This window comes from Crassostrea angulata, chromosome 5 (genome assembly GCF_025612915.1).
Source record: "Crassostrea angulata isolate pt1a10 chromosome 5, ASM2561291v2, whole genome shotgun sequence".
Classification (NCBI taxonomy): Eukaryota; Metazoa; Mollusca; class Bivalvia; order Ostreida; family Ostreidae; genus Magallana; species Magallana angulata.
In genome coordinates this window covers 50,924,679-51,188,677 of record NC_069115.1, presented here as the reverse complement: position 1 = coordinate 51,188,677, position 263,999 = coordinate 50,924,679, and the positions used below count along the sequence as shown (strand labels likewise).

The following is a 263,999-nucleotide window of genomic DNA, read 5'->3' as shown; positions in this document are numbered from 1 at the left end:
CATACAGACAGAGGAGGTATAGAATAGGGTACTTTTTATATCCTATAACCAGGCACTATAACCAGGATGTGCGCATGCGTGAACCAACTTTCCATCGGGATCGGTAAACGATAGGGAGGAAATTCGAAAGCTGTTTGGAGGAACTTCGAACTGATATATGTGCAATTTAAAAATGCGATTTTTATATGTAAATATGATCAGAAGTGATAAAAATGTTATGTACATTAGATTTTACACCAAAAAGTTAAATAAATAATTAAGAGAACAATCAAATTCAATGTTACAGGAAAACAACAGGCACTTAGCATCGGAGGGGGGGGGGGGGGGTTGGAATGGGGGCAGGGATAGGGGGACGGGACTGCCCCCCCCTCCAGCACACGTTTTCTCGCAGCAAATATTTTTCTTGAATTTACTTATAAAAAAGTAAATTAACATACAGTTGCACCCCCCCCCCAATGTTTTTGGGACCATGTAAAATTTGAAATGAAAGAGAGGAAATAAACTGTGAAATTGAAGTTAAATGTACACTTAGCCCCCTACCCCCACGGATTAGGATTTTCAATTATTTAAAAAGTATTTTTGAGTTGGGGTTTTTTTCAAGGCAAGATTGGATGAGTCTGCCCTCAACCCACTTTGCTACGATGCTAGGTGCCTGAACAAAATATCATGGTTTCATTACATACATGTATGCTAGTATAAAGACTTTATGTAAACCAATATTATCTCGTGCATTGTTCCTTTCACCAGGTTCTACAAACACCTTAGTCCAAAATAAATAAAAAAAGTCCAAGACTAGGAGGGGAAAAAAGGAGAAATCTATTTTCCTTTTTTTTTTTACTCAGGACCTATTTTGTTGGGGGGGGGGATTTGGGGTGAACAGGTCACTGAACCCTTGTAGATCTACCCATGACCTATCACCAGGGTCTGTATACACATAACCAGGGTCAGTATACCCATCACCATGGTCTCCAGGGTCAGAGTACGTATCACCAGAGTCTGTGTGCCCATCACCAGAGTCTGTACACCCATAACCAGGGTCAGTATACCCATCACCAGGGTCTTCATACCTATCACCAGGGTCAGAGTACGTATCACCAGAGTTTGTGTGCCCATCACCATTGTCTGTTTACCCATAACCAGGGCTAGTATACCCATCACCAGGGTCTCCATATCTATCACCAGGGTCTTAGTACGTCTCACCAGAATCTGTGTACCCATCACCAGAGTCTGTACACCAATAACTAGGGTCAGTATACCCATCACCAGGGTCTCCATACCTATCACCAGGGTCAGAGTACGTATCACCAGAGTCTGTGTGCCCATCACCAGAGTCTGTACACCCATAACCAGGGTCAGTATACCCATCACCAGGGTCTCCATACCTATCACCAGGGTCAGAGTACGTATCACCAAAGTTTGTGTGCCCTTCACCAGAGTCTGTACACCCATAACCAGGGCCAGTATTCCCATCACCAGGGTTTTCATACCTATCACCAGGGTCAGAGTACGTATCACCAGAGTCTATGTGCCCATCACCAGGGTCTGTATACCCATAACAGGGCCAGTATACCCATCACCAGGGTCTCCATACCTATCACCAGGGTCAGAGTACGTATCACCAGAGTCTGTGTGCCTATCACCAGGGTCTGTACACCCATGACCAGGGTCAGTATACCCATCACCAGGGTCTCCAGGGTCAGAGTACGTATCACCAGAGTCTGTGTGTCTGTCACCAGAGTCTGTACACTCATGACCAGGGTTAGAATACCCATCATCAGGGTCTCCATAGCTATCACCAGGGTCAGAGTACGTATCACCAGAGTCTGTGTGCCCATCACAAGTGTCAGTATACACATAACCAACCATAAAAAATCCAAGACAAGGAGGGGGAGAGGGTGAAATCTATATTTTTTTTCTTTTACTCAGGAGCTATTTTGTTTGGGGGGGGGGGGGTATAAGGGGTGAACATGTCACTGACCCCTAATAGATCTATCCATGACCTATCACCAGGGTCTGTATACACATTACCAGGGTCAGTTACACATCACCAGGGTCTCCAGGGTCAGAGTACGTATCACCAGAGTCTGTGTGTCAGTCACCAGAGTCTGTACACCCATAACCAGGGTCAGTATACCCATCACCAGGGTCTCCATACGTATCACCAGGGTCAGAGTACGTATCACCAGAGTCTGTGTGCCCATCACCAGAGTCTGTACACCCATAACCAGTGTCAGTATACCCATCACCAGGGTCATCATACCAATCACCAGGGTCAGAGTACGTATCACCAGAGTCTGTGTGCCCATCACCAGAGTCTGTACACCCATAACCAGGGCCAGTATGCCCATCACCAGGGTCTAAATACTTATCACCAGGAATAGTTTACGAATCAATAGGGTCTGTGTGCCCATCATTAGGGTCAGTATATCTATCACAACAGTCAGTGCACTTATCATCAGGGTTTGTACATCCATTACTTTGATCAGTAGACTTTCACCAGGATAACTGTACCTATTACCTATCACCAGAGTTAGTTTACCTAACGGCCGTGTCAGTGTATGCATCCGTTGGTCTGAGGGCCCATCTCCAAGGTCAGTATACCTATCACAAGAGTCAGTACATTTATCACCAGTATATCTATCACATTTTCTATCACCAGGGTCAGTATACCTATCGACAGAGTCAGTGTACGTATCACAGGGGTCTGTAGCCAATCACAGGGGTCAGTATGTATCCATCACCAGAGTCGGTATACACAAAAGTGTAGATATTATAAGGTCAGCATACGTAACACCAGAATCTCAAAATCTATAACCAGGGTAAGTATAACCATCACCTGAGTCAGTATACCTATCACAAGGATCATGAGTGTACGTATCACCAAGGTATGTGTAATCTTCACCAGGATCAGTATACCTATCACCAGGGTCACTCTACTTATCAACAGGGTCAGTATTACCTGACTCAGGTAATGGATATACAAACCCTTATGATAAGTGCACTGACTGTTGTGTTAGGTATACTGACCCTGGTGATGGGCACACAGACCCTATTGATGCGTACACTATCCTGGTGAAAAGTATTAAGACCCTGGTGAAGGGTAAACTGACCTTTGTTATGAATATACAGACCATGATGATGGGCACACAGACCCTAGTACTACGAACACCGACCCTACTAAAAGGTATAATGACCCAGGTGATATGTTTACAATTCTGGTGATACATACTCTGACTCTGGTGATAGGCATTATGACCCTGGTGATAGGTATTGAGACCCTGGTGATGGGTATCCTGACTTTGGCTACGGATGTACAGACCCTGGTCATGAGCACACAGACTCTGGTGATACGTACTCTGACCCTGGTGATAGGTATGGAGACCCTGGTTATGGGTATGCTGACCCTGGTTATGGGTGTACATACCCTGGTGATGGGAATACTGACCCTGGTTATGGGTGTACATACCCTGGTGATGGGTATACTGACCCTGGTTATGGGTGTACAGACCCGGGTGTTTGGTATACTGACCCTGGTGATGGGTGTACAGACCCCGTTGTTGGGCACACAAACTCTAGTGACGGATATAATGACCCTGGTGATAGGTATGGAGACCCTGGTGATGGGTATACTGGCCCTGGTTATGGGTGTACAGACCCTGGTGATAGGCACAGAGACTCTGGTGATACGTACACTGACCCTGGTGATAGCTATGGAGACCCTGATGATGGGTATTCTAACCCTGGTCATGAGTGTACAGACTCTGGTGACAGACACACAGACTCTGGTGATACGTACTCTGACCCTGGAGACCCTGGTGATCGGTATACTGACACTGGTCATGGGTGTACAGACCCTGGTGATAGGCACACAGACTCTGGTGACACGTACTCTGACCCTGGTGATAGGTATGGAGACCCTGGTGATGGGTATACTGACCCTGGTTATGGGTGTACAGACCCGGGTGATTGGTATACTGACCCTGGTGATGGGTGTACAGACCCCGTTGTTGGGCACACAAACTCTAGTGATGGATATAATGACCCTGGTGATAGGTATGGAGACCCTGGTGATGGGTAAACTGACCTTTGTTATGAATATACAGACCATGATGATGGGCACACAGATCCTAGTACTACGAACACTGACCCTACTAAAAGGTATAATGACCCAGGTGATATGTTTACAGTTCTGGTGATACGTACTCTGACTCTGGTGATAGGCATTATGACTCTGGTGATAGGCATTATGACCCTGGTGATAGGTATTGAGACCCTGGTGATGGGTATACTGACTTTGGCTACGGATGTACAGACCCTGGTCATGAGCACACAGACTCTGGTGATACGTACTCTGACCCTGGTGATAGGTAGTGAGACCCTGGTGATGGGTATGCTGACCCTGGTTATGGGTGTACATACCCTGGTGATACGCACTCTGATCCTGGTGATAGATATGAAGACCCTGGTGATGGGTATACTGACCCTGGTTATGGGTGTACAGACTCTGGTGATACGCACTCTGATCCTGGTGATAGATATGAAGACCCTGGTGATGGGTATACTGACCCTGGTTATGGGTGTACAGACCCGGGTGATTGATATACTGACCCTGGTTATGGGTGTACAGACCCTGGTGATGGGTATACTGACCCTGGTGATGGGTGTACAGACCCCGTTGTTGGGCACACAAACTCTAGTGATGGATATAATGACCCTGGTGATAGGTATGGAGACCCTGGTGATGGGTATACTGGCCCTGGTTATGGGTGTATAGACCCTGGTGATAGGCACACAGACTCTGGTGATACGTACTCTGACCCTGGTGATAGGTATGGAGACCCTGGTGGTGGGTATACTGACCCTGGTTATTGGCGTACAGACTCTGGTGATGGGCACACAGACTCTGGTGATATGCACTCTGACCCTGGTGATAGGTATGGAGACCCTCGTGATGGGTATACTAACCCTGGTTATGGGTGTACAGACCCTGGTGATGGGCACACAGACTCTGGTGATACGCACGCTGACCCTGGTGATAGGTATGGAGACCCTGGTGATGGGTATTCTGACCCTTGTTATGGGTGTACAGACCCTGGTGATGGGCACACAAACTCTGGTGATACGTACTCTGACCCTGGTGATAGGTATGGAGACCCTGATGATGGGTATACCGGCCCTGGTTATGGCTGCACAGACTCTGGTGATGGGCACACAGATTCTGGTGATACGTACTCTGACCCTGGTGATAGCTATGGAGACCCTGATGATGGGTATACTAACCCTGGTCATGAGTGTACAGACTCTGGTGATGGACACACAGACTCTGGTGATACGTACATTGACCCTGGAGACCCTGGTGATGGGTATACTGACCCTGGCCATGGGCGTAATGACCCTGGTGATGGGCACACAGACTCTGGTGATACGTACACTGACCCTGGTGATAGCTATGGAGACCCTGATGATGGGTATACTAACCCTGGTCATGAGTGTACAGACTCTGGTGACTGAAACACAGACTCTGGTGATACGTACATTGACCCTGGAGACCCTGGTGATGGGTATACTGACCCTGGTCATGGGTGTACAGACCCTGGTGATGGGCACGCTGATTCTGGTGATACGTACTCTGACCCTGGTGATAGGTATGGAGACCCTGGTGATGGGTATACTGGCCCTGATTACGGGTGTACAGACTCTGGTGATACGTACTCTGACCCTGGTGATAGGTATGGAGACCCTGGTGATGGGCACACTGGCCCTGATTATGAGTATACAGACCCTGGTTATGGGCACACAAACTCTTGTGATACGTACTCTGACCCTGGTGATAGGTATGGAGACCCTGGTGATGGGTATACTGGCCCTGATTACGGGTGTACAGACTCTGGTGATGGGCACACAGACTCTGGTGATACGTACTCTGACCCTGGTGATAGGTATGGAGACCCTGGTGATGGGTATACTGACCCTGGTTATTGGTGTACAGACTCTGGTGATGGGCACACAAACTCTGGTGATACGTACTCTGACCCTGGTGATAGATATGGAGACCCTGGTGATGGGTATACTGGCCCTGGTTATGGGTATACAGACCCTGGTGATGGGCACACAAACTCTGGTGATACGTACTCTGACCCTGGTGATAGGTATGGAGACCCTGGTGATGGGTATACTGACCCTGGTTATGGGTGTACAGACTCTGGTGATGGGCACACAGACTCTGGTGATACGTACTCTGACCCTGGTGATAGGTATGGAGACACTGGTGATGGGTATACTGACCCTGGTTATTGGTGTACAGACTCTGGTGATGGGTACACAGATTCTGGTGAGACGTACTAAGACCCTGGTGATAGGTATGGAGACCCTGGTGATGGGTATACTGGCCCTGGTTATAGGTGTACAGACTCTGGTGATGGGCACACAGATTCTAGTGATACGTACTCTGACCCTGGTGATAGGTATGATGACCCTGGTGATGGGTATACTGGCCCTGGTTATGGGTAAACAGACAATGGTGATGGGCACACAAACTCTGGTGATACGTACACTGACCCTGGTGATAGCTATGGAGACCCTGATGATGGGTATACTAACCCTGGTCATGAGTGTACAGACTCTGGTGACTGAAACACAGACTCTGGTGATACGTACTCTGACCCTGGAGACCATGGTGATGGGTATACTGACCCTGGTTATGTGTATACAGACCCTGGTGATGGGCACGCTGATTCTGGTGATACGTACTCTGACCCTGGTGATAGGTATGGAGACCCTGGTGATGGGTATACTGGCCCTGATTACGGGTGTACAGACTCTGGTGATACGTACTCTGACCCTGGTGATAGGTATGGAGACCCTGGTGATGGGCACACTGGCCCTGATTATGAGTATACAGACCCTGGTTATGGGCACACAAACTCTTGTGATACGTACTCTGACCCTGGTGATAGGTATGGAGACCCTGGTGATGGGTATACTGGCCCTGATTACGGGTGTACAGACTCTGGTGATGGGCACACAGACTCTGGTGATACGCACTCTGACCCTGGTGATAGGTATGGAGACCCTGGTGATGGGTATACTGGCCCTGGTTATGGGTATACAGACCCTGGTGATGGGCACACAAACTCTGGTGATACGTACTCTGACCCTGGTGATAGGTATGGAGACCCTGGTGATGGGTATACTGACCCTGGTTATGGGTGTACAGACTCTGGTGATGGGCACACAGACTCTGGTGATACGTACTCTGACCCTGGTGATAGGTATGGAGACACTGGTGATGGGTATACTGACCCTGGTTATTGGTGTACAGACTCTGGTGATGGGTACACAGATTCTGGTGAGACGTACTAAGACCCTGGTGATAGGTATGGAGACCCTGGTGATGGGTATACTGGCCCTGGTTATAGGTGTACAGACTCTGGTGATGGGCACACAGATTCTAGTGATACGTACTCAGACCCTGGTGATAGGTATGATGACCCTGGTGATGGGTATACTGGCCCTGGTTATGGGTAAACAGACAATGGTGATGGGCACACAAACTCTGGTGATACGTACTCTGACCCTGGTGATAGGTATGAAGACCCTGGTGATGGGTATACTGACCCTGGTTATGGGTGTACAGACTCTGGTGATGGGCACACAGACTCTGGTGATACGTACTCTGACCCTGGAGACCATGGTGATGGGTATACTGACCCTGGTTATGTGTATACAGACCCTGGTGATAGGTCATGGGTAGATCTACAAGGGTTCAGTGACCTGTTCACCCCCAAATCCCCCCCCCCCCCCAACAAAATAGGTCCTGAGTAAAAAAAAAAGGAAAATAGATTTCTCCTTTTTTCCCCTCCTAGTCTTGGATTTTTTTATTTATTTTGGACTAAGGTGTTTGTAGAACCTGGTGAAAGGAACAATGCACGAGATAATATTGGTTTACATAAAGTCTTTATACTAGCATACATGTATGTAATGAAACCATGATATTTTGTTCAGGCACCTAGCATCGTAGCAAAGTGGGTTGAGGGCAGACTCATCCAATCTTGCCTTGAAAAAAAACCCAACTCAAAAATACTTTTTAAATAATTGAAAATCCTAATCCGTGGGGGTAGGGGGCTAAGTGTACCTTTAACTTCAATTTCACAGTTTATTTCCTCTCTTTCATTTCAAATTTTACATGGTCCCAAAAACATTGGGGGGGGGGGGGGTGCAACTGTATGTTAATTTACTTTTTTATAAGTAAATTCAAGAAAAATATTTGCTGCGAGAAAACGTGTGCTGGAGGGGGGCAGTCCCGTCCCCCTGTTCCTGCCCCCATTCCAACCCCCCCCCCCCCCCCCTCCGATGCTAGGTGCCTGTTGTTTTCCTGTAACATTGATTTTGATTGTTCTCTCAATTATTTATTTAAATTTTTGGTGTAAAATCTAATGAACATAACATTTTTATCACTTCTGATCATATTTTTCATATAAAAATCGCATTTTTAAATTGCACATATATCAGTTCGAAGATCCTCCAAATAGCTTTCGAATTTCCTCCCAATCGTTTACCAATCCCGATGGAAAGTTGGTTCACGCATGCGCACATCCTGGTTATAGTGCCTGGTTATAGGATATAAAAAGTACCCTATTCTATACCTCGACAGAGAGAGGGAGAAGTGTGCATGATGCGATTCTTCACAAACAGGCTTCCAGATTTTGTCCCGGAAAAGCCTGTATCTATAGATAAATCCAAATGGCATGACAAAGCTGTAACGTTCGTAAAAACAATCCTGGAGGGGGTGCCTCCTGATCCTGGGACGTGCGGGGGGCTCTATAAAGGGAGTGCGGGTGTAGGCTACATGCTTTACTACCTAGCCACGCACGAAGCTTTTCATAGTGAGAGACAAGAATATTTAAAACATGCATTTATGTATGTCAAAGCGAACACTGACTATATTGAAAAGGGGAAAATGAGAAGCAATCCCCTTTCATCTTTCCTCTCTGGACAGGCAGGAGTGATCTTTTTATGTAGCTTATTGTGCAAAACTGTAGGGGATGAAAAGAGTTTTAAACAATATTGTGATCAGTATGCAGAATTTGCTGAGGAATGTAAAAAGATGGACTTCTGTGAAGGGAGGGGATCTGATGAGCTTTTTAAAGGAAGGGCAGGATACATGTGTGGGGTGTTGTCACTGCTGCAGAAAACAGGCCATAAGGTGTTCAGCTGATTGAATGTTAATTTTATCCTAGCACATTGGCTTCTGATAGTTTAACACTAAATGCTATCCCTAATGGTTGTCTCTTTAAACAACAATTTTGAAACTATATCCCTTTTAACCTCAGAATTAGCATCGCAAATCACTGATACAAAATCAAACAAAAATTGACTATCGGAAACACATGACTGTTGAATCATTTAAACTTGTTGATGCTAATTTTTATGGATTGCCAATTTTTAGAATTTTGTTGGAATGTAATTATAGTGTGGAATGTAAAATAATGGGCATGGAGAACCCACAAAAGCCCATTAAAATTGAACTACCAAGAATATTACATGTACCTGTACTTGTAATGATTCCACATATTCACTTGAAAATTGACTTTTTTGTCTGCCTATTTCACCAGGTTTTAAGAGATGATGTTTTGACCGCTTTGTGGAAAACCATGGTTGCATCTGGAAGAAAAGGAGCAGAAGAGCAAACATCCAGACCCAAGTCTCCTCTCATGTACACATATCACGGCAAAGAATATTTGGGTATTTAAGTTACTCACACAATGATGGACATTTGATAAACTCTAGTGACAATGAAAGAGAAACTCGTTTACTGTATCTTTGAACCATAGCAAAAGTACTGTACACTGTGTTATTTTTGCCCATATTTACTTGCAAGCAGGTTTGCCTTGTCTTAAATTCACCCAGACAAAGTTGTGTTAAAAGAGAGATAATTTGAGCAATTGCAATTCAACCAGTATTAAATTCGCATATTGACAATTAGGGCAAAGGGCAAAAAAAAAAAACGGGGATGAATATTTCCCTGTATACAGCATTTTGATCGTATGAAGAAAACGGATGATTTCTTGGAACTTTTATTTGACAGCCTCACTGTTATAAATGTATATATATTTAAGAATTGCTCATTATACATGTAACTATCTAGTAACAAAAATAGGAAAAACTAATAGTAGTATATATATATAACAATTTTATGTTCATGAATTATCAATAGGTGCTGCCCATGGTTTGTCGTCCATTCTACAGATGCTGTTGAGTTTCCCTGATATCCTAAGGTCTGATCCAGCTGCTGAACAGGACATCAGGAAATCTGTGGATTTCATGCTGAGTCTGGAGTACAATGGAAACTACCCATCATCAATGGGTCATGCAGATCCTCAACATCGCCGCCCCGAGGAAAAGGAGTTGGTTCAGTGGTGCCATGGAGCCCCAGGTAACCGTAATCCCGGCAAGCCAATAGAACAACCACTTGCCTACATCAAATCTGTACATAAAGTTTGCAAGCATGGTAGTTTCTGTGAACAGTAAGATATATTTGGTAAACAGGTTTTTACACGATTAACACATTAATACCACATTATAAAACTTGCAACTTTATATATCTGTTTGTTTGCTTTATAGTTATTTTTGTCTTATATTTATTTTCCATTGATCAAAGTATTCTTAAAGAATAAAATCTTGACTATAAAACTGTCCTTTGCATATTAAATCAGGTGGGTGAGGTTTTTTTTTAATTCAGGTGTGGTTTACCTGTTTGGGAGAGCCTACAAGGTATGGGGGGACCAGAAATACCTGGATGCATGTCTGCGATGTGGAGAGACAACCTGGACTAAAGGTCTGCTGAAGAAAGGCCCTGGAATCTGTCACGGAGTGGCTGGTAGTGGCTACGTTTTTCTCCTGCTATACAGACTGACTGGAGACTGCAAACATCTTCACCGTGCACAACAGTTTGCAGAATTTCTGTTTACTGAAAAATTTGAGCGGGAAGCACAAGTCCCAGACTCCCCGTTCAGTCTGTATGAAGGCTTCGCTGGCACAGTGTGCTTCTTGGTTGACCTGATACAACCTGACAAAGCTGAATATCCCTTTTTCAATGTGATTTTTTGAAGGAATCCCCTCTTGGTATATCTAGTTTTCTCATTTTTGGGAAAAGATATTGAAATTAACAGTCCTCCATCTCTTACCGGTAACTTTCAAGTGCAAAAACTATAACAGTTCAAGAAAGCCAGAAAGACATGAATTATATATAGGCTTGTGACATGCCTTGCAAATATTTATTTACATTGTGCCAGTGTTAGTCATACATGTGTATTTATTGAATTTCATTTCATTAGACTAAGTGGAATCTCAGCCTGAACTCATTATTGTGCTATAGTTTTAAGTGTGTATATACACTGACTAAATCTTTTTTCTTAAAATAATATGAAATATGAGATAAAGAGCATTAAATATGCAGTTTGGAAACACAATATTTTGTTTGTTTCTTGTGCTTGATTTATCTTAACCTTGGATTGATATAAGGAATAAGGAATCATTCTTTTAGTATTATGAGGTTATAATTTTGGTCGAGGCGTGATCAAATCCAATAAAGCCCTTTATGATAGATTTGATCACGCCCCGACCGAAATTATCACCTCATAATATTCAAAGAATGATTCCTTATTACTTATATAATTTTAAGCCATCGTACGATTAAATATTAAAATATAAATAAGCAAACCCTGCTGGCGCCTCAATTTGGCGTCATTTGTATTATGGGTTATATAGTACAAAATCAATACGTAGTGTTATCACAGGCAAAGACACTGGAAAATGTAAATATATATTTTTATTATCAAAAAATTGACAAAAATGAATAAATCAATTGCATGTATATTCTTATAACAAAAGGATGATGTAACCAAATCATTGTAAAGAATTGTATAGCAAAATGAGAAAATGCCTCATGCATTGACAAAAACAATGCGGAGAATAACTATAGTAGGACTGTTGTTGTGTCTTCAAAATCAATAGGATATCACCTCTGTCTTCAGAGAGACCTATGTAACAAATTTAATGTTTGTCAAAATAAGGGTTCTCATAATATTGCGGGTTTACATTTTTCGATGCCCTACATGTATGTTCAGAAAACTGTGACCTCAAAATCAGTAGGGGTCATCAACTTGCTTTGATGAAGTATCGATTGTACCTGTACCAATTTTGACCATTGTTAAGCACTTGAACTTGTTGTCATAGTGATCGGAGAAAAAATATTTAATATACAAAAACGTTTCACCAGGTGTAGAATCTGTCTTTCTATGTCAAACTATAAAAAGATGGTTAAACGGGGGTACCTGTAAAGTGCAAAATGAATTTGAAACGAACAAAAATGGATCAAAACCTACAGAAACAAAACGTACACTCTGTCCCAAGATATCCTGGATTTACGTTTGGCTTAATTGCTTGATATTTATAAATACCTCAAGGTTCAAACGATGTTCATTCAAAAGTATGAAAAATTTCCAAGATTTCTCTGTCGAAACGCACCTGTTAGCATCATGATCAGGTTTCAATACAATGCTAAAAAATGTGATGTCTACGGAGATTTTGTATTGCAGCAAGCCCGGATGATAACGTTGAAAAATTGCGCGATGTATTCCGAATGAAAAAAAGATGTAATCATTTCCCATTATAAATCTCCGTAAGGAATCTGTTTTCGTTCCTGTGAATTTTTCCTAGTGGAAGATGATAATGTGTCAATGAAATTATCTTGGAAAATATCCCTTTCAACTATTTCAATTGCACTTTTTTCACAGGTATGTGTATTTTTTTTTTTTATTAAAAACCGTCCAAATGTGCTGCATACATATCTTGGGACAGACTATTTTTTACAATAAAATTGAGTAAAATGAAATCAAAGTTAATTGAAATATATATGTAACCTTTTTTAATTAGGCAGTCTGTGAGTTAGCAACTAGTACTGTTTGACTTAAAAAGCGAAATCATGCGACAACTCAGTTTATCTCAAACGGCTGAGGACCAGTTGCAATTTACTAGTCCTCCGCTTTTATTTTACTGTTTATAAAAGTGTGTGGTCTGATATATCATTGGCGGATCCAGAGGGGGGGTTCCGGGGGTCGGAACCCCCCCTTTCTCTGGGACATATGAAATTTTTTGAAAACGTTTAATGCCTATTTATAGGCAATTTTTCCCATTTATAATAGAAATTCTGTAATTATCTCAAATAAATGCTTTTAAAATTGCTTATTTAAAGAATTTCGTATTGTTTTGTTTCAATGAATCGGAAATTCTGTTACAAAAATACCGTGTAAGGGGTTAACATTAATGAAATGCACAACTTTTAAAAACTTTTCTAAATATGATCGCATCTGTACTAGTGCCGGATGATGTTAGCGCACTCATTACAGGGGTCACATCAAGTTCCCTGGGACGACAATTGCTTTTACCATTGAATTACACACGTACCATCTTTTCAGAAGATAAATTATCCCCATTTTTTGTCATATCCTATCATTTAGACCTTTATTGAAGAAGGCAATCTATAGAAATCAAAATTGATAAATAGTTCAGAATTTAAAAACATCAACGACATAAAAAAAATACCCAAAATATCCATTTCTATAATAGTTTGTCGCAATTAGTCTGAGTTATTTTTTTATCAAAAACAATTGTATACGCACTGAAAACGTTCAAAAAGTCCTTGTTTATTGACAAATGATGAATTTTGCACATATTGATTTTCAACAAATAGAACCCCCCCTTTTCCAAATTGCTGGATCCGCCTCTGTATATGGTTTTGGTTTTAAACAATAGCAAAACAAGAATCAATTAAGGTTCTAAAGTCTGATTTTGTGTTTACAAGAATATGATTACAAATGGACTGTAGTAAAAAATAACCAAAAGTGATACTATAAAATAGAAACTTGAGGTTTATTTATATTTAATAGTCTAAATATTTTTTGTTTTGCATAGAAATTAGCAATGACTTTCGAAGTGTATCCACACCTACAAAAGCTGATTTTGTGTTACAAGTATGATTACAAATGGATTGCATAGGCGTTGGAACCGGGGGGCTAGGGGGGGACTTAGCCCCCCCCCCCCCACTTTTTCTGCAAAGTTATACCTAACTATTAGAAACATAGCATGATAGAGGGTTCAGCCACCCACTTTTTCTCGCAGGAAAGATTATTGTTCCTAAATTTACCTTGAAAGATTGCGAAGTTGGATTCAGAAGCATACTAGCCCCCCCCCCCCCCCCCCCCCCGGATTAGGAATTTCATGATTTTGGAGAAAGAAAAATTTGGGCAAGTAAGTTTTTTTTTTCTTATAGAAGTATAGGAATGAAGTATAGGAATACCCCCCCCCCCCCTAGGATTTCCATGATTTTGGGAATTACTTTTTTCTCAATATTTCTGAGGATTAGTCTAGCCCCCCCCCCCCCCCACTTTCAATTTGCTTCCGACGCCAGTGGATTGGCCAGAAGTGATACTAGGAACTTGAGTTCTATATTTAGTTTGAGCCTAAATATTTTTTGTTTTGCATAGAAATTGACAATTAACTTTCGAAGTGTATCCACAACTACAAATGCGCACGTCTAGAAATGAACAAGAAACATACCCTGTTACTTCTAAAATACTAGTAAACACTTTAATATATACATGTAATATATTTTAAAATTGAATGGTCACATATTCATGCATCATCGGAACCCACAGGTTTTCTATCCGTTACACTGCTTTCACCGTTGAAAGCAGTGTAACGGATAGAAAACCTGTGGGTTCCGATGATGTATGTCAAAGAGTCCCATTTCATTTTGCTCGATTTTATTTCATTTCGTTTCTGTAGCATTTTGATTTTTGTTTCAGTACGTAAATTTCATTTTGGTATATTTTGTTTCGTTTCTATTTCGTTTCGCATTTTACATGCAGGTACCCCTAAACGGGACACCATTGTCTCCGATTTATATGCAATATGCAATATGAACAAATGTGGTACGTATATGTACCTTTGACAAAATTTCACTAATAATACAACACCAAAATACCACACGATCTCAGTTATGGTTACTTAATATCTATTATAATCAATCTATTTTATCTTGACCATCACATCGTCATCATTCAGCGCTTTTGACATAGAAAAATCTAACAATGCAAAGCAAATAGCATTTTACGGCTACAGAAGTCGATAGCTCCAACAGACTGTTCAATAGAATCCAAATAAGCAAAAAAAAAATTAACGAATGAAATTTTTGCGCCTCAGTCGCAAGTTGCGATTGTTTGCGCAAGAGTGCATTCAATTTTAATGAACCGCGATCCCGTTGAAAACTAGATTTATGATTTTTTTCAAGATTTTTACAATATTTGATAATAATCTGACTGATGTATATACACCTTTGTTAATCTTAAATATATTTAAAACAATAAATCTTTTATCATAAAGTATTTTTTTTTAAATTTATTTTATAAATGTCTGATCGGGATCGAGAAGCGTTTCGTCTGAAATTGAAAGCAGAGGACAGAAATACCTCTGTTCACAAACACACCGAGACAGATAATAGTCGTGATACGTTGGTGTGCAAAATGCGATTTTTCACAAACAGATTTCCAGACTTTGTCCCGGAGAAGCCTGTATCCATAGATAAATCCAAATGGCATGACAATGCCGTGGCAGTCGTAAAAACAATTCTGGAAAGGATGCCGCCTGATCCAAGCACTTGCTCAGGTGGGCTGTATGTTGGGAACATAGGGGTAGGCTACATGCTTTACTACCTAGCCACGCACGAAGCTTTTCAGAATGAAAGACAAGAATATTTAGAACATGCTTTTATGTACGTCAAAGTTAACACTGATTATATTGGAAGAGGGAGAATGAGAAGCGATCCCCTTCCATCTTTTCTTTTAGGGCAAGCAGGAGTGATGTCCCTCTGTAGCTTATTGTACAAAACTGCAGGGGATGAAAAGGTTTTTAAACAGTATTGTGCCCAGTATGCACAATTTGCTGAGGAGTGTAAAAAGATGGACTTTTGTGGCAAAAATGGATCTGATGAGCTTTTCGTTGGAAGAGCGGGATATTTGTGTGGGGTGTTGGCACTACAACAAAAGACTGGCCATAAGGTGAATCAAGCTAAGAAAGGAATGATTTTTAGCTAAGTAATTTTCTTTGAGTATATTAAACCTTAGCTTTGTTCCTCAATATCTTCACTAGGTCATTGGAGACGATGTTTTGACAGCTCTGTGGAGAACCATGGTTGCATCTGGAAGAAAGGGAGCAGAAAAGCAAAGATCGAGTCCTAAGTTTCCTCTCATGTACTCGTATCACGGCACAGAATATTTGGGTAACTTATATGAACTAGTGTAGAATCTTAAAATTTGCATTGCAATTACTTTTACATTGAAGGACATCAATAGTAGTGAATTTACTAAACTAAACTTTTCTATGAATAACAATATATATTGAAAATGGTAGACGGACGTCTCGGCCCAACGACACCTCGGCCCAGGGCGGTTGACACCTCGGCCCAGACGGGTCGGCCCAAAACTATTGACTCCTCGGCCCATGAACAAGACACCTCGGTCCACAGAAATTTTCAGTTACAAATATGTACAAGACACCTCGGCCCAAAGAAACTTTCGTTAGCATTTTAAATTATAAACGGGCAGGTAATTACTGTATCTATTCATTTATGTCGTTAATATTATGCTGCTTCATTAATTTTCATTTCCTATGAACATCTCATAATTAACTGCTCCTAATTAAACCCCAATTGACACCCGTGACACGCGTTTGAGACTCCAAAGTAGTGTGCCGTATCCTCTTGTTTGTTTATCTATTGGCACTTAATTGTGACAGTCGTCATTTTCATAATTTTACTTTCTTGTTTGCTTAACAATTAGCTCTAAATGGTCTCGTTTTTTCTAATAATTCAACTTCTTTTACAAGTATTTGATATGTAATATTTTAATACTTTTAACATATTTTATTGTGAGTGTGTGTGTGTATATATCATATACATATACATATAGTTATATGACACAAGTTCTTGCATCTTACGAGGTCTTTACTATTAGAATGGAACATTTTTAAAAAAAACTTACAACTGTTAAATAATTTTTTTTATTACAAATTAAATATATCATATAATCTATATTCAATAAAATAAAAATAAAACATGAAAATCATTGAAATTTTTTTAATTCGGCTTGAGCCGAGATGTCTTTTGCTTGAGCCGGGGTGTCTCAAAATTTGGGCCAACCCGTCTTGGCCGAAAAGTCCTGGGGCCGAGGTGTCGTTGGGCTGAGGTGTCATTGGGCCGAGGTGTCTGACATTCATAGTAAAATATCAATAAAGTAATAACATAACACCAGGGTTGACCCAAAATACATGTATATTAATTTTTAATCTATAAAGTTTCCCTTATACTGTATGCAGGGAAATATTTGTTGTTTTTATTTCCATCCCTTTTCCCCTCGTTGACACAGGAGGGATTTACAACTTTGAATTCTAATGTCTCAAATTATCTCCCTTTAAACACAATTGTGTCTGGGAAAATTCAAAACCGGGCAAAATTGTTTGTAAGTGTAGAAGGATGAAAATTAACATGTGGTGAATATAACACACAGTATTTCCCTTATTCATGCCTGCAGTTGCCCCATTTTTAATGGTCATGGCCACAAATTTATTAAAAAAAAAAAGTTGGGAAAGCCCGTTATGATGATGGTATATCTATCTAAAGATAAAAATGGAAGTAACTATATTACGTGCATAAATAATTTTATCTTCATGAATAACCAATAGGTGCTGCCCATGGTTTGTCGTCCATTCTACAGATGTTGTTGAGTTTCCCCGATATCCTTAGATCTGACCCAGCTGCTGAACAGGACATCAGAAAATCTGTGGATTTAATGCTGAGTCTGGAGTACAATGGAAACTACCCACCAGCCATGGACGAAGCAGACCCACATCATCGTCGCCCCGAGGAAAAGGAGTTGGTACACTGGTGCCATGGAGCCCCAGGTAATCCCCACAACTCAACAAGCACTTGTTTGGGTCCTGCCCTACAGATGTTTTATTATGATTAGTCTGTCCCTTCATTGAATATCAAATGTCTGGAGCATATTTTTCTTTTCCCTCTGGCCAATTTGGGCTCAAACTTCACTCATAAACAGGTAGAGGATGTGCAGTGATGTTGAACAGTTTTCTGGACCAAAGACAAGGTTAAAAAAAACTCTGCTGTGTAAAATCCTTATCTGTAGTGTTTTTCTCTACTCCTAAATAAAGCTAACAATTCAGTTATTGCCAATTTTATTTTGTGATTATTGTGTGATTATATTACTTTAGGTGTGGTTTACCTGTTTGGGAGAGCCTACAAGGTATGGGGGGACCAGAAATACCTGGATGCATGCCTGCGATGTGGAGAGACAACCTGGACTAAAGGTCTGCTGAAGAAAGGCCCTGGAATCTGTCACGGAGTGGCTGGTAGTGGCTACGTATTTCTCCTGCTATACAGACTGACTGGAGACTTCAAACATCTTCACCGTGCACAACAATTTGCCGAATTTTTGTTTATGGAAGAATTTCAGCGTGGGGCTCGGACTCCAGACACCCCGTTCAGTCTGTATGAAGGCTTCGCTGGTACAGTGTGCTTCTTGGCAGACTTAATACAACCTGACAAAGCTGAATATCCCTTCTTTAATGTGATTTTTTGAAGAAATCCAGCATTTTTTGTTTTAACTGAAGTTTAATACTAGAATTACCTTTCTCCTTCTGTAAACTTTCATGTACAAAATCCCAAAAAATTTTGGGGTATAAAACTGCCATAATTTTATATGCTTGATTTTTTTAAAAATGTTTTGTAGCCTCCCTTGCTAATATTTGATTATACATGCTACATGTACATCTTTAATGTATGGCATATTTATATTACATTTTTATGGAATCTCCCTTTTGTCCAAAGATCATTGATGAAATCCCAACCCACAGTACAGTTATTTAAATAAAAAAGTACATGTTATTGAACCATTGAGCAGCTATGTGTTTAGTGGCCACCGCAATGCAGCATGGCGAGAAAAAAAAGCCATTAGATTAATGTATTGTCAAATGAATTACGTTTGATTTGCATCTTAATTTTTTCAAAAAGGCCCATGCATGCAAGGCAGTGGTGCCACAGAAGCACTAAACATATATCCATACATGTATAATAAAACAGGAAAAATTTAGAAATGTTTCTGTCTTGTGGTCAACCAATATTCATGGTTCTCAGTGGACAAGCAACAATGTTCTCAGATAATGAGTACCGGCATCTTTCTATGCATGCTATGATAAGTGTGACCTTTGACCCTGGGAACTCTACTCCTTACAAGGTGCCGGTATCAGTGTACTGTAGATTCCTTATATTACACAAGTATTTAATTCTGAGTTTGAATTGTTTTGCATCAAATATACAAAATTGGGAATGCAAAATTGTTATCATATAGTTACATTTTGTTTACAACTCCTTGAAAAATAAAAGTGTGATTTTAAAATCCAACAGATGTGCTTCTCACGATTTTATGTGGATATTAATTCCTCCATTAAATTAGGATCTATAGTATATTATGTAGTTGAAACCAGATATTGAAAGACGACAGTATCTTTTGATGTTTTAAGTAGCATGACCCTTGACTTAGGACCTCAAAATCTTAAAGTATTATATTATAATCTTATGGTGTGTATAAAATAGGCTCAGTACTGCCACGCTCCTACTAGCACTAGCTAGTGGGTTAATCCTTTAGCTCAGTCGGTAGAGTGTTGGTTTTAAAACTGAAGTGTCCCGAGTTCGAGTCTGGTGTAGCCCACTCCTCTTCTTCTATTACATTGGCGCCAAACAATATAACCCATGTGGAGTGGTTTAGAGTCTCGTGTAAGATTTTTTAAAAAGGGATAAAAATCTCCTAGGGATAGAAAACCCTTTTAACTAAGTCGGTACAGCATAGGTCCCGAGTTCGAGCCTGGTACAGTGTGGCTCATTCCTCCTCGTTATTATACATTGTTTTTTGAAAGCCTGTATTCGAAAGTTTGATTCAAAATCTCTATTCTAAAATATTTCGGGGTCAATATTTTCCCATATTTGACCTTGTTAAATAGAAATCAATGGAGGTCATCATCTTATGGGGTAAAATGTACCAAGTTGAGATCTGTTCAGCAAAGGGTTTTAAAAATGTAATAATCAGACAGTTTACAAATAGAAGTAGACAGCAGATCAAGTACATGTATAGGTTCAACAACTTTACAGAGATAAGTCAAGAGTGGCCTCCTGGTATCTAGCTGATACACAGTGAACCAGTGATTACTGACCTTCCTGTACCCAGGTAAATGTAGGCCATCAATTGACAGCCAGATAAATAGTTGGAGCTGCTTTATGGCAAAATTCAACTCCTTCCTCATTCACAATCTAAATGTTAATTTACTGATGCTCTTGATTGAAATTAATATAACGGTACACAATCCAACAAATTCAGGCACGTGTAAAACATACCTTTCTCGCTCTATTTTTCTACTTTATTTTCAACAACCTTTATGTTTAAACCAAATATAAAGAAAATAAAATAAAACTTTGTTGATATTTGCTAGCATTTTATTTCTGGCAGCAAGTTCAGGGCATTGTTTATCCACTGTCTGTGACCTTACAGAGAGCTGGACATTATGTGGTACCTTCCACAGCACTTAACCTTGACCTCTTCCAAATGAGGTGACCTTCCACACCGGAGGTCATGAACACCAAAACTAACGATACAAAGCAAAAACAACCACAGGGTTACAGTCACAATAACTAAACATCTAGAGCTCAAGTCTCCTCATGGCTGCAATACACTTTAATAAAAAAACAAACCCCAAACTGAAAAACAATATTGTTTCTCATAATTCCTTATTTCATGTGAGTACTTTATTCTGCTGTTTTGTATCAAATCCTAAGAATATAAAATAGTGAGCCCCAGTATTTTGTTATAATTTCATATAATTAAAAACTGTCTGAAAAAAAGCAAGATTTTACAATCTACAAGAGTTGCTTTTAGCGACTATGCATTTTTATTAATGCCTTGTGTTTAATTAGAATTCTACAGTATATATATCATCTAGAAGCTGAAATTTTTCACCCAGCATGTAATAGGTAATTTTTATTGGTACTCTCAGTGTTTAAATAGTGGTTGGTTTTTAATTTTTCATTGTACAGTGCAGCCATGGGGAGACATGAAGAAATATCTAGTCCTTGAGTTTGACTTTCTTTTTCAACACAAGTGACCAAGCATCTTTTCTTGAAGGAAAACTGAACTGAAAATTACTCTGTGGAAAAAAGATCTTAGCATTCCAAACAAACTTTCTGCATAAAATGATTTTAAAAAATACTCTGTCATGGGAACTGGCTTAATAATTTAACAAGTGTTAGTGATATGTACTAAAGCAGTCATCAATGTCATATTTTGTTTTCATCCATAAGTTATAATTCTTTAAATTTCAAAACCAATACATTTGCATGTACATATGTAACATTTCTATGGATATAGATATGAAATTTGTACATTGAAAATTTTTGTTTTGTTGAACATCAATATCCATGTAGAACTAATACCAAAATGTAAGTTAAATTATACAAAGAAAACCTGAAAACAGAGAGCACTGCTCAGTATTGTACGACTTTATACTTAAAACAACATCATCAACATTTTACAGTCCATTCCTTAACAATGCCAAATTTACATTACTTTTAGCATATTAAAGGGTAGTCTCAGATTAATCACACATTATCCAAATTTCCGTACATTTTTTTTTTTATTATAGAATGCAACGTCATTTAAATGCATTTTTTTGCTCTTTGACTTGAAGAAAGCAACATCATTTAAATGCAAAAAATCTGCGCAACTGAAATTAAAAAAAAAATAAATAGTACTACTCTAACTGAGACACTGATTTAAATAAAAGTTGAACACTTGGGATATCTGTCCACAAAAAAAATCTCCTCAGCAGTTTACAATCTTAAAGAAACATACTTTGGGAAAAATTGTTTTGTATTTCAACTCCCTAAAAATATCAAAATATGAATCAACATGACACTGTCTTTCTAGAGAACTTTTAGATATTTACCATTTCCAAAAAGATAAAACATCCATTACAAATCACATACCATTCCCCTTAGGAACAGCGTACAACAATAGCAATACACTTAACAGATTTTGTCATAAATTTTACATTTTATATTTATTTTATTCATTGCTAAAAATTATTTTGTCTTTTTATGGAAATATTAAACTGGTTCATTCAAAGCCCCATTGATTCATAATTTAATTTTTTTTTACTTGGAGAATAAAAACAAAATATTACAATATTTGGTGAGTGAAGAATTATAAAATGGACGAGCCAATCGTATTCCAAAAGAAGTCGGAAACGGCGAGACGCCTGGTCTACATCGTAGTTTTGGGGGTGTAGTTTGAGGCATTAGGGTTAAGATTGGACTTGATAATCATATCCTCTTTCATGTTGTATGGGGATGAGTAAAGAGGAGTAGGTGAGAGGTCATTGACCCCGTTGACCCCAGGAGAACTAGAGGTTGGCATCATGGTCAATGCCAAAGCCTCAGTCATCCGAGATCTTAGGTCTGTGCACTCTTTGTCTCTCTCCTGAAGTAAATCTGTGATGAAAATACAAGAATTGTTTTAATGTAACACTGTATCATCATCTTGTCATTTGTACATTTTATTTCTGCATTTAACTTCAAAAACTGTGACAAAAGTAATTTTGGTACAGTAACCAGTTTAAACAAGATAACAAAACATCCCTACACTGGTGTTCATGATTTACTTTAAATACCATGATATTGGTCAAAATTATTGAGCCAAAAATATCAACTGCAGTTGAATTGTGAAGAAAACTGCAGTTAAAAACAAAGTTCTTCTTTCGTATAATAGTTGGAGGAGAAAGTCCTTGAAAGCACTTACCTTTCATTAAATCAATCTGACGCTTGGCTTCCCCTAACGCTTTGAACAGGTCTAATTTGATGCGAGTCTCGGCACTCAGACTGTTCTCCAGGTGAGTGTTTTTGTCCTGCATTGCTGAGAGAGCTGACATGAGTACTTCTGCTTCACTCTGCTGATCTTTGTACTGTCTAAGACTCTACAATAATCCATACATCACTACATCAACCAGAAGTCTCATAACATTGTGATCCAAATATTTGAGGGGGGTAGGGGCTATAAGTGGGGCACTCTATTATGACATTTACAGCTAGCATATTCTGGTTTCTATATCATACAATCAAAAATGACTTCAACACAAACACTTTTTCACATGAGTCACAAAGTACAATCAAAGAATTTTTGCATCTTAGGATAACAGGATAAATACTCCATGCAATCTTTCAAAAGGTATGCTGTTTTCGCATTAAAATTCAACACTGTGCATAAGATCCAATAATTTACCGATATGCATGATGTGTAAGATAACAGATAAGAATTGTATTAATTCAATTACATGCATTTTTTTGATACAATTACTAGATGATATCATTTGAAATCTTATTTGAAGAAATTCAAAACATAGGTATACAGTACTACACGTAGATAACATATCAATATGCATAAATTAAAACAAAATGATCTTATTACCTGATTTTCATATTCTAGTTGTCTGTACTGTTCCTCTCTAAGCATAAGGTCCCTTTTGAGCTGTTTGATATCATTTTCTATATTTCTTTGTCTTTGTTTACAAACATCTGTACATTCATTCCTGAAAAAATGTACACATACTAAATGTAGATAAAAAATATTATGCCGAATATTTTTTAACTTGACTGGTTCTTGTTTAATAAAAATTCTTAAAATTTTGTTTATATTTTTATCCAAATTTTGTCCACAAACACCTAAGTGTTCTTTATCTGAATTTACATGAGTAATACCCCTTTTATTTATAGAAGTGTCACAGTTTCCATGTTTTTATTTTTTGGTGAAATACAATTTTCGTGACATTACATATTTGAAACTATGCCACAATAATGCCTTATTTTTATAAAATTACATTCTAAATGATTAAAACAAACTTTGTAAATATCCTTAACATTCTGTCATTGTAACTTTGACTAAGGGAACAGAATATAAATAATACCGCATATAGCCTTTACTAAATCTAAACAAGAAAATGACAACAATGAGTATTGTATCAGTACTGTAAATCCCTTATTTTTTGTGAGTACTTAATTCCCCAATTCAACTGTTTTCCATGAAATCCCAAGAACATAAAATCGCAAATGCCTAATTTTCATCATAGTTTCATGTATTTTATATATGTCAAAAAATAAAAGCGAGATTTTAAAATTTTGAAGATGTGCTTCTTTAGATTTTACCCGAATATTAAGGTAATTCCTCGTGTTTAATTAGGAATCTACAGTAAGTCAGGTCCTGCTTACCTCTGAGCTGATGTTGCAGTCGCTAACGCTACTGCCCGCGCTGCCGCCGCCTCCTCCGCTTTCTTCGCTTTCCGCTCGGAATTGAGTTGTACTTCTACCCCATTACGTATTTTTTTCTCCTCATTCAGTTTCTTTTCTAAGCCAATAATATTTTGTTTGTCTTGCTGCCTACTTGTAACGAGGTTATGTAATCTGAAGAAAACAATGCATGAGGCCTTAAAAGAAATATCATTACCTCCTGCTAAATATTTTCTTAATTTTTTTTTCTTTCACATTTCTCTATAGGTACTCTAATCCACCATTAATTAAAGTTGATTCCTTTTTATAACCAATGCCATCTCCTAATAAAGAGAAGCCTGTCAAAACTCTCACTTTTTGGGAAGGGAACTTTTTTAAAGATAAACAAGATAGGTATTACAATGTTAAAATCTATTGAATAAACAGTTTCTCATTACTTCAATCACTGCATACCTGTTAACCTTTCAAAGCTGATATGTGGGAGAATCTCCCCCTTCCCAACTTAGCTAAGGGGGAGATTTTGTGTAAACGACGTTTTTCCACGTGAAATGCAAATATATATATATATTAGAAATACTGTTATATACCTTATTTTACCATTGTAATTAATGCATTTGCAATCATTTTAAATTTTATTATATCTATGACTACCAGTATGCAATTACAACTTGTGTTGCTGTACATGTTCAGAAAACTATTATTTTGTTTGCATGGTACAGACAGATTTAGTCACGATTCACTGCACGTGGCTTGGGTGCTTTACCTGTGCACCTGTTAAGTGACACCACTGGCTGTGTATTGTTTTCTTTGGTGTTACAGAGTAAAATCAAGATGTTTTAAGCTTTCACTTATTTTTTTTTATAAGGCCTACGCATAACTAAATGCGTAACTGATTTAAGTCAAAACCGGAAGTATTCGTAAAAAGTAAACTAGACTAAAACTTCTCATACTATGATCAAGGTAGACAGTACTTGGATGGATTTTGATATATTTAAGCTACACAGCAGCTTTTTGAGCTCAAAATAAGAGAAAAACCCACACTGGTTGTTGAAATTTGCACGTAAAGATTCAGAATTTGGGGGGGGGGGGGGGGGGGGGGGGGGGGTAATGGGGAAGACAAATACGATTGCGGAAGAAATTTGTCTCCCGTGCAGGAGTTAGGTTGGATGCGGGAAATCTTAGATTTTTAGGCCGTTTTGCGGGAGTCTCCCGCGCAATGCAGGAGGGTTAACAGGTATGCACAGTCTGACAGGACAGTATATGAAGTTCGTCCTGTTTTACATGTTATAACTCGCACGTCGTTGATATCAAACACTTACTTGTTTTGTAAATTCTCATTATCTTGTTGAAGCTGATATATCTCTGAGCGCATGGATTTGTCTCCAGAAATATATGAGTTCATTTGAGATCGGAGTTCCTGCTCTGTGTTGCGACTAGACTGAAGGTCTGCTTTTAATTTTTTAATATCACTCTCTAACCTGTAAAAGACGAATGATAGAAAATGAAATGCAGTCATTAAGAAGTACCACTTTACAAAATGACAACTTGATAACACAAAATGTAAAGGCCTCAGAACACAAGCCTGCTTAAGTTATAGATTAAGTTTAGTCTCTAGTCTGGTACTCTGTTGTTATACCAGGGCTATAAGGAGAGAAAGGTGTTAACACTTAAACAATGTGATTTCATTTAATGGTCAGTAACACAAGCTGTTCCATTTTAAGGTAGTATGGGACACTTCCATTTTGTGACGTACTATTTCTCAAAATAAACAATAAATTCAAGTGTAATTTTATTAATAGTTTCTTTCCCAAAGTTGTCACCTAACAGCGTAGCTCAGTGGGTTATAGGGTTCACTGTAAATCTGTAAGTCATGACTTTGAATCCCACTGGGGATTTTTAAATTTTTTTCTTTCCCAAATATATTTTTTCATGTAATTTTTGGTCAAATAATGTAAAATTTTAAAGTTCTAAACCAGTGAAAGTATTCTAATGACAACAGGTATAATGTACTTCATTTTACATTAATATCAACAGAAGTCCTTTACCACCTTAAACAAGTATCGAAAACCCTGTCCCTAATCCAGCTGCAATTAATTTCACTTTTCAATTTTTATAAAATATTTTAATGAAAGAGATGGCAAAATTGATATTGTATTTAATTGCTAGTTCAAGCTATAACCAATCAGGCAGATGAGAATATAAGCATTACCTTTTTTCATTGTATTCACACACACTTACCTAGATATAACTTCGTCCCTGTTGTTACTAAAGCTGGCTGTTGTGTTGATATCCTTATTAGCATTATTGTTTTTGCCCTTTTTATTGTCTTTAGAACTGTTGAATTTACTTGAGGAATTTGTTGTTTTATTCACACTGTTTGCTTTAAAAGATTTGACATGTTGGTCATTGAGAATATTATCTGCCGTTTCTTCATGAAACTGATTGACATCTGTCTTGGGTTTGGGCGGTATCTGTTCTATAAATTCTAACTCCTCGTCTTCATTAATGTCTTTAGGCGGTGATTTCTGGTCACCTTTACTGTTTGTTGTATTCACTTTCCCTCCAACATCCCCATTTGAGATTTCTTCCTCCTCTGACTTTGAAGGTAAAGCTAAAAGATCAAAAACATGCTTGAAATATTCTTAGAATAAGTTCACTTTGTTTACTAAAAATTTCACTCTTCATATCATTGAAAGAGCTTACAAATGCAACTGCACAGCGTATTTTAAATCACACATCAGATTGATACAAAGCCCTGTGTTTATGCCCCATCATTTCAATACACAGTGCATATGTAACATTAAATTGATCTTTCAAGTCCTTACAAGTTTAAAAGTTACCAGTTTGAAGTAATCTTACATAAACAACAAAATATCCAGATAAGTACCTTTTTGTTTTTCAATATACTGATTTTGTAATTCTGTTGGCAGTGCTTGCTGTATTAAATTGACATAAAACTCATTTTCTTTTTGCACCTCTTTCTGCTTCCGCTGAAAAAAATAGAAACCACAATATGAAGTTTTATTATCCAAATTCAATCATACTGTAAATATATGAAATAAAGATAGACACACATATACAATGGTCAGTATATGCATTGCTGGTAAGTTTAATGGGTGTACAGTCAGATTATCTGTGTAAAATTGTACTTTGTGCAATTGCTGAATTTAAAATCGATACATGTATTATCTATCTTAGACAAATTTTTGGTGGTCTTACATTAAATAAATTTGCTTATTTCATTTCGTTTAATAACCTTTTTACGAAATAATATAAAAGTAATCTTTGGGTTTTAATTAAGCTTTCTGATCAAGTTTGAAATACATGTATTACTTACCAGTCTCATTTTATATGATATATAGCCTTTGAAACCAAAACCTAATGTGACAACTGGATAACCAATGCTACAAAATTAAACAATATGCAATTACAATTAAAATGTCATATTATACTCTAAATTCACACAGGAAAGTAACAAACTTTGGTCAAAGCAATGACTAGTATCCCCTCTTTAATAATAGGCTAGAAAAATGCAAACTCTTTGAGACTGATCCATCACAAGTTTTTTTTTCTCACTTAAATCATAAGTTTGCCATTGTAATTTATTAAAATTGAGTCATGAAGCAATCCAATGACAACTGAAGAAATTAGATCAGAGGGCCATTCTTCCTTCATAAAACATTAATCCAACATTCCTTAAATTTAAACAGACAAGATATTGAAATTTATTGCTACTTATTTCACTTTTTTGATACACTGAAAATCCAATCTATCTTTATTTAAAGTGCTGATATTTTTCTTACCAATGAGCTGCAAATGGTCTACATAAATCTAGATTAAATGGTATATTTTTTAGTTCTCTGAGTCTAACTGAGGCTTCAATATAAACAAATAAAAGCCATAAGGACACTGTCGGAAGACATATTCCTCTGTCTGAAAATAGAAAATAAGAGGTTTTTAAGAACGTAATTAATGAGTAACTGAGAAAATAACAATAGAGCTATATTTCTTTTATTTTGCAACATTAGAGACACACATAAAATAGATTGGAAACTGTTCGAATCTGGCTTTATCTCTAGGGCCTTACTGTTTGGGGTTCTCATACTATTTACATTACCAGTATTTTCTTAAAAATCATTGAAGATAAAAAAGGTCAAAGAAACCCTTCTAAATCCTATAACTGAAGAGTAGAAAGTGTATTGATGTACTTTTCTTTTATTTTGTACAATAACCAAAGATAAGTTTCCCAAATCAACCAACTTTGTGAGATTTAGCCGACTTCCTATTACCTATACATCAACCTCTTTAATTTCCCCATTTTACTGTTGTAAATAGACGTAGGTTGTAGAAATTTACCAATCCTACAACTATATATCATAATATCAATTTAATCCGAACCCTCCGTATATGAGAATCAATATGAATACACTAAGATTAACATGCGAAACCAATAAAAAGTACTTTTGATAACAATCCAGAAATTGGTATATGTTTACCTATAGTAAAATAAATGTCAATGGTGTATAGTTACCAATCTCTCTACTCACAGTTAATCTCTGTGATTTTTGTGTATCATAACATTCAATTCTATCTCACGAAACCCCAGTATATAGAATCAATAGTTCTAGATATATCTTTCACACTTTATACTGATGACAATGAAAGCTTCAATAATAATGATCTCACGTTTCTCACAGTTCTGTGATCACAGTCAGTTTTAATTACAAAAATAATAGGAGAACAGCATCACTCTCACAATATTTAGTTACCTGTATGCCAAACATATTGCACCCATACATATGTACTGGCAGCAAAGAAAAGCCATTGTACAGGGATAAAAAGGTAGCACACGACATCTGATGTGACAGCAATGCAGACAAAGAAAACTGAGAAAGCCTGTAGAGGAATAGATACATTGGTGTTAAAAGATATCTATGATATAATAGCATGGCATGGATCATAGATAATACCTAATATACCAATGTTGAATATACTTGTCACATAGAATTGCAATTCATTTTCGTTTTGCACTTGATCTTTATACAATTTCCTGTTCCTTATTTCTTGAACAAGGAAATAAAAACAAGGAAGTTTTATAAAATATGTTTCAATTTTATTTAATAAAGGTCAAAATACTTGGAACTTTGTGCCAAAGTCTGTGTTTCACATTTCATAGTAAAAATCTAATCAATATTTTCAAAGTAATCATGGTGATAAAAAACTACAGACCACAGAAAGGTCTGATTTTTAAAAAAATAAATCAATGTAATTATATAATATATAATTATATAATACATGTATTTATTAGAGATAAAAGACAAATGCTTTCCATCCACTCACCAGGCCTTGATATTTGAAGGAATCATACACACTTCGAACCAGCAACCAGAATGGCCACAAGTACTCAAACCGGAACTCCAAGATGAAGTCTGCCATGAGAACTAGGGCCCAAACCATCAGAAACTTCAGATACAAAAACGTGCTGCAAAAAATACACACCAAGTTTAACATTCAGCAATTTAAGAAATAAAAATACATGTTTTCTAGTACAAGTTTGATCTTCCAAATCTGTCAGTGGCTGAAACAAATCTATGACTTCTGTTTATAAAATTTTTAATTACATTCTGTTAAAATGCCTCCTCTATGGATATTATCATAATGATACTTCTAATATTTCAACTTTTAAGGAAATGGAGTTTAAATATTGAAGATAAACATACTAGACAGAGCATTTCCAAGTGGGGTCTCCTTAAGAAACGAATGGTTTTGAATTTCAAAAGTGTTGCAGTATATATGTCCATAATGTTAGCTCATCACATACTTAGGATTTTATTTTTTCATATCAAAAACATCAAGGCCAAAAATAAAATTTTAGAGGAAAAATTCATGATACATTTTGTAGGTCTTCTCCAATGCTTAAGAAGTATGCAAATCTGATGAATTTTATGTACCCTGTACAAAGGTTTACATTTAATCTTGCTCACATGCTATTGTACAACATTACACCCTCCACAACAAGCCGGACAAGAGGATGAAATATCTCTCTGCTTTATTTTTGCCAAACAAGATACAGTACATATAGTTGAACTTCAAACCTAAGAATTGGAAACTAAGTAGGTCATAGGAAATGTAAATTAGACTTCTTTTACTTGATGCATGGGAAATTTTTCACACTGTTCAGAATTCTATTTCAAATTCAAACCATTGTTAATTGTCTTTCTCTATGCTAGGGTATATAGGGAATTACCTAAAATCATATTAAGGCATATCCTGCTTTTAATACATGTAATTTAATAGCGACAACATTAGTCATGGCAATAATTCAATTTGTAGTTAATTAGTAAGTTAATTAGTTCATTGTAAAAAACAATTCATTTACAAGAAATGTTATCTGATCATTCTACCAACTTTAAAATGCAAATATTAGTTAATACTAATGAACATGTGCCTATGTTGATATAAAATATGCTTGATAAACTTTGAAAATGGATAACTATTTCATTATGATGAGATTTTAGTCCAAAACAACTTCATGGCATCTTAAAGAAGACCATCTATTTTGAACTATTCTGGAAACACCAAGAAACCGACTTTGTTAGTAAGGTTTAAAAATAGAATTTTGTCAGGTTCATAGAGCAATGCCAATGTTAAACATGAGGAAGGAACACATATATAACAGTTTATAGACTTCCTGTATATTAATTTAAATAATTAATGAAGAGTTGTAGCGAGATAATTAACAAAATTTAAATATATCATTTCAAAGTTATCACTGGTTATCGTTCAATCAGACAAAAGCATTGACACAATTTTTTGCAGGGAATGTGAGTTAATTCACGTGGCAGAAACAAAGATTAAAAAGCAAAATATATATTCGTTGATTTTTGTCTGCTTCATGATTAATTCGATTACTTCCACGATCAAATAGTAAACCGCTGAATACTGCGAACAGACATTTGTGTTCGCAGACATCTAAAAATAGCCTCCGGTTCATTTCTTCATTATCATAGACCATCAACAAACGTCATCGCTTACAATCTACGTTGTAAAATTGATCACCAAGAGGTTTTTCTCTAGCTGCGCTTGCAAACAAATGAAGGAATGGACTACTTAACAAAAATAAAATTCATTCTTTGAGTATGATAATAAGTATTGCTGCCATATTGAAAATGGAGAAATTATACCTTCCGTAGAAACCTTCCGTTATTTTGCTCCGCTTAGGAAGGCGTCGTATTTTACTACAATCGGCATTTCTCCTCTTCATATTTTCAGACAATCAGTGGAATAGCTGTAACCACTTGTGGTCATGTAAATTCCACGTAATATACTGTAAACAAACAGAAATATTGTGTATTGTCTTCTGCTCTTGTCAACCTATTTACCGCATGCGCCTGAGCTATTAAAGTTCCGAACATCTATCGGGTGAACTCGGATACTTCCGTAATTAGAACAGGTGCGCTCAGTTATGATACCTCGATCCCGATCAAAAATAACAACTTTCAATATTTTAATTCTTGCAATCAAGGGCCTTCAGTAAGTATATCATATACATTTTAAAAATAATCTAATTGTAATTTTGAATAACAATAACATCTTCAGTGAAAATAATTGATTCAATCTAAGAATAGAATTCCATTTTTTCTGAGCTAGGATCAATCATAATAACCGATATTGTATATTTTAGCGGAATGTCTGCATGTTAATTTTTTTTTAAATCTTAAAATACTGCTTCATTTAAAGTTAAATAGTTTTAATCTGTTATGATTCATTTGAAGCTGATTAATTAAAAACCTTTAACAGTTGTTTAATATAACAATAGTACAAGAGTTTTGCTGTACATGCATGGGAATCCAAATGCAACAGTCGAGCTGTCAGCTTCAGTTAATTGCTAACTCTCAGTTGCTTACTGCTAAATAGTTGTTATTTACTTTTTATTGTTAACTGTGTTCTGTCTGTGTGAAAAAAGGAGCGACATTGTACACTTGTCAACCAAAGATTTCCAAAATCTGATTTTCGGGTCTTTGCATTTTCGAATTTGTACAATATGCTTAAAGGTACAATTTTTTTTTATATACATGTACAAGGAGAGTAAAAAAATATAAAGATAATACAATAGCGTGTGAAATGTTTCCCTCGGACATGACACTTTTTTTCTGTTATTGTTGCTGAAGGAATCTCATTCAGACATTCTGTTTACTTTAATAATTTATGATAAATTAATCAAAAGAGTTCTCTACTTAACTTATTCATTATTCTTTGTTGTTTATATATGGCTTTGCTAACGTAAATGAATTTTTTCAGTCTTGTTTAATTAATCAACACTTATAGAGAAATTGTTATGGCGCTCGTATACCACCGACTCCTGAACATTTTTTCTCTCGACAGGTTGCATTGGGAAATTATAGAAAAAAATTATGATATCTTGTAAACATGTGTGTAAAAATTGCAACATTGTAAACTGCATATGCATGCATGAGTTCCCTGCATCATGCATGGTCTAACCGTACAACCAATTTTCTTCGGAGGGCTAGCTGTAGTTCTACAACTAGTTGTGAACATACCAAGTTTATAAGTTTATTTGAGAGAGAGAGAGAGAGAGAGAGAGAGAGAGAGAGAGAGAGAGAGAGAGAGAGAGAGAGAGAGCACTTTTTAAATATCTCAATATCGGGGATATACATATATCATGATTCATGATAGAGACAATGATGGCAATTCTGGGGGCGTTTTCTTGTTTAAAAAAAAATAAAGTTATCCTGCACCCTTTGACGGTTTAAAAATTTCTCTTGAAAACATTGAATATTATTGAAATTATTTTGAGTTTCACTTAAGTAATGCAATTTATGCATGATCAAACTTCATACAGTTATACGTTTATTTACCGTATCTGGGGTCGGGGTCGGCTGGACTGTATAAGATCGGTGAAAAGTCTGATGATTTTTGTAATATTGGAAGCGATTGTCTATTATTGAAACAACATATAGGAGACAACTTCTTCGTGATGAATTTAGGATTTCTTGATATTAACCGATTTGTCATTTTTCAGTGCTCTAGGTGAATTTTCCATTACGTATACTAATACATAGAATAAATAAATTTATCATCACAATTAAAGTGTTTCGATAAACACTTCTTAATTTCACAACAGTTTTCCCTATATCTACAAAAATTTAATTATCTGACGAAATAAGACATGGAACTTTGTCTTTGTTAATTAAATTCATTTAGCGGGATGCGTTTGAGGGATACCCCCTTCCTTAATTTCTTACTTTCCCCTTCCCTAAATCATATTGTTTAATGTAAAAAGTACAGTGTACACTCATATGGATTTTACTATTGATAAAATAACATCATATTTTTGTGGAAATTTTAATCTTTAGCCTTCACATCTTATCCAAAATACATTCCGAAAGCGTGCATAGTTTTTGTGATGTGACCATTGCGACTCGGTCCATTTTGTAAAATACTGAAATTGTGTGGCAACGTGAATTTAAAAAAATCAGGTTTACACATTATTAAAACACCGTACATTGATTTAAAAACAAAGTGATGATGTTTTGACTGGATATTTCTATTGATCCGGGTTTAACATGTCTAACAGAGTTGGTTTTAAAATTAGTGTTTAAAGCAAGTTTCCTAATTGACACACATGATTTTGTCCCAAGGAGAAGACTCTTAAAATCAGGCCATTATTTTTTACTGTGATGCGAGTAAATATACATATGTAAGTATGATGAAGATGTAACTGTTTTCGATATCTGTAAATAGTAATTAGCCGAGAGATCCTTGTTGCCATTGTAGAGCCTGTCTCTAAGTCTAAATTTAGCATAGTGATAATAGAAGTAATTGATTGTAATTCTAGAAAGATGTGTTTTATATATGCACGTCTACTCTATTTTTTGTTTTTGTTTTCCCTCCACAGAGTTGAATAAGCCATGCAAGGTATCAATCTCAGCCGCACAGCATGTTCTCAGCTGTTACAGATCGCCAGGCAGAAGGTTGTCCTGCGACAAATGGGGGCAAGTATTCAGAAGAATATTTTGTTTTAAATTGCGCCCTGAACTTTTCCTCCATGATCTAAAGCTCAAGTATCATTTGAACTGATGCAGCAATATATAATGTAAGAATAATTTATGTCAGAACAGACTAACAGGCATGGGAAAAAAATATTTTATCACAAATATAAAGAAAATCCTCATTCTTATTCAAAGTTCTTGTAAACTTGTAATAAAATCCTTCAGTTTTTCAATTTGCAGAAATTTGCAATGGTGGAAAGGGTGCGCAGTATAAATCTGCACCGAGAAGATAGGGAACCCCGCTTACGAAGCAGACACTATATTTATAGAAATATAGAAAACCCCAACCCTCCTCCCACAGAGATAGAAGTCCTGCTCATTGATAATGTAGATGGTAAGGACCTCAGTTTGTAAAAAGAAATTGATAAAAAAAAATTTATGACATTTTTTTATGCATGTATACTATTTTAAACATAATTTATTGGAGAATATGTTTAGAAAATGTTAACATAAATCTTGTTCTGTTGTGTTGTTACTCTATTTGAAGTATTCATAAATAAGTTTTGGACTTACTGGTACATGTTTTAACAAATTAATGATGTCAGTAAAACATGTATTAAACATCATCTCTCTCTCTCTCTCTCTCTCTCTCTCTCTCTCTCTCTCTCTCTCTAACTCAGTATTTTTAAAATATGATCATTAATATGTTATTTGTTCTTTAAACCCTACATGTATTAAACATAAATTGAAGTTGAACTATTGTGTAATGAAAAACAATGAAAATTTATGAAAAATTTTGAATGGCTAATTGAAAGGTCAAACCTAGCTAGCTTATTACTTAAACATGAAAGATTGGTGAATATGTATAAGCCTAATTCTCTGATAATTTCCATGAGGTACCATGAATGTTTGTACAAGCATTGAATTTTGTTTCATATTGATTAAAGTTGTATTGAACTTGCTACCAACGAAATTACGTCCCAACGAAGCAGGAAAATTTTGGCTAACCCCCATGAATTAAAATGATTCCACAGTAATGGTTCTAAACAATATAAGAATACCACCTATTTTCCAAAAGCTAGATATATGACATTAGCAGACAATTTCTGGAATCAAGAGCTATCAAACATTGCTGTAAATTAGACATAATTAATTTCAACATATTTACATGTAGATTCAAATACATGTTATGTACACGACTTTCTTTTTGGAAGGACTTGGAATTATGGGAGATATTGTGAAAGTTCCCAAGAAGTTGTGGAGAAATTTTCTCTGTCAAGCTCGCTTAGCCACATATCCTACTCCAGAAAACATTGTAGAATTAAGTAAAGAAATTAAGGTATGTATCAATGTATCCTTTCTAATCAAAATATTATTTAAAAATTGTGTTTACATTCTATTTCAGAAATACAAAATATGTTAAGAATAAATGAATTTTTTTTGGTGAATTTCTTTGACAAATTGCAACTTTCTTTTAGAAATAATCATTGTTTTTGTTTATCACTTGAATTGACTCTTGTATTTAGGAATGAAATGGAGCATTTAGGAATAGAATACTGTGATTGGCCAATGTGTGTGTACTAAGGATGGAAAAAATTGACCCAATTATTTTTTAGAAAACTACTATATGATGAATTATTTTTTGGTCCTTGAGATAATGAATCAAATTAAGCAAAAATATTATCCCTCTTATGCTCTGAAATTTCAGTTAAATATCTTAAAGTCCTTTATACATGTACTTGCTGGCAGGTAAACCATTTTCAGAGTCAGTAAATATGTAAATGCAAAGGTGAATGTTCAACTTTTGTTTTTCAAAATTATGAGAAGGTTATTCCCCTTAATCAATCAGTTCAACTGCAGCTGAATTGTTTTACATTTTTTAAATAGAATACAGTAGTTTAAACTTCTTTATGTTTCTAATGCTCTGTGTCAACTTGCAAAATATGTTAATCTGACATATTATTTATTATTTTCTTTAGACAATGGGAGATAATATGGCAATTCTGAAGAAGTTAGGAAAGTATAGTCGTATGGTAGGTGACTGCAAGTTCATTGGATAATGTTACATTCTTGATTAATGATACATATACCAGTAATGTTACATGTACATACTTTAGAATGTTATACAATTTTTGTTGTTATTAAATATACACCTGGTTTTCTTTTATAAGTTACATGCTGACAAAAATAGAAAAAAACTTGTTTATTTTTATACATGTATTTGTAAACTTCATTTTCTTCCTTTTGTGTTCAGTATTAAACAAGTTGCATGAATTGTTAATCTAAATTAGTATTCATACTTATATAATGAAACAAAGAATTTTGATGTACAGTATCATATGTTTTGTTTCCATTTCAGACTCTCCAGAAAATACGAGGACTCCACCTTCCTGTGGAGTTGTTGCCGAGCCCTGATGGCTGGACTCTCACCAAGGCCCACCTCAAAGTCGCTCTTCGCAAAGTGGTCAGTTACAGGAGAATTCACATTCATTTCTTAAAATGGAAATTGGATATAAAAAAATTCTACAACAGACAAAATTTTATTTAATGAAAAGGAGATATTGTGTTGTAATAATTATTTCTTTAATGCTAAACAACATCACAATTCCATAAAAAAATTATTTATGTGTCTATTATATACATGATAAATCTAAACCAAACAATTGTTTGCAATCTGACAGGGAATTTTTGCATCAGAAGACTCCATCACATTGCCTGAGGACCCACACATCAAGACGCCCGGAGAGTTTGTTTTCACTCTGACTGTAAGTGCCTGCTAAGCAACAGAGATGAATTATTCTAGGGTGTTGGGGCTAATTTATGTTTGTATTTCTTTCTCTGGAAAAAGAGGAATTCTATAGTAAATTACTGATATAAGACCTATGACAGGAATATGGTCCATATATGGAAGAAAACAAAACATGATTTATCTTTCCCTCGAAAGTCCAACATTGGAAAATATCATTTTTTTTATCTGAGAGACCAATGATAAACATAATACAGGTACTGCTTGTATCTATAGGATGAATGAGTGGAAGAAAGATGTTTCAATCATATTTCTTGTAAATCTTGAAATGTTGTTTTATTGGAAAGGAGGCTTATTTATAAGAAAAATTTTACCTTTTTTAACCAACACCTTTTCTGAGTGACTGACAATGGCGTTTATATAATCTGATTCAGCTGTAGTAACAATTAAAAATATCAATAGTCTTGTTAGGTTATGCATAGTTATCCAGACAAAATATAGAGTTATTTCATATAAAGGAACTAAATACCTATCAAGTACTTGGCAACCAGTAAAATGTAAGAGTTCTCCCCCTGTTCAAAGAAAAAAAAAGATCTATAGACTTAAATTTTCATACTAGATACATGTACTAGTAGAAAACAATCATTTCAATGTGTTTGTGTGAACTTGCTGTCATTTTCCTCCTCTCCATATTATGACAACTAGATAATGAGGCAAACCATGTTAATTGTAGATGAACGAGGCGGTTCCCCTGAAGATCCGTGCTACCCTGGTGGAGACTCCGCTGGTCTTCACTGAGGAGACGGTCGTGGACAAGATACAGGTGTGGGGGAACCCCCCAGTCACCCCCGATGAGGAGTTGGATCCAGCCATCCGGAAGTTCATCACAACCCCACCCATAGATCTAGACGCTTCCATGAAGACACCATCTAGGAGAAAGGAAAAGAACTATATCAAATACTAAGAGACAGTTCAGTTCACAGGATAGGCAGGAGATGGCAGTTGTTGTAAAAGAAAGCACATTCTTCTACACTGTTTGGGTTTTTAAACGAATATTCACAAATCTTTCCATCTTAATCAAGTGTTCAGCTTTGATATTCCAAGAGAGTTGTATACTTTATGTAAAATGAATTTCCAAGATATCTGAGACAGGTAATTTATATTAGCAATTAAATGGGATAAAGTAGAATTGATTCTTTATACTTCTGGTGAAATTAATATTAAAATCTTTATTCCAAAAGGCTTTGTCAAGGTCCAAGTATGAAGTCCAAACTTTTGGTGATGACATTGCCTATAAAATGAAATGTTATTTTTCTACACTTTACACAGATTTCATTTTTTGGCAGATATTCAGTATATTCTTTAAATTACACATGTTATGATCAATTAATTTTTAAAAGAAGGATATTGAGCCCAATAGCACTGAGATTTTTTCATCAAAACCAACAAAAGAGCTTAGAAAAAATATTTCCAAAAAGCTTTAGCAAAGAAGTGCACTACAATTTACATTCAGTTTTTCATTGAATTTATACTTGAAGATACATGGGTTAAGTATAACTGTCACTGAGGTACACAAACGTGACATTTATCATTATCCCACACTGCTCAATACACAAAAGTAACTCGGGTTATACAGGTGCATGTTTACTAAGTGGCAAGGCAACTTTATATTCCTTGTATCTCCAAAGATCTGCTGTGGTCTGGCTGTCAAAGTAGTCTGTAAATAGAGACAAGTAAATTAAAGTAGAAAAACAAGGATTTGATTTTTTTTTTAAATCCCATCCTATTAACAATGGGGAATACCCTAGACTAAATTTCACACGCAATTTCATGAAATCAAATTTGTCTGAGGATCTTGAGAAGGAATTAACATGATATGCCTGTATTTTCATCAGGCACGAAGCTTTATTTTCCAAGGTGGGAGAAAAGATCGACAGACCTTTGCCCATTGACTTAAGGAGGCTGAGTGGTCATCAAATTATCCATCAAATCGCCCTTAACTTTAAAATGTGATAATTTTGGCCGTAAAGTAAAATTTAGTATAAATGGCCGCGACCATCCAACCCTTTTGATAGTCGCTACTTATGACAGTCGTGAATCATGAGTATCATGACCAAAATTTCAGCTTCAATATGCACTTGTATACCTCCTTGAAGCCCTATCTTACAACAAGGAAGTCATTGACTGGTAATTGCTCCCTCTCTCTTTTTAACACCAAGTACATTGTAATATCCATTTCATATTTTAAAAAAGGTTATAGTTGAATAAAAGCATATGTATAAAGGCTGAACCTTTGGTATGGATTTGTTTCACAATTGTGGGGTTCATTAGAGTTCATATTGATTAACGGGTACTTGTTTCGATCTTAAATCCATACAATAATTAAGATTGAAAAAAGAACGACGGTTTCCTTTCATAAGTAGACTTATTTTGTTTTGAATCAACAGAACTTAAAGAATTGAACTTAAAGAAATGAAAGCATGGCTCACCCACTTCCCAAATATTCAGTAAAAAGAAGGTGCTCAATGCCTGTTGATGATTACTAACACGTGTGCTGTTGACGTAGAAATTAAATAAAATTCATTGTGTATCGTTTGCAAAGAAGTAAAACAAAATTCAATGGAACGCTATAATACCGTTATATTCAATGTACAATTTGTGGTATATAGATGGTTCATAATTGCGCACATTTAAAACGCAGGATTAAATATTACGTCTGCTAGTTTGTGCTGCACATGGGCAGCTACAAATAAAATCACCTGTATTCAAAGACCACTCTAATATGAGCAAAAGAGTAGAAGGTTTTACAGAGCAATGACATACTATTTCACTGATTGAAATAATCTCAAACCGAATCAATGAGAAAGGGAGAAATAATTTTTCAACTGTTAGATAGTAGTAGAGCATGCAAAGAAGAGAGCCATTTTGAATTATTTATAAGATATCAAAAATGTGTGTGATGACAAGTTTTTTTTACTTGTAATATGTACCAACTTATCTGAGATTAAGAGCTTTTTTGATCTATCATCCTCTCTTTTGGAATTAAGATAATTTAAAAATCTTTTTCTTTGGAAGCAAATAACCATTAAAATACAAACTACATAAAAATAAGCTTCTTGATATATTTTGCATATAGATTTATATCTAATCAAATCAGGGGTCATAAAGAGACTCTCTGTTCATCAAAGAAATATATTTAAGCAACTTTAAATTAAGACTACAAATCCCACTTCAAACTTATCTTATCATTAAATTTACAAATATTACTATAAAAGTGGTTATTTACGCGTTGGGGAATTTTACACTAGTTACGCGGTTAGCTTAAATCGCGTTAAATTCGCCTGCGCGTATGATAATAAAAAAATGATTACCTTAATCATGCTTCCGCGTATTTGTTTGACCATAAAAACACGTACTTTACCACCATCGTAAATACCCACTTTCACAGTAGAAAAACGCGTATGAAAAGAAAGAAGAAGACAATCTGAAACGCTTAAGAGATGATTTCGAAGAAGTGTTTAGTATGAAAGACTACATTTTGAATATGAGAACAGACCCACCAAGTGTAAAAGAGGTACAAAAGGCTATAGCAAAACTAAAAAAAATGGAAATGCAATATGCGTTGATAAGATGCATAGAGAAATTCTCAAGGTCAAGGATTATTGGCCACCTGCCATCTTAATAAGTATTGCATGGAAGAGACGCCAACTTCCTGGAAAACAGTCCAGATAGTTTAACTACTAGTATCACAAAAGGAGACGTCAAAATGTACAGAAATAACATTTCAGAAGAAACATTTCACTGCAGATAGGACAGACATGTTTAAATAATTAAAGGAGGGAAGATCATTTTCAATTTTATACAAATATATCAAAGCAAAGCAATTAATGGAACTGTTAAGTTTACATATCAATGATTTGGAATCCAACATAAACTCATCTCTGTCATTAAGATTCCGTACAGTCTACGAAACAAACCTGAAAGAGAGGTTTACATTCTGCATTGACTGGACCTTGCAAAACACCATTAAATCAAGCATACTGGAATGAATTGGACAATGTCATAAATACTGGAAGATCTACATTTGTAGATAATAAAGCACTGCAACCACACCGACACGTAACAGAAAAAAACAACCCAGACCAGCTTGCTAAAACAACAAAGAAGGTTACCCTAAACTCAATAACACCAAAACGGTGATCATGAAGATTAAAAGATTAAAACAAACGGTTAAGAACTGCCTGGATGGAACATATAGACTTTGTTTACTTGAGATGTAAGGTCAACACAAAATGTGACCCACTGGTAGATGTACTAGTTCAGTTTTATAAAGCCGAGGAAGCGGTTGCTGCACTGCTCAACAAAGATCAGCACAGGCACCAATGGCAGTAATCCAAATAAGATATAGACCTATTTTTACTAGCATAATCTTGATATTTATCATGCCCAAGGAACTGGTCAAGTTGAACTAATTCTCTGTTTTTAGACTTTAATCAATCTGATTAAAATTTTATCATCGATGCCCCCGATAAGAGAGATGTAGCCAAACGCTCGTGTCGCTTATCTGGAACATCTATAATCAGATTGAAAAAATATTGACAACAAAGTTTAATCATCATGCATTTTAATGGGTGTCAATAATTTAAGATAATTGCAATGTGTTTGTCTGAGATTATGACAGTTTACGAGGAAGTACATATAACTTGTATTGTAGATAAACGAGACTGCCTCTGAAAATTTCTGCTCGATGCTTTCATTAAGACTATTTAGTTCATAAGAAAAGCAGACAAGAGCAGCTGTAAATGAAAACTTACTTTCGTATAAAGTTTATTTTTAACTTAATTTTTATTAATATTTTCATCTTTATCTGACAAGAGTTCAGCTTTTACAAAGATGTTAAAACTTTATACGAAAACTTTATAAAATTATAAGTATTATAAGTTCAAACTTTTGCTTATGGTATTGCTGGTGAAATGAACTGTTATTTCTACACTTGTTTGGCAAATTCACAGTAACTATAACAAAACCAATGTTTACACTATAAAATCAGTTAATTTATCAAAGAAGAAAGTTAGATCTTTGAGCATTATTATTTCCACCTCCCAAAAATAGAAATATATATATATATATATATATATATATATATATATATATATATATATATATATATATATATATATATATATATATATATATATATAAGCAAGTATCACTGACATCTTTCTCATTGAGGTAAAACAACAAAAAATAACCGAAAAGAGGCACTATTATACCACATTGCTCAATACACAATATAAATGGATGCTTTTAGGTGCATAATGTGATTGTTTACCAAGTGGTAACGCAATCGCGTAATTCTTTATCTTCAAAGGAGTGCTCGTAAGGCTGGATTGAGTAGTTTGTATTCATAGACAAATATATATTAAAGTGGAAATAAAAGGGTTTTAAAAAGAACATGACTTAATCAGTTGAAATTTCAAAGGCAAGCTTAAGGTACCGATCAATAGAAGGAGTTTACATGCCAAAATCTGCACATAGGCCTGACTTCGTGTAATTTTGATGAATCATTGTTCAGAATGTCCAAGTACCAACTGTTTATAGCTGTGCAACATGCTTATTACCATTGTTTAGTGGGTTCTACGTGCTTGCAAATAGAAACAAGGAGGGCGACAGGCTATAAAGATTGTAGATTTCAGTAAAGATTAGACTTTGAGGTTTTGTATACGCAAGACAACAAGCAATATGAGGTTGAAAATAAAAATATGCCAATGAGTTTGAGATATAGTTTTTAGGCATACAGGTCCTGGGGGTATATATACAAATAACCTCAATTGCGTATGTGTGCGTTATAAAAGCAATAAGATTATGCATTCATCACGCAGTTGATGTAAAATGATGATAAACCAGGGAAATTGTATGTCTTAAAACGATGTCAAAACCTCATTGGCATATTTTTTAAGGTGGATGTCCAGCCATCAGAACCGAAATGTAAGCATTCCTTAAACTTGCTTGTTTTAGCCAAATCTGACCAATCTGTTGTCAAAAGATAGAAAAGTAAATTAATATGAAGTTTTACGTGTTGTATTGTATGGAAACTATGCATAAAGGAACAGAAAAATGCCTTTTTAATCACTTAGAACTGCGCCTGAGAAAAAGGTACAACATAAATGTCAATTATTCAACCTTTTTCTCTACAAATTTTTACAGAGTGGACACCAATGTCCCTTTCTCATACTTTTAAAGATTTTTAAATCTTGAATTTAAATCTGCAGCTGTGCAGTTCTAAGTAATTAACAATGGCATTTTTCTGTACTTGTATATGCAATTTACGTACAAACCTCCTATTGACTGTTATTGTATCTTTTGATAGCAGTATCGGTCAGTTTTTGGCATTAACAATTTAAGATATTGTTTATGTTTTGAATACAAAATGGCCGGGCATCCCCCTAATATGGATGAGATAGAATTTTTAATACGCAGTAAATGAAAAAAAAATTAGGATTAACAGAAATGTAGGATAAGTTTTAACATGCACATCAACGAAGCTATTTATTGAAGGAGCCATGGAATTCACAATTTTGGAAGAGGCATTTTTCCTCCAACTTACCATGAACTTAGTTCATCTGCTTAAAATCAAAGAGCAGCGGAGAAGATTTTTGAAGATTTCTGGCATGTTCACTACATAAACATTAGAGCTCCGTCCTAACACCAAACACTGACCCAGGGGCCATGAAATTCCCACTTTTTGAAGAGGCATTCTTCCTAATCATAACTATGTATTTACTTCATGGGCTAAATATCCAGAAGTAGCGGAGAAGATTTTTAAAGAATTAATGCATTTTTATTATATAATCATTAGAGTCTCACCCTAGCATCAGAACCCCTGACCGTTGAATTTCACACTTTTGGTCGAGAGCTCAGTGCTTTTTACAAGCAGTTTGACTGCTTCTTGACTAGAGGTAAAGAAGAGGATTTTTAAAGATTGCATTAATTTTTAATTCAGAAAAGCTTAAAATGTTCAAATGTTTACGTACGACGAACGTCGACGGACAAAAAAGAAGATAGTAATAGGTCACCTGAGTGAATCAGGTGGCCTAAAACTGACCAAAACTTCATAAGAAATTCTTTGGCTTTTATAATTTAACAGTTTCATACACATGCATACATGTATATCTTTAAATAGAGCTTCCAAAGGAAGTTGACATAAGCTCAAAAATGGCCACGACCATACAGCCCTCAAATTATCCGAGTCCTTGTCGTACATTCAGAGCTAAATCCCTCCCTTCCCATCACTGGTTTTTATTGACACATTTACTCTCATTTGCTCACCCTTCATATCTATGATGGATAGTGGCGGGAAAACTGTTATTGCTTCTATGAATTAGTGGTCGTTATCTGCTTTATTATTAAAACATCTATATAATTAACTTGAAAAAGTAGATTTAAGGATAGAAAAAGCTTCCTTACCTAACATTATTTCATATTGACACATGTAAGTAGACAACTTTGTCGTCAAGAGGGCATACCAGGCATTGAAAGAATAACAGTTGAATGAAACATGATTGAACGAGCTTGGAGATATCTTAAAAAATGTGATCTAACCTGACGGGGCGATGGGATATATATATAGTACAGATATTGACTGGGTATAAGGGCAAATTGTTCCATTGGACCTGTAGACAGAAACTTTATATTACCAAGCTCAGTAAATTAAACATCATTGATATATTAATCTATGAAATCATATTTGTATGTTACTTTCCCATAAATACGAGTATTACGAAAGTCACTGAAGAAATCTTAACAAAAAGGGATAAACGAAAATACAGATAATGATTTATACACTAGTAACCGATTAAAATCACCTCTAGTAAAATAAATTAAAACGTAATAGAATTTTCATGGTCTATATACCTACATATATTTAGTTAGTGTATGGATGGCTCTGATTTACACAAACAATTTCATGTATCATTCTTATTTTTACAGATTGAAACATTTTGATAAAAATTTTGCAAACGTATCTTTTCTTGCGTTTTTGAATTATAATTGAACATTTATTTAAATGCAATGGGCTGTTTTCCACAATGCTGTTGGGATCTGTTGAAATTGTATTTACGTTCCATTAAAATACACAACAAAATATCAATGAATACATTTATGTACGTATTTATAAAGAACTAAGTCGGTACATCGTGAACTCATTCATTCAATCTGTTCTAGAGGAGCAACAAAGATTTACAACCAAGAAACAAAAAAGCAAGCACGATAAGGATCTTATCAGGGATCTTAATACGAAATCACACGGCTTCCAAAATTCTAAACAATACGTCGTAAAGATAACTTACGGAAACTTACGTAAATCCTTATCCATTTAAATTATCTAAGTTCTGTATAGCAGGTTTATTTTAGATAAGAAGTCTATCGAGGAGCATGTATACGGTCAAAAATGGATGTGCAAGAGCAATTTTCACGAGCAAGATTTGCTACTGTAGTTGTCGGAACTAAAATGTTGCAATTGATATTTGAAAAACTTAAAGATGATTTTTGTGTCCACGCAAAAATTAAAGAGATATTAAAAGTGAAAGATTTCCACCCACTTTCAATGAACTTCATGGACTTGTACGATTTGTGTACGAAGGATTTGGTGAAAAAATTGCATCCATCAACAAATTGGAACGCATCAGTTAATCCACAAGATGTTTTATTGGGTGACGATATCAAGAGAATAAAAAAGTTATTGCATATTTTCAGTGAAACAGAATCTGAGTTGCTGGAGTACAGAAAAACACATGATGATATTTGTAAAGCTCTTAATGATATCATAAAAAGATTTTTCAACTCGGAAAGAGAAGATTTCTCAAGGATTTTTCAAGACATAATGCATCGTTTAATTATTGATGAGATCAACGCAGATTTACAAACCATTTTCTGCAAAGGTAATAAACGAGAGTAATTTTCTGTTGTAAAGGTCGTTTTTATATAAAGGACTTATTCTGAATACTTTATTATTTTAGGTATTTCAGCTCATATTCTACAGAAGTATACAACTGCACCAGCAAAACCTGAGGCTTGCCGGAATCGTGAACAAAACGAAAAGTCATTATATTCTAGACATCATGTTAATGTTACTGAAAAAGAGTGCCCTTCAAAAAACAACCGGATGAAAAATACTACTAGTAAAGTATCCACAGACGCCTTTCCTGAATGGTAAAACTATTAGTTTTAATCCCTGTGTATTCAATATAATGTTTTTATCTGACATGCATCAGGTAACGTTTTCTTTTTGGCGCAGACTAACATTTATATGTGCATGAAATGTTCAGGACAGGTATTAGGTGAGCTTAAGCAGTTCATTGTTCAAATGATATTATCTACTGGTATATATATATATATATATATATATATATATATATATATATATATATATATATATATATATATATATATATATATATATATATATATAATCCTTTTCAATATTATTCTATAGTCCTTTATTACAGGGATATGTTTTGTATCTTTACAAAGAACTTCAAAGCATGGGGACATAAAATAAGTGCAATTGAAATCTGACATACGTGTTAACTGACAATGAATTACATCTCAAAGAAGAATTTTATTTTGAGCTACAGGGAAAAAGTTAACTTCGCCTTCAAAAGCTTATGCAAAATAAAGACATAATATATGTTCAGTGCAACCGCGCTTACGGTACCTCACTACACCTACACTGAAACTTTTTAAGACACTACGTCACAAGATGGCGATTTAAATGTGTTTAAATGATTTAAAACTGTTTACACCGTTCCATTGGGTTGTATATCGTCCTAGCTCAGTGGTTAAAGTATTGGGCTTCTGAGCCGCAGATCATGAGTTCGAATCCGCCTGGAGCTTGCTTTTGTTCATGTTAACTGAATTAAACTTTTGAAATCCAAAATTACACATTTTTTGCCTATAATACTTAAATACTTCTTATCCATTATGATATCTATCATAATAAGTAATTTTCTGCTGATTTGAGACACTATTTCACGGTGTAGTGAGCCACCTTAACCCCTCCGTTTTAAATCCGATGAATTGAATACTATATCATCTTAATTAATTGCAGTCTCATGATGTTACGGTATAAGCAATTGTTTTTTAAGGTCTTCCGTTTCAACGGAAGACCTTATTGTTATTGCTTTGTTTCTTTTCCTCTATTATTATTTTTTTTCTGTCAGGTTTTCTCAAAAGTGCTTTGGCCGATTTTCATGAAACTTTCAAAAATTACTCAAGACAACATTTGTAAGAAAATTATCGATCATTTATTGATCGTTACTTCCGGTCCCGAGATATTAACGATTTTATTTTTTTGTTTGTGGCCTAATTTTCTAAAAAATTCTGAAAGATTAAACTTTCAAATTTTCAGGGATGGCAAAGAGTCTCCAGCCGTAGTGTCTCTCACATATCCAAACGTCCGCCGACACTTCCGTTCGTCACCGGAAGGAAATGAAAAACCTTAATTTTTCATTTTTTTTTCTCGAATTTTTTTTAATGCTTTTACTCGACAAAGACGCTCTCAAAACTTTCGAATATGAATTTTGTTTTAAAATCGATCCACGCATTCTTGAGATTTTGGGCTCCAAAGTCCTCAGTCGTTAGAGTGGTGGACTTGTGCTCAGGCGACCCGGGTTCAGTCTTTAATAACGTTACGATTGATGATTTTATATTTGAAATGATAGAGTTTTCTTATTTGCAATTTAATTTGATAAAAAAATCACAATGATAGCGACTTTTAAAAGTATGATTTAAGTATAATTATATGTCTATTGAAATTTTTATAGAGGGTTAAATGAAATTTGATGACGTGTTTAGAAATGATAGAAAAGAACAACTATCCCTGTAGTCTACTTTACGGTGCACTCAAACGGAAGACCTTTCGTTGCTCCCAACGAGCGTCTAGGTTGTTTTTCTATATTTGAAATCATTTTTAACGTTTTGCAGAATGATATATCTCGACAAAATTACTGTCTTAAACACACAATTTAAACCTGTTTCTAATGATAATATAATCTCCTTTCCTATTACAGTGACTCCCACTGGCAAAAGGAGATGACAGGTTTGTGAGTAGAGAAAGATATTTTGAAATTCATTAACTAAATTGATTAAACTTTTGTCGCGTATGCACAGTTAGTTACAACATTAGTAACAATATTAGTTTAAAGGTTTTTCGAATCTAAATACATGTACTTTAGTTTTGGTAATATAATTAGTATTTAATTAAAGGGACTTGGACACGATATGAGCTCAAAATTTTCAAAATTTATTTTTTCAATTTTTATGTCTAGAATTGTTAATTTAGATGTTTTCAATGCTTTGACAAAATTTGAAAGTCAAATTTCGAGTAACAAGCGAATTACAGCGGTTAGAACTCTTTGTTTTGTAAACAAATCTCGAGTCCTGTTAATGTTTAACATATTTGTTGTAATGTTACAAGTTTCAATCTAATGTTGCTGTTTGTTGTGATGAAATTATTTATGAACCCATTGAATCAGTCCATCTTGTTTCCACGAGTTATTTTGATAAATAAATGGCAATTTCTTTACATTACAGTATTTGTAAACAGATATAATACTCGTGCTTTGTTTACATAACAACGACTTCTTTCCTCTGTATCTCGTTTGTAACATGATTTCTACAATCCAAACTTTGGTGAATCATTCAAAATACTTAAGTAAACTATTTTATACATAGAAATCAAAAATAAAATTTTCATCTGAAATCGTGTCCAGGTCCCTTTAAAACAGAAAAAAATAAATCAACGGGTAACCAAGTACTGTATAATCAAAACAAACTTACCTTTTTGTTTAAATTAGGAATAGTTTTATTAATTACAGCGATGAAAGAAAATATGCCACCGAGAATAGCTACTGAAATCAAGGTACACAATTTCCAAATAGTGTAAATCCCTATAGAACATTTAATTACAAGGAAAAGGGGTGAACACATCAATGTCTGATACAAACCATTTTTTTTTTGGATTCTAGGAAAGAAGTAAGCCGAGTTCTTCGTCTGAGAACATTTCTACAAAAAGTTTCATCAAGAAACAGATCTTCTTTGATTTTGTTCCACCGCCTCTCAATTATTTCGAGTATACTATGAACGAACTTTACAACATTGAAAAGTCCCTGAACCGAGTTATCAAACCAGATTGTTTGAAACCATCAGTATCAAAATATATGTCCTTTTCATTTGTTTATGGGAATCATATGAATGTAACAAAAGCATCACTGGCCTTATTTGATGCAGAGCCAGGTGAGATAATGTATCTTATTTACCTTTGTATTAATGCAATAAACACTTTGATAGCCCAGTTGTACCTTTGAAATTGATAATTTCTTTCAATAATTATCTCATCCTCGAACATCTTTTTTTTTATCCTCCTTCAATGTATTAAAAGACTTTTAAACAGTTTGTTGTGTTGCCACCTTTGTGAGGTTTATTAATTTGTTTATAATTCTTAAACGTATTATAAACAATGGTATATATTTATATTTGCCAGTATGTTACCTTATATGAACCTAAAGGATATCGGAAACGTTCAATTCTGTATAAACTTTTTCATGGCGTCACCATGATCATAGCACGCGCTTATTACTTGAATTATTGTAAACATAGAATGTAGATAATTTTAACAATTCTGAACAATTTGCCTTTTTCAAATATAAATATAAGAAATAAACAACAATAAAAAGTTCACTGGGATATGGATTTTGTTGGTATGTGATCAAATCTTCTGAGAAGCCCTTCGGACTTCGTAGGATTTGTTCACGTGACCAACCAAGTTCATATCCCGGTGAAGTTTTTAACTTAATGCTTATTTCTTAGATAATTTTAGCAGACACAAAATATAAAGATGAGAAATAAACGAATTTTGTAAATGCAGATATCTAAATTTCTAATTATTACAACCTGGACTTAACCGAAAATCCATGAAAAAGGTCTAAAAGCTTACAACAGTAATACGATTTCTTATTTATATGTATTACGCACATGTCTATTTCACAAGAGCAATGCCTGACAATCTGCAATGCTATATTACGAGTACTTTTCTCTTGCAGAGGAAAAAGAAGAAGACGGCAATGAAAGTGGAATCAATGTTGTTTATCTGGACAAAGACATGACATTTGAAATGGTAAGTATTGGTGAATAATCATTTTAATATCGCCATTCGTTCATGTTTACGCCATTATATTTGGTTTGATGTTCAGACAAATTAAATGATTTAAAAGTTTTTAAAAAGGGGCATCACATACACTTTGGTTTAATGATTGAACTTGATGAGACTTTATTAGCTCACGCAATAACCATACTTTGATTCAAAATTGTGAATCTTCTATATATTTATAGCTTGAAGAAATAACAAGCAACCAAAGTCTACCGGTGTTGACAAGTGTTCATGTGTGTTTAGTTGTGCATTCAGAACACTTGCTACGAGACCGTAACAAACTAAGAAAAATAATTAAGCCATTAGTTGGAAGAAGACTTAAAGTACTAGATGCAAACTGTGATATGGAAAAACTTTACGAAAGATTTACTAACTTATCAATGCGTGTCATTAAAATTGTAGAAGGTTTATGTCCAGAGGCAAAGGAGTTGGATTACATTCTACCAGATGTAAAAGAACGGTTTGTGAAACTTCGACAACTGAACAACCCTCCGAAAGTCAAAAAAATAAAAAAACCGACTCTGAAAATGAGAAGGGCATTATCAAGGTTTGGCGTTTGCGATCATTGTAAATATTCTTGAATATACTATCCTGCAAAAATATCTCGGCTTTACTGTTACAGTAAACACCAGAAAATGTTTATAATAGAATTAAGTTACAGAAGTTACGCTTGATAAAATATTGAGACTTCAATGAGCCAAAATATCAAGTGTTTTGGTAAATCAAGTTCACCTTATTCAAAAAATACGGAGTTATCTACAATCTAATGTTACTTGCAATTATTCTCCCGATAATAACTAAAGTAATCAGGAAATGTCAGCAGTGTTGTAGGATACATTTTTTTTCTTTCTAGATTATCTTGTTTTATATATGTATCTGGTATAGGATACATTCGTGTATAAATAAAAGCTTTTGGATAATCCGTGCATAGTATTTTCATTGTAGATCATTTGATCGCATCGAGTTTGTTATTATAAATAGTTATTTCATATGACACTTTTTAAAACAATTGATGAGATGCATAGCGATGAATGGATTGAGAAAAAAATATTGATCTCATGTTTTTTCGCAAATCCTAAAACTAAGGCGAAAAATGTGAACAGTTTTGTTTGAATTACCTAAATATTCCTGACTTTTATTAGTGGAAATGTATACTTTTTATGCAGATTGAGAGAGAAGGGGTTGCTTGGATATACGATGGAAAACAATACTCTTATCCTTTGCGTTGAAAGCTCATCAAATCCACTTTCAAAAGACAGAATTCCAAAAATCATAAAAGATGAATTCGAATCTATAAACATTAATGTAATGGAAAAGTTATTTACTGTCCACTACGGTATAACACCCGGTAAAAAGTTGCATCCCGAGATACACAATGCCGGCAAATATGGAACCTTGGGAATGTTTGGTTCTTTGCGATCCAAAAAAGGAGGAAACTCAAGAAGATGTTGTATTTCTAGTGCACATGTAGTATCAGGTGGACAAACCACATATATTTTTAATGCAACAGTGAAACTCGGAAGCTGTATTTGGCCTCCACCTGTTCAAAACCATCACATTAATGTACAAGACATTTCAGTTATTCCTATAGAAGCAAATGATATCCAGATTTCTACACTGAAAGGTGAGGTTATTGTATTTGATGAGGCCGACCGTCAAACATTGGATAGAAGAAAAGTGTTTAAATATGGAGCAACCACAGATAAAACAGAAGGGTTTATTTGCAAAACTGATTTTGTTTTAGAGTTAGGTAATCCACCGATAAATGTGTTTTTAATAGAACCAAAAAACAAAAGTGACGAGGAATCAAGGTTTTCAAAACCCGGGGACAGTGGTGCCGTTGTCTTTACAAAATTTGGCCAACGTGTTCATGTTTTTTCTATGATATTTGGTGGTGATGTCAACATCGAAGGAGTGGCAAAAAATAACTCTATTGCTGTTGAGCTTAAGTATGCAATTAATCAATTTGAAAAGGCCAGTGATAAAATTCTTGAACTGGATGCTTTGTAAATTAAGAATGCAATAGAGATCTGGTACTTTTTTTTTTTACTTTGGATTTAAACAAATAAAATTAGAATTTATCGCTACATTTTTGTAACGCTTCCTTTTGATTTTTTTCTTGTGATAAAAACTAATTTCAAAAACAAATAGTTGTAATGTTAAAATTAAAGAAAATGTCCAAACAATGATAATGTTTGCATCTGCATTAATATTTCAAGATGTATCATGTCTAATATACATGCTATGCTGTTGTATATATTTAGAATGTGTATGACACAGCTTGTGTTGCACGAGCCAAATATTGTTTAAAAAGTAAAATACTAGTAGGCGTGGACCTTTTTGGGCAGATGACAGTTCTTTAGATTGTGCTAAATGAATGCAAGAAACATAATCAAACATCAATGGATTGTATGTTTTAAAAATATAGACAAGGGCAGAAGGGTCTGATGAAAACAAAAGAAACAATGCCCATGCAGATGATATGTTTCCCTGAGAAAGAAGGCTTATGGGGAGTTTAGTGTCGACAATTTAACCAACAGGTTTCTATTTTATTTAGGATATAAACATTTCTTTTGAATGTTTTTTTTAAATACATGGTGTTGATTCAATTGACGTATGATTCCTCATTTCTATGAAGCGACGTGTGGGTATAGTCCACTAATGCATTTTCCATAGGCGGTAATGTTAACGTTAGGTTAATGTTAACGCTCCGGCCCTAATTTTCAGCAACGAGGGATCTCTTGAATAAAAACTCATCAATTGCTCTTTCCTGTTAAAATTTCGTGGTATGAAGTCAGATTCGTTTTCCGGCAAAATGCGTCTGTATTGAAATACTCTGAAAATGAAAGTAAAAGTAGGGAATTTCACAAATTTGGAAAGGGTGTACATCAAACAATTTCAATTCTTTTCTTCCAATGATAATTCAATTTTGACACTTGCTTTTAAAATGGCAAATTCTCTTTTCTGACATGTGTCAAGCATTTTGATTTAAAATATCCCAATAAATGTATATACACTCTGCAAGTATAGAAACTCCTTTGTTTAAAGGCACTACTTTGTTGTCCTACCGATTCTAAAAATAGTTCGAGGGATATACCCATGTGTTACGACTATAAAATCATCCTGTGAGAAAAGGGACTAGTGATAATAAAAATAAGAATATACATGGGGAAAATGGATTTTTATTTAAATACAGTCCATTAAGCTGATTTTATCATACATATTGTTCTTCGGATGAGCGATGTGGCCCGTGGGCCCCTTGTTTTGTTTTGTTTTTAGGGGGCGGAGTCCGCCATCATATTTGTGTTTGTCGATCGAGCCAAGGTATATTTTTTCTACCATCGACAATCAATTTTTTATGACTGATGACATAATGTTCAAGAATAGCGAACACAGATGCTTGCGTGTTTTGGTCAATGGTTAGCCCTGGATTAACCCTCTGTCGATTGTTGCCCGACTCGCTAACATATTCGCTCTACGTCTAGAGAAAATATATGTCTGTAGACAAAACAAAGAGCGTTTTATAAAAATCCATTCAACAGCTGAGAGTCAAAACAAAATTTTTAAAATTCTGCACTTGATATCTCAAAAACGTATACTAGTATGTACAAATTGACAATGTCATTAAACGTTTTTAGCTCACCTGAGTAGAAAGCTCAAGTGAGCTTTACTGATCACATTTTGTCTGTCGTAGTTGAAACTTGTGTGGAAGCAACCTCAAGTCGTATAGACTTAAAGTTGTGAAAACCTAGACCCCCCAGGGGGGGGGGGGCACAATGGGGGGGTCGAAATTTTACAAGGAAATATATAGAGTAAATCTTTAAAAATCTTCTTTTCAGAAACTAATCAGCCAGGAAAACTGAAACTTGTGTGGAAGCATCTTCAAGTAATGTAGATTCAATGTTGTGAAAATCAGTTTTCCTCCTGTTTCATCCTCTATGATCTTTAAGATTTTCGCTAAAATGAAAGGTTTTATATTTCTTTTTGAAAGATTTCAGACAAGAAGGTGGTCGTCATTACAATATTATAATTTTTCTACACCAGAATGAAACTTAATTGAATGCATATATGAGAGAAGTAAAGATGTGAGATTTTAAAAGATCTAATGCGTCGGACGGGATTTTTCTGTCTCTGGCTTATGACCTTTAATACAAAGATGTAGTTGCCACGTTCCGATCCATTGTTTTATATATTATTTAGTTTTTAGTTTAGTGGTAGTTTTGTAGATATTTTTCTTTCATATGTAGTTTTTATTTTGTTGTCCTGTAGAAGGGACGGGTTGTCCCGAAAATTTGACAATATTTTACTTTATTGTTTATCGTTGGTTATTTTTAGTGCTTTAAGATAGATAGATAGATAGATAGATATATATATATATATATATATTTATATATATATATATATATATATATATATATATATATATATATATATATATATATATATATATATATATATATTAATTCTGGTTGTAACGCGCTTTCTAATTGGCTAAAAAATTATTTCATACCGTATAAAGAATGTTGCCTACGTTATAGTAAGACTAACGTCAAAAACGTATCAATACGCCTGATGTTACGTTTGAATTTTGTACAGTTTTACGTCATTTTAAAGGTCAAATGACCGTTTATATCTACGATGAAAAGTAAAAAAATAATTATAAGCAATGAATTCAATATTTATTAGTTTTATACGATATAAAATGGTTTGAAGCAGTTTACGCTTTTTTATAAACCGGCCTCTTCAGTAGATTTAAACTAAGTAAACAAGAACATTATGACATCAATCTCGTGACGTTAGGTAGGCAACGTTATACAAATAGTTGAAGTCCAGTGGACTTTAATCATTAAGGATGAATTTAATTTCTACCTATGTTATACAATAAGACATAACTTGGGGCAGTTTACGCTTTATAAACCGCGAAGCGGTTTATAAAAAAGCGTAAACTGTTCCAAGTTATGTTTTACTCGTACAACATAGGTAGAAATTAAATTTATTCCTTATAATTTAATTTTCTACTATTTGAATTAGATCATAAGGCCCATTAATTAGTTAAAATATGTTAATTTGTACAAAATTTAAACGTAACGTCAAGCGGATTAATACGTTTTGCACGCGCGTCTTATTGTGACGTACGCAAGTTATGCTATACGATATATATGAATTTGTTTAGCCAATCAAATAAGGCGTTACAATCAGAATTAAATTATTTATAATTGTGTTGACTCTTTTTATGCACTGTATAATGTTTTGACGTCACTATGTTTTGACGTCACAATCACGTCTTCAACAAGTTTGTATAAGTTAAAGTTATATAAATTTGAAATATATATATATATTCCAAAAAGAGTGAAAGGTGATATCACACAGTATAAATAATCAAAAAAAGAAAAAGAAAATGAACAGTTCCAAAGTCTCTATTCGCGTCAGCGGGTTATGTAAATTTTTCCTGCAATGATCGCTACCTTCATAACCCGCATGAATCATAAAAGAAAGCATTTTATTGTTTATATTTACATCTTTCTTTAACTAACTGATAAATTGATTATGAAAAGTTAGTAAAATTCACAAAATTACTGTTAATGTACACAAGTACGTTAGCTAAAAGAAACAGCAAAATTGTCTCCTCTGAGACTTGAGTCTGGCATCATCAAGATTATTTCGTGCAGTCCGTGATTTTACTTAGGTCGCTGTAGCTTCAGACCAATCGATAAACAGGGCGTTACAATTTCTGTCCTGTCACTATCAGCCGATGTAGATTTCGACCAATTTTTTAAATTTAGAATCAGGAACAGTCATGCATCGGTATAATGAAATTTTAAAGCTGCTTGGTCCGATTTTATATAAAATTTTACGCACGCTTTTAAACGATGGCTATGCTTAGTATATGTATAATAATAGACATTGCAGTAGTTTTACCCGTCCAATACATATGGGATAAAAGTGTGAAAATACGTACAAAATTTGCTAACAAAACAAACGACATTAAAAGGTACCGCGTTATTTCGCCTCATGTTAAATTTCACCCCTGACGACGAGACGGATATGGTTGTATTACGACTTTGACATCGCTTTAAATAAAGGTCGAAATGATCAGACAAATTACAAATAAACATGTGTACGTTTTGTTCGTTAATATTTCCAAAGTCTGCTATCTTTACCATCGATGCATAGCATGCGGGTTGAATAACCCCAATCATTCGGGGGACGAAACCAAGCGGTTTCCTTTTGTAAACATTCCCGTGATGCATTTTGGTTTGTTTTTTCGTTTGCCCAAAGAGAAATAATTTTTATTTACTTTGAATATTTCTAACTTTGAAAGGAGACTGATTCTGCTGGTGTAAATAGGAGAAAGCCCATAACTTTCTAAGATAAATGATTTGTATGGAAAAAATTTTGATAATGTAATTACAAAAAAATCGGACCAAGCAGCTTTAATGTATAGAATGGAATTGAAAATGTGAATTTTGTATTCAACTCCTAGACTATCGGGTATGAGTGCATGATAAATTCAAAAGGTGGCTTAATAATCATTCAAAGCCTATTAAGATATATCTGGCTGTAATTATGTCTGGTCATACCTAGTAGCTGGGATTTTGAATACAAATGGGTAAGATGCCTCTGACTGTTTTCTATTGTATTTCAGAGACTTCAATGCGAGGAAACAAACCACTGATTTGTATATATCATAAATTTTTTTTTAAGAATCCCAAGTCTTGTTTAAGGATATTTTTAATATTTAATTTTAACGTATTTCAAGCTATTATGTAAGACTACCCTTTAGAACAGAGGATTATTGTCAACGATTAATGAGGCGATTCTCGTAGATTTTCATTCAATCACATATGCAAAATTTACCAAAAAATCTATTTTTTTCGGAGTTTTCTTTAAGACTGAGAACAATAGTATACAACATACTAACATACCATCTAGATTCAATGAATACAGTAAAACATGTTTTTATGAATAAATGGCCCTACCAAAATAAAGAACTGAGTATTTGGGTTTTGGGGGGACATAAATCTAAATCTTTACATGAATATAGATTATATGACAATTCAAGGAACCTGACACTCTCAATGACGATATATATTCTATGATGTCTGTCATGTGATCAATAAAAGTCACATGACCACGCCCTGTCTACCCTTAATAAAAAGAAGATTTTTTTAAAACATGAAATCATTAATAACAATCAGCTATGGAAGAAATTATATTTAAAAAAACAGGTACTGGAATCAAACACAAGGTACTGACTATATGATTTATGGATTTGAGTATTACTTTCAAACTGAATGAAATATAAATTACACATCTTATATTTGTATGTTAAATCACTTCTTCAATTCTTTAGGATGGACATAAAGGTGGTTCTTTATTGGGGAGGAAAGTTCCAAGCTTCACACATAGTCAGATTTACTTTGACTTTGTGCCACCGGCTCTGAACTATTTCGAGTATACAATGAAAGAACTCGCAAGCATTGAACAGTCCCTTAACCGTATTGGTGGAAAACAATATTCGGAACTCCCTGTATCTGATTATTTGTCCTTTAAATTTGTTTATCCAGATTATATGGACATAACAAATGCATCACTGGCCCTGTTTGATGCGGAACCAGGTGAGATATGATATATCCAGTTACATGTATAAAAATACCTTTACTCTGTCCGAGATGATTTTTAATCGCCCACTATATCTTGTCAGGCTTAAGCAAATGTCTAGATTTAAAAGATAAGGACTTTACTGAGAATCTGTATTGCAGGAAAATACTTGTTGATAACGTTGTAAAATTGCGCGAAGCATTCCGAGTGACTTCCGAAAATTTAAAGATGTCTACATTTCCCATTATAAATCTTAGTAAGAAAGATATTTTAGTTCCTTTGAGCGTCTCTGAGTAAAACAGCTCCAGTGTCATTGAAGCACTCTTTTATTCCCCTTTCAACGATTACAATTCTAATCGAATGACAGATATTTTCAGTAAAACGTTTTAAAATTGACGTAAAAGAGAGGCTGACCCTTAGAGTTCTCAAATGATTAACTTTCATTGAAACAAACTGTAACAAGTTGTAATTCTTATGGTTTACAGAAGAACAAGATGATGAAGACAATAAAAGTAGAATAGTTGTTGTTTATTTGGATAAAGAAATGACATTTGAAATGGTAAGTATTTGAGTAAACATTTTGCTCGAATTCGTTTATTCAATGTATTTTATTGTAAAGCTTAGGTTTTACAGTAACAATTTTAACAACGAGAATCTTTGACACAACTCTAATAAAGTACGTCTAAGTATCATGGCTTCTTAAGATGTTACGCTCTAAAATAAATACTGAAGATTTCTTTTTTCAATTGATTAAAGCTATACACGCTATAATTTGCGTCAATTTTGAATAACGGGGAAAATGAGTGTGTTTGATTACTAATAAAAGTTACCTTTATTCTGTTAATTATAATGCTCAATTCGATCACGTAACAAATATATCAAATATTAAACAATAAAAAATATTTATTTTCCTGCCAGGAAAGTAATGCCTCCTCGTGAATATTAATCTATCACGTGATATCGTCAGCTAAATTTAGTCTATCATACCAAAACTGGTGAAGGGTCAACATCTTCATAATTGTGATAGTTTCACAAAGGGAAAGGATATTTCAGTAAAGCATAAATTTGTCCGATATACGAGTACAAACAAAAGAAAAAAAAATACAAGCCTGTGAGTAGATATGAATACTTCCTTCAAAAAATGACGTAGACATGTGTTTTTCCCCTATGTGCTATTTATAGATCCTATAAGTGTTAATGCAGATGTAAGGGTATCGTGAATGACAAACGTCTTTTACTCATTATACATGTATGTATTTCAAATTAACAACTGTTAAGCATATTAAAAATCAAGTTGGATATTCAATTAGGCAAACAATAACGACCACCTAGTTCTCCGCGGACATGCGCAATGAGGTCGGTTTCGCTCTTCCTTCATCAATATTCATGAAAAGGTATATTTTCCTGGCAGGAAAATAAACAATCAAAAATCTATATCTTTGTAACGAGATGGAATTCACCATTGTAATTTACAGATTAAGGATAACTTTTATAGGTAGACAAACACATGCGTTTTCACTGTCATTCAAAATTGACGTAAATTATAGCGTGTATAGCTTTAAATCAATCAACTTGACTAGACATTACAATATTAAATAATAGTAGTTTAAAAATGTAAACTTAATATATTTGTTTCATCGTAGCTGAAGGAGATAACGAGTACTACAACATTGCCAGTGACACTCGGAGAAGACGTGTATCTTTGTGTCGCTGTCCATTCAGATCACTTTCTGCAAGACTGTAACACGCTTGAAAGTATAATGGCGACATTTCTTGGAAGGAGACCCATAGTTTTAGATGCAGATACTGAAATGAAACAACTTTACGCTAGATTTAAGAGATTATCAAGACAGGTTCTTAACAAAATAGAGAATCTGTATCAAAATGTAGTAATGGAGTACGGTGAAGAGAAAACAAATGTGCAGGTCGTAGCAAAACGACTTTCTAAACTGCGGCAATTGAACAACCCCAAAAAGATCAAAGGAATTAAGGATGCATCTTTTGAAACAAAAGATGAGTTATCAAGGTATGACTTATTTGTAATAGACTATATTGGAAAACTCGAAAACCTTTTTGCAATTTTTGTCATGATATTTCTAATTAAACATAAATGATATTTTTCAGTTTAAGAGAGAAAGGGCTAATAGGATATACTATGGAGAATGAGACTCTTGTTTTATGCTTTAACATAAGGCCGTTTAACCAAATTTCCGAAGATAGCATGATTCTAAACAACATCAAACGGGAATTTCCTAAGACAAAAGTTATTTACGTACGCAAATTGTATTCTCTCCACAACGGAATTACGTCTGGTGAAAAGTTGCATCCGCTTAGAAATAAACCAGACCGTTATGGAACTGTGGGAATGATAGGTTCTTTTCGCCCCAAAACTGGTGAAAAATCAACAATGTGTTGTATTTCAAGTCCACATGTCATCTCTGCTGACGAGACAGCTTTTTTCAAAGATGCAGAAGTACTACTTGGAACTTGTATTTGGCCTCAAGCTGTTCCAAACCACGAAGTAAATGTGCAAGATATTTCTGTCATTTCTTTAGAAAAACGTATTCATATTTGTAGAAGACAATCGGGAGAAGTTAAACTATTTAAAGATTCGGACCGTCATCGATTAGATAAAAGAAAAGTGTTCAAATTCGGAGCCACCACGGATGAAACGATGGGATTTGTATGCAAAACAGATTTTGTTTTAGAGTTAGGTGAAACACCAATCAATGTGTTTTTAATAGAACCATATGAAAAAAGCAACGAAGAATCAACATTTTCTAAACCCGGTGACAGTGGTGCCGTTGTCCTGACAAAATTTGGTCAACGTGTTGAAGCTTTTTCCATGATCTTTGCTGGCGATGTTAACATCCCAGAGGTTGCTAAAAATAACACCATTGCTATAGAGTTGAAGCACGCCGTAGACAAATTCGAACACTCTCATGGTACAATTCTTAAACTGAATACTCTGTAAGCATCAAAAGCAATGTTATTGTATAGACCAGGGTTGAATCTCAAGACTGAAGCACTTTTGATTCTTTTCGTGAGAGCAGAAATTAGAGTTAATGTAACCACCAGTAATTAGACTAAATAATGTTAATAGTGAACTATTTTTGATACATACACGTCAAATAATGTATATTTTAATTGAAGCAACAAATATATTTTATATTTTCAACATTTTTACATTGTGATAGTGAACTATTGTCGATACATGCACGTATATTTAATGTGAATTTAGAATAATCTGTACACAGTATTAATAAATTGAACTTTGCTGTGTGAAAACGTCTACTTCAAAGTCAAAGTTATCTTAAGATACTTACGTACAATCAATTAATCTTTTTAATGCTCATTGCTTATTGCAAAACAAACATTAAGAGTCAATATGCCTTAACGGTCACCTAATTACCATAGCCCATACACAAACTTGTCGAAGAGTCGCATATACTAGTATGCATTAAATTAATTTTCATTTTGAAGTAAAAAAATTATAATATTGTAATGAAGACCACATCCATGTTTAAAATCTTTCAAAAAGGACTATGAAACCTACAATTTTAGCAAAAAACTAAAAGATCATAATAGAGTGCATGGCCTGATATTGAAAAGGTAAGAGACTAATAGAAAATAATTTCCCCCTGTTTGTTAATTTTCAAGATATGATTTATGTGTATGTTTCATGTATACAATAAAGCAAGGTGACTAGAATACATGCTTTATTCAAAGCAACATCCCATCCTCCCATCCCCAGTGGCAGACAGAAACTCTTTAAACAAGAAAAAAACCGTTTTAACGCTCTCACGTGTTACTCACTTCTTTAGCTTTTGAATATTCAATTCTTTTTGCCATTAATCATCTGGCTTTATACCAAAACCATTTTAGATAGACTGCTTATTCGTGATTTTGGGAAGTAAGTTATATCTTTACTATTAACAATTCTCTTTGTTTATTTAAAAAATTAAAAACGTGTGGTTGTTTTTTTCATATAACTTTTTAATTAAATTATATTCAATGATTAATTACTATATATGAGCAAGCAAAGGAAGATAACTCTATATAAAGAACTCCATTTACTGTTACAAACCTTAAACCTTATCCCTTTCCATATTCTTTTACAACAGTGGCGTCGGAAGCAAAATGAAAGTGGGGGGGGGGGGCTAGACTTATCCTCAGAAATCTTGACAAAAGCCAATTTCCAAAATCATGAAAATCCTAATACGTGGGGGGGGGGGGGGGGGGATGGGGAGTATACCTATAGTTCCAAAAATGTTTTCCAAATCACCAAATTCCTAATCCGTGGAGGGGGGGGGGGGAGGGGAGGGGGGGGGGCGGTATACCTATAACTCAAACTTCTCAATATTTCAATATGTTTTCAAGGCCAATTTCAGATCAATTACGTTTACTGCGAGAAAAAGTGTGGGGGGGGGGGGGGCTGAAGCCCCTATTATGCTATGTGCCTAATGGTTAGGTCTAACTTTGCAAAAAAAGTGGGGGTCTAAGCCCCCCCCCCCCGGTTCCGACGCCTATGCACAATATCTTAATAACTTTGACGTACAGCTTCATTCTTACTCTTTTCTAATTATGTGAATTAACTCATTCTTTTTATTGATTATTTCGGAGCATAATAAAATAATAAGAAAAATATATACCCCCTCCCAGCCATAGTCCTTGCCTTTCATGAAGGTGTCATGAAATATTGTTAAAGGTGACAGCTGTTTTTGTATATGCGGCCAGTTTTTATTCTGTGTCAGTAGACATTTATTAACGTTTCATATACATTAACACTAAATGACCATTTTGACTACACCCTGCAGTAAGAACCCCTACTCTACCCCACCCCTACACGGTATGAGTGTTTTGGCCCTAGACTCAAATCCCTACATTGGGAAACATGAAATTTAAAATTTTGACGTGTCACCAGAAGTAAAGAAGATGATTTTTTAAAACATTAAATGCATTAAAAATATATGACTGTTTTGACCCCGCCCTAAAGTCAGAACCCCTACCTCGGGGGACATGAAATTAATAATTTTGACGTGTCAGCAGAAGTAAAGAAGATGATTTTTAAAAATATTAAATGCATTAACACTATATGACTGTTTTGGCCCCGTCCTAAAGTCCCTGTCTCGGGGGACATGGAATTTATAATTTGGTTGAAGGCTTCCTTGGCTATAAAATTATTATATGTTCAGTTTTCCTTACAGGTGTTAGAGTTCAGAAGGTAATTTTTAAACTTTATTGCCTGACGTCATATATTTATTAACACTCTACATACATGTTGGCCCACCCTATAGTCAAAACCCATACTCTAGGGGACATGAAAACAGTTTTAGTAGAGGAATTCCTGGTTAACATAGGTATGAAGTTAGTTATGTTTTCTTATAGATGTGTGAGAGTAGAGAAGAAGATTTTTAGACATTGTATGCATTAACACCATATTGCTGCATTGCCCCCCCCCCTTTACGGCCTAAACTTCTGACTCAGGGGCCAAGAATTTCACTATTTATGTAGAAGACTTTGTGGACATTATGATGATGCGTATCGTGTTGGAGAAGAAGATTTTCTAAGATTTAATCAACTCTTCGTCATTCGTTAAGTGTGGTTCTATGATAAACTTCATTTGTTGTGACATCGAATTTTAACACTACTTCATCCTTAATTTTAATTTATTCTATTAATTAAATTGAATTTAAAACCTTTGGAAAGAAGATTCGTAAACTAAATATTTATGAATGTTATTTAAATGGAAATCTTATTTGTTAAAGCAATATGAGCTGTATTATTTAGAACTTTATTTTGCTGCAAAAACCTGCTTGTATGATAAGTCTGCCTGTAACTTAAACTTTTATGATAAATGAGATGTCATACATTTTTTTCAGGAGAGAGATTTCAGTTATAAGGAATATATAGCAGATCAATTTTTTACAGGAAGACAATAATTCAATTTTGCTCCAATTAAGGCTTCTTTATGGCTTTTCCCACAAAAACAGAGCTAACAGAAAATTTAAAACCATGATATTTTTGTCAGTTTTAGTAGAAAATAACATTTTAGTAAAAATAAAAATTCAACATGAAAATTGCAGCTCATATTGCTTTAAAGAGATTTACTCGTAAACTACTTTTAAAAAGTTTATAATTTCATTAGAAATATTTTCGAATACATTTATACTTTAAAATAGAATTAATTAAATGGCATCTGTTTGGTACTAGTTAACTTTCTAAAATACTGGGGCAGGAGCGGGTTATCGCACTTCCTTTAGCCATGATATAAAAATGCATGAATAATTTCCCCCTACATAACACCTATATGCTCTGGATCTAAATACACATTGAATCAACTTACTTTTTAGGGTTATTTTGTATAAAGTGTACGTGGCGATGAAAATTGGATCACAATGAACCATTCTCCTCCTTACGCTCGCCAGTGTCCCTTTGGGGTTTAAATCAGACCGCCGTGATACGAGTATAGTATCTACCTCAAACACGTACACACACACTGTTTCAATAAGTATGGAAGGTTAGTATAAAATTCTTCTTTTAAAAAAAATGATCAATACACTCAAATTCCTATTTCGAGGGACATCAAATGAATACATTATGAATAAAAATGGCAGTTTCCGGACCAAAAGAATTGGATAAATACCGACCATTTTTACAGGTGAGATGGTCGAAGGGAGGGTTCAATGAACGACTCGCGCTTTTATAAAAAACATAACTGTTTAACGTTTATTACGTATACAAAACTTCACATAAATACAAAAGTCTTTTAAATCTGTGTCTTGATTTTTTCGGTTACATTTCAATCGGTCGGGCGTCTCTTTATTTTTGAGAAGCTACATGTATTTGCATTCTGGAAAAAAATAATGTATTGCTGAACATTTCGTAATATTCTTATATTCATATTTCAGATAAATAACGAATATAAAGTGTACAGGACTTTGCTTATTAAAGATTTACCTTCAGATCATAAATTAATATAAACCCGGATTTAAGTTTACATACTTTCTTTTACAAACGAAGTAGTGATGTTGGTCGCATGATTCTGTCCGCCACATGTGGTCTTCTCCAGAGACAACAACAACAACACAGTTTCTATTGGTTGACGAGTGGTAGTTTCTGGAATCCCATCTGTTGAAATTAAAGTTAGTTCCGTCGTCCCAGTGAATGTCCTTTATACCAAGCCAAAAAGGATCTGTCAATGCAGATAAAAAACAATAATAAAATTAATATCTTATTAATTCTGTCTGAATATAAAGTTATCACTGAACCCTTATAGGCAGAGTATTATAAATATGTAATTGTTGACCTTTTGAAACCATCATTCAAAAATTGTGTTTAGGTCCGATGAAAATGGTGTTTTTGCAATTCAGAAGAATTATTCAGAAAAAAAAACTACTCGTTCAAAGGGAACCTACTTCCCTGCATTAACCTAGTAAGGAACATTTCTTCATCCTTCGAATGAATGCTTGTTAATGTCATGTTGTGATTCCTGCAGTACGTCTGAAAGAGAGCTTAGTATACAAATTATCGTTTGATTTTTATAATAGCAAGGGATACATACATTGTAGAGTACATCGCTCACCTTAATTACAGTTCTCAAAAATACGTGGTTCCCCCAATACATATTATTATGTAAGACTACTGACTCAAGCGATAGTTTTAACCCCACGCAGGATAAGATACCATCTTAACAAAGCAAAAATGGTTTTTTTAAATAAGTATTGTCTCGTATATTTGAGATTCCACAAAATGGTTTTTGTAATATCAATTTACCGGATTTTTTGTTACTTTATTTTCATAAAAAGAATTCTTTATTTCCCTAACATTATATTGTTTACCTTATTAAAGATGAAAGAAATTTACCAGTTTCTCGTAAGGAAATACAAACTATAGAATGGAATTTATTGAGAACATTAATTGAGATATTCCCTTTATTCTATTCAATTCTTGCAAAACTATTCGGCCACTATTCGCGTTGTCAAAGAATCACTGCTTTAAAACTGAATCTATAATATATTAGGACTTTGCTTGCATACTACTCTCACGATGAGAGGAAATGTACATGTAGTTTTTGAAAAAGAGACTTTCGTGGTAATGGTGCTATGGTGTGATCAAACAAGATGCTTGCTGTTGGAGTGGTTCTTTCGAATTTTTGAAGACATCCATACTTATTTCAGCGTTTTAAATATATAAATATCTCCCTATTCAAGAAAACATGATTCATCATTATATAAACAATCAACAGACGGACAGACAACGGACACTCTTTTGTCAGAGAGGCGTACTATAACTACAATTCTCTGAACGAAAATTAATCTATGAAGAGGAATTTTGATCCTGAATAGTTTGCGTCAAAAAGTGACAGGAATTTTTTTCTCTTATATTCACTAATAATAAAAAGATAAGTTGCAAAATAAGCATTCAACATCTTTAATGAATTTTTAAGTTATAACTAGTAGTTTTATCTTACGTCAGCTGTGTGTCGATTGACTTTGCTCCACTGATGGCCGTACTGTATGGAACCAACGTAACAATAGCCGTCCAACGAGTGACCATGAGGGCACCTTTCTGTGGAGATTCAACAGATCTAGAATCATATGACATTATAGATATCTGTATAATAACAACAACGTCAAAGTAATAACATATTTTGATCACAGACTCTAAATGTTTGTAATAGGCAATATTAAGAGAACAACTGTCTGCAGAGAGTCTTATGATCTTATGGGTATCTGTATAACAACAAAACAACAAGACAAAGTAATCATATATCTTGATCACAGAATCTACATTTTTGTAATAGGCAGTATCAAAAAAGCAACTTTCTGCAGGGAGTTAACAGTCATATGATTGTCTAGGTGTCTGTATAATAACAACAACAAAACAAGAACGTCAAAGTCGCTTGGACATCGATAATGTAATCAAAAACCCAAATGTGTTTAAGGCAATATCGAGAGGGCATCTGTGAACAAGGATGTGAGACAAGTTTAAGGAACTTCGTTGTGTATCATAATGCCATACTGGATGTTCGCTTCAATTTATTTTGCTAAATAAAGTAATCTTTAAAGTCAAACATATTTCATCTTAATGTCTTAATATCCATTAACACAAAATTTATTCTATTTTTAAGGCGTAAACGAATTTTGGTTATTTATAATTAAATTGTTCCTGATTGAAATTTTTGAATTGTCAGCATGTTTATAACATTTTTTTTTCATTGACCACAACTTCATCTTGCATTCTATTTTATTTTCTGCTATTTCGATAAAATATCTCCATGGAAATTGCTGGTATGAATGAAGAGGCGATCTTTTGTAAAAAGAACGAATATTTGATCAACAACTTGAATTTCAAATATCTGCATATGTTGCCAAATCCCGATTTAGAAGCAAAAAAAAATTATTATGAATTTGTTATGTGATACAACTTTTGAGGGGGGGGGGGGGGTGTAGCCATCTTGTACATTAGAGGATGAAAATGTAACTTTACTTAAACTGGCTTGTTTCTGTCCGAAACTGGCCAAAAATGTTGCCAAAAGATATATAAGCAATAAATATGAAGTTCTATATGCCATTTTGTTTGAAAAATATGCATAAAAGAACAGGACAATGCCTTTTTAATCACTCAGAACAGCTGTCGAACTGCTCAGCTACAGACTTATTTTGAAGGTTTAAGAAAACTTATTAATCCTGCCAATTCTAAAATTGTTCATAGGTGTCCTCTCTACAACCATTTGTTGAAAAAAGGTTTGAATTTTGCTAATCTAAGTTGTGCCTTTGTCTTTAAATAAGGTAAAATATTCTTAGATTGGGCCTTAAAAAATCACAATATATATTTATCTGTGTTTATAGAGGTACATTGCAAATATATTTTATTGAACTTTGATGTATACTTTTTTAATTTAAGAAAATCGCTTCTTGGACCCCTATGCAACTTCTAAAAAGAATTTACTTTAATTGATACTAACAGAACTAAAGAAAATCCCCATAAAACAAATATGGGACAGGTATAGAGATGTATATCAAATTTAAACAACGTTCATTTAAGCGGTAACTTTGCCTCAAAATAGGGAACCCTTTTTTATCAGTCGTCATTGGATCTATTTTTAGAACAAGAAAAATCCATTCTCTCTACTTAGAACTTCTGTGTCTATAGAGACACATTGACGTTATATTTTCATAGAAAAAAAATAAATGTATATTCAAAACACTCCGTTTTAAATTTGATATACACATGTACATAACAAAAATATATTCCAGAATTCTAAAATAGCCATTTAGTTAACTCTATTTTTTCTCACATTTTATATGACGTCAATAACTTTTATTATTTGCAATTTAAAATGAAATTTGATTATGAATATGTTGGTGCACCTGCAATGCTTGACAAATGAAGAGACGAAGTGGGCACGTGGTGTTGATGTCTTGTTGTGTGGTCTGTTGATGGGGTGGTAATCACATGGGTAGGACGGGTAGTGACCGTTGTCGGTGAGGGTGTGGTTGGTCTAGCGGTCAGGGACCTCGGGTATCCACGGTTACAAAGATCCTCCCGACAACACTGTTCCGTTAGACTTCTCCTGACGTCAGAGGATCGCCGAGCAATGTCTGAACAATCCTTGGGGATTAAAGTGATCACATTTTACTAAATAAATACCTATATATCTCGATCTTGGAATGGCTAGAGTTCACTAGATTGTTATCAGCTCACTTAAGCCAAAGGCTCAAATGAGCTTTTCTGATCAAAATTTGTCCGATGTCATTATCGTTGTCGTTGTTGTCGTCGTTGTCTTAAACCTTTCGCATTTCAACCATGCCAATTTCAACCAAACTTGATACAAAGCATCACTGGGCCAGGGAGTTTCAAGTTCATTTAAAAGATGGGTCATTCCTAATTTAAAGGGGATATAATTAAAAACATAATGAAAATTTACAAAAAATAATCTCCACCAATACTATTTAACCAATGGAGTTGAAACTTACAAGGAATCTTCTTCAGCAAGTAAAGATTCGAGTTTCCTCAAATCTATATCCCTGGGGTATGCAGGGGCTACAATGGGGTCAAATTACATAGGAACGTATAAGGTTATTTTTTTAAAAACCTTTTCAAAACCAATTTGCCAGAAAAGTTGAAAACTGTTTCGAAGCATCCCTAGGTACAGTGTTGATTAAATTTTGTTCAAATTATGATTCCCGTGAGTAGTTTGGGCCCACAATGTGTGTGTGTGTGGGGGGGGGGGTAAATTTGTAAGTAGGAAAATACAGGGAGATCTTTAAAAATCCTCTCATAAAACAGTTTGCCAGATGAAATCTAAATAGAAGCATTCTCAGGTAATGTAGCATCAAGTTTGTTTAAATTATTATCCATGGATGTAAGGTGGGACCACAATGCTACAATTTTTACACAGGAATATATTGAGGAAATTATAAAAATCTTTATTCTTAATTAAGGACTCAAAGTTAGATTTAAAAAAAAGATAGTGCAAAATTGTAAAGATATTTTCATACTTGATTTATTATCAGTATTTGCATTATAGTTGTGTCAGTTTGGTATCGTTGCTCAGGTAAGCAATGGGGTCCCTGGGCCTTGTCTTGATTATATGCTTTATCAACATTACTTTTCTCAACATTTTATATTAGGTATTACATCAATTAAATAAAAAATATACGTATAGCATATAGAGGATTGTGTTTGCAGTAAATATTTATAATGCATATCATAAGGTGTGTTTATGACTTGGAAAAAAATAAAGTTTGCTGAATGCTTTTTTTTTTATAATAATTTGAAAATAATTTTTTTCTAGAAGAATATGTTCGCAAATATGGGGAAAAAAAGAAACATCGTTGATTATGCATGCATTTACCAGCAACTATCACGTTCCATGAGACGAACTTTCTTTGCATGCATAAAGAATATGCAACATAGTAATTATGAAACTGTGTTTGGAATCTTTGATTTTCGGTCTCTTTACCTGTTCGTTTTCACATCCTAGTCTGTAAGTAAGATTAAAGGCACTGTCAATAGTTTCCGTAACGACGCAGATCTGCAAAGAAATCCAACGAGCAATCAGAGGACTTAATGAGGACTTCAAAGAAACAGAAGAAACACTTATTACACGAAGCATGACCAATCAAATTGTTATTACCGTTGGAACCTAGCGCCAATTTAAAGATTTAGAATCAAAGATTATAAAGAAGGTATTAATTTGTAGCCAATCTATAAATAACTTAAGTATAGACTGATATGTAATCTTTATTGATTGAGATACAATATTCTGTCTTGGAATATTCTCATTAGAATATTTAGGTTTAATTCGATACATCTGACGGTGCGCTTCTTAAGGGATATGCATATTACCAATCCCAAAAAATCAATGTTTTATTATACAAGAAAAATATACGAAATGAGAAAACCATCAATGATTGCAAAAAGGCGGGCTTTTCCTAAAGATGCAATGACTTCAGATACGAAATAAAAACTATGTATACATCCTCCATAAAAGCATTTACAGGTTGAAGTAAGGCAAACTTTATCTGAACATGCAATGTCTTTTGTTTGAATAATTACGTAGGAAATTCAATATCTCCCTTCCAATCATGTCTGAGTACGTCGTGACTGATAAACATCGAACTCACCTTGTGGTCGCCACATATCTCAGTAGTCTGGCATTTCAGGGGATCGCCAATCAGATTGCAGCTGTAGCACCGAAGACCATCAGCTGAATGACATCATCACATTCGGAGAATTACATGTAATGGTATCATATGAAGACGCTTATAACATTAATAGTGATAATATTGAGCCATTATGCGGTTCCTAGAGTACATATGGTGAATTACATGCATGTAAACATATAAGATTACTTCCTATGACCCCGATTTACGTTGTTGTATCTTATATTATACATATAGGTTTATCAGGTATATTATTTTACTTGATCTAGCTAATTACTGATAGCAAGATTATAAGATTACTTGTATCAACTTACTTTATAAGATTACTTCCTATGACCCCGATTTACGTTGTTTGTTTTCTCAAAAATAATATACACGTTAAAAGTGAAAATGTCAGATTACAGAGACGAGTTGGAGAAAACAATATTCATTTTTACACCTGTATGATAATACGCAATTCTTATCACAGATAGCTAATGGAGCAACAGGGGTTGTCTCGAATTACCGTTAATACAGATTACTAGTATTACAGGGATGTTATCTCAATTCAGTACAATCACACTTTTGATACAAACAAAAGTAAATGAGCATATAGTGTTTCTGTGTAAGTGAAACAATATAAAAACATGTTATTTTTTACATAGGAGAAACGTGATCTATCGGAAATACTGGACACGATATAATTCTGGGCATCAAGAGCAATCACAAGGACAATTGCTTGCGGTCGTTTGGAGTGGTTATTTGTAACTCTCACCTTTTGCCAGCAGAATCACCAGTAAGCACGCTGCAATAAAATCATGGATATTTTCATACTGTTTTATTTCCAAAATAGTTACGTAACAGCGTAGCGCAATGGGTTAGTGCGTTAACGACGATGCAACAAGTCTTGAGTTTGAATCCCGCTAGGGCATTTATATCGTTTACCCTTATAAAAATATATATCATTAAATCAAATATCGTAAAATTTGAAAATTCCAAACAAGTGAAAGTATTTTGATCAAATATGTAAGGTACTTTTATATCCATTTATATCGACATGTGCCCATACCACCTTTAAAGTGTTTACTGATATTCAATTGTCTACAGTTATCTCCGAAAACAAGGGTTGTACATTGAATGAAAGATACACAACTGTCATGTTAAAAATTTTGAATTTACCGGGTGACAGTAAATACAAAATTTACAACACTACAACTACCCGGTAAATTAAAAATTTACAAAATGACACAATGAACAAAAAGATAAATATCTTAAACAAAAAAAGGAAAACTAATGCCATGTGCTATAAAAAGACTTATTAATCATTAACGGCCTGTATAAATAAACAAAATGAACGTAATTTGCGCGAACATGTTTCCAGGTACGATTCTGTCAATAAATAGATCTACTGACCTGAGGCTATTCGATGTTGCATGCCTAGGTAATCCTGACGTCGATTTATTGTTGATCACAAACAGATAAGATGAATGGAATCATGAACCCAGCCAAATAAAGGACCGGGAGATAAAATTCTACCATTTCTCATTCTACAAAAGAAAATGTTTATTATAATAAACCTTTTCGATCTAAAAGTCCAGTTTGTTTGTTCTTACTGATCTGATCTGACAGTCGTTTTTGCAAATAGAGGTTCATAATGTAAAAAAAACCAAAAAAAAACCAAACATGTTTATTTATCTAGAATTACATTTACTGGCAAATCGTATAATCCACAAAATGTTTGAAAAAAGTGTTTTCTTCTCCATTGGTTGCTTCTTGGGTTTTTTTTTTTGCATTATATTCCCTTTTTGTTTTGCAACAGTTACCCAAGGCCATTTTACCATCTTTGTGTTCTTTTGTATTAATTTTTCCAATCTTCGCCTCGCAACATATTTCCGAAATCATTATACTGTAATTGAATGTATAATTGAGAGAGACCCTGAATAACCGCATTAAATTCACTTGTATTGATTTTATTCTTCAATTTAAGCGAATAATGTTAGTTTAATTTCATTTAGCACTTTCTGAATAACTGTGTATCGATTCAGCATGGTTAAATCTTAAAGTTATGCATCAATTATTTTTTTTCTTTCAGTTTTATGCCATATTTAAGATAGAACAAAAATTTTGTTGCAAATAATCAATATTCAGCCTTTCCTGCTCTTTATTTCGCATTTATAAAAAAAAAAAAGGAGGTACATGGTGTAGAACCCACTCATTCAAATTTGTGATGTACTGTTTTCAGAAGTAAACAATGAATAACCCTTTTTATAGTTTGTATAAGCCGTTTAAAGGGGCATGGTCACGATTTTGGTCAAATTTTATCTTTCTTTTTTTTTATTATTTACAGTGCTTTAGGAATGCATTTCTAATGATCAAATGAAATTTGGGTGCCAGTCGATGAGTTTTAAGCAAGATACAGGGCTCACAATTCTTCGTCATGTAAACAAGGCTCGTGTCCTGCTTTTGTTTACATATGTTCAATATACCATTAAATATCTTTTTCAAGCTAATTTGTCTATCTTCTTATTCATTTTAAGCATAAATAAACAATTACTAACGATTAACACATTCATTTGAGGTATAAAACTGGAATTTTCACTTCAACATTCAAAATGTAAACAAAAGCTTTCTTTACATAGTGAAGAATTGTAAGCTCTGTAATTCGCTTATAACTCAACAAATGACAATCAAATGTTGGTTGCCTATTAAAAATGCCTTACTGAAGCATTGTAAACATTAAAATCCAAAAAATAATTTTTGACCAAAATCGTGACCATGCCCCTTTAACGCCACTTCTTGATTTTCAAAACGAGTGAAAATTTAGAAAAACTTTGTTAATTGTGAAAACGTTAATTAATGATTATACGAGCCCCAGGGCCGTTCTGAAATCATTGAGACATTTCCTCTCAGTCCCTTGGGAAAACAGATAAACCATTGAAATTTCACCACAGAGTAAACCAGGATAATGTTTATTAACGTAAAAATTTTCCAGTCAGTGACCTCATCCGATCATTCCTGGTTCGCTGACAAACTTGATTACGTTCAGTGACTAGGAGCAACGTCTTTTTTACGCACTTCCTTTCTTCTTTGTTTTAATCGCCTTACAAACGAATGGAAAACATACATTATTCGTCATAAAGCATATTTTGCTTTCATTTCGAGACACCAACATTTACAGATAATCTCTTTTTTTTTTGTTTTTTTGTGGAAAAAATTAAGTTTTTTCTACCCAAAAGTCAACTTTCTGTGAAAGGTCTGTTACAGTCATTGAGTACATATTTTGGAACTGTTGATATCAGTTTTTGTGTAAAAAGTACAAGATATGTAATCACTTTTTTAAAATTTTAGTTAAACAATAATTTAAAAAGATAATATGAAGGTCTTGACCCCTTTACATTGTATGATTTTTTAAACAATTCCTTGTCCTGAAAAGGTCTTCTTCAGAGATTCCCAAAAGTTTGATGTACATGTATATTCGCTGCACCGCCTTGACGTCAAAATTCAACAAACCGTCGTGGTCAGATTTCTATTGCTTGGTAAATATATGTGTGCTATATCTGTATTTCAACTCGAACACAAGTGAAACCTGCACATAAGTTAGTCACGATGAATAGTGAAATGAACATATATAATTTGATTTTCTGTAATATTAATTGTTTGTCTACTGACACTTAGTAAGTAGTTGTTCAAGTTTTTTTTAAACTCCGAGTTTATGTCTGCACCGGGTACCCCGGCCACCGGCTTGTTTTTGTACCGTTGTAAATAAATACTTCAATATTTTTTTAAATATTTCTTTGTTTAATTATCTATTTGGGTTTCTTCAATGTTTATGTTAATTTTCACCAAAATTTTTCACTTAAAAATATTTGTGTTGTCTCAATAATTTCCGAACAACTCTTGTATTTTACATATGATGTACTCTCTTTACCATGCAAAGGTGAAAATATTCCATCTTAGTACCCTTAAGGCTGTTTTTTGTGTACTTGATTCTTCTCAAAAATTCACATTAAGTAAGTGTATCTCAACATTCTTTGTGGGGGGAAGCAGGCAAGACTCGTCCAATTAACAGTATGCACTTCTCTTGTCCAACAAAGGCTTTAATGACACAGGCTTCAGCCGAAGCCCTTCATTACGAACAAGAACGACTTTTTCTCTCTGACATGGACCATTTGTCAGCTGTTCTCCGCAAGGGCATGATAACAGGATCTGACTTAAGCGGTTATGTAAATGTCGTAAGCTTGTCTGTCCGGAGGGAGCAGCTTCCAATATTCCGGGAAAAGACCGTCCAGATTAATGATCCATTCCTCGGAAAAAGAAACAGAGATCTTGCTCGATAAATCTCGAATCGTCTTAACCTGTTATGTATATAAGATAAACGGAATATAATTACTTAGTGTGGGAGTAGATTTACTTTGTGAATCACCATGTCTTTTAGGACCATCCTTTTCAAGCTCTTCTTTTAATACTAAGTTGATTCGCACAATTTTCACGCTTAAACAGTTTAGACTCGCACGTAACATGTATTGTTTGGTTATATTAGTATATATACATGTAAACAGTAGGATCCACTTATCGTTGTGGAAATTTTGCTTGTTTAATTTAATTCATACCTGTAACGTTCAGTCTTTTATCATACCTGGATAAAAAAACCCTAAACGTTGCAGGATTTCATATCTATAACTGAAAAACACATTCCTTTCTTATACAGAATAAAGGAGCAACAGAGATAGAAAATTCATCTTTGTTCAAACACTAAATATATACGTTTGAGAGATTTAAAAACAGTTCAATAAAAGACACATTTCTCATTCATTCAAAAAGAAGCAGCAACGTTTAGAATTCTTTGCATGTTTTTATGATTCTTCAGTCACAACAATTTTGCTCAAGAGCAAAGTTCTCTGAGACAGACTATTGCTTGAACAAACTACGCATTTCCCGAAAATTGAAGGTCGCTTGTCCACTTAACAAACAAACTCTTCAGTGTGTTCGATCGCAAATCGTGACCCTTCATCGGTGAAGGGAGCAGATTTTGAACACGTTCAATTAAATTGCATATTTATTGCCTGTCTTGAATAAAGACCAAGTTTTATGCATTGTCTGCGGATTTCCTCTGAGCTGGAAGCAACTTCATGGACTTACGGAGAACACTCCTGACATTTAGGAATATGGCTGTCATTGCTTTAATCTTAATCATTGTAAATGGTTTGCCATTTCATCATGCACCTTTGTCGAACAAATATTGGGATTGAATTAACAAGGTTCAGAGAATTTCATCTGTAGAAGACTTTGATATTCCAATAATTCATTCATATCAGCTTCATGTCTTCTGCTATTTGTTAAAAATAATTGAATGCGAAATTAAATGGTTCGAACAATTTATGTGCTTTTTTCGTTCTAGAAATATAGTAAATGACAAACAAGCAGTTTGTATAAAAAAGAAAAAAAACCCCTAGTATTTGGTCGAGAAACATCCGGAAAAGCACTTGAAATCAGTTGTTTACTATATACAATCCACTACTACCCTAAAAGGTCAAACGACCCCTTAACCCTTATGTAAAGACCGATGTATAATGATTGTATAATGATTTTTTTTTTACGAATGATCCAAATCACCAATATGAAATACTAGTAAAGGTTAAAGTATGGTGATACAATATCCTTATTTGGTGTCCTTACATGTAATTTCCTCACATTTGTACACATTAAAAACGAATTAGAAATCGGGGATCGGCACTGTGTCTGCTGTATAGCTTTATCAGTGGAAGAAGATTTCAGGAAAACAAATCCTGTGTATATCCTGTGTATATAACATTTTTTAGTATATTCACTGGCTGTGTCTCATTGATTTCGTTTTTATGATATGAAAACTTTTTTGAATGAGGAGCAGGCTCTTTCATAAATAGTAAGGGATAACATGATATATGTATGATATACGATGATATACCGTATCATAGGCTGCATGAAAGTGATATGTATCTGGCCGGTGTTTACTGGAGGAACTGAGAGAACCTAACAATATACAATTATTGTTTGACTTGGTTAATCCATGGTTGAATTAACTTTTATCGCTCACTGAGGAAATCAAATGGTTGCTTTTTGAACTTACTTATTTTGTAAATAAAAAAATAATCTTTAATCCGAATCAAGTCTATTATCCGTATCACGTTTCATGTATCACAGAAGAGCGAGGGTTGATCTTTGCATAATCAACAGTGTTCTAGCGGACGATAATGGACTATGTACACGTTGAATTAAATATCCCTTACTAATGGCTGTCGGAGAACTTTTTTCTCACCAAAATCGCGCTGGAAATCAATACTAAACTGATCAAGTTAGTCTGTAGGAAGACAGAGTAATTTCATTCATTCCTGCAAAAGCAATTAGAATACATTATTACCATGATAACAGTTGTATATTCTATTTCCTAAAATGTCAAACTCTCATAATTCGCGAATGCTTCTTAGTGATTTGGTAAATACATGTAAAACTCAGACTTTTGTAGCTTGATAAACACATGCATTTTGTTCCTAAATAAAAGATACATGCTGTATCAGAGTATCATATTGAATGCCTACGTTTGCACATTTAACAAAGGAATTATAGTGCAGAAAGATGTTTAACTCCCAAAGCTCTGTAGAAAGGCCCATTAACCTGGACTATCTATTATTCAATTCACGTTATTTACGCGGAAATAACGGATTTTTTCTTCGTTTCTTGCTCATTATATTGCAATTCCGGCATATTTCCAAGAACTGATATTATGATAGAATAGCTGAATGGAGAGAAGAAGAAAAAAATCAATGTAACCCATTTTTTGTGCCGAGTAGACCCCGTAATGACCAATTATAAACCGAAAGATAAACAAATCGCGAAAAATCAACTGTTTTGTTTTCTGCGACAAAGCAAATGCCGAAGAGTCAAAAATAATTTCTTATGATGCCAGTGAAAGAGACTAGTTGTCAATCGAAACCCAAGACGTCATATTCCAACGCGCATGCGCCAGTAAGTAGGAGTTCCAAAATCGATATTGGATTTTTTTCCTCTGCTACCTTTGTTTCCATCAAGTCAATCCTAGAACTAACATCGAACTCGGCAGAGGAGACACAGAATTAAAGTCCGGCTGAAGGTATGTATCAAATTTAACGGTTTATTTTCATCAGATGTTTAGGTTTCGAATCTTAATCGTCTCTTGCATTGCTCATAGAGTTACTCAATTCAAATTGGAGCTCAAATTTTATCTTTTTCGATTAATTATTCCTTCAGTATGGTGGATCGTTATCTGTACATATGATGTATCGAATCATGGCCTTACATAAATAATTAAAACACAATTAGGAATGCTTACGTTTTATGTCAATATTATTCCCTGGTGAAAAATAGAGTAAGACAAATGATATGGTTTTTAGTTTAGCGAAATGATTGCTTAGATTTCTCCTTTACGATACCCAGAATTTTACGAACAACTCAACATCTCGTTACGAATTGGGAACAAAATGAATTATAGAACAGATTGTAGTGGTTAGCTAATTCCCAACGGTCACATTAAATGAGCAGTTCGGCAACTGTTTTAAAAGTGTGGTTTATGAAATAAATATCATTTTCACCACCAAAAAAGGGCCATGAATAAACCGCCAAGTTTTACAAATAATTTAGTGGATTTTGGTTAAATGATTCGTTGCATCTTTTAAAATAACGAACTCATCGAAACGAGTTTTAATGCATCGTTTCAGTAACTTACATTGAAAACAAACTCATCAAACTTTGTTTCTTATATTATACGAATAAACTAAAGGTTATTTTCATTTTTTCTTTACGTTTGAAGTGTAATTTTTAAAAATATATCGTATAAGATATCTTTCATCCGATTTTTTAATTTGTCATAAATCACAAATATCTGAACAAATATTAACAAATATTAATTTCAATTTCAACATATCATATAAATAAATCAATACGGTAACTTAGATACATTACAAAACGGCACGAAAATTCCAATAAATTGCCTTTCCTTCTAAACCGGCGACCAGGATAAGATATGTAGGCATACCTTTAGACGGCGTAACAGTTCATAGATATTCCCCCGGTGACTCTTGGTCATTGTATAGATGACTATCGTTGCCTATCATTGATTTTCATTGCTCTTCTGTTTTGTTCATAATGATATCAGATACTGAGCTTTTAATTGAAAAAAAAAACCCTGAAAAAACAAATCGTCATAATCTTGATAGGAGCAAAAAACGTTGGTTATTTATGCAGCTGAAATGCCAATGGTAGGTAGGATGGATAAAAAAAAATAGGATACTAAGATACCCATTATAATTCGAACTGTGCTATATTACCAACATTTATCAAGTTAATTTTATGACTTGATGTAGCTTGATGAAAATACACAAGAATTTCTTTCTTTGAGAACTTTCTTCAAATACATCAAAGCCAAGAAAAGAGAATTTTCAGTTTTTAGTTCCATCAAAACAAAAATCTTTCACTCTGTTTTATTTCTTTGTGTTCGTTAAAGATATCGGTGTCTTTAGCCAGAAATCCTGCGTTGATATGCTTCAGCGTTCCATTTTATTATGAGAGCAACTACAGTGTTTTGTTCTTAAACCAATAAACAGTTTGCTATATCTTATTCACCCGTGGACTTGGAATTCACACTCAGAGTTCATTTTGTATAGAAAAGACAGATCTACATTTATTAGCTCACGCAACGGTAGATATACAATAATTTAGCACATTGCTCGTGATGATGAAGTTTAAAATTTCAGCCATATTGATTTTTGGGTGTTGACTTCGGTTTGTGACATGATTATGTATAGGGCAATGGCATAGCGGTCAGAATTTCCTCATGCCCTTTATTTCTCCTCGATTCTGGCATGAAAATAATTGGTTTTTTTTTTAAAATTGTACAAGTCTCGTTTTTTTTCTTCTGACTTAATACGACTGAGAAAAATTATATAATTAAGGACTCCAAATTTTGTGGCTGAAATACAACGATAATCAGTGGTTGGTACTCCTCACTTTAATTTTTCCATGGTAATCTAAATATCAATGTTTTAGATACCAAAATTCAATTACATGTGCATGAAACAAAAAGGTTACTTCTTGAGAATCTTTTTTTTAAATTTTCTCTAAAAGATTTCGAGTAATATAAACATATTTACAGCAAAAATAAATTTTCCATTTTTTATCAGCGTGATCAAAAAGAGGTTCGATTATCAGGCTTATCCCTAGTTACAACATTTAGTAATCAGGAGACTTTTGTAATTTTAAAAATCGTGACCAGATTAGTCGAGACTGACTGTAATACCTGCAGGATTTTACTCTGGTTTGCCTGGAAGACTTAGTTCCTCAAATTCCCGAGGATAATAAAAACTGTATAGCGTTATTTGCCACTCTATGTCAGGACATGAGGGAATAAACTATGCTGCAAAAGGGATAGCTGGGACATTTAAGTACTTAAAATGTCAATTTTCTAATTTGTCAAGGAGGATTTTAAAGACACGTGGGTTATTAGAGCATTAGCTAAAATGACATAATTTTAGCGACATCCTGTTTATTCTTATGTATCTATAGCAACCGGTGTCTCTGCAGAATAAAACTCATAAGAACACAGTCTGACATAATTACGAAAAAAGGCCAGTCACCTGTTTCTTCTTTATATACATATATTGGTCTTGCAGTATTCATCTTTTCTCAATCGATCTTCCATCACTTGATGCATTGAGAAAACGCCTGTGTATTCAGTGAAAGAAGTTTATTTAGACCACAAAGTATAACGAATCTCGTTAAATAACGTTATATACACTTTTGTCCACAAAGTTGCTCCTTTCTCGACGATATCGCCAACCGAATGAATTATTTACAAAAATTTCCTAACAGATATAATTGTGTTTTTATGTATCGTTTTATTTTATAATAATAAAAATCTTTGACCTTTCTGAAATGTGCCATAATGAATATGTTTTATCCAACGTATTTATCTGTTTTCGGAAACAAAACACAGTTTAACCAAATAACTTTTGAATTATTTCGCAATTATCCCCTCTGTGTATCATTGATTAATGAGTACATCGACGCACGGATCCCATCAGTAGCATTTTGTCACTTTATTTATGGGGACCCTCTTGAAACTCATACTGTGTGATACTCCTACACTTTTAACGATTGCAGCTCGGATAATTACTGATGCACTCGATAAGTGTCGTAACAAGTATCTAAATGGGCGATTGAATTGATTTAATTGGGGATAAACTTTGAAATTTTATAGAGTACTTCGATTTTGAACCTCGTAAAGTACCTCGTAAAATCAGATAGAAATCTTACTTATTTTCCCTGTTGTATCGCGAGGCACAAAAAAGAGACAAAAAAGTCACAGGTTTCAATACACAAGCAAAATGGATTCTATTATGTGGGACTGGGACAATCGAAGTTATCTTGAACTTGAGAAATAATTTTGAGTTGGGAATTACAAGCAGTGCAAATATCAAAAGAGTGTTCGATTACGATTACCTGTTCTCAATTTATGTAAATTTACCTGAGAATTCTCATTATTTCTTTCTAGATTTGTCTGTAGGCGGTGCCCATCTCTGTGACAGTATGAAGCTGTTCGTAGCGCTGTTGCCATTTTTGGGCCTTGTATATTGCAGTGCCGCCCCTACCGATATTGAAAAGAGATCAGCAATGGGTTTGTACATAATGATTGTTTTTTTTATGTTCTCTATACTCTGTCTTTTAAATGTTCATTATATTTTTGGGCGACCTTTCTTACCAACAAATATAAGTAATAGTTAACGATCTGCTATGGTAATTTTACGTTAATAGTTCAATTAAAATGCGTGATGGTTGAACCTATAACTACATGTAACTCTACAGTCATATAATATATTTCATTTGAAATTGTTCTCCTATAAAAACTTTCAACTTACATTTAAAAAAAATGAGACAACGACCAAATCGGAACTTTTATCGGAAGTACTGTAGATCTCACCGAGTACCTAAAGATTTTAATCTAAACAATATGTAAAAACGCTTTCTTTGATGTGTTGTATGGGCTATAAATTTGGCAATCACTGAAGAATATAAATTATACATTAAAACTGTTGGCATGTGATTTCTTTGGTGCTCAATGCCAAAGCCATTACATGTCGTAAAACATTTTTGTTTAAGTTTGCAACTTATAATGAACTATAAATGCTGAGAAATCTTTATACCAGTAATATTAGAGTTACAGCTGAAGATTTCCGACAGAGCTTCTTATTAATAAAAATACTAATATCAGAACTAATGTCGGGTTATTTTAATTAAGAAATAAAGACGGCGAATGCAAAAAAAAATTACATATTTCTCTTCAGTAAAAGTATCAGGTTTGATTTTGTGACCTATAGTCGGAATCAGCATCAGACTGGTACCGAGCGAGTCAAATTATAAAAAATGTGCAGTGTTAGAATACACAAAAAGCGCTTTATCATCACCAGTGTACTTATGCCTGTAATGCTTAATAGTCTTCCAATGAAGAGAAACTTGAGCTTCAGTTCATGTACCACATGTCGCTCAAAGTGTGATTAAATTCAGATATTAAAATTTTCAACAAAAACGTGATACCGACTTACGAAATAGATAGAAAATATAGGCTTATATACTATTTCCATATAATATATATTATATCTATGGATTAAAACATTTCGCACTGTAACTTAATATATTCATTAAATGTTGTTTTTTCTTATAACTTGAGCTGATCATGACCGCTTTGCACGTTAATTACCCCGTGTTTACAAAACCTCGGCTTATTAAATAGTTTGTCATATTAACAGCATATCATTTTATGCAATAAAATGACATTGTTTATCTCACCTTTTCTTGAATGTAGTAAAACGTGCCCAGGAGGTGATGATGTTTGGCAATCAACAAAATAAGCCAAGAATAAAGAAAAGTGATCCGGAAGTTCCTGCTCTCCCTGACTTAAAAGGAAGCGTAACGGCTAATAAGGCTGCAGAGACCAAAACTGCAGAACTACCAAAAGCCATCGAAAAGGAGCTTGAGGACGTAAGCGATGACGTCATGGAGCCTAAAGAATCAGAGGATATTACGTCTGAATCAGGCGAACCTACCACAGATGAGTTGTTGGAGGATTTTCCTCCGGAGACTGTGGAAGCCCTTAAAGAGCTGGAAAATGCTAAAAATGACAAAGAAGAGAAATCATCCGAAGAGATTAATAATAACGCGTCAGAGAAATCGTCCGAGGAAAACAAGGAAGGTGAAGAAAACTCTGTGCAGCGAACTGACAACGACGAAGATATGTTAGAGGTCTTACCAGAGGAATGGTATAGTAAGTATTCATGTACAGCACCGTATCTATAAAGAAAAGTCTCTGTAGTAATTACACGTGGGAATCGGGCATCGATTTTTTTTATTCTTCTACTCCTAATTTTCCCCAAGAGAAAAATGATGTATTCTAGGCCAACTTGTACATTAGTTTTATCAATGATTATTATCAATGGACATCTATTTTATCTTTACAGATAATCCAGCTTTAGCTTTACAGTTATACAGAGCCTATCAAAAACTTCCCAACTACGACTTGCCTTATTACGGAAGGCGCAGGCGATCACCATTGAAAGCCCGTATGTTCACAAACGACATGAAGAGATCTCACCGCAATAAACGCGACCTTCCATACTCAGATGAGGAATACCCGATGGCATATTATCCTTCCGAATTCGGCCCATCTTTCACGTTGAAAGACTTGGAAGCTTTCGCGAGAGAAAAGGAGTACGAAGACAGTGTTTTAAGAACCATCCTTGACAATGTAGGTCCTGACGACGTACAGGAAATTGAGCATCAGGGAGTCAGGGGTCTGTTTATACCCCTAGAGCAGGAAGAGGTACCGGTGGCGCCCCCTAGCAAAAGGAGTTCCTACTTCTACCCGTACTCCGAGGAGCCGGAGACTCATTTTGGTGCTTTTGTTCCCGAGAAGAAGGAATACCTTGATACGTACAGCAGGCTGGTACAGCTTGCAAGAGAGCTGTCAAAATCAGACTCGGATAAGGAGGACTATCAGGTATATAATACAAGATAATATGATAGACAAACTAGCTTCAAAGTTCAAAAAGTCCTCCATCTAGAAAAACTGAACCAAAAATACATATACAACAAGAAAATGGCACAAACAACATAACACGACAGCAAACATAATACAAGTATACGTCTTTGGACATCGGAAACAAGGCAAATTTGGGTTTTTGTTTTGAATATAGTTCTTGAAAATAAATGTGTTTCGCAGGAAAATAGGGTGTGTATTAGAAAAGCACTACCCTTTAAGTAGATTATTTAGACGTGTTTTCTGATAAGGATTAATATGTTATGTTTGTAAACTATTTTCCCCCGATTAATTACCATTACAATAAACTAATATTAATCTAACAAAACGAACATCTATTTTTATGATTTGAATGTCAAGTTCATCCAATTGTCGAAGAACGGTCAATGTTCTGTTACCCCTTTAGCCATCTTGATTAAACTTTGTTTTTCTTTTCCAAATTATAGTGACAAACACTAATTCAATTTCTTTACACCAGTATAAAGGATGGTGTATCCTTGGTCGGAACGAGAAATTATCAAATTTTAAAATCCCTGTCTTTCAAACAAATTCAATGTTTGATGGTTTGTTCATATGACAAAAGTTTGTTGCTAAAACGCATCTTACTTTTGGATATCGATTTGGGGCAGCTAAAGTTCAGTCTATATTTGCAACGGAGATACTCCTTGCAATTAGGTTGTGATGTCCGGAGTCATCAAGAAACATGGAAACTGCTTTTGTTACATTTGAGATTGTACTATCACTTTCTTTATCACCGGAAACAATCTCTCCTGCCAAAAGTCCATTCAAAGCACATATAACACAATCCATGGAAATTCCTAACATGAAAAGCTGAAAAATAGAATGAAAATGATACTAATACAAACACATTCAAGCAATCATAAGTGATACTGCAATTGGGAACACATCTCAACATTGGAAAGGCACTTTTGTGAAGAGTCGCAGATGTTTGAATATCAGTAATTGGAAGCAATTACGGTTTTGGTGTTTGTGTCCGATATCACTCACAAGAGAGTTCCTTTACATTGATTATAGAATGTCTTAGATACACGCAAACGCATTCTGTGTTAAATAAGCCATATTTATCTGTCTCTAAAAAGATACGAGTATAAAACAATTTTGGATTAAGTACCGGTTAGACGGAAGCGGAAATCGGTTATCTCCCCGTTGAGGGAATTTTAAAATAATGGAAAACAGGGATGATGTTTTACGGGTGCGTGACGGCCCAAAATTTGTCGGAACTTAATGCCTCAATAAAACAGACTGTTCCAAAATGTGGATCGATTTCTGCAAATGGTGTTTAAAATAACAGAATACTAACATGCGCAACTACACGATAAAGCTTCGTGACCATTCTTTATTAAGAATTCGATTTGCCAAGCCTTCTTTAGCCATCCTAGCTTCAAATAACTCTTCTATTTTAATCATCAGTCAACAAGTTAACACATCTTATCTATTTTTGCCTTATGTCAACAAAAAATCAGAATTACTTTTAGCCTTGTGTCAAACAAATTTAGCGGTATCTTTTTATCCCGACTATTGCCATCATTCATTCCGTTATCGATTCTCAACGATTGGTGAATATCTACTTAGCCTCGTCTCAAATAAGTAAAAAAAATTTTGTTCGACATTTTCTATTTTTATTCTGTTTTATGTCTCTGAATACAAACTATTTGCAAACGAGTTTCTTTAGTTGCATGTCAGTTCTTTTTTTTTAACTCTCCCCTCCCACAAATCGACAAATCTAGCGGTTTCAGGACAATTAATAATAAACAGATCTCATGACCGACTTCCTTGGTCATCCAGATCCCTACATGTTTTTGTGTGACCACAAAGGCTGTCCTCCTCCGCGTGTTTCTACTTAGATGCGCGGAGGAAGTGTTAATAGCTACTGATGGAGTACAAATATTGAGGATCTGTAAACAATATTGATTCCGCCATCATTGACATCCGTGCAAGCCGATGTACGCAGGACTGTACCAGATCGATATTACATTATCTTCCCTTGATAAAATCTCGAATGACACCACGACAGACGACGAACAAGGGACATACGTGATCTAAATGCATCATAGAAAAGACGGAACAGACGGAACACTGTTGTCGCAACAGTTTTCTTTTGCCTCTACCATGTACTAGTCAAGGAGTCAAACAATTAACAAGGAAAAAACCCCCTAAAAATGGCGACAGATAAAAATCTCATCTCCCATCGGCTCCCTTAGAATACCCATTGATTTCGGTCTAGTGTGACAAAACATCACAGCGATTCCTTTCATCCTCATCATTATTGAAATGTCAAGGAAATCATTAATAATCACAATAACGTATTAGTTTACTTGATTTTCCTCGAAACTCAGCGACGTCAAGGAAATCATTGATATTAGCTCAATTCATTTTCCTTGAAAAACCAACAAAAACCGATAAAAGGTGTATGATAATTTAGAAGGTATATCCTATTTTACGTAAGTAGGCCGTGAAACGAGTTTAATTTATAGCCACTAATTGATGTAATTATATCAATTGAGTATTTTCTGAAAATTGATCCAGGAATACATCAGTTTTTGAGGGTTTACGTTTTGATACTGAATATCGATTGCTCAATTACGAAATAGTGAATCTATACCGGCATTGCGTATTTGCCTCATGCATATTTGATTTTATTCAAATAACTATGAAAAAGTGTAAATAAATCAGGGTTCTCTTTCATTTTTTTTCAGAGATGGCAGTAAAGCAAGACGGTTGAAGGTGCCATCTTTGAAGAAGGTTGCATGTATCCAATCGGCATTTCTACATTGATTTTGTTACTGATTACGGACCTGTGTACTCTATTACGTCATTGTGTCATCATTGTTGCTCTATCAAGGACTTTGAAAAATCACAGGGAGGGGGAAGGGGGTAGGGATTTTGTGTTCCAATCTCTCACTGGAATATTGGGGCGCGGAATTGGGGAGGGGGGTGTTGTGTTGGTTGTTTGATTACTTATCAAGGACTCGATATCATTTAATCGAAAAAGATAAAACTAAATATTGAAAATTATTCAAGTTTGTTAATTAAAGCCGTTTATAAGTAAAATTATATATTGATTTAATGTTATATGTAAGTATTATAATTGTTATATTTTTTGTCAATAAATGTATCTTTTCTACATCTTTTCAACGACGTCAATTTCATTTAAAGGTTGGTGATATGCCTTTACAATTTGTCAGGATTTCATAATTTTATATATCCCTCGGGTCTTGCGATGTGAGAAACTTTACCCATTTAAACAAACAATAAAAGACACAATAAAACTGTATTGTTAGTATTGTGGTATCATAGCAACTAAAAGTATTTTGGTCTCATAAAAAGGATTTATAATTCAGTAATATAAAGAAAACATCCCTGAAATCTCAAAGTCACGACAGCACTGTTTTTTTTCTCGGCATATCCTTCGGAAATCTAAAATCGGTATACATGTATAGGTTTACATTCCTTCCTTAGCTCATTATTTTATGGAGGGGGGGGGGGGTATTTTATCTTAATTTGCAATTTTAAAAAATCTCGATATCTCTGCTAATCTGCTAATGGAAAAAAATCCATATCTCTGCTAATCTGCTAATGGAAAAAAAAATTATGAGATGAACATATTGAGTTTTAATTAAAATTTCATTTTCAACATAAGATGCTCGTTTTCCTCATCATAAATATTTTTAAAAAAAATAAGTGGTGATGAAAAACAGAAATAGTTTGTAGATTTCATTGGACAAAATACAATCATTAAGTTACATCTATAATATGAAAAATATGCAACACTTAATGGACAGTTACAGGTATGTGCAAGGGCTTTATAAAGCTGTGCTGTGAAAATTTCAAATTCATTCACCCTCTATTAAGCAACACAAACATTTCATTCTCTATTGGAGAGAGCATTTCTTATATAACAATATTCACGGATGTAAAAGAGGTACTGCGTATACTGACGCTGTTCTAAGTGATATTCTGGATATAGAGGGTGGGAATATTATTATGTGGCAACATTTGATATACATGTAACTATCAAAATATTTTGATAAAAAATTACGCCAACCAAAACAAAGAATGCACTGACAATCTCATGTGCAGAAATTTTTCAAAGAGCGCGGAGGAGGTTGAGGGTCAGTTTTGAATTTAAACTTTTTCCAAGGAGAATGTAGTCTGGATGATCGAGAATTAACTTTCAGTTATGTGAAGAATATGATTTTCATATACTGCAGTGAAATTTTTCTTTATCTGTGATTTGTGGTTACAAGTAATTAATATGATGTACAGTAGAGGATTTATTTTGAATCAGGATTTTGAACAATGGAGTAGATATATATGATACTGGATTATTTAAAAGTGATGTCTATTCTTGTCTCCAGCTTACCTGTCGCCGTCCAATAAGTTAAGGCTTTACCTGTCTTTGTCCTTTATTTTTTTAAACTGAACATTTTTCTATCTATTATTTTTTGGAAAGGACACCTACTGGTAACGTTTTGGATTGTTTTTAAACTTAGAAAAAGCATTTTATATTGTATTAAAGCGAAAAAAACCTAATAATTACAAAACAAAAAAGTTTAAACATAAAATAGCGGATGTTTTCAAATAACAAAATTTAAAAAATTTCGCTCTGATTTACTGTCTTATGTCAGTAGGACTCCCACTTAAACAACCCCCTAATGCAGATAATGTATTTCTTCTACAATGATCTCGCCGGCATCACCAAAGAAATCATTTTAATTAATAAACTGACATCAATAACAACCTGCATTCATCAACATTACGAAAATCAGACCAAGGAATGATAAAGGATTCACTAAACGGAAGACTTTCAGAACGCTTCACAATTAAGTGGATCTTTTGGTAATCCATTTGACTACCAGGCAAGTTAAACGTTTCCTTGAATGGATGGCAAGTAATCTCGTTTTGGTCAAATTGGATCGCCTATGCTCAAATAAAACGCGCCCTTCTATAGGCATGATGAAAGTAAACTTTTCCAGAATCATCATCCTTGAACTCATAGAATGTCAAGGAGCGTCTAGTGACATATTTTTAATAATTTCCCGGTTTTGATCGAGTTCGATGTGTTTTAGAGATGGTTTTACCGGATGTGACATATCAACAACCGTGAAACTGTATAGTGACAACAAATCATCTACCGTTTAAAAAACCACAAAAGTGTTGATGAGAATCGTGAGTATAAATAAGTAATAAAAACTTGAAAGGATTTAGCAAATTTATAAGACAAAGAAGTTAAGGAGACACCAAAAAAATCCTACACTTTATATATATGCCGAACAAAAACGATGTCGTGATCTATGATTCTAGTTTACTTAAGAAATGGAGAACATGAATATTTCATATAGAAATAAATCTTGCAAAAATAAACCAGGATTAATATCTTTTCGTGAGCTGAAAAAAAGACCAAACGACATGCATACATGTATTAATTTTGTGTGTGGAAACAAATGGAAACACGAAGCCGTCTGACCGCCAACTTCTATAAATAAGAAACCAATTTGCACTTCAAATTCTGATCTGAACTAAAATGCTGAGCACAGCTTCTTGAAAAAAAAATAGTTGATCAACATGTCAGTCTGTAATCATTTCTGATATTGGAATACGAGAGCCGGATGTGGGTATTGATATTCAGCGGAAAATGAAGTCGTTTCACATATTCTGATTAATTACTAACTGTTATACATGATTTTTAATCAAATTCACCGATATTCACTCACCGATATGTGTCAATAAAGGGACCGATATCAACTTACCGGTACTAGTTGTGATCTGACATGTTTCTCTATTGAATTTTCATTGTGACGAAATACAATTAATATACTAAGCTTCTGATTTAAGAAACATACACAACTTTACATTTTGTTGACAGTGACCGAGTGTTTATTTTGGAAATTCCCGTTCTATTATAATTATATTAATGTTAAATCAGAACAGTACAGAAAAGTAGATCCGGAAAAAATATTGATAAAGGTATCAAAGAAAGAATGTGGGCGCTTAAGATGTAGATTCGGCAGGAATCTGGGCGCACAAGGAGAGTGAAAATTTCATCAATTAAGTTTGAATATTTTTCGAATTATAACCGTTATTTGGTTTCTGTTGGATGTGGAATGAGTGGAAAAATATTTGTATTGCAAAAGGTTTTATCATAATATGGGTCTAAATATAGCAACACGATGCAATTCATGCAAAATCCTACTTATTTACAACTGTTTTTAAATGATTTTGTTGTCTCTGGGTCTTCTCTCCACAAATTTGAAACGTGTAAAGGTAACATATTTCAACATTAAAAATGTCGCTTATTAAAAAAAGATGGAGAGATGACCCAGAGATGACTAATTATGTACTTTTTCAAATTATTTTTTGAAGGATAAAAAACCAAGTCCATTGATATGACAGTGTTGTTTTAAACAGTACTTTATAGAGCATATATTGACAAGTCTCCGTGGCGCAGTGGTTTCGTCCTGGATTTAGTGAATACATACTTTCAGTGTTTTGGGTTCAAATCCAACTGGTGGTCTTTTTAAAAAAAATTATTTTGTTTTAAATGTTTGTTATTATAACATGATGTTGAATTATAATATACCGGAATATTTTAATTTGTTTTTATTGATTTCTAGATCTGCTGTGTACTTCGACTCTCAACATAATATATTTTTGTTGAAACCTGTACATAGCCTTTCGAGGTTATAGACATTTAAATCCCAATTGATTCGTGTCGAGGATTCCTGCAAACTTACAATCTTGTGCGCTCACTTTCAAATTTTTTCAACAAATCAGAAGCGCCAATATATCGTCAAAATAATAGATATGAAATGATCAGACTATATATCTATATGACGTGCAAGGTTTAAAACTGCTGCTTCAAACAGCCTAATCTTGTTTGCTTTATATCACAAAGCCATACTCCAGACTAAAAGATAAGCTATTCATTCCTCAGACTATTTCAATGAAGATTTTGACGCCACTTTTGTTTTTTCATTTATGTTGGATGGCAATTTTTACAACGTTTAACAATAAAATAAGTACATAAAACATTTTTGTTATGTAATCTTTTCTTCTTTTTTGGCTTTCATACAAAATAAAATACTTAACTTTCAAACCATCCACTGAATAACCTGTTGGTGTTCATTCGAAATAATAATGGATAGAAAATTTTTATAAATAATGGACAAAGAAAGGTAAAACTGTTAACTTATTGGACGAGTACAGGTAAGTTGGAAACTAGAATAGGACATCACATTTGCAAATAAAGACATAGATTTAAAGTTTAACACCTTGAGAGCGATACAGCGGAGAAACACTAAAATCAGAATCAAAATTAATATCATAATAATTACTTGTAACTACAAATCACATCATATATGATCAAAACGTAGATAAAGAATAATTTCATTGCACTATTTGAAAATCTGAAAATAAATTCGCGGTCACCTGGACTACATTCTCCTTGGAAAAGGTTAAAATTAAAAAACTTTGACCACCAATCTCCTCCACATCCATGGGAAAATTTCTGCATATGAGCCTGTCAATGCATTTTTTGCTTTGGGTGGCTTAATTTTTCGTCAAAGGATTTTCATATCAAAGTCATATCAAAATTTGGCACAGCCATCCTACCCTCTTCATACATATCCAGAATATTACTTAGAATAGCGTCAGTAAATGCAGTCCATTCTATGAGAGAAAGAACTGATTGAGGCCTGTAGGGCCGAAATTAGTCTTTCTCTCATAGATTTGACAGTTTTCGGCTAATATCCAACTTAAAACATTACCTTCTTTGTTTTAAGAATGGACAGTATCAGGTGAACCTGTTGACAATGCTGATAAAAATATTTTTTTTTAACTTTGAACAATAAAACCTGTCTTTCACAGAACTTTCTGTTGTTCCCTAATTGGACAATTTCAGTATGTGCAAGGGTTTTATAAAGCTGTGCTGTGAAAGGCAACTACTAAGCAATACCATCTCACTCTCTATTGGAGAGAGCATTTCTTATTTGAAAATATTTAAGGATGTAAAAGAGGAATTGCATATATTGGCACTGTTTTATGTGATATGGAGGGTAGGATTGTTGTGCCTAATTTGATATGACTTAATTACAAGGATTTGACCCCAACATCGTAGCCATCCTTCACCTATACGACCTAGCAAACTACTTACAAGACTGGCTGAACAATGGAACTTTCCCAACCAAAGACTCCTGAAAAAGATTGTCAGAGAGGCAAATTGTTGTCTCATGATAGAGATCGAGAGAGACGCATGCCATATGATTCGAACTTTTCCTTCTTCAGAGAAATATTTTCCAAGTTTATACCTTCGTCTATATGGAAATTACCATTAACTCCCGACGAAATCAACTTGTGTAAATTTATTGCCAAACTGTGTGTACAAAAATGCATTGCAATTATCATAAAAATCTGTATATCTGTGAGTTGTGTAACCGCGCATTCAGGGATGTCTTTTGTCACTGCTCACGTACGTGTCCAGTTACTTTCGATCTTCAAAATAGACGGTGAAACGTTATTAAAAATTCCTCTGACATCCCACTTGTTGCAGAGTTAGACGGTCTCTCTGAAGATGACCTATATTTGACTCTTATTGGTCGCCATACACCCATTCCGCTGGACAAGTCCTTCCATGCGTCCTTTTACCTGGCCAATTTTCGTTTAGGGCGTTCGTGTGCTGCCCAATACTTTAGAGCCCTCCGTTCAAGCGCAGTGCAAGATCATAACTTACAGTTCTGACGACCTTTTTTGAACAAAAATGCAATATACAATCCTGTATATTTCTTCTCACCTTTTCCTTATTATTTGATGAATTCTGAGAATTTATAACATGTATCTTCATTATCTCCTTAAGGAGGAAATAAAGTAAGAATGAATAACTAAGATGCAGAATTTTTTCTAGGGGCGAAGAGGTGGTTGACGATCAAGTTTTTTTTTCAAAATTTATTATTTTTTCCAGAAGGAATGAAGTCCGGACGATCGAGAATTACTTTAAATAACTTTACCTTCTAGATATGTGAAGATAATGTGCGGTGTACGTTGTTTTAGTCTACGTCCTGATCATATCTGATGTGATTTTTAGTTACACATTCTTATTATGATAAAGTGGATTATTTTGATTCTTGAAACATGGAGTATATATATATATATATATATATATATATATATATATATATATATCTGTATCATGCTATCACCTGTCTCATTCTCAATGTGTTAATTTTTTTTTTCTGAACTAGCAAATATGATGCCTTTATTCTTGTTTCCAAAATTACCTGTCTCTGTCCATTATTTTTGAGAAATGTACAGTTTACTTAATGGACAACAACAGGTAATTTATTGGACTTTTATTTATTTATTTTTTTTTTTGATTTTTAAATTTAGAAGTATTATCTCTTGTATGAAAGCAAAAAAGAACAAATGATTACGTAACAAAAATGTTTAAATGCTATTAAATTACCTTTTCGTTACCTTTCAGTCACTTTTAAGACGACTCGGTCATGCACGGAGCTAGAGGGAGGATCGAGGGGGGGGGGGTCTCTCCCCCCTAAAAAATCATTTTTTTTTTAATTTCGTGAATATGCATAGTAAAATTACCAAAAATATGCCTCGGACTTGCCTTGCCTTGTCCTCCCCTCCAAAAAACTTAAATATACCTCGAAGCCCCCCCCCCCCCCTTTAAAAATGTTTTTCTGGATCCGGGCATGTTCACTGAATATAAGTTTTATTCAAAACTGAGGCAAACTCTTGGGAAATAGCTTCTGTCGCTGGTTTGATATAAAAGCTATAACATCCAAAGCCAATAGATATAAAAGAATAAGGTTATATGAATATAATATGCAATCAACTGGTTATTCATTTTATTATTTACATGTATAATCAATGTACACATGCAACACAAACATTATAATATGAACTTTCATTTACATTTATGAAGCTGACGAACCTATGGTATTATCACATACACGTAAAATGATATATTATCAAAAAATCAGACGAAGTAATTATCTCCCATACTAATGAATTTACCTGAATAACAAAATGAGAAACCGAGTGGTTATGAATTACCAATCTCAGTACTCTCGTATAGGAAAACACTATTGCTGTACAGAAGATAAATTAACAACAAATGAGTCAAATATACAAATATGACTTTCATCAGTAATATTTTTGAAGATTTGTTATCTATGAGCAACAAAAGCATAGCTTTAACATATACATACATCAATGTCAACAAATGGATACACAGAAGAAAGCACCATGTATATTTACATTGACATATATTAGAGCACTTACAGCCATTCAATCTAACAATCAAGATTTAACAAGATTGGACCAGAAGTCACACAAAACACATGTACATCACATAATGCTCAAATACTAATGAAACATCGGTAGAACTTCCTGTTCTGTAGTTTTATCATTAAAACAAAATCAAAATAAAATTTGAAAATAATAGAAAATAGCATAAATTTACACCGCGTGTTCTACTGCTAGTATACTGAGGAAATCCGGGGTGGTTTGGATGACCTGATTCTCTAAGTACTTCCGGCTGTTTTCCTCCGTACTCTCCAGATAGTAGCGGTAGTTGACCATCATGCCACACGACTGGTTAATTCCACGTATGGACATATCCGCCTTCCAATTCAGTCGCCATAGTACTGCACCGTTACCGAGGTGAAAATTTGCTACAAGTGTATGTCAAAATCAAATTAAAGTGGCACTTACTTACTGTAAAGTGATATAATATTCTCAATGTTAAGAAAAATATAAGTGTTTTAAGGATCCTTATTAACAAAGGAATGAAAAAAAATCACTGCCATTTACAATGCATTTTAATACAAACGACACAAAAACCGGGAAATAAAAACATGTTTTATCAATAAAAGATTTCCCCTTTTAGAGATGTTCCACCTTTCGTCGCTCCTTTATAGCATGAAATAAGATGTTCAATATATCCTCCTAAGTTTAACATGGCTTTGATACAAAGTTTTGTGAACTTCGGTGCTTTATTTTAGTTAAGTGCATAAATTCTACATTTGTACTAACATTGTTTTACATACCAACAGGATTAAGCGCGAATCCCCGGCGTTTCTCTCTGTGCAAGTACCGCGCGCAGAGCCTCATCAATGGCTTTTTGATGACGTCACATATCTGTTCATTCTGTATCCATGCGTGAGTCTGAATCAAGTCTTTGACAGTTTTTAGAACACTTTCTTCGCTGATACCCAGAAAATTCTTTAGCTCTTCAATTTCACTCAATAAAAGAAGCTCTTCCGAATGTTCGCCAATATCTACCGGTAAATAAATATATAATTAGAGTGTATTAAAAATTGTATAATCGATAAACACACGAAAAGAATCATAGTAAGGAAAGTAAAATAATTTTGAAATGGCCTGTTAAGTTGATCACTTTTTAAAAAGAAAACCCCCCACAAATATCAAAACAAAACATTGCCTTTATTTGGAGAAGTTTAATTACATGTACACCCCATGTCAACAATATAAGGAAGAGTCTAATATATGTATATTTACCACGCCAGAAATATCCAGAAAAGTTTTTTCAACTTTAATGGAGGTTGACTTACACTTGGGTCTTTATTGTAATATTTTTTGTCATTTATATTGTTAACGATTATCTCCTTCCATCGTATCAAAAATGTCCGGTGAGACTATTTAATATACATGATTAATATTGGGAAGTTTATTATCATTCATCATTACCGATGACAAATTACCGGTAATATCGGCAAATTATTTCCTTTTTTCCAATTTCGAAGAAAAAATAAATAAAAATAGATTATTTATAAGGTTTGAAACCCTTAGCTGTGGTGGTGATTATAAATTTTAGGTTTTATGAACATAAATAAAATATTACATCCATGAAAATAGACTGATTGGGTGACAAAATACATGTATACACAATGGCCACTATGTTTTACCTTTTAAGTTCAGTGCTTTGTTGATTTCGATAATTAGCCAGGTTTTAAACCCCGGGATAGGAGACAGACTGGAAAACTGAGTAATTCCACTGAATTCATTCTGCAGCTCTTTGACTACCGTCTTGATGAGGTAATTCCCTAGGTCTACCCCTTGAAGTCCTGAAAAACCAATTGATTAACGCTGTCATGTCAAGCTTGTCACAAATTTGCGTTTTTTTCGTAAATACGTGGCTTACCCTATTGAGGCGTATCCCCAGTAATTATATAGACGTCACCCTTTTTTAGCCATTGATAATCCAACTTTGTCACGCTATTCATAATTATATTTCAGAAATTAAGAATACCGTTATAAGATGAAAGAACACAACAGACAGCAGAGCAGAAATGAGTTAAACGAGCAGGAATTTTTTTTTAATTTATGTTGGGTGCATTTGTTACATTAAAAATTTAAATTTATCAATTTAAAGAGACATGGTCACGATTTTGTACAAAAACTATTTTTTTCCGTTTTCAATGTTTACAATGCTTCAGTAAGTTTACGTTTTGAAGGTAGAAGTGAAAATTCCAGTTTTAGACTCAAATTAAATGTGATAAACGCTAGATACTATTTATTTATGCTTAAAACGAATTAGAACAGAGAGAAATCAGCTTGAAAAAGAACGTTTACCGGTATATTTAACCAATGTAAACAAAATCAGGGTACGAGTCTTGTTTACATGACAAAGAATTGAGAGCTCTGTATCTTGCTTATAACTCTATAACTGACAATCAAATTTTGGTTGGTCATTACAAATGCATTTCTAAAGCATTATAAACACTAAAAGTAGAAAAATGAAATTTGAACAAAATCGTGACCATGCTCCTTTAAACTTAACTATAAAGTTTATAGTTACGTTAAAATTGATAAATTCTACTCTTAATAAAACACATTTATATATTTGAATCTGCTTAAAATAATGAAGAAAAAAATATTAGAAAACCACACAACATTTTTTTTCTTCAGCATAATGATTCTTTTTAACTTATAATGTCTTTTGAAATCGAAATTCCCTGTACAGTGATACATCAACTTGCACATTTGCTACGATGGAATTTTGAACCACTGTCTGAATTATTCTAATTCATAAATATTCGTTGGGGATGAATTTCCGTGGTTTCAACATGTCTGTTTCAACTTATTTCTTCGGCTATTTTTCCAATTATTAATTATCAATTTTTATACTATTTCCTGCCTTACATGTTAATTAAAAACAACTGTATAATAGCTATATATAGGAGAGATGTCGCATGAAACTTAAAAATCGAGATACAAGTATTTCACAGCTTTATTTTCGAGTGTTCGATTTTTATGCATTCTATAAACTAGTAGTTTCATAAGAAGAAAATAAATCTAGTCTTAGAAGATTAAATCCACATTTTTCAATTCGTGTTAAAAGTGTGCTTATATGTTAAAAGTTAAATGTATTTTCTTTTGATTATAAACACTAAATTTAAATGAATGTTGCAGAAACTTTTTGCATTTTCCTTAGTGTAGCTGCCCTGAATTTTGCAGTGGGATGGGTCTGTACTTGATATCATTAATCATTATGAATGAAGGTAACATTGCCAAAATTTGCAGTTACAATACTTGTTATATCTTAACATATTATATGGAATTATATCAATAATTCAACAGATTTTTTCTATAATAGGATGTATATGAAGTAATGATTTTATACCTTATTATATTACAGTGAACTACGTAAAATATTTTAATAAGCATAAACTCCAAAAGAAAGAAAAAGAAAAAAAAGAAAACGTAACCTTTGACTAGGGCGGAGTTAAAACATTTCCTGGAGTCCGTAAATACGGGCAATAAACATTTAGAAATGCAAAAGAATAATGATTGATGAATTTGGTTATGATAAATTGGAAAGACAACGCAGGCGGTAGGTTTCTGGGGCAAAAAATAGAACATTGGCGGACAAATTCGTTCTGAGGTAAAGATGTTTCACACCACGTAACCATGAAGAAAGTTTTTATGTAAGTCACACACTATATAAACGTGTCTATTAGAAAAATTACGACCTATGTTTAATTCCGGAAATTCGAATTCGGCATAATTTGATTAGAATACTGATACTTGTACTTACAAGCAGTCTGAGAAATTCGTACAATCATGAATGTTTTGGCCATACTTTCATCCCAATGCGTATATACTTAGACCTTTTGGAAGTTCTTTATCGTGCCAGCGCCTACCCACACACCCTTCAATTTCGATTGTTCGCAACCTGCTAAAACCAACGTTTTTACTATGCCTTAAAACCAGCAAAATTACAATTCATGTTTAATTCGGGGAGTATTCGACATATTTTGATTAAAATGTTGACAAGTTTAAAAGTTCAGAAAATCGGTACAATCTTCCGTCATCCTTACATGTATACATACTATAAATCTAGTCTTCGTTGTCACCGGCAAAAGACAAATACATCGAAGTTACATCAGTATAGGTTAAAATGGACCTTAAGTTTAACCTCTCTCTCTCTCTGCGGTACATGTAATGTCTTAATAACCGCCCATTACGATCTGATTGGACAATGGTCTGTCAAAACATTACGTTGAAACTTTTCTGGAGTTATTTACTATTAATTAATAGCTTCTATATTGTTCACTGTAATTCTATTTAACGCGCGAAATGTTTTTTTTAGGGGGTGATAAATCTTTATGTATCCCTCATCCCATGCAGTAAAATTAATGAATATGGACCAATCAAGAGTCGCACAACTTTCCTCAAGCTGAAGGAGTAAACGAAGATTTTCGATAAACATTACTTAATGTAGTTTAGCAGCAGGTCTGTAGCCCACATTATGAGAAAATTCGGATGGACGACCTGGGAGCTAGATTTTCGTATGTGTTAAAAAGTTGCAATTTACGGTGTACTAAAAATTGCGCTTGTTTTGGACTGATTAATTTTAAATTCGAACATATACTGTTCAAATATTTGAATAAACAAGAGGCCAATTGGCCTTAACGGTCACCTGAGTAGCAAATATCCCATACACAAACTTGTCATGGAGTCTCATATATGCATCTACATATGTAATTAATTTCGGTAGGTTTCATACTGGAGTAGAACAATTATAAATTTGTAATGACGACCACATTTCAAAAAGAACTGTGAAACCTATAATTTTGGTGAAAAACTAAAAGATCTGGTCTACAAAATCATGAATTCATTTTTCCTTTCAGGTGTGTAGGAGTAAAGAAGATAATTTTTTAACGTTATATGCATTAACATCTATACATCCATTTTGGCCCTGCCCTAGAGTCAAAACCCATCCATGAGGGGACATGAAAATTAAAATTTCAGTAGAGAGCTTCCTGGTAAACATAATTATTAGTCAGTTTTTTTAAAACAGATGTGCAAGAATAGAGAAGATTTTTAAAAATTATATGCATTAACACTATATTGCCATATTGCCTCCCCCCATGTCCTGAACCCCTGACCCAGGGGCCATGAATTTCACAATTTAGGTAAAGGAGATTGTGGATATCATAACCATGTATTCAGTTTTTTGCCCACATGTGTGGGAGTAGAGAAGAAGATTTTTTAAGATTTAAAACATTTTTACTAAATGGCCATATTATCCCCACCCTAGAGCCTGAACACCTAACAAACGGGGTCATGAATTTCACAATTTTAGTAGAGGCCCTCATGGACATCATAACCATGTATTCAGTTTTTTGCTCACATATGTGGGAGTAGAGAAGAAGATTTTTTAACCCTAGAGCTTGAACACCAAACAAAGGGGTCGATAGAGGGCCTCATGGACATCATAACCATGCATTTAGTTTTTAACAAATATATATGGGAGTAGAGAAGAAGATTTTCTAAGATTTAATACATTTTAATATTTGGCCATATTGGCCCCACCCTAGAGCCTGAACCCTTGACCGAGGGGTCATGAATTTAACAATTAAGGTAGAGGGCTTCATGGACATCATAACCATCCATTTAGTTTTTAACAAATATATATGGGAGTACAGAAGAAGATTTTCTAAGATTTAATACATTTTTTTTTTACTATTTGGCCATATTGGCCCCCACCCTAGAGCCTTAACCCCTGACCAAGGGGTCATGAATTTCACAATTTTGATAGAGGGCCTCATGGACATCATAATCATGCATTTAGTTTTTAAAAAATATATATGGTAGTTGAGAAGAAGATTTTCTAAGATTTAATACATTTTTACTATTTGGCCATATTGGCCCCACCCTAGAGCCAGAACCCCTGACCCAGGGGCCATTAATTTCACAATTTTGGTAGAGGGCTTCATGGACATCATAACCATGCAACCAGTTTTTTCCCCACATGCGTGGCAGTAGAGAAGAAGATTTTTGAAAATTTGGCTTTTTTTGCATATTTGGCCCTGCCCGTGGCACCCCAGGGGTGGTAGAGCCATGAATTTCACAATTTTTGATTTTTTTTATTCTTCTTACCATAGAGATGCTTCACACCAAAAAATGGTAACGATTGGCCAAGTAGTTTTCAAGAAGAAGATAAAAATGTAAAATTTTTAACGCACGACACACGACGCACGACGACGGACGAAGACCAATTGCAATAGGTCACCTGAGTGACTCAGGTGACCTTAAAATTCCTCGGATATAGTCACTTTACTTGCCTCTGATATTCTTTTAAACACCACCCCAGCCCCGTAAAGTAAAGGCTTGCAGTTTGTTGTTACAGCATTTTATGCTACCTGCACATATTTTATATATAATTTGATATATTATTCTACATGTACTTGTATATATTTTGTATATTTTTCTTTTATATCAAACATAGTTTTAATAATGTTATGTTTTATTCATTTAAACTTATTATTTTTGTTGATAAGTTATTCTGTATCCATGTTTAAATAAAATAGCGGGAAAAAGTAAACTAAATAAATGTTGCGATTATATATTTATTTAATAAATAGTTCATGTTACATCATATATTCAAATCTTGTACTCCATTGTGCATTGTCAAAAAACAATCATATTCATATTATTTGATCGATAATGGAATATAAACAATATATAAACTTCAAATAAAATGTCGCGACCTTTTAAAAATGCTGCTGTTGGTAAAAAAATAGAATAGAAGCCGAGTTTTTGAACAATGCAAATGCCATATAGTATAAACGGATCGTATACTTAAATGACTACCAAAATAAATGTATTCCGGTGAAACTTGATCCATATAAGATCATTTTAGCTTAATTCTTATCGAAGGGCAAGTTTTGTAACGCTTGTTATTGCTAACACATTGCGACAGATTTTATCAATCTTTACTTAAAAATAAAAAAAAAGGACAGTAACACATAATTTAGTCTTAAAAATGTTGTGGTTGTATTATATTCGGCTGTTAAATAATAATAATGCATTTCAAAAATAAACGACGATTTATTGTATATAAATTAGACATTAAACCTATTGCAAAACGTTTACAATTTTATCCCGTTATTTTAAGAAAAAACCCGATCTTAACTTGAGCGACAGCAATATTTCAATTTGAAGTCAAAAACGGGAACATCGGGCGTTGACACCGGTGTAAGCGAAGCGCGTGAAGCACGACCTCTGGTGAGAAAATGATGGAGTTTGTGTCTTTTTGCGACAATCTGAGAAAAATAGTTATGTGTTTCGTGGAATAATTCGTGCAGACATTTCGTGACATCTTGTCCTCCAGGAATGTTTAGTAACTGTTCTATTGAAAGCTTTTAAAATCCCAATATTTAATGCTATATATAACAAATCTAAAAAAATAATAACCAATCAGATGGTTTCCATCAGAATATAATAATTGAAATAATCTAGATCGTAAAATACCAAAAACTACCAACGCTGGTGAAGTAATCGAGTAAAATGACCGAGTCATGGGTTACTAGTATGTGCGCTTTAGTAAATACGTTGTTTTATCATTTCAAGGCGCACCCTGTGTATTTGCTTTAGTAATTACATGGACGTCATTCTTTTTAGCTTTGATAACCCCCCTTTGTCACGCTATTCATAATTATATTTCAGAAATTAAGAATACCGTTATAAGACGACAGAACACAACAGATAGCAGAAGTAGAGTCGAAATAAGTTAAAAAGCAGGAAATGCTTTTTTTTATGTTAGGTGCATTTGTTAATTTGAATATGCTTAAAATATTTAACAAAAATATTTGAAACCTGCACAGCCGTTTTTTTTTCTTAGGCCTAATGTTTTTTTTCAATGTCATTTCAAATCGAAATTTCCTGTACATGTATATTAACGCGCACCTTTGCTACCAAACATGGCGTTTTGAACCACAATCTGAGTTATACTTAATTCATCTTCATTCTCATTCATCAAGCGTTGGGGATAAATTTCCGTGGTTTGTTATATGTCAGTTTCTACTTTTTCATTCCTTCGACGAACTATTTCTGTGTCCATCTTTAAATATTTACTTGTATACTATTTTCTGCCTGTAAGATTTTTTTCGATGATAAGATGTAAATGAAGTAATGATCTTATACCTCATAAGAATGTCGTATTAAAAAAAATCTACTCTTGAACTTTTTTTCACAAACCACTACTGTAAATTCCTAATTAAACGCGAGGAATTAATATCCCCGTAAAATCGCGAGAAGCATCCTTCGCGGATTTTAAAATCTCGCCATTATTTTCCGAGTGTTGAAAACTATAAGAAATAAGGAGAAAAGTTCAACGTTCGCGATTTTATATTCTCGCGATTTCGTACAAACCAGCGGGATCGCGGAATTAAGTACTCGCGTAATATAAGGAATTTACAGTATTTTTTTTTAAAATAAAAAGTAAATAACAGGAAGAGAGGAAATTTCGCCATCTTACCTTTTTGAGTTGATGTAATAGAGTAGAAGATGGCTGCCGATATTTTGGAGAGTTCCTCTTTTTCCTCTACATCTCCATCGCTGGAAGAATCGGTTTCTGGTCGTCTTCCAGAGAATGTAGGTGTTTTTAAAATTGACTGAAAAAAAAAATTTACCAATCAATACGGTCGACTTTGCAAATTTAAACAACTGAGCTCCTTATTCATCGACCCCCTCCCCCAAATAAACAAAAAACAAATAAATACCGCCCTAAGCATGATGCGCATAGTAGTCTTTCATAGTTTACAGAGGTGTTGCATGTAGATAGAACATGAATTAATTCATTAATTTCCTAGAAATGTGATGTTGATCGTCGATAAGATATGGGTATGCATTGATATAAATTAGCTTCACATAATTTCAGGGAAAAATAGAAGATATATATCCAACCAAGTTTTCAGTGAAAGAGGTTAGATAGGGAAAAAGAATTATAACATATCTTAAAAACAGCTTTATATGCATTGATAAATGGCTGTACTCTGTGTCTATTTATTAGCTTTTTTTCTTGTAATCGTACTTGCATTAAAATCATGAATCTACATGTAAGATACGTTATGTACACAGGCACACGACCTTATAAATTTTGTCATAATGAAAATAAAAACCCTATTCCTAATATTAGGTACAGTATATTTATTTTCATTATGACAAAAATGTATAACGTCAGGTGCCTGTGGCTATATACATTGTATATTAACGTATCAGGAGAGGCGAATGACGAGACTAATTTTGACAAGATTGGGGTATTTTCCATCCCATATGCTACATGTAGTATATGTAATGATGAAAGGTCGGGCCCTTACATGGATACTGCTGGAGATGGATCCCGTGAGTGCTGTGTGTAGAACGACCACTGGCTCCCCCGGCATACTCCCGTGGGTGAAGACGAAGCATCGACGATACGACCCAACACGGCGCTTCAGGTCAGTCATGTCACGGATAGGGTGTACCGCCTCGTACTGAGAAATCTGCAATCGCAATAGGTCTAAGTTAAGATTGTAATAAATCTGTAACCGCAATAGGTCTAAGTTAAGATTGTGATAAATCTGTAATTGCAACACACAGCTATAGAGGTCTAAGTTAAGATTGTGATTAAATCTGTAATCGCAACACAGCTTTAAAAGTCTAAGTTATTGTTGTAATAAATCTGTAATCGCAACACAACTATAAAAGTCTAAGTTATAATAAATCTGAAATCGCAACACACAGTTATAGAGGCCTAAGTTATGATTGTAATAATTCTGTAATCGCAACACATAGCTATAAAAGTCTAAGTAATGATTGTAATAAATCTGTAGTCACAGTACACAGCTACACAGGCCTAAGTTATGATTGTAATAAATCTGTAATCACAATACACAGCTATACAGGCCTAAGTTATGATTAGGATGAATCTGTAATCACAACCCAGCTATAATAAGTTATGATTGTAATTAATATGTAATAACAACAAACAGCAATAGAGGTCTAAGTTATGATTGTAATAAATCTGTCACCACAACACAAAGCTAAACAGGTCTAAGTTATATATGATTGTAATAAATCTGTAATCGCAACACCCAGAAATCCAGGTGTAAGTTAAGATTGTGATGAGATGTTCAAGATCAAAGAAAATAAATAATGATTTTCAAGATCTAAACAGTGTCCTTCGTGGTTTTCGCAAAACATAATTTAACCAAATCTTGGAAAACTGCATACGTTCTGTGAAACGAAAATCATAGAAACCACAACAAAAGACCGTCGCTTGTTTCCACAATTCTGATTTTAATGTACAAGGTGAATTAGATTTTTGCTCTGCGTCCTACTAGTAACCCGATCATTTTTACTGGATAACTTCACCAGCGTTGGTAGATGTTGGTATTTTACGGTTCAATTCATTTTATCTAATATATTCTGATGGAAACCATCTGGTTGAATTTTTTATATATATATAGATTTGATCAAAATTAACATTAAAAATTGGAATATAGAGCAGTTATTAAACATTTAAGCTGTAAGGTATGATTTTATGAACTATAGCTACCTGCAGAAACTATTCCACGAAACACATATCTATATCTCTATATTAATAATGCTATGTTCATCGAAAACTTTGTTAATTGCTTCAACTCGAGGGAAGTTGTTTGAGCTTTGATTGGTCTACATTTCTCTAGGGATCTCTGTAATCTTGGCAAATTCATCTCCAAAAGTATGCTATTAAGAGGCAACTGTATTACATAATTGTTAGTCTTTTGTTTTGTTTCCTCAGCCTGTATATATAGCAGTATTTGTTATTATTTGTACGTGCACAAGTTCTCCTGTAAATACATTACCAACTCATGTTATACATAAGTTATACTGATAAGCTGTAAAGCTTAAAGATATAAAGAATTGTAATATTTTAAATATATTGCAAGAGGGTGAGGGAAATATGGAGATTTATTCTTCCAAGAAAAATCATCTTTCCCCGAGGACTTTGCGCGTTAAATAAAACTCAAAATGAGGTATGAGATTGTTACTTCATTTACATCTTATCATCGAAAAAAATCTTACAATCTGTTGAATTATTGATGTAGTTATACATAATACATGTATTTTAAGATATAAAAAGTATTGTAGCTAGAAATTGACAATTTTACTTTTACAAGTGGCCCATTCCACGGTAAAAGCAGGTACATTAAGGAAAGTGCAAAATGCAATATTTATTTAAATGCGGTGTTTATAATAAAAATAAAATACGTTTAATTTTTAACATGTCGGTACCTTTTTAAGCACAAATTGAAAAATAAGGATTTCATTTTCATAGCTTAGATATATTTCCTTTTGATGAACTACTATTTTATAAACACATAAAAACCAAACACTCGAAAATAGATGTGTGAAATACATGTATCTCGGTTTTTAACTTTCATCAGACATTTTTCTTATATAAAGCTATATACAATTTTTTTTGGTTTTTTATATTTTCACCTTTTGGACCATGTCACACGGACTTTGCCACGTGATTCTCTGGAGATGGAGGAAGCCAACAGAGAACCAGAGGGCCAGTAGATCTCGGATCGTCTGCTGAAGGATGCGCATGTGCGCTTTGTACTCCTCACTCTGTACCCCTGGAAGGTGTGTCTGGAAATAAAAATTAAATTCTTTTCTTTTTTTCCAGTCCTTATAATTTCTGAGAATTTTTCTTAGTTTTGTCTCCCCAATATTTTTAATCAATATTTCCACTAGAGATTAACTCGTAAACTATGATTTTTTTTTACATGCATGCAAACCACCAAATTCTTTTTCAATTACTTTTCTTCTAGAAAGTTCAAAATCGTGTTTTTAAGATTAAAAAAAATTATTGCATTGCTATTTCTGTGTATCTTTTGGCGTAAGATAAATTGAAAGGAAATGAAAAAATCCTTACCAGAATATCTGCACGCATATCGACCAAGAATTTGACTCCTCCTTCAAGTCGACCAATCTTGCTGAAGAGCTGCTGATACTGCGGTATTAACGTGTGACGTAAGCGTTCTTCCGTCATCAGCAAAAGCGTTTCCCCTTTTTCCTGGAATAAAAAACCTTATATACAAAAAAACCTGCATTTACCTGTAATTGAAACCGTTTTTAAAAAATCTAACCAACAATTAATGTAATAAACAGAACTATCAATTATGTAATTTCAGCGTTGGTTTAGCAGAGATTTCCGCAGAATTACCAATTTTACCATGGTGATTTCTTACCTGGGCACTGACAACACTTCTAGCCACCTGTACGACAGCTTCCTGGTTAACCCCATATTGTTTGGACAGAGTGGTCAGGAACCTGAGTCTGTCCTCGGGAGCGATGCTAGTGTAATGGTCGCAGAAACGTCTGCACTTGGACTGAGGTAAAAGTAAAACCCAAATCAGTAAACAACAACGTATTCTATAATTTGGACTGTAAAAAATGGTAATAAGTAATAACTAAATAAAAATGTATAATTCCAGTTCATTCAACTAAGTTTACAATATGGTATTCTGCATTTTGGACTGTAATAAAGTTCCAATTCAATCCAGTCAAATCAATCGATCACCAACGTATTACAAATCAATCTAATCAGCGGATAACCACATAAAAACGTATCTTAAAAATTTTCACATCAGGTTTGACAGGTTCTGATCAATTGTATAAAAAAAAACCATTGATAAATGTAGATAGTTACAGAATGTTGGCTTTATCTCTCAAGCATGTCCCAGAGTTTCACATTGTATGTTAACATTCTATGAAAGTTTATAGAAGTTTTTAGTGAAAAAATAATTTAGCTGTAAACTTCAAGGAAGCAATCGTGCCTTAACAAATAATGGAGTATTGTTTTTGGACGATACCTTACATAACTCGTTAATTCGTGATAATAGCTGATATTCTCAAATAAAACAAACGCAATTGTTCACGCTGTTTAACAATTCTCAAAGAGATGACTTTGTAATTTGGTGCAAAAATATAATATACCGTATATTTCATAATACATGCACAATCGTTAAATATCAAGAAAACAAAACGACAATAATATATATTGTCTACGTAATTTCTACGTAAATAAACAAACCATTATCAAATATATGTCAAAAAATTAAGGAGGTTGGCGCCTAAAATACAAGTAATGTCAATCATCCAAACACCATTTAGATATTAATTTGGGGACTTGAAATGTTCATTTATTTTATTTGTGACCCATGTCACATGCCACTTTTTTTTTAATATGAAGCCCCAAACAGAAATGATATTTTACCTAAAATTACTAAAATTATTGCTAAAATTTGGCATGGATTTGATTACTTGGAAAAAGCAAACAAATGTGTATAGTTTAAACTATTATGTAATTATTTTTTTTTATACAGTAAGAAGTTGAACACATGAAGTATATATATCAAAGTACTATTTAAGTCAAAGTTTTAAAAAGTCTTGCTTTACTAGTGACTTCAAACGTCAGTAAATAATAAATACAATAGCATATATTAAGATTTTTATAAAATGTTGGAGTTATCAAATTATACCGCAAATAAAAAAAAAATGTTAGTAATTCCATCTTTCCAAAACTTTGAATATAAATACTGGTAGATAAAAATCTAATGATTCATATGAAATAGAAAAAAGTAGAGATCACATTTCAAAATTTCATCAAAATGGCATGAAATAAGCAAATTTTAGGGAAAAGTAGACATAAATCTTACGTTTTATGTAAAAGTATAAAAAAGAGTGGTCACATTTCAAAAATATTAAATGTGGCATGAAATAAGCTAATTTTAGGCAAATGCTGGAGTTAATGTTTTCTTGACTTGCTAAATATGCCAAAATATGTCGATAGAAATATTAAACAAGAGGCCCACATGCCTTGACGGTCACCTGAGTGCCATAACCCTTAGATTGACATGGCAGAGGGTCTCGTGTTTGCATTTTGAGCTTCATTTGAAGTGACTGTTCAAATATGTATATTCACGAACTATCTGCAAGTTTGGTCTGCACTGAAAATTAGGAAGCTACTGTAATTAACAGTATAATTACTGAGTTATTAATGTTTATTTTTTTCTTGAAAACCATCCGCCACAAAATATAGTGCCTTATTGAACTCTAGTCCTTACTAAACTCTGTAAATATGTTATTTCCTTTTAACAATTATATTAAGTATCCACGTAGTTTGTTTATCACTGTAAAATAGATATGTACGAGTAGAATTAATATATGATGCAGGAATTCGAACACTCTTTATTTTGCGAAGAAATAAGATAAAAGGCCAAACAAACAATTTTGCAAAATAACTTACGAGCAATTAAAGAATTCTCATTCTTTATACCACAAAATGTTTGATGAACTTACAGTAACAATTACGTATATTTGAAATACATGGTTTTGTTAACTTTACGCATTGAGATTTGTAGATATGAAAAATGTTTACGACTGGCTCAAAAGTTCTTAATACGTAAAACACAGTCCTGGTTCTTGATCTGTGAGAAATTTCTGAAAACTTATTTAATTTTTAAAGAACTTACTGAAGTATTAACAGGTTTTTTTTTTCCAATTTATTACAAATACTGATACTCTAAGGAGGTCTGGATAGGCGTGGCCATTTTTTTTATGTTGCTATATTTATCTCCTTAAACAGAAGAGCTCTGTAAAAACATATAGGAGAGTGCTTTAATAATAATTCAACGTTTTCTTTACTAAATTAAACTTTATAGCTTAAAAAAAAGAACATGCTTAAAATTTAAGGTCTGATGACTCAGCCTCCTTAAAACCCAAGTCATTGATTTATATAACATGCGACATTAAAATTGTTACTTTCATACATATCTTAAACACCTCAATGCCATATTCCTGCTAAATTTTCATCATGCATTAAACGAATTCTTACACCATGCATGAAATGGATTCGAGGAAATCATTGAATATAATTATCCCTGTCCTTGACATTTCTATCAGGATGTGGTTGACAATCATAATATTCTTAAAATATTAGTTGTGATTGTTTGATACTCTCTCTCTCTCTCTCTCTCTCTCTCTCTCTCTCTCTCTCTCTCTGATATCAGATAGAAGCTAATCGTACACATAACCATAAGCCGTGGTCATCGTTGCTAGCCAAGTGTCTGACTAACGAAGAGGAAGCTGTGGATTGTGACGATGTTTTAACTTTATGTAATGTCCTTTAGCGATTTTGATAAAACCAGGATGGTAGATGGTGAAAAGCAATGATCTTTGTCTTGAAATCTAAACACTACGACATTTATATTGTTAATACTGAAAATTAAATACACAAATAAATAAAAAAAAAGTCCTAACACTTGTAGATGTACCAATTAAAGGTGTTAAGAAATAATCATCCAAGATCTTGGAAACTGTTTTGGTAAAAATTACGTTCAAATTTAGAATAGAACGTTGTATACAATTAACAAAATGTTTAAATGAGGACCTAAATTAAGAGGGCGGGGCGGCTAGCGCTGTTGCTATTTTAGACAAAAATACTCTTCATTAAAATTAGAGCTCTGTAGAAAGATGCACCAAAAAAATCAAATTTTTAAGTTAAATTATTTGGAATTTTTCTTTACAAAATATCAGATTGTACCTACAAGAATAGTTTCTGAAATTTTAAGTTAGATTTGATGGTTAATGTGTTGACTATCCAGCCTGTGTGAGTGTGTGTGATATACAGCGCTGATTACTCTGATGTACTACATGTATTCTGAAAATTATCAGTTCAGCTCTTCGTATTCATAAAAATGCAAGAATAAGGACAATAATACATAACGTGATTTGTTTAAACATATTCATTTGGTTCAAATCTTAAACAGGTATTCCTAAATTAAAATGATGTGTTTTAATTGAAACATATTTGTCACAATGTATATATACAATAAAATATGTTCAAATGAAATAAAACTAAATCAATATTTCAATTTTCGAAGATTTACAACATCAAGTCATCTCATAATCTCTGAGCAATCCCGTGTGTACATGCAGTCATTTAGTGATTGCTTGAATTTTGCGAAAACCTGCACGAAACCTTTCTGAAATGCATTGACTGTAGTTATCTAATTATTAGCTGCAGTAATGTAGCCCTCTCCGAGTTTTTATGATCTTACGTAATCTGGAGAGCCTCTCAGAAAACAGGGAGAGGGCTACACAATTGCAGCTACTAATTATCAACAGTCTGTTTTAACAGATCCAGTTTGTTGACTTGGGATCAATTAGCATGTTAAATACTCACGAGAGTTTACACGCAGCTGATTAACACATAGGTAAATGCTAACGACCTTATTTTTTGTTAAAACGGTTTTCCGAGAATGTATCACGGACCTTTAGATGGCTTTATGCGTGTATACATCTGTTTGAAATTGTCACTACGTGATCTGCATGTATATTCATACGGCCCAAATTCATTGAACTATTTACGCGCGTGTATACTAGCATCTGTGATATGGTTTATTTATATAAAAGTTGCACTAGTACTAGGAATTATTGACACCCTATATTTATGATTTCATAGTTTCATGATATGTTTTGGAACATATACTATATATATTTATAACTTTATTGATGCTATACTGAAAGAAAATCAACTGTATTTTATTCGGATATAGCCGTTATCAGTTCTTGCATGTCTTCTATGAATAGCTTTAATACCCAGAAAAGTGATATTCTGAGCTCTCCCTACGTCAATGCCAGCTATTAATACTATTTTTCTTTTCAATACACAATATAAACCAGCCAATTCCCGATACGATAAGTAAATACTAAAAAAAGAACCCTGCACACTATGTTTTGTATTCCTAAAATAGACACACATTACGCATGTGATTTTATCTCACTTCAAATCAAAAAAAAATATCATACAAGGACCTCTGCAGCAGTTACCCCTTGTTTACGGACCCACTTTATAAAACTCATGTATCGTTCCGATACTATATAATCCGACATTCAAAGTGACGTATTCCACCATAATACTTAACTATTTTATATATCGTTGTTTGTTTGTTTGTTTTTTTTATAAATTCTCTGTAGAGATCGAGTCGTAATGATGATGTAATGACAATGGGAAAATTAGCCGAGTTTTTATCCGCACACCACATATGGCTCTTATTTAACTGTTGTATATTTGTAAACAATCAATGCGTCAATATTGTCTCTGTTTTTATTCGTTTACTTTTATTTTTTCATATAGACCAAGTTTTCATATATCAAAACAAATGTTTTGGGTTTTTTAACAAAAAATTTGTTACATCAATACTCGTATTCAGCTACTTTTCGTTTGCTTCTTTTAAAAATACACACTATTAAATACGTAATTTTTTAACCCAAAAAATTAAAGAATAGATCTTTTCTATAATTAAATTTTATTTGTAATACTTAGCTATTTGTAAAATGTCCTTTAATAACACACGCATATTCACCATTATTACATACCTTTGATACTATCAGCGTCAACATTTTGTCTCTATATATAAACACTGATGCTAAGGCATATGTACATTAGGAGGATATTGTTACACATATATTACGTAATCCCTTTACCAGGAAAGACGACCGTTATTCAGAAGAAAATCGATAAATTCATATATTTTATTGGCGCTGAGAGAAATACGCGGGAGAATAAAATTAATATTCCCGTTTCGCGGAAAAGAAGTCGCAGTTCGGAGAAGCATGGCTTTGATCAGCCGGGTTTTTTTTTTTCTCTGAAATCATAAAACAGGTGTCGGGTTCACAAAATGCTCGCAAATATGAATCAACAATAAATCCGATATCACACATTTCAACAAACGATCAAGAGCCGACGGTCTTAAGGGACTTCACTACACAGAGACTTATACTTTTTAAGACACTACGTCACAAGATGGCGATTTAAATGTTTTGTTCAGCTGTTTGTATCAATCGATTCAGATGTATATTGTAATAGCTCAGTGATTAAAGTATCAGGCTTGTGAACCGCAGGTCATGAGTTCGAATCCGCCTGGGCCTTTTGTTCATGTTTACTGAATGAAATTTTTGAAAATATCATTTTTTATCTAAAATTGCACATTTTTTCGCCTATTTGACATATATACTTCTTATCCATCATGCTAGCTATCATAATCAAGAAATTTTCTGCTGATTTGAGAAACTAATTCAAGGTGTGTAGTGAGGCACCTTAAGGCAAAATGGGATTTTTCGGTCGACAGTCGGCGGTTCATCAGCCGTTGTCTTGGACTGTCTCCACCTCATTTTGCGTCGGCCGACTAATCTTGTGTTCGTCGGGCCAAGTTATAACTTTTTCTGCGTCGGTGGCCGATTTCTCCTGCTGAAGCAGCCGTTAAATAATCCGTCAGGCAACCCTCGATCTTCGTCTGACCATCGACAGACAGTTTGTAATTATAATGTCTGTTGTCGGTCGGTCGACATTTAACTATTTGTTATTTTCTTAAATGTCGGCTGGCAGACACCGATTGACGACCGAAAATCGACCGATGGTCGACTGGTCTATCGGGCGATTTTGACAAATCGGCTGATGGTCGACCGACCGTATACGAGTTACGTTAAACATTTTACCGCCTTAAAACGGCTGCCAGGCGGACAACGCCATGCTTCAGACGTTTTTCGTTAACAAATTGGAACAATGTCCATGTGGTTACAATGTAATTGGCCGACCGTAAAAATCAGACTGTGCCTTAACGTTCGATGATCGAGCGACGATTCAACAGTCGACTAATCTTTTGATGATATTATTTTTGTGATTATTATAAGATAAAACTATCGAGACTAGAAAGAACTGCGTACACGACTGTAGAAGCTTTTAATATGTGTTAACGTAATGTTTTAACGTAATGTTTTGATTTACCATTGTCCAAACAGATCGTAGATGTGAGACATAACCGCCTGAGAGAGAGAGAGAGAGAGAGAGAGAGAGAGACAGACAGACAGACAGACAGACTAGCAAATAAGTTAAGGTCCATTTTAACCTATACTGATGTAACTTTGAAGTATTTGACTTGGTCGGAGACAACGAAGACTAGTCTGTGTATACATGTACATCTATAGGTTGAACTATTCGAGAAACCGCTCTCGAGTAGCTTTGAATTAATTCTAATTCAACATTCTAATCAAAGTATGCGAAATACTTCCCGAATTAAACACGGGTCGTAATTTTGCTGGTAAACTCATAGTAAAAACGTTGGTTTTACCGTTTTACCGGGTTGCGAACAATATAAATCGAGGAATATGTGGGTAGGCACTGGCACGATAAAGAACCTCCACAAGGTCTATGTACATGTATATACTAATTGGGATGAGAGTATGGTCAAATCATCCAAGATTGTACGAATACGAATTTCTCAGACTGCTTTTAAATACAAGTATCAATAATCTAATCAAGTTATGCTGAATCTTCCCGGAATTAAATAAAGGTCGTAGTCACGTTGGTAAATATGTGACTCACATTAAATCTTTCTTTATGGTTACTTGGTGTGAAACATATTTACCTCAGAACGAATTTGTCCGCCAATGTTCTATTTTTTTTTTCCACAAACCTACCGCCTGCGTTGTTTGTCCAATTTATCATAATTAAATTCATCAATCATTATTCTTTTGCATTTCTAAATGTTTATTGCCCGTATTTACGGACTCCAGGAAATTTGTTTTGGTTAGTTACGTAATCCCCAGTTAGACACTGTTGTCGACGCCTTAAGATATTTTCACCGTATTACTTTAATACACTTTATAGTTACATAAATGTAAAATGGTCACTCGGTGTGAAAAATTCTTAACCTTAATCCACCATTATTTTATTTTTTCCACTAAGCTTCCGCCTGCGTTGCCTTTCCGTTTCATTATATTTCAATTCATAAATAATCAGTCGTTCGCATTTAAAAATACATGTATTTTCTATATTCTCGGACTCTATAAAAGTTTTAGTTAGTTACGTCATCTCTATAGAATAGAACAGAACCTTTATTTCTAATTCAAAATCAAGAACAGACAAGTGTGACATTACATGAAAAAGCTGTTGTCGACAGCCAAAGAATTTTTTCTATCTTACTTTAAAATGCTTTGAAGTTACACCAATATAGGATATATATGTAATGTATAGACCTTAATTATTTTATTTGCCATTTAATAACTAATAACTTCATCTGCATTACTCTCCTCTCCTTCTCATATTCAAGTCACGAGCGGCAATGTCTTAACTCCGCCTTACTAAAATCTGATTGGACAAAGGTCAATGAAAACATTACCTGTGAACTGAAACTTTTCTGAAGTTAACGCCTAGTAAAAGATTCTACGTGATTCAATGTAATTTATCTGCCAGTTTATAACTAATGATTTGTTCATTAACTTTTTCCCCCTACTCTCTCTCATTTAAGTCACGAGCATAAACTCCGCCCTACTACGATTTAATTGGATAAAGGTAAGTAAAAACGTAGTTCACTGTAACATGTGGATTAACCGTTAATCTAGTTTACTTCTATTCATTCAAAAGAAACGGTTGTCACTTTATCAATTTTTAAGCAAATAAAAGAGAAATCCATTCCTGCTCCAGGTAATTGCGTTCCTGTAGGAAAAAATGCATTGCCAGAAGAAATCCTTGAAGTTTTTCTATATACGTTTAAAATAGAAATTAGTATTGTAAAAACTGTGTTTCTCTTTTTAAATATAAGCCACGTTCAAAATATTTCTGCGCAAGACTGACTGAAAAACATATATATATGTACCAAGATAGTACATTTACATGTAATTGAAGTGCTTTCGTCCTAATAAATATACACCGATTTTCAAACCCGTCAATAAAGGCTTCAAATTCAAAATAAAACTACAAAACGAGGCTTTTCAATTGTAGATGGCGTTTGTGATATCGCCAAGATCGTCCGCACGCTATTGTTGATACAAGTACATTTTATCCCAGGTTTAATTAAGTTTCAAATGGTAGCCGATTTTCAGCAAATACAATAACTATAATTTAAATATGTTATTTATTATGTATTTAAAATTAGCGAGTTATGAGATGATGAAAAGATTTCTTCTGAACATTGTTCCGCGCTACAAATGATGGCCACATCGATGTATATATTTTTTTACGTTTTAGTACATCAATACATCAAAGTTGCACTCAAGAAAAAAAAAACCTCTGTATCAAGATTTCCGTCTCGAAACCATTGGAATTTGGAAAAAAAAGAACCTTTTTATATTAGATAAATGATCCATTAAAAGTTTAAAATCAAAGATTTCTAAAGATGTCTACACCGACCTACCAAACTAAACTTAAACGTGTTACTTTCCTATCAATAAAATAAATATGTCAACTTTGTCCATTTATTGCATGCTTTATAAATTTCGCGAAGTCGTTACTGAGGGAAAAAATATTGCTATAATAAATTAAACTTAAAGTGTGCCATTTTTACATAAACATGCTTCATTTAATTAACTGTAAATTACCTGCATATTCAACCAGAAGAAATGCATCGATCATACCTATAATGCCATACACATTTGTTGAAGATACCAAATATAAGACTTCAGAAAATGAGGTCACCGGAACCCACTGTCCTTATATATCAAATATTAAACCAAATAATTTAATACCATTTTTGGTAGTTAGTATTTGACTTCACTTTTACTTAGACATCTTTATGTTCTCGATATTTTGATTTGATTTAAATATAAAAGATCATTAAGTAGGCGATGTTCCGTAGTCAGAATGGCTGATATTTGGAAGATAAAAATCAAATACTGTTAGATGATTTGGGAGGGAAACCCCACCTTCCGACTAAAAAGTTAAAATAAAAGTTCTCTAATTGCCTATATTAGAAAAAGAACACATCTAGATCTCTGCAGCTAGTATTTAAGGTTACATAAGTACCCAAAAGTGTACGGTTTGAGTCGAAATATACATTGTGCTTCTTATAATTAGACGTTTCACAAACTCTAGGCCCGTAAAACATGTTCTTTCTTTAGTTATTTGTCTCTAAACTTTGCTACACGTCCTGATGAATATTAATGTGATCTGCCATTTGTAACGCCACTGCGCATGATTCACCCTGCGCATGAGTGCGGGAAAACCTAGTATTGAAAACACGATGGAAGAACAGTTTGTTTACAATATAGAATCACGTTATTAATGTCTTAAATTAGATAATTCTTATATCAGATGATACCTGAATCATTATTATTCCGCTATTCATCAATGTAGAGAGATATAACTTGCTAATTATGTGTAATAAAGATGAAACACGATTTTAGCATAAACGACACGGTAAAATGAGTGAATATCCCCTCTACCTGAGGGATGCATGTACTGAGAGTGTTTATTTATTCTTTATTAAAAAATCCTCTACTTGTGGTTTATAACTTATAAAGTAAAGACATGCTTCACATGGAGTACTTACGAACTTGACTAGCCAAACCCCTACACCTTCATGATAAAAACTTAAGTTTAATTCAGCTTTAATTCCTATTCTATCATTCTACATGGTCTCCCATGACAATCTTCCCTTTGTTCCTATCCTTGTCAGTCTGTCTCTTTTTTCGTTCTTTGCCAAATCTGTCAAACTTAACGGTATATCTATCTTTCTCGTCGTCGCCGAGCGTGGTATCACGTGACCGATTTAAGGCGGCGTTTATTCAAATGCTGAATTTATTTTCGACTCCACAATAATTACAAAAATTATTTATTTATTTATTTTTATATCTTTTTAAGCCGAATGATATAAACTGCGTAATTTATTGTGAAGATATATCTTTATAAAAATTATTTAAATAAATAAATCAATCAAATATTTCTGAGCATGAAAAAATACGCCACATATATACCTTTAACTACTTATTGCTGGTTCTTGACTATAGATTCTACATTGCCATGGTACATTGCTTTTAGTTTAATTTTCAGAATATGTTTCATTTTTAACGATTTTGACATTTCGAAAAATGAAATGAACCATGTACAAAATTATTGTAAATATCAATCATATATCAAAGCATTTTTTAAATCCCAATGTTTTCGACAAACAATAGCTGCTCTATGAAAATTAAAATTACAAAATGTTCCCCCTTCAAAGGTTTGTGGCATACAATATAAATTAATATAATAATGAATAAGAAGGTTATAGAAAGTGTTATATTTTTATGTATCCCCATCCTTTGCAATTTTTAAAACCAACCTACATTATCACTAAATTCAAAGATGGGACTCCGCAAGTGCTTCTAAATCGCCCAATGAATAGAGATCGTTGATTTCATGATTTTAAATGATAGAAAGCATGGAAAGTATGGGTCGTATTTGACTATTAAATACTTAATTTTAAGGAAGTTGAGCTATTACCGTGAAATTAATTTGTACGTACATATATATGTACATTAATTAATGAAGCAGAATATCTATAAACGTTATTTAGAAAATTTTTGTTGCAACTCTTCCTTACTCTGAAATTCATATAAACATAGATAATTCGTTGATAAAATGGTACACACTTCAATTTTAATTTAGATAATGTACATCTGTAATTATTGTCAAATATAGCGTATAACACAACAACATCACAATATGTAACAATCTAACATGCTAGCGATACATTTCATTTAAATGAAATATTTTGAGTACGACCTTGAGAAAGCTCCATAACTTACTCAGAGAAATCGCCGTTTTGTACTCTACCGGTGTACGAGTATGAAAAAGTTTTATAACCTCGATACCTTGAGTACATTTGGCGTACTGAGTTGGAGTGTGAGATCGTACTCAAGAAAGTTTTACAACCTCCGACGGGTCCTGGTTACTCCGAGTGAAGGAAGTAAACGTCTGTTTAAAATTCATACCTCTAGCGCCAGGACACCCAGGTCCGGGGTTGAAAAAATGGTTTCCAAGAAGTGGAGGGATTCCTCATTCGTTGCGCCTGCGCGAGTGGCTGCACTCATCGCTTGCTGTACCATTGGTAGCCGCCTAGATGTGGGCAACAGATGCTGGAAACAAGAGAGAGAGAGAAATTATTAGTAAGCAGTTGCGTGATATATGACTATTATTTTCGATTTTAATTTTAATTTTTCGGAAAAGCGTACAAAAATGTGTGCTGGTTCAGTCTAATATTTCATGCATGACACTACACTCACACATGCACACTTAGGGAACAGATCAAAACTCATTGTCAAAAAATATTAAATCAATAAAGTTTTCATCAACGACTCTTTTCCCGTTAAAACTAAATTTGGATTATGTTGATCAAAATTCGATTTGGTGTTAAAGGAAACTCGCATGTAAATTGTAAAATATGCACATTTCTATGTAGTTATCGATGTCGGATAGTGAACTTTGGGATCCTTGAGAACTTGGTTACAATAAGGGGTTTATCCTGACTATTCTTAAAAATATTTGCAATATTCTTGTTGCATGTGGGTAAAATCTTTAAAACTGTTAACTAGTTCAAACTTCAATCAAATGTTCAATTCTTTCGATTTATTGGTTATTACATACTTTACGCGTTAAAGTCATTTCCTTTTTCTTATATAATTTTTTTGTACTATAATGATAACTTAGTAAGGAGATTTATCTTCAAGTAACAAGAAATGTTTTCACTTTAAATGAATCTCTGCAAATTGAATGTCGATAAAAAGTTGGGTTTTTTTGGTTTTTTAAATTGGGGAAAATTTGCCGATAAAAAAAAAGTAAAAACCTGAACATCGCAAACATATGTTCCTTACTGAACAATTAATTTTCGTTGGCGTATTATCATATCAGCACAATGAGCCCCCTAAAGGTCCGGTTTAGTATAAAAGTATCAAATGTTTATGAGCTGCAAGCCGTTTAGCTATAGTACATGGGTATCATATGTAAATGCGCGGATCTAGAGGGTTAAACTTATTAAATTCGCATGGTTAAGTTATAAAAGGCCTTGAAACTCGCTAGCAAAATCATCCTTCAGACACCCCGTGAAAAAAATCTAGATCCGCGCATGTATTATGAATTGCAGTGCTGATAGAGCCAGAAAGCGAAAGAAAACATTTCTTTGGAAACTGTGAATGATTTTATCAATATTCAACAATGCACGGTTTTCTATAAATTGTGCAAAGTTGTGCTATAGTATTAAGATTGCAATTTTCATTCGCTATCATTATTTCACACATTAGATTGCTCATTAATATTTTAATTGATACCGTTAAAATCAAGGTTCGAGCATCAGAAAAAAGACATTCACAGAAAAATATTTAACAAAATCATTTTGCATGTCCTCGCATACCCATTAACAGTGTGAATAATTTTAAACCATCCCGCGTGTTGTAAATTTCCAAGATGCACTTGATATTGTAAACAATATTATGCAATATTACCCAAGATCTTACCTTCAGTGAAATATGCCTCTTTTTGCATGATATTTTAAATGCACATGTTTTAATTTACTAGCGGAGTTATATTTGTGAATAAAAATATTTTTTCCAAGAACTGAAACTGGAAGGTTTGCTTTTCCACGAAATTCACTGAAGCATGAATTCTAAAAAACTTGTTCAAAATCGAAAACGAAAATAGGCGTTTAGTAACTGTCAATGAATTTCACTATTTTATCACTCTTGAACCCTACCCTTTGTATGCAACCAAGTCTCCTCACAGCTGAAGACATCTTAAAACGATAAAATAACAGAAGAAAATGTTTGTTATACATGTGTCAGTCTTTATTTTCCTTTTCGTTTATCTAATGAACTATTTCATGAACTCGTTTGTTAGGTCGGGTACAAGTACTTCGATTTTGAAAGTAGAGCACATAAAACCCATAAAACACAAATTTACAGCATTTTTTTTTAAAAGAAAAGGCTCTTTATTTGTTATGAACCAAATCATATAACTACAAAAAACTGTACTTGTTGTTGAACTTTAAAAACTTTATTATTTCAGGAATATAAAATGTACGAGTTGTTCAAAATTCAATATCAATGATAAAAATAAAATCATTCTATATTCATGAGGAAGAAGTATCTTTTCCCTCATAATCATGCATTATTCCAATTTATTTGTTTGCTTTACATAATGGAACAATGATTCAGGCTAAATTAAAATTACTGACGATATTTTTCATTTGACTACGAGCGGCCCTGATCTGAAAGTGAAACAAGAATATGTTGTGTAAAAATTGTTCGTCACTGCTTAATCGTTTCGTTAACAACGCTTCTTGTCGATCCCTTTCAAGACTTCTGTCATCGAAAACCTACAATGATTGGAATAAGGCTGTGTCGGATGCGGAGAAGATTGTTGGCTACCCGACATCGTACATGAGTCTTCGGTGCTTAATCAGTGACGAGTTCTCTAACGTCGCGATGCACCTTAGAAAGTTAGTGGGCACGCGTCACCCGCTTCTAAAAACTGCAAGGTATACTCTTTGTTTAGCTGATAGGTATTTGCTGTTCGCTCATCATTTATAAAAAAAAAAATGGCAAATTTTTGTTTTACCAATAAGAATATGTGAAAAACGGCAAATTTTACCAACCAACTAATAATACAAAATCATATGTTATATAAAATAACTAAACACCAAGTATCTATCTTTTATCTGTGAAACCATATTTCGGATTTAAAGACCCCACAAATATATGGGTGTGTTGAGCCACCTTAAAATGTCATATTTCAGAGTCTTGCCTCAACTTGCTTTTCAGAGGGTTGCTTCATGTTGGAAAACAGAACACACAAACCAGAGGTTTAATTGTGCTTCTCATTGCCAAAGCAGCAGGACCAGGACCAGCTGAACAAATAAAAGACCAAGAACCAGACAAGATCAGTGGAATATACTCTAGGTTGTCGAAAATGTGTCACTTTTTGTACATTATATTTACATTTATCTCTATAATGTACATATTACAAACACAGTTTTTACCCATACCACAATTTATCTTATTTGGATTGTGGCATTTTCTTTACAGTACATTATTTGTAAACATACATATGGAAATATTCTGAGTAAAATTATAAGTTATGTGCCTTGCAATGCTAAAGGACAATCATGCAGCAATCTGATGAAGTTTGTTCTTGTTAACTGTCAGCAACCTTTTGAATTTCGTTTTCCTCTCATTTTCAGTCAAAGGTCTCTCGCAGAGGTGACAGAAATGATCCACATGGCTAATCTCATTCACAAAGGGGTGGTGAACCTCTCAGACTACCTGGAGAGTGATCAGAGAGAGAAAAATGACATGGAATTTGGAAACAAAATGGCAGTGCTAAGTGGGGACTTCTTGCTGGCCAATGCCTGTACAGAATTAGCCACTCTAAATAACACTCATGTAAGGACATAGAGACCATGGACATGTCAATTTCTCTTGATTACATGTTTTATCTTTGATTTCTAGTCCTGCTAAAATGATTGCATATATTTCTCATATGGAATTGCAAAACTGACACTTGTACAAGTCTGCTTGAAATTTGAAAAGTTGCTATAGATTCTATATTTAATATGACTACCTGATACTACAATTCAGCAATTTTGTATTAATTAGTAGAATATAAAATCTTGAGCTTCAAACTTTAGCACTAATTTCATAAGATTCACTATTGTCAAAAAAATGTAAGAGATATTTCATAATTCATAAAGGATGCTTCTTTCGAGAATATTAATTCCTAGCTTTTGATTCGAAACGTACAGATTTATAATGCAAGTATTAATGAATTTGTTTTTCAAGGTTGTGGAATCAATGTCCTTGGCCATCACTGACCTAATGGAGGCTGAATTCACCGACCTCAGGAATGACAATGGAGAGTCATTGCTAAAACCGGACATACAGTTTTCTGATTGGATAAAACAGACTTATCTATCCTCAGGTAGTTTACTAGCTCGGAGTTGTCGGTCAGCAGTGGAGCTCGCTGATCATAGAGAGGACCAAAGGGAGGCTGCAGCCTCATTTGGAGAAAATATGGCATACCTTCAGCAGGTGAGAAATAAGAATAAGAACAATGCCAGAGTTTGGAACCCTGTCTCACAAATGCTTATTGTATACTTAGATTTTAAAGATAATCATTACAGATACCGTAGATTCCTAGTTAAACGCAATGAATTGATATCAATGTAAAATTGCAAGAAGCACATCTCGCGGATTTTAAAATCTCTTTCTTATTTTTTAGACAGATGTAAACTAAAAGAAACTATGATAAAAATTTGGCATTCGCGATTTCATATTCTTGGGATTTGATGCAAAACGGTTGAATTGCAGAATTAAGTACTCGCATAAAATAAGAAATCTTCAGTATATCATGCTACTCTTTTTTCTTCATACAAATTTGACACTTTTTTATTGTCCCATTTTAAGAAAACCTGTTAGTTTGGGTCAAATGCCAATTTAAAGGTGGCTTACTACCATAGAAATAATTTTTTTTAATCAAAGAAAGTTACTTGATTTTGAAAGATAGCATGATTAATGCAGAAGAAGTTTAAAAGTCAAGTAGGGGAAAATGTGCAATTTTTGGTAAAAAAAAAAAAAAATTATGATTTTCAAGAATTTAATTTAGTAAATATGAAAAAAGGCCCAGACTCATAATCTGCAGTTGACTACCCAGTACTTTTAACACAGAGCTATGATGATATTTAACCAAATTGATTGATACAAACAGTATGACAAAACAATCGCCATATTGTGACATTGTTTTGAAAGTGTAAGTGTTGATGTAATGAGCTTCCTTAATGGAGAACAGCATGTTTTCTTCATCTCAGGCCATTCAGTCATAAGTAATAGAGAAAGAATTTGTTTGACACTAAGCTTTGTTGTCATCATCATTGCAAACTTTGCTTGAAGCCAGCATAAATTCAACTTGTTTTTATGCACATCACACTGGAAGTCCACAGCCTAAATAAGATATGTCAAAATTAACTCTTGTAGAATCATTTTAATTCGTGGGGGGCAATTTTCGTTGATTGTTTGAATTTTACTGAATAACTTAAAACTTATTACACATGTACTTATTAGTTAAAGGAATAACTGAATTAGTTGAGGATGTTAATTCATGGATGAGAGGTACCCACAAATTTCATGAAAATTGAGCCACCACAAAATCAAATAATTCCACAGTAGTCTTGAAGCTCTAAGTGCTGATCTCTGCATTCAAGGTAAAAAATGATCTAAAGCCCTTTTTGAGCAAAGACAATGGATTGGAGGACTTCAGTGTGACATCTGCTCCTGTCATTAAGTTCCTGGAACGACATCCAGATGAAAGGAAGACGTTCACTTCCCTACAAACAAAGGACCAGCACCAGGTTAGTCGGAATACTACGGTGTCATATTTGAGCTCATCAAATTTGTGGATTTACCGGTAGTAAAAATTTAAATTGGATGGATACATAAATTCTATGACAACTTTCCTACCAATATATAAGTTTTCTTACCTTGATGTAGATTGATTTCTTTGATGGATCTGACAATTAAATGAATGGAAATTTATGTTTGAGGAATTCAGATGATGATATAAATCCTGAGAAAGAAAGTGATATTTGTTACAAGTCATTGTACTTTTGGATTGTTAGAGAAAACAAAACTTTTAATGAACAAGAAAGGGTACTTAAACTCTGGATGACAAGAATGTTTTCCAAGCATCTGTCACCGAGGGGCGAAAGGGCACCATAGACAGACACATACCTGTCACCTACAGCATAATCAGTCATTTTAAATCTCTTTGTTGTCCCCCATTAAAAGATTAATTCTTCCCACCCGACTGACTTACGAAAAAGTACCCAATTATAAGTACCCAAATTAAGATATTTTAAAAGTTATCTGAGCAATTTTTCTATTAAAAAAATGCAATTTCAATTCAATGAAAGTGGTTTGAAATAAAAATTTTCATGCAGTTTTGAAAAATTAAACAATTTCCCTTCGTACACATCCAAAGGTTTAAACACCATGGCTAGAGATGGCAAACCAACATATAGTCTTTTTTTTCAGAGGTGGTCCAAAATAAGTTGATTTCCATCAGGCTTGGGGTAATGCTAAATGTAATGGTAATGCATTGCAATGCATTACATGTTTTCAAAGTAATGCTAGTAATGTGTAATGCCTCAAAATTAGCATTACAAGTAATGCTAATCTAATGCATTACTTTCCAAAATCTAGTGTAATGCTGGCATTACATGGCATTACTTTGCATTACTATGCATATTTATGCATGTTCACTTTAAAAAATGTGATGAATAAATGAATAGTTGAAATTGAATTTGATTAAATTTAATTTTAAAGAAGAAAGAAATAATTCTAATTAAGAAAAAAAGGTTTTAATTGTACATGTTTTATTAAAAAAGGTTTTTTAAAATTCATTTTTGAATTGTTTATATTACTAAAGATAACAGCACAATTTCATAACATTTTCAAGAGTGTTGTTATTAAGAGTTTTTAATCATTTAAACAGTTTACTCCAATTAGTTTGCACTTCAATAAGAAATGTGTCAACAACACACTATGCCCCCAGGATAATCTAAGTATCAAAACAATCTATTGTTATAAGAAGTGCTAAACACCCCAATCCCCTGCCCTTCGCTATGTCACAATAGAATAGGAGACATACATGCACCTTTAAAAGCAAAATGAATGCCTTGTCCATCCATGATGAAAATCAATATCACTTCCAATATTATAACCCATTTGAAAATAATCTTACTTATTTTCTCTCTTTCTCTCTTTCTTTCTGTCTCTGTCTCTCTCTCTCTCTCTTGTATATTAATTACACTGTACATTAGTTTGGACTGATAGAAAATACAAGATTTATGTATTTAATCTATTATTGCACTTAATATATCCTAAGATAAAGATCGTCAAACAGTATTTTCCAGCCCAAGCTTTGACTGCTCCTGCAAAACATTTATTTAGTATAGCCCGGAAGATGGATGCATTTAAAAGATGAACCCTTTGAAACTTCGATCATAAGTGCAACAGCAATCTTTTGTCTTAAAGTGTCCTCCATAAATATAAATACGATTAAAATATATTAAGAAATATAACTGGGAAAAACCATCTGTTTATAAATTAATAAAACCAAGTGTCCAAAATTATAAAGATTTGTGTAATCTGGGGATATATCTATATTTAGCTTTTAAAAACCGCAACATTATTTCATAAATTGTTTTTGTTACGCATGTTATCCTGTGTCTCTATTTCATATCTGATATTGTATCATGCCAAATGTCTATAAATATCATTTTACTTATGGAATATGTCGTTCATATTGCCACAATATGATTATATATTGAGCAAATAAAGAATGACTCTTGTTTATTCATTGAATTTGAACCTGATACTGAGCATGAAGCTGTAGATATGTTAAAGAGTGTTGTATATTTGAAACATTTGCAAAAACTCTTAATTAGGTTTACTTTTTAAAAAAAGTAATGGTAATGGTAATGCATTACTTTACTCATGTAATGGTAATGTAATGCATTACTTCAAGAAAATCAAGTAATGGTAATGGTAATTTAATGCCCAAATTCATGAAGTAATGGTAATGTAATGCATTACTTTACAATATAATTCGCCCCAAGCCTGATTTCCATGCATTTCTAAAATATTAATCATAGTTAAAGGAAGAAAAATGTTTTTGTTGCCTAGTTTGAGAATGTGTACAGGTTGTGCAATGTTGTTGAAATTCACATCTAATCATAAAAACACATAATAGAAATAGGAAATAATTTTTTTTTTAAACCAGCGAACTTTTTTTTCTTTCATAAATTTAAATCAAAAAGAGAAATTGACAAAGTTATAGTCGGAATTCAGAAATTTTTTAGAGTTTTTTGTGTAGATATATAATACAAAAGTAATTTTGTATAGATATATACAAAAATAATAAAAAGTTGCATTTTTAGACATTTTTAGACATTGGAAAGAATATACACACTCCTTGAGGAAGATTTATTTCAACTCATACATATGAATGTAATTTCCTAAATAAAAGATAAAATCTATTTTTATAGTACCAGTAAATATCAATGAAATGATTTTAAATCTCTTATCATAATGATACATACATGTATGTTGAATTTGAAACATGATTTCAAATGATGCAGTACCCCTTCTTTTGTATCAATAGAAATGAATGTCTTAAAGATTAAAATTCATATTATTATTATTGATTTAGTTGGAAATTAAGAAGTTAAAAATCATAGCTATTTTCTACGGAACGTGTTATTTAACCAGCATTAAAAAAAGCAAAGATGCATGAAAAATGCATGTGCAAATGATCGATGAATGTGATATTTTCTGTAAATAATTGATTGGACTATTTCAAATCAATCTAGATCCATTGACGTTTTTGTACTGCCATCAAATCTGAACTTTTCGACATGTTATTGATGCACATGATTTACTCCTATTGTTATTTATTTTCTTTGTAGATTTTTTCTATAATAAAGTCGTCCAGTGTGGTAGCAGAGTGTGTTAAACTCTGTGATAGCTATGGGGACACTGCCATTAAATCCTTAGATGTTTTCCCTCAAACAGAAGCTAAGAATGCCTTGATAAACATTGTTAATGCAACCGTTAACTCTTGACACACCAGAGAGAAGTTCAGCTGAAGAGAGTCTGCCTAGGATGTATACTGGTATCTTCATTGGGATTGTGATTTTTATATTTGAATAAGTGTTTGACAGAGCTGCAGTTTGAGAGATGGTGTGGTGTTTCGAAGTCTGTTATCTGAAAAATGCTGTGGAGTTTTAATGAATACATAGAAGCATTGTCTAAAACTTGTTATATATTTAGTTTTTGGATTTTATTATTTAAGAGTGGGGGTGTAGGAGGGGTGGGGGTTTAGGATTTAAATTCATTTTATTTTCGTTTATTGTGTTTAAAAAACTAAATCTTATTTGAGAAGCATCCAAGGTTTATTTTTTCATGAAATGAGTTACCATGGTTATATTTTCAATTTTGATAGCTTAATGTTGTACTAACTGGAAGGATAAAAAAATTAAAGATGTAAAGGACTGCCCCCTGCCCCCTCCCCCCCACCCCCCAACCATCTACCGGTAATTTTTTCTTTAAAAAAAAATCATTGACAAAACACGTGATCTTTACACTATGAGGCTCCTAGTCTTTATCATTTTGACGTTTGAATTTATGAAAGGTTGAACCAAACGAATAAATCAAACTAACATTTAAATTTATTTACATCACTTTAAATGACTAAGCTTCAGTGCAGTGGACTGTATAAATCATTAATGACACTGAGTGATTTGGCATTTACAAATGGACATATTGTCTAAAAGACACAATCAATATCTAGGAACTCGCGGCACTCATTGTGTCCGTCACGTGAAAGTTCGATTGAACTTCTTGGTTTTATGGATGTTTGCTTTACAGATGCATTAATTTATTACAAATGTTTTTGTGTTGATTAAACAAGAATTATCTGCAATTTTCTGTTCAAGGTCATTTCACGGCGAAGAGTCACAAAGAAGTCAACGTTTGGTTTTACCCCCTCAGATTATTTGTAATGTATCGGTAGACTTTAAAAATTATTCTTGTATGGATCAGACTTCATGGATATCATGATTATGGCATCACTTTCGCACATCACTAAAATATCTATTAAATAGAGAACGGACGTTTTAACCATTTTTAACCATTTTTGCACAAATGCTTATCAAGATTTATAAGAAATCATTATTTGAAAGTTTTTTGTTTGTTTTTTTTCAAATTAAAAAGCGAATTTTGCTTTGATTGTTTGTTCTGTAAAGTAAAGAGTGTTTTAAAGTTTAATAACAAGCAGTGTACATGTGTACATTACAAACACTCCCCTGGAAATTTTGAAAACTTACGTGGAAAAAAACCCCTCGTACATATATATAAAGTCTTCAGAGTTTGAGAAGTTTTAGTTGTTTGGCAATTAAATTATAACGTTTTATGATTATTATTTGCTGTTACGTGATACCTTATCACTGCTAGTCTAAATTACCATACTATATCATTTTTCCTGCATTTGAGTAATATCGCAATAATTATAAACGATAAACGGCCATTAAACCAAGCAAATTGAAATTACATGTATGTAAATAAGGAAACTGAAGTTTCTTCCTTGTAGGCCGACTCTAATTGATTGTTTTTAGTAATAATAAAATGATTTTGTTCGTGTCCTGACAGTTTTATTACTACCTCTTTTAAGCACTGTGACAGTGATATTAAAAAGTGTTTTATGGCAACCAAAACATCAAACCACGCATTCATTAAATCATATATACACGTTGGACCTGTCCCTGGTGCTTCGCTATAACCGTGTTTAACTGTAACTGCTGACCACAATTGTCGAAACGATGGCGTGCATTATATAAATAGTGCCTGTTTGGGAGGGTAACGGTTGAAATTGACACCCCGAGGAAACCACTGTCAACCGACGCGAAGCGGAGGTTGACAATGGTTTTCGAGGGGTGTCAATTTAAACTGTTATCCTCCCAAACAGGCACTATTTATTTTATTATACTGAATGTCTTATTTTTAGAGAAATTTTATATTGCTTTTATATAGAAATGACGTGAATTCTACGGCGAACCGTATGCGCATAATTAACGCACATGTAACAATTCGTTGTGTTACCCGTTGCGTAGTGTGTTGCTTACACTGAGGGTAATAGAACGGATTATCAACTGCGTCTAAACCAATCAGATTTCAGTATTTAACATGAAAGTATAATAATACACATTGGCGCGTCATTAAAAATAATGCAATGTTGTATTTTCTAAGCCTTAGATACAGATAGAACCATTTTAGCAAGACCTTGGATTTTCAGTAGGGCGAAGCTATCTATTCCTTGCGTCAAAGCAAATTAAAAATGACGCGGTTTCAAGCGAAATGTGCAACGATTGCGAAGTCTTGGCTCAAAAGCCAGACAAATCTTATTGATTTCAAAGATCCATGGCTTAGTGGCTAGCAATGAAATAGACAGGCCTATGTCACATTGCTGTTTGACACACCTACCCAAAGTCCAAGCTCTTGATTGAAATTGTTCTATAACTCATTCCTTATAAAATCCAAATATAACAAAGTATGCCATTTGTCGCGTTAGGTGCGATGTCAAAATGAAAGTTAGGCATAAATAACCGTAGGTTAGGGCTAGGAGGCTACGTCAAAGTGGATTTGTTCTAAATTAAAAAAAAAAAACGAGAAATAATTGTGAAACTAAGTACAGGTCAGGATAGCATTGGTTTTAGGACGATGAAAATAAAATTGTTTATCTATAGATCTAAAGAAATTAAATCAGTTTTTGTTAAATTACATGTATGTTTCAATGAAGAAAAAAATAATGTAGAGGACTTGATCGATATCGTATTCAAATATCAGATACATATTATAAAATAATTAAAGGCGAATTGTTTAAATTCAGATAAAGTATCAAAAATAAGGATATCCGAACGAAAAATAGATATACCATTCTAAATTTCTCATTTTTGTTTTTAAGATAAGGTAAATAAAAGATTTTTATTGTAACTATATTTTTCACCGTTTGAAAAACATAGGTAATCACAGATTACAAAGCTCACCGAGACGAGACATCACCCTTATGAGACTTCACCTTTATGACACCACCTTTATCTTATTAAATGAAAATCATACTTTATGATCTTAGATATTCATGGATTCTGTTTTGACACAATATCGTATATCATCTGTTAAAAAATTGTATGATAATCATATGTTCATATGTTAATCAATACAATAATATAAAATTAAATATTGCATCCTATCATATTTACAACATATATCATATAATACAATAAAATACCATAATAAACAATGATGAGATATGATATTGTAACGTATGATATGACATTGTATACAATAACGTATAGTTATTGTATTTGATCACATAATACAATATAATATATAAAAAAAATATAGTATTATATTGCAATATCATATTACATAATACATCCTAACATTGAAACATATGATATTATATTGTTTAATATAGTATGATATTGTATGATACTGTTTCATGATATTGTATCATTTGATACAATATAATTTGATTTAACATTGTATCTTGTTATACTTTCATGTTAAATACTGAAATCTGATTGGTAAAGACGCAGTTAATAATATTTTCTATTACCCTCAGCGTTAGCAACGCACTTAGCAACGGGTAACATTAAACAATGTTACATGCGCGAAAATTATGCGCGTACGGTTCGCTGTAGAATTCACGTTATTCCTATATAAAAGCAGTAAAATTTTCTTAAAAATTAAAACATTCAGTATAACAAAATAAATAGTGCCTGTTTGGGAGGAAAACAGTTGAAATTGACACCCCTCGAAAATCATTGTCAACCTCCGCTTCGCGTCGGTTGACAATGGTTTTCTCGGGGTGTCAATTTCAACTGTTACCCTCCCAAACAGGCACTATTTATATAATATCAAATGATACAATATCATGTGATAAAGTAAAATATTATAAAATACAATATTATATTATACACATTGTATCATATGATACAATAATATATTTTACAATATCATACAATTTCATGTGATGTGATAATATATCATTTTATAAAACAATATCATATTATACAATATCGTATGATACGATATTATATAATATTACAGTATCATATTATACAATTTCATGTGATATTATTCTATATTACAGAAACTAATATCATATTATACAATATCGTATGATACAATATTATAGAATATACAATATTGTATTATAGGATACAATATTATATTTTGCAATATCTTATGTAATAGTATCATGTGATAAAATAATAATAAATTAATAATACAATATTAATATTATACAATATTGTATCATAATATACAATACTATACATAACAATATCATGATACAATATCATAACATAAAATATCAAAAAAATTGATACTATATCATATCGTATCATATTACTTTTCATAATATTACATATGATATTTTGTTTTCCCTCGGACTGAAATGTCACACTTTCATTGGATTAAACATGGCACGTGATTGCCTCATATATCTCTATGTAGGTTCTTTGAAGATTTATATTAGGCAATATGTCCGTCATTGGCAGCCGTCTCACCTACTCATTTCGATATATCATATTATTTAACACAGAAATCGTGTTCAGTAAGTCCTTAAAATATTTAGAGTAGTTGCCCTTTGGAATTATTTTTAAATTAGAGTAGCTGCCCTTTGAATATTGACGTCACATTGTTATGTCTGGAGCAGAGCAAAATGGCAGCGTCGAAATTTGCTCAAATCTCTGCAGAGGTTTAAAATTGAATAGCAACAAAACATTGTAAGTAATATGGGTGAAGCGAAGATTTTTTAAGTGTATTTAAAAGGTGGTATTGATAATTTTTAAGAGTTTAAAACTTTAAATGAGTTTAACTGGACGAGATGTAAGGCATCTTGTACATGGCTTTGCGTAGATCACTGCTTATGTCGCTTGATAGTCCTTGGAAAAACAAAACACTTATTAGGTTAGTTACTGACTCACTACGAAAATATATTGGGTTGATCAATCTCTTAGACGGCTCGGCTTCGCCTCGCCATCTATGAGATTGATCAACCCAATATATTTCCGTAGTGAGTCAGTAACTAACCTAATAAGTAATAATATTGTATCATTTTAAACAATATTGTTTCATACCATACAATACTATATCATAGGAATCATGTTATATCATTTATCAACAAACACATCTATCTATCGAGCAGGTTTGAGTGAAGTAGGAGATTTCTTTAGCATCCTTGATAATGGAGATCAGGCTCTGCATCTGAAGCAACCTCTGCGTTTCATTTATAATTTAGTTAAATCAACTATGCAAGCTATCATCTATAAAACATGTGACCTGTTCCAAAAAAACTGAACCTCATCAAGCATCCGAAACCTATGGCTCAGACTCAGCATTCAAGCCTGTCAGGTGCATCAGTATACATACGACGCATCTCCATGCAAGTTTGGTGAAGTTCAGACCAGTAATAACTAAGATATCATCATCAGAGGGCTCTAGCAATTAAAACCTTAACCTGCTCCAGCATCAGCAACCTATGGCTCAGATTCAACATCCATGCATGTCAGGTGCATCTGTATCATAAGACACACCATCCATTCAAGTTTGGTGAAGTTAGGACCTGTAATAACTAGGATATATTTTTTAGCATCCTTGATAATGGAGGTCAAGCTCTGCATCTGAAGCTTCCTCTGTGATTCATTCATATTACAGTTTAATCAACTATGCAAGTTTGAAATAGTACTATTATCTATTAAACATGTGACCTGTTCCAAAAAACTTAACCATATACAGCATCTGAAACCTATGGCTCAGACTCAGCATTCAAGCCTGTCAGGTGCATCAGTATCATAAGAAGCACCATCCATGGAAGTCTGGTGAAGTTAGGACAAGTAATAACAAAGATATAATCATCAGAGGGCACCTGTTTCAAAAACTTTAACCAGCTCTAAAAACCTTAACCTCCTCCAGCATCCGAAACCTATGGCTCAGAAACAGCATTCAAGCCTGTCTGGTGCATCAGTATCATAATCCGCACCATCCATGGAAGTCTGGTGAAATTAGGACAAGTAGTAACTAAGATATAATCATCAGAGGGCACCTGCAACAAAAACTTTAACCAGCTCTAAAAACCTTAACCTCCTTCAGCATTTGTAACCTATAGCTCAGATTCAGCTCCCAAGCCTGCCTGGTGCATCAGTATCATAAGACACACCATCAATGCAAGTTTGGTGAAGTACGGACCAGCAGTAGCTTAGATATTGCTATCAAAGGGCACCTGCAACAAAAACTTTAACCTGCTCCAAAAACCTTAACCTCCTCCAGCATCCCAAACCTATAGCTCAGATTCAGCACTCAAGCCTATCTTGTGCATCAGTATCATAAGACACACCATCAATGCAAGTTTGGTGAAGTACAGACCTGCAGTAACTTAGATATTGCTATCAAAGGGCACCTGTAACAAAAACTTTAACCTGCTCCAAAAACCTTAACATCCTCCAGCATCTGAAATTTAGGACTCAGATTCAGCATCCAAGTCTTTCAAGTCCATAAGTAGGTCCAGATGCATCATCCATGAAAGTTTGGTGAAGATAGGACAAGCAATAGCTTAGATACAGGACCTGCAACAAAAACTTTAACCAGGTCCGGACGCCGACGCCGACACCGAGGGTATATCATAAGCTCCCCTTGACTTCGTCTCGGTGAGCTAAAAAAACGGGACATAGCGTTTTGCATGTGTATATCTGTTGATAGTCAAGTGTTGCGAGATCAACAGCTTGAAAAGTATCCTAGAACCCCCGTAGATCAGATGAGAATGACCCCAATTGATTCTGAGGTCACTAGGTCAACTGTCAAATTTCTGTGGACATCCACTGGTAGATTGTTCATTTAATACTATATGAATGTTTACAATATCGTGAAAATCAACAGTTTGACAAATGTAAACCCTGGAGCAAGTTACTCTTGATAATCTAAGTACACGTAGATGGTCCCTATTGACTTCTATGTCAGGGGGTCAATCCTAGGTCAAGGGTAAACGTACTCATGTCTTTAGAACCCCTGCTTGGTAGACATCAAACTTGGTACAGTATATAACCCCCGCTAAATTTGAGTACATGGCCAAAGAGCAAGCTGTGCTGTGGAAAGAAAGATGATATCCTCTCAAATATGTTGAGAACCCTAGATTTTTTTTTCGCTCGCTATCTTTTAAAAAAAAAGGGGGTTGACCCTTTTTAATCTTGCTACATGATGAATGGGGATGGAGTAGGAATTCTAAATTTTTTTGATTTAAAAATAGTTAAAATAGAATGAAAAATTAATTGAAATGTGAGGAGTTAATCATGTTTCACAAGGTCTTGTTTAACACCTCGATCACTGCTGAGCGACCCTTTATGCATTATGCATATACGGGGAACCACTGTACACTCCGAGGATACCGCGTCTGTAACTGTCCAATCAAATCAATATTTTTCAATCGACGTTGTCCAGGCCAATTCTTCCTTCTTTGTAGTACCCACAATGCACTTTTTTTATCATTTGGGTATCCCTTGACTTGTGTTGGAGAGCGACAGATTTTTGAAGTCCATTACTGGGGCTATTGTTTCCACGGACGCTAACAAAGTTTAATGGAATGTTAAAATTATAAAATGACCATTCTATTTTGCCAAGGGAGTCAAACACTTGATCAAATGTAGCACGCTATCATGTTTAAACATTAATGAATAAATATTGAATGTCTCTATAACATACATGAAGCCATGGAAGAAAATTAAAACAGTTTGGACTTTGGATAGTTGTGACAAACAGCAATGCGACGTAGGCATGTCTAATTCAACATTGGTCACTCAGCCATGGCTCATTAAAATCAACAAGATTTGTCTGGTTTTCGAGCTAAGACTACGCAATCGGTGCATATTTCGCTTAAAACCAGCGTCATTTTGAATTGTTTTGACGCAAGAAATAGATAGTCACGTCCTACCAAAAGTCCAAGCTCATGTTAAAATGATTGTATGTATCGGAGGTGGTTTGTTTTTGCTTTTGTTAAGAGAGTTGGGTGGTTATGTCCATTTATAGACTATATTAACTTCTTTAGCTGAAGAGCTACATGTTTTCTATAGAAAAAATCTTCAAATTTTTAAGTGAAACTATTTGAATTTTTTTTTTCTTGAATAACATTTTATGACCTAAAATACCACCTTTAAAACATAAAGGTAGAACATGATGGGTAATTTGTAGTCCATTTAGCCTCCTTATAATAAAATTTGGGGAAAAAATTTGTTAACTAAATAGAGAGATGTATACTTAAGTATCTGAACTTCCCATGAGTCAGGATTTAGGACAAACTGATTTTGTTTGGTTTTTTTTTAAATAAAGAGATGTATACTTAGGGAGTCCATTGACGAGTTTTTATCAGAATTCCCCATGAGTTTGGATTTAGGACAAACTGTGTTTGTTAGTTAAAAAAAGATTCATATTAACGTATAATTAAGTGCTCCGGAAAAGAAAGTTTTCCGCCTTTTGAAGTACATGTACTAAAAATTATGAAATTCAGATTAGCTCCTCAAATAAAAGTACATTATGTATTGTGTTTTAAATGTTGTGTTTTCCTGAGAAGTTTTCATTACAATAACTAAACTTTTGAATTCAAATACGACATATTTTGAAATCCATTTTTTTTTATTTCGACAGATCTAGACAATGAGTACGCTCCTTGTTTCAGCCCGCCCGGTTGCTGTGCATTGATTGCCCTGCGTTTCCTACCTATGGATCGATTGTTTTACCTTTGTGAAAGAGTAAACCTTTGGCATCGATTTCTTGATTCATTTATACTTTAATGTCTCAGTTAATATCTCCATGAAGCAATGCAAGCGTTTCCAATATGACCAGGAACACTAGGCTCGCTCAATTGTTTCAAACGAAAAACACGAGTTAAAGTCCTCGATTAGAGACAGTTAGATAATCCGGGATTAAGCTGTGATGATTCCTTGTTACATGGATACGCAATTCTTTTTAGATCTATATCAATTATCAACCTGTATGGGAAATTAATTATTAATGCAGCCTTTTGTAGTTCAGATTAGTAAATAAACGAAAAGGCCAACAATTCATTTTTAATAATAATAAAACGTAATTCCCTCATTTGTGTATCGTGGTGCGAAAGCAGCCTTTTTTTATTTTATTCTCATTTATAACTCGGCAATACCGGTACATTACTTCTTGCGCGGATCTTGAGGGGGGGGGGGGGGGGTCGGTTGGAAAAATTCAAAATTATTATATTCTTTTCCACAAAGAGAATTTAAGGAAAATTTGCCTTGAACCCTAATACCCCCCCCCCCTCCCCATCGGAAAAATTCTGAATCCGCGCAAGATTATGATGATTTATACACTATTAGAATAATATTCTGTATAATATAACATCTAATTAGTCAAGTCACTATGGTGATACATTTTTGGCACACAGCTTCATTTATTCCTCAATTCACACGATTTTCTTCTGTTTCACGTGATATGAGAACATTAACTTTCCATGTTAACATCATTAAAAGATTTAGATTAAATCAAATATTAATCTAAATTAAATGTCCATTTTATCTAAAACACAAATTAAAAAGTACATGGAAAAATACCCAAATTAGTCATATATTTGAAATCAATGGTTTTTTTTTTTAATTTCGGGATATTTTTATAAACTCGAAAGATTCAGATATTCATTTAATTTAATTTATCAACGAAAAATCACAGAAGTTTTTTATGTGAATAAAATCGTAACATCTCCCTCGCTATGTCGATTAATAGTTGACTTGGTCTTAGTCATTCACAAAGTATGGCTCTAGACTTATATTACTATAGTACCGCTACTTCTACCAGTAATACTATCGGAACCAAATTAAACGGAAGCAGCATTGTCAGAAAAGATCAGTGACAGAAATTTGCTTCAATTCATAGCATAAAAAGTGAAATTTTGCTGGTCTAGAAGAAGATTAAGGTGTACGGTGAGAAAAAGATGGAGAAAGAGTGGGCACTGAATACATACATGAATACAAATGTATACATTTGTTTAAAAAATCATGGAACATTTCAATTGTTTTTATCAGAAGTTTTTGAACTTTGCAATTGATTATAATTTTGTGTCTTATTCTTGTCTTGGTTTTTACACACATCCAATAAGATTAAAATTCACAATATGACATTAAAATAATAAAGCAAGACAATTAATTGATTGAGGGTGTAGATAAGCCTAACCAAGTGTCTAGAGGGTGCAGATAAGCCTAACCAAGTGTCTAGAGGGTGTAGATCGATAAGCCTAACCAAGTGTCTAGAGGGTGTAGATAAGCCTAACCAAGTGTCTAGAGGGTGTCGATAGTCCTAACCAAGTGTCTTGAGGGTGTCGATAAGCCTAACCAAGTGTCTTGAGGGTGTCGATAAGCCTAACCAAGTGTCTAGAGGGTGTCGATAAGCCTAACCAAGTGTCTAGAGGGTGTAGATAAGCCTAACCTAGTGTCTAGAGGGTGTAGATAAGCCTAACCAAGTGTCAAGAGGGTGTAGATCGATAAGCCTAACCTAGTGTCTAGAGGGTGTCGATAAACCTAACCAAGTGTCTAGAGGGTGTAGATAAGCCTAACCAAGTGTCAAGAGGGTGTAGATCGATAAGCCTAACCTAGTGTCTAGAGGGTGTCGATAAACCTAACCAAGTGTCTAGAGGGTGTAGATAAGCCTAACCTAGTGTCTTGAGGGTGTCGATAAGCCTAACCAAGTGTCAAGAGGGTGTAGATAAGCCTAACCAAGTGTCTAGAGGGTGTAGATAAGCCTAACCTAGTGTCTAGAGGGTGTCGATAAACCTAACCAAGTGTCTAGAGGGTGTAGATAAGCCTAACCTAGTGTCTTGAGGGTGTCGATAAGCCTAACCAAGTGTGTAGAGGGTGTCGATAAGCCTAACCAAGTGTCTAGAGGGTGTCGATAAGCCTTACCAAGTGTCTATAAAGCGATACAGTTACTATCTACTTCTAATACTAAAGAACTGTGTAAGTTAGGGAAATATTTATATCATGCAAAGAAGCGTCGAACTCTCAATGTGAATAATCAAAATTGATTATGTACACTCTGTATGTCGCTAACTTACATGTACTGTATTCAATATGTATATATACACATTGTCCTATGAGATTTATTTGTCTCTTGAAATATTGAACTTGACTTTACTTGGGCTTGATTGAGGGGCCTATTAAAAATGAATAGAAATGTATAAGGTATATAGCACCAATAGTTTAAATAGATGCATTAGTTTAAAAGTATCGCTAATAAGTTAAGTATTTTATAGAATGGTCGATATTTATATTGAACAAATAAATAAATGACAGTACAATTGAAACCAAAGCTACCGAGTGCGATGAATAAAGTACTTTATACGTACGGGGGGGTCGGATAAAAGTCCACTGTTGTTTAAAGACGGATAGATTAAATTGACCTTATTGGTACACCGACGTTAATGAATGCAAATATGTAGTACTTTTCAGATCAGAACCTAACGATTTTTCATGATAGGTAAATTGTTTCCCTCGACGTTTCAAGTTGGAATTCAAAAGGATATATAATTAAGGCTACATTACTCCTTGAAGGACTGTGCCGCTTTACCGGTTCCTTTGCCTCGGCTGTTTGTATGCTGGCACTAGCCTTGTTCTGTTTTATATCAGAGAGATAAAAGAAACCTTGATAATGTTTATATCAATATGAACCTAAATTTCAGCATTTGAAACCTTTAAAACGGATATAGTATCAGAAAAAACAAACAAAAAACAACAACCACATCAAACACTCCCCCACCCCCACCCTACCCCCTAAAAACCCAAACAAATACCCCCCCCCCCCCAAAAAAAAACCAAAAAACCAAACAAAACAAACAAAAAACAAACAAACGAAAGAACAAAATAAACACACACACGAACACAAAAACAAGAAACAAACAAACAAGCTAAAACAATCATAAAACAGCAAGACTGGTCGTCACCAGACCATGCAATTCAGGACTGGAGACAACTTTATACCCATGGTATTGCAGCAAATGTAAAGAAATCAATTCAGTATTCTACTGCGATTATTTGTGCGAAAACATTAGAAGGAAGTAATTCGATATTTTTTAATTTATATTCCTTTTGATTAAATTTTTAGTCACCTTGTTCAATAATTTTTTAGACAAATTATGCTTCTTAATGATAAATCATTGTAAAGAAATGTGTTAAGGTTTGTTAGAAAGACGGCGTGTTGTTGTTTCCTTTTTTTCTCAACGCAGTGTTGCGCATTTGGAAATGCCCCTCTCCGGACATCATAGGCCCATTTTTTTAGATCAGGAATCTGAGTCGAGCTAATTTTTATTTTATACATTATATAACTACCGAGGGAATAATAATGGAAAAAAGCGGGTAAAATCTGCAAGAACACGTTACATCATGTTTAAATAATAACTTGGTGATGGTACCATATTTATGTTTAATTATGCTGTTAACATTGCTAATTGGTATTTGGTGTTCTTTATCACATTCCTATTTTTCTATTTGTACTATAAGTCTTAATTTGCAGTGACATCATTTACAGAATAAAAATCGTGTATCTTGCAAAACCTTTTTTTTTAAATTGTATTCTACTGGACACCTGGTTTATTCGCTGTTCCGGGAAATACCGGTATATCGTACAAACATAAACGTTCGCCTATATAGATAATTCACGCTGACCTTACGATTAAGGTAGCAATAAGGTGCTGAAGCTATCGAGGTGTTTTTACAAACTAATTCCTTTATCCCAGCGTGTATTCGCCGTTTGTGCGGCGATATCCTCGAGTTGCGATCGATCCGTATAACATCACGGGACGTGCTCCGTATTTGTTCTGCATTTCCCTGAATTAATTAGTCAACTACCAGATAGGTTGGTACATACACTCCAATACAGAACCGTAGCGCGCGGAGCTACCCTAACTATGCCGTGATCCCCCCGGAATGGAGTCTAAGACGTACCTCCGTTTACCCTCTGTTTGGTTGTTGCTGTTGTCTCTTCAATCTCTAACCGGTAAGGAACACCTTAATTATCAAGTTAATTGCGCGGTATATAAGATTGTGCAAACTATTTAGTTGCACGGAAAAAAGAGGAAAGATTGTAGAACTGATCTTCACTTGAACTTCTTTAACGAATAATTATTATGGAACTCTTATAAAGTTTACATTTCAAAGAATAAGTAACCGGAAATTTGGTAATTTTTGACATTTTGCCCACCTTTTTTAAAATTAGAAAATGTGTATTATGCTTTATTAATTAAACTTTTTTGAATTCGGAACTCTCTCTCTCTCTCTCTCTCTCTCTCTCTCTCTCTCTCTCTCTCTCTCATATAAAGCATTGTTGGGCCTGGAGGAATAAGACTATATGTTTGCGTGCTTTAAACTGTTGCTAGGGCGATTAAAACTAAAGTATGTCAAAACAAAAACAATTTGGTTTCACTCATTGCTAGTCTCTCTGATTGTTATTAATGTAACTGAAATACTTTGCTGCGCGTAACTTAATAGAGAAAAAAGTGACTTTTAATTCAAGTGAATTAAAATATTTTAATTAAAATACCATTCAAGAGTTACTACTTGAGTTTGTTCAGTAAGAAGGCAGGTAAAATACAGAAACATGCATAATTGTTAACCTGGATATACATGTATATACATTTTTACTCAGTTATATTTGTTTTGTTTGAAATATGGTTACAGAAAAAAAAGGAATAAGCTTAAGGTATAATAATTAAAACTCTATAAAACGCTATACACATCTTCCAAGAACTTGTGTTCAAACCCACTGTATATTATATATACAATATAATATTTTCAAACGAACATAACAGAGTTAAACTAAGACATACTAGTAATTCACCCTACGATTTGCCTAATAAACCCCCTATAACAAATAACCTACCATGTATGAACACCATACTTTTGTACCTGGGAGTTACTTTAAAAAATGTTCATGCGCTTTTGTGTCATTTTTAACCAACTGCAATCTTCGATAAATGCAAAGAACAATTTTAATAAGATTGCCTATTCAATATTTATTTTGTTAAAGTACAATGGATATCGGTATTGTCAAGGGAAACACGAATACATCCATTGATAAAACCCAAACTATAAAGACCCACCGGTAATGTGGGCAAGAATTCTGTTTTGTCCAATATGATGTATCAATCTAAGAATATTTAATTTTCTAATTCAAAACTCTTGACATTGCTTTTCAAAGCACGAGATAAAAAAGCGACGAAGTAATTTTTTTAGTATTATAATAGTATAAATTTATGTTTTTCGCCATACATTTTTCATGATGATTATAAATTTTAAAGCTTTCCAACTCATTTTTGAAACTCCAGTGTTAGTATTTTTAAATGGGTAATAATGCTTTACGACTATTTAGACGTACTTGTTATTTTGTTTATTGGTCAATAAGATCCAAAAGCATTTTTCACGCACACCAGAATTCCACCCACATTTTTGAAAATTAATTAAAATGTGTCCTAAAATACGATATATGATGCAATATATGTTGAGATAAAGCTAAAGATTAAGTCTTATTATTGAAGTGAACATATCTTATTGTTTACGTGTACAACTTAAACAAAAGGATCAGAAACAAGTTCTCACAACTTATGAGTTCTTCTCCTGGAATTGTAAATAAAATTTTTATAAATGTAACAATTACACAACATTCATTGAAAATTTAACCAATTAATTCAATTTCAATTCAGTTCATTTGCTCAAACATATAATCAAATAAACAGAATATGCACAATTAGAAGTAATACATAGCTACTAGTAATTAATGGAGTATAATTTCAACATCTAAATCTTCTTCGTTTATATCATTGCATGCCCTTGTGTCAAAGTATCGGCCACAAAATGATGTGTTTCTATGTAACAAGTTTCAAAGAGCATGCACAGATCTAGAAGTTGAAGTGGTTCGGACCCCCTGGAAAATTTTAATTTATCAAATTAAATCATATTACCGAAATAGGCCTCGGACCTCTCTGGTAACACAATAATTCCTCCCCCCCCCCCCCCTCCAAGGAAAGTTTTCTGGATCCGCGCATGAAAAGTATTAAAGATATACATATGTAATTGAACAGTCAGTGATAATCATATGTCTATAATGCATGCACAATAAAGACATGAGATTAAATTTTTATTTTAGCTTAAATATAAGTGGTAAACGGTATATATTAATGGAGAAAAAGACAAAATTCAGGTTTAACAGAAATATACTTTTAAAAAAAAACCCATCAAAAATGACTGGCTTATATATACTAAAGACCTAAGCGTATGTCCAACCTTAACTTCTTTTTCTTCATCTAAAAAATACTTCATATATTAAGAAGTCTTCTGTCATCCATTTTAATTTTAAATTATTTATTTTGTATCTGTTGTTTCCCTAATGCAGATTCAGAACAACCTAGGCGCATTATATCATATTTGTAATCAAATAGCATTTCAGGGATATATATCATTCATCCTTTGAACTTTTGCTACCAAGCCAATTACACACTTTATGAATCGACCTTGAGTTGTATTGCCATTTTCCCCCTCTAGTTTTAGTTTCATCGTTCAGCAACTTGTGATTCGTGGAAAAGAGAAGCGTGTTTTTTTTTGTTTTTTTTTAAACCAATTACATGTTGCAATACCGAAACTAAATACGCCGGTTGCTAATCACCCGTCCGTTATCTGATGAATCAAATACACCTTCAAAACGGTACAATGGATATGTTACAGCTGATGTTGAAATACACCACACGATACCTGATTAATAATAGACAAAACGATGGAATCTTGTCCTCTCTCTTCTAGGAACACACGTCCGCGGCACTAATTAAAAATGTTTGGTTACTAGTAAATCTGACATGTTAGGTTTGTTTTTTTTCAATACACAAAACCGATATGTCGTTAAATTGCAACCCGTCCGTTGAGCATATAAATTTTACATGTTAAGGAAACGACTTGATTGCAGAGTCGTATTTCTGCGTCGATATATTATTTCTCGATCGACTTCATTATAAGCGAAGCCATGCAAGCGCACCTTTGTTTACCTACCTTAATTATTCATCACATACACTGGAAGCTATAGTACTTTTCTGATTCATTTTTTAAAACAAAAAATCTTTGTGGATACAGAGTTCGTTGTAATATAGTGGACAAAAAAGACTTTAATTTGAGAAATTAATCAGGCTTCCTCAAAGCAAGGAGGGTCATCCATCACTGGCCACGTATGGCGTTTTGCGATGACAAACCTTTAAAAGAACATATGAACTAATATAGCGATTATAACCAGGAAATTGATGGAACCGTCAAGGGGAATTAAGCAAGCTTTGTCATTTTTGTTATGAACGTGCAATTGCTGGTGTGATCATATCATAAATCTAGGTTAAACACGGAAGTCGGAAAAGTAAATAAACCTCGTTTTAAAAAAAATTATCAACAATTAGTTATGATTAAGATGCTCGTGACACTTAAGGATGTTACACAAAGGTTTGGTAACCGTATGATATTGACATCTGACCTACATTTAAGTTCAAGCTCATCACACATCCTTTGCCAAATGCACGTTAAGGGTAAAGATAAAAACACAGAATGGGCCTTGGGGAAAGAAAAATACACACGGAACAAGTTGACTTACTACATGTAGTATATGGCACACTGATATAGTTTGAAATTTAATTGATTAGTTTTTAATTATTTGCATAGATAACTTAGTTCAATTTCTTCGTTTTAATACTTGACAGAAAATAAGACTGAATCGATTGTAGACAGGTTTCATTCATATATATACCGGTTTATGAATTGTAAACAGACTAATGATGAGAAATCTATACGGATCATTGATTTCGTCGACTTCTTATTTGTTCAAGATCTCTGTAATGGACACACAATTATAAAATGTATGTTTTTAGAACTCGGGTATTCGTTTAATTAACCATCTATTTGTTACCAAACACTTTTGTATCTTAAAATATGTATGCATTTATCTAAACCACCGGCGAAGTTCTTTGCAAGACACTGAAACAAAAGAAAAAACACATTGTGAGAAGAAAAAAACCAGGCCATAGATTTCTAGGTTTGCTCTTGATAAAACAGCTATACTTCTTTTTACAGAAAATTAACTATTGATGTATCTTGACAAACTAATTTCTTTGTTATATATTGATTTATTAGCGGTTTTTGGGGCAGCTCTGCGGCAATCTCCACCACTTATCTATTTGAAGACATCATCAACAACAACAAAAAATATGCAATCAGCCACTCTCTGTCGCCAGGGAAAAAACGACTACGTGATAATTTAAAGAAGTGTGAAATTACCTCTGCAATTAATCATTTTTTTACTACTATGACTCAATGGGAGGTTATTAATACCCACAAAAGGAAACTGTTTTTCTAGATTATAATAAATTGGTGTGTAACCGCTTGGCTTTATTTAGGTTGTTAAATAACACTTGCTCTTTCCTTAACATAAATTGGCCTTATATTTAGAAGATTTGCAAGATGGAGAAGGTTTTGATATTAAAGGAAACTGTTATTTTTTTCTTTTGTTTCAAAATAACTGGACATAGATGGCTAAATTCAGAAATATCACTTTGCTAGTTGTATTTTATAAGATTTGTGACAGAAATAATACAATTTTAGGTTTATTTATTTTAAAATAATATTTACAAATGGTGGCAAAACGAAGAAAAAGCACCAACTTACAAAAACACGAAATGTGTAAGAAAAAAAAACCCCACCTAATTTCTTACAATCGATAATATATAAGGCAAAAAAGTAGCTTAATTCCATCAATGTTTTCATTATTTGCTTTTATTGCTTTCTTATGTCGAGATTTCCTGCAAGTGGTTCTGGACAAATCGCAACTTCTTGGATCTTTTCGACAGCGCTCTGCCGAAAAGGTTCAAGAAGTTGCGATTGGTTCTGAGCATGACTATCACCAGAAAAAATATTACAATTATCTTTGACTGTGGATGATATATTGAACCATGCTGAAGTTGACAACGTATCCAAAGAAAAAAGTGGTCATAGCTGTGACCCGTCGATCGGTCAGTAGACCGATTGTTGTCCGTCCATTGTCCTATAATTAAGGAGACTGGATTCTCTACATTTCAGCCTCGGATGATCGACATACCTTAAAGGGACTTGGACACAATTTGACTTATAATTTTCAAATTCAATTTTTCCATTTTTAATGTTTATACTGATAGATATAGAAGTTTATAATGCTATGTTAAAATTTGAAATCAAATATCAAGTTATAAGCAAGATACAGAGTTCATAATTCTTTGTTTTGTAAACAAACTTCGAATATTGTCATTTTTTACATATGTGTTGTATTGGTGTAAGTTTTAATCAAATGTATCTTTTTTTTGGTTGATAATAGTATTTATGAAGATATTGAATTAGTTTAAATTTTTTTTTACATGTCATTTGTCTAAAAAAGGGTAATTCTCTACATTACATTTTTTGTAAACAACTATAGGACTCGAGCTTTGTTTACATAACAATCAATTCTAACCTCTGTATCTCCATTGTAACTTGACTTTAACATTCAATATGTTGGTCAATCATATAAAATGCACCAGTAAACCATTTTATACATAAAAAATAAAAATAAAATTTTTGATCGCAAATTGTGTCCAAGTCCTTTTAAGGTGGTACAGGACACTTTTCGATATTAATGTGGATTAAGGAACATTGAAATTTAAATACTTTTACCGATTTAGATTTTTCAAATTTTACATTATCTAATAAAAAAAAAGTATTAAATATTTTTTTGGAAAGGTAAACATTTTAAAGTCCCCCAGAGGGATTCAATCTCATAACTTACAGAATCGTAGTGAATCATCCAACCCACTGCGCCAAGCTGTTAGATGACCATTTAGGCAAAGAAACTATTTATAAAATTACACTTGATTTCAATGTTTATTTCAATAAATAGTACGTCACAGCATGAAGGTGTCCCATACCACCTTAAACTTTAAGATAAGATTTTTCTTTTGTAATAATCCATCATTTTATCAAAAACATGTTTTATATCTTTTTATTATAGTGTCATGTTAAATACTAAAATCTGATTGGTTTAGACGCAGTTGGTAATCCGTTCTATTACCCTCAGCGTTAACAACTCACTTGGCAACGGGTAACACAACGAATTGTTACATGCGCGTAAATTATGCGCATACGGTTCGCCGTAGAATTCACTTTATTTTTGTATAAAAGCAATAAATTTTTCTTTAAAATTAAGACATTCAGTATAATAAATTAAAAAGTGCCTGTTTGGGAGGGTAACTGTTGAAATTGACACCCCTCGAAAACCATTGTCAACCTCCGCTTCGCGTCGGTTGACAATGGTTTTCTCGGGGTGTCAACAGTTACCCTCCCAAACAGGCACTATTTATATAATACAAAACTTTTCATATACAAGAAATTGATATACATGTACACGTTGTTCAAAAATTGACACGATCATACAACCTTCAAAAGAATCCAAAACTAATGGACAGACCAAAAACTTGGGTATTGTCCGCGCAATGTCGGTGTCTTTGAAATATTTTGCCTTTACGCTTACTAATGTTAGAATGTTGTCAACCCCATATCAATATCGCCACATTCTGTAAAATTGGTGTGTGTGTATGTTCCCAAAACTCCTTCTCCATAATCTTTTTATGATAAGTTTGAAAATTTTGAACTGTTAATTGCATGATTTCTTTTGTCTATTTCTAGCAGACGCCTCCACCAGCACAGCTCCACCGGTAAGATTCAACTTTTTTTCCAACTTGTGCACAACTTGCTATTATAAACAAGTACATGCAATTGTAGAAATTAAAGAATGTAGATAAGAAATTACCCCTTGCACAAACTAATATACATATTTGATCAACTCTTTTATTAGACATACATTGTGATATATTTACATCTACCAAGTATTATTCCCTCTATTTCTTACGGAGACTTATAGTTAATTCATAGCTCTGTAGAAACAGCCAGACAGATATGGGCACGCCCCGTTTATCGATTGGTCGAAATTTACAGTCGCTGAAACTGAAAAGAAACTGACAGGACAGATATCGACACGCCCTGTTTATCGATTGGTCCAAACCTGGCGTAGTATATAACTTCAATTTCACTCCTAATTTCCTTATTTTCATATCATTTTTTTACATACTCCCAAAAAGTGTGGGGGGGAGGGGGCAACTCTATTATAATTCAATTTTTTGAAAATTGTAAATTTTTAAAAAATTGTTACTGCGAGAAAAAGTGGGGGGGGGGGGGAGGCCCCCCCCTGCCCCCTCCCCCCCCCCCCCCCCGATGCTACGTGCCTGATATGAACACGATCACACAAGCTTCGTCACGGTAAAGCATAAAATATGTCGGGTTTGATATCTCATAAAATATTTGGCAAAATTCAACAGATTTATTACGGGCCGCCGGAAGGCGGTCCGTTATTTGATATACATTTAAATATTGCTTCTGCGTTTCTGTGGGATAGTGCTTTTTCAATAGAATTAATATTATGCTTCTTTTTAAGAATTAAAAGTAAATTTGCATGTAGAAATATGTTTTATGTATTTTAAAAAAATATCACATATTTTTTGTTTTACTCGTAAATGAAAAATAGGTCATACTTGATAGACTGTCGTGTTTGGCGCGTTTTTATCGAGACTTTCTATTCGGAAAATTTTGGAGTTCTTTATCTTTTCAAAACAATGCATTTGCATCGGTATGCGGGACATGCTAAAGACATGAAATACTAAAGACCTGAATGTCATTAAATTTTATATAAATGATGCATTTGTGCCGTGTCAAATAAAATGACATTGTGTGTCTATTTATTATATTTCCATGTGGTATGCGGTAGAAAAATATATATCATAAAATGACATCCATATCAATTATTCACGCAAAAATATGAGAGAACTGAAATTTTGAATTGACTGGAAAATTTGAATTAATCCATTTTTATTTTATCATGTGGTCCCTTTAAATCATATAAACTAATGCATTAAGTTTTCATTCAATACAATGCAACAACAAAAACCAAAATGGTTTGAAATACATAATCTCCAAGAGAAAAATGATGAGTTAAACTTTGTATTAGAGTAATATATAAATCAATGTGTTCTCCATTACTTCATATTAGGGCAATGATCATACAATTACCGTTAGAAATGCTTACAGTAATGAACTTGATTCTTTATGAGAGTAAAATGTTAAACTTCAAAACAAGTTGCTGAAAGTATATTAAAATTTACCATAAAAATTAGTACAACCAACTTTTATTTTCTTCTTTGTTGTGTGTTTTTATGTAAACAACCAATGATTCATACAACAATTATATTTTCTGAGGCCCATTTGACGCTTGCGTCAATATATTTGCTTGTTATCGATTTTATTTTAGGTTTTTTAAACGTGGCAAGAAATTACCGGAATATGCTTATAAGTATACATTGTACTAAATCATATTTGATTGATCAGTATGATTGTACGAAATGAAAAACCACTGTAAATTTTAGAAGCGTTATGGTTTCCCTTTTTCAACCAATTATTTCTTGTGATTTGTAAAAACCTGGTTTTCCTAATTTCAAGCATGAAAATTTTTTTTTTTATATTGATGTTTTTAAAATATATTCATTTTTATCTTTTCCACAGTCTATTTATTTTTCATGATTAATTTGAGAATTCGATCAGCAATTAACATTAAAGTATGTAAAATAAAACTCCAGCGACCGGCACATGTATAATTGATTAATAATCTCATCGCATATCGCGACATTGGTGCAATATGTACCGTGAAACTTCTGTAAGCCATCCAGCTGCCGGGCGAGGTGCAACATTTCTTAAGCATGTTAAGAGGGCCGGATGGTTTTTCCATTTTCTGAATAGACTGTATTGATCTTCTTCAGAAGAAGAGTTCCACATAAAGATATAGGAAAATACTCAAATTCAAAAGCTTAAGTATATTGAATTATCTTGACTATATAGTAGTGAATTCAAGTGTCGTTTATTAAATGAAATTTAAGTACACGCAAACTTAATTCAATTTGATGAAATAAAATTTAGTAAACGTAGGCTAGCTAGTAGCTAAACCGAATCTTTAAATAACTTTAAGGTAACTCCATACTCGTAAAACTCTCTGACGAGAGTTGATAAACAGAACTGATTTCAATTTAGTAGACTTAAATTTCACCAATTATTAGAAGAAATATACATTTCATCACACTTTTTTAGATGTCAGATAAACTAAAGCATAATTTAGAATCAGAAAATCGTACTTTTTTTGTTAAAAGTAAAATATTTGTAGGAAGAAACTTGTTTATCTTGTTTAATTTTATTGTCAACTGTGTCAGAAAACTAAAACTACAAACACATTTTAAAATTAATTGTTGGGATAAGAAAAATTATAGCATTTAGACATACAACTGATAGAAAAATCAGAAAAAAGAGTTATTTCCCCTTAGCATAGCTAAAATGTATAAAAAAAAATTGGAAATTTAGGATAAAATCAAGCTGCGAAAATATCTTGAACTTAACAGGAATTCTAGTCACTTCCATGTGATTCTATTCACATGAAATATATAAAACTATCTTTCACAAATTTTAAAGAATTCAAAATTTTACAATAAAGTATGACATCACAGAACGCTGGATCTACTTTAAGGTAGGTCTTTTAGGTAATTTGTTGACCATTCAGCCCTCTTAATCAAAGGGACTTAGACACGAATTAAACTCAAAATTTCAAATTTCAATTTTTCATTTTTAATGTTTAGAATGGTTAATGTACGTATATTTAATGCTTTGACAAAATTTGCAACTCAAATATTGAGTTATAAGCAAGATACAGAGTTTAAAATTCTTTGTTTTGTAAACAAAGTTCGGGCCTTGTTATTGTTCACAAATGTGTTTTATTGGTATAAGTTTCAATCAAATGTTGTTCTCTTCTGTTGATAATATTATTCATGATAATCAGTTTACCTTGTTTGCCACGAGTCATTTTGTCCAAAAAAAATTGTAATTCCATACTTTACATTATTTGTAAACAAATATAAGACTCAAGCTTTGTTTACATAATTGAATTCTTATCTGTATCTCTCTTATAACTTGACATCTAACATTCGAATTTTGGTCAATCATTCAAAATGCGCAAGAAAACCATTTTATACACAAAAACACAGAAAATGAAATTTTGATATAAAATCGTGTCCAAGTCCCGATCTACAACTCCGGATCCTTTACCTGGACTTCTGTATTAAAGATCGAAGCAATACATAGAAATAAATCAGATTTTGACCGTAACAGTATTGAATACATACAAATACTGCAACATCTATGTAATATAGCATTGCAAAAGTATTGTACACATGCAATTCTTTGCTATTGTAACACTATTACACGTAACTGTAACTGACACATTATTGTAACTAAATAAATTTTGCATACTTCCAACGCCATGGTATTCGCCATCTTCGCTAGCCAATGGTTTGCAATCCATTCTGCTCCTCTACAAAGAAGAAGAGGAGCAGAGTGGATGGTAAACCCTTGGTTAGCGAAGGTGAGTATTCGTTCGTTTCATATATATGGCATTATATATGACTTTGAAAAGGAATTTCAAAGTGTGTTAAATATCTATGGAAAGAAATCAACCCACTTTGAAAATGTTTTTGAAAGTGGGTTGATTTGGTCCCAAATTTAAAATTTGAAAAAAAAACTAAAAGTAACTTAGTTTTAAATGTGCGTTGTAAATGGTAGCATATTGATATTTTAAGGTGTTTCAAATATGGAATCTTTATTTTGTTTTTGTTTGCCAGGAAGAAAAACCGTTTCTGTCCAGTGACGCCTTCATCGGTCTAGCGATAGGAGTGGGTGCCGTGGGAGGAACGCTGATTCTGTGTTGTCTTCTCTGGAAATGTTTCTGTTCCGATTCGGAGAGATAACTCCGTCTAAAGGGAGACAGGTCAATCCCAACGTCCAATCTCCTTCTGTGCGTGTGTGATAATCTGAAGATCATGGGGATATAACAGTCTGGTGGATTATATTTGATGTCTGTGTTTCATGACTATGTCTTTTTCCTGTCTCTAAGCTGATTTGAAATCATTAACTGTTAGTCTTACCTTTTCTCTGGAAAGTATTCATGGACAGTGTTGAAGTTATGGAGGTTGTAGGGACAGAGAACCGCTGGCGGTCTGCAAGGTCTCCAGCTGTGTGCCCTTTACTCTATACTCTTTACAGTTGAATACAACTACCATGTCATTGTTGCCTTAAAACAAAACAAAAAGAATTATCGTCGATCTGCAAAATATTCTCGTTCCAAATCAGTCTATTCTTTGTACTATTGTCATGTTGTAAATTTTGAATTTACTGGGTGGGTGTAAATACAAAATTTACAACATGACAACCAGTTGTCATGTTGTAAATTTTGTATTTACACCCACCCAGTAAATTCAAAATTTACAACATGACACTATAATTGTAATACGGTTCATTTATGCAAAGTATTTTCGTTGACATAAACATGTACTCCTGTTTTGTTTTGCATTTTTAAGTTTTGGTTTACCATTTAATTGTTGTAATGGAAAAATAAAAGAGTTTCAGGAATCTTCGTTTGTTGTAACTAATTCGCGATTTTTTCAGCGCCAAAGTGTTCATTTACCTTGAAACAAAACTGTCCGAAATCGTTTTGTGTCCTTTAATTCAGTCGTCAAAAATTAATCGAACAACATTGCTCATCGCCATTAACTTAAAAGAAACTAAATCTGTCAAAACATAAATTGGTCTATCTAACTGCTTAAATAAATGTTTAGACTTAAAGTATAATTTTGTCTAGTGCTGTCTTGCGTGAGAATAGACAACTTCAAACGCACCAGACGGAATGAGAAGTATTTCTTTTATAAAGTATCACTTTTTTCATGATTTGTTATATAGATCCTACATCAGATGAATGCTCCGCTACAAAAAGAACGATAACTCTGAGTAGCAATTGTGTCTTTCTTACATGAATTTCTACATTATGAACTACGTTTCAGGTCGGAAATTTTTACGGTATATTAAATTGTAATAAAGAGCACTGGGTGGCCATGCCACTCTTAGACTATACTAATTATTATGACAAATATATCAGAAAGTACTATATTTTTTATATGAAGTATTTGAACATTTTCCGGATTAAATGTTAATTTAAAATAACATTTTTCAATCTAAGGATGGCCTGATGGGTATATGTAATTTGTTACCCCCCCCCCCCCCCCCGCCTCCATCAAATTAACTACTGAATGGCAAAACAGAATTGGTTTTTAATTTTCTGTCATATTTTTGTGGGAAAAGCTAGATGCCACAATTGAAGCATTATTGTCGTTCTGTACAAAAATAGGTTTGCTATATCCTATATCCTATTTAGACCCTCTCCTTTCAATAGAAATTCCTTTATAGCTTGTACTCAACATTTCCCTTTTTAAATAGCTGAAAATTAACGGAGAATACTCAAATTTTGTCAAAACACCCCCAACCAGCATATAAAAAGAGACAAGGTCTTTTTATATGCAGGTTGGGGGTGTTACATAAATCAATTATTTTCTTTTCATTTTCATGGAAAGGGAAATGCTGAAATGACATTAAGGGGATTTCGTTCAAAAGAGAGACAATGTACTATTCCGTTGGTCTAAATAGGGTGGAGGTTCGGGGGGGGGGGGGGGGGGGTCCCTCTTCAGGCACATTTTATATATATATATATATATATATATATATATATATATATATATATATATATATATATATATATATATATTGTTGAGAAATCTTAATTTCTTCTATTTAAATTTAATAATTCATTTCATTTTGCTGCGAAATCTTGCTATTATATGATAATTCTGCTCTAGCAACTTTAATCGTTATGATAAATAAGATAAAAGTAAACATTTAATTTGTAACAGAAATACAGTTTGTTCGTTCTTCATAGCAAAAATTCCCATATCTTGCTTTTAAGGGCTTTACAACCTTTATTATAATACAAGTACTGTATATTTAAATTAAATAAACACTTTTTGTTGCTATTGCGTGATGAAATTTAAGGCATGAAATAGCAAACAGAGCATTCCTGTCCTTATGGCCAACCGGCTGAAGTCAATGACATTATCAGATTCCTTTTATCGACCTGATAAAACTGCCTACTGTGGTGAAAATATCCTTCGTTTTTTCAAACATAGTAGCAAACACCCATTCCGTTAATAAGGTGGGTTTCTCCTCTAATTTATAGCACAGTTTAGAAATAGATGCTTACCCGTGTTTTGTTAAAATGTACGATATTTATCTATATAATCAAAAAATCGTTCCTCGACGGTAATCTTTACAAGATCTCTTATAAAGCATATCGTAAAGAAACTTGGTTGGTATTACATGTACTTTTGAATCCAAAAACATTTGTTTTCTATAAATATTTAACATATCACAATATATGATATCATGATATCCCAAAGAATGAATGTAATTCCAGAATGATTCTGCACCAATCACTTCATTCGGTCATAATGCAATACTTTCTTAAAGTAAAAAAGTTAATTTTCCCTTTAAAAGGGTTTTATTTTAAACAAATTTCAATTATCTGACGAGGCACACATTTATAAGAAAGTGGTGTTGATGCTGTGAGCGCTGCAAGTGGTCGTCATGGTAACTGATTTGAAACTGCTTGTACATATATGCATACACGTTAGATGCAGCAAATTACGAACCAGCAATGCTAGAGGTGACGTTTGTAGTTAAGAATTTAAGCTACACAACTGTTGGATAGACCACGCATCAGTTTCAATTTAAGAGTTGTATAAAGAGAGACTTCATAATCTAATTGCAGTTGTTGTTGCGTGTTAAACTGCAAGAAACCTCTGAATCGTAACATTGTGATAGTTACCACCATAACCCACAATGAAAGTAATATAAAAAGTCACGCTAAGCCATTTTGAGTTATTAGTCACTTCGAGTTATATTTCTCCATAAAATAAGATATCGGTCAGCGACATTTTCCTTTTCATTTTCTTGCCGACTGAAAACTCATTTCATACAAGGCTGAACTCTCAATTTTTTCTGCACCACACCAGTATGTGAAATTCTCATAGATTTCGTAACCGCTAGTTAAGTTTTAAATAAAAAATAATAACTGGGAATTTTCGCTCTGTACCGGATGTCATTATTATTTACTGTTTAAACATCTGTTAATATTTAACATCTTCCCCCCCCCCCCCCGCCCCCAACAAAAAAATTTAAAAACTAAAGTTGACAGGAATTCCCTTTTAACATTTAAAGGACTCCACTGTACTCTGTAAGAGACCAAATGAAACAGTTTTTTCTTTTTAAAATATACAGATATAAAAGAACTACTGTAATTGCAAGTAATCAGTACATTTTATTGACAGCACCTTTACTAAGTAAAACTAAATCATTTTTTTATTTGCATTTTGAGGGAAATATAAAGATATACAATTCTATAAAATAAAATGAATTTCCTAACAATTTTTCAACCAAATTCTTCTTTCCTGGACCTGATATAGAGGAATATTCAGATTTTAATATCAAAGTATGAATTTATTACATGATGAACATACAAAATAAATTAAATTTCAATTAGTCTTACAAATTTAGAGCTCTCTTGTATTCATTTTTGATCTTTATAAATTTTTGCATATCTTTATTCACATCAACATAATTCAAGTCTTACAACTCATTGTCCATCAAATTCATTCATAATGTATTCAAAAACTAAATGTCAACGTTCTATGGCAACTTATAATAAATTCTGGCAATAATTTTCTTTCCAACACAATTCAAAGATTATAAATCACAAAATGACAGTCAACCATCTCTTACTCAAATAGATATGATAATGTGGAAATAATAAATATATGTATGCTGCGATCTTCGTCAATCAAGGGAAAGACATAAATCAACAATCAATGCTATCATCAAAAAATCAACAATGAGTTTGGAGACAATCCCTGGTTCTCTGAACTAGCTTATTCAACAATAATAACTTTGGAAACAATCCCTGCTTACTGCACTAACTTCTCTTTCAGCACCTTTTCAAGTTTGACAGCATCTATACCAAACTTTCTGATGCCTTCCGCTAATTTTTCTGTTGCCATGGCATCTTCATTCATTTCCCAGCGGAACTTATTTTCGTCAACTGTGACTTCTTCAATGTCCAGATTCTGGGCTGTAATTTACAAAGAGGAGTTGATTTTCTGCGATAAAAGGTTTTATTAATTCCATCTCTTATAATGATATTACAAATGTGGTAAAAATTCCTGCAAGAAACTAGGAGGGTTTTTTGGCTGATTTTATAAAATTCAAAATGAATCAACACTTTTCTTTATATTTTATGAAAATAAAATTGGACTAATCTTTTAAAATACAAAGATTTTTCCAACAGAATAGATTTCATCATATCATTTTTTAAAACATTTACAAGTACATTGTATATTTTTTAAACTACATTTGTACTAGTATTCAAGAATGATAATTCTTGTGATTCATGTGTAACGGGATGGGAGAAAAAATGACGGACCGGACGGGGATTCGAAACCGGGCCCCCTGAATCTCTAGTCAGGTGCTCTCCCAGCTGAGTTATCTTATGCCAGTATTCAAACAGGTCTTACCATCACACTTGCATCATAAATTTTACAAAAGTTTTCACCAAGCAAACATTTCCTATTCATGTACTAGAGAGTTAGCACAGAATAGGGTTGTAACATTTTTTACAGATAATTAATTCTCTCTGTGTACTCAAGGTCAAATAAAAACACACCTTGTTTCTGGGTTAGGTACGCCTTAACTTCCTCATTAGACTGTTGTAGTTTATCTAGCAATGAAGGCCTACAAAGAGACATAGTAAAGTAAACGAGTTTGCATTGTGAGTAGATGGTTTTAGATTGACAAGTAAGTGGCATATATTAAACTATAACTATTAATTAACATTTTCATATTTTTTTGATAATTGCAGTCAATGTTAAAGTAAAGAAAATCTAAAAAATCAATTAACAGTCAACATTTATCAACAACATTCGTGATGTTCAAATTACATCCAGAAAACAATTCAACAATTTTCATTACCCGTAATAAACATAACAAAAACAATAAACAAAAAAAGTAATCGAGCAGCCATTAGCACTGGGAAATCTGCATTAGTTTATCTTTTTTTTATTTGATGATTGGGGAAAATAATTCATGAATAAATAACACTTATCTATTACGGCTTTTTTTTGTATTTTGTAATGTTTCAGTTATAATAAAGAGTTTAATGAGAACTCACGAGATGGTCAGTAGGTCACATCCTGCGAGTCCTAGGATCTGGTCCGTGTTCCTAAAGGAAGCCCCCATCACGACCGTATTGTAGCCAAACTTCTTGTAATAGTTGTAGATCTTGGTTACACTCATCACTCCTGGAATACAAAGTAATATAGTATCATGGCTGAGCTTTATTTCTCTGTCAAGTTCACCATATGAATTAAAAGTAATATAGAAGCATGGACTTGGCTTTATTTATCTGCCAAAATCAACATATGAATTCTCATATCAAAATTAAATATCTCAAATTTGATATGTTTAAGGATTATAAACATTGAGACACATTTACAGAAACATGCTTACAATGAATTCCTGCATACATTGAGGTCAGTTTTATTTCCCAAATTTTTATTTCTCAATTTTAACTAATTCTCATGAAATATAGGTAAACAATAAGGCTTATAATGAATCAAAATTGTTTGTCTCTGGGATTTTACTGTAACCAAATTTTACCATTCAATAAATTGAAGTAATACAAGGTTTTGAATTTTGAATCTCTCTCTCTCTCTCTCTCTCAAACTCATTATATATGACATCTAGAATTTGAGATTCTAATGATTAATAAGTCAGGTTTATACATGTTATATGATCCAAGAGTTAGGTTGATTGACTCACCAGGGTCTTCCAGCATGCTGTAGGACTTCTGATCCGTGTTTTTGACGTACCAGTCAAAGATTCGACCCACAAACGGAGAGATGAGGGTCACTCCAGCCTCTGCACATGCGACTGCCTAAAATTACAGGAATGTTATAAAAATTAACATGATTGACAGAGTTGTAGAACTTGTAGTTGTTCTTAAAAATAAATGTAGTCCTAAACAACTTGCCTGGTAGAAGTTGAAGAGCAATGTCATATTACAGTGGATTCCATATTCACTTTCCAGAACTCTAAAACCAAAACAAAAATGTGAGTGCTTGTGGTTAGAAGAATGTTGCATTTTATACATAAAAAATAGAAGTATGGGAATCTATTATTCAGAAAAAAAAAAACTATACTATTCAATAAATAAAATACATCAGAGAGATATTTTTAATCTCAATAGAAGAAAGTTTGGTGGATAAATTAATAATTAACCCATTTATTCAGGTATTTGTGATTGTTTACCTGGCCGCCTCTATTCCCTCCCAGGTAGATGACAGTTTGATGAGAATTCTGTCCTTGGAGATTCCTGCCTGTTTGTACAGATCTATCAGCTTCTTGGCTCTAGCAATGGACCCCTCCTTGTCAAAGGACAACCTAGAGGGAGGGAAAATAAATCAAGTCTATCTATTTTCATTCTGTAAATTAGTTTTCTAGCTCTGAAGTTTACCAGACACCTAACAAGACAAAAACGAGGCCCAGGGGCCATATAGCTCACCTGAGCAACAATAGCCATAACTCTGATTAGATGAGCACAGAAGCATCAACATTCAAAATATCTTGACAATTAAGTACAGTTAATCTAACACAAAAAGTTAAATAAAAACATGCCAATTTTTATCAACATATCACTATACTCCTTTCGTTGTTTAAGATTTTTCTTTATTCCTAAATACCCCCTCCCACTTTGTGGGAATCATGATCAAACTACAATCAGGCACAATCTGTGCTTTCCAACGAATTCCAGCTTTTTTTGGCTGAATGCTTTTCCAGATGATTTTTAAAGATTTTTCTCTGTAACTTCCCAGGTAAAATTTTCACATTCCTCACCCCCCCCCCCCCCTCCCCAATTGTGGCCTCATCATACCCTGGGAGATCATGATTTTAATAAACTTGAATCTACACTACCTGAGGATGCTTCCACACATGTAAAATATTCAATACGCAGAAATAATAATCAGGTATTGTTTGCAATAAAACACTTTTAAAATCAGGTAAAATGACTGACAATAATTGAAAAGTTACACATTTTCCTGATTTTTTGCAAATTTTGTGACACACAAAACCCCCCGGATATACAGTATGTTGCAATTGATTAGACTATCTATCTAGTCATACTGGTCATACCTTGCGTCAACTTCTGTTGAAACACGTCCAGGAATTATCTTTAGAATTTCGCATCCAAAATTGACATAGATTTTGTCCATGGCATTGGTGACCTGTTCTTCCATTGACCTTCAAAACATAATTAAGCGTCATTATATATACGATAAGTAATTATAATGGAAAACACGCTCTAGGACTTCTCTCAACAACATCTGCATAAATATCCTTACCCTCCCACTTTTTTTGCATAGTTGATAGCATCATCAATAAGACCCTGGTAGGACTCCATGTTAGCTGCAGCCAGAATGAGAGAGGGGTTGGTTGTAGCATCCGTGGGTTTGAATTTGGCCATTGCTGAAAGAAACAAAGTTTACTTTAAAATAAGCACTTCATGCTAAGGCGGTTTTAATGATACATATATGTATCTAATTTGATATCAGTGTTTATACAAATCATAACCCACAGAAATTAAGGAACTTCAAGATAGAATGTAAGTATATTATCTAAAAAAAATACCCTCCCTCCCGGTTTCTGAAGAAATTTAATTCAAATCATGGCGTTATATACATGAAGGCCTACAATACACGTTGGATCCGCGCCTGTTATCTCGAATAATGCACAATCATACACTGTGTCATTAAACATTCATCGTATATGACATTTTGATTCTAACAACATATCATAAACTGGGGCATAAGATTGATTTACATATACTGAAAGAATTCGCATGTTCAACCCGGTAAAACTACATAGATTTAGGTAACTGACCCTAAAATCGCATAGGTTCAGTAACGTTAACATTTACCGGCAAAATCCCCAGTGTCGGCTACCACGACAGTCATGCTTTTCAGCTGGTCGAGGGAGGAAACTGCTCGTTTCTTAGGACTACTCTCCGACATAATGCTGAATATCTTATAATCAAACCCAGAACTGACGAAAACGAATGCCGAAATTTCCCTCACGTTTTTTCCTTCCAGTCAGGTTCTCCAAACTGTGACGTCACTTGTTTAGATTTTTTTGAGGGAGTAATCATTATGTTCTAAATTCTAACCCCTCCCCCTTCACATTCCTTTTTACCTCTAATATGCTTGCCGTTGACAAATATCTTAAAGGTTTTTTTTTTATCTTTTCTTAAATCTATTTGATAAATCAAAGCATTGAATTTTTTTCTTTTATGCATGGTTTTACATTACATACAGTACATGTAACGTTATAGTGAGTTCCGTGTTATGTAATGAATGGTAGTCTTTACATAGGCTAGTCCTGTCTCCCTTCGTTAAATTCAGTGTATAAACAAATCCCTATCCCAACACTATAAATTAATTTATTTATAAAGTAAATGGAAAAGTAACATAGAATGTACGTATTATATGTAAATGCATGGTCTAGCTACCACACAATAACGTACGTGTAGCAGATACTAGAGGTGTGTTGAGTGGATTTTCTTGAAATCGATTATAAAATGCAACACATGTATAGTAACACTTGCATATACTCTAATTTAGCGTAAAAACCGGAAGACTGCTAATGACCAATTTATTCACTACCACATTAAATGCATCGGTCAAAAATCAAGGGACGGTTCTGCATTCTCGGCGAATGCAGTAGAAAATTCCATTTCCACCCTACCTCCCTAGAATTACGACGTTTAAGTTCGAATCCTGTCAGTTCTTGTTCAAAGCACCCCCTCCCCTTCTACACAGACACACACACTCCACGTATCCCCCTTTTATACATGTAACTAACTCACCAGTGACCTGCGCCAAAAGTTTCTCACCTGCAAAATCCCCCGTGTCAGCAACTACAGTGGTCAGTTTCCTCAGCTGATCCAGAGAAGACGCCATGATGTGGACAAATATTGCAAATTCACGAATATTTCCGATATGCTCAGCAAATACGAAAATCTCACTCCGGCTAATCAATACACAGCACTACTGGAGCAGTGCGGCTTTACAGTAAAATATATAGTGGGGTCCCGGGTTAAAGAAACCAGTAAATCACTCCAAAATATAAAATGGACGAAATTTAAGTAAATTGTAAATAATGGGCGCTGCGGAGGACGGTGTGAGATTGTAAATAAACAGGTTCTTGGTGACAAACCTCAGCGGCCAGGAGATAGAGGATGTATAACAGTTCCTCTGATTCACGCCACTTCAACAATACATGTAAATTTATAGGTCGCCGTGTAATGAACAAACAATTTTATGTTGCATGCTGCTTACACTTTATGATATTTCTGGAGGTGAAAGGACACAGCATTTTGTTATGGTTATATAGATCTATGATATAGCCGCTTGAAGTGGTATCAAATAAATCATTCTTTTCTTTCGGGTGAAATTGTATAGGGGTGAAAATAAACCTTAAAAAAGGAGACATATGTGCTTTTGTTAAAGGGTAATTTTTATAAGAAAGGACAAGAACATGAATATTTTTCTAAATAGATAACATAGTACAATTATGCGTGTACATGTATTTTGATGATGAACTCTGGTGTTTGTACCACTCGAAATACAGACACGTAGGATCGGGGGGGGGGGGGGGGGGGGGGGGCTGCCACCTCACTTTTTGGCGCAACAAAGATTTTTCTTAAACTTACATAGAAAAAAATTGAATTAACATGCAGTTGCCCCCCCCCCCCCACACACACACACAATTTTTATATTTTATGGGACCATATAAAAAATTGAATTGAAAATAAGGAAATAAACAGTGAAATTGAAATCAACAAAGGTACCCCCCCCCCCGGGATTAAGATTCTCAAGATTTTGTAAAATACCCTTTTTTACTTTTTTTCTACATGCCTGAAGTAAAACTCATTTGCCTACAAGGATGTTTAGATAAAACTTCCAAAAGCGTAAATGGTTGATTTACAATTATGTACTCTCTCTCTCTCTCTCTCTCTCTCTCTCTCTCTCTCTCTCTCTCTCTCTCTCTCTCTCTCTCTCTCTCTCTCTCTCTCATACGTATAAGGAAGTTTAAGTTAGATGAGAGACGAGGAGGTGATACTATGATGTTAAATCACTGACGGAAATGGATCATTGATGACTGTACATATGCTTTTACCCGATATTTTTCTTTAAAAATAAAGCAAACTTTTTAAGACCGCTGTGTGGGGAGTGAATAGATTTGTAACCAACCAAATATGCTGACGGATAATGATTTTCACTTCCTAAACTTCTTGGTTTTTAGTAATTGTACACGAATATGATGGTCACTCGTTTATGCAAGAGCGTAATGTCCCGAGCCTTTTTTCTTATATTCACCATATCAAACAATGCATGGGGGAAATGTTCCGTCAATCTTAACCAATTTAATGGTTTATTGCACGTGACGTACGTAGCAGTTGGAGGGGGTAGTTTTTTCTTCAAAATGCAATATTGACAAGCTAAAACAATAATTAAAAAAGCAAATCATAACAAGGGGGGGGGGGGGTAGAATATTTCAATTTCTTTATTAACCAATTAAGGGCCCTCAAGGGGCAACATGAAGACTGTTGACATACAACATCCAATGAACATAAAACATTCAATAAACATATACAAGAGGGAAAGAGCTGGATGATTTAAAGAACTATGACAGACATGAACAATTAAATAGTATATATGTATATATATATGTATAATTATGTATGTTTCCATACATTCAATATAGTGTCTTCTATATATTTATGTTAAACACCATACATAAATATGTCAAGATACAAATGCACATACAAATTTGAAATAGTTTATCATATGATTGAAAAATAAAAAACCAATATTTGAATAGGAAATACAAATTAAGGCAATGCCTTTTGTAAAAATTTACCAACAGAGTTGAATATATCTAATTCTTCACAGTTTAGAATCCAAAATAATTTTTGTTTATCTTCTAAACTAGTAAAATGTTTTGCTTTAGATGAAATTAAATCAAATAGTTCCTCTCTTTCTTTTGTAAATTTGCTGCATTGGATAAGAAAATGTTCTTCATCTTCAATTTTATTAAGTGTACAATTTTTGCATATTCTTTCTGTTCTAGGTGTGTTATTATATCTGCCCGATTCAATAAAAAGTCTATGCGCTGATATCCGCAGTCTACAGATTGGCTTTCTGTATTCAGGTCTTAATATAGTTAAATACTTTTCCAGTCTGAAGTTAGTTTTCAAAAATAAATAAGTAACAAGTTTGCCATCTTTAATTAAGTGTTTCATTTGAGTACTGCCAATCCATCAAATATTTTTTAGTCTGAGATTGTTTTAAAGAAGTAACAAAGTCTTTTTTAGAATATGTCATAATGTTTTGAATATTAAGAATGTTTAGTAGCATAATGTAGAGGAAATCTTCCTAGTTCAGAAAGTGAAGCATGGTTCATACTTTTCTTATTCAACCCCAATATGGTTTTACAAAATTTTAGATGTAAAGTTTCAGCTATTAAAATACCTACTTCTACTTCTATTTTAATGCTAATTATCCCACTATAACTTTTTTTATATTCTCCAAGAAAAGTGGGAGAGGGCGTAGCTCCTTCAAAATTCAGTTTTTCATACGTAAAATTATAAGGAAACTGCCTGTTGCACGAGAAAAATTTGAACCCCCCCCCCTTCCAATGCTATATGTACACGTACGTACATGTACGTGCCCTCAGTGCATGATCAATGCTTACACTTACACTTTACGATGGTGAACATCAGCAATTATAGTCAATAAACTATTTCTATAATGGAAATATAGATACATATTCACAGTTTTATTTTTTTTTCTTGGGTTTCTGGTTTGACGCATTTAAACAGATTTTTACATAAATAATAACAACTCCCCTTGAAGCATGCGTAAATACATCCGGATGTCATGCTTTCTCTGACTTTACGAGAGGCAAGTTGGTTGTTTTATAGCATTTTACTTCATGTTTTATTCTTTAGAAGATAATTATTCATTTATAACGACAGAGTAAATTATTAGAAATTAAAAATCTATTAAAACAAGGCGCTCTTTGACATTTGTTTATAATTAACCAGTGAATGCGAATTTTCTCTGTTCATTTCGAATTATCTCTTAATTGTGTTATATATTTCTAGAAGTAAAATTTTGCTGAATAAGGACATGAACAAAACAGTCTGTGTTTTTTAATTTTATTTTAATGATTTTTTACAGGCTATTAGTAAGCTAAAAGACGGTTCGTTGTCAGCTGCTGAATTATGTGAGAAGTGTGTTACAAGAGCTAAGCGGGTTCAAGAGCTGAATTTTATAGTGACAGAAAACTTTTCTCAGTCCCAGAGAGAGGCAGTGCATTCGGCTAGACTGTGGTCTGAGTATGGTAATAAAGACGTGAAGAAGAATCTACAGTCTTTTTGACAAGCATCTCTCTCTCTCTCTCTCTCTCTCTCTCTCTCTCTCTCTCTCTCTCTCTCTCTCTCTCTCTCTCTCTCTCTCTCTCTCATAATAAATGATACATTTCTTATGAGATTATTAAATCTGTTATTTAAATATCTAGATATAAAAAAAGAGCATATTCTTATTACATATAAAATAAATGCCTGTTATACTCCTCAACATAATGATAAATAATATGTACAGGTGTATTTTCTTTATCTTACGTGTATCTCACATAGATTTCTGATCAGTTAAGCACGACTAATACAGAGGATATCAAAAAGTTGCTCCTGATGATTGTGACTGACACAATTTATATTTATTGTCAGTATTTTGTTGAATAATTTGGAAAAGGGTTTAGTTTCAGGACGCCACAATGAATGGAGAAAATTTGGTGGAATTCCATTTGCAATCAAAGACAATTTTTGTACCAAAGATATTAGAACGACGTGTGCCTCTCATATTCTAAACAACTATGTTCCCCCATACACAGCCACTGTAGTCCAGAAACTTCAGGATGCTGGAGGGGTCATCATTGGAAAAACCAACATGGATGAGTTTGCCATGGGGTACTAGATAATATAGTATAGAAAACCCAATTTCTGCTAAAAAAGTTTCTAAATAGTTTATACAAATATTTACATGTGGAATAATCATGGTAATGTTATTCATGTATTTATTTTTTGTGTAGAACCCTAATTTAATTAAAACTTTCTGCTTTTGCTAAAAATTAACATACATGTACATGTAAATAAAATTTTTGGGATATGTTTTCTTAATGCATGGACATACCAATATAATCATGGAATGTATATGCAGTTACATGTTGAAGTGTTACATACTACATTTAATCACAGGGCAGGAAGCACAGACAGTATTTTTGGACCTGTAAGGAATCCATGGAACTACAAATTTTCCCAGTCAGGTGGAGAACAAGACAAGACCAATTACTGGCACATCACAGGAGGTAGCTCAGGGGGCAGTGCTGTTGCTGTGGCAACGGGGGCCAGTTTTGGGTAATAATATTGTATTGTATGGTTTTTCATGCCTTGCAAATATTAATCTCTTGTGGTCTTTTCTGTATCAAAGATTAAAGAATGTGTAAGGTATTTATTTCTTATTTCAAATATTTAATAATATATTATACCATATAAAAGGGATATAGACATAATTTAAGCTCAACATTTCAGTTCAGAGATTCTTTGTTTTGGGAAGAAATTTTGAATCTTGATTTTGTTTTGATCTATTAATCTTATATTTTACGTTGAAGCAACCTTTTATAACCTGTTGAAGAAAATCATTGTTTATTTTCCCCGTAGGGCCTTTGGGTCAGACACTGGTGGATCCACTCGGAACCCAGCGGCATACTGTGGAGTGGTGGGGTTCAAGTCCACCTACGGACGGTTGTCCAGGCACGGCCTCATTCCTCTGGTTAACTCCCTTGATGTGCCTGGAATATTTGCCAAAAGTGTAGATGATGCAAGTTTACTGTTTAGTAAGTGGAATTCAACCCTTTTTTAAGTGTTGATGTTATCTCAGAGGACAATTTTCAACCTCTCTCCAGAAATAGCAACATAAAAGCGAACATTTGCAGTGTGAGATAGTTAAAAAGCATAGCAGTACATTCGTAAACTTGTACAAAAACTACCGTATGTAATCTGATGGAAACCAGCTGTTTGACTCAGCTTACAGGCTGTGAGGGTTTTTTGGGGAGTGCTATCAGATTATCTGTTAGATTGATATTCAGATTAACTTTTTCAATTTACATGTATTGTTAGCTTCTGTTACAGGACAGAACTCATTACACATATACATGTACCTTACACATGTATCACAATATTTAAGTAGTAGACCATAATCAGTGTAGGGTTTACCTGTTTGTACCTGTATCAAGAGATTGACATTTATACCTGTACATACATGTACTTATACACGTATGTACTTTTTTAGCTCACCTGAGCTGAAAGCTCAAGTGAGCTATTCTGATCACTTTTTGTCCGTCGTCCGTCCGTCCGTCCGTCCGTCTGTCCGTCCGTGTGTCCGTCTGTCTGTCCGTCTGTAAACTTTTTACATTTTGAACTTCTTCTCTAAAACCGCTTATCCAATTTCAACCAAGTTTGGCACAAAGCATCCTTATGGGAGGGCGAATATAAATTGCAGAAATAAAAGTCCGATCTGTATTCAAAGCGGAGAAAACCTTGAAACTGTAGAAAAAGGGGGGTGCATTTTAAAAAAATCTTCTTCTCAAGAACTACTGATTCCAATTCAACGTAGTTAAGCATAAATTATCCTTATGGGAAGGAAAATATAAATTGCAAAAATTAAGGTCTAATTCTGTTTCAAATCTGAGTTATTACGAAAATAATAATAAAGGAAAGGCGTGTTTCAATCAGTTTAATAGCTTCGGATTCGGCATCCGGTAAATTGGGTAGACAAGACTTGGCCTGGGCAAAACAAAAGATTGGCAGTTATTAATCTGCCAATCTCTATAAATTTCAGGATATTTGATGGACCAGTATATTTGTATTTGCTGTAAATATTGCTGCAAAATAATGCGTATTTGGAATTGACGATTGCCGATCTGCCCCGGCTTTTTTTTGCCACAGCCCGGGTTTGCGTACCCATTTTACCAAGACTCGTATTCCATACACCTAAAACGAGGTTCTTTGTTTAAAGCAGCCATGACATTATACGAAAAAGGGTCGATCTGACTATGATGAATTTGCTTGTTGTGCAACAGTTTGCGAATGAAGGGAAATTTTTGAAACATGCAAAATATATCGGTGCCGATTTTGTGAAGTAAATTGAGGCTAAATATTTCAATGCGTTGACAGTTTTCACACATGACAATGGTGTTAGCTTGTTCTGATTTTCGTTTCGTTTTCATTATTTATGCTTTGTAACCTGAGAACTATCGTCTGTATTTCGTGATTTTTACGTATCAAATCAAACAGAGACTTCGGTAAATCAAAAAGTTAACTGTTTACCTGCGCAAATTAAGCAAAATCTGATGTATCCAAAAAGTACTGAAATACAATTCATTATATCGGTAATTCGGCATTATATTTTACGTAATGGTAGATTAATGCAATAGGTTTTGTTGAGATGCTCGGCATTTTCTCGAGTTTATTCAGTTTAAATAGAGTTTGATATTGCTGTCGGAAAAATATAGGTATATACATGTACATGTATATATATGATTCATTTCGAAAAAATAAATTGTGTTCTTTATTTGTTATAGTGCATGTTTCTTGTGTTCTAATTGTTTACAATTTCTATTTACTAACCATATTTGAGTGTTAAGCTTCGAATTATAAGCAAGATACAGAGATTTGCTCACAATTCTATGTTTGTACACAGATCTTAAAAACTAAAGATTAAAAAAGTAAAAAAAATTGTCAATATTTATTAAGAAAATTTTCAAAGTCTCTTCTTCCAGAAACCAACTTTAACAACTTATTGTATTGTAAACTTAACCTTTTTTAGCTCACCTGAGCCAAAGTCTTCTTCTCAAAAACTATTAGGCCAGGAAAGCTCAAATTTGAGTGGAAGCATCCTCAGAGAGTGTAGATTTAAGTTTGTTCAAATCATGGTCCCCGGGGGTTGGGTGGGGCCACAATAGGGAGATCATGTTTTACATAAGAATATATAGAGAAAATCTTTAAAAATCTTCTCAAAAACTATTAGGCCAGAAAAGCTCAAATTGAAATGGAAGCATCCTCAGGTAGTGTAGATTCAAGTTTGTTCAAATTATGATCCCCGGGGGTAGGGTGGGGCCACAATTGGGAGATCAAGTTTTACATAGGAATATATAGAGAAAATCTTTAAAAATCTTCTTATCAAAATCTATTACGCCAGGAAAGCTCAAATTAAAATTGAAGCATCCTCAGGTAGTGTAGATTCAAGTTTGTTCAAATCATAGTTCCCATGGGTAGGGTGGGGCTTCAATTGGGGGATCAAGTTTAACATAGGAATATATTGAGAAAATCTTTAAAAATCTTCTTCTCAAAAACTATTAGGCCAGGAAAGCTCAAATTAAAATGGAAGCATCCTCAGATAGTATAGATTCAAGTTTGTTCAAATCATGGTCCCCGGGGGGTAGGGTGGGGCCACAATTGGGGGATCAAGTTTTATATAGGAATATCTTTTAAAAATATTCTTCTCAAAAATATTTGGCCAAGAAATCTCAAATTGGCATGCAACCATCCTTAGGAAGTGTAGATTCAAGTTTGTTCAAATCATGGTCCCTGGGGGTAGGGCGGGGTCACAATGGGGGATGAATTTTTATAGATAGAGAAAAACTATAAAAGTCTTCTTCTCAAAACTATTAGGCCAGGAAAGCCCAAATTTGAGTGGAAGCATCCCCAGATCATATAGATTCAAGTTTGTTTAAATAATAGTCCAGTGGTAGGGTGAGGCCACAATGGGGGATGAATTTTTACTTAGGAATATATAGAGAAAATCTTTAAAAATCTTTTTAAAGAATTTTTGGCCAGAAAGGGTTTAAACTTGTGTAGAGGCATCCTCGGGTAGTGTAAATTCAAGTTTGCAAAATCACAGTCCCTAGTGGTAGGGCGGGACCGTGATGGCGGTTTGAATATTTACATAGGAATATAAAGAGAAAATCTTTAAAACTATTCTGGGAAAGTGTTCGGTTCAAAACTCAGTACTTAGTGTGAAAGCAAAGGTTATGCAGATTTAAGTCTGGTGAAACCATGATTCCCTAGAGAAAAATGGGGCCATGAAATGGGGGGGGGGGGGTATGTAGGAATAGAGAAAAATCTTCTTACAGGTACAACAACAAAAGGGGCTTGGTATTTACTAAAAAATAAGAGGTTGATAAAAATTGGCAGATTTTCAATTTTTTTTTAGCAAGATCTACTGTACTCAGTTGTCAAGATATTTTGATACTGTAATGCTAATTTGATCAGAATTAAGGCAATTGTTGCTCAGGTGAGCGATGTGGCCCCTGGGCCTCTTGTTATGTTCTTGTGTGTACCTTTGTGTATCTTGTTTACTTATATGTACCTGTAATACATGTATTTATATATGTGCCTGTTTTAACAGATGCAGTGGCTGGACATGACACAAGAGATTCTACCACAGTGACTGACTCCATGGAAACATTCACCCTACCTGATGATATCAGTGTAAAACATCTTCATATAGGTATTCCTAAGGTACATATACAGTCAGTTAGTTCTCTCATATGATACAGAGTATGCAAGAGCAATATACTCCATCATGTGTTTTATCATACCCCCGCTCCAATGGAGAGGAGGGTATACTTTGATTTTTTTCAAACAACTGTCTTCAAAGATTTCTCAGCAAGCATTAATCACAGATGCTTCAAAATTTAACACACTTTTTGTAAAGCCATGGGATCCATTTTTAGCTCACCTGAGCCAAAGGCTCAAGTGAGCTTTTCTGATCACAATTTGTCCGTTGTCTGTCGTTGTCGTAGTCGTCGTCGTTGTTGTCGTCGTCGTTGTAAACTTTTCACATTTTCATCTTCTTCTCAAGAACCACTGGGCAGATTTCAACCAAATTTGGCACAAAGCACCACTAGGTGAAGGGGATTCAAGTTTGTTCAAATGAAGGGCCACGCCCTCTTTAAAGGGGAGATAATTGAGAATTATTGAAATTTTTTTAGTATTTTTCAAAAATCTTCTTCTAAAAAATTAATTGGCCTGAAAAGCTTAAACTTGTGTAGAGGCATCCTCAGGTAGTGTAGATTCAAGTTTGTTCAAATCATGGTCCCAGGGGGTAGGGAGGGGCCACAAGAGGGGGATCAAGTTTTACATAAGAATATATAGAGACAATCTTTAAAAATCTTCTTCTCAAAAACTAATAGACCAGAAAAGCTAAAATTAAAATGGAAGCATCCTCAGATAGTGTAGATTCAAGTTTGTTCAAATCCTCGTCCCCGGGGGTAGGGTGGGGCCACAATTGGGGGATCAAGTTTTACATAGGAATATATAGAGAAAATCTTTAAAAATCTTCTTCTCAAAAACTATTAGGCCAGGAAAGCTCAAATTTGAGTGGAAGCATCCTCAGATAGTGTAGATTCAAGTTTGTTCAAATCATAGTCCCTGGGGGTAGGGTGGGGCCACAAGGGGGGATCAAGTTTTACATAGGAATATATAGAGAAAATCTTTAAAAATCTTCTTTTAAAAAACTTTTAGGCCAGGAAAGCTCAAATTTGAGTGGAAGCATCCTCAGATAGTGTAGATTCAAGTTTGTTCAAATCATGGTCCCTTGGGGTAGGGTGGGGCCACAATTGGGGGATCAACTTTAACAAAGAAATATATAGAGAAAATCTTTAAAAATCTTCTTCTCAAAAACTATTAGGCCAGGAAAGCTCAAATTTGAGTGGAAGCATCCTCAGATAGTGTAGATTCAAGTTTGTTCAAATCATAGTCCCCGGGGTAGGGTGGGGCCACAATTGGGGGATCAAGTTTTACATTGGAATATATAGAGAAAATCTTTTAAAATCTTCTCAAAAACTAATTCTAAAAAAAAAATTCTTTTAATAACTATTAGGCCAAGAAAGCTCAAATTGGTGTGTAACCATCCTTGGATAATGTAGATTCAAGTGTGTTCAAATCATGGTCCCTGGGGGTAGGGCGGGACCACAATGGGGTATAAATTTTTATAAATAGAGAGAATCTTTAAAAATCTTGTTCTCAAAACTATTAGGCCAGGAAAGCCCAAATTTGAGTGGAAGCATCCCCAGATCATATAGATTCAAATTTGTTTAAATAATAGTCCAGGGGTAGGGTGAGGCCACAATGGGGGATGAATTTTTACATAGGAATATATAGAGAAAATCTTTAAAAATCTTCTTTTTAAAGACTATTTGGCCAGAAAAGCTTAAACTTGTGTAGAGGCATCCTTGGGTAGTGTAAATTCAAGGTCCCTAGTGGTAGGGCAGGGCCATGATGGCGGTTAGGGGTATATAGGATAGAGAAAAATCTTCTTACAGGTACAACGATAAAAGGGGCTTGGTATTTACCAAAAAAAGAGGTGGATAAAAATTTGCAGATTTTCATTTTTTTTTTAGAAAGATCTACTGTACTTAGTTGTCAAGATATTTTGATACTGTAATGCTAATTTGATCAGAATTAAGGCAATTGTTGCTCAGGTGAGCGATGTGGCCCCTGGGCCTCTTGTTTTACCAATGGGACATCAACTTCATGTTAAATGTCGAACTTGGCTTATTTTGAATATTTACATCAGAGCGGTAGTATCACCAGTGAGCATTGGCTCACAGATATCTCCTTATACATTTTATTACTCGTAACTTCAAACAAAAATTGTTAATACATTTATATCAAATCTAGTTTTCTATAAAGGGAACAAACTCTTATTATATTTGCACACACAGAATGTACATACAAGTATAAGTACATAGTTACATACATTTCTGTGTTTTTGTGTACCCCATTTGAACTTGATCTTTATTATCTACAGTAAAAACAATTACATTGTATATTAAATTGTCACAATATACACATATCACTGGTACAGGTATATATACAGTGAATATACATTCCAGGAGTACCACGCCCCAGGGATGTCGCCTTGTGTACTGGAGGCATGGAGGCGGGCCGCTGACCTGTTTGAACGGGCGGGGGCCAAGGTCAGTGAGGTGTCCCTCCCCCACACCCAGTTCTCCATCCTCTGCTACAGTGTCCTTTGTTGTGCTGAGGTGGCCTCCAACATGTCCCGATACGATGGAATAGAGTATGGTAAGGAAATAATCGAATATACATAATGGATAGAGTATGGTTAGTGAAGGAGATAATCAAATGCACATATTGGAATAGAATATGGTACATGTAAATGGGGGAAGGTTATGAAAACATTTACAAATGATACATGATGAATTAGATAGTTGCACCAGTAAATTAAAGATGCTATGCAAACTGTTCTTCATGATACATTGTCACAGAATATCTCAAATATTCCAAGTCACAGAAAATGATGGAGGGATTTTTGGGAATTCTTACCTGCATTATTATATGGTGTTATCTCTGTTACAAAACTGTTTTCTATCTATAGGTCATCGAGCAAAAAACGAAGACTCCACAGAAGAACTGTATGCAGCCACCAGACATGAAGGATTCAATGACGTAGTTAGAGGCAGAATTCTGGCTGGAAACTTCTTTTTACTGAAAAGGTGAAGAAGGTTAAAAGAAAAACTGTCTAATCTTTATATTGCATAAAAGGCACTGCTTTCTGTTTGTGAATTGGCTTATATCCTATGAAGAACTTTCAGATATAATTAATGATTTTAAATCAGCTTCATATGTACTGCAGGAAAGCAAATGGTGCCAATGGATAATTTCAATACATGTATTTTTTAAATGATTGAAAATCAGTTTATATGTACTACAATGTATTTATTTCCTATTGCAGGAACTATGATAACTTTTTCATAAAGGCACAGAAGGTTCGGAGACTGATAGCCGAGGACTTCCGCCAGGTGTTTGGGGGTGGGGTGGACATCCTTTTGACCCCCACCACCCTCACGGAGGCCCCGACCTACAGTTGGTTCACTGAGGTCGACAACCGTACCCGGGCCGAGGAACAGGACGTGTTTACTCAACCAATCAACTTGGCAGGTGTGTGTATCTTTAATGGGGCTACATATGAGAATCAGATGTGTGTAGTATGGGCCTTCTTTGATTCAAATCGCAAGAATTTTAAATTGTGAACTCTGTTTCATAATTTCTAATAGTTTGCATGTGTCTGAAAAATAAAAGCAAGATTTTTAAATCCGCAAGATGTGCTTCCTGCTATATTACGCAGATAATAATTCCTCACTTTTAATTAGGAATTTACAGTACTACAAGGAACCTGTACAACAACAGTTGGTATCATGAATTGTCAGCCTGAACTGAAAAGATTCTGTGTTTACTATTTCATTCTAAATGGGAGTTTGTGCAGTTAGAAAGTTGCAATTGCTAAAAGGGACAGGGATGTTTTGCATGTTAAAACATTCATTTGCAAATTAAAGTTAATTTTTAGAGACAAGTGGACAGTTGGCCAACAAAATGAATTTCAAAGATTTGCATTTATTTCATTGTTCTTCATGATGTTTGACCTTCATTGTTTGTAGGTGTTCCTGCGATCACTGTTCCAGCCTCACTTTCACAATCAGGACTTCCCATTGGTCTCCAGTTCATTGGACCAAACTTCCACGACAAAGAGGTGTTAACTGTGGCAAAGTGGTTTGAACAGCAAACAAACTTTAAACGACTAGATTTAAGTCATTTAGATAAATCTTGACAATGTGATAGGATATGAATTTAGTCTGTACTTTTGCTCTTTGTTGTCAATAAATATTAATGAAAAGATCTTTAATTAGTTGTCAAACAGTCATATGCAACTATTTTTATGTCTGTATTTATTGATTGACTTTGATGGAATGATGGCATATCAACTGCAGGAGAAAGACATTTTGGTCTCTTAGTTTAAACATTTCAATGTTTATACATAAAATCAAAGGGTTGATGATACATGAGGTAGAAAACATGTTCTTTATGTGTCATAGTAATGTCTAGTATGGACTACTAACCTCCCAATTATAGTTAGTGTGGTGGCATATAGTAACACTCGCAACTCTTTAAATTATTTGCAAGAAAACACGTTTTTCAACTGGTACCAAAAAACAATCCGTTTTTTTTATTCTTACTCGTGAGGATTTTATTTCATTGTGAAATTATTTATAAGCTAGTGAAATGTTTGATCGGTAACGTAGCCCAGATGGTAAAACAAGCATGTAACATCGATTATGGCCGGGGGGGGGGGGGGGGGGGGGGCGGCAGACCTAGTCCAACATTATGATAAGCAAAAAAAAAATTGCAGTTTGCCCCACCTTTTGTGGACACAGTGCTATGAATTTGTTTTATGTAATTTATCAAACTTTTTTCAGAAAGAAAATAGAAATGTATTGTCAGACTAGGGCTGAGTTTTTAGATAAACAGGGAAAATACGTAACCGTCTTTCCTATAACCGGCTCTACCTACTTTATCACGTGTTGGACAGTGATAAGACCTATGCCATTCAATATTATTTCCTGTACTAGTATCAATTTGGCGTGTCCTTTATACTAGAACTGATAAAAAAAGAAGACAAGTCAAGAGGAAATGTTTCAAGTTTTCGTGTTACTTGTTTTGCCTTTTTGGACGAGCGCTTATTCATATAAGGGTGACAAAAATGTGCAAAAACAAGTAAAAATTCTCCAAAACACAGTGAACGAGTTGAGGGACCTTGTTCATGTTCAGAAGCAACGAAACGATTTCCTTGAACTCGAAATCGTAAAGACTCGGAATGAAATGGAGCAAATGAAAGAAATTCATCTTTATGAAATAAGGAATTTAAATAGTCGCGTATCTAATTTGGAGCTAATTGAAGCCAAGTACAATAGAGTTTTAAAAACGTTGAAGAGAAACTATACGGATATCAAGAAATACGTTTATCCTCTAAACTCCCGTCTATGGAGACTGGAGAAGATACATACGGCGATGATGGAAGTTCCACAGGGACTGAGAAATCTTTCTGATGCCAACTCAAGTGTGGATAAAGAAAAATCAGAAAACGGGAATCGGGACGTCAACAGAATTCAGAGTGAGAAAATCGAGTTTGATTTTTAAACTTTCTTCATGGTTTAGTTTTACGTTCTCGTTTGTATAACACATTATTGGTACATGTACCTACGACTTAGAAATTTCGTACTTACGACTCACTATCTCGTAATAACGACTTAGAATCTCGTAATAACGCCGACGTGTCTCGTTACCACTCATTTCTAGTATCATGTCGTATATACGACTTGCACACGACTATCGTTTGTGCAGCTTACCTTGTACGTACGACTTACTATCTTTTCATTAGGAGATGCAACTACGACTTACCATCTCGTACGTACGGCATACCGGTAGTTAAAATTATATTAATTGGCACTAAAATTCTTCTGTACTTACGTGTTCAATTCTGATAAAATTTAATTTTGTAGAGCGATTCCTTACACCTCTAATACCTCCATCCACCTCTCACAATGGCATTGCATTTTACGCGTACATGTCGTCAATACTACCTTCTCCAAGCCCAGAACACGTGTTGGTTTTTGACGTCGCCAAAACTAACCTTGGAAATGCCTACCACCCTAATACCGGTGTGTTCATTGTACCAGAATCTGGAGTATACGTTTTCACTTGGACTTTTCGGATTGGAGCAATCAATGACCATAGCATTCAGTTGATGGTTAACAGAGAAGACGTTGGTACCGTTTATTTTCATACCATTGACGGAGTAGATGCCGAGGCGACAGGCATTGTGGTTGCACATGTAAACGCTGGAGATGACGTTTTCGTTCGAACACACCCTCAACTCAAAATCGGGACCGGTCATTACATCAATAGTAATACTTTTGGAAGATCCTCGTTTGCAGGATGGAAGATTTTTTGATGTTGCAATTATGTAAGATAGATGTCTACTTTCAAAAATTAAAATGAGTCATAAAATCACCATTCCCATTTTTGTGAAACGACTCGTGAAGGGTTAACCGCCATATTACTTTTTCTATCTCCAAATGTATATAAATTTTTGAATTTTAATTTACTTTCATTTATTAATTGGTTATAGATAAGTAGGGCAATATTCATTTGCAAGCAGGGGTAAAAGTGGTGCAGAATTCCTTAAATCATAATGGTTGAAAGTAATCTTTTCAAGTATGATGTAGTTCAAGCCCGAGAAAAAAATAAAAGGTCGAATCATAATGATTTCTTAAAGATGTAGGCTATGCCTGTCCACTTCTCAAAAGAGAATAGCCTTACCGTCCCCAACTTTTTCATAGTCAATAGTCAACCTCAAGTCTAATCATTGTCTTCAGATTTATGCACAATTCTCTGAAAGCAATTCAAACACCAGCAGATTAATTATGTACCTGTACTAAGTCTAGTTAAAGGAAAGCCAAAGCGGACCATCATCACTGGATTTCTTTCAATTCATGACTGTCATACATGTATTTTATTTTCTCGCAGTGCATCATCCTACATTTTTAAAGCCAAAAAAAATCATTTATTCTAGAAATCCTTATCCATTCGGGGATTCTTTTTAATTGATCTTCCTATTGTGCAAACAGTACTATGAGTTATGTTTCACATTACCTATCAACCTGGAAAGAGAAATGGAAAGGTCTTGTCAGACTAGGGCTGCGTTATTAGCTAAAACGGGTAAAAGAACTTCTTATATATAATAATCGTCTTTTCTATAACCGACTCTACCTACTTTATCACGTGTATGACAGTGATAAGACCTCTGCGTTTCAATATTCTGCGTCGTACTAGTATCAGTCTGTCTTTTCCGTAATACTAGAAATAGTCAAGACAAAATGTTTTAAGTTTTCGTGTTACTTATTCTGCCATTTTGGACGAGCGCTAATTCATATAACGGCAACAAAAATGTGCAAAAACAAAACAAGGCTCTCCAAAACACAGTGAACGAGTTGAAGGATCTTGTTCATTGAACTCGAACTTCTTCCAGCGTTAACATGAGTAACCACCATACCTGTCTCGGCATCTACTCCGTCAATGGTATGAAGATAAACTGTACCAACGTCTTCTCTGTTCACTATCAAACAGAGAAGACGTTGGTTCAGTTTATATTCATACTTTAATCGGAGTCCAAAGTGAGGCGACTGGTATTGTGGTTGCACATGTTAACGCTGGAGATGACGTTTTTGTTCGAACACACCCTCAACTCATAATCGGGACCGGTCACTATATCCAGAGTAATATATATGAAAGAACGTCGTTTGCAGGATGGAAGATTTTTTGATGTTGTATAATGTAAGATGCATGGTGAATTGTGAGAATGAAAATAAGACATAATTCACCGCCTCTAAGACATTTTTCTTTCGTCTCTTCAATTTTTAACAATGTTTAAGAATGAAATATATCCATGCACTGTAGATTCGACTATGAAATATCTCCAAATTAATAAAAATATCTACAAGGCAATCTTACTTAAACAAAATATTCTATTTTAGACTCGCCAAACAAGAACAAATTTGTTGTTATTTGCATGGACAATCTTAATATCTGTACAATAAAAAAATCATTCTAACATAATATGATATATTTCTAGGACCAAATTTCCTTTACCATACCCCCCCCCCCCAAAAAAAAAACCAACCTCCTCCCTAAAAAAATAAAACAATCAAACAAACAAACAAACAAACCCATATAAAACCCATGAGTTATTGCAAAAATAGGTTTGGGAATATTCAACAGTTTCAAAATAAGTAAATAAACAATTCCTGTACGTAATTGTAATGTCTTGTATGATGTTTGATAAAAACTTAACAGAAAGTGGATTGTGTCAGAGAACATACTGCACTTTCTTGTGTAGATCGTGTTTAAAACCTCGATAAGCTTCATGTAGGTCAGTTCTGAATTTATACTATTCTCCTCTTGATAGATCCAATAATGCAATAATTGGCACAAGTAATCGATTTTAGCTCACCTGAGCTAAAGATCAAGTGAGATCTTTCCGATCATGTCCGGCGTCTATTTGTTCACCCGTTTGTCAACGTTTCATATTCGACTTCTTCAGAATCACTAGACCAATTAAACCAATTGTAGAAAACGCAGCCTTTGTTTCATTATTCACCATCGAAATGATGTACATAACCTTTTTTTTCTTAAAGCTTGCGCAATACTTTACCTGAAAAATTGAAGAAAAACGACAAATAGCTCTTCGGAATATGCCTATGACATGGTCATATTTTACATAATATTTATTCAAAATCATCATACATTAAAGCGTCTTATTTAGTGTAGATTCTACATTGTTCAAACAAAGACCTCCTGCAGAACAATTCCGGGGCCTTACAAGGGTAACAAATTGAAATGTAAGAGAAAATATTGAAACTTGAATTCGGAATATAGTAAATATCTAATTAAAAGCGGGGAATTAATATCTGCGTAAAATCGCGAGTAGCACATTTCGCGGATTTTAAAATCTCGTTTTTATTTTTCGGACGCATGAAAATTATGAGAAGTTATGATAAAAATTCGGCGTTCTCAATTTAATATTCTTGCGATTTGAAGAAAAGCAGTTGAATCGCGGAATTAAGTACTCACATAAAATAAGGAATCTACAAAATATGGCACATTTTGATATGAAAAAGAATCAACTTTGTTAACACTTTATTTGCAAACAAATTATACATTTTGCCCACATTGGTTTACTGAAAAACTTAATTTCATTTAATTTTAAATAAAAAGAAACGCCTTAAACTTTGTAAATGACTAAATTATGAAATTTTAAAAAAAATCGTCAAATATAAAAATATACCAGTATCAGAGTGTAGTATTTGTCGGTTTACGCCGCGCTTTAATGATTTGCACTTGTGACATTACTCTTGTGTCATCCTAGGACCTGTATTTTGATTTAAAATATCTTTTAAGGAAGTTTTAAAAACAGAAAAGACAGTTGTAATTGAGGATTTACGTAAATCAATCAAAGCGCAGTTATTTATTAAATAAATATAGTACTATAACTGAAACAGAGCAAGTATCTTTTATTCAAAATATGAATCATATAAGAATGAAACTGATGACATTAATTAATTATTATCAATTTACATATTTAAACCAACAACAGAAATATCGTACGATCACTTATGAGATTGTGAAAACTAAAGTACTTAAGTAATTTTAAAAAAAATTCTAAAATATGTGAAACGGTAAAATCAATTATTAACTGTATACATTTATTTATGATAGCCATAACACTGACAAGATAGACAACTGACATCCGCATTTATCGAACTATCAGGAATTGAATTAACACAGAGAATAGCCCTTCAATATATCAACAACACGTGTAGATTAATTAGTTGTAAGTACATGGGGCTACTTCTTGCTGCTTACACGCCGGGGAGCCTTCTCCTTAAAAACTTCACTGTAAATACAAAGATATGTATAAACAATTAAAAAAATCCAAACAAACAGATGAAGTTTGAAAAGTAGAGTTATCATTCTTTGATCAATCCATAGATATAGGTGGCGCTAAACCGGAAATTGATGCAAAATCAAACCACCCCATTTAACGTATTGCTATCTATCACATCTATGAACTGGTGTGTCCGTGGTTATACCTAATGTTTTTCACCATATTCCTGAGACCCTTTCCTATCATCTCCTGGTTGGAGGAGTCATCGAAATAATGGCGGTTGTTGAGGGTGATGGTTCGAACCTTGGTGTCGTCCAACAGCCGGCGGGCATTCCTCCACGTCATGACGTAAGTCTGGAACGGGATGAATGTGTCAGAAACGATCACAGTCAGAAGTAACAGTGTATACTAGGAACACTCGTTTCTATAAAGAATTAAAACTCTCTTTCTTATTCACTTTCCATAAAATGTAAAATTTACTAAAAGAGAAAGGCAATGTCTATAATCAATTCTCTTATGGAAAGAAAGATAACGTGTTGTAAATGGTTCCATTCGTATCTCACTCTTATCATTATCTACTTTTTAATGCGATGATAAGCTTATTGCTATACAAATCAGTTGAGATTTTATCTATTCTAGGATACTTTAATTAGGAAGATAATATGCTAATTGTTTCGTTTGATGACGTAGTGACCGGTAGTGGGCGGGGTACTCACAATGTCGTCATCCTTGGAGTACAGGAGCAGGGTATTGGTGTCACACGTGGTCACGTTCCAGAACTGACTGAGGTAGTAGGAGTACACACGTGCATCATACAGCACGTCCTGGACATTGGCGGACCGACTGAAACATGTACACGTACAGATCGGTGTTCAATTTGAACGAGATGATAAGGATTCGTATGAAACACATATTGATACACATTTATGTACCAGTATGTATTATCTTTCTGCTTTAGATTTAATTAAGCTATATCTGTAATAGCCGAATTTACAATATTAATTTTTAATGAAATTAATTCATAAAGTGGTAAACTTTGAAAAATTATATTCCAACTTATTTTTTTTTACACTCAAAAGGACAGAACGTTAATTTTAAATGAACCAAACCAGTCAGTTTACAAACATTGTCACTTAAAATTCTTTTAATACTCTGTTTAACTTATTGTGGATATTATACATTTTGTGGTCAATGTACTATTACTATAAAGTCTCAGTGCAAATCACTCACTTGACAATTCTGTACATCCGGGGCATAATGGCTACCATTATGACGTAACCCTGATTGTTGGCTGCACATTCTGGGCACGGGCACTGAGTCGAGTCGTATGTTTCTTTGACAGTTTGCTGTATAGCATCAGCTGTATCAAAGGAAACAAAAACGTCGGCATACAGCTATAGTTTTAATGTCATATTAGCATGCGCGGATCTATAATTGGGAGGGATGGGAGTTGTCTCTAAAATAATTTTGTTTGTTTGTCCGGGGCTTATTTTCAATAATTTTATAAAGTTGAATTTTCCGGACCCAATCCCCACCCTCTTTAGATTCGTGCATTCGACAAGGGTATTCGCATAGATATCTATGGACATGAATATTTTATATATAGTCTATTGTCTGTAGTAAATCGTAATAGAAAAATTTTGAATCTAAGAAAAATATAGTTTTAATCAAAGATTTAACGCAAATTCAACTTGTCTTTTTATCATGCAGGCGTTTTTAAAAACTCATTTCAACATTATTTAATATCGTAAATCGTAATGTTTACATATATCATGATCGGTAATAAAAAGAATAAATGTACGTAGTATTTCATGCTTTTCGATCCCTGACTCCCCCCCCCCCCTTCCTCTTACCGTCCTGTGTAGAGATGATGCCATTGGGGTCACAGATCCACGACGCCTCCTTGCGGCCGCACTGCTTGGCCTGGTACACAGGGTGAGGGAAGTCTGTCACCCTCCACTGAGCAGAGGACTCCACCCCAATGAGCACACTTAAAATCGCCCCAAAAATCAAGCTCAACTTCTCCTACAAGAATAATTATGAAGAAAAAAATTGCATTTAATATCAATATTTAAAATCTTTAAAATGTGTTGCATATATATATGATATTCAAAAATTAACAGTTTTTAAAACCCCAGACATTCAACGCTCGTCACATTAAAACATGCTAACATTTGATGGAAGCACATGCAATCGACGTTAAAATCGGCACTTTTCATGTGCTGATACAGTGTCATGTAGTTTTACAGAATATAAAACAGTGCGGAAAATTTTATATGAAAAGAAATGGCAGTTCTAATTTCTAGTATTTAAATTAAAGTACACAATCAGATCAAATTTAATTATTTTTAAATCAATTATAAATATATATACAAATGTTTTATATACATGACCCTTAATGCAATATGTCCATGCTTTACTACAAGAAGAATGGAATGCATGAGCTGTTGAGTGACGCAGGGGGTGTATATTACTGAGGATGGTTCCAATCATCTTCCGGTAAACGCCACTATTGATCAAAGGATAACACAGCATGATAATTCTTTTGTTAACTAACTATCAAAACGGCGATTAGATAAGATACTATCGATTCCAGAATACGTTACCAATATAATACATCAAAAACGAAAAAAAAAAAGAAGGAAAATGAACATGAAATGTAATTCCATATAATTTATCATAACATTCATCCGAACCAAACAAATATCTTTATGAAAAATAGCTATATAGCCAGGGACATATATAAATACTAGTGAAATCATTACAATATAATTAACGATACAATTACAATAATATATTCTCTAAGAAAATTCCGGCGATATAAAGATGGCTGAAGCTCTCTACTCACCATGTCGGTTCGTCAAGATTTCTTTGTATTCAGTGTCTGTTTTCTGCACTACACACATGCCAAAACAACTCGGCAGGAAATACCTACAGAGGTCAGAGGTCAAGAGGAAGATTCTGAGGAGGCAAGTCATATTACATAACCTGTTTGCAGCCTGAGCAATTCACTTCCGTTCACCCCCCCCCCCCCCCCCAAATTCTTATCTTTCTCGGAAAAATAATTAAAATTTCCTTGACAAAATTTATATATTTTGAGTGCATTATTTCTAATTAAAGAAACGTAATTCCAATTTACAAAATATTCTGCCATTGCTGATTTAGTGCGCTCAAAAACTTTTATAATTTGAAATTTCCAGGTCGATGCCTCATTTTCCATTTGGTAAAAGAGTAGTACTAAGTAGAGTGATTTGGTCGATGGCTAAGGTGTGTTACAATGCACTTAAAAAATTACAAACTTTTATGTTTCAAAGTACGTTAGATATAGGACTAACTGAACGCATTCAAAAAATATAAACATCAAAGTGTGTTAATCTTATTTCTAAAATACACTTTGAATTACGTAGTGCGTAATTTTCTCAAATTACTTGACACCATCGTCAGATACCCACGGGTGATCGCTTATTTTTCTTATTTACTTGATAAGTAAAAGAGGCCATCACCTGTGGGTATCTGACAATGCGTTGACACAAACGAACAAGAATTTGGCTTTGTTCCCATAAGCTATAAATATTGTATTCGGCGATTGAAAAAGTGACCCTATGTCTTTTTAGAAGAAAATACACATAAATGAATAGCTATAGATGTAATTCACTTACATTTAAATACACATGTTTACATGTTTATTGAATTAACAAATGTACAGTACCGTGAAGTTAGCATTGTAATCTTTGTTATTTAAATGAATGAAAGAAAAAAAGAAATAATAATGTACGGCCAGTTTTTGAGGGGGGGGGGGCATAGCTTACCTATAACTTCATTCATATAACATCAACTTCACTTTTGATTTCCGTTTCAATTCCGTTTTTACATCCTTCAAAAAAGTGGGGAACCAACTCCATGCTTATTTACATGTAATTTTTTAATAGGTAAATTAAAAAAAAAAAACTGTTTGCTGCGAGTGTGGTGGTACGTGCCTGAAATCTTCACCCAAACGGAGATAGAAAATTATGGGTTTGTCCACAAGTGGCTTTTGATATGACAAGCCTCTGGTATTCGGCTGAAAAGTTTTGAAATTTTCTACCTTTAATTCAGCCTATGTATCTGAATTTCATAGAGACACGACTTTGTAGAAACTTGTTTATCTTGTTTTCAAGAAAATCAGGTCTGAATGTCGGAATTTCTTTGAGTCTTAACATAGTGCAATTCTTCCCTAAACATTATGATTAAGGTACATAAAATTGTTGGTACCCTATTAACGAAAAATTAGTTTCTTGCAACACGAAATTATTATACGTTGGAGGTCATGATCGTTGTAGCCTTGACCCACATCTTATCTTTTAGGCCTTTCTAAAATCTTCTTCACTCATATATGCCCCGTTTATGATGGATGAAACAGGGGTTATCACTTAGCTGTTTTTAAACTAGATGTCAATTTCAGTGGTATATATATATATACATCTAAGATAATCAGACTGGTAGAAGATAGGCGTACCATAATGCACCACAATCAGTCACTGTCGGAACCCTGTTTATTTTACTCTTGAATCCAATCTGACAAATCTCTACAAACTTATAGATTCTTCGAAAGTCAAGATACTGTCTGACCTTAATAAAGGTTCACACCCTTTGCGTTTTTTCGTTACCCCTCTTCAGAACAGAGGTGAACCAAGCTCCCATAGCTGGCCAGATCATTTGTGTCATGACATGGGATCAAAGATGAGGCGTGGCAGGTACGGACCGTCGGACAGCTGTCCGGAGACAGGTGTGACCACACTAAGCGTCACCCAGCTACAGGTCGACCATCACACGGCGGGTTGTCTGTCCGGAGAGACCAAAGGGACATTAGTTAATTCAGGTTTGTGTGTGGGGGTTTTCAGTCCATCGTCGCTTTATCAGTTTATTATGTACCTACAGAGATTACAACGAAAAGTTCGACAGTAGTAAGGGGTATACTACGTTTGACATTTACGTGTTAACGTATTAAACGTTGAATATACAAAAAGCAATATTAATGGAAAATTATTTGTAAACTAAATTTAATTTGTTCGTTTTTGTTTTTGAAAATCCCTTTTCTTAATTCCAAGAATCTATATAGGACCGTTGCAATCTTTGTATCGCATCGAACCTTTCTGAAAAGCGTAAAACAACATCGAATGTACATGTATTACGTAGCATCCACGACAAACCCCTTTCTATAAAAAAAATACTCGGTATAAATACCGGGTTCTGTTGATATTTGAGCTTAACTGCATTAAATTCAATGAAAACAGAAAAAGCAATCGTAGCTGTCCAGTTATTACTTAAGTTGGAAGAATAAAGCATTTCCGTTTTGTTTAAAATTCTAACGTACCAAGAGAGTTCATATCGAAAAAAGACGATAGACAATCAAACAATAGGAAAACAATGTGGCTGTCTATCATACATTTTTCAAAAATTAAAATTATAACTATAGTAATTGATACATCAAGACTTATTTTACTAATATGCGCAGTTTCTTTCCATTTGATGAATATGGTATATTTGTTGTACCGATTTTAAAAACAACACGTTTTGTCATCACGAAGCACAGTAACGTTCAAACCATGACATCAAGTTGACACACGCACATTTTATGAAAATCTACATACCACGCCCAGTCTCTTGCGCCTTTCACTTTTAAATTTAAAATGGCTCTACGCAAGTTGAAATCATATTTGCTCACATTTGTTCGAGAAGTTAGTTCATTAAAGTTTTCACTTTTTACCGTATATCTCTTCATTTCTGCAAGGATATCACTGAATGTCAGATGACGTTACTTACTCTTTTGACCAAATATTTACAAATATCCTTTTTTCTTCGGTCAGTTTTTTGACTAAAATACAGTAACCACAACACCACCAAAACATATTACAGTTTTTCACAAATGTGCAAATTTTTTTGGACTTATTTGCACAATTGAGCATTTTACAATTTGTATCGCGGCTTTTCCCCCCGAGTTAAATCCATACTGTTTTACTTCTCGTCGTGCCGTGACATCCAGCGACGTCAACGTTTCTAGACAATTTTAAAGAGGACCACATTGAGGGCGCGATAGAGACACTGTGCCACCATTAAGGAAACCGAAAGTTCAGTGTGTGAGCGCAATCGACTTGCCACTGCGTCTACACTGCAAATACGTGCATAACTAGAACGCTCCAACGGAGCTCTAATGCTATCTCACTGCGACCCACTCCGATTCTACTGCGCTATTTTTCAAAACGCAGAGTCATAACGCGTGTATGTACATTGTGCACTCTAAAAGTGTGCGCTTTTGCATGGCGTTCTACGATGGTCTCCGTCAATAAAGACGCCGTAGCGTTGTCGCGGCGCTTTAGGAGACTGCTATGTATGCCGAGTACGTTTACGCAGCAGGATCGCCTTGAGGACGCAGCCAAAATGTAATCGAGTCCGACTTTTTAAATTGGGTTCAAACTCTGGAACAGTTTAAAAAAAATTTAAATACATATATGTTTTATTCGAATAAAAAGGTAATGTATGTAGATAATTTATGAATGTCAGAATAGATTGCATGCATGCTTGCATGCTTATAATTTTTTTCAACATTACTTATACTGTGTGAAGTTTGCGATATAAACTTGGATTATTCCAACACTTTTTAAAATGTGAACAAGGAATTCAAAGCAATGTACGCATTGTAGAGAGCCCCCCCCCTTTTTTTTTTTTAAATCAACGATATGTAATTTGCATGGCAAATTGTTTCTTAGCTGTATTTAAATAATAACAACTTTTTTAAAATCATGAATTATCATGCTTTTCAGACAAGAATTCCGAGCTTATACCTAAAAACGGAAAACCCCATATGAGTCATGTTGAGTAATATATAAAGATAGAATTAACGCCACTCAAACTCTACTCAATGCATTATTTATCAGCAATCTAAATATTTATGGAAAATCGTATCCAAGTAATATTGAACTCAGGCGTAAGAATTCATACGACGGCAAAAATGTCTAAATTGTTCGTACTATTTAAAATCTGACTAATGTTTTCAAGGTATTCATTTACAAATGTATAAGTTTCCTTGATAAATAATGCTACTGCATATGTTACATCGAATCTATCGATTGTTTTTAAGTGCAAAGTCTTGCCAGCGATAAAGATTTGTGCTTCGGTATAAACGCTGTTTCACTTCCGGTTTGGCAGAGTAACTGCACAGGAGAGTTTTTTTTTCTAAATTGTTAAAACCAATACCACCGGACCAATACTGGTGTCCCAAGAGGGGTTCAAAGTTTAATATTCAAATAAATGAAAAAAGATCTATTTTTATAATAGAAGACTGCATCGTAGTTTGCATTTTGTTGTTGTTGTCAGTGGTTAAAGATACATGAACATTCTAAGATTTTAAAAATCTGCCTTACAACACAGAAAACGATGATTAGTACACGTGCAATGAATGTACATTGCTTCATGGCAAAGATTGTAAAAAATGATCCCTCTGGACTACCGTACATAAACAAAACAGATCGAATGAACAGCAGTGCACTGTTTTGGCGTAAAGCTTGGATGGTTCACCATGGCTATTTTCCGTAAGTACATACAGTACAATTTCAAATGCATGCACAACTTCTTCAATGCTTTCTTATATGCTTAGATAAAGGAAATTTAAGTAAACTTTTGATACAATTCATGGTTTCGATTTCCAATATCTTCGGGTTATGTATTCAACCTTAAGCATAAAATAGGAAATGCTAAATAACCATTTCTTTACAGAGCGACTTTATCATAATTTTAAGCTTTTTCTGGTTCTAGTACTTGTCAAAGGGAAAATATAAAACCCGCTTCAAAATGTTTATAAATATCTCGTGCAGATTACAGTAACACAATTAATTTACTGGATTTGTTAATTATAACAATCAAGTAAAAAAAGTAGGACACGTACACACGCAAGGTACAAAGTCCATTTGTATTAAAGTTCACATTATGTAATTTGGTCACTGGTTACTTGTCTGTTTTTATTGGACTATTTTGAGGAAAACATGTCATGCTTTTTTTTATTTTGATTTTTTTTCAAGCAAAATCGTCACTGCACTGTAACATTTCAGGTGCCCCCTGTATGATTTCCTCAATAATAAACAAAATACACTGAGAAAAATAAGCCTCCTCATTCTCGTTATTCTTTATTTATGTTTAACAGGATTTTTTAAAAAAATTTTCATGTAGTATATAAATGTATATATTTTAAAATAATTATTCATAAGCAAAAACAATGCAATGTTTAAAGTTCGATGCCTCTACTAGAACAATTAACTTTTTAAATAAGTCGCAAGTAAGGGCAAAAAGTATAGAGAACAATCACCATTTTAAAACCACCCAACCATTTCGGTCTTTTTTATTTGATAATAAGAGCAATGTCAATTATACGGGGAAAAATGGGTCTCAGCTTTTGCGGGTTTGTTCATTTATTATCGTCTGTAGTGGTTTTCTGGGTTTAATATTCGCTCTAGTTTTTTTTTAATGTGAAACAAATGGACTTCAGTGTAGGATAAGATGTAGACTTTTGGTGAAATAAAATGATTACAGGTTATTTAATTCATCACAGGCGAAATCTGATGACATTTTAATTGTGTTCATGTCAACAGAATGTGATATTTAAAGTGGTGGTATAGAATGATGGGTTTTTAAAACTCTACGGTAAAAATTAACTGACAGTGACCGAATTTTCCCAAGTGCTTGAGTTCCAAATTACAACTACGTGTATTTAAACAAAACTGTTATGCTATACAAAACAGTGCAACATTTATTAATATTCCAATATCTTATTCAACAAGTCAAATTTTAACGCGCGTAAAACTATATGCCCCTACCGGTGTACCGTACAGCACACAAATGCACATGAACAAGGATCTATATTACACGTGCGTTTCCACACTATACTATAATTCGGACTGTCTCGTTTAGCATGGCTATTTTCCGTAAGTATAGCAGTCATCACTTCCTTATAAGTTATTCTAAATCAATGAAATGATCAAAATATCATTTTTTTACCTAATGTTACTGTATAGATCGCCTGTATGTCATTTCTAGTCATACTATAAATTACAGAAGAGTAGTTCTAAAGCACACACTGATATACACTTGAACAACTGCCACAGTAAATTATTAACTTTTATAACTTGAATGATGTATATTGCTATTGATTTTTGATCCGCCTATGACTTTTTATATGCATTTAAACTACAAATTGGGTCATTTAATTCATGTAATAGAAGAATCTGGTTCAATCTGGTTTATGTAAAAGGTAACTATTGCTGACTTGGCCTATTCCAAACAGGTTCCACTCTTGCCCGTGTTATATATCACATAGCATAACTTGACCCTAATCCCTTCCAAAACTGGCCCACATTTTTCTGACATCACTGAAAATCTTTGTCATTTCATATTAAAAATATTTTCAACAATTGAGATATTCGTGATCTAATGTTTATTCAAATATATATATGACGTAAGGCAATGAAGATATTGATAGTGAAATGGCTAAAAATTCCACGCAATCTGCCTAGTTCATGCCATCAGCCCTAGCTATAAGATAAGTGTAAGATATTGTTCGCGCGGATCCAGAAAATTATTTCGGGGGGAGGGGGGTTCCGACGGTTATTTTAGTTTACGGGGGGGGGGGGGGGGGGGGGGTGGGTGGGTTGGGTTCCGAGGCATATTTTTTTTGGTAATTTTATAATGTACTCGTAATATTTTTTAAAAAAAATGAATTTTGCAAAAAGGGGGGGGGGTCTGGACCTGGTTTTATTTAAAAAAAATAAAACAAAATGAAGAATGAATAATTTAATGTGATGTCATCGAATGATATACTACGACTAGTGAATGAATTTCTGATAAAATAACAAGTTACAGTAAGCAGTTTAATTGAAGAATAAACATAATAAAGAACAGTGTGAAACGAAATTTATATTATACAGTGTCTATATTGAAGCGCTCTGGTATTCGTATCTGTATCATGACAGTTTCCTTTAGGCTTGCAGAATTATAAACAAATTGCCCATCAGATCAAACATAAAATGGAAAATACGAACTTTTAGCAATAAAGTATTGTTTATGAAAGAATTTTAAAAAATATTTGTTTTTAAATTTTCATTTTTAATATATCACTTCTACAGGAGATTAATATTTCCTGAATTGACCAGGACCATCCAACCCTCAACATGGTGGTTGGGTGGGTGTGGGATGTGGTGTCGATACCATTTGAGAAGTGTTATCTAAAATATTCAACATATAATTTTTTTCAGCGACTCAAAAAACAAAACAAGGGACAGATAACTCTTTTTGTATAAAAAAACCAACAGATTGAAAAGTTACATTTTAATACAAAATCATTTACACGTATTAATATGCATATACATACATATGTACATGTAAGTCTAAATATTTAACTTTGTGCTTAAATTTATTTTTGCTTTACATAAGCAATTTTAAAGAAAAATAATACAATTAAAAGAAATTAAAAGAATTTATTAACGCCCACTAGTATCTGCCTAGCTTCTTCTTTTGTTAACAAAATGATTCCACAAATCCGAACTATCTACCTAAAATCGGTCACTCTATCAAAATTCTTCTAATGTCCAGCAATGAGTAAACGCCCGGGATTCCTGCGTCCAAACTTTTGTTTTATCTCACGTGACTGAGAAATCCCCTATCAGTGACCTTACTCTGTGCATTATCAGTCCTCATATCTTCTGTACAAACTGACCCATAACTGTGTGTTGTTATAACAATTCTGCTTTCCTCGTATTCACCGCGGAATCTCAGCCACTGCTTCTGAGCCTGTACTTAGCAGTTTCACTAAGGTTAATACACTGTTATACACACTGCTGTTCGGGCACTACAGCGCAGCTTATTTTCTCTATGGCTTCAGGTAACGCACTCAGCCGCAGTCTACCGGAACTGGACACCGGGCCCCAGGGACAGCCCATACTGGTTCAGAATAAGGAGTCCCCAGAAGGATGGGCCCCCAAATTGACCGAAAGTTCCCCCATAACGAAAGTTTACAAGCGCCGCTGGATCATAGTGACTCTGTTCTGTTTGTACTCCATGAGCAATGCCTACCAGTGGATTCATTTAAACATCATCGCCAACATCATCACCAAATATTACAACGCGAGTCTTCCCGAGGACCGCTTCCAAAGGGAGACAACTGTGGACTGGCTGTCCATGATCTACATGTTGGCCTACATTCCACTCATATTTCCATCCACTTTCTTACTCAACAAGAAGGGCCTCCGTGTTTGTGCCCTCGCCGGGGCCTTTCTGAACGCCCTAGGGGCGTGGCTGAAGGTCGCTTGCATCTCTCCAGACCGTTTCGCAATACTGATGTTTGCGCAGACTGTTTGTGCGATTGCGCAAATTTTCATTCTTGGACTTCCTGCAAAAATTGCCGCAGTTTGGTTTGGACCCAATGAAGTCTCCACCGCTACCTCTCTCGGAGTTTTCGGGAATCAGGTTTGAGTTTTAGACTCTTTTCTATCTCAGTCATTAACCATGTTATTGCTTTCAAAACATACAGAACTGGAATGTTGAAGGTAAAAAGCCCATAGCAATGTTTTTAAGTGAAAGAGCCAGACAGTAGTTAAATATAAATTAAAGGTACATTAATACATGTAAAGAATTGGAGCCTTCAAGGGAACAGCCTCTCTCTCCTGTGCTGCATGCCTTGAGAAGACTTACCATATCATAAAGATTTGTCGCTAATTTAAATATACCACTCTGTTTCTGGTTTTAGGTGGGCGTGGCCATAGGCTTCCTGGTGCCCCCTATCCTGGTCCCGAACAGCGACTCGCTGGATCAAATCGGGGACGATCTGAGTATTATGTTCTACGCAGGCGCCGGCTACATGACGCTCCTCTTTATCCTCGTCATCATCAGTAAGTCTCAAATCTGTGCCTTAACATTCTCGACGGGATGTAAATCAGCAAATGTTTGATCAATGATTGAACTTGTGCAGCAAAGAGATGCATCGCATGAACATTTCTAACGACAGTTCAAGTGTAACTTAAACATTTTTCCATATTCATGACCATGTTAAGATTATTTTGGTATAGGGTATTTGGAATGAAAGTACTGATGAATTTTAAACATTTGAGTTTTCAAGGAAAGACCTCCTCACCCGCCAAGTAAGGCCCAAATGCTGGCGTTACAGAACGTGCACGAAGAGCATTATGGGAGATCTCTACTCAATCTGTTCAAGAACGTCGGGTTTGACATTCTTACAATTACATATGGTTAGTGCATTACATTAATTATTACTCATAGTTATACTTCACGCAACTATGCATGTAGAATTCATATGTTAATTGGAGTAGAGAGGAGTGCATCATCGCTCAAACATTGTCATTACAGTTATATTAATAATCACAGGAATAAGTCATCACACTAACTACCGGTAGCTACGTGTATGGTGAGAGGGGTTTTGCACAATACGACAGCTTAATGTTTTGTTAAGTTTTTAATATACACATAACAAAACCTCGTGTCTACGTATATTAAACCCAATAATTACTGTAGTTTTATTAATGTTCATGGGCTTCATGTTTTCTTGAATTAGATATATAAAATACAGTGTAATGAAAAATATTTAAATCGTTGACAATAATTCTACCAACAAATTATTTCATTACGTTTATTAATAATTCAAAGAATGATTTATTCACTAACAAAATCCGCAAAACTTGATAACCCACGAATTATGATGAAACATCGGTATTTTACACATCTTCTAACCTTTAATCAATATGCATTAATTTTTACAGTTCTTCAAGACTTTGCGTACTAAGTCTAGGTCAATATTAATTAATTATTTTGCATGTAGGTGTTAACACCGGCTGTTATTATGCCATCTCCACGTTACTAAACCCCATCATCTTGGATTACTTCCCGGTAAGTGAAGATAATTTGCTGAGTAAATCGTATAATCAGGACTTGCATAAAGTCTGATGATGGTGAATACATGACAATATAATGCATGCTGTGTTCAGTAATGTTTATTCAAAAAATAAATTGTCTAAGGGCCAATAAACATCGAGCAGTGCTAGGGTTAACCATTTAAACTCAAAGAATGTCTATATTATGTAAGGTCGACTTCATACCTATTTTGCTATGTATTCGAAAAGTATTGGATTCTATACGTGTACCTAGACATATTGAATTAGGAAAGAGAAATTCAATGAATAAATGTCACTAATATCAAAGCTGCATTCGAGTGGTGAACTTGAGTGCTGTCTGCGCAAGACATATTGGTATTGCTATGTATACAAACGGTAAATTTAAATGGTCTGGAGTTATATATGTTATGTTTTAAATTACAAGACATTGGCTAGTTTTTTTTATCTATGTAGGTCAATGTTTGCGAGATCTCTTATCTGTGTCATCGTCTGCTAGAGAATGTGACCCTGAACCTGTTCAATTCTTGAACAAGGTCATACAGCGAACTGAACTGAACAGACGACGGTTCTAGCACGTGCACATATCGTGGCCAAGGCTAACAAAAATTATATATTCTTTGAGATGAGGGAGAGGGGCGAATCTTGAGATTTTCAAATACTTTTAAACGTCGTCCTTTAGTAAAGAACAAGTATTTTGTGTTATCCATTATTATAAAACAATTTTGCCATGTTTTGGCTTTCATTCTTAAGTTTTTAAAAATCATATTGATTAGGGACATGAAGAGAGCGCGGGACAGATTGGTTTAACCATTGTCATAGCCGGAGTGGGCGGGTCTATCGCGGCCGGGATCTGGCTCGACAGAACAAGGACCTACAAGTAGGTCACATTCCATGCCCGACCCAATTTCACATTCTCAGTATGAAATTATAATGCAGAAATATATCGATATACAAGAAACAAAGGAATAATATGAATGTAGTAAAGGTAAACAAATAGACATATTAACCCCTCTCTCTTCATAGCTATATTTTATCTCTTTCGTTTTACAGAGGCACAACGCTAGGTATATACTTCCTGTCCATGGCGGGGATGGTAGCCTTCACCTTTACCCTTGACCTAAGTCTGCTATGGGTTGTATTTCTATGCGCGGGGGCATTAGGGTAAGAATAATGTAAATATAAGGAAGATCAATACGCATTTTATATAACTGTCATATAAATATCAGTAATATACATCATATTATGAAACATTCTGGCAGTAAAATCTGCAAAGACCAAATCATATGAAGGTGGAATAACACACTTGGAAAAAAAAACTATAATAACTAATTATTTCATTATAAAAGATTTAATGATAAATAAAATAAACATCTGTCAAATAAGACAAAATTTGCAGTTTGGGGATAAAAAATGAATATCTAAAAAATTCAATTCAGTAAGTAACAACAAAAGCCTCTGCGAAATTCAAACTCAGGATGTACGGACCACAAGCCCGACACCCGGCTATGGAGTTGGTCATATGTTGCCGTCGATAAAATTCTCTTAATAAAACGAAATGTCGTTTCGATCAGATGTCAGCTATTTTGTGATGATGTGTTATTCCACCTTAAAATGAAAAAAAAAAAAGAAGAACTTGAAAATAAATTTAAGAAAAACTGTACAAAGACCGAATAAAGGCAAGAGAACTGGTAAAATACTCAACGATATTTCAGATTTGATACAGTAACTGAATGATTTCGATTCGTATGTTTGTCAGTTTCTTTATGACTGGGTATCTTCCGGTTGGTTTTGAATTTGCCGCCGAAATCACCTACCCTGAATCGGAAGGAACGTCTTCCGGCTTGTTGAATGCTTCTGCGCAGGTATAAGACAGATAGACTGTTATAGAACATCATATGCATACACTGTACATGTAGCGACTGTAAAATTAAAATTCGTGATAAGTTTACTTTTTACATGAACTTATCACTGAAAGTGTCTGTTTTGAATACTGCTGTAAAGTTGAGTTTCTCGTCTCTTTTTTCGTTTTAGTTTTTCGGAATAATCCTGACAATAGGTTGTAGAGCAATGATTAACAAGGTGGGGACGCTAGGTTCCAACATCCTGATCTCTGGCACTCTCCTGTTGGGAACTATATGTACAGGTCAGTTGTAAAGTATTTTCATTCGAACACTCTCACCCCCCCCCCCCCCTCCGCTTCCACAAAAAACAAGAGAAAAGCTGTCAATGTGACAGCAAACTGGCTTTTCTTTTGTGTGAACAGTATCCAAAATTCATTTGTCAACCCTGAATTGATGAATACTACCTATCCAGAGAATTGGGATACTCTATATGCAATATTTTTGCCAAAAGATGACTAAGTTCATCAGCTAGTATTTTTGCATTTATAATCAGAAATCAAAATTCTAGCATTATGCATATCTCCGATTTATGTACAATTAATTTGCAAATGAACAACTTCCCGTCTTGAAAACAGTAGGAGGAGTTATCCTTATAATATAAGGGTACCCTTTTGGCGCCCGCCCGCCCGCCATTTTCACCATTTCAATAACCGGATTTTTTTCTTTAGAAAACCCGGTTAAAAAAGGAATGCGTTTAGAGAAAGAGTCATAAAATTAGTTATCCGTTTGATTCGACTCAAAAGCTTTGTGATCAACAAGAGGGATAGAAAATATTGAAAGAAAGCAACATCTTGTCTATTTAGACCAGACCCATAAAAATTAATATTGGGATCGTGCCCTAAGATGCGAATTATTTGGATCCATCCTAAAAAAAGTTCAAAGTCATGCATCTAAATTAAATGTAAACCTATAAATATATAATCCATGTATGAGGGGTATCTGGTCTAAAATATCTTGAATGCTGAAACCTAAAATATGAAAACAAAAATAAAACTTTTCACCGAGCGCATGTCGACACCCGCCCAAAGAAGCTTATTTGACGGATACATGAAGTTTTCAACAACACTACTGCGCATTAGCGGGAAGAATAGCAAATAAACAAAGGATGATAATCCCCCCCCCCCCCCCAAATTCCCAACGGAAATTGTAATTCAAAGCTCTGTTGAAACGGACAGGATTATGTTTCAAAATCTCACTTTTTATCTCAAAACTTGCCTGTCCCGCCTGCTTTTAATCTTTGAATCGGTCAATATACATGTATTTTATTGTCCGAAAAATTTGAATCTGTAACCTGTATTGAAAATTTGACAATCCTAAATAATATCACGTTCAGAGCTAGGCGGAGGTCTTCACTCACACCCCCACCCCAATTCTACACAATTTGTAGACAGTCGATATTGAATAAGATATTTTTCTTTGCAGGATTCATTGCAGCCGATTATAGGCGTCAAGAAGCGGGGAAAGAGGCAAGATATTTCTCTTTTATCCACAAAACTTAATGTGCTCAAGTGTGTTTGTGTGAATAAACTAGGAACATGAAATTATTAAATGTCTATATGTTTATTAAATACTGAGCAATGGGAAAGGGTATAGTATCGAAGATATATTGAATGCACAATGAATTTGGTCCTTTACAAGATTTAAAATTCTTTTAAATAAAAAAATTGTGCACATTTTAAAACACGAAACTATTAAATGTCTATTAAATACTGAGCAATGGGAAAGGGTATAGATATTTTGAATGCAGTGAATTTGGTCCTTTACAAAATTTAAAATTCTTTTAAATAAAAAATAAATTGTGCACATTTTGATTTCCTGTGTTAAAAACCTACATGACAATGCACTTCTTTATCATTCTTGGTGGCTTTCAGAGAGAGAGAGAGAGAGAGAGAGAGAGAGTATATATCAAGTGAGTGACACTTGGCCGCGTTGTGCGTGCATGATAGGTGTATTGGAACCAATAAAACTCTTCGACTAGTTGACGTAAGTGAACGGTTGTTCAATGACTTTCTACATTGCAGTACACAAATTTCGAGATCAACATTCCATCAGAGGGCAAGCCTGAAGCCTGGTATAGATCTATATTTAGTTCTCCCTACTTAGGTCAATCTGACCAAATTCATTAGCTATCCACAAACATTCGCTACACCCCCCCCCCCTTTTTCCTCAATCAAGAGATCTACGTGCACTGTCATTTTCATGCAACCGGGCGGTACCACGTCAGCATTTGCCCCTTTATCCTCCCATGTCCAATCTATAATCCTCTCACCATGTTTATGTGCGGCGAAACATGATGATACATCCGCATTAAAATAAGGATATGAAATCGATCTGGCAGATCTAGAATTTTGGTATGGAGCACAAGAGTTGTCATAATTAGCAAACAATCGTCTAAGGAACACTGCAATTGTAAAATACACGCCCTTCTGCATTAGAATATTCAAAATGCTTCTTTGATTTTGACAGCAGAATGGTAAATTTAATAAGGCGAATGTTTAATAAAAATGACTAAGATTGCACAAACATTTTGCTGTGTTTCCACTACATGAAATCTAATTGTTGCAACCAAACAGGTATGTTTAAAGTTTACTTGATATTGTTGTAATTCAAGCAAAATTAAAGTAGAATTTTTTGCTTCTTTTCAGATACTGGATCAAATGGATAACGTTATGCAGATAGAAATATCAGAGAAAGAGTCCGAGAAGTCCCGAATAGCAGAGCCAAGGAGCCGTGACAATCAGATATGACATTGTCAATAGACATTAACTTCTGTACAGTGCTAATTTAGAACCGGTCAAACCGATTGAGAATAGACGAATGTGTACAATCAACAGGTGCTACAAGAACACTAGGATATTATGTTTGACATAATGAATGACACTCACTAGGCTTTTTTAGATAGTTTTTTTAAGTGCTACATGGTATTGCAGTGTGGGGTAGGGGGATCAGAATAGTGATAGCAATATGTCAAATATTTAATTTTGCTAACAAACATCTCATCTCCATGAAAAACCTTTATTTCTTTGAAGCACAGATAAAGCTTCTTGACAGGACATGAATTTGGAAACAACACAATCTATAATATAACGGAGATTGATTTGGTTAACAAAATAATGTTTTGAAAAACTATTTTCTATTTAACAATTTCAGTGATGAGTGGTTTTTTATTGAAAATAAATTTTTAATAAAGGGTTTAGAAGAATAAATCCTGCCAAAATATGTCCAAATGAATCTTGTTATTATGTCTTGATAGTGTTTTTAAACAACAACATTTCTTCAGTAGGATAATGGTTTTACAAGCATTTTAATTAAACATCCAAACATAAAAAAAAATTGCCTCCTTTCAAGATGCACAAAAAATATACTTAAATAAGAAAAAAATAAAAACAAAACAATGAAACAAAATAATCCCAACAAATCATGCAGCTTTTTTATCTCAGTTTTTTTTAAAATTTTGCCACATTAAAGTATGAATAAACTTCATAAAAACTTAAAAAATCAAACTTTGATTTTAATCAGATTGACTGAATTTGTCCAAAGAAAAAAACAATAACCAGAGTCCCAGGCCACATAGCTCACCTCGGCAACAAAAGCTGATCAAATCAGCATTGCAGTATCAAATTCAAAATATGCTGACAAATAAGTATGGTAGACCTTGCATGAAAAGTTTAATCCACATGGTAAATATCAAGCCCCTTTTGTTGTTTAAGTATTTGCAAGGAAATATTTCTCTATTCCTTTGCATAAGTAGTGATTTTAAAATCCCCCCCCCATTTTCTCCAAGGAATCATGGTTTGATCAAACTTTAATCTGCACAACCTATGCACAGAAGATTTTTCTCTACATCTTCCTTCGTATGAATTTGACATCCTCAAATGTGGCCCACCCCACCCCTGGGACTGATTTGAACAAACTTGAATCTACACCTCTATATAAGGATTCTTCTACACAAGTTTTTCCCCAAGAGATTTCTGGCCAATTGGTTTATGAGAAGTTTTAATGTTTACTCCTTTGTAAAACTTCATGTACTAGTTGTGGCCCCATCCTACCCCTAAGGACCATGATTTGAACAAATTTAATTCACCACTACCTGAGGAGCCCTCCAAACAGATTTGAGCTTTTTTTAATCAAATGGTTTTTGAGAAGATTTTAAAATATTTTCTCTATATATTCCTTTGTAAAACATCACCCCCCATTATGGCCCAACCCTACTCCCTTAGATCATGATTTGAACAAACTTAAATCTACACAAATTACAGATGCTTTCACACATACTGAGCTATTCTGGACAAATGATTTTTGAGGAGAATTTTAAAGATTTTCTCTATATTTTCTTATATAAACTTCACCTCCCCCCCCCCTTTTGACGTCCCATCCAACCCCCAGGAAAATTGATTTCTAAATTTCCAGAGAATGCTTCCACCAAATGGTTTTAGAGAAGATTTTTGAAACAAAAAGAGATGTTTGTAAAACACTTATGTCCCCCTCCCTTGGAAACATCTGCGAAGAAAATGAATGGAAACTGCAAATAATTGAAAATTTTTAAGTCCAAGGGGCATAACTCTGTCAAGAAATGCTTGATTGTATCCAAAATTAAACTTAACATAGACATTATTATGATAAACCTGTATACCAAATTTCATTTAATATATGTGCATCCTCTGTGAAGAAAATGAACAGAAACTGCAAATAACTGGAATTTTCTACAACCAAGGGGCATACCGGTAACTCTATCAAAAATTGCTCGATTGTACCCAAAATCAAACTTGACCTAGATATTATGATTAAACTGTATACCAAATTTCATTTCAATGTGTGCATCCTCTGAGAAAAAATGAACAGAAACTGTTGGGGGCATAATTATCAACAAATTTTGAGTAATTCTAAATTATTTCCCCTTTAAAGAGTGCATGACCCTGCCTTGGAACAAACTTGAATCCCAAATGACGCTTTGTGCCAAGTTTGGTTGAAATTGGCCCAGTGGTTCTACAGAAGAGGATGCGAGTGTGAAAATACAATAACGACTACAGACAACAGCCAAATCTTGAACAGAAAAGCTAATAAAAACGAGAGCACCCTCAGCCACATTCTCACAGAGAGCTGTAAACAGACTGAATAGAACTCTCTTCTCAGTACCAGTAAGGGCACCTGTTGCGATTTTATTTATACACTTTCTGTTATAATAATGCAATAATAGGTATTGTCTTTTAACAATATTAAAGAGTAACCAATGAAACTAGTTATTGACCAATATGTTGTTAAATTCAATTCAGAATGCATGCTTCAACATGCAAGTACAATCACATTTAAATTAGGAATTACAAAGATTCATACATACATGTATTCATATAAGCTCTACCTAAACTAATTCATAGATATTTCATTACATAAAATGAAAACAACCTCAGCCACCATCAAGAACCGACTTAAACACGTCTTTTACATCGCCTGCTCATCATGACCTGTAGAGGGTCATCGCTAGAGGCCTCCTTGCGTTTTGATTTACTCCGCAGTGTGGAACTAACTCTGTTGCCATCTGCTGTCTCCTCACGATTGCCCATCTTCTCCTTGTTCTGTTCACTTGAACTGAAATTTTTTGGGATCCCATTACATGGACCTGTAAGCCCTCTTCTGAAGCTCTGTGGAACATTTTCAATGTTTAGCGAGTTTCTCCTTTGTTGCCTAGCGTTGTTGCTGTGAAAGTTTCTGATGTGATTGTGGGCATGGCTTTGGAAGGTCTCCTCCGGATCCACACCTAGAGGGCGCTCTTGCTGGTCCACCTTGTGGAACTGTTCCAGATGGGAATAGGTGCTTTGTATGCTGCTGGAATGGTTGTCCTGATAACTGGCAAGCTGTTGGGGATGCCTTACATGGGGTACCTTAAACACAGCATTATCTGCAACAAATGATCAGAGACATACAGGAATGGCAAAATGTTTGCTATTGATTCATAAGTATTGGTCCTAGATGTAACGGTATAAGTTATCAAACATAGAGTAACTTCAAATACATTTAAATTAGAAGACCCTCATTGATATCAATTGTTTAATTTATATAAAAACATTATTAAAGAATACATGACTGATTTTAGTGTGAGGAAAGTAAAATATGGAAATATCAACTGGCTTTACAAATAGTTTTTGCAAAGAACAGAACAAGTTAATTGTCCTTTTTTTCAGAAATATTAGCATGGTGATAGTTTTTGCACATTGAGTCATGATTGATTTTCAAAAATTGCCTAATGCAAAATTTTTACATGAAGGTGTATCATATAAGACCGAGCAGTCACAGGATGTAAACTATACATGTTTAAACACAGACCATGGCTTGGAACTTACTCTTGCTGTTTTGTGGATGGGGTATTTGACATTCATTAAAGATGCGACTTGGCTTTGGGGAGGGGGAGATGAGCCTTTGCGGCACGCTGACACAGCTGCTGGGGTAAGACATGCTCCTCACACTCATGTTGTCGTCCCCACCCTGGGACAGGTACCCTTGTTCCAACATCTGGAGTCTCTCACTGATCTCCTGCATGATGGCACCAAGCTGCAAGGATATACTCCTGTCTGATTTGGTCGGTACAGTTGGTGTGTAATATGTATAGAGAAGTAGGCAGAAAACATGAGTTGTAAAATTGAATCAACTTGAACATAACTGTAAGATTTTGATTTTGATCAATGTAATTTATTACACTTCAGTGTCCATCATTTGGGTTATTGAGTGTTTATCAAAAAACATTAATAATTATTAAAAATATTTCTGTACACAAAATGTTTTGAGGTGGCAAGTTTTACAATTCTGGTATATCAACAATCTACAAAAACAGATAGGAAAATCAGTGTCTCAAAAAAGTCAAATTATATAAATCTAATGATGCCGTAGAAATATACAACTCATGAATAGTGCATCATTCATAAAAGCTTGCCTGAATGTCATAGACCTACCCTAGATATCTGCATATTTATATCTCTAACTTTGGCCATACTGAGGATGTCTGACATATCTGCATTTGAATCCGTCACATCTCGGTCGTAGCTTCCAATCTGGTAGCTAAAATTCAAAAAATACTATCAAAGTAGTTTTCTAATACTTAAGATAAAATTGAAAACCTAGCATCGTTGAGGTTGGAGCGAAGGACTTATAACTTGTCAACATTCCTGGATAACTTGTTAACATACCTCGATAACTTGTTGACATACCTGGGTAATTTGTCAACTTACCTGGATAACTTGTCATCATACCTGGATAACTTATCATCATACCTGGATAACTTGTCGACAGACCTTGATAACTTGTCGACAGACCTTGATAACTTGTCATCATACCTGGATAACTTGTCATCATACCTGGATAACTTGTCAACATACCTAGATAACTTGTCGACAGACCTTGATAACTTGTCATCATACCTGGATAACTTGTCAACATACCTTGATAACTTGTCAACATACCTGGGTAACTTGTCATCATACCTGGATAACTTGTCAGCATACCTTGATAACTTGTCCACAAACAGGGTGTACATTCCCCGAGCTGAATCCATGTGATTGACAGCTCCTTTATATCTCCTGCCAATCTCTTCCCGACAGGTGGCACAAGACATCTTGTAATAAGTACTGAAAAATAGGAATATAATGCGATACTGCTACAAATACATACTACATTAATAAACTAAGAACTATACACATAATCTTTTCATTCCTGAATGAGAATGAACAGAAAACAACTTATCACAGGATATAACCTCTGCAAGTAAGCATTTAATTTCTTTAGTTCCTTCATAATATATTGAAACGAATAGCTTGTTTGCAAGGAAATATTTCTGTAAACAAAGTTTGTAAACCTTAATATTGTAAATTCCTTGATTTTTGCGAGTACTTAATTCCATTATTCAAACATTTTACATCAAATCACAAAAACATAAAATCAAATATGTTAACTTTTTATCATAGATCCTTTTCCTTTACATGTGTCTGTAAAAATAGAAGCGAGATAGTAAAATCAGCAAGATGTACATTTCGCGATTTTAGTCAGATTTTAATTCCTGCAAACTTATAATCTTGTGCGCCCAGTTCCTTTTCAGACTAAATAAAATGTTAATCAGACATTACTAACCAAAATTTCATTCTAAAAGGACAACCAGCAAACAAACAATACATATATCATACAGTGTTTTCCCCAGAAAATTTTTGAGGCATGGGAGGAGTTTGGCAGCGTTGGTGTGCGGTGCAACGGAACAGCGCCCCAGCCAGCGCGAAATCACTGCGCGTAATAGTACTACAAGTTATGTACTATAATAAATGCATTCTCAAGATATCTACATCAACAAGTATTATTTCATTTTACTTGTAATTCATATATTTATCCTTAATTTTTCTGGGTTTTTTTCTAACAAAACTAATAGCATTTTTTTCAAAATCAATTTTTCCAAGAGGCTTTTACAAGAAATATAGATTCATAAAACAGTTCTAACACCTTCTGTTTTATTCTTTTTCCTTTTATATATATAGAGGAGTTTACTTTTTGTGTGTGTGTGTTGGGGGGGGGGGGGGGGTTACAAGAAACAGGCAGAACCATGAAATTACAGCAATCTTGTTTCAACTTATTCTGGACAGTCAACATTTTTTGTTTAAGTTTGGGGTTTATATAAAAGTTTCTGTGATAATTTGATCATTTAGATTTAATTAAGTTACTGTACTATAACTTGGCAGTCAGTCCCTATACATGTGCACACAATCATTTTCAGAGGCATTCTTTACTATGCTATACGATGTCTCTAGTCATGTGACATCGCTTCCCTGTATTACTTGCAGTTAACTGTATTTTTTTTTCTTTATTGGGTACATTTGCTCAAGTTTCCAATATTTTTACGGCAAATAAAGTTCAAGCATATCGCAACCAAGCTAACACCATCGAGTGAACATTGAGCTATTTTTAGATCTTGGAAAATCCACAACATTCGATAATGGCGGAGGTGTCGAAGAAGGCACATTATATTAAAACAAGAAGTAATCACCTCTCTATTTATGCATTTATTACCGATTAATAAACTCACTTTCAACCGTTAACCACGTGTGCCCCCTTGCTGAGATCGATGTCAAAGTAAGTGATGCTCTCTGCGGGTGTAAGCGTTTTTATGAAGATTGAACGGAATAACGACAATTTTACATCTACTTAAAGTAGATGTAAAATTGTCAATATAATATCACTGTTAAGATGTGAAATAATTAGAAAAAGATTTTTTGCTTTGTAATAAGTATGCATAGCGGGAAGCATGGCGGCACTGTGTGATGCATGGCGGGGGATCTTCAATGCATGGCGGTACCGCCATGCAAAAACGGCCTGGGGAAAACACTGATATAATATCTTTTGCTACACAAGTAAAACTAAATACCTTCCAGCATCAAAGCCTGTACTGGCAATCTTCATTTCTTCATCTTCCACTACAGCATTTGTAATATCTGAAATACATGTATTTAATATAAACAGCATCTCTATATTTCCCAGGTAAAAATATCGAGCTCATCTGACATGCAGGCATTTTCAGACCACGCGCCATTTTAGGGTTTAGATAGTTCGCGTCTAGAATGTTCTGTTTATGAAATGTGCTTGTTGAAAGGGAAAAAAACCTTAACCGATTAATCGTAATGAAACCTTTTATGATCGAGCGCTTAGAATGCGATAACAATCGATCGATTTTCGATTATAATCGATGATTGGAACATCACTAGCATTAATAAATGATTTATCAATAAATCAAAGGGAATAGGCAATACTATTAGTTACATATGGTTAGTGCTGAAACGAATACCATAAATCAGTATTCGAATATTCGTGAGTGCTATTCGATTCGTATTCGAATATTCGTAGACGTCATAGACAATGTATAAAGCATATATGATAGTTTGTATTACTAATTGGGTGTATGTGTTGACTGCTTAAACATGTCAGTTCGAAGTTGACACTTAATGCATGAGTATCCATTGAATTGGGTGCGCATTTAATATTTATGCAAATAATAATATATTGATTTTTTTTTTTAAATTTCCATCAACTACAATCAAAAGATTTATTACTTCTTTAATAATATACTGCAGTCCTGACTCCTGCATGAGACCGATATGTAACTTCGTAAGTCAGTCCAAATATTTCCGCCATGTTTGATATATAGTATTAAAAAGAAAACTGATAACGCTCATAACTCCGGAAATGTTCTGTTCATTTAAAAAAAATACGAATTATATCGAGGTATCTTTTAAAAAAACCTTTCGATATTAACTCTCCGTAGCCCAAACTTGTTCAAACAGTTAAGCAATTTTTTCTTCAGCGTCTGACATGAATTGAAAAATCCAGAATGTTTGTCTCCGTTCGATGTAAACCCTGCTTTTACTTTCAAGGTAAACAAGCATGGCGGAAGAGTCTATTACTGGGTTAAGTAATAGACTCTACCAAGCATGGCAGTCATAGATGGCTTTATCTTTACTTTCGTTCCGAGTAAAATGAAATAACACGATCTGCATAGTTTACAGTACTTGATAGGGCTGTTTAACATGTGATCGAATATTCAAATGCTAAATATACATTCGAATATTAGAAATTAATTATTCATTCGCGAATATTCGAACATTCGTTTCAGCACTACATATGGTTTATACATGGTCAGTAAATTTCATATGCTCTTGTCCCATATGGAATTTACTATGTATAAACCATATTACGTCAACTATAAACCATGTAACGATTATATCTTACTGACTGCCTTTGTTTTAACGATACAAAGTAAATAAAACAATGAAAATCAAGCTTTTATATTGATAGTACAAGTTTCAAGAAAGAAACCTGAAGTCATAATGCTCAAAGGATGAAATTGTTGTACTGACTTTGTATTTAATATAATTATATATTATAAAATTATAAATTAAATTATAAAATCAAATTAAATTAAAATATAATTATGAATTGAAATAATACTTAAAGTGCAAAAAATAAAAATTTTTGATTTTGAAATTTTTGATAAAAATCCGCATTAGAATAGAAGTACATGTAATATAATGCAACAACTTTTGGTAAACAAATTTTTCTGGAACCATACTGTTATGGAGAATGATCCCTCAGTATATCCAAAACTTTTTGGGGATCAAACTTACAAATATACGTATAGAAAACCTTCTTAACCAGAATTTTTGCCTTGATACATATTAATGCGGATTTATATCAAAAATTTCAAAATCAAATTTTTCTTAATTTTTTCCACTTAAAATTTATATCCCAATTGGGCTATTATATCCAAAACGGGTTATTTTATCCCATTTGGGCGTTTGCTCCTAACCTGTTATCAGGTCTAGGCAACCTCCGTTTTCGGAGGATAGCTCAATTTCAAGATGGCTGCTGATTTTTACCATATATGGAAAGTCACTTTGCATTGTGGGTGAAATTATCCTCCATTTTTGGAGGATAGCATGGGTATATTTCAAAGGCTTCGTGCATATCTTTAATGAGAAAATGCAAGCACCAGACCATATGGGAATTAAAGTTAAGGGAATAAACTAATGATTGTATGTGGCGATTTGAAATTCTATGTATAGTATTTTCACAATATGCTTTGAAAGTGTGTACTTCCTGTGTTCAGTTTTACAAATGACATAGACTATTTCATCTTCGCTAGCCAAGGGTTTTCGGTCCTCTTTGCTCCCCATAAACCCTTGGCGGATTTCATTACGAAAACTCGGTGACAAGCTCCGTTTTATGATTGGCTGCAGCTGCGAGTAGCTGATCCAATCGCAGTGCTTGTAAATATAAACTTTAAAAGAAAACAAATGTGTGATCTTTGGTAAAACATTCGGTGCTTTTAACAAGTTGAGACACAAGTTCTCGAGTACAGTGCCTCCCCAACGATGGTCTAACGAGATCGCTTTAAAAACCTAAATATATATTTTACTGGGATTGACCATACATGTAGTTCTACAAACTTGTCAAGGCTCGCGTGATAGCACGGGAAGTACACATGGCGAATGTAGAAGTTGCCTATCCCGTTAGTATATACGTTCCTGCTTATGGTTATTGCTTTTAAAGGTTCAGTGAGCTCTGTTTTATTTCATTTCTTTGGTCCGCAATATTCACGACAACGATACCTGATTTTATGGCATGAAAGCTTTCATATAAATCGACGACTTTTTCACTCCCGGTACAGGTCCTTACAAAACACTATGAATAAAACATTCTGTGCTTTCCCTAGGTTATAACTTTATTCGTATTTAATAGCATCGTTAATTATGTTCCGATATTCGGTAGTCAACATGTTTTCAAGTTGTATTAATGCCGTAGTGTGTATATAACCTGTTGTTTAATTCGATTAAAATGTGGGTTTTTAAATGTAAAACCCCTGTTTATAAGATATCCATACTTACCTGCATCAACTATTTGCAATGTGCCCGGGCTCCTACGATCATGCTCGAACATTAAAAACATTAGAGTTATCTGCCCCTACTTGGAACTCTCCTTTACTACTTCCGTTCAGTTTATGTGAGGGACGACACCCTAATTTATCCACCTCCATATAACCTTAGAAGGGGAGGTGGGCGGGGATGCAGGTAAGTATGGATATCTTATAAACAGGGGTTTTACATTTAAAAACCCACAGTTTATTTCAATATCCATACTTACCTGCATCAACTATTTGCAATAAATAGAATTTGTAGAACACAAGACAAGGGAGGAGGGAAGGTTATACAAGTAATTAAATTAATTACCCACCAACTGCTTATTTCCTCCTCTTTTTCTTCGCCCAATGAGCTGTCTCCAACACTGATGCTCTGGCGAAGCTGTCCTCTGAGCCCACATCCTTCAGATAAAAGGTAGTGAAAGTTGTCTCTGAGGCCCAATGTGCTGCTTGAATAATCTCTTGAAGAGAGGCACCATTAAACAAGGCCCATGAGGTAGCAAGACGTCGAGTGTCATGAGCCCTAACATCACCCAATGTCAAATCTGGTGAGTCATTGTAAACCTGCTGAATCAGGGACACAATCCATCTGGAAAGTGTAGACTTAGCTGCCGCTTTGTGCATACCCGATTGGTATGTAATAAAGAGATTTTCAGTCATCTGACGTAAATCTTTAGTCCTCTTTAAATATTCCTCCAAACATCTGCATGGACACAACAACAAGTCCTTCTCATCTGTGGCTAAACGGTTAAATCTAGGAATGAACATAGGCTTCCAAGCCTTGTTTGCCCTCTGAGTCTTTGCTAAAAACTGTAAATCTGGAAGGAGACGTATCCCTGCTCTTTCAATTCGCAAATTATTGGTATTAACTGAAAGAGCCTGAAGTTCACTAACTCTAGCTGCTGTTGCCATTGCAAGTAAGAAAACTGTTTTCCAGGTAAGATATTTCAAATTACATGCTGCTAATGGCTCAAATGGAGATTCGCATAAAGCTAACAAGACGGACGGCAAGTCCCAGTTAGGTAATAAAGGTTTAACACATGGGTTACTATTAAAAATGCCTTTTATCAAGCTTGAAAGGTCTGTGTTAGAACTGACTGATCTTCCTCTCCATCCTGCATGAACAGTAGCTATGGCTGCTCTATACCCGGCTACAGTATTTGCCTTGCAACCTCTCTCTTCATGCAAATAAATGAAAAAATTAGCTAACTCTTCTACAGAGGCTGAATATGCCGTCTATTACACCAGCTTCTGTAAATTGCAATTCTTGCTTGGTACATCCTCTGTGTTGAGGCTCTTCTTGCCTGTTTAATGTACTCCTTAGCTTTTGAAGAAAACTTTCTCTTACTGGAGGAAGACTGGAAATTTTCCATACCACCAGATTTAGAGACTCGGGATCGGCATGCCTTATCTGACCCTTCTTTTGAGTCGGCATGTCTTCCGTGATTGGTAGTTTTCTTGGAATGTCTACCAGAAGATCCAACAGGATTGGATACCATGACTGTCTTGGAGAGTGTGGAGCAACCAACACCAGCAAACATGGCTCCTTCCGCACTTTCTGTAATACCTGGGGTATCAATACTGGCGGGGGAAACGCATATGCAAACATTCCTTTCCAAGGTACACTGAGTGCATCTACTGCCCAAGCCAACTGATCCGGAAAGGGGGAGCAGAACACTGGCAACTTCTTGTTCTCCCTCGTTGCAAACAGGTCTATGTTCGGAGTGGAGAACCTCAGAAAAATCTGGTTCACTAACTCTTGTTTCAGACTCCACTCTGTTATCCGAACTCCCTGTCGACCCCTTGACAGATCGTCTGCTAACACATTCTTTTTCCCTGGTATGTGAGCAGCTCGTATTACAATCTTCCTGATTTTGCACCAGTTGAATATCTCCCAAACCAGGCAACACAGTTGAAAGGACTTTGTTCCCCCTTCCCTGTTGACATATGACACGACTGTCGAGTTGTCGCATCTCAACAAAACTCTCTTGTTCAGTAGTATGCTTTCGAATTGAATCAGAGCTAATTGAACTGCTCGCATTTCTAACCAGTTTATGTGGCAATCTCTCTCCCTGGTACTCCAGACACCCGAGATCTGATGATCTTCCAGGTGAGCTTCCCAGCCTTGTGTTGAAGCATCTGTCCACAATGTCACACTGTGTGGCTGCTTCTCTTGTAGGGACACTCCCTGAAAAATGTTCTCTGCTTGTCTCCACCATTCCAGATGGTGCAGTAATGTATCCTTCACTGGTATAGACTGCATTAAACTGTCTTTGTGTGGGCGCCAAAAAGACAACAGGTAAAACTGTATTGGGCGCATATGTAATCTGGCAAAAGGGGTCAAATCGATGACTGATGCCATTAACCCCAGAAGTCGTAAAACCTTCTGAGCTACCACACACTTCATTTCTGAAATAGTAGCTATCTCCTCTACTATTTTCTGAAACCTCTCCTCTGAAGGAAGGACCAGACCCCTTCTTGTGTTGAACACTGACCCCAGATAAAGTACAACTTGTGACGGGTTCATGTTCGACTTCTGTACATTGACAATAAGACCCAAATTCTGGATTAACTGAAGGGTCTCTTCTAATTGCCTCAACAGTAATGTCCTGTCTTGACTCTTGATCAGCCAATCGTCCAAGTACATGAAAACTTGAATCTGCCTCTTTCTGAGGTAACTCCCAATAACTGCCATCAGTTTGGTAAAAATTCTCGGCGCTATTGCCAACCCGAATGGCATTGCCTTGAATTGGTAATGCTGACCCTGCCAACAGAATCTCAGAAATTTGCGATCTGCTGGAAACATGGCTACGTGAAGGTAAGTATCCTTTAGATCTAGAGATAGTGCCCAATCTCCGGGGTCTATGGCTCTCACTATGCCTCTTAATGTCTCCATTTTGAAATGAGGTACTTTTAGGTATGTATTCAGAACTCTGAGATTCAGAATAGGTCGAAATCCTCCGTCCTTCTTTGGGACTAGGAAGAAAGTGCTGTAAAATCCCTGACCTATCTGGTCTGACGGAACTGGTTCTATTGCATTTTTTTCTAATAAGCTTAGAACCTCTTCTGATATAAATTGTTGCTTCTTTGCATCTATTATAACTGTAGTTCTTGTTCCGCTTTCTGCCGGTAACTCTTTGAACTGAAGACGAAGTCCTTCCTGGACAATGTTCAATACCCATTTGTCGTTGGTAATCATTTTCCAACTGTCCACAAAATTTGGTAATCTTGCCCCTACCTGGGGAGAAACCCTGGCTAACTTCCTGGTTTGCCTGCAAGGTTATACTGGCAGTGATTCCATACTTAATACTTGGGGGCTCGAAACCCCAACTGATTATTATCAGACTTCTTCGGAGCTGCTGCTGACTTGTCATGATAATTATTTCTCTTCTTAAAGTTCCTGTTTTCAGTACCCTTACTGCCTGTTCTCTTAGGAACCTTAGATGCACTTGCTTCATTCAGTCTTGCATCTCCTCTCTGATCAAACTTGCGCTTCTTGGAAGCTGCATAATTATCCTTACCCCTTAAATGTTGGGTCTCTTTCGCATCTCTTATGTTTTCTGCACTAGAATGCAATACATCAAAATACTTTCCGAGGAAAAGATCAGAGCCAATTGTTGACAAATTCTGTAACTTTGACTCAGTAGCCTTATTCTTGAAGGCCATGTCCTGCAAATACAGACTTCGTCTGGCTCCTACGGCTGTTACAATAACTCTCGATGTTACATCAGCCATTGAATTTAACAACTGCACAAGAGCTTGCAAAGCCTCAGTCTTATCTTCATCAGACTGAACTGTATCCAAGTAAGACGTAATCATTGATCCGTAAGATATTTGTCTTAACAACAGTCTCGCACTCATATCTACCTTGCGAAACTCTGAATTATAAGCAGCATTATGCTTGTCGCTAAATCTGAAACGACCCTTGGCATTTCCTGTCTGACCCTTACCCGACTGAGTCTTGCTATCTGTAATGCCCTCTTCAATATTAGAGTCAAGACTTGGCACTTTACAGAATTTTGCAAAATGATCAGCTGCTACGGCATATTTTTCATCATCTCTAGCTCTGAAAGCACGGATTTTGCCTCTAGTCTGCCATTCTTTATCTACATTCATGAAGGCTTGAATAGAAGATCCCTCCAACGGAGGCCTAATCTTAGAAGACTCCTTGTTGCACTGTAAATGTTGCGATACATACGAGGCATACTCCTGTTCTGGCTTATCGGCCTCTAAAGGAACTTTCAGATCTGATGCCATTTTTGTTATAAAGTTCTTCCAAGAACCTGAGCCTTCTACAGATGCAATTGTAAATTCGGTCTCATCACACTTGTCATTCGACTGAGATCTCGAATCATCCAAGGACTGATCATCATCATCTACAAACTGATCGTCTCTGTCATCTGCAAGATCCAGAACGTCAGGGCTAACTGACCTCGTTTCTCTCTCAAATCTGTTAAACCGTCTGTTACTTGCATTTCTATTTGTATCTGCATTCACAGACTCACCTGTGGTTTTAGAACCAGTAGAAGTCATGCCAGGAGAAACGTTCTGTTGAGTCATGAGCTTTATTCTGCTGTCAATAAAAGCATTAAATGCTTGCTCTGACCAATTCATAAAATTCGGTTGTGCACTCGGAGGTGCTACCGGAACGAATGGCATCTGCGCTTGGCCGTTCAGAGACGTCAATTGTGCAGGATTAATGGACACAAAAGCTGTGTGCGGGTTCCATTGTCCGCTCGGAGGCAAGGACTGAACTTGTGAGGCCCTTATTTGTCTGCTCGGAGGTGGTGTTGGCCGAGTTCTGTCTCCCATGCCGCTCGGAGACGGCGACGACATAATATTCTCACCAACCGTCGGCTGTTCTCTGATCTCGATAGATGCCGCGGTTTCTCCAGGCTTGTTTGCCTTCGCTAAGGCCTTATCCACCATCTTGGTATACGCGGTCCATCGCCCCGGCGTCCAGGCCTTACAAATTTCACAAGTAAAAACTTCGGTACACAATCTGTGACGAAAACACTCTGGGTGATCGTCTATAACGTTCATTTCCCGCGAACACTGTGAACACTTCTTGTAATTATCCATATTTAATACTTTACACAACCGTAGGTTACGAAAAGAACAATAAATAAAATTTATTGTCTGACCACGCTACAAAAAACCGCCAAACATGGCGGTGCCCGAACATAAACTGAACGGAAGTAGTAAAGGAGAGTTCCAAGTAGGGGCAGATAACTCTAATGTTTTTAATGTTCGAGCATGATCGTAGGAGCCCGGGCACATTGCAAATAGTTGATGCAGGTAAGTATGGATATTGAAATAAACTGTAAATATGCAAGGGGCGCAACTCAAGTTGCTCGCTAGATAGCGCCACCACATCACCGAGTTTTCGTAATGAAATCCGCCAAGGGTTTATGGGGAGCAAAGTGGACCGAAAACCCTTGGCTAGCGAAGATGAGACTATTTACATGTTTCATTTAATAAAAATCACAAAATAGTGATGTTTATTACTCATTAAAACATTAATGAGTTCATTCACGTTGAGAGACACACAATAGATATCTTGATCTGCTATATTGTACATGTACAAAGTAAATGTTTGCATATACCTTAGGAACTTTGTAGCTCTTATTCTAATTAATTCAAATGTTATTAAGTATCATTTAAATTTAATCCCTTCACACAAAAAGACATTGTTAAATTTTATTAATCAAAATGATACCATTTATAGATATCAATTATCCAGAATATTGAAAACAAGAGGCCCATGGGCCACATCGCTCACCTGAGGAACAATAGGTATGATAAAATCAGCTTAATGGAGTCATAATACAAACTATCTGGACAATGTACAATAAAACATGTTGATCCTGTATAAATAAAATCCATTTTCCCCGGGATATTCTTATGTTTATAATCATTAGTCCCTTTTCTAACAGGACGATTTTATAGTCATATCATATGTTGAGTATTGCAGTTCTCAAAAAGATCCTTAACAATTGTTTATATATGGGATATAAACGTACATAAACTCTGAACCTTCTTGTGAGGCCAAAGAATTGTCCTGGGGCCAAAGTCTTAACAATTATAAAGAATCATCTGGCTGATTAGTTTCTGAGAAGAATATTTTTAAAGATTTACCATATATATTCCTTTGTTAAACTTTGAACCCCCATTGTGGCCCCACCCTACCCCTGGGGATCATGATTTTCACAACTTTGAATTTACACTACCTGAGGACGCTTCCACACAAGTTTAAGCTTTCCTAGCTGATTAGTTTCTGAGAAGAAGATTTTTAAAGATTTACCATATATATTCCTATGTAAAACTTTGACCTTCCATTGTGGCCCCACCCTACCCCCGGGGGTCATGATTTTCACAACTTTGAATCTACACTACCTGAGGATGCTTCCACACAAGTGTCAGCTTTCCTGGCTGATTAGTTTCTGAGAAGAAGATTTTTAAAGATTTACTCTATATATTCCTATGTAATAAAACTTCGACACCTCATTGTGGCCCCACCCTACCCCTGGGGATCATGAATTTCACAACTATGAATTTACACTACCTGAGGATGCTTCCACACAAGTGTCAGCTTTCCTGGCTGATTAGTTTCTGAAAGGAAGATTTTTAAAAATTTACTTTATATATTCCTATGTTAAACTTCGACACCCCATTGTGGCCCAACTCTACCCCCGGGGGTCATGATTTTCACAACTGTGAATTTACACTACCTGAGGATGCTTCCACACAAGTTTCAGCTTTCCTGGTCTTATGGTTCATGAGAAGAAGATTTTTAAAGATTTACTCTATATTTTCCTATGTTAAATTTCGACCCCCAATTGTGGCCCCACCCTACCCCGGGGGTCATGATTTTCACAAATTAGAATTTACACTACCTGAGGATGCTTCCACACAAGTTTCAGCTTTCCTGGTCTTATGGTTCATGAGAAGAAGAATTTTAAAGATTTTCTCTATATATTCCTATGTTAAACTTTGACCCCCCATTGTGGCCCCACCTACCCTCAAGGGTCATGATTTTCACAAATGAGAATTAACACTACCTGAGGATGCTTCCACACAAGTTTCAGCTTTCCTGGTCTTATGGTTCATGAGAAGAAGATTTTTAAAGATTTACCCTATATATTCCTATGTTAAATTTCGACCCCCCATTGTGGCCCCATCCTACCCTTAGGGGTCATGATTTTCACAAATTAGAATTTACACTACCTGAGGATGCTTCCACACAAGTTTTAGCTTTCCTGGTCTTATGGTTCATGAGAAGAAGATTTTCAAAGATTTACTCTGTATATTCCTATGTAAAACTTCGACCCCCCATTGTGGCCCCATCCTACCCCCGGGGGTCATGATTTTCACAAATTAGAATCTACACTACCAGATGATGCTTCCACACAAGTTTCAGCTTTCCTGGTCTTATGGTTCATGAGAAGAAGATTTTTGAAAATTTCTCGAAAATTTTCATAAATTCCTAATTATCTCCCTTTGCAAAAGGGCGTGATCCTTAATTTTCACAAATTTAAATCCCCTTAGGCTAAGAATGCTTTGTGCCAAGTTTGGTTGAAATTGGCCCAGTGGTTCTTGAGAAGATGTTGAAAATGTGAAAAGTTTACAGACAGACGGACAGACGGACGGATGGACAGACAGACAGACGGACGACAGACAAAATGTGATCAGAATAGCTCACTTGAGCTTTCAGCTCGGTGAGCTAAAAATGTGAGAGTCTTCACATAAGATATTTTTCTTTAAAATCAGCCCTGCAATTATTTAAACTTAAATATTTATTAAATATTATCAATAATTATAATTATCAATAGCTAAATAAGGTGATATTTTTATAGTATAATAATTATATTTTATTCATAGTTAACTCCCTTTGTAAAAACAGAGTAAATTGCCCTTCATCTGAAAAGATCCACCAGGGAGCGCATACATCTATCCTCCAAAAACGGAGGATAAAATCTATCCTCCAAAAACGGAGGTTGCCTAGACCTGGTTATAGGTAGAGTGCAGGGAAGTTTGAATAAACCCGAGTTTTTTGTGTTTTTTTTTTGGGGGGGGGGTGTTATGTTTGGATGGTAAAGCTTACATAGTTCCTGCTGTGGTAGCCCAAACAGGTGCATAAGCAACCGTATCAAAATGTTGCTACGTAGTCCATGATCTGTCGGAATATACATACTTTTCAGTGTAATGGTCCGTGAAATGTCATCAACGCAAACCCATGCCGTGGAATCTCCAACAATAACATTGCATTGGGAACACTGGAAAACCATGGGCGGTTCATCGGCATTGAAGGAGGAAGAATTTGGCGAACTTAAGTTCTGTGGTATTCTTTCCTCGTGCTGCATGTCACCCATGATATTTATCACTTGCTCGGATACAAAAAATTTTCCCGCGAGTTTTCAGTTAATTGTAAAGCTAGCCTTGATTTTCGTTTTTGTTTCGTACGCCTTGTCAAAAATCTGGAAATTATGTCGAGAAGAAGTTGTCTATACCTATAGCGTAATTTAAGTAACTATTAGCAGAAGAAATTAAGATTTAGTTTGACAAAGTCATTAAGTCTGACGTGGTTGAAATTTATCCGAAACTAAAAAAGGATTAATACAACATTTAAACCTTCTTTGCAAAGAAGAGTTTTGTAGGACAAAATCAGCTGGCTTGTAAGGTTTTTGTTTCCGAAATGAAATTATGCATGCTTCGGACATTGTATTTACGATCAAAACCAAAGTCTAGTGCGAGAAATTTTCATTGGTGGAATTATCATCACTCTGATCAATTGGTTCAAAACGCATATATTTCGTGGTTGGTTTTAATAAGACACCAAATCTCAACTTTACAAACCCAAACATTAAAAACGTCCAAGTTATTATGTTACAATGAATCACATTATTATCAGACATGCAAAAGACAAAAATCCAAACGTGATACCAGAAGATATAATTATGAAGAAGACAGTGAAGATGACGATGACAATTTGACAGAGGAGGAGGAGGAGGATGAAGTCTTCCAAGTAAACTTTTTAGAGCATAGATAAAACAGTATTCCCTTGATGCTCTCTCTTTCTCTCTCTCTCTCTCTCTCTCTCTCTCTCTCTCTCTCTCTCTCTCTCTCTCTCTCTCTCTCTTTCACAGAGTTTTTAGAAAATGATTTGAACTAGTCAACTCAAAAGGATTTAGGAGGTGGTAGTTTAAATTTTGTAAGGTTTATTGGTCATTGATATATACATGTCTGAGTTTAACTTGAAATATAGAATGACTGTGATCAAGTAATAGTGGAACATCATTCTGTAATTGTTTGTTGCCTTTTAATGGTTTTTTTTTTATCTTTCCCTAACTTTCAATTATAATTGTCAGAAATACAAGCATTATGAAGGAGATGAGATTGCAACACCAGAGCCTACTCACAGGGTAATCTATGTCAGCTCAACAAGAGTGGATGCTGTCCTTACAAAGGCATTTGGCATCGCCAGAGCGTAAGTCAGAGTGTGTGTGTGTGTGTGTGTGTGTGTGTGTCTTCTCTCTCTCTCTCTCTCTCTCTCATTGAAAACAGTGTACATTGTATTTCAATTTGTGTATATCTTAACAAATAACACTTAAGTTCATTTATTTTGGAATATTTCTCACTGTGTTGTTCTTCATATTCCCTCAGTTAAAACCTAACCATGTATACAGTATTTTATCAATACTCAGTCTAATAAATTTTTAAACATGATTGAACTGAAGGAAATATTGACCTATTGAGAAAACCAATACTTTCCTGAGTTAAAATGATTGGAAGTTCACATGTGTGGTTTGTTCGGACAAGAAACTTGCTATCTGTAAATTAAAGCAATTCATATATGTCTCTAACTTTGTTTTTACTATCTAGTAAAATAGAAGAGAAACTGATAACACAGAATTGCCTTGTGAACGGAAAACATCTAACGAAGAAATCATATCAGGTAAAGAATTCAATGTTAATGTATGAAATAATTTGAATATACATATATATTAACACAGTGATTAGGATAGTGGTGCAGGTGTAAGTATTGGAATAATTTATTCCCAGATTGAAGTCCCACGCTGAGTGGTGATGAGTATTAAGCTGTATGCTACTGGGTTGTTATTTCTTCTTATTTCCAACTTTTGCATAATTTTAAGAAATAGAAGCTTTCTTGTTAGGGGATTTTCTTCTTTAGGGTTTTAGAGTTCATTCAATGAGAGCAAATTTATTGCTATTGTCAGAAACATTTCTTTTGAATTCTATGCTGTTGTATGATATTGTACTTTTATTGCATTATAAATTCAGTCCACATATTTGTTGAATACTAGCTTTGATTGGGACTCTCTGTCATCTGAATGCTGAGCAATTCTCTAAACTCTGAATTGGTCAAGATAAAAGCATCTGTTTGAACCTGTGTACATACATCTCCCATGCACCTAATTACATTAATATGTGTATGTACTTGTTAACATGCCTAACAAGTATAGTGGACTTAAAGAATTTTTGGTATAAATAGTTTTGTGTATTACATGTATATGGGTGCCGCATGTATATGGGTACATGTAACCCTCACCCACAAAGTAACATCACTCAATGAATAATGAATCACCGTCTTTATACTTTCGAAACTATGAAATAGTATTACCATAAACCTGAAAAAATTGACAATCCATGAAAATATGCCCGTGGTCCAAAATTTTATGAATTCACGATACTTATTTACACATCTGTTTTTGTGTATTTACAGGCTAAAGTAGGAGATTGCATTGATCTTATCAAGGAGAAAGCAGGATCTCATAACACTGTACAGAGGATCCGAGTTCTGGACATAGTGGAAGGGAAATCAAGGTCTGGGAACACCAAAGTGATATTAAGACTTTGGAAAAAAGCTTTTCCAGTGGAAATATCTTGATGAATGATAGAGGAAGGGAAATAAAACTGTGATATTGCAAATTTTAAGGGTTGCATTTTTTTTATTGTTGCTGTTAAAATTTACCTTAGAATGCTTGCAGATGGGCTAAAAACACCATATTGGTTGGTATGTAGGTACATGTAGTTTTTCCCTCATATAACCAGGTGAATATGCTGTTAGATAAACCAGCGGGGGAAATATGAAAAATATTTAAAGATGTATGCAACTAAATAAATAGAATTCATCATGTATCCATAAAAACTCAAGTATGAACAGCATGCATATCTAACTAAAGATCAGAGCAAGATTACATTTTAATGAAAATAAATAACACTAACTGTTGCTTATCAAAAACAATTGATTTTTATTTACTTATTCTTTAAGTGAAATCATGGTATAAAACCTTATCCCACTTTTGCCTCTCCTTAGGCTCAGTATCTGCTTTTTACTGCTCACTAGAGATTATGTATTTCATTTTCCTAATGGAGAAATTCATTGAAAAGGACAGTGCACCATTTTCAAATGACTTCTATTTGTTAGTAGCAAAACGGTTGCATTTAAAATGCATCTGGTCACTGCATGATGTCCAGTACCCCACTATTGCCTCACTCTCTAGGTTCACTGTCTGCTGATCACGAATGCATTATTAATAGTGCTTTTCATCCAGTCCTATCTCTTCATGAATGTTTTTTCGCCAACTATTGAAAATTGCTGTAAATACCGGTACAAGGTCCAATTAAAAATTTAAGGAACGATGAATTAAGTTCAACTTATGTACATGTAATATTCCAACACACTACTACCACCCCCACCCCGGCACTTTGACTTGTTATTTGATGAATCAATAAACAGAAGTAACACTTTCATTCAGTTATTAGTTGCAGGACAATGCACGGGAGACAAATACGAAATTGGTTCAATGCGGGAGATTTCAAATTTTAATATAATATAATTTAATATTGTTTTAAAAAGTTAACTGGTTTCCACGGACGTTTTATGGACTGGCACTCTGATATGAAAAGATATGTGCTACATAATCCAAAAAGCTAGTTCTAACATTGTTTGAAGATAAAGTGTTTGATAGTCCACTCCATATCTATCTTTTAAAAGAGTGAAATTGATCAGATATATTACGATACAGAGCAGACTTTTTGTCCCCATAACATGTCCCCTGGCTACAGAATAAAAGTTTTTCGCAATGGTACAATGTAAATACAGTTTATAAGTAAAGAAGATCCGAGGTCATTCCCCTGCTTAAGATTTTGTTAGCATTGGCAATATCAATTGCCACTTACCTGGCTACTTTACATAATATTTATGATACTTTAAAAAAAAGTTGTCGTGGATTTGAAATATGACATTGCTTGAGTGTAAGATATAGGCTGTCCCAGAATACCTGATACCTTTAAAATTGATATAAATTAGATAATGGCAAAGACTCGTAAATTGCGACTAAAATAGTAAAAGTAAAGTAAAATCGTTTCCTACAAAAAAAAAGAACCAAAACAAAAAACCGGGAGGAGAACATGCCTTTATTGAATTACGAAGTCACAAAAATGCAATATATTTCTTTGGTTGAACTGAATATTTTTTAAAATGTATCGGACAAGAGAGCGGGCATCCTCCGTTTTAATTAACCGTTTTAAAATTCCTGGGGAAAAACAACTCAACAAGCAAAAGATATTTAGAGGACTTAGTGAAAAGACATGAGAAAATGGGATCCGTACAGGGGTTGTACTTATGTAATTGACTGCAAATATTTGTCGGCAAATGTTGCTCACTTGGCGTGTTTGTGACGTTATCCATGCATCACACATGTTGTGTATCTCTTTGTATAACTTACTCCTGTGCTTGTCATTCAACGTCAAGTCGCTGACTCGCAGTGTATTTCTCACCAACACATTTTTTTTTACAGAAAAGACGAACAAGGCTGCTTCCCGTATTAATTATTTTCGTGTCAGCGAAAACGCATTGACCCAGTCAAGATAAAAGCATCTGTTTGAACCTGTGTACACACATCTTCCATGCACCTGATTACGTACATACATTTATGTACTTGTCAACATGCCTAACAAGTATAGTGGACTTAAGGAATTTTTGGTATCAATAGTTTTGTGTATTACATGTATATGGGTACATGTAACCTTCATCCACAAAGTAACATCACTCAATGAATAATGAATCACCGTCTTTATACTTTCCAAACTATGAAACAGTATTACCATAAACCTGAAAAAATTGACAATCCATGAAAATATGCCCGTGGTCCAAAATTTTTATGAATTCACGATACTTATTTACACATCCACCATTTTTGTGTATTTACAGGCTAAAGTAGGAGATTGCATTGATCTTATCAAGGAGAAAGCAGGATCTCATAACACTGTACAGAGGATCCGAGTTCTGGACATAGTGGAAGGGAAATCAAGGTCTGGGAACACCAAAGTGATATTAAGACTTTGGAAAAAAGCTTTTCCAGTGGAAATATCTTGATGAATGATAGAGGAATGGAAATAAAACTGTGATATTGCAAATTTTTAGGGTTACATTTTTTATTGTTGCTGTTAAAATTTACTTTACGTGCAGATGAGTTTAAAATAGCATATCATTTGGTATGTAGGTACATGTACATGTAGTTTTCCCCTAGTATAACCAGGTAAATATGCCGTTAGATAAATCAGCAGGGGACAGATAATTAATAATATAAGGTGTGTGCAATTAAATAAAATTCATCGTGTATCAATGAAAATGCAAGAATGAACAGAATGCATCAGTTTTTCTTATATCTAACTAAAGATCACAGCAAGATTACATTTTAATGAAAATAAATAATATTAATTGTTGCTTATCAGAAACAATCGATTTTTACTGAAGAGTTACTTATACTTTAGTGAAACCATGGTCCAAAATCTCATCCCACGTTTGCCTCTCCTTAGGCTCAGTATCTGCTTTTTACTGCTCACTAGACTTATGTATTTCATTTTCCTAATGGAGAAATTCATTGAACAGGACAGTGCACCATTTCCAAATGACACCTATTTGTTAGTAGCAAAACGGTTGCATTTAAAATGCATCTGGTCACTGCATGATGTGCAGTATCCCACTGTTGCCTCACTCTCTAGGTTCACTGTCTGCTGATCACGAATGCATTATCAATAGTGCTTTTCATCCAGTCCTATCTCTTCATGAATGTTTTTTTGCAAACTATTGAAAATTGCTCTAAATACCGGTACAAGGTCCAATTCACAGGGTGAAAGTAAAAATTTAAGGAACAATGAATTAAGTTCAACTTATGTACATGTAATATTCCAACACACTACTACCACCCCCTCCCCCTGCCCCAACCACCCCAGCACTTTGACTTGTTATTTGATGAATTAGTAAACAGAAGGAACACTTTTATTCAGTTATTAGTTGCAGGACAGTACATGGGAGACAAATTTATACAAAATTGGTTCGATTCAATGCGGGAGATTTCAAATTTTAATATGATATTTAATTTAATATTGTTTTAAAAAGTTAACTGGTTTCAATGGACGTTTTATGGACTGGCACTCTGATATGAAAAGATATGTGCTACATAATCCAAAAAGCTAGTTCTAAACTTGTTGAAAGATTAAGTGTTTGATAGTCTACTCCATATCTATCCTTTAAAAGCCATTCTCTGAGAGAGTGAAATTGATCAGATATTTTACGATACAGAGGAGACTTTTTGTCCCCATAACATGTCCCCTGGCTACAGAATAAAAGTTTTTCGTAATGGTACAATGTAAATACAGTTTATCAGAAATGAAAATCCGAGGTCATTCCCCTGCTTAAGATTTTGTTAGCATTGGAAATATCAATTGCCACTTACCTGGCTACTTTACATAATATTTATGATACTTTAATAAAAAGTTGTCGTGGATTTGAAATATGACATTGCTTGAGTGTAAGATATAAAGTGCATGTCCCAGAATACTTGATACCTTTAACATTGATATAAATTAGGTAATGGCAAAGACTCGTAAATTTGCGACTAAAATAGTTAAAGTAAAGTAAAATAGTTAAATTTTTACCTACAAAACAACAACAACAAAAAACCGGGAGAAAAACATGCCTTTTAATGAATTACGAAGTCACAAAAATGCAATATATTTCTTTGGTTGAACTGAATATTTTATATAATGAATCGGACAAGAGAGCGGGCATCCTCCGTTTTAATTAACCGTTTTAAAATTCAGTAATAATAATAAGAAGAACCTGGGGAAAAACAGCTCAACAAGCAAAATATATTTAGAGTAGTGAAACGACTTGAGAAAATGGGATCCGTACAGGGGTTGTACTTATGTAATTGACTGCAATTATTTGTCGGCAAACGTTGATCACTTGGTGTGTTTGTGACGTTATCCATGCATCACACATGTTGTGTATCTCTTTGTATAACTTACTGCTGGAACTCAACTCCTGTGCTTGTCATTCAACGTCAAGTAGCTGACTCGCAGTGTATTTCTCACAAACAAATTTTTTACAGAAAAGACGAACTAAGCTGCTTCCCATGTGAATTATTTTCGTGTCAGCGAAAACGCATTGAGTAAATTAAAGGCTACTTACTCCCTAAGTTAACACACTCTCACAAAAATTGACACGCACCCTAAAAATTTTTGGGATCATTCGAAGGCCTATTTTGAATAATTTTTCTATTATCATAAGAATTTATTAAATTTGAAATTTCCAGAGAAGGGAGAGGGATCCGGTCTTGGACCCTCCATTTTTTGATCTGCGCATACGGTATATACTTTATAAAGATCAGTACAAAGTCATCTGACCCCCCTCCCCCTCCCCCACCACCACCACAACTGGACCCTCGGTCTGGGCTGCACTAATTATTTTTTAATAATCCAAAAACTGACCTGGTTTAAAATCTATAGTATAGCATAATCTACACTACTTACATACGTTTAAACTTCTTGTTTTTTTTGTTTTTGTTTTTTTTTCAAATGGGTAGTGCAATTTGTTATGGCTCTAAAACTGCGCAAATCGTTTGTGTTATAACTTTTTTTCACACAAATATTTTATTTACTCAAATGCACAAAGTTATCCGAGATTGTATCTCTCTTGCCTTGATAAAAATACGGCAAAGTAAATGTCAATTTCAAAGTGTGTGCAAAGTACATTCAGGAGTTTTATTCAAGCGTGGAGAATACACATGACGGGGAATATCACGGCCGCACTTGCACTGTTTACGGCGTATCAAATTATAGGTAAACAACGCACGCCTATCTGGAAGAAGAGCAGCAGAAATTGGAGGGAATTACCGCGACCCAGATAGTGGGCCTTTCGATAAGACAGAACGAATTAAACTGACCCAAGGATGGGGAGATCTATTTTGTTTTGGATTTTGGTTTTGGGAGCAGAGTTTCTCCTTGCAGGTATGCCATTTTGATCAGCAATGTAATTATAACGCATTAATTTTAAGAGGGACCTCTCATAGACTATTCGCAGCATGCTGGATTTTCCAGAATTGTGATTTACTGCATAATTTTCTTTTTTCAAGTAAATTTGAATTATAATGAGTCAAGATTCTTTGATTGTTTAGGTAGATGACATTTCCAAAAAATTAACTTAATGCAGATTAAGCTTGCATGTATCTTAACAAAAACACTTACAGCCCAGAACGAAAAACAGTTCAAATTCTTTTTCAATAGAGGCCCACTGGATATGTACAGATTGTGTTTCTGCTTTGAAGCAAGAACTTTAGCTGAATCGAAGCGGATTTTTTTTTGGTACCTTATAAGAGGAATCATTTCAATAGCTAACCAATTTGTGCGAGTATAAACTGCGCGTGGATTGGGAGGTCGATCACACCCTACACTTTATAAACTATGAAGAAGTCAGACTGATGTGTATCTGCTCCAAAAGTTAATAGGTGTACATGTATGAATATTTGGACGGCAATCAAACTCATTCTGGAAATCAGTTTTGACAAATGATTAAAAAACAAAAAAAAAAAAAACATTCCACAGATAAATTTGTTTTTGATCCGTCGTATTGTAGCATGATCAAAATAGTCCATATAGCCAATCAAATACCGTGTTAAAAACACTGCATGAACATTAAACATTAAAACTGAAAATACCACTCCGTTATTTAAACACTATTTGAATTGTAGAGGGACTACAGAGACTTGCAGATGAGCACCAACACCAAAGAGCCAGACGGTCAGTCTCACCGAACCGGAGGGCAGAGATCAGAAACATGTCACCCACTGACAGACCGTCCTGTCCCGAGGGTCAGGTAAACACTTACAGACACACAGACAGACCAAGGGTCAGGTCAACACTTACAGACAGACAGACCGAGGGTCAGGTCAACACTTACAGACAGACAGACCGAGGGTCAGGTAAACACTTATATACAGACAGACAGACCGAGGGTCAGGTCAACACTTACAGACAGACAGACCGAGGGTCAGGTCAACACTTACAGACAGACCGACCGGGTCAGGTCAACACTTACTGACAGACAGACTGAGGGTCAGACAACACTTACAAACAGATAGATAGGTTGGTCTGATCATATATTTATTTTAAAAATGATATCGTGTTTACAAAAAAGAGGTAGTGAAATCGGATACTTTCGGGAATAGATAGTAAGGAGGGGCGATATCACCTTATGTATCAAACACTCTATTTTGTAAACACATTTTGAATAAATTATGGCCACGATAAAGAATCTAACAACTGGATGTTAAAATATCTCATCTTGGTTGTATGGTTTATTCTACAATGAACTGAAATTTATTATTTACATTGCGTAGACGACGCTCGTTCATAGGCCAATAAATCCTTTAGATTTGACAGCATCAAGTATGATGCGTCAATTTGGTTTATAGACATGTAAACACTGTTAAGATTTTTACTGCACAGCAGTAAAACAGAGTGAACATGTTTGCAACTCGTGGGAAATCATAGCAACACCTCGAGATAAGCGTCCAGTTGTAAACCCCCCCCCCCCCCCCGACCTCCACCCGCCGGCGAAGGAAGACTCACTCCCTATCCCATCTAATTAATGCAGCTACACCTCGTAACGTGAGAAAAGTCTAAAATGTGCGATCTGACACAGAAACAAAATGGTTACAGCTAGAAAGCGCTTCACTATATCTCTCAAATATTGTTTCAAAAGAAATAAAGCACTTTACAGTAGTGCTATCGTGGTCAATTTTAACTCTGTAGTCTTTGATTGGAGTGTGTGGTACAGATATAGATAAGATATAGCTCATTCAGCTCATTCAGAACCATTCGACAAATCTCTCCACTTGTTACATGTACTGAACATCTGTCCTTGTGTGAAACTTTAAAAAGTTTCGATGGGGAATTTTTAGTTTCCAAAGAAGCTTTTAGCAGCCCATTACACTGTGGTTTCAACAAGAAATATTCCATTGTTTTAAATAACAAAATGAAGTTCGCCTGAAGTTTTATTTACCTTTATATCATTGCAATTCCATAACTTCATTAAATTTTTTGTTTTAAATTTTAGGTACTGTATACATTCTAAACATCTTATTTTTTTTTCAAGCTAATTTGCCAATATAAAAATATGTGTGTACTTTAACACGAAGTTCAGATTCGTTGCCCAATTGTGTATGCATAAGCATGCACGCACTGAAACAACTATACAGGTGTCTCCTAAGTAATCTTTATAAACAGTTACTTTTCTTTTCAGTACAATGACATTCATTAAATAGAATGTTGTCTTATTGAAAGCTTAACTAGTAATACCCCCCTCCCCCCTTCGTGAAAAAAGAATCCTATCCTATCGGATGGTCGTTATTTGGATCGGCAGAACAAATGGTGTCCTATTAAAGTAACTCTTTGCTGGACAAACATAATAATAGGTACCTCTGAAGAAGAAGTAGGTGACCCCTTATTATATTTGGTCACCAGGTCAGAGGGAAGGCCAAACTATTGTAGACTTAGGAAAGATATTGTCTTCTCAGTATCTTGGAAACGTTTTACTTGTCCTCTTTTTGAGACCTTTTGAAGAGGCTGATCTTTTCTTTTATTGAAGGGAATGGGTATTCAACATTTATTGTTATAGGTTTATTTTGTTGCAACAATTCAGCTTATGATTGTTATTCTTTGATCTGAATTATGGCACACCTTAACTTATATAAAAAATACACATAATAAAAATTTAGGTATCAATTGAAGGAGCAACGACAACTTAATTGGTAATTTATCAGTCGTTAATCTTTATACTCACTGTCATGCGCAACTTTCGTTATTTCAATGCAAGAACTTCTCAACCATTGTCTTTGTTTGTTTGCAGTGATTTGCAGATACTAAAATTATTGCATATTTGAAGATATATAAAGTGCTCGGGAACAAGATTTTCAATCGCAACTTCTCGGGCCTTTCTGACGAGTTTTCCGGAAAGGCCAGAGGGGTTGCGATTGTGAAGATTCTCTTAAGTTTACAAAACTAGTGCTGAAATCTGAGTTTGACTCAATCTTAATCATTTAGAGTAAATCCCGTTATGTTTTCAGACTGTCCCCCAAACTCGTGTCAATACCGCAGAGAGGCTGGTCAAGTTGAGGACTGAGATGATTTCGGCGGGAATACACGCCTATATCATTCCCTCCGAGGACGCCCACCAGGTAACATGCCGTCATCACAGCAGACGGTATCTCCATGTACCACTGATAGTATACTACAAGATACCAGTTTTCAACACTCATTAAAAATCAAATCAAGAGTTTCATAATTATAGATTGTGTTGTTTTCTATTTTACTTTTTGATTGCTAAGGCCTAACATATTTCCGGCCAAATTTTTATGACGCATTCATGTTTGATATGGGAGTTTTCTTTGATTTCAGAGTGAATACCCATCGGACTATGATCTCAGGAGGAAGTATATATCCGGTCTCTCTGGGTCATATGGTATATTAATTTAACTATGGAATAAGAATGGTTAATCGCCCAAAACGTTTTAGATATATGTAGTGCATCGGATCAAATGAATATCTGTACAATTAGAATAATGCCGAGGATAAAATAATGAACAGTTTTCAGAAACAGAATCTTACAAATGTTTTACGTTAACTGTAGGCCTTGCTGTTGTGACACGTGATCAGGCGGCGGTATGGACGGACGGACGGTATTTCCTGCAAGCAGAGAACGAGCTGGACTGTAACTGGATACTGATGAAAATGGGTCAGACATTCAAAAGTGGAGAGAGAGAGAGAGAGAGAGAGAGAGAGAGAGAGAGAGAGAGAGAGAGAGAGAGAGAGAGAGAGCGAGAGCGCATTGTTGTATAGAAAATTGTTGAAAAAGGCTACATGTATTTTGTTTGTGAAAGTTAAAATAAGCGCTGCATTCAAACATACATGTACTTTAAATCCACCACAACATCAATGAAATTAAAGATGTTAACTCTAATATGTAAATCGTGGAAAATGACCATTTTACGTCCGTTTGTAGGAGAATCGGGCGTACCGTCCTCGACAGAATGGATGATATCTGTATTGGCGTCAACTACAAACGCAAAGGTCGGGGCCTATCCATTCCTGATCAACAGCGGCAAGTAGTCATTCCTGATAGGAGAAAAGGATATCAATATCGATATAACACATTTATTCCTGCTGTTACTATGACATATGCGCTGTTATTGGATTTCGCTATAACGAAACTAGATGCACAAATACATGTATATACATTGTTTGTACTATTAGACTAGTTGATCATATTTGCAGGGCCAACGGGTGCTTAAAAGGAGCCAATATTTAAAATTTGACTTATTGCAAAAGAAAGTTACAGTAGCATTTTTATACAACTATTATTCATATAAACATATTTATGCATTTGCTATTATTGTACAATAAAACCAAGATCTACATGTATAATTTTGATGTATAGGCAGCTGGATAAGCTACGACACCGCCCTGTCCAAGGAGAGGATCACTATGACCCCTACCTCTGAAGACCTCGTGGGTAAGATTTGGACCACTGGTCGCCCCCAGGAACCTAATTCTCCAATCAACGCCCTTCCTATGAAATTTGCAGGTAGAGTTATTAAACTATACTATACAATTATACGACTCTAAAATTCAGTTGTTTTATTCACGCACAACCGCTATACCGACCGAGCAATCGTTGTTTGACGGATGTTCCGTCAGTCATGCAGTTACGTAGTTTGGCAATTTGCGTCAGTAGAGAGAGGATTTGTATCGGATAAGGTATTTGAATTATGCTACAGCGCCTGACAATGGGCGATAACAATATGAAGGTTTATAGAAATTATGAATGGAATTTGTGTACCTATAGTTAAGTTCTTTCCTTCGGGTTGTAGGGCGAAGCTGGCAGGATAAGATAGGAGACATGCATAACGCGATGGAGGAGAAAGACGTAGACGCGATGATAGTCACAGGCCTTGATGAAACGGCATGTACGTTACACAAAAACTCTTCTCAAGGAGTAAACATATTTATCTTTGTGACAACCTCAAATATTTTTTTTGGATGTATGCTACTCTTATTGTGTTTTGAGAACAGGTTATTTGCATTATATTGCAGGGCTGTTGAATTTACGAGCAGCAGATATCGCCTACAACCCGTTTTTCCTGTCTTACATAATTGTAGAAAAACAAGGGAATGCCACAACGTAAGGAAAGAGTTTCATTAATACTGAATCAGTTACATAACCACAGTGTCAAGATCTATTTTGTATTACTCAGCACACAAAAAACATCCACATACAATGCAATTAGTTGATAATGACGATTATTCAAGTGAGGAAATTGCTTCCTCTCATTATTAGATAGGATCTGCTGAACCAATTTAAAGTTTATGATGGTATGAAGCCATTTACATGTAAAGGGTTTTATAAAACAGATGAAGTCAAATTGATAGCAGCATAAACAATTAAAAACCCTAATGATAATAACGGATAGTATAACAAATGGAGATTACCATCTTGAATGTAGTTTGTTTTGCTTGGTAGTCGACTTATTAACCATCAGATCTACCTTAACGATAGAATAACCTTGTATTATAAACAACATGTATTACGAAGTAAAGAAAAATACCAAATTATGAACTCTAATTTTTAATTTATTTTTAATAATTTTATACAGAACTTTTCTTCTTTAGAAGATTTATGTAATTTAAAAATGGCCCCGACCACCCTGCCCTTAATATTTTGTTTTCACTAGGCTGTACATAAAGAACGCCGCCACTAAGCTGACCCAGAACCAGACTGACACGGAGACAACGGAGAAGTTATACCAACACCTGAACACGGGGACAGACGGGGACTGTACAGGGAAAACAGACCTGTGTGTGACGGTAAAACGAACCAAGACGATAACCCACGGCCGTAGTCTATACGCTTCTGTTTACAGACCCAACAAGTCATATGTGTCTTACATCCTCACTTAAATAACTGTCCATGTAGAGTTAAACCTCAAAAAAACGCCGTTAACCATGATTTTATCACGGCCAATATTCTCGGAATGACAGTGTACAAGATATGACAATTTCGAAAAATATGAAAAATACAAATTAACGTTATTGAAACAATTTAAAGTACTTTTTGGATACCATACACAATACAAAACAACAGGTTGATTGTTGAATTGGAATAATGGTTTATCAAGCTAACAAATGATTGTTGAATTGGAATAATGGTTTATCAAGCTAACAAATGATAAATTATTATGCCAAAAACATAAAATAAATAAAAATACAAAAGACCAAAGGACATACATGTAATATATGTATTATAATTCGTTAGAAGGAATTGTGACTTTTGAAGCAATCAGATTTGCCAGAACCCCTCCCCATTAACCCCCCCCAACCTTACATAAGTTATCAAACAAAATATTCAGACTAGAATCATCTTTCACTTTATAAGACCCGATAATTTGGCAAATGGTATAAAACTGAACCCAACCGAATTCAAAGTTCTAAATGACTATGCAATCAATGTAACATTTACTACCTAGTACATGTGTATGCAGTTGTCTGACAGAAACAATAACATTTCTTTCATGTACATATTAGGTTTTGGAGTATGACCCTGTTGCTGTGCAGGAAAAAGTTCGTACTGTAGCGAACAGCGACGCTACACAGATGGTGATGGTGTCTTTCTCCTGTAACCACGCCCTGTCCTCCGTTATACCAGAGGTTAGTGTCTCCAAATATTCGAAAATACACTGAAATGCTAAAGAAAAATGCCCAAATAATTTTGTAAATAGCCCCCCCCCCCAAAAAAAAAAATAATATAATAAAATGAAATTTAAACAAAAAATGTTGAAATAGTTGATCTTAAATGCTCAAAAATAAGTTTATTGTCATTCATGTCATTCCCGAAAATTTATTAACGATATTTTGTCTCATGTCGTTGGTTATTTTTAGGGCTTTTTAAATCATCCCCTGGATAGTACATTTGAACTAAGTTTATGTTATATTTAGGCCAAGCGACTGCGTGAAAACACTCCTGTAGCTATAGCAAAAGCCAAGAAAAACGAAGTGGAGAGAAACGGGATGAGGAATTCTCATGTAATTATACCGTTTTTTGGTTAAACAAATACGCTACCAGTTTTCATTCACTTATCTGTTAAACATGATATTATTATGTTTTTTCCCTTGTTCCACAGAAGAGAGACGCAGTAGCCCTAATCACATTTATGGCTGAGCTAGAGAAAAAGGTATGAAAGTCATCGACAAAATGATTGATGTGTATTTAAATAGTCTCGAAATGTTTTTTTTTCTGTTGAATTAATTGAAGAATTATTTTACCCCAAAAGCGGATTTTCTTTTTTCTTACATCCCGAATGAACCTTAAACATAGAACATATTTTTTTGTATAAATGACTCATTCGTAGAGTTATATGCAAGATAAATGATCAGGTTATGTAAACAGGGCTTGCGCCTTGTTTTTGTCTACATAGATCAATAAACCTGTAAAAATATATTTTTCAAGCTAATTTGTCTTCTTCTTATTCAATTTTAATAAGCATAAATAAACAGATCCTATTAAGTAACGTGCAACACATTCATTATAGGTTTAAAAATGGATATTTTTTTTTTTACTTCAACATTCAAAATGTAATTAAAAGCCTTGTTTACATAGCAAAATATTGTAAGCTCTGTAAATCACTTATAACTCAACGAATAACATGCAAATTTTGGTTGCGTATTAAAAATGTCTTACTAAAGAATTGTAAACATTAAAATCGGAAAAATGATTTTTGACCAAAATCGTGACCATGCCCCTTTGAGAAGACTTTGGTTTCTGTAACTGTATTAGTTTCACCCCTTTCATTGCAGGTGAAGTCTAATGTTTATATGACGGAAGTGTCGGCGGCTTTGGACCTAAAAAAAGAAAGAATGTATGATATCTTGTTGTTATCTGTAAGAGAAAACAATGCGTAGTGATTCAATAGAAATGATTCTGTAGTTTTAAAAGAAATATGATAAAAAGGGGAAAACATACCTTTCTTTCTTCTGTTTCATAGTCCTTAAGAGCTCTTTACGATTTTTTTTTTTGCGAAAATTACTTATTCGAATTTGGACTAAAAATTGTATACCGCTGAGCTACGAGTTTACCTTGCCTTTATCGAAAGAATCCTCTTATCTTATTTAATTTTAAAATATACGGATGGGATAACAGACATTACCTATATAAATCATATTCGGCATACAGAGTTGTATGTCTTATTGTCTTTTTTCATCTCCCACATCACGTGTCAAGCACATGCTTCAATATATTACCCCCCCCCCCCCCCAAAAAAGCCCATATCATTGGGTTTTTCATTATTGAAAAAGATTACTAGTATCATCACGTATTTGCTTTTTTCTTCACAGGAAAGGGTTATACAACAGAGGACTGAGCTTTAACTCTATCTCGGCGGTCGGTTCTAACGGCGCCATCATTCACTACTCACCCAGCAATCTGACAGACAAACAAATTACCACGTCTGAAATGTATCTACTGGACTCCGGTGGACAGTACTTGTGAGTCATTGTACAACAGATATACTTAGATTAAGTTAAATGGATACCGGGGACGTTTATACTAACTACTGTTTTTATGTACGTTCCTGAGGGTTGTAGCTTACTATTTTCATTTTTATGGCAGGATTGGTCTACATGTTGTCCATGTTACTGGCAGATTGTTTTTGTGCATCTCATATGTAAATTTATACATTTATACATTTATCTGTAAAACATTATTATAAAATTTAGAATTCTTGTACATGTATAATATTGTTACCGTATATATATATTTTTTTTTTACAAATATTCAGTGATTTCTATAAAGAATTTAAAATGCATTTTGGATTCGAATAATATTCAACCGTCATATAGAAAAAAATATTTTGAGTGAGTACTTTATGTTGCAATTGATTAAGTCAATTCTCATAAATATAAAACTAATTCAAGAGTTTAAAAATCTTACAACCCTAAATCTTAAACCGTTCATGTTGCATATATATTTGACTTTTCTCAAACATATAATAAAGTCTTTTCTTTGAATTTTCAGAGATGGTACCACAGATGTAACTCGGACTTTTCACTTCGGAACACCCTCTAAATACGAAAAAGTTAGTTTTCTTAAAACTGAATTTTACAAAGTAAACTATAAATTATAATTTTGTAATTGCAAACTTGTCGCACTGGCTTAGATAAATGTGCCTTTTTTATTACTAGTATGAAAGTGAATTTTCAAATTGATAAGACCTCAAAAGATAGAAGTTTATGATTATGAAGGTTTTTTCATGACAGTAACATTACCAAAGTATTTAAGGTTCAGCTTACAATTCAAAATCAAATTTTAATACCTAAAGTCGTTCAGTAGCACACAATTTGCTAAAACAAAATCAAATGAATAAAAAATGAAATAAATGTTGTTAAAGATGGCGAAGCTCGTATTTTCAAAATCGGTAGTGTACATGTCTCTGACGTAACAATTCCAGGAGTGTTACACGCGTGTATTGATGGGTCACGTGGATTTGGCTATGATGAATTTTATCGCCGGAATATATGGTAGGGATTTATGTGAAATATATGTAAAGATTTGATTTCTGATTAATCCAAGTATTATCAGAAAACAAATCATATGGTTCGACGTGTAAACAAGCATAGTTTGAGATGTAAAATCTTTGTTTACATCGGACCTTATAAAACGGCAAAGGAAGAAGAAAGTTTAATTTCAAAGTATGGAGTTTTACACTTCGAACACGTTATTCATGTTTTTCTCATTTCTTTTACATTTTAAACATTTTCACTAATTAGGAATGTTACACCCGAGTATTGATGGGACAAGTTGATCTAGCGAGGTTTAAATTTGCCAAAACAAAGTTTGGTCCGTATGGTAAGGTCTGCATGTAAAAAAACACCAATGCAAACAAAATCAAGGTTTAAAATTGTTATGTCTGTGTCAAAAATCCAAACAGCTGATGCATGACGTTTCTTGTGGGCATATTATACAGCACACTTTGTAAATATACTCCTTAATTTGTAGATAGTTTTACTAAGCAGATAAATGATTGCTACTTCTTACTGTAATTCATTGGGATGCAAATTAATATGTTATAAGAAACAAATAAGTGTTTGTTTGGTACTTGTGGGTTTGCTTTATTTACTAGTACTAATGCGTGATTGAACAAAAGTTCAATTTGCATGAAAATTTCTACCAGCACTTGTTCCTTAAACATAAGACCAGTTGCATGCAACTTTACTAACGACTAATCAATGAAACTGGGTACACCATCATTTATTTTTCGTCTAGACCTTGATCAAGAAAGGAGTGAAACATATTATATAAAAAACCATTATATATGTTGAAGTTTTGATCTTATAAATAAAAACCATCACCTACGTATACTCTCATGGCTCTTCTATTTGGATACCGATGCCACGAATTTAATGATGTTTTAACTTTCGAAATAAGTTGGTCAAGACGAGCAAGTTTGATTGATCGAACACGATTTAAATATTTCAGGTCGGGAGATAGACGCGATCGCCCGCCGCCCTCTGTGGGAGGTCGGGCTTCAGTACCGTCACGGTACAGGGCACGGCATTGGAATGTTTCTGAGTGTCCATGAGGGTAAACAACTATACGGGATTATGCTGTTCAAGCAATACATCTTTAATATATATATCAGGAGATTAGAGAAAAATCTCAAGAAATCAAATAAGAGCGTTTCATACAGCAATTTGTCTTTATAACATGCATTTTTATGCTCCAAAAAAAGAAGAGAATTTGATTAATTAAAGTTTTACAGATACAATTTATAATGTAACTAGACAAATTAAACATTTATAAGCAAGTAAAAAGTTTGAAAGATTCGAACTTACCTGTACGTTAAAACGAACGGTAACTTTAACTCTCATACTATTTAGGTCCAGGGAGAATTTCTTTGTCCCATGCACCGTTTGAGAGTGATTCTCCGTTAGATGATGGGCAGTTTTTCTCTGATGGTAAGAAAGTCAGTTGTCTTGGAAAAAATTTAATTGTGATTTCATCATTTGTTAAACGTAAACCTTCAGATAATAATGAAATCGAACTACACAGTCAAATATTTTCAAAATAAAAAATGATAACAATTTTATTGATGTTTATTTATTACAATTTCAAAACTAAAAGAAATCAACAAATATTGATGTCGGATGTCCACAAGTATTAATAATTTACAAAAATATTTTTTTTCCTCAAGAACCTGGATATTATGAAGATGAACAGTTTGGAATCAGATTAGAAAACATTTTTATGGTCAAGGAAGTAGAAACAACGGTAAATATGATTAAGGTTCTTTGAATATGTACACTATCATAAGTAAAACACATATATAAAAAGAACATTTTATTGTGGTTTTATTATTTTTTGCAGTACAAATTCCCAAACACAACTTTCCTTGGATTTGAAACAGTTACACTGGTGCCGTACGAGCACAGTCTTATCAATTATGATCTTTTGTCCCAAAGCCAGGTAAAATGCAATTGATACACATTAATGTATTTTCATAGACTAGACAAAGTAAATTAAAAAACGATGATTTTTTCAAAATATATATAGTCATGAAAGGATCTTACATGCTTAAGGTGGCTCTATACACCCACAGTTTATTCCAATTTTCAATAGAAGACCACAAAACATATACTTATCAAATATTAAAATGACGATAGGGATACTATAGGTATTTTAAAAGAATTTTTTAATGTTTTTTCGTGTTTTTGTAAAATATTTTTTAAAAAGACAGCTATCAACAAATTGAGGGAAATCATTTTGTCATATGATGGATATTTCCTTCGGACACATAAAAAAAAATATAACACTTCTTAACATTCAAAAATGTTATTATTGCAATTTTTTTTAGTATTTCCCCAAAACATATTTTTTCATATTTTCTTACTCTGTTGACAAATCATCTGAAAAAGTTGCTTGATGTTATAAGAAAATGTATTTTAATAAACGTGAAATAAAAAATTGAATGAAAACAATTGCAAATAAACACAAAAAATATTTTAAATTTTATTTGGTATGAAAGTTCCTCATGTAAGGGTTATCGTTCCTAAGTCCCAAGGCCCAAAGACCTTGGGGACTTTTCATTTCTGAGTTGAAGAAAATTTCCTAAATATAATGTTGGAATGATAAATACATGCATATTTCATTATAGACTTTGCCCTGTATAAGTGAATATATTCGCTTTAGTGCAAAACTAAGTCAAATAAATAAAGGGGAACATTGACTAGGCTAATAGGATTTATGTATCCCAACCTGAGAGAAATTCCAAGCAACCCTCTCATCCTCGTTAGGTGTCGATATTAATGTGCATAAAAGTATATTATAATTGAAATATTTTCACCTGTTTAGAATTTTCTTTCACGGTATTCAACCAAAAAATACGTTTTAGAAATTTTTGGAAAGTTAAAAAATTTAATGTTCTCGATGGGAATCGAACTCATAACCTACTGAATTGTAGTGAACCCACTAACCCACTGCGCTACGGTGTAACATATCGATAATGCTAAAGAAACTCTTTAAAAATTTATACTTGATTTTATTGTTTATTTCGATAAATAATACCACACAACGTGAAGGTGTCACATACCACATTATTTGTAAGTAATGAATTTTCCAAATATCAAATTAAATCTATCCATTTAACAAATTTTTCAAAATAGCGGTTCCCATACAATTCACCTCAGTTTAAATCAGCCAGTACCGGAAATGCATGTTTCCAGATTTACTTTTTTGCGTACTGCGTCATCAAAAAGTGGTGTATAGAGCCACCTTAAACATGTTTGAAAATGGAATATATATAAAAATACTAAATGACTAAATAAACTTTATTGATTGTTATATATAATTAATATGGGGATTGTTTTTTTAAATGTGAAAAAAAAACCAATGGATTGGGATGATCTTAAGCTTCCTAGAAAAGTTGCATTTTATACATAGTTTACTTTTTGAAAATGATAAACACGATTTCAAAAGAAATTCCAATCAAACTCTTTTATTTCAAATTAGAACATTTTTATTGATTTTAAAATCAAAAGCTATACCCTTATCTTAACTGAATTAACTTGCTGTTATGACAATGAAATATACGATCTTTGACTGTGAAGGTTTAATGTTCTTTTTAAAAGGTGGATTGGATCAATGCCTATCATAAACGAATAATGGACACTATAGGCGAAGAACTCCGTGTCAATAAACCGGAAGCATATAATTGGGTGGCTGCTAGAACAAGACCCATAACTCGTACTGTCAGTTCTTCCACAGTTACATACCCTTCATTTGCACTTTTATCTACAATACTTATCTCCCTCTACGTGTGGGTTTAATGAATCTCGAATTTATTCTGAAAGTCTTGCTGTGTACAGATTATTTACTTGCCATATTTACAATGTACAGTCATTTACTTTTAAAACATACTGTATATATATCATTTCGTCGTATAGAAATATATACAATAATGGCAATTTACAATATTCTTTATTAGTTTTTATCTCATTTTATTACCTCATGTGAATGTAATTTGATTAAATAATGTTTCATATAGCAATACACTGTATATAAGAATAGAATAAAATACAAAGTTAATTAAGATGACAATAAGATTAGTCCTGGGTTATATTGTACTGAAACTCAGCAGTTTCGATGCGTTTTTTCTCCTTTTTAATCATAAACGGCGTTTGTTTTTCCATTAAGGTTTTTTTGCAATTCAATATAGTTTGCATTTTTTATTCATTGATGCTGCGCTACCGAATCAACATTGTACTTTCTTATTGTGATAATTTACATGTTTGTAGAATATTAAAGGTAAAAACAAGCGTTTACAAATGTTTTATTCAATTTTTGGAAAAGTAAATGTTCAAATGTGAAAGTGAAAATAATTAGATGTACATATTACAACTGAATGAAACTTTTTTCATATATAATAAAAAAAAAGTTGTGTTCAATATTTCAATTCATTCAATTGAAACCACAACACTACGAACAACATATGTACTGAGCGTTAAGTATAATGTTAAATCGTGTCAAATTAAGTCAATGTTACATGTACTAAAAACACACAAATACAAATTAATGAAATATACCTAAACCATCTACAAAGCTCAATGCAATTTAAAATGCTTTTACAATTTATTAACATTTCTGTCATCGACTATAAACTAAGAAAGAAACGGCGAATATAAGCTGATGAGTGTTGGTTTCCTTAAGAATAAAATAGTACACAACAGATAACAAGGAAAAGGCATTCAGTGACTAAAATGTTAGGAGACTTGTTCAGGTAATAAGCTGTAACAACGTTCACTGAATTAGTAATGCTCAGACAAAATTTGGTCAAACAAAAAAAGAATAAACTCTTTAAAGATCAAGATCTAGTAAATGAATAGTGCATTTGTGTTTTTGAAATTTTAAATACATATTCTTATTTATAATGATGTTTTATAATTATAACAACTATCTTGGACAGGTTGTAATGGCGATTTTATTGGGATTTTCGGTTTATAACACATTGCAGAACCTTGTTTTTTTAACTGCCATTTTAAATGATATATAAAGGAAACAAGTAACAGATTTAGGACATTCGTTCTATTTTGACTAAAGAAATTATTATCTAGAATGTCTACTGTCTCTCCATGGCTTTAAACAACCTCGTGACCTCCTCTTCAAAATGAGATTAAATCAAATATAGGTACATGTATCGGGATTTCTTTTCCCATGAGTTATTATAAAATGTCAAACAAACTTGAATCTGCTACACCCAAGGACGGCGGTTATTATGATTGTAACATGGATTTCATACACTGTAAAATAAGTTTTAATTCCATCATGTCTTCGTTTTTAAAATGATGCCACAATTGAGTTGATATTAAAATGGCCGCTATTTTCTAAATTTCTGAATCGCATGTCATCGCATACAACTACATTCATTTATTTTTCGCAGAAGCAAAAATCCAACTACAATTAGGAAAAGATGATTAGGACACAAAAACTAACGTAAAGCTCAAAAGTATTATCAAAAGAGAAAGGATTTCTTTGGGTGCTGCACTAACAGCATAAGTTATCTTCCTTGTTCGTAGTTCCATCCAATCGTAGGCTTCTCTGTTCGTGTTGATAAGCAAAGGACCGATTGTATCCTGTACCTTCTTGTGGTAGGTGTTTAGCCAATCAATCTGTAAAATAAATTTCAAAAATAAGTTGCAATTCTTTCATCAAATAGAATTAAATTCAGAGCTATAAAATAGCATTTGTATTGCATTGCAAATTGGTAAATGAATCATATATTTACCAATTGACGGCATAAAAATACTGTTTAATGGGTTTTTCTCTTGAAAATACTTAGGCATATCCATAATCTAAAGTGGTTTTGATTTAACATCAACATTTTGGTAGCTTATAGACCGCGTTTTGTCCGTTTTTCTTTATTTTTTAATTTTCTTTTCTGGGAATTAAAACAACTGAACAATCTTTAAAGCTCTTAAGCAAAGGAAACAATGTGCACAATTTGGTTGAACTAGCCTGATTCTTCTGTAAGTCTAAAATGTTATTCAGACTACAAACATACTTGTACGACGAAAATCAGGTAAAATACTACATTCAAAAACTTTTAGAAACTAAGATTAAAACGACGTAAGATATTCCCATGCAATGAATACCACTTTCAAAAATAAAGTTATAGTTTTAAATCATCAATGTATACACTCTTCTTCTATACCTGGTCCTTTGACAGCATCTCGTATTTGATGAGATTTGGCTCGTGGGGGACCAAGGTAACCAATTCAAATCCAAGAAAAACCGAGTTCCTGAACTTGTACTTTAAAAAAAATGTTGAAAATTCAATAAAGGTTAAAAGGCTCTTGGATCAAGGATTGTTACATATTATTATAGAAATCTTTACCATTATGATATTTACTTCACTCAAATTGACTTTATTCGCAAAGGAATTGGAACCCTTTACATGAATTTACATCAAATTCAGGTAGAAACAAGTGTTTATTTAAAAGCATTTTCAACTCTAAATTTTAATGCAGGACAAATATTACAAAATAAAACACACTTTTAGACTTATAATATTACCTTTAAATTAAACTTTTTTACTTCCATGATGCTTTCTACTCTCATTCCAAAAGATCCATCTTCGTAGTAACCAGGTTCTATGAAAAATAATAATTGTAATATTTATAAACTTCACATATTCAGACAAAACCTCCTTTCTAAATAATTTACAATATTTGGAATTTTGGTTTCTGAGCATATTCGTATACATTTTCATTTAAGGCAATGTATGTAAAGGTTACCATCCGAAAAGAACTGTCCTTCTTCTATTGGATGGTCATACGATGGTTGCTTCCCAGTCATTCCAATTCTAGCCGGACCTGTGAGTAATCTTGAAAGTCAAGTATTGTCTTTTCTATTATTAATATATACATTTACTTAAAATATTTCTGTAATTGAATGATCAAATGTTTGAATTTAATATTGATATGTGATGCAGCTATCAAAATTAAATGGAGAGCTACCCTCTTAAACTTAAGTTATGCACTTATTTGCTTTAGTCAAAATGAACACAAACGTTGGTCCGTAAAACTTAAGCCTTGCCTTCATGGACACCAAGGTACATCCCTATTCCATGTCCGGTACCGTGTCTGTAATCTAGTCCAGAGTTCCACAGATGTCGACGGGTCAATATATCGAGTTCACGACCTGTTTGCATGTCAACATGTATTATCCCCTGTTTAACACGACAACATATGTTTGATTTCGACAAGAACATTATTGAGAGAGTGTCAAAATTAGAATGGTTGATTTTTAGCTCTGTATTTTTAATATTATTATAATTCTCTAATTTCTTTTATTTCTGTAGTTGTAAAATGTGTAATAAAAACAGTTTAATACCATAGGGACCAAAAGACATCTTCATGAATTTCACATTGGCAAGATCAATATATCCTTTCAACACAAGAGTGTAGCATTCCTTCAAAATGAGAAAAATGAATACTATACTATCTCAAGATATCCTCAATTCCTTTTTCGCTTAATTTCTCGAAATTTATGAATATCTCAAGGTCAAACGATGTTCATTCAAAAGTTTGAAATATTTCAAAGATTTCTTATTTGTAACACCCCTGTTGCCTTATTAGCTTTCAATACAAGGCTAAAAATGTGATGTCTACGGGGATTTTATTTTGCAGTAAGCCCGGATAATAATTGAAAAATTGCGCTAGGTATTCCGAGTGACTTCTGAATGGAGAAAAGATGTAGACATTCCCCATTTCAAATCTCCGTAAGAAATCTGTTTTCGATCATGTGATTTTTTTTTCGAATGAAAAAGGATAATTTGTCAATGAAGATATCTTGGAAATTATCCATCTCATTGATTTTAATTGCAATTTTTGCACAGGTACATGTATGTATATTTTTATGAAAAATCGTCCAAATGTGTTGCATAAATATCTTGGACAGACTCTAGGCATGTAATACGTTTCTGTAATAAAATCTAAAAATTTTGTGTCTTGAATATATATTCTATTCAAAATTATAAAACAAGCAAATCATATTATAAAAAAAAAAACATATTAAACAAAAGATCTTATTTCTTAAATACTTTCTGAAAATCTGTTGGAGATCCAAAATGAAATGTCCTAGTCACATCTGTTGTTCCATCTCTGTCTCAAAAATAAAAAAATGAAAGTTTTAAATAGTTTTATATCCATACATAATCGCTATAGCATTCTGTTTGAGATTTGTATTATAGATCATAATTTTCAATCTGTTCAAAGAAAATGGAAACAAATTAATGATTTTAACAAAAAAGAGTTTTTTTAATTATTGTATTGATATGAATAGGCTATTCAAATAATTTCATATTCATGCATTATCTCTATAGCACTCTGTTTGAGATTTGTATTACAGATCATAGTTTTGAATTCACGTAAAAAAATAAAAAAGAACAATAACAAACTGTCAACCTTCTCAAAAGAAAAAAAATATGAGCTTTAACAAAAGGGAGGCTTTCAAATCATTGCATTGATTTAAATAAGCTATTTAACTTTTTCACAACCAGTGTCATCATTTTAAAAAGAATCAATAATATTATCAGCTTACAAATACTGTCCGCCTGAGTCCAAAAGATAAACGTCATCTGTTGTAATTTCCTTGTCTGTCAAGTTGGAAGGTGCATAATGAATTATTGCGCCGTTTGAACCACTTGATGATATTGTTTCAAAACTCAGTCCGCGATTGTACATTTGTTTTCTAGATAAAAATAAATATTAACTTTACCTAGTATGATTCCTCCTATTTTGATTCCTCATTTTTAACGGAAACTTCCTTAATTCATAGTTCTATAGAAACTAACAGGACTGAAGTCTAAACGCTCTGTTTATCGATTGATCGAAACCTACAGCGACTGAAACTGACGGGAAATGATGACAGAACTGAAATCTACACGCCCGGTTTATCAACTGGTCGGGACCTTCAGAGATCTAAGAAAGTTCACAGACTGTACGAAATAATCATTATGATGTCAGATTCCAATTCTAAAGGGAGACGATGTGGTTTCTTTCAGCTAACTTACTGAAGTACATTAAAGGGGCATGGTCACGATTTTGGGCAAAAATTATTTCTCCGATTTTATGTTTACAATGATTCATTAATGCATTTTAAATAGGCAACCAAAATTTGAGTATCATTTGCTGAGTTATAAGAGAGTTACAGAGCTTACAATTCTATGCTATGTAAACAAAGCTTTTTTTACATTTTGAATGTTGAATTGAAAAGTGCTATTTTAATCCCCAAATTATGTGTTAAAGGTTAGGAACTGTTTATTTATGAAGAAAATGAAGAAAAAGATAGACAAATCTGCTTAAAAAGATTTTTTACTGGTATATTGAACCTATGTAAACTAAAACAGGGCACGAGCCTTGTTTACATGACAAAGAATTGTGAGCTTTGTATCTTGCTAATAACTTAACAACTGACTCTCAAATTTCATTAAATCATTAGAAATGATTTCCTAAATCATTATAAATAATAAAAACAGCAAAATAGAATTTGACCAAATTCGTGACCATGCCCCTTTAACGGTTATGTGGTTCATTTTACTTACTTTTTACATTCAATTCATTAGTTTGTTAAAAGATATAGGTAAATATAGACAATAAAATGCTTTCTTATGCATTTTTTCTGCAATGTTGTCATCTTCAAATCTCACATGAATCAACAAAGAAAGCATTTTATGATCTAAATGAATACTGGATGTTTTCCTGCGCAATCGCGGAAATCAACACTTTCATATTAATATCCCACAATGCTGTATGATACACTGTAATTTTTGTTTTAAATTTTGTGTACTATTTTTCATATATTCTTAATTGCTTTCTTAACATATTCATTAAAATTGGGGGGAAAAAACTATCTGCATGGCTGGACATTTTAAAGAGACGACACAGTAGAAGAATCTGAACTTAAATGGACGACATTTGCATGAACGTGGCCTTCATCTATTTTTTTTGTGTTGTTGTATCTGACTAAAAACAATTTAACTTGTTTATTTTATTTCAAACCAGCGAGTGGGTATTTAGTGCGTTGTATATCTAAATTTTGTTTTTAAAGTCAAATATTTCTATAATTTTCATCACTATTCCAAATGTGAATTGCAGATAAAAGACTATATTAAAAGGAAAAAAAAAACAAATTGGGAGGTGGAAGGGAGTCATCCCTCCAATACTCAAATCCCCCCGTTTTATGCACACATCAATACATCATTTATTCATATGGACAATGGACACGTTCTATTAATTAATTAAATCAATCATAAAGTTTACTAAAGTGGTATATAAGTGTATGAAATTGAAAAACTGTAGTGTATGTGAATTTTTACTTGCATATTATAAACCAGATATGCCAGATTTAAAGTACATGTATCTGCCCGATGATTATCTCGCCCTACACTTTATCCATGACGATAATTAGTCAAACCGCGTTCTTGGCCACACCGTTCCGGAAAATTTTTTCTATTCAAACTAAAATCGCATAAATTTGTTCCATTTTATTTCATAACTTTTCCATATTAACCAAAAATGTCAAATCCAAGATATCTGTCTGCGATGCATGTTCAACTCGTACACTTTCCAACAAGACTTTAATTAGTCGACAAGCGTTCTTGGTTACCCAGTTCTGGAAAGTTCACTAGAGGTCGTTCTTTGCAAGCGTTCTAAATATCAAAATTAAAATCGCACATTTATGAAATGAATTGCCTTATTTTAATTATCTAACGTTTGTCAAATCTTAACTTATATGCGTATGCTAAGTATGTTCCCAGTTAATATGTTCACTCTTTACGTAATCACGCAATATTATTTCCTTGCAAGCATATATTTTGATGCAAACTTCCGCTGTCTTGGATCTGCCAAAGCATGTCCACCACCTTACTCTCATTTTTGCTATTTCGGGCTGGTTTATCGAAAGAGAAAGTAGGTTTTTAATTGATTTTTTGAATAATTTCTCCGTACTTATCAGGAAACATTCAATTATAGTTGAAGGACACGTTGAAACGCTAAAGATGGCAAAATGTCTTAATTCATAAGAATAAATATCATGAAGAAAACGGGCGAAAAACGTTTACTATTGCTTCGCATAAGATACTGATTTATTGATTTAAGAAAATATTCAGTCTTAAAAAGAGAAGCTTTAACACGTTTTTTTTAAATCACCATACCCTCTGTATTCAGTTAGTTTGTCAGCCGCGGAAAGTTCTGTCCAACGCACACCTGCTTTAACCTGTGAAGTAAACCACACTTAATTACCTTTAGTCTAACACCACCCCCTATTCTCCAGTTATTAAGAATCACAATAAAGCGAAATATTACTGGGGTTTTTTAAATCCTACTATTTTATAAAACTTGATTCATTAATGTAATTTAATAGTAGTATGTATAGATTAAAAACAAGAGATTATATTGATGTATTTTTAGATCTTCCTGGATAGTAGTATTGTTGTTCATGGTTATATTATAAATACCTCTTTCTCCAGTCTGGCAACGAATGATATCAACGCAACAGCATCTCGTACCTTGTTGTCAAAATATTCAAAAAATAGAATTTTCGAAGACCTCGGACAATTACAAAAAAAAAACCCAAAGTAAAAGGATATTTGAATATTGAACCAAAGCATATAGAAACCAAGCAGAACAAATATGATGTAAAATAAATAAAATCTTTGTTTGATATGCACTCATTTCTCAACACTTACGTGCGATTTAATCATTCCTAGTCTCTCGATTGGATTTTTCCGCGCTTTTTGTACACTTATTGCTGTGTTTTCCTGAAGCAGTTTTCCCTAGATACAAAGACAGAAATATTAGACTAATTAGCGTGACTTATTTGGTAGTCCTGAAAAAGTGATTAAAAACAAAAGATTACAGGCCTAATTTTGTGACTAACGATTTGTATTCGTGAGAAATATAAAGACTTTACTAATAGACTTTTTTATATTTGTTCCTTTCTATGCAGGTTTAATCTATTAATAACATGTAACATGTCGGTCATACCTTAGGAATGAGAGAATAGAAAGCATAACTACAGATCGGCGAGATCCACACTCTCTCACTGTATTCGACAACGGAGCTCACTTTGTCTGTCACTGCTACAGGGTCATATTCTCTAACCTTGTATACGAATATAGTAGAAAACAAAATTGGAAGAGAAGATATCTATATTAAGTTTATAGCACAAAAGAATTGGCATACACGTCTTATTTTTAATTTTTCGTTAAAATCTTAGCAGTTACTGTAACATTTTTAAAATAACTTCATGTTACCTCAACACAATATCCGGGTTTACCGGAACAAGAACCATCTGTTCCGGTATTTAGGTGCTCGTACAGTTTCTGAGTCGTTTCCTCCTCAGTGGGATTAGCGGTTAGTTTGGTATTGTGATTTTTTATGTACAATCTATAAAAGAGTGATTAAAAAAAATATATAAAATATACAAGACGATGAAATGATTCAAACGAAAAAAAATTAATGTTTCGATTAATTGAGTTAGCATTGTGGTAACCGCTTTTATTTCATTCGTTTCATATTGAAAAAATTGATCAAATCCTCATAAAAAATAAATATGAAGAAATAATAATGTTTGAATTACCAATGATAGAATACATGTATAATCAACATATATCAACGACCTTTAATGTTTATATACATTTACATATTTAATAAAAACCATGGTAAAACAATATTCTTTTCACACGATTTTTTTCTGTTTCATTATTTTGAAGGAAATATATATGCTTTGAATTTTTTTTTTTTAGATAATATCATCCGTTATTCTTTATTACAACCATTCAATGAACCGAATCATTTTAGGGTAAAAACAGGAATGAATTAGAAGGCAACTCTTCGACCCTTTGTCTATTTCAAATACAACATTTTTCTAAAAACTTACATTGTCTGGTTCTTCTTACGATCGACAATAACATAGGAAAAGAAAACAGGTGTGAATGGAATATCTGAGGCTCGGAGGTTAAGTAGCCCTATTAAAAGAGAAATGTACATGTATATACGACGTATATGACTAAGAATTGTAATGAGTTTGCTTTTAATAGTTGGTTTAATTGTGACTATCATAACGTACAAGCAGTTTCGTCAAGTCCAGTGACAACCATTGCGTCAGCCTCCTTTGTCTTCATCGAAATGTGCATGTCGGCCATTTTCTCCTGCCAGTGTCGGCCTAAAGACAGGGTAGATGTCATTTTATAAGATGATTACTGAATTCTATATTGTGGGGTTTTTTTTTTGTCACACAATCGTGTTCATTATCCTATCCAATACTTTTTGAGTTTTAGCCGCGCCATTTGGTAAATGAAAGGCACTAAAACTGCATGCCAAAAAAATCAACAAATGGTGAAGAAATTTTTAATCTATTCAACCACTTTTATATTTGATATCACTCTTAAATAACTTTCACAACTTAAGGGTTCCATCACGATATTTTCAAATTTGGGAACGACCATGCGACATCACTGTATTTTAATTTCAACTATATATTTTTTAATATTTATTCAACCTTAGAATCAAAGTGATACTAAAATTTTAAGTAACCGTATGTAAATTTTAAAAAGCAATTTTCACACAAATGTGCAAAAATGCATTTCTTTTATTGTTTTTAAGAGTAAAAATAAATCAGAAATGATATAACAATGATAAATTGTTGCTTTAATTTTGTTGATAAACAGGACTAAAAATATTCTATTCAAATGTAATACTTTGGTTGTTTTTAAACCTGCAAATTTGTAAGGCAGAGCGTTAATTGGAGAATTTGGGAAAGATGGTCGCCCACTAGTCCAGATGTTTCCTACCAGGTCCTCATTGGTCTTGACCAAAGTAATGTTATTTTTAGAGAGTTCCTTTTCGTAATTGGTCCAACTGCCTGAAAAATAGGATATGTTAATAGAGTCAATCTCAGCCTTAATAAGTGGATGCTATATTCATTATTCAGGTAATAGTGATTGTTTTGTTGTGTTGTTTGTTGATTAGTTTATATGAGAAATATTCAAACTAATTCATTTGTCGTCTAGAAAGTGACATTAGCAACGACTTTTTTGAGATCCAATATAAAGGACACAAACGTACGGATTTTCTTTAAAACGTACGAAAAACAAGGACCAAAACTTTAAACAAGAAAAATAGATGTCAGTAATTAATGATGAAAATTAAGTGCTTGGAAATATAAAACATTGTTGTCATTAATTACTTTTATCATCATATCACCTTTAGATCATATTGTTAAAAATATGCATTGTACATACGACTGCCAAGTAGATAAGGGTAAGATCCAACTGTTGCGTGTTCTATTCCCTCTAGAACGGATATCAACCACTCTGTAGAGGACGGCACACCTTTTTCACCTTAATCGAAAAATGAAAATTATACAACAACTTCTTGGTCAAATATATCTCAATCAGTAGTGAGATTCCAAATTACCTCTTTTCATTAAAATCCAGTTACAGTCCATTTCCGCTTCCGCCTGCAGGAAGTACCGGCCGTCAGTCCAAAGAGCAGCATTTGCCATAGTCACAATTGCGTATCCTACCAAACACCATTATTTTATTCTTGTAAGATAATCATATAATTTAATTCTGGTTGTAAAGCGGCATTTGATTGGATAGAAAAAAGTTAAATTTGTATAACCTGGTTTGCACGTCACAAGACACGTCACAATGCACCAACGTCAAAAACATACTAATCCGCTTGACGTTACGTTTGAATTTTGAAAAGATTAATATCATTTTTAAAAGTAAAACGGACTCAATTTGTACAGCAAATTACAGAAAATTAAATTATAAGGGATGAACTCAATATCTACCCAAGTTATACTCGTATAACCTGAGTTGGAGCAATTTACGCTTTCTTATAATCTGCTTCGCGGTTCTAAAGCGTAAATTGCCCCAACCCAGGTTATACTCGTATAGCTCGGGTAGACATTGAGTTCATTTCTTAAATATTCTAATCATGAAAATAAGGTAATGAAACAATAAAAAGGAGATTTTTCACATTAGTCATGCACCAAATTAATTGTATTTAACCCTTATTTTGAGTATTGTAAGACATTTGTGCAAATGCTCCAAATTATGATAACTACCCGCTGATCCTGATAATCCACAGATAAATTTCCTTCTCTGATCGTACGGAGACGTGTACTCACTCTACAATATGAGGATAATTTTGTGTTTGATAATTCCATTTGATGCTTTATTAAACAGATAAAGGGTGGAGCAAAAATAATTTTTTAGAATATCACTCAATCTTAAAGCTTATCAAAGTTTGTTTCTAATGTTATATTTTTATTTCATTATAAATTCATTTATTTTAAAATGGTTAGAACCTAAAAGAAGTAAGGGTTACCTGATGAGCATCTTCCGACGGAATGATGTAGGCATCTATCCCTATTTTTCTCATCTCTTCCCTCAAATCTCTCAGTCTTAGGGTGGAGTTGACTCTGTTTGAAGGAAATATCTGAAATTAAGATAACTGTTGGTCTAGAATTTTCTTTTTTCTACTTCTATAGTATGTCAATACCACATTCCCAATGTATACCATTTAAATCATAATGTATATAAAATTCAGAAAAGCTAAAAGGAATATGAGACCAGAAAACTTTTTTAAAACATAAAGGATGACTGCAAAAAGCGCAGGGTTTAGGTCTTTTCGGTCGCTTCTGTTGCGTTTAATTCTTAACATAATATCTCTTTTGTTTATTTCATAAAAGAATCTTTTCAATTTCCAACATGAATGAAGATTTTAGACTGTGATACAATAAACTAATTCTAATATGTTTTTCTCAATAAAACTTTTGAAAAGAAAGATAATTTTCGCTTATCTTCCCTTGATTGAATGCAATTAAGATTGATATCAATATGCATGAGAGGTGAAGCTGACATTTTCAGAATGGTACAAAATTAGACCAACATGAATAAGAATGCCATGTATAAAAAAATTATGTGATCACTCTTTCACCATAGCCCTTTCTATTCTGCATGGTACAAGTATATTAATTACTATGGTTTCAGCAATAAGACCATGCTCATGTAAGTACAGAAGACTTTAAATCAATGCGTCACAACTTTACGTGTTCGAAAACATTGTCGTAGTTAGCACTCGTAAGTATTTAACGTAATTACATAAAGTTGCAGTTTGGGTGTTGACCATTTCAGCAATTGTAAGAAAAATTTTCTTTTAAAAAATTTTTCTCTCGCAAATATCGCATGTCCCTAAGTGCAGTCATTCTTTGAATTTGTTTAAACACGATATCTACGCATGCTGGTTTCTTTAGACCTGGTAAGTGTAATTTTAATATTTGGATTTTTTTTACTCCTAATACTATATGAACAGTGCCTTTCTGGGAGGGTACACCCCGATGACACCACGAGACGAGAAAACCATTGTCCACCACGTGTAACAATATATAAATAGTGCCTGTTTGGGAGGGTAACAGTTGAAATTGACATCCCGAGGAAACCATTGTCAACCGACGCGAAGCGGAGGTTGACAATGGTTTTCGAGGGGTGTCAATTTCAACTGTTATCCTTCCAAACAGGCACTATTTATTTTATTATACTGAATGTCTTACTTTTAGAGAATATTTTTACTGCTTTTATATAGAAATGACGTGAATTCTACGGCGAACCGTACGCGCATAATTTACGCGCATGTAACAATTCGTTGTGTTACCCGTTACTAAGTGTGTTGCTCACGCTGAGGGTAATAGAACGGATTATCAACTGCGTCTAAACCAATCAGATTTCAGTATTTAACATGAAAGTATAATAATTCATTTTGTTACCCGTTGCCAAGTGTTGCTAACGCTGAGGGTAATAGAATGGATATCAAACTGCGTCTAAACCAATCATATTTCAATATTTAACATGAAAGTATAATAACATGCATTAGCTCTTTAACATGTGAAAACTGTTATAAAGGTAAAGTGTAGATCTTGAATACCCAGCTGGGTTTCTGAGAATGCTATCAAGGCACATAAAGTTTGTTAAAGTTGTAATCTGTCGCTACGCACATATGCTACCAAGGCACATAAGGTTTGTTAAAGTTGGTTGTAATCTGTACATTCTACGTACAAGTGCAGAGCTTAATTCTGTCAAGTGTTGTGTTGTCAAAAGTAGTCATATTTATTTATCATAATAATAAAATACCTGCACATTGTTATACTATTATTTGTTATGTCATATTAATCGGAGCGGCGTTCTAGGTCATCACAAAAAAGAAAGTATGGAGAATTGTTATTGTCATAATTTGCAATAAATGTAAATGTAAGAAATAAGTTATCATTTTTGGATGTATATCGGGATATAAATACGGGTTGGTAGTGATCAAATCTTCCATAAAGCCCTTCGGGATACGTGAATACGTGACCAACCCGTATTTATAACCCGATATACATCCAAAAATGATACCCTATTTCTTAAATAACCAGAAAAAACTCCATTATAAGACCAGATCTTTTTGTTAAATACACTGTCGTTAATTTTTCGCTATTCGAAAATCGTCGCAAACAAAGCGGAAATTGGAAACAAATTGAAAAATACCCTGATATACTGTACTTGGTTCAGCTTTATAAAACCTCCCTTTCTTTGTGTTTCATTTTGGATTATTATTTTCTAATTTATTTCAATTGATTGGTAACAGATTTTTCATTATCATTTAAAATGTACAGGTATGCATGCATTTCCGAAAATTTACATTAAACGTTGTAAAATTTAGTGGAACACAACACAGAAAAATATGAAAATCATATAGACTAATTGTTTTCAGCAAATTCAATTGATCAGATGTTTTTTTTTTCATCCTACAGCAACATGCGCAATTTTTTAATTTTAGAAAAAATCGGCGATTTAAAGCACAAAGATTTAAGTTCATTAAAACTAGGGTAATCGAAACGTTTCCGCAGCTGATAAATGATAACGTCATCGCCTATTTATGCTGCGGCAGCAAATGTGAGTTTTGTAGTGTTACAACCCTAGATAAATGTAGGTCAAACGTACATCATTGCATATATATCTGCATTATTCTGTTTTGTACGTGTATATATAAATAGACTGTGTCTCCGTGTATAAAAATAAGGTACTATTTACCAGTACTAATAGTCAAGTTTGTATTATCTGATATTACCTGTCCCGGGGGACATGATGGTCGGTCCTCGGGGGATATGTCCCTGATTTCTGACCGTCTATCAGTCGACACGGAACGTCTGTGTCGTTCTTTGATTTCTTCAACATCATAAGTCTGAATAACCGCTACAACTATTAATCAAACAAGTTAAGGTTTTAAAACTTTGCATAAATTGGAGTTTCTACAAATATATATTCTTTGATGTATGTGAGCTTTCACTGATGCCGATATAAAAAGAAGGTGCGCCCTTTTATGAAAACGATTATACACTAGCTAGTGACTGGAATTCACATTGGAATTATCTGATATTACCTGTCCCGGGGGACGAATAACCTCGATAAAATATCCAATATATTTTGCAAGTTTTAGGAATTTCAAATATATTTGCAGAGTTGCACTTGATTATACGTTACATGAAATGTTTCTAAAACCGAGAATATGGCATTTAATACCAAATCTTTAAAGGACAAATAGATAAAAAACTATCCATGTGGAAAAATTCAATTTTTAAACTTTTATTAGATTTTCTTAACTGTCATAAACAGTTTGAATAAAGATATTTGACATACCGCCGTAGAGATGTACTGATCCCAAGATAAAGACCAAAAGAAAGCTAAACAGATGCATCCCTTTGTATCTCTGTTGAAACTACTGCTGATCTCGTGTACTCAATATCACGATCGTGTATTTTTTAAAGTTTAGGATTCACACGTGATCCAGACATAATTTACATTTTTATCAGCACGTTCAATCTTATGATGCAAAAGAGCAGTATATTCATATTTTCTAACCTGCTAAGACTTGCGAACGTCGGTGTAAAAGTCTGACATAATATTGTTGACGTCCTCATTTTGGGAGCTATCATTTAAAGAATGCACACATAGTTGGCTGCTTTGTCCGATGTTATATACCAGTATAACAAGTTCTACGTGCACTTCCAAACGATAGGATTGGATCGTGTGTGTATAATAAGGGGCTTAGTAGTAGTTTTTACAATAAATTTTCATGTTGAAAAGATATACATGTATACATCTACATGTTTATTAGTTAACAAATCAAACTTTTATGATAAATAAGATTTGTAAAAATCATTAATTTTTGTCAAAGGAAATATTTCTCGTCTAAATAAAATATAGCAAATCAATTCTTGTACAGGAGGACTATAATTAAATTTTGCTCCAAATTAGGCTTTTTATCGGCCTTTTCCACAAAAATATGGCTAACAGAAATTTATAAAAAAAAACATGATATTTTTGTCATTTTAGTAGAAAAGAACATTTAAGTTAACAAGTCGGGTGTATTTTGCATCAAAATATAATTACATATGCTTATTAAATACTTATAATTATTTACTCATTTGATGAAAAGACCTATCCGTCACAAAATATTGAACATTTCACATTATCGTATTTTGTATTGTCCAATTCATTTTATTCGTAAGGTTGATCTCTTAGAATTTAAGTTGAGTGTACTTTTATTATGTTCTAATGTGTAAGATATTTATTAAACTTGCAAAGAATGCAAACAAAACCGGCAGATTATGGAATTCCCTTTTCGTCATATTTACAATTATCCTTTAAACAATAACAAAGGTAAAACTTATACTATGGTGAAGTATTTGCTGGAAGATGATTTAATATTATTTATTGACTATTTGTTTATTGGAATATTTTCAATGATGACATATGTCACTAAAACAATTTTTATAGTAATACTTACTTTTTTTTTTTTTTAAAATACGTCTGTCTTTTGCATTGAAGTTCTTAACCGTATCAAACATACGATGTGTACGGTGACCCTTTCTGATATTGAAAAATAACGTTTTTGGATAAACCAGAAAAACTGAAATTTCTGTTAAAATTTGTGCTCTGGAATTCAGTGCATTATTATATTTTTTACCCACTTAATTTTTTGAGAAAATTATTGAAACTTTTAGAGGCAACGCCAATTAAGTACATTTGTAAATGGCTTTAGTTATTATCGAAGATACAAGAAAAAGCAAAATTAGGAAAGTTCATACTAATTATACTAATGTGAATTCCAAATATGCAAAGGTCTTTAATTTGTAGATGGCTGAGAAAGGAACTATTCTAACCAAGGCCAAAAGAATAGGTATACTTAGTAGGTTGGTTGGTGAATAGAAGAAATGATATTCGTATTACAAAATGAAGAGTGAATGCACTCATCGATATTGATTCGGTTGGAATAAAGTAGACATTTTTGGGGTTTTAACAATTATGGCAATTCCAATTTTATTAGAAAAAATGGACAAAATTGGCATTCTCTTGTGTTGCATGAGTAGAGACAAAAATGAATACTTTTAAACATGAACATAGTTTATCAACGTAGAGGCATCCTTCTTAGAGATAGCAAAACCGTAATGCTTCAAGATTTTATCATTTCAAAAAGAATTTCACAATATATGATAAAGTATTAAAAACACAATGTCACAGTTTGCTATTTTAGAAAAACAGAAATCGTTTAAGAAGCTATAAAATAAATACACTGATATAATACATGTGTGAGTCGCATGCAAAAGAATTAAATTATATTCATAGACATGGGTCTTTTTATAAAAAGCTTTAAATAAACACAAACTACAATTAAAGCACAAAATAAAGGGTAAAACTAAAAAATGTTATCAACAGAGAAACAAATGTTCTGGGTCCTGAACTAACAGCACGAGTTATCGTTCTTGTCCGTAGCTCCATCCAATCATAGGCCTCTCTGTTCGTGTTGATAAGCAATGGACCGATTGTATCCTGTACCTTTTTGTGGTATGTGTTTAGCCAATCAATCTGTAAAATATCCTTCAGGTGATAGCTTCTCTATTTTCATCAAGAGAAGCAGTTCGAGAAATGTTGAAAAAAATATTTACAATAGGTTGCAAATTGCATAAAACATAAATGGATCTTCTTTTTATCTTCAACATATCCCGATAATATCAAAAGGGTCATTGTTTACACAAACTATTTCATCTATAAAATCAGCATACTTTATAAACTGGTACATTTTCAGATCAAATCTACATATTCTGATGGAAAAATATAATTTTAATATGTATACCACCAAACCCCTCTTAGGCTTATCATAAAACTGGTATTTTTGAAAAAAAGAATTTCAAATAATTTTCATTGAATAAAATCAGGACAATTCCATTCATGTCCAATACATATTTCTATTCGATATCGTCAATATCGCGATGCATAAAATATTGATACAATATCGACTTTACATTGTCAACATTGCCGATCTTCATTGCCGTCAACATCGTCGAATGTTTGAATGTTGAACCGATATCGAATTTAAATCGTTAAAATTGACGATATTTCTTTGCAATCGTCGACATTGTCGACATCGCAACCTTGACGATGTTGAACAGATATCGAGCGAACATCGTCAACATTGCTGATATTTCTTTGCCGTTAACATCGTCGACATTGTCGACATCGCAATGTCGACGATGTTGAACCAATATCGAATTTACATTGCCTACATTGCAAGTAGAAATATACAATGTAAGACATATAGAATATCACCATGTTGGTCATCATTGCTATATTGACAATGTCGACGATGTAAACAGGATATAAGAGGTACAATGTAGACACGATGATGACTCGATGTCGATCAACATTGCGATGTCGACCATGTAAACAGGAAAGAAGGCACGCGATGTAGACACGATTTCGACGATGTAAACAGGATATAAGAGATACGATGTAGTCACGATGTTGACTGGATGTCGATCAAAATTGCGATATCGACTCGATGTTGATCAACATTGCCATGTCGACAATATTGACGATATAAACAGGATATAAGAGGTACGATGTAGACACGATGTTAACTCGATGTCGATCAACATTGCGATGTCGACTCGATGTTGGTCAACGTGCCATATCGACAATGTCGACGATGTAAACATGATATAAGAGGTACGATATTGACTCGATGTCAATCAACATTGCGATTTCGACGATGAATAAAGGCAAGAAGGAACACGATGTAGACATGATGTCGACTCGATGTTGGTCAACATTGTGATATCGACAAAGTCGATGGTGTAAACAGGTTATAAGAGGTACGAAGTAGACACGAAGTCTACATGATATTGATCAACACTGCAATGCCGACGGTGTAAACAGAAAAGAAGGCACACGATGTATACACGACATCGACTCGATGTCGATCAACATTGCGATATCGACGATGTAGACGATGTAGACGATGTAAACAGGATATATGAGGTACAATGTAGACACGATGTCGACCCGATATTGATCAACTTTGCGATGTCGACGATGTCGACGATGTAAACAGGAAACAAGACACACGATGTGGACTCAATGTGGACTCGATGTTTGTCAACATTGCGATATCGAAAATGTACACAGGATATATATGGTACGCTGCAAATGCAAATTTGAAAATTATGCTAATATGATATTAACACAATGTCTACTCGGTATTGGCCAACATTTCGATGTCGACAATATTGATAAAACATCGGTCATTGGACATACCTCGACAATTCAAACAAATTTTAAAATCCTTAAAGAAATAGTTATGTACAAATTGCTACGTCGTGCAGGCCTATGAAAAAGCACAAAGGTTTACTTAACATAAATACGGTGTGTGTCAGATAATCGAATTTTCATAAATTCTGATTTTTAAAATTTGTTTACGTGACTAACTATACCTGGTCTCCAGAAAGCATTTCGTATTTGATGAGATTTGGTTCAACTGGCACCAATGTAATTGTTTCAAATCCAAGAAATACTGAGTCTCGGAACTTATACTGTTAAAAAAAATGTTGTTGAAAATCAAAATACAGTGAGGGAGGCTATGAGATCCATGACTATTTCATATAACCATCTATAAATTGCACGTGGCTATATCAACATGCATTTTTCTATTACTGACTATAATGCTTTACTGCAGTTAATCTAATCTAATTCTGTAAGATTAATAACTTCATCTTGAGTATATATTTTTTTATAAACTTAAAATTTAATCTTCTTTCTTTTAATGTAGACGGTTATGAGTAGACAACTAACGCATCTTGACCAACTTTATTACCTTAAGATTGACTTTTTTAACTTCCATAACGTTTTCCACTCTTACTCCAAATGATCCATCTTCATAGTATCCAGGTTCTGAGATAAAAGATAAGAGTTTCGTACATTCAACCGACTAATCCTTTCAAAGATTTGAAAAGAATTGCTGGTTCCTGAGAATGTTAAAATGTATCAATTCTATGGTAGTGTATTCACAATTTACCATCGGAAAAGAACTGCCCTTCCTCTATTGGATAATCATTGAATGGTTGTTTCCTATTCATTCCAATTCCAGCTGGACCTGTTAGAAAACTTGAAAGCCGTAGTAATTTTTTTTATCATCGCAATTCATTTTTCTTATCACAGATAGAATCTTAGATATGCCTAAAATCAAATTACTAAATTTGACTTTAATACTTATACATGTACATGTATGTATCTATATCTGCTCCAGCTATCGAAATAAACACAAACGTTGGTTCCTTAAACTTAAGTCTTGCCTTCATGGACACCAAGGTACATCCCTACTCCATGTCCGGTACCGTGTCTGTAATCTAGTCCAGAGTTCCACAGATGTCGACGGGCCAAGATATCGAGTTCACGACCTAGAAAAAAATCCTAGATATCATATCTAGTTTACAACGACAATTTATGTTCGTACAGTCAGTAACTTTATTAAGAGACAGTAAAAGCTACCAAATTTCTTCAAATATAATATTATAGCAACTCTAATTTCATGTTTCAAAGCAGCATATTTATTTTTAAAATTACCATAGGGACCAAAACTTGTCTTCATAAATTTCACATTTGCAAGATCAATATTTCCCATCAACATGCGAGTGTAGCATTCCTAAACAATGAAAAACGTTATGCATAGAATGCTTTAAGTAATGTAGTTCAACAATGTTTTGACTTTGATGCGATTAAAAACATAATAAACATACAATGAATATGAACATAGGTAATGCGAAAAAAGACGTTACTTTCTGGAAATCTGTGGGAGTTCCAAAATGAAATGTCCTTGTCGTATCTGTTGTTCCATCTCTATCTCAGAAATAAAGATTTTTGAAATCAATCATTTACAATCATATTAATGATATCTCGTAAAATATCATGTTAGATTTCACATATCAATACATGCAATAAACATTGTTTGTTCGGTTGGTTGCAATTGATGTTCGTTTGGATACTCAAAATCCTTGAGTATAGGTAAGCAATTTCAATGAATGTGTTTATTAAATAGAATGCTTTAAGTTTTAACTCAAACATATTTTGTCCACTTTGTTTTCTGAACGTCATAAATTATCTTAAACCGCTTACAAATACTGTCCCCCGGAGTCCAGTAGATACACCTCGTCCGTTGTTATTTCCTTGTCTGTCACGTTTGACGGTGAGTAATGTATAACCGCCCCGTGGGGACCACTTGATGATATTGATTCAAAACTCAGTCCGCGATTGTACTTCTGTTTTCTAGATCAGAAACATTTTTTACTTTAACTCATCAAGGCACTTGGAGTAGAAATAAAGTAATCGCTTTTATCGTTAGTAAACTTACTGTAATTACAGTTTTGTTTTGATTATAAATCATAGAATCTAGATAAAAAGCAATACTGTAATTCATTTAAAATTAAAGACTTGTAATAGGATGACTTTACCCTGTATATTGATTTTATAGTATTAAAAACTATTTAAACACATTACCCTCTGTATTTACTTAATTCGTCCGCTGCTGAAAGTTCTGTCCAACGTATACCTGCTTTAACCTGTGATTAAAATATTCCTTCATTAATTCTATTCTTAACCTCCGTCAAACACAAAGAAAACCACAGTAATAACACGATCTGTTTGTTCATTTGAAGGTCCTTTTTATTCTTCATTTTTTAATATAACATTTATGATACCATTTTGAGTACCTCTTTCTCCAATCTTGAGATGAATGATATCAAGGCAACAGCATCTCGCACCTGGTTATCAAAATATTGATATAAAACTCAGAACTTTAATCTCAAAGGATCAAAATATAAAAATCGGGATACCAAAATCATAGGTCAAAATTTACTAAATTGATTCAATCAAAGCATGTTAATAAACAAGCAAAACTAATACTAGTATGTTAATTGTTATTTTAAAATAACTGACGTGCGATTGAATCATTCCTTGTCTCTCGATGGGATTTTTTCGTGCCTTTTGTATACTTATTGGTGTGTTTTCCTGAAGTAACTTCTCCTAAAAACAAAAGCAAAATTAATATTAAACTTACATAATTTACGAAAAATGTTAACATAATAGCGAACTTCATTACATATTTCTATATTTTTTTTAAAAGATATATTTCAGAGCAATTCAGATACAGAAGATAAATCAATCAAATGTTATTAATCTATCGCTATAACGAAAAACAATCATAGTATGAGGCTGAAAATTATATTCTAAATTTTAAATTTGATATCCGTTATATTAAATTGTCTTAGCATAGTCCTAGCATAGTCGTACTTTTGGGATAAGAGAGTAGAACGCATAACTACAAATCGGCGAGATCCACACTCTCTCACTGTACTCGACAACGGAGCTCACTTTGCTTGTCACTGGTAGAGGGTCATATTCTCTAACCTTGTATACGAATAGTAGAAAACAAAATGGGAAGAGAAGATATCTATATAGAGTTTATAACGCAAAACAACTGGGATACAAGTCTTATTTTTTATTTCTCCTGAAAATCTTAAAGGTGACATTTTTAAAATAACATGTTACCTCAACACAATATCCGGGTTTACCGGAACAAGAACCATCTGTTCCGGTATTTAGGTACTCGTACAGTTTCTGAGTCGTTGCCTCGTCAGTGGGATTAGAAGTTAGCTTGATGTTGTGATTTTTTATGTACAATCTGTAATTCATAGCTATGTGTGTTTTCTTTTGGACGTTTTTCAATTCCAGATTGCAAAAATAAATAAAAATTAAAATTTTTCACTTGAGACCAAAACATTGATCATAATGGTTTATCACTTTGATATCTATCAGATCATATTACTGATGGAGAAATAAAAATTGGGTGCAAAATTATATCTGAAAAAAATATAAATGTTTTAATACGTTTTATATTAGCAACCCTCTTTGGTTAAAAAGCAGTTATTTAAAAATACCATTTTAAAACAAATTAAAACTTACATTGTCTGGTTCTTCCTACGATCGACAATAACATAGGAAAAGAAAACAGGAGTGAATGGAATATCTGATGCTCGAAGGTTAAGTAACCCTAAACAGAAGTATATACATATGATTAAGTATTACATTTGTATTATAATAATGAAATCTAAAATACGTTTACAGCAGGACATCTGGATACTGAATGCGTTCTCATGAACTTACAAGCAGTTTCGTCCAGCCCATTGACAACCATTGCGTCAGCGTTTCTTTCTTTCATCGCAACGTGCATATCGGCAATTTTCTCATGCCAGTGTCTTCCTGAAAACACATAAGTGCCAGAAGATAATAAGATTTTTATGAATTCTTTTTTTTCTCACGGGTTGAACATGTTGTTTACTTCGATATTAAAATAAGGCGATCGCAGGCTTCATAAAAATCATAGTTTGCCGCAGTTGATTTACATCTCTTTTAACAATACGTTTAAACATATTTCAAATCTTCAAACACTCTGTAGTTGACTTTGAAATGCAAAATGTGCTTTTACAATTTCAAATATATTGAATCAAATGTTCTTTTACGATACAGAAAAAACAAATATAATGAATAAATTGTTTTAAAGCGATTTCCTTACAACTGTAACACAAGTGATACAATTTTAAAAATAAAATCTAAAGTTACTTTTCTTACCTGAAAATTTGTAAGGTAATGCGTTGATTGGAGAATTTGGAAAAGGTGGACGCCCAGTTGTCCAGATTTTCCCTACCAGGTCCTCATTGGTCTTGATCATTTTAATGTTGTTTTTAGAGAGTTCCTCTTCGTACAATGTCCAACTGTCTAAAGAAATACGACAATCAAAGGCATTAGCATAAAAATTAACAAATTAGCCATAATTCAGAGCCATCAACACCCCGTAAATTATAATTTTTTATAAGGATCATAACAACATGACGAATAAAGGTAATTCACTTCTCAGTTATTTATACCGACAAGTTTGTCTAGTCTCGTAGTGTAGGGGATATGGAACCATTATTTAATAAGACCCTAAGTTCGAATACGACAAGGACTTTTGTTTACTTTGATGTTACAAATATTTGTTTTGCCCAAAACTGTCACATTTTAGTCATTTTAAATCATACACATGTTCATGTATTGCCCTTCTTTTAAAATATAACTGATTTGCACTTGTTGAGAAAGAGTTATGTGGAGAAGACTAAATCAATGTTTTTGAAAAAATTTTGGCTATGTAGACCAAATAGTTCTTATTGTAATATCGTAGAAAAAATATTTTTCACTAAATTACCATATATGTTTTGCTTAAAAAACATCTTTGGAAATAAATTAAAATGAGATAAATATGGCAATTTTCTATTATTATGCTTTTTAGATGAATTCTAAAACTGATTAAAGGGTGTTGTTTACTCAGGGTTTGAGTTCTCATATTCGGAAGTTCGGAAGTTATAAAGTTCAATGTAATGAGTAAAATTTGTTCTAAACAAAAAAAAGTATTAATAAAATGAATTATTATTGACAAAACATTTGATATTTTTACTTTATTACGTAATTAGGCTCAAACAAAAATAGACTTTTAGCCAAACAGAGAAAATTCGGACTAAATTTTGCAGATTTGTTTTCCGCTAAAACATTTTTGGCAGTACTCTAATATTGAAAGTTAAGATTTTATGTTTTAGTCTATATAATTTTTCATATTTTCTGCTGGTTTTACCTCACTTATTCATTAAAGTAATTGTATGGTACGAATTGCGAAAATATTATAAAATGCTTAAAAACGATAAAAGACACCATATCTCAAAATTTTGATCATTGACCTCATATAAATTTTATGCCAACAGAATAAGGTCAATATAAGTAGTTCAATGCTATTAGTGTTTTTGTATTATCATCATCCAATTTTTTGTAAACTTAGATCAAAAATGGGTAGGAATTTGAAAACTGATAGAGGAAATTCGGACTGGAATATTTTTTTTAAATTGTAGCTAAAATCTTAATGTTTTGTACCTATTTAGTGCCACTGCCATTCATAAAATGTATTACACTTTTTAAAGAGCTTTATTATTTGAAATATATTTACAATTAAGAAAATTTCAATTGTAGTGTAAAATTTTATGGAATTTTTCTTGATTTTTCAAAAAATATTCAATGGCCATTTACTCAAAAAGTAGGTCATTGACCTACTTTTTTGAAAGTGAAAAATAACACGACAATCAAAGGTCTATAGCATACAATAGATGGGGTTTCATTATCATCAGTGGAATTTTTTTTCATTCTGAGTAAACGTCATCCTTAAGGTAGAAATGCTAAATTGCAGATATGAAAGAAATTCAATTCACACTGAAAATTCAACTAATCTGCATATCAATATATATTATTAGAATAGTTCAATTTTATTTTTAAATAAAGTCGTACATGTACTAAAAGATCAATACATACTACTGCCCAGGAAAAAGGGGTAAGATCCAACCGTGGCGTTTTCTTTTACCTCAAGAACGGATGTCAACCACTCTGTGGACGACGGCACATCTTTTTCACCTAAATATAAAAATGAAAGTTGTATACCATCTTCACTATCAATCTAAAAAAAAAAGAACTAAATATATCGCTATATTACCTTTTCTCATTAAAATCCAGTTACAGTCCATTTCCGCTTCCGCTTGCAGGAAGTAACGACCGTCAGTCCACAGAGCGGCCTTAGTCATTGTAACAATTGCGTAACCTAAAAGATTTTATTTTTACTCTCATGAGAAAACATGTCTTAATCTGAATCATAAGCTCTGTTTAAACAAATAAAAATTGTTCTTTCTTGTTAAAGCTTCTATAAGTACCCGCAGATCCTGATAATCCACAAATGAATTTCCTTCTCTGGTCGTATGGAGATGTATACTCACTCTGTAACATTACAGTATATTTATTAAATAGAGCATTTGATAAAGTTAAAATGAACATTTTTTTGTATATTGCCTGAAAGCTGATCTGTAGTTCAGTAAAACAGAGAGTATTTTCTTTACAGAACTATTATATTTTGTTATAACAGTTAAATTATCATTGTTTCGATATTTGACAAACTTATCTTTAAATGTACAGGTGTATTATATCAAGATACAGATATTACCTGATGAGCATCTTCTGACGGAATAATATAAGCATCGATTCCTATAATTCTCATTTCGTTCCTCAAATTTCTCAGTCTTTCGGTAGAATTTATTCTGTTCGGAGGAGAGCTCTGAAATGACGATAACTGATGGTTGATATTTCCTCCCGTTTCTTATATCGATGGATTGTCTAAGTAACGTAACTATTTTTCTCCTCGTTCTACCACGATTGGTTGTCATATCTTACACCTTGTATCATTATATGGACAGATATAACAATATAATATATAACAGATTAACAGTGTTAAAAAAAGCTTCTTTTAGATAAATTGGAATATAAAAATAAAAGATGGACACCTCGTGATGATAATGTTGATAAAAGTACATTACAATTAAGATACTTTTACCTTTTTTGAAGTTTTAAATTTTGCATTATTTGACCAAAAAAAAAAAATTGGAAAAGATAAAAATCAATTTTTAAAAATCGAGTTTATGATTACAGATTCGTATTTAAGGCTTTACTTCATTACGCTACGCCTTTAGGAAACAACTTTGAGAACAAGAAACAAAAATGAAATTATAGTTGATATATATTCTTGTGTTTTTTGGGGGTAGTTGATTTTATTCAACTCTTCCATGCAGTTACTATGGCAAACTGGAAGTGAAACAGTGTTTGGACCTTAGCACAAATCATCACTGCTGACAAGACTTAGTATTAAAAAATTATTACTTAGTTTTTACAGTGACTTATAGGTCCAATTGGCCGGGTGTTTGATATATGTAATTAGATACTACTCAGTTGTAAAAGATGTTTTACATGTCACACATAACATGTAACTCTTAATAAATAAATGATGATGATGATGACTTGGAAATAATCGATATTTTTGTTGTAATGTATTCAGAAGCATTGTTTTTTTACAGAAACTTATTTATAAATACCTCGAAAATAGTCAGATTTAAAAGATTACGAACAATTCAAATATTCTTTGTAGTCGTATGTATTTCCAGGCCAAAGTTCATTATTACTGGGATGCATTTTTGAAGATATATTTCGATTGCTGATACATAATGCATTGCAGAGTTTGATGGCGTTAAATCTATTCTTAAATATTACACAACATGATTCATATGGAAATTTCTGTCAATAGCTCGGAAAAGCCCGATAGTTCATAGAAGAAAAAGTATGGAAATTATTCAAATTCAGCTATGAAACCACATATACTTACCATGCAAAATAACATATCGTTGAAATTAAAATAAACAATAATCAATAAAATCAACTCCCGTCATTACTTCAATACTTTGCTTATAGAAAGTAAGTCACAGTATTGAGGTGTCCCATACCACATTTTGCTTAAATGTATTAAGTTCAACAATGTTCTTGTCTGAAGTCACTAAAACTTTGCTTCTTATTTTGTTTTTTAATTTTATTTCATAACATTTTTATTATAAAATTTGCTATCTTTCGTACAGCAACAAATATTCAACTGTTTATCGTATCATATGCTTTCATTGCATTGTTTTCGGTTTACTTTTTCATTTGACATATTTTCAATGCAGACATTTTACTAAAAGGATTCAATTTGTTACGAGCCATCGTATTATTTGAGCAATGCAATGCATGGTCATATCTTGATTGCGTATTATATTATATATCATAATGAGATATTTGCAAAATTATTCTCAACAGCTGTACATATTTTGATAAATTTCATTGTGTTTTATTTCTGATAAAGTTCTTTTTTATGAATGAAGTTGCACTTTATAGAAAACATATATAGATATTTATTTTAATTATAGATTAAATACAGTTGATTTTCTTACCTTCAAAGACCTAGCACTGTACTCACATTTTTATTTCAGGAAAAATGTGGGATTAGGAAATAAAAAGAAAATAACAGTCACTATTGTATATGTATTTAGGAAATTTTTCTTGTCCTGATGAAAATTGACCTCACCAACTATTTACGCTGTGTCATCAAACCTGACTTTAGTTGTAAAGATAACCTAAGCATATTTAAATCAGACTTACATCGTTGCAAATATATGTGAGCTTTAACTGATGTCGATTTAAAAAGCAGGTGCGCCCTAATATGAAAACGGTAATGTACTAGCTGGTGACTGGAATTCATATTGGTATTATCTGATATTACCTGTCCCGGGGGACACGATGGTCGGTCCTCGGGGGATATGTTCCTAATTACTGACCGTCTATCAGTCGACACGGAACGTCTGTGTCGTTCTTTGATTTCTTCAACATCATAATTCTGAATAACCGCTAAAATTATCAATCAAACAGTTATCACAATCGCTTAAAAGTTAAGGTTTTAAAACTTAGCATAAATGTGAGTTTCTACAAATAGTTTTTCGTTGATTTTTTTTAAAAGCGAAAAAAAGGATATTTTTGGCCGAAAATTTTCACATTAAGAAACCAAATTTTACTTAAACTGTTTTTCTTTTTCAATTTAAATTGCAATTAATTTGATGCTCAAATAACAGTTTGAATCGACAAATTCTAAATACCTCCGTAAGAGTGAACTAATCCAAAGATAAGAACACAGAGAAACCGAAACACGTTCATCCCTTCGAAATTTTTTCGGTGCACTGATCTTCTCTTGAAGTGAAAGGCATGATCTTACTTTTGAAACTCGGAAACTCACGTGACCTAAAAAAACATTTCCATAATTATCAACACGTGTTTTATATCATACTGTGAAACAAAAAGAGATGTTCTGTGTGATTATGGTTTGCAATATTTGTCTTAACACTGTATACATTCTACTTTCTGGTATTTTTTCGAAAGATGTTTGTATTATTTTTCTTATTAGAAGTAAAAAGATGCTAAAGTTGTAGGGAATATATTTAAAATATCGGTATATTTAACCGCGATTGAGTCCCATTCACAACTATCTGTAGCGGTTCTACAATAACTAAGTAACAGGGCATATTGACAGAAAATTAAACCCGCTGTTACGGCATATTTCGCTTAACCATGTCAATTTTACATGTATATATGTGCAGCACTCGATCATGATAAAATTTATATTGTTACATCTCAGTTTTCTAGTTGTCATAATTTGTGCCGAATGATTTAAATGTAATTTAATTCTTTAAAAGATCTGTTTAAATTCAATGTGATTCCTTTTTAGTTTCAG

General features: G+C 34.0%; 19 protein-coding genes and 3 long non-coding RNA genes across 33 annotated transcripts; 14 read left to right on the top strand and 8 right to left on the bottom strand.

Annotated features, from left to right (window-relative positions):
* Nucleotides 1-8,628: 8,628 nt before the first annotated feature.
* LOC128184090 (lanC-like protein 3) lies at nucleotides 8,629-11,503 on the top strand. The gene is made up of 4 exons (XM_052853416.1): nucleotides 8,629-9,205; nucleotides 9,615-9,744; nucleotides 10,217-10,435; nucleotides 10,742-11,503. The coding sequence occupies exons 1-4, from the start codon at nucleotides 8,672-8,674 to the stop codon at nucleotides 11,107-11,109; spliced, it is 1,251 nt and encodes a 416-aa protein (XP_052709376.1). The 5' UTR covers nucleotides 8,629-8,671; the 3' UTR covers nucleotides 11,110-11,503.
* Nucleotides 11,504-15,455: 3,952 nt separating this feature from the next.
* On the top strand, nucleotides 15,456-18,957 carry LOC128186169 (lanC-like protein 3). The gene is made up of 4 exons (XM_052855919.1): nucleotides 15,456-16,118; nucleotides 16,210-16,339; nucleotides 17,800-18,018; nucleotides 18,343-18,957. The coding sequence occupies exons 1-4, from the start codon at nucleotides 15,471-15,473 to the stop codon at nucleotides 18,708-18,710; spliced, it is 1,365 nt and encodes a 454-aa protein (XP_052711879.1). The 5' UTR covers nucleotides 15,456-15,470; the 3' UTR covers nucleotides 18,711-18,957.
* Nucleotides 18,958-20,595: 1,638 nt separating this feature from the next.
* LOC128184260 (macoilin-like) lies at nucleotides 20,596-31,861 on the bottom strand. The gene is made up of 12 exons (XM_052853689.1): nucleotides 31,639-31,861; nucleotides 29,795-29,936; nucleotides 29,224-29,350; nucleotides 28,258-28,387; nucleotides 27,792-27,858; nucleotides 27,342-27,444; nucleotides 26,693-27,065; nucleotides 25,774-25,932; nucleotides 24,437-24,628; nucleotides 23,640-23,760; nucleotides 22,974-23,148; nucleotides 20,596-22,666 (listed from the first exon to the last, which is right to left on the bottom strand). The coding sequence occupies exons 1-12, from the start codon at nucleotides 31,716-31,718 to the stop codon at nucleotides 22,440-22,442; spliced, it is 1,896 nt and encodes a 631-aa protein (XP_052709649.1). The 5' UTR covers nucleotides 31,719-31,861; the 3' UTR covers nucleotides 20,596-22,439.
* Nucleotides 31,862-34,066: 2,205 nt separating this feature from the next.
* On the top strand, nucleotides 34,067-39,497 carry LOC128182948 (39S ribosomal protein L9, mitochondrial-like). The gene is made up of 8 exons (XM_052851731.1): nucleotides 34,067-34,175; nucleotides 34,374-34,470; nucleotides 34,708-34,861; nucleotides 35,682-35,806; nucleotides 36,447-36,500; nucleotides 36,827-36,931; nucleotides 37,149-37,232; nucleotides 37,947-39,497. Exons 2-8 carry the CDS (start codon nucleotides 34,387-34,389, stop codon nucleotides 38,175-38,177), a joined length of 837 nt encoding a protein of 278 aa, XP_052707691.1. The 5' UTR covers nucleotides 34,067-34,175; nucleotides 34,374-34,386; the 3' UTR covers nucleotides 38,178-39,497.
* A 5,993-nt stretch (nucleotides 39,498-45,490) lies between these two features.
* On the top strand, nucleotides 45,491-52,513 carry LOC128182946 (uncharacterized). 4 transcript variants are annotated; one of them, XR_008243493.1, is made up of 8 exons: nucleotides 45,493-46,152; nucleotides 46,231-46,423; nucleotides 48,283-48,311; nucleotides 49,069-49,133; nucleotides 49,240-49,507; nucleotides 50,314-50,387; nucleotides 50,823-50,967; nucleotides 51,587-51,725. XR_008243493.1 is itself a non-coding variant. In XM_052851728.1 (8 exons), exons 1-8 carry the CDS (start codon nucleotides 45,663-45,665, stop codon nucleotides 52,428-52,430), a joined length of 2,328 nt encoding a protein of 775 aa, XP_052707688.1. In that variant the 5' UTR covers nucleotides 45,496-45,662; the 3' UTR covers nucleotides 52,431-52,513. The 4 variants fall into 4 exon arrangements, 3 of the variants coding, with proteins under 3 accessions (XP_052707690.1, XP_052707688.1, XP_052707689.1); XM_052851728.1 differs by having other exon boundaries at nucleotides 45,496-46,152; nucleotides 50,603-50,967; nucleotides 51,587-52,513; XM_052851729.1 differs by having other exon boundaries at nucleotides 45,499-46,152; nucleotides 49,090-49,133; nucleotides 50,603-50,967; nucleotides 51,587-52,513.
* Nucleotides 52,514-54,925: 2,412 nt separating this feature from the next.
* LOC128182945 (uncharacterized) lies at nucleotides 54,926-61,304 on the top strand. Its single transcript, XM_052851727.1, has 4 exons — nucleotides 54,926-58,039; nucleotides 58,508-58,581; nucleotides 59,666-60,048; nucleotides 60,147-61,304. Exons 1-4 carry the CDS (start codon nucleotides 57,883-57,885, stop codon nucleotides 60,994-60,996), a joined length of 1,464 nt encoding a protein of 487 aa, XP_052707687.1. The 5' UTR covers nucleotides 54,926-57,882; the 3' UTR covers nucleotides 60,997-61,304.
* A 3,433-nt stretch (nucleotides 61,305-64,737) lies between these two features.
* LOC128182944 (C-type lectin domain family 10 member A-like) lies at nucleotides 64,738-72,206 on the bottom strand. The gene is made up of 9 exons (XM_052851726.1): nucleotides 72,089-72,206; nucleotides 71,451-71,480; nucleotides 70,658-70,740; nucleotides 69,994-70,065; nucleotides 68,399-68,639; nucleotides 66,496-66,593; nucleotides 65,441-65,525; nucleotides 65,028-65,217; nucleotides 64,738-64,875 (listed from the first exon to the last, which is right to left on the bottom strand). The coding sequence occupies exons 1-9, from the start codon at nucleotides 72,108-72,110 to the stop codon at nucleotides 64,845-64,847; spliced, it is 852 nt and encodes a 283-aa protein (XP_052707686.1). The 5' UTR covers nucleotides 72,111-72,206; the 3' UTR covers nucleotides 64,738-64,844.
* Nucleotides 72,207-77,654: 5,448 nt separating this feature from the next.
* LOC128182943 (uncharacterized) lies at nucleotides 77,655-86,919 on the top strand. The gene is made up of 5 exons (XM_052851725.1): nucleotides 77,655-77,801; nucleotides 81,237-81,359; nucleotides 82,545-83,003; nucleotides 83,197-83,735; nucleotides 86,492-86,919. Exons 2-5 carry the CDS (start codon nucleotides 81,272-81,274, stop codon nucleotides 86,501-86,503), a joined length of 1,098 nt encoding a protein of 365 aa, XP_052707685.1. The 5' UTR covers nucleotides 77,655-77,801; nucleotides 81,237-81,271; the 3' UTR covers nucleotides 86,504-86,919.
* Nucleotides 86,920-93,638: 6,719 nt separating this feature from the next.
* LOC128182942 (malonyl-CoA decarboxylase, mitochondrial-like) lies at nucleotides 93,639-119,797 on the bottom strand. 3 transcript variants are annotated; one of them, XM_052851722.1, is made up of 10 exons: nucleotides 119,657-119,797; nucleotides 117,903-118,046; nucleotides 106,337-106,477; nucleotides 106,021-106,161; nucleotides 105,582-105,734; nucleotides 103,436-103,600; nucleotides 102,595-102,730; nucleotides 95,735-95,893; nucleotides 94,856-95,086; nucleotides 93,639-94,480 (listed from the first exon to the last, which is right to left on the bottom strand). In XM_052851722.1, the coding sequence occupies exons 1-10, from the start codon at nucleotides 119,735-119,737 to the stop codon at nucleotides 94,266-94,268; spliced, it is 1,566 nt and encodes a 521-aa protein (XP_052707682.1). In that variant the 5' UTR covers nucleotides 119,738-119,797; the 3' UTR covers nucleotides 93,639-94,265. The 3 variants fall into 3 exon arrangements, with proteins under 3 accessions (XP_052707682.1, XP_052707684.1, XP_052707683.1); XM_052851724.1 differs by lacking the exon at nucleotides 119,657-119,797 and adding an exon at nucleotides 119,409-119,593; XM_052851723.1 differs by lacking the exon at nucleotides 119,657-119,797 and adding an exon at nucleotides 119,421-119,592.
* A 292-nt stretch (nucleotides 119,798-120,089) lies between these two features.
* LOC128185834 (all trans-polyprenyl-diphosphate synthase PDSS2-like) lies at nucleotides 120,090-128,155 on the top strand. The gene is made up of 6 exons (XM_052855506.1): nucleotides 120,090-120,439; nucleotides 120,723-120,860; nucleotides 121,142-121,343; nucleotides 121,740-121,988; nucleotides 123,158-123,304; nucleotides 126,422-128,155. Exons 1-6 carry the CDS (start codon nucleotides 120,189-120,191, stop codon nucleotides 126,575-126,577), a joined length of 1,143 nt encoding a protein of 380 aa, XP_052711466.1. The 5' UTR covers nucleotides 120,090-120,188; the 3' UTR covers nucleotides 126,578-128,155.
* An 11,175-nt stretch (nucleotides 128,156-139,330) lies between these two features.
* On the top strand, nucleotides 139,331-151,160 carry LOC128186391 (uncharacterized). Its single transcript, XR_008243942.1, has 4 exons — nucleotides 139,331-139,577; nucleotides 146,291-146,319; nucleotides 150,373-150,903; nucleotides 150,964-151,160. It is a non-coding gene; the product is annotated as an uncharacterized LOC128186391 (long non-coding RNA).
* Nucleotides 151,161-153,939: 2,779 nt separating this feature from the next.
* Nucleotides 153,940-159,961, bottom strand: LOC128184524 (transaldolase-like). 2 transcript variants are annotated; one of them, XM_052854046.1, is made up of 9 exons: nucleotides 159,633-159,961; nucleotides 158,086-158,209; nucleotides 157,877-157,984; nucleotides 156,995-157,126; nucleotides 156,713-156,777; nucleotides 156,506-156,616; nucleotides 155,856-155,985; nucleotides 155,352-155,419; nucleotides 153,940-154,760 (listed from the first exon to the last, which is right to left on the bottom strand). In XM_052854046.1, the coding sequence occupies exons 1-9, from the start codon at nucleotides 159,697-159,699 to the stop codon at nucleotides 154,597-154,599; spliced, it is 969 nt and encodes a 322-aa protein (XP_052710006.1). In that variant the 5' UTR covers nucleotides 159,700-159,961; the 3' UTR covers nucleotides 153,940-154,596. The 2 variants fall into 2 exon arrangements, with proteins under 2 accessions (XP_052710006.1, XP_052710005.1); XM_052854045.1 differs by lacking the exon at nucleotides 159,633-159,961 and adding an exon at nucleotides 158,661-158,867.
* A 2,643-nt stretch (nucleotides 159,962-162,604) lies between these two features.
* LOC128184523 (glutamyl-tRNA(Gln) amidotransferase subunit A, mitochondrial-like) lies at nucleotides 162,605-172,572 on the top strand. Its single transcript, XM_052854044.1, has 10 exons — nucleotides 162,605-162,705; nucleotides 162,985-163,147; nucleotides 163,565-163,772; nucleotides 164,061-164,219; nucleotides 164,523-164,698; nucleotides 168,271-168,383; nucleotides 170,762-170,954; nucleotides 171,268-171,385; nucleotides 171,625-171,830; nucleotides 172,328-172,572. The coding sequence occupies exons 1-10, from the start codon at nucleotides 162,682-162,684 to the stop codon at nucleotides 172,495-172,497; spliced, it is 1,530 nt and encodes a 509-aa protein (XP_052710004.1). The 5' UTR covers nucleotides 162,605-162,681; the 3' UTR covers nucleotides 172,498-172,572.
* Nucleotides 172,573-173,282: 710 nt separating this feature from the next.
* LOC128184975 (uncharacterized) lies at nucleotides 173,283-174,737 on the top strand. Its single transcript, XM_052854634.1, has 2 exons — nucleotides 173,283-173,838; nucleotides 174,227-174,737. The coding sequence occupies exons 1-2, from the start codon at nucleotides 173,358-173,360 to the stop codon at nucleotides 174,676-174,678; spliced, it is 933 nt and encodes a 310-aa protein (XP_052710594.1). The 5' UTR covers nucleotides 173,283-173,357; the 3' UTR covers nucleotides 174,679-174,737.
* A 3,234-nt stretch (nucleotides 174,738-177,971) lies between these two features.
* LOC128184623 (uncharacterized) lies at nucleotides 177,972-181,168 on the bottom strand. Its single transcript, XM_052854181.1, has 6 exons — nucleotides 181,019-181,168; nucleotides 180,024-180,195; nucleotides 179,401-179,530; nucleotides 178,887-179,013; nucleotides 178,376-178,524; nucleotides 177,972-178,179 (listed from the first exon to the last, which is right to left on the bottom strand). Exons 1-6 carry the CDS (start codon nucleotides 181,019-181,021, stop codon nucleotides 178,131-178,133), a joined length of 630 nt encoding a protein of 209 aa, XP_052710141.1. The 5' UTR covers nucleotides 181,022-181,168; the 3' UTR covers nucleotides 177,972-178,130.
* A 1,673-nt stretch (nucleotides 181,169-182,841) lies between these two features.
* LOC128183885 (feline leukemia virus subgroup C receptor-related protein 2-like) lies at nucleotides 182,842-196,221 on the top strand. Of its 4 annotated transcripts, XM_052853102.1 has the most exons (12): nucleotides 182,842-183,028; nucleotides 189,077-189,660; nucleotides 189,941-190,082; nucleotides 190,302-190,439; nucleotides 191,027-191,094; nucleotides 191,873-191,976; nucleotides 192,150-192,260; nucleotides 192,856-192,961; nucleotides 193,131-193,242; nucleotides 194,423-194,466; nucleotides 195,022-195,071; nucleotides 195,646-196,221. In XM_052853102.1, coding segments are annotated over exons 1-12 (1,611 nt in total). In that variant the 5' UTR covers nucleotides 182,842-182,877; the 3' UTR covers nucleotides 195,647-196,221. The 4 variants fall into 4 exon arrangements, with proteins under 4 accessions (XP_052709062.1, XP_052709061.1, XP_052709063.1 ...); XM_052853101.1 differs by lacking the exon at nucleotides 195,022-195,071; XM_052853103.1 differs by lacking the exons at nucleotides 182,842-183,028; nucleotides 195,022-195,071 and adding an exon at nucleotides 185,617-185,738.
* Nucleotides 196,002-213,927, bottom strand: LOC128183886 (uncharacterized). Its single transcript, XM_052853105.1, has 6 exons — nucleotides 213,634-213,927; nucleotides 202,395-202,461; nucleotides 200,494-200,616; nucleotides 199,945-200,050; nucleotides 199,339-199,546; nucleotides 196,002-198,896 (listed from the first exon to the last, which is right to left on the bottom strand). The coding sequence occupies exons 1-6, from the start codon at nucleotides 213,809-213,811 to the stop codon at nucleotides 198,427-198,429; spliced, it is 1,152 nt and encodes a 383-aa protein (XP_052709065.1). The 5' UTR covers nucleotides 213,812-213,927; the 3' UTR covers nucleotides 196,002-198,426.
* Nucleotides 213,928-214,084: 157 nt separating this feature from the next.
* Nucleotides 214,085-215,418, top strand: LOC128183887 (uncharacterized). Its single transcript, XR_008243666.1, has 3 exons — nucleotides 214,085-214,464; nucleotides 214,808-214,926; nucleotides 215,322-215,418. It is a non-coding gene; the product is annotated as an uncharacterized LOC128183887 (long non-coding RNA).
* Nucleotides 215,419-217,459: 2,041 nt separating this feature from the next.
* LOC128183884 (uncharacterized) lies at nucleotides 217,460-218,882 on the top strand. The gene is made up of 2 exons (XR_008243665.1): nucleotides 217,460-218,423; nucleotides 218,677-218,882. It is a non-coding gene; the product is annotated as an uncharacterized LOC128183884 (long non-coding RNA).
* A 2,664-nt stretch (nucleotides 218,883-221,546) lies between these two features.
* Nucleotides 221,547-235,493, top strand: LOC128184084 (xaa-Pro aminopeptidase 1-like). 3 transcript variants are annotated; one of them, XM_052853408.1, is made up of 22 exons: nucleotides 221,547-221,759; nucleotides 222,500-222,624; nucleotides 224,876-224,986; nucleotides 225,207-225,270; nucleotides 225,439-225,543; nucleotides 225,811-225,913; nucleotides 226,250-226,392; nucleotides 226,679-226,774; nucleotides 226,902-226,989; nucleotides 227,540-227,672; nucleotides 228,390-228,512; nucleotides 228,801-228,887; nucleotides 228,986-229,036; nucleotides 229,659-229,720; nucleotides 230,196-230,345; nucleotides 230,875-230,935; nucleotides 231,308-231,377; nucleotides 232,336-232,440; nucleotides 232,737-232,814; nucleotides 233,051-233,127; nucleotides 233,224-233,322; nucleotides 234,984-235,493. In XM_052853408.1, exons 1-22 carry the CDS (start codon nucleotides 221,702-221,704, stop codon nucleotides 235,179-235,181), a joined length of 2,187 nt encoding a protein of 728 aa, XP_052709368.1. In that variant the 5' UTR covers nucleotides 221,547-221,701; the 3' UTR covers nucleotides 235,182-235,493. The 3 variants fall into 3 exon arrangements, with proteins under 3 accessions (XP_052709368.1, XP_052709369.1, XP_052709367.1); XM_052853407.1 differs by lacking the exon at nucleotides 231,308-231,377 and adding an exon at nucleotides 231,627-231,705 and having other exon boundaries at nucleotides 221,548-221,759; XM_052853409.1 differs by lacking the exons at nucleotides 226,679-226,774; nucleotides 231,308-231,377 and adding an exon at nucleotides 231,627-231,705 and having other exon boundaries at nucleotides 226,250-226,320.
* A 69-nt stretch (nucleotides 235,494-235,562) lies between these two features.
* On the bottom strand, nucleotides 235,563-250,359 carry LOC128184085 (xaa-Pro aminopeptidase 1-like). Its single transcript, XM_052853410.1, has 22 exons — nucleotides 250,100-250,359; nucleotides 249,531-249,661; nucleotides 246,753-246,863; nucleotides 246,490-246,553; nucleotides 245,832-245,936; nucleotides 245,657-245,755; nucleotides 245,131-245,277; nucleotides 244,483-244,578; nucleotides 244,294-244,381; nucleotides 243,668-243,800; nucleotides 243,399-243,515; nucleotides 243,101-243,187; nucleotides 242,870-242,920; nucleotides 242,567-242,628; nucleotides 239,953-240,102; nucleotides 239,453-239,513; nucleotides 238,744-238,822; nucleotides 238,447-238,551; nucleotides 238,146-238,223; nucleotides 237,925-238,001; nucleotides 237,563-237,661; nucleotides 235,563-237,020 (listed from the first exon to the last, which is right to left on the bottom strand). Exons 1-22 carry the CDS (start codon nucleotides 250,155-250,157, stop codon nucleotides 236,826-236,828), a joined length of 2,193 nt encoding a protein of 730 aa, XP_052709370.1. The 5' UTR covers nucleotides 250,158-250,359; the 3' UTR covers nucleotides 235,563-236,825.
* Nucleotides 250,360-251,765: 1,406 nt separating this feature from the next.
* Nucleotides 251,766-263,437, bottom strand: LOC128184087 (xaa-Pro aminopeptidase 1-like). The gene is made up of 22 exons (XM_052853411.1): nucleotides 263,368-263,437; nucleotides 262,998-263,122; nucleotides 260,862-260,972; nucleotides 260,575-260,638; nucleotides 260,361-260,465; nucleotides 260,183-260,281; nucleotides 258,422-258,568; nucleotides 257,957-258,052; nucleotides 257,756-257,843; nucleotides 257,342-257,474; nucleotides 257,084-257,200; nucleotides 256,730-256,816; nucleotides 256,504-256,554; nucleotides 256,292-256,353; nucleotides 255,911-256,060; nucleotides 255,574-255,634; nucleotides 255,362-255,440; nucleotides 255,091-255,195; nucleotides 254,814-254,891; nucleotides 254,613-254,689; nucleotides 254,233-254,331; nucleotides 251,766-252,328 (listed from the first exon to the last, which is right to left on the bottom strand). Exons 1-22 carry the CDS (start codon nucleotides 263,423-263,425, stop codon nucleotides 252,134-252,136), a joined length of 2,187 nt encoding a protein of 728 aa, XP_052709371.1. The 5' UTR covers nucleotides 263,426-263,437; the 3' UTR covers nucleotides 251,766-252,133.
* Nucleotides 263,438-263,999: the final 562 nt, after the last annotated feature.

What these genes read in the sequence shown, in the direction of transcription:
- LOC128184090 (XM_052853416.1), top strand. Translation starts at nt 8,672, where the DNA reads ATGATGCGATTCTTCACAAACAGGCTTCCAGATTTTGTCCCGGAAAAG. An exon ending in TCACGGCAAAGAATATTTGG is followed by an intron (nt 9,745 to 10,216) that starts GTATTTAAGTTA and finishes AATTATCAATAG; the next exon opens with GTGCTGCCCATGGTTTGTCG. An exon ending in GTGGTGCCATGGAGCCCCAG is followed by an intron (nt 10,436 to 10,741) that starts GTAACCGTAATC and finishes TTTTTAATTCAG; the next exon opens with GTGTGGTTTACCTGTTTGGG.
- LOC128186169 (XM_052855919.1), top strand. Translation starts at nt 15,471, where the DNA reads ATGTCTGATCGGGATCGAGAAGCGTTTCGTCTGAAATTGAAAGCAGAG. An exon ending in AACAAAAGACTGGCCATAAG is followed by an intron (nt 16,119 to 16,209) that starts GTGAATCAAGCT and finishes TATCTTCACTAG; the next exon opens with GTCATTGGAGACGATGTTTT. An exon ending in TCACGGCACAGAATATTTGG is followed by an intron (nt 16,340 to 17,799) that starts GTAACTTATATG and finishes AATAACCAATAG; the next exon opens with GTGCTGCCCATGGTTTGTCG.
- LOC128184260 (XM_052853689.1), bottom strand. Translation starts at nt 31,718, where the DNA reads ATGAAGAGGAGAAATGCCGATTGTAGTAAAATACGACGCCTTCCTAAG. An exon ending in AATGAGAATTTACAAAACAA is followed by an intron (nt 24,629 to 25,773) that starts GTAAGTGTTTGA and finishes TGTTTTCTTCAG; the next exon opens with ATTACATAACCTCGTTACAA. An exon ending in AACTAGAATATGAAAATCAG is followed by an intron (nt 23,149 to 23,639) that starts GTAATAAGATCA and finishes GGATTATTGTAG; the next exon opens with AGTCTTAGACAGTACAAAGA.
- LOC128182948 (XM_052851731.1), top strand. Translation starts at nt 34,387, where the DNA reads ATGCAAGGTATCAATCTCAGCCGCACAGCATGTTCTCAGCTGTTACAG. An exon ending in AATTAAGTAAAGAAATTAAG is followed by an intron (nt 35,807 to 36,446) that starts GTATGTATCAAT and finishes TATTTTCTTTAG; the next exon opens with ACAATGGGAGATAATATGGC. An exon ending in AGTTTGTTTTCACTCTGACT is followed by an intron (nt 37,233 to 37,946) that starts GTAAGTGCCTGC and finishes TGTTAATTGTAG; the next exon opens with ATGAACGAGGCGGTTCCCCT.
- LOC128182946 (XM_052851728.1), top strand. Translation starts at nt 45,663, where the DNA reads ATGGATGTGCAAGAGCAATTTTCACGAGCAAGATTTGCTACTGTAGTT. An exon ending in AAGACATGACATTTGAAATG is followed by an intron (nt 50,388 to 50,602) that starts GTAAGTATTGGT and finishes ATATATTTATAG; the next exon opens with CTTGAAGAAATAACAAGCAA. An exon ending in ATGAGAAGGGCATTATCAAG is followed by an intron (nt 50,968 to 51,586) that starts GTTTGGCGTTTG and finishes CTTTTTATGCAG; the next exon opens with ATTGAGAGAGAAGGGGTTGC.
- LOC128182945 (XM_052851727.1), top strand. Translation starts at nt 57,883, where the DNA reads ATGAAAGAACTCGCAAGCATTGAACAGTCCCTTAACCGTATTGGTGGA. An exon ending in CCTGTTTGATGCGGAACCAG is followed by an intron (nt 58,040 to 58,507) that starts GTGAGATATGAT and finishes TATGGTTTACAG; the next exon opens with AAGAACAAGATGATGAAGAC. An exon ending in ACAAAAGATGAGTTATCAAG is followed by an intron (nt 60,049 to 60,146) that starts GTATGACTTATT and finishes GATATTTTTCAG; the next exon opens with TTTAAGAGAGAAAGGGCTAA.
- LOC128182944 (XM_052851726.1), bottom strand. Translation starts at nt 72,110, where the DNA reads ATGCAACATCGAATAGCCTCAG. An exon ending in GGTGATTCTGCTGGCAAAAG is followed by an intron (nt 70,741 to 71,450) that starts GTGAGAGTTACA and finishes GATGTCATTCAG; the next exon opens with CTGATGGTCTTCGGTGCTAC. An exon ending in TCATTTGTCAAGCATTGCAG is followed by an intron (nt 66,594 to 68,398) that starts GTGCACCAACAT and finishes GAATCTCCACAG; the next exon opens with AAAGGTGCCCTCATGGTCAC.
- LOC128182943 (XM_052851725.1), top strand. Translation starts at nt 81,272, where the DNA reads ATGAAGCTGTTCGTAGCGCTGTTGCCATTTTTGGGCCTTGTATATTGC. An exon ending in TGAAAAGAGATCAGCAATGG is followed by an intron (nt 81,360 to 82,544) that starts GTTTGTACATAA and finishes TCTTGAATGTAG; the next exon opens with TAAAACGTGCCCAGGAGGTG. An exon ending in CTTACCAGAGGAATGGTATA is followed by an intron (nt 83,004 to 83,196) that starts GTAAGTATTCAT and finishes TTATCTTTACAG; the next exon opens with ATAATCCAGCTTTAGCTTTA.
- LOC128182942 (XM_052851722.1), bottom strand. Translation starts at nt 119,737, where the DNA reads ATGTATAACAAACATTTTCTTCTGTTATTTTATCGTTTTAAGATGTCT. An exon ending in GACTTGGTTGCATACAAAGG is followed by an intron (nt 118,047 to 119,656) that starts GTAGGGTTCAAG and finishes TCTTGTTTCCAG; the next exon opens with CATCTGTTGCCCACATCTAG. An exon ending in CAAAGCACTGAACTTAAAAG is followed by an intron (nt 95,087 to 95,734) that starts GTAAAACATAGT and finishes ATTTACCGGTAG; the next exon opens with ATATTGGCGAACATTCGGAA.
- LOC128185834 (XM_052855506.1), top strand. Translation starts at nt 120,189, where the DNA reads ATGTTGTGTAAAAATTGTTCGTCACTGCTTAATCGTTTCGTTAACAAC. An exon ending in CCACTCTAAATAACACTCAT is followed by an intron (nt 121,344 to 121,739) that starts GTAAGGACATAG and finishes TTGTTTTTCAAG; the next exon opens with GTTGTGGAATCAATGTCCTT. An exon ending in ATATGGCATACCTTCAGCAG is followed by an intron (nt 121,989 to 123,157) that starts GTGAGAAATAAG and finishes TCTGCATTCAAG; the next exon opens with GTAAAAAATGATCTAAAGCC.
- LOC128184524 (XM_052854045.1), bottom strand. Translation starts at nt 158,754, where the DNA reads ATGTCGGAGAGTAGTCCTAAGAAACGAGCAGTTTCCTCCCTCGACCAG. An exon ending in TATGCAAAAAAAGTGGGAGG is followed by an intron (nt 157,985 to 158,085) that starts GTAAGGATATTT and finishes TATGTTTTGAAG; the next exon opens with GTCAATGGAAGAACAGGTCA. An exon ending in TGTGACCTACTGACCATCTC is followed by an intron (nt 155,420 to 155,855) that starts GTGAGTTCTCAT and finishes GTCTCTTTGTAG; the next exon opens with GCCTTCATTGCTAGATAAAC.
- LOC128184523 (XM_052854044.1), top strand. Translation starts at nt 162,682, where the DNA reads ATGCTTTCTCTGACTTTACGAGAG. An exon ending in TAGACTGTGGTCTGAGTATG is followed by an intron (nt 163,148 to 163,564) that starts GTAATAAAGACG and finishes AAAAGGGTTTAG; the next exon opens with TTTCAGGACGCCACAATGAA. An exon ending in ATGGATGAGTTTGCCATGGG is followed by an intron (nt 163,773 to 164,060) that starts GTACTAGATAAT and finishes ATTTAATCACAG; the next exon opens with GGCAGGAAGCACAGACAGTA.
- LOC128184975 (XM_052854634.1), top strand. Translation starts at nt 173,358, where the DNA reads ATGTTTCAAGTTTTCGTGTTACTTGTTTTGCCTTTTTGGACGAGCGCT. An exon ending in GGACGTCAACAGAATTCAGA is followed by an intron (nt 173,839 to 174,226) that starts GTGAGAAAATCG and finishes TTAATTTTGTAG; the next exon opens with AGCGATTCCTTACACCTCTA.
- LOC128184623 (XM_052854181.1), bottom strand. An exon ending in CATCATCTCTACACAGGACG is followed by an intron (nt 179,531 to 180,023) that starts GTAAGAGGAAGG and finishes CCTTTGATACAG; the next exon opens with CTGATGCTATACAGCAAACT. An exon ending in CGGATGTACAGAATTGTCAA is followed by an intron (nt 179,014 to 179,400) that starts GTGAGTGATTTG and finishes TACATGTTTCAG; the next exon opens with TCGGTCCGCCAATGTCCAGG.
- LOC128183885 (XM_052853101.1), top strand. Translation starts at nt 182,878, where the DNA reads ATGGGATCAAAGATGAGGCGTGGCAGGTACGGACCGTCGGACAGCTGT. An exon ending in CTTTATCCTCGTCATCATCA is followed by an intron (nt 190,083 to 190,301) that starts GTAAGTCTCAAA and finishes TAAACATTTGAG; the next exon opens with TTTTCAAGGAAAGACCTCCT. An exon ending in GACAGAACAAGGACCTACAA is followed by an intron (nt 191,977 to 192,149) that starts GTAGGTCACATT and finishes TTCGTTTTACAG; the next exon opens with AGGCACAACGCTAGGTATAT.
- LOC128183886 (XM_052853105.1), bottom strand. Translation starts at nt 213,811, where the DNA reads ATGGGTGACATGCAGCACGAGGAAAGAATACCACAGAACTTAAGTTCG. An exon ending in ACAGGCTTTGATGCTGGAAG is followed by an intron (nt 200,617 to 202,394) that starts GTATTTAGTTTT and finishes CCTATTTTTCAG; the next exon opens with TACTTATTACAAGATGTCTT. An exon ending in TTTGTGGACAAGTTATCAAG is followed by an intron (nt 200,051 to 200,493) that starts GTATGCTGACAA and finishes TTTGAATTTTAG; the next exon opens with CTACCAGATTGGAAGCTACG.
- LOC128184084 (XM_052853407.1), top strand. Translation starts at nt 221,702, where the DNA reads ATGGGGAGATCTATTTTGTTTTGGATTTTGGTTTTGGGAGCAGAGTTT. An exon ending in AAACAAGGGAATGCCACAAC is followed by an intron (nt 226,990 to 227,539) that starts GTAAGGAAAGAG and finishes TGTTTTCACTAG; the next exon opens with GCTGTACATAAAGAACGCCG. An exon ending in GTTTCTGAGTGTCCATGAGG is followed by an intron (nt 232,441 to 232,736) that starts GTAAACAACTAT and finishes CATACTATTTAG; the next exon opens with GTCCAGGGAGAATTTCTTTG.
- LOC128184085 (XM_052853410.1), bottom strand. Translation starts at nt 250,157, where the DNA reads ATGCATCTGTTTAGCTTTCTTTTGGTCTTTATCTTGGGATCAGTACAT. An exon ending in GACTCAGGCGGACAGTATTT is followed by an intron (nt 239,514 to 239,952) that starts GTAAGCTGATAA and finishes TTTTTGAGACAG; the next exon opens with AGATGGAACAACAGATGTGA. An exon ending in CTCCAACAGATTTTCAGAAA is followed by an intron (nt 238,823 to 239,452) that starts GTATTTAAGAAA and finishes CTCATTTTGAAG; the next exon opens with GAATGCTACACTCTTGTGTT.
- LOC128184087 (XM_052853411.1), bottom strand. Translation starts at nt 263,425, where the DNA reads ATGAACGTGTTTCGGTTTCTCTGTGTTCTTATCTTTGGATTAGTTCAC. An exon ending in ATTAGTTCACTCTTACGGAG is followed by an intron (nt 263,123 to 263,367) that starts GTATTTAGAATT and finishes TGATAATTTTAG; the next exon opens with CGGTTATTCAGAATTATGAT. An exon ending in ATTACCTTACAAATTTTCAG is followed by an intron (nt 258,053 to 258,421) that starts GTAAGAAAAGTA and finishes ATGTGTTTTCAG; the next exon opens with GAAGACACTGGCATGAGAAA.